This window comes from Chironomus tepperi, unplaced genomic scaffold, assembly GCF_022539635.2.
Source record: "Chironomus tepperi strain 1889 unplaced genomic scaffold, CSIRO-AGI_Ctep_v1 contig_85, whole genome shotgun sequence".
In the NCBI taxonomy this organism is placed as follows: Eukaryota; Metazoa; Arthropoda; class Insecta; order Diptera; family Chironomidae; genus Chironomus; species Chironomus tepperi.
Genome location: NW_027226207.1, coordinates 1,651,334 through 1,939,691, shown reverse-complemented (window position 1 = coordinate 1,939,691; position 288,358 = coordinate 1,651,334). Strand labels below are relative to the sequence as shown.

The window sequence follows — 288,358 nt, the reverse complement described above, 5'->3', positions numbered from 1 at the left end:
AGATGAATGTGACTTAAAGATAAAATTGAATTTTTTGAAAAAATCAAGCATGAATCTATGGTCTCTAGAGTTTCTACAGCAGTTTTGGGTAACTAATGCTCGGACATGTCGAAATTTCCGTTCAATTTGTTGTTCAAAATCTCGAAAACCGATAAAAAATTTGAATTTTTAATATCCGTTAAAATTTTTGAATTATTAAAACACGTTACAACAAACAAGATAAAATAATTGCATGTTGGCGATCACGGCATACTTGTGTTCCTGCCATCTCCAAGATTTTTTGGCGACACTCTAGAATGCCCACCACTGGTCTATAGTCTTGACATCCTACTTTAGCCACTCTTGTTAGATCTCTTACAAAATCTAATCGGATCAACGTCCATTCTTTACTGTGTCTGGTCACACAAACTCGGTTTACGTATTCGCCACAGACAAATTGTGGCTATGTACATTAGATTCCGGGTAATGCAATTTAGAGTTTTAGAAAATCAATCTTCATTATTTGACATAAATCACATACATCATCTCGATGTTATCGCTCCTAAAACCCACAAATAATTAGTAGATTTTCCTTGGGGATGAGATAATAGTACATCACCCCACCTCCTTGATACACAGAGCATCCAGACACAGTTCATAAATGTATTGTTTGTGTTACATGGACAACAATTGAATTTCAGGTTAGTCCACATTAAAGACCAATAAAATTCCAATTCAGTCATTAACATCATCAGCGAACGATTCCATGTTATTAATAATTTTTTTTGCCATAGTCTACTAAGATTCTTCCATATCTATGCAATTATTAAATATTTAATATATTCTCTCATGAGATTTATATCTATGTAGGAATAATTTCGTGTTATTTTGCTAAGCGTACCTTAGGTACAAATTATTTGTGTCTGTATACATACATACGTACATACAAATAGCTATGAGAAAAGAAAATATTCAAAAAGCTCCGGGAAATATTTATTCTTACTTCTTACATTCTATGCTGCTTTTTTGCCTGTGAGAAACGAGCCAAAATGCTATAATGTACCAATACAGCCATAATAATTATCCTTTCGCGTTTCTCTGCACGAAACTCACGATACTGATTTTTATGAATGGATATAAAAGAAAGAAAAATGAGAGAGTAGGAACGAGATTATTTTTCCTTTTGTTCATTTCCATCCTCTGATTTCTTTAATGGTTTTTCACATTATTATTCGCGATTCTTTAATTCAAATATACTACCCAAGTTATATGTATATATGCCTATTACCTTTACATCAGATGCTTTTATGCCATTTTCATGCAAAAAAGATTTGTGCTCCTTTTGAACAACTTTTTGGAATTGTATTCCGAGTTCACTGATTGCTTGGTTAATGGTTTTATACTTTTACTAATGGAAAAATTTCTGTGGAAAGCGATTAAGCATATGATGTAGGTTCATTGATGTGTGGATATGCTATAAATAAGGAGTTGTTCATGGACTTTATTCGTATTACTTTGAGAAATTGGTAAAGGAAGGGTGGGGTTGAGTTATTCTACGAATTTGGATTACGTGCAATTCCGGACAAAATGATTTTGCCGCCATATTTTTTCCCGGCAAATTGATTTTGCCGCCAGCAAATTGGTTTTGCCACCATATTTATCCCCGTCAAATTGGTTTTGCCGCCATATAAAAGAGCTTTTGCACTAGAAACGAATTCAAAACAGTTAGTCATATGAACATTTCATGACAGAAAATGTAAAGATGTCCTAAGATTCCACATTTTATTGATAAACGACCCTCTAAAACATCAATAATGTGAAAAGTATGCCATGAGCTCTCAAAATTTGTCAAACGAACAAAAAACACCGATTATAGCCTACTAAAATTCAAATTAAATTTGACAAAAGCCATTCACCAATTGCTTGGCATTAAAGACTTCCCCAAAATTAAATTTTATTTCAATATAAATTTCCTTATTGCTGTATATTCTTTGGTTTGAAATTCAGAAGAAGATGAACAGACAAGAACTTCAAATTGAGAATTCTCAATCTACCGAATCAGATTTAATTTAATTAATTAGCACAGAATTATCGAACTCAAATCCCTACATTAGCAATAAACACAGTATAGCTTCGAGGATTTAACCGAAAATCATCAATGGATAATTTAATTAATCATCGAAAATAATGAATATAGTGTTAATTGAAGATTTTGATTGTTGATCCAATTTGGGGAAGAAAAAAAAGTTGTCAAATAACAAAAAAATTAAAAGAGGAAGGAAATTAGATCTAACAGAATTCCACAATGAATGCCTAGAAGAAGTATTAAACTCAATTATATTTGCTTACATAGAAGAAGAAATTGATTGTAACCACCGAAGCGTTTAGCGTACAGAAATGATTTGTTTTTATTGTATTTCCTCTCCCTTCAGATTAAAGGTGCTTTCTCGCATAAGATATATTGCGGGTAGTTTTTTTTTTTTTGCCATTCCGTTGACCAAATCATATCATCAAATAATCTACTGTGGTCCTTCTCGACTCTTTTTTTTTACATCTTTCATTCCCTTCATGTCCTTTCTTTTAGCATACATTCTTGTAGTCATTGTGATTTATTGTCCGCATTGACTGCAGATAGCAAGGGATATTTTGTCATGTGGAAATTCACGATTAAGTAAGCATTCAATTTTTCATGTCATTTTTCAACGGATATTTGAAATTTAAAATTTTATGAACTGAAATGAAATGAACTCTTAGATTTACTGAACAAAAGTACTTTTTTTGAATTTCGAAAAGTCGTTAAAAAGCAATAACAATTTAAATGACTTTAAAACTTTGTTCAGTCTTACGGTATGTCCTCTATCCCAATCTCATGATAAGTTGTGGACGATTTTCCGTTTGAGAGGATCACATAAACGTATGAAGTAATGTGAAAGATTTTACGCATTTTTGATTTCTCATCGTGTTCATAATTTTTTTTTGCAGACTCTTCTTTCCTTCTAGTTCCACAAACACAACAAACATTAATTTTATTATTTAAAAGGAACGTAAAAAACGCCGACGAATGGAAAAAGAAGAAAATATTTTGGGTTATGAAAATGTAATGAGAAAATTTTTTTGATTAAATTTTCCTGAGTTTTCAACTTTATTAGAAAAAAAATGAATTAATTGGGTTGGCTTACTCGGTCTTATTGCTAGGAAAGAGGCAAAAAAACAGCAAAAAATACGAAGAAGAAAATGGAATATTGAAAAAAAAATTGAAAGAAAAGAAAAACCTGAGTATTTTTGGGTTTTGTTAAAACTTTTTGGTTGTAATAAAAAAAAGGGGTTCCATTTTGCCTTCATTGCTTGCCAGAGGACAAAATATGATGAATATTATTAAAAACTTGGTAAGTATTTTATAATGGAATAGATACCATTGTCTTTTTTTGTTGCATACTTTACGCCTGTGATCATCTTTGAGGGATAAATGGATAGATGGCGTAAAAAAGTGTCCATAAATCATTTGATCTATTGTAGATCTTAATTATAAGAGTGCTCTAAGCACTCACTGATAGCATTATCTTTGTTTGTAAAGCAATCGTAGACGGAGAGTGCTTTTTTAAGTCAAGAAGAACACTTTCTTGTTCCCAACTGCTAGCTGAATTATTCGATTGAATGAAACAAGTATATTATATCCTGTCGAAGCTGTTATCACTTATAATATGCACATATTCTTATTCAATGTATGGATAGTTGCTATAATGAATCTATGACAACGTCTAGAAGGAATGTTTCATTTTCATATGATATTGGGTGATGTCTATAAGAGACAGGGATTGATGCTTAATACATCTTCTGATGTTGTATATGCAGTCAAAATACAGTCCATCATGGACATATCCACCCATCATATAACACATTGCCCAACGATCCCTTAAAAGCTCAATCTCTTAAAATATGACATTTACTCCTTACAGAATTAGATGCTATCACTTCCTGGTGATTTTCCATGCCATTTTCCATTTTCCATAAAAAATGGAAATTTCACTTGAGAATAGCACATAGTTTACTATGGCTAACAAAACCATCAGGAATATCAATATGAACAACCATTAGCAATGACAAAAAAAAAGTTCATTCAAAAAATATTTCAACATCCTTCCGACTGAACGCTTTTAGTGTGAAATTATGAAATATTTCTCTTATTCTTCTCTAATCTCATGGGACGAATAAAATTGTCATGAACAGTAATAAATGAACATTTAAATTACAGTCTACTGTAATGTGTAATTATGAAGAGTAAAAGTCTATGTATAAAATTCTTTGTAATTTAGATTTTATTATTCAAAGAAAAAAGAATCATCTCACACAATTTTGTATTAATTACCTAAACATAAAAAATTAACATACTTTTCTTAATGAAAAATATTTGTTTATTTTTAAAACAAAAGGATTAAACAAGGCGGTTTACAATTGAAAAGTATTTTTGGGAAGGATTATTTTTTTAACGGCTTTTTGGTATTTAAATTTTTAAAATTCAAATTCATGAATTTATTGAGTTCAAAATTTTGAACTTTATCGGATTTTTGGAATTCAAAATTTTGAACTTTAACGGATTTTCAGAGTTCATAATTTTGAACTTTAGTTGGTTACTGATGTTCAAATTTTGAACTTTTAGCTAATTTTTTGGTTTTGAATTTTAAGAATAATTTTTGAACTAAATTTTATGTGTTAATTTCAAAATTTATTCATACGTTAGAAATTACAGTTTACAAATTAAAATCCTTTCGAAAATTAATTAAACTTTCTTCTTAAAATAGCTTAAACTCCTCCCAAAATTTACACACCTTGAGCATATAATTATAATATACATCAAATTTATATTTAAAAAGTTTCATATATTTATATATAGGTAAGTTCAAGACCAAGAAGAAGCTCAATGAAGACGAGAGATAAATATGCCTATACAGAACATAAAATATTTAAGGATTAAAATCAAACATGATAAAAAAATTGAAATTTTCCCTAAAGCAATTTCATCGTAAATTTTAAGATGAAACTATGTCAACACATACTCCCTTCTGCATAATTCATTTTGTAATTAAGATTTTCTCAAAAAGCTCTTTTTTTTCTTCGCTTTTTCATCTCTCGCACAACATCATAATAATCCCTTATAATTTTTAAAATAAAAAAATAAAGAAAGAAAAAATGATATCTTAAGTAATTAATAATTAATTCTCTCTCTTTCTCTCGTTTACTTTCGCCCCGTTTTCAATTTTTATCGTACTTACTTTAATTGAGACATGACGCTTTTTTTAGGCAGAAAAAAAACCGCAAATTTAAGAGGCTTAATGATGATTGAGATGGCCTTTTATCTTACGACTGCTGCTGCTGCTGCTGTTGCTACTCTTCATTTGATGCTTACGTGAACTTGTCGTTGAAGAATATGGATGTGGATGAGGGTGAAGAAGACTGTGAATTATGAGATAATAGTTATGTCATTTTTTAGTTTAACAGAGGGTGATTTTGACTGCATAGAGTGGACATAAAAAAATAAGATTAATGACTACCTTGATTCATTGTGAGACCTAGACGAGGCTGATGGAAGTGCAAGTGGAGAAGATCTAATTGCTCGTCGTGGAGAACCGACTCTATTACGATGATAGTCTTCAACTCTGTTAATACATAAAAAGATATTTTATGAAAGGAATTCATCTCATTAAATTTAACTTTATTGCAATATAAATAAAATAAAAAAATGATACTTACGATTGTATGGCTGGCAATGGCTCAGTTCCAATTTCTTCTATTTGTAAATGATGACGACGATTTGAATAGTTTGAGCGAGCTTTTTGTTCAAAATCTCTTTCAAAATCCTCTGTATCCGATTCTTCTAGATTAATAAGCTCTTCTCTTTCTTCTCTCTGTCCCGTTCGAACATTTTGTTCTTTCTCAAGAATTCTGGAACGCTCACCAATGTGATGTCCAATAGCCATTTTTCTTGTACCCGATGTTGAGTCTTCAACAGTTCTACGTGTTTCTTTAACACCATCTGGTCCGGTCCTTACAGAACTAGTCTCTTTGTAAACTTGTGGCTGTCCACTTCCATCACTTGACATACAAAATACACTACTACTTGTACTGTAAGATGATGATGATGGCCCCATTTGGAAAGGCGATGCAAGAAGACGATTCATTGTTGGCATTGGAGCAAATCGTGAAGATGGAATTAAACCCATGTTTCCACCAATTGATGGCATTCCAAACATATTAAATGGATCATGATTGAATAGACTATTTGTAATTTGTCTCATCTGGCGCATTTGATGTCTGAAAATGTTATGAGTTGTATTATAATTAAAAATGATTGTTTATTCATATGATTTACGATAATTTATGGTCAAGGACATAAACTTTAAATTTTGAAATAGTTTATGAGACGTGAATATTAATGGATTTGATATGATTTTATGTCAACTTTTCATTTTGTTGAAATAATTGCTTTAATCCTGACGATACTCACCCAAATATTGGATCATCCTCGAGATCACCGAAGAAAAAATTTGACAAAGACATTATTAGCCTAATTAGTGTGCTTTAAATTAGTTAAAATTTAATTTTAATATTTTAGGAAAATTCTTTTTGATATTTTCTTCTCTCCAAAAACTTCTGTGCCAATTTTCAGGGTTGCTTTGTTTTTAATGAAATTTTTGCTTTAATTAATTAGTATTGTCAACTTAATACAGTCAGGTATAGATTCTTGATGTACACTTAACAGGATATCAATGAACTATGATGAATTAGAGTGAAAATTGAATTCTAGAATTTTCGAAATAAAACGTGGTAGTCAAGGAATAATATTGATCGCAGAAATTCGAACATTTAATTGTAAACATTCGAAAATTCTGACGAGAGTTTAGGGGAATTCAGGTATAGGCACTGGTGTGTATTGCACAGTCTTATTGTGTCACTTTGTGTCTTGATGGGTCTTTAAAATCAAATTTCAAAGAATTTTGAACTTGACGAAAGTTTTTCAAAATTTAACGAAGGAAAAATTCAAAATAAACTTATACGTTATGATTTTAAATATCGAACAGTATTGACCTTGACTTTTTACCAGCTGCTGGATCTTTTAATCATAAATTAACATTGTCAATAGATGAAATGAAGTCCAAAAATGTAAAATCAGATTCAAGTGTCCAATCCTGGAGCAGTAAAAAGTTAATATTCTCATCATTTTTTCTTCTTTGTGTATTTGTGCTGTATAAAAAATAATGTTAAGCTGGAATGAATTTTATTCGTCTCGTGCAAGCTGTTCGGAAAAGATCTTACAAGGTTACTTTGATAATCGCGTAGAAAAATCGACTTAAATGTTAATTTTCTGATATTTTTTTTAATTCAACTAATTTTATGTAATTTTTTGGACATTTCACAACTGGATATAGGAGGAATATAATGAAAAAAGAAATATCCAAGTCTTCAGCGACAAACAAATGGTATCATCAGACACAACAAACACATAATTATCTCTGTATCTTATTTTCAAAATCTACGGAACATTTCAATTGTTTCTTTTAATTAATTTGACAAGTGTGAGTTCTAGTCAAACAGATTTATAGTGCAAAAAATAAAGAAAACAAAAAAAGAATTAACATCTATTAATAGACATAAATAAGTGAGAAAGAGAAACTGCCACAATACCTATTTTTATATTAAAAGAAATTTGAAAACAAAATTAAGAAGAAAAAGGCATATTTGTGATACAGAGTGCTTGTGTATAGCCATATAATAAATATATTAAGTGTACTGATTACCAAAAAAAAGTTTAAAAACAAGTGAAAAATAAATAAAATTAACAAAATGATGAACTCCATGAGTTTTGCAAAACAATCAAGAGGAATACTCGGATTGATTATAACTGGCACGTACCGCAATAATTTGCGTGCAATTGGAAGTAATAAGTTTTCCTCATCTACAACAACAAGTGCAACTGGTTCTACTACAAATGCATCTAAGGAGAATGAACCGATTAAAAAGTCTGTCTTTATTTCTCAATCGTATGATATTTTCACCAATTTGGCCATAGAAGATTGGATTTATCGTAATTATGATTTATCAAGTCATCATATTTTGATGCTCTGGGTCAATAATCCATGCGTCGTTGTCGGAAGACATCAAAATCCATTTAGCGAATCGAATGTATCCGCATTGAGATCAGCTGGCATTGAATTGGCAAGGAGAAATAGCGGCGGTGGAACTGTTTATCATGATCGTAATAATCTAAATTGCACTTTCTTTACGCCTCGCGATCGATATGACCGAAAATACAATTTAAATCTAATTTCGAGAGGCATTTATCGTGAATACGGAATTGATACGGAGATATCAGAACGCGATGATATCTTGCTACATGGAAAAAAAGTAAGTTACAAAGTCCATTAAACCGTCTGCCGACTTCTATTTATATTACAAATAATTCATAGTACTTGAAAAGCAACATTGTAACGTTCTATACTCTCTGCAGCAGTTGACTGCGATTAATGGAAAATTTATTTCATGTGTATTTAAATAATTTTAAAGTTTTTAATACACAGCCAGCTGAAATAAAAAAGCACGACAACATATCGTGCATCGTTGATGTCAATGAAAAATCCAGTTCTCATTTATTGTTTTTCTTCATATATCTATAGCTCTATACAATGTATTTTTACATCACTTTAAAATAGCTTTCAATGGAAATTTCCTATCTCACAGTACAAGCAGTAGTAGCTACTCTAGACGCGAAAAAAATGTGTAGTATCAGCGATATTTTAGATCGCCCTATTTTCCTTATTTCTTATTTTCTTGTACCGATCACTTGGTTACTGGCTGACTAATTGTTGCTAGGTCGTGTGCGTTATGTCATTTTGTAAATAGAGCAACACGCGATTGATCAAAACAACTTTTTTTTTCTATGTCGGATACTTATTTTTAAAAATGCTACTTTTTCTCTCTGGATTAATCATTGGACTTTGATTGCTTTAGCTCAGTTTGAAGCACTGATAAATGAATTTACTGGTCAAACTTCATTCAAAAGGGAAGTTCAAAAATTGGAAATTGATTAAAAATTTGAATTTTTGAAAACCGTTGAATTTTAGTTCAAATTAGGTTCAAAATTTCAAATTTCGCTGAAATTTTGAATTATTGAAAATCGGTAATTTTCGGTTCAATTTGGTTCAAAAATCGTTAAATTCTTATTTTAAATGACCGATATTTTTATCATCTTGCTCGTAGTCAAATTGAGAGCAACAAAACACATTTTCTTCAAGAATTTTCCTACATCCCATAAATTCAATTTTTTATTACCCTGAATTTACGTTATAAGCCAGTGGCTTATGGGAAGAAAAAAGTTTTCAAAATCTCAAAAAAAGGCTTAATAACGAGTAGTGGCTTAGTAAAAAATGTAAACAAATGAAGAAAAATTGAAAATTTTCATGGAAATCTCAAAAATTGTTAATGTTTTCTGGTCTTTACTGATTGTCAATGTCCAAATATGTCACTTAAAAACAATTAAATTATTTTATCTAGTTTAATTAATGGCATTTAGGTAGTGGCTTATTAACGAATCCAAAAAATTTTTTCAGTCAAATTTCTTTACTAAGCCAGTGGCTTAGTAACGGGTAGTGGCTTATAACGTAAATTCAGGGTAGACCAAACTCTTTTTATTTTATGAGACTGCCCTAAATAAAATAATGTTAACATACGTTTGTCCTTCCTATATACAAAAGTTCTATTTTTTTCTCTCGTCTTGTATCCAAAACAACATAGACTCATGATTCAATGACCTTATTATTATAGACACACATTTCATAGTCCACAGTCACTATGAAGCACATTTGCGATTATGAAACTGCTCTACATACTCTTATCATAATTGTATCTTCTTCTTATGTTTTTTTCCTAAATAGATATCAGGCACTGCAGCAAAGTTAGGTCGACCAAATGCCTATCATCATTGTACATTGCTCGTTGACTGTAACAAAGATAACTTGAGAGCCGCATTGAAAAGGACAGGAAAGGTAAAACAATAATTATATTATTTATTTATTTCACAGCTTCATAAAACAGATGTGATCCGGAATGCATGAACTATTTATTTATTTATTTTTATTATAGTTAGTCATAACGAAGGAAAAACATATTTAGACTTTATCAGTGTTTACTAATTAATAAAAAATAGGTCATCGAACAGGTTGAAAGGTTTCTTGCGTATCAGCAGCTGATAACATTAAATCATTTTTCTTCTTAGTAATTTCAATATGGAAAAACATTTCAATGTGTTGTCAGGCAAATGATTTGCTTTGATTTGTCTAGGATAGTTTTAAGTGCACTTCAAAGTGAAAGCTTCACATGTTGTGATTTTAGCCGTTAATTTTCAAAAATTTTGTTTTTGAATTTTGAAGTTCAAAATTTTTTGAACTTCATTTTTCAAATTTATTTTGACGGTTATTTTTCAAATTTTTAAACTCAATTTTTCTCAACTACAATAACAAATAAATAAACACGATCACATGTCTAAACCAGTCTTATCAATCTAATACTAGTTCTAATCACCTTTTTTTGTTTGTGTCATTTATAGGAAGAAATAATAAGTAAAGCAACTGCATCAGTGCCCTCTCCAATTAAGAATTTAGCTGACGTAAATAAAAATGTGAATGTACAGTCGTTACTAACAGCAATTGGGTATGAGTTTCTTCGTACAACGCCCGATAAGCTACTTGATGGTGGTCGTGAGTATGTAATGCAACAAAGAGGCTTTCAGTTGATTAATCCAACGGAAAAATGGTTCCCTGGATTGAATGAATTGCGCGAGAATTTCTCATCTTGGGATTGGATTTATGGACGAACACCAAAGTTTGCTGTCGAAACAAAAATTGAATTTAAATCTGAAATCGAGTGTCATAACATGAAAGTTGCTGTGGATGTTGAAAAGGTGTGAAAGCTTTAATAAGTTATACAAACAAATGTCAATAATTAACTTTCTAATTTATTCACAGGGTTTGATCAAAAAGATTGACCTCAACTTTAAGGGTGAAGTCATGCCAATCGTATCAAGCTTAATCGGTCAGGCATACGATGAAAATAATCTCGAAAAGATAACAAGCGCTCTGAAAAATGTTTCAACTGAGAATGTTAAGAATGTGTTTGAAGCTAAGAATGGACTATGACTAGTACTGAATCATGATTAATTGAAATGATAATAATTACCATAAAATATATTTAATGTATTAATATGTACTATATACCAGAAATCTTCAACAATTGTGGATATATCTTTATTTTTTTATACAACCCAACAAAACAATTTAAAATTTTTTTTCTAAAAAACCAAGATTTGTAGTCATATCATATTATTGAGTATGAATAAAGAGAAGTTACTACATTAACTCTGTTATCTCTTTTATTTTCATTTGTATTTTCAGCAATCAACGATTTGTAGTAAACAATATTGCGTATAAACGTAAATTAACTGATTAGAAGAATTTTGAAAAGTTCGAAATTGCTTAACGGTTTATAAAAATTCAAACTGCTTCGATATCGAAAATTTTTCGAAAGTCAGAGTTTCCTGAATTTTGTGTAAAAAAATAATTAATTCGAGGATTTTCTTGGTTTTTGTGGGCTAAGATCCTAAATTAAATACATCATGTCTTATATTATTCGTAAAGGACCAAAACAAATCAGTAAGACAGTCGTTTCACGCTATAAATATCCATAAAATGCAAGAAAATTGATTTTTAAGGAATTATTGCATAATTTTTCAGTGTAAAATATTTAATTTCATAAATTTTGCCTTTATTTACAGCTAGCATTGGACGATGGGCATACAACCTTTCTGGATTCAATCAATATGGTAAGAAAATAAAGTTCTTTATGTTATTTAGTAAGTTATAGACTGACTATTTTGCAGGTCTCCACCACAACGATGTTCTTTACGAAACTGATGATGTAAAGGAAGCACTCCGTCGCTTACCACAACAATATGTTGATGACCGCAACTACAGACTTACACGCGCATTACATCTCTCAATGACTAAGACTATTTTGCCCAAAGATCAATGGACAAAGTATGAGGAAGGTTAGTTATAGTAGATTTCAGCTGATATTTGTAAACATTGGACTTATGAGGACTTTGTTTCCATTTGTAGATTTCAGATACTTAGAACCATACTTGGAAGAAGTCCAAAGAGAGCGCGAAGAAAAGGAGGATTGGAATAAGCAGTAAATTAAAGCAAATCCAGCATAAACATTTATGTCATTAAATTCTACTAAGTAGCTACAATAAAAAACTCAAGTTAATCAAATCCGGAATGTGAATTGTGTTGATTATTGCTGATTAGAGTATGTTGCAGGGAATTTTATAACTATTTTCAGGAATTAAGGATCAATAGTTGTTTGAGGTCCAGCAAGTGGCAGCTAAGGAGATGACTTGATGATCTAGCATTGACTCAAGTCCATAAAATTTTGATCCAGTAACATAAAAATCTAAAATAAATAACAAATTAAAACATCCAGTAAAGTAAAAATCATGAATTAATTTTTTCTAGAAATTTATCGACGTAGAATTAAGGAACACGAAAAAACTGAGCAGCATAAAGCGCTTTGGAGACTTTCATTCGAATGGAAGAAGAAGAAAAAATAGTAAATAAACAAAAGCTACCTGCTTATTATAGATTTTAAGTCAATGGCTGTGAATTTCCTGCGTATTAATTTAACAAAGAGTCCAATGGTCTACTCATATGCACTATGGAATGTCTACACACAGATATTAAGATATACATGTGAAAATAAAGGTGAGTTAAGGCATTTTCCGGCATGATTAAGTAACAAATTGACTGAAATTTTTAAAAATCCTTTTTAGACAATCTAGAAATTAATTTTATTAATAAATTGCACGAGAGAAGCTTTAAGAGAATCAAATCGAATGAGTTAATAATATCTCGGTTCACTGACAATATGAAGATTGATGACTTTGACAGCTTCTTCGATCAAGACGAGATTAAATTGATAAAATTAATAAATAATGTTAATGGAAGTATGACACATGTGAGGTGGATTAGTCTTAGAAATGAATGTATAGATCTCCTATGCCGGAAAGGCAGACACAACTTTTTTGTCCAATTTATATCCGTCCTAGTCAAGATTGAGCCAAATTATTACGATGAGCATCATGAATTTCTGAAATTTTTGCATCAACTGGCTATATGGCGAGATAATAAGAGCAAAAACACTGAAATGTTAATTGAGCACCTCGGTGAACTCTACATCAATCATTGTAAAAATGACGAGCTATTAAATAAAATTAAAATCATCATTCAGGTATGTTTGCACACACATTAATAAAATTAAAATAAATTTAATTATGAAATTGCTCTTTGATAGGCTTTATTGGAAGAGATTTTATCGAAGCATGGCTCATCGGCTGTGGTTAATATGAAAAACTCCTTTGAGCGAATTTGCTATCAAACAGATGATTTTGAGGCATTGTATTTATTGTGGAAAAATTTATTCGAGAGGTAGGTATGGATGGAATGAAATTGTGGGAATTAAATGGGATAAAATGATTTTTTTTTGTGGCGAACGACGAAAGTGCTTTCTGCTTTTTTTTGAGTGGAAATTATTATTAATGGCGGTTTTGCGATGATTTTTATTGAAGTGGAAATTTAATTAATGAATTTACATTTTTTATGGAGGTGTTGGGATCTTAAAATGAAAATTCAGTTGCTGATTTGCCACTTTTCAAAATTTAGCGACTTCCAAAAATTCAAAATTATTCGAATTTTAAGAATTCAAAATTTAACGGCTTTCAAAAATTCAAAATTAAACGACTTTCAAAAATTCAAAATTTAACGACTTCCGAAAATTAAAAATTGAATGACTTTCTTAAGTTCAAAATCTCATTGCTTCAAAAACACTGAAAATCACGTCTAATTTTCACGAGAGAGTAGCTAACGATACATCATCGAAGTTTATGACTCAATCGATTACTTTTGGACGAGAAAAAAATAAAAATAAAAACAAGTCAAGAGATTATTACTTCGACGTATATCATGAGATTAGTCACATGCTGTATATTTCAAGGCATTAAAATCCGTTAAGGTCAGGGATTATGAGTCTATTGTAATAATTTCCTATTGTTGCCATCTTAATTGCTTATGATTCTTCCAAAGTGATTGTAAATATTTACAAACTTTAAGAAGGTACGAACGAGACAGACAAAAAGCACTTTGATTTTTGAAAAGATGCCCCAAAAATGTTGAATAATCAATTTTGTGTTGTTATTTTTTATAATTCCAATATAAATGCGATAAATACTTATTTTTATCCTATCTTTATAACAGCTTCTGGTTTTCTGATCAACAAGCAGCGGAGGAACTTATAGCAAATCATTTGGAAATTAGAAAAATGCTCGCGTCAAGATCAAAGCAACTGTGCTTTGGATATTTTCAGAATAATAATACCGATCTAGTTAATAAATTAGTTCAGATATTTCTCGGATATAAAATGCGGACGAACGTAGTTGAGACATTAAAATTATATTTGGCTTTTGAAATTTGGCGAAAAAATTCATCAGCAGCAACGGAAATTGTACATTTGTTTTTAGAACTTAATATACCTCTTAGTGATAGTGAAAATAGAAAATATCTTGACCTTTTACTTAAACGACAACATGATGATGGGCAACGAAGGAAGATGTCGGAGAAAATTGATGTTGAAAATTACAAATTTAAATTTTAATTAAAATAAAAATAGATGCCGAAATCAGATTTTCCAGAGTTTATTTTCTTCTTTTTTTTCATGCGACAGTGCTAAATAGAGCAAGCAAGTGTTTTCGCGTGGGGGAAATTAAACACTTAAATCATTTTCATTTCTTTTTTTTTCGGCAATAACTTTTAACGACTTTTTAATTTTTGAAAAAATTGAACTGGACTGAAATGAACTGATTGATTACTGAACGACATTTTTAAACTCAAAGTTGAAATTATTTTTTCAAGCAGTTTTCATTGAAGTTTTTCATTTCAAGTTTGTAAAGTGATTTAATTAAATATTTGCAGCAAATAAGCTGTCTTCCTCAATCAGTTAGTGAACATCCAACACATTAGCCTTAAATCTTTCAGAAAGTGCTAAAAATGATGACCTATCTAGCAGGTATGATTTAAGTTTTAAGATCACTAATAAACGAATAAATTAATTAACGAAACGAGAAGGTTACAAAAATATAAGTAAGGTAATTAAATTTCTTTTTAAAAATATGCTTCTATATCTATCCTGTGACAAAACCTATCATCACGCGATGCATAAAACAGTATTTTTATTTTAAATGAGAGAAGGCAGACAGTTATGGTTATAAATAGAAATAAAGAGAAGAGATTCTTCAACCACCTTAACTATGTAATTTTTAAAAATATCGCCTCGTGAAATATATCAATGTATCATTTAAGATTTTGACAAAAAATTTCTTTTTTCGCCGCATCATGCTTGCTTGTTGAAGACGGCAAGTAGAAACAAAATAGAGTTAATTTTAGAATTTATGTTTCTATTTATAATATCCAGAAGAATCGCTTTATTTCATCTAAAAATCTCACTTTTTGCTTTTGTACCAAATTTTATGTCGTGCGAATAAGCCAGTTTGTCTTTTTATCTATAAAATCATTTATGTGCCATAAAACTCTTTGTCAGGGTTGATATTATTGATGTTCTTGTTAACTAAGAGATATCTGATACTGGCAGAATCACAGATAATGTCAATATAATTGTTTTAAAAGTTGTAGTCTGCTTCTGACTGCAACTCAGATCAGAAATGCTCTGATTCAGTAACGAGGTTGTAACTCATGGCAGCATGTTCCATGTCCTACATAAAAGCAAGAAAGCCTATTTTCCACCAAAATATCCTCATTTCGACACAGCCAGATCCATTCAGGCTTTGATATCATTCAATCCATCTCTGAATCCTGAACTACATTTAATCCTTTTAAAATCACTTTAAAAGCTCTCAACAGAACTATAAAGCTTCATTAAAATAAAAAATATTTTTGGTATAGCAGTATTTAAACACATTTTCATGCTGTACAAGTTGCTTCCAAAGCACTTTTGGAAACAAAAGGTATTTTCCACGTATGCTTTATTGATTTATGTGTAAATCCTCTTGAAATCACATAAATCAATAAAACACGGGTTTTTTGATTGATTTCATATATTCTCCTACGATCGTTAGGAATTTTCTCCCCTCTATTCAGTTCAGCTCAGTTCCTATATATTTTTTTATTATTATTGTATTCAAAAGCATTTTGATGATTCCGTTTGTTCTGTGGAATAAACGTAAAGCATTACGATTGTTTAAACGATATTTCTCCTTTTAAATAAAATTTACGAGCTGAAATTTTTTATTTTTTACCTTTGTCAGAAATTCTCAATTGAAGTATGATGTATGATAGAGGAACAAATATGAGACATACGTATATTTAAATTAAATATTATTTGGAATATAATCTGGAGAGAGTTAAATATGGTTAAGGATAATCTAAATCATATTGAATATTCGGTAATGTGGTATTGTGAAGAGTTAGGTGGTAAGAATTCTGAGGAAGGGGTGTCAAACTAAATGTTAGACTGCCTATTTAATGAGGAGTAGGAAGAATTTGAATAAATAATTGGCAAACCAATCAAATTTGGGATTTTTACTGGGCTTTAGTTGCTCAATACTTAAAATCTAGAGCTTTTTGATAACTAAAAACGAATGAGGCTTCACAAAACCTAACTGCACATTTAGACCTGCACTTTATAAAAAGATCCTTATAAAATTGTGAAATTTTCACTGAAAAAGCTCAAAACCTTAAAATTTCAAAGTTTATTTCTTGTATATTGGACTAAAGTTAGTATTTTGGAGTGCAATCAAAGTGTGCGGTGGCTCAAAAAAGCTAACTAAGTGAACAATATGCCTTATTTTGTAAACGGTCACGATTTCCATTCGCCTTTTCCACTGAGCCAATATAGTTTAATAAAAAACATTTAAAAGCAAGCTGTGATCATTAATTTATATTATTGTCTGAATTATCATAGTATAAGATTCATTTGTCCTTAAGGAAATCAACAATATCCGAATAGCGCTGCTTTTGCATTTCCTTACAAGTTCAAAAGATGCTGTACATAAACAACACACTTTTCTGCTTCCGTTGCACTACTATGATTTGTAGATGCACAGATTATACAAATATGTGTACAATCCAAACAATATTTTAAGGAACCAAATTTCTAAATTAATATATCATAGTAGACTTGTGATAAATTGCAATCCTAGAAACTATAAATTAATGTTTAACCAAAATTCAAAATCCACATAACACAATTTAATCATCAGTTTCATTGAATTTATGTTAGCATTGAAGTCATATGCCAACAATTTATCTAATTTTAGTAACGATACATATCATCTGATGATTAAAATTGATAATATCTGTGTCTGAGAAAGTTTTGTACGAAGAAGAACCCCAAAAAGTTGTTTAATAAGACATTCCATAAAACAGTATATAAAAGTCGATCCCTACGGCAAAATAAAATAAATTCCTAATTATAGAAGGCTATACAAGTATATTAAATAGTAATAATAATCATGTTTATATAAGATCAATAACAAATAAAATGCGCGTTTTGTTTGACGAATTATTATTTTTTTTTATGTGAAAATTTTTCCTTTAATAATTTTTATTTTTTTGTGCCTCAATTCTCAATTTGATGACCGTACGATACGGCAACCGTGTATTGTGAATCATGTGTGGGGTAAGAAAAAAAAATAATAATAATAAATAAATATGTGTGTATATTCAGTAGGAGAAAGAAAATCATTAATTAATCTGTTAAGGCGTCAAAGCTTATGCATACATATTTTATAATGATGAGTCTCGTTCCTTAAGTGCGATTAAAATATTCTCATTTCGAGGGAAAATCATTAGCTGTAAACGATACACAAGACAAGAAAAAAAAAAAAAACTGACAGCATTTTATATCTCAAAAGAATAAAAAGGAAATGATTACAGAAAATGAGAGTTACTCGATGATTCTCACCAAAAAAAAAAAGAATATACTCTCCCGCTCAAATCGCTCGCTCATTCATTCGTTTTGCAAGTATGTAAAAAAATTTCTAATGAAAAATATCTTGGTTCCCCAGTTCATTCTAGTTTTTCAACCGTACATTACGTGGAAAATTGTGTCGTTGGTAAATTTTTTATTGATGATTTTTTTTTCTTGTACAAGAGAAATGGAATAAAAAAAATGAAAAAAAAATTCAAGGATAAAAAATTTTGGGCTTCCATGAACAACAGTCCATAAGAAATTCAAATAAATCAACTATATAATTTTTTTTTTGTGAAGTGCTTATGAGCTCAATAAAAAAATAGAAAAAGGTGCATTTTGTGGAAGCAACGAGGAAATATAATAAATTTTTTTTTGTGCTGCTGCTCATGTTCACTTTCAAGTGACAATATTTTAAGTTATGAATAAGCAGAACGTTTAAATGTTTTTAAAAAAAAAATAAAAAATATAAAATAAAAACAGTTTTTTCCTCTCTCTGTAGAAGCTACGACCGCACTTTATTTTATAAACAATCATTCAGTACTTTACTACATAGATTTAAATTGACTGAATTGTATGTGAATTGCAGAATAAGAATAATAATCGTCATCATGAGAGAAATATAAATGACAAAAAAAATGTAGCATGAAAAGTGATAAAAAATAAATAATTTGAGTGATATATGGCTTTATGTTAATAACACAACAGTAGCAAGCAAGCAGCATCTCCGTTAAATTGCAATTATGTGATTCACAAGCTCTATATTGTTAAAGCTTATTGTATATAAAACTATCGTGAGCTGCAATCCGATAAATGACAGAATAATAATAATAATCATTCCAATGCAATAATATTTCTCTTTTTTTAATTTTTTTGTTCATTCGTCTGCCGCTATTGCTCTCACTCACTCACTCCTTTGTATTTATTTATTTAAATTTGTCAATGTGAGCTTCAATTTGAGAAACATTTACAAATACCTAGGGGAGTCGTATGGAGATGATGTGTAATGATGCATTGACATTTTCCAAGAAGCTTCCATCGATGGCTTAGTGAAATTGATTGAAAAGTTTAGATTTTATGTCTTCGAAGTTGAGTTCCTCCCACCCATCTACTCACGAGCTTTCAAATTGTTTTCTAGTCACTGATAAGAGATTCGGTCTAAAAAGTGTGAATTTGAAACTTATACCAAAAGACACCCTTTGCCAAGCTTTAGCTATTATATCTGGGATTTTCGGAGATTATTCAGGAAGAAAATTTCGAAATCTGTGGCATTCACTACTCATTTTAGTTCTATACTCTACTTTAAGCTATTTAAGACTACCCAGTTTACACCCTAGGTCAGGCACAATCTAGTCACACACCATGACCTCCCTCAACCCCCTTAAAATCTCAATTCCATCAAAAATTCACCATCAACCCTTATCTCCGATCCAATTAATCGACGTAATATTCAAACGACCCCCCAACTATAATCACACGAAATGAAAAACAATAATTGAAGCCAAAAAATCATCTGTATATATTCATATAGTTTTTTTGTGTACGTCACATAAAATATAGATAGAGGAATCGTAATGATGATGAAGATGGCACATAAGTGTGCTGTTGTACATTCATACCTGTATTGATTCTATGGAAATGTACAAAAAATAATATATATACAAGTTGACAAAATAGACAAAAAAAAAGAAAAATCGGCAGCCCACAGCATAACATGTAGTCCAGCATCAGATGTTATATGTTGAACCAGTAAAAAAGTCACCAGTTGTGTATTTGTGTGCTTAAAGGGATAGAGAGAAAAAAAAAAATAGATAAAAACATCTCCGGAACTGGATGTTCCATTTAACTAGTGCTTCTCTAAAATAATAAAAACTCCCACCACGAGCATGAATGTTAGTTTAATTTGTTTACAAAAGTGTTGTTATTTTTTTTTTTGTTGCTTCAATTAAAGTCAGGCAGGCAACAGTTTTTTTATTTTAGTGAAGCGTATTTTTTGTGCCGAAAAAAGCCTGCAAAATGTGTTAATTTAATATTTAGATCTGTTGGATTAACAAGTTCTTGGAATTTTTCTGTGGCTTTTACTCTTTCGTTGCTAGTAGCAAGCTTTTGCTCATTTGCCTGGCGAAAATGGATGATTAATTAAAGCAAAAGAGTGTCAAAAGGGATGAGTGAGAGGTGAAGATGTGACAGCAGGATGAATTATTAAAGTAGGAGAAATACAAACTTTCTCTAATCTAGCGATTCCGAAAGCATCGCAGAGATACATTAATGATTTCATTCGGATATGAATTGAGCATTCGCATGTCCAACAGGCCTTAGAATAGTGAGAATAATAATTCGCAGTCAATGAAGTTCACTGTATAAATATGAAACGTATTACTGTAATCATGCAACAATAAAAATTCTTTAAATCCAATCAAAATATTCTAAAAATCTGAATGAGTAAGCTATGACATTGAGAAACTTTAGTTGTTTACGAAATTTGTGCAAATCATTCTATAAATTGAGTAAATTTTGTGGTTGTATTAAGCATTAATCAAGAAGAATTATCAAATAGTTACTCGCTCAATGCTTTTTTTAATTACCTGTGAGTTTTAGTATAACAAGACTTACTCATTAGTCAAAAAGTTTTATTTTGGATTTGGTTTGGAAAAATTAATGATCAAAGTAAACATTTTGCTCTGAAAAATAATTTTTGAACTTTTAAAATTTCAATTTTAAACTTCTTGGATGAAAAGTTTCCCTCGAAGTTTCCTAAAGAATTTAATTATTTCTGACACATCTAATGAACGAGATACTCACCACTACCCAACCAAGTAATATAAAATATTAGAAACTCTTAAGACTTTAATTCACGCCATTAAAAACAACAATTTATAAAAGAGGAAAAATTCCCATTTAAAAATTATTTTTAATTGCTCAAGTTGCGTTTACTACTTTTTATAAATTGAAAACTTGAATCATTATCCAAGTCGTTATCAATTAATCATTGTCACAATTAGTACGGCTGTCAGCCAAAATAAACCCACAAACAAAAATTTTCTTTTCTCACTCTTAATGGATATTTCCTCAGAGGCGAAATTAGTGTGACATCTCTACGTCCTTCTAATTCATTTATTTATTGAAAACCAACTTAAATAATCTAAGATGATCAGAGATTCAATGACTTTTCCAATAATGAGATAGGGTGGTAGACAAGTGGATAGATAGATAGATAAAATAGAGAGATATGTCGATATTTAGAGAGAAAAAAAGAACGTAGATATCTTCATGATACACAGATATGTATGCACAACAATTTGTAGTATCACATATACGACACACTAATAGATGAAAAGCGAAAAGTGATAAACTAATGGAATATGTGACACGATTTAAAAACCGCATATTATAATTTGAATTAAAATTTATTGCTGTGTTCCAGCTATAGTAGAAAGGCACTTGGAGCAGCATGTGCATTTTTAAAAGCTTTAATTTTTGCATAGAGCAAAAAACTCGAATGAATGTGGTTGCTCGTGATCGATAAAAGCGCATTTTTTTGTGACTATTAAATTGGAATTTGAACTATTTATAGTCGGAAGATATGTAATGCACATTCCCAAGTAGAACAGGCTACGATTAATAGGTCATATTGTCTAGATATAAACTTGAAATTTTATGGAAAGTTACACAATTGTCAATTCTATGTCTAGATGCTACCGTCGAATCATAGTCTGTTTCACTTGGAATAGTGTCGGGAATATTGAAGCTGTTTAGACATAAAAATCGCTGAACAGACTGAGTTTGTGGAAAGACTGAAGAAATTTCAGACAGGCTGACTGATATTCAGACAAACCATAATAACTTTGGGGAATTTGGGCAAGCAATAAAATAGAACAATAGAGGAAAGAAGAGAGTTGCTAGAGGACTGAACGCAACAGAGAGCAGCAGGGATATTAAAATGTTGAAAAACTCACGAATTACCATAAATACGTGCTTGTTTATTTAGGACTTGAAATTGTGGCCATTTGATTTTAATTGCACAGAAATTTTACATATAACAACCGAAAATATATGCTTTAATTTATACAATAAGCCAGAAGTGAGTGAGTGAGATAGATAGATAGGCAGCAGACATAGAATGAAAGCTAAAATCTTTTCTCACAACAGCTTTTTTCTTTCATTGTTTCCTTCTTTTTATTATTCCTATTTTTTTGGTTCTGCTTTCGCTTTTTTCATAATTTTTCTTTCCTTTTAAGAGCATTTCCCTAAATAGTTGTGAAGTAGAACGTACACATTCACGATTTGTCAGTCGCGGAAATATTTATTGCCTTATTTTAATACTACATGTAATGCTTCCATTCTCATACATCTTATGCATTGGAGTGCCTTTTTCTTCATTTATTTTAAAAAAAAGTTGTACCTTTTGCAAAATGTCAATAAATTTTAGACCGTTGGATGGAAAGAAAATTAAGATTTATTGATGCCCATGTGGAGCAAGCACAAAAAAAAGGGAAAGAAATTAAAGAACCTTTCTGAAATTGATTGAAATATTCATTAAGTTGATAAGTCAAGTATTGGAACTGACACTGGGAATTCTATGCTGTTCTTTTTGTTGGGGTTAGAGTTGAATGGACTGTTCATTTTTTTTGGGCTATTGTTCAATTTTGTCATTAGTAAAAAGGCCTTATGTCGTTTTTTATAAGGCACTAAAGTGTCGAACATTTCGAAATTGTTCCTTAACGTGTTAGTTTGGATTCACGATTCAGTCTTAATGGGTTTGAGGACATTTCGTTTAAGGGCTGCGCTATACTATATGAAGCTATAGACCAGGGTTGTCCAAACTGTGTGTCGCGGAACACAAGTGTGTTGCTGACATTTCTGTCAGGCACACATAAAATAGAAGAATAGTATAGCCTAGAGGATATCCTCAAATAATAAAAAAATATGACAAATCTACTCCAATTAATCTGATAATAAACTCTCTATAATTTGCCTTTTTGAAATCAATAGTCATGAAAATTAATTCTCCAATAAATCTCACATTTTCATCAAGATCAAATTCTACATCTAGAATCGAGACCAATCTAGATATAGCTCACTAAAAATGATTATGTAGAAATGGAACGATGGTCGTAAAAATCAATGATTAAAAAATTTTTATGATTGCACTACAAAAAGCTGTTCAAATGTTAGTAAATAATTATACAATAAGCTTAACAATAAAAATATTCAGATTTAAGTCAAAAAGTCTGAGCTGCAAATTGCTATGTAAATTCTCTCAGCCCACAAAAAGTAAAAGTAAAAAGATTCATTAAATCACTTCTTGAACCAAATGATTCATGTTAAAGTAATAAAATCGGTGATGAATAACAAAGTAGCAATTAATGCTTGAAGCGTTCAATTATAATACAAATTGCCCAGTAGGGAAATATGCGCTGCAGTCATTCAATTAAAGCCAATGGTAGACGATATGTTTCCTTTTACTCAGTCGTTCACTCACCATGTGCGCCTATATCTTTGATTCCATTTCCTTATTTTATTATTCTATTTCGATCATCACGCGGCGGTGCTGACTGAGTGCTGAGAATATTGCTGTTGGTCCTACATAGTTTCATGAGAGCTTAACAAAAAAGCATGCAAATCACTTTTGGAAAAAAAATGTCTCATTATAGCTTCTCAAGCATGCTGAAATGAATATAAATGAACTTTTGACAATTTTTTTTATTTCGCCGCAATTCGGTTTTTATTACATAAGTCAGTGGCTGGAAAACTTTTGGTCGTGGAATAAACACTTGAGGCTGTTTTTCACATTTTAAGTGGATATGCCTAAGGAGAAAAACAAAAAGTGATTCATAGTAGCATTGACTATGATTAACTTAACCAGACTAGCTTTACCTTGTATTATCAAGGATACCTTGAAGGATCCAAAACTCAACAAACAGCGGTATCGTGTAGCACTTATAAGCTTATTACGGTATTGTTGAGCATGTTCTATGTCGTTGAGGAACTGTGAACCTTTACAATAATAATTTTGTTGAGGCACGAACATTTTTCGTCCTTAATAAAAATTGTTCTGCATGTCGAAAAAAGTTTAACAGCCACTGACAAAAAGCGATACGCCACAACAACAAAAAATAAAAGTGAAACTTTGGCTGTATCTGTGTATAATATACAAATATTTGAAATGAAATCTTATTAGATAATGATGAAGACAATGAAATTTCACAGCTTGATAAAGGAAGAAAAAGAGAATAAGAGGAGTGCAGGATAAACAAATACAGTACTGAACATAAAAGAGAAAATAAAAAGCGATTAACATTTTTCGATATCACGAGTCTTTTTTTTTCGTTATTTAGAATGAATGTACAATAATAATAACAAAAGCAGATAGTCAAGGATACAAAAATAAATAATAAAATATTGTATTGAATGGATATAATAATAGCAAAAAATATACATATACATCTATAAAGATAGATATAATTGTTATAAATATTGTTAAAGTGAATAAAGTATAAGAAAATAACATAAAATAAATAAGAAAAGAATGAAAAGTGAAAAAATTTATAAGAATGAAAAATTTCGTCGAATGAAATAAGGAAGGAAGTTTCTATTTATTTATGTATATGGATATATGGAGAATATCGTTATCGAATAAGGGTGAGAAAATTAAATTTTGACTTTCCAACATTTTTACTTACCATAATCTTAAGATGTATCAATTTTCACCGCCGAGCAACACATTTTAATCTACATTGGGGGAGAATCAAGTACTTTTTAGTGCCTTAATCATTTTTAAATATGGTGAATTGTTGAATGAATAACAAATGATACAACTTTTATTATAATTTAATTTAGAAGCGTCGTACCTACTCGTGTGGAAAGTTTTTTTTTCATACAAAAATCATTGCCACATTTAATTTCCTATTTTTGAACATCAAGCCTTGGCGTCAACCTTGATTCTTGAGTTGTACATTAAAAAAAATGGAAACAATATTGTTAAATTTGATTCTTAAATTGGTGGCACGTTGTGGAAATTTCGCGTTGCATCTAAAGTTTGTATGAAAGGATTGCTATAATCTGTAGCTGGGTGGGTAAAAGCTTGATCATGAAATTTTTAGTGAACTTAAGCTTAAAATATAGAATTGACATGATAAAATATTAAAAATAACTTAAAGAAGTAATGAAGTAATCTTTCTCTGTGGGATTTGAACCCATGCATCTTCTGAATTAAGCAGTCGAGCAACTTGACTCTGACTTTTCGACTTAAAAGTTATTTTGCAGTTTCTTTATATCATGACATCATGTTTATTATGATATATCTTAAAATTGTCCCATTTCAACCTATATATTTTGACTCAATGTTTACTCCGACTCAATATTTATTAAAAATGATCTGTTTAATACTGCATACAGCTTTGTTTTGAAACATTTTAACAATACAGACAGTGTTTGCTCATATTTTGTCTGGACAAGACGTGTTACTTAAGTAACAACAATATTTATGCTGAATTTAGCACCAACTTTAAAACAAAAGTTTTTCTATAAATATTTATATTATTTATTACTGCAATTAACTTCCCACTTTAGCTAAAAAACGAACTTTTACCCTAATAAATCATGGGAAAAAAATAAAGCTATGACAATGTTTAAAGCTCATTCAACGAAAAAGTTTACTTTTTTTTCGAAGTAAAAAATTTTTTATTAAGACGTTTTACGTTAAAAAATATTGCAAAAATTCCTGAAGCAATTTCGTCCTTGATTCAGAAGTTTTTTAAACAATTCTTTATTTATTCTTTTGTGCAAAAAAAAAATATTACTGCTTCCTTTGTACATTGTGCTTTATGCTGTATCTTTTGTAAATAATGCGAATTGTTTGTATTAATTTTCATGTTTTATTGCAAACTTTTTTCCAACACAAACGACGTTCAAAATTTAAATTTCTTTTGTTATTAAATTGCTGCATTTCGCTTTCCAGAAGACAGAATGAAAAATGAACAAAACAGCCTACAGACAAATATAAATATAAATCACCATTTACTTTCGTACCCAAAAAAATTCCTCATGATTGCTTTCCACTGAAGTTCAAGATCACGAAAACAAATGTCATTTAGTCGTCGCATGACTTCAGATGTGTCACTCGGGATTTTCGTTCATTTTTCGCCTCATATTCGCGATAAATTGCGTGATTTCTCGCCTGGAGCTTTTGAGATGCGAGAAATATGCGTGAAAGTTTTGGAAAATTCTCTTTTCATTTCCATTTCACTTTCTATACTTTTGTTTGATCTTCCACTTCTTATTTTTAGCATTTTTCGACTTTTTCCTCTCTTTTTATTATTATATATATTTGGAAATTAGATCTTAAAAGTTATTCATAGGAATTAAATTACAATTCTTTTATAAGTTAGGAATGTGAAGGAAAAAGGCACTTTTTATGGAATGGAAAAAGTGTGTAAAAAAATGAAAATGAAGAACAAGAGAAAGGCAAAGAAAAGAAAGTTAAAGTTCATTGATTTTTTTTTTGACACGAGTTATGTTGTCGAAAATCGAGCACGTATACATACATATTCTACCCCTAAAGCTTTTATATTTTCATTCATTTGATCCCTGCAAAATTTATTATTAAATTTTTTTCGATAAGACTTTCCATCTTGTTCCCTGACAACTCTTCTAAATGTATATGTCCTTGATAACGTTGCATGCTTTCTTTCACGACTTGAAGAATAACAAATGAAATGTTCAATAGATTACCATCAACGAACATAAGTTTCGATAGTTATTTTTGACTTTTTTTATGACGCATTTTCTCCTCATCAATAAAAATTTTCATTCAAGCTCAAATATTTAAAATGACTGGGAAAAGCTTCTATCAAGAATCTATAAAAATTTACATGCTGCGGACGAAATTACGTAGTAAAAAAATTTTAGTGCTTCGCTATTGTACAGGGCACAATCACGAATGACGAGCAATAAACCTCTATCATCAAAAGCCTCTACTTCCGCTATGAAAACGACGTCATTACTAGATGACCACATACATACCCCATAATTCAGAAATCTGCAATCAATAAAATCCAGCACAGTAAACTACTGTGAATGAAAAGCAGTCCCTTTTCGGATATAATGAATGAGTAAAGGTAGCTCATGAAATGGAAGAAGGGTTTTTGTGGGAGATGACGAAAGTTGATGACGCACTACTTGATTCACTCGATGTAAACGACCAGCCAGTTACCCCAAAGAAAAATGCCTTGTCATATATCAGCATAACCGGACTAGGAAAAAAAAAGTTGGATACAGGAAGAAGAAAATGAAAATTTTCAGTCACTTTTGACAGTTTCTGTACAATATTCATAAACAATTTTTTTATGGTATTGTTTCCTAGAAAATGAGCTTGTTAACATACGTTTAAAATATGTATATTATACTTCCTTCACAAAAATAGCTTAAAATATTGATTCGGTATGAAAAAATATCGTATTTACAAATATTTTTTTTTTTAAGCATATAGGAAGTTATGACTTTTTTTGGGGTATTTTGTTGATCGAATTTTTGAGTAGAAAAATCCAATTTTCCACCTTAAAGATTTTTATGACTTTTGCCGCACTTTATTTTGAAAATTAAATTTACCTTAATTACTACCGAGAATCCATACTTATCAAATTTATTTTTGTGCCTTCTTTCGACTTCTTCATATCAGTTCAACTTTGCCTCATTGAATGTGCACATAACATCATTTATTGAAAAAAATTATTCCGCATTTATGTTTAATGGGAAATGAAGTGCCTTAATGGCTCAGCGGTTAAGCTCTTGATTCTTAATATCAGGTATAAACAGTCCTTGTAAACCTCAAGATAGGATAAGAATAAGAAAAAAACAGATTTAGAATGTTTATGATTTCACATGGTTTAAGATTACCCTAGTGGAAAAAAATGCTGTCGGATATTCGGCGGATTTTGACGGTTTATGATTTCTTGATGGAATATTCTATGACTTTTGAGTGTTTAGGGTTGAATGTTGTCTTCGAAAAGTTAATAAGATTTCTTTGAGTTGGATAAAGTCTGTTCTGAATTCTTAAACAGAATTCTTAAATTGCCTAAAAAGAAATTTAACGTATTTTTTAGATTCAAATTTTTAACGTTAAGATTTAAAATTTCTTGAAACTTAAATTAAAAAAAAATGAACTTATCCCTTTAGTATTTACTTGCGCGAGTGCAAAAACCCAAAAATAATTTAATTAATGAGTTAAACAAGGATATTTAGCAGTACAATAAATTAAATCTTATAATACAACACATTTAAGTCGAGTGAAGTCAAAAAACATAAAGTTTGTTTATATTTTCATTGCAAAAATTTAGCACAAAAGTTGTCAAATAAAAGTCAATCTACAAGATTCATTAAATAAACAAAACAACTAGTCAAAAAAACAGACAAAATACTTGAAACATTGCATTAAAAACTCAAATCTTACAAAAAGACTGTAAATGCGCTAATTTTTGACCTTCAATATTCCATCTTCATTTCTCCCTCATTATTTTCTTATAAAACAAGCAAAAAATCTCGGAAAAGGTCACTCATCTAGCAAATCAAGTTTAATTTCATGTCTTTAGACCAATTAACAGTGATTTCTTCATCTTCATGTGATGAGCTTACCAGATGCCAATACTTAAATTGATGAAAATTGTATCGTTTGCGAAAAAATAAATCGTCTCGACATTTCGTATAATATAATAAGACTTCATCGTTGTCACACATCGTTATGGTCATTTGCCATGTCAATGAAAAGTCTTTTTTTTCTTCTCAAAATATTACAATACATCCAGAAAGTATTTGACGTGTCAAGGCTCTCTCTCTGCTTAAATTATGCTGATTTTCGTCGGAAAAAAAATCAATAAATACCATACATTCATACTCATTCCATAAGGACAAATGAGCATAAGAAATGTTGGTGGATTTTCCCAACTAGAAAAATGAGCTGAAAAACAAATAAGAAGTGAACTACAAAAAAATTATTATTATGTGTATATTAAATTTATATATGCTTTTTTATTGCTGTCAATGTTACTACACACAGTTGTTATGTTCTCACTCACTCACTTACTCTGACTTATATTGGATAGACTATGAACTTTTAGTAATCGAACACGATATTTGAGCATCTCGTTCATAAAAAAAACAACAAGAACACTAATAACGTGTAGAGTAAAAATTGCTGTATAAACATTTTTTTTTTTTCTGTCACACTTTAAACTTATTTTGAGAACTTCTCATCTCGTTCATATAAATATAACCGATAGAAATGTCCAATTTGTTGTATTAAGAAAATTAATTTTAGAATTTGATTACAACTACAAATATAATCTCTCTTTTTTTTCTTGCTGCTTAAAAATGGAAGAAAACGAAGACAAAAAAAAAAGTTTTATTTTTATTTCACATCGATGTTTGCCAAGATTTTGTTCAGCTGTTTCAAATAATTTTTGTCTCAATTTTCTTTCTTCTTATTCAAAAAAAATGTGAAAAGAAAAATGTCGAAAGAAGAAAGGATGATGATGATGATAAAAAATCGTTCCAACCAATAGTCAGTTTCAAAAATTTACATTCTTTTGAAAAAACAAAATTGAACGACAAAAAATATCGCAAAGTGGAGAATAAAATGAGTAGGAAAGTCATTGTCAATCCATGTATGGGTGGGATGTTGGCGCAACTTTTTATTTGGATCTCAATTTTTGAGGTTTTTCTTGTTGAGTGCGAAGAAAATGCTCAAGGTCATTGAAAATTTTGTGATGAGAGTTTGTTCACACCTGGGGTTAAGTAGTCATAAATTAGAGGGTGTTGTTGATTTAGGAGTTAAGGACCTCTCATAAAGGATGAGTTAGTTTCTAGAGTTTTAATAGCTGATTTCAAACCTTTTAGTCCGTTTTCCAGTCTGTCCTCGTTCAGGTTTTCCATACCTCATTCATACAACACCTGATATGATACTCATGAGCTCCGACAAACCAGACTTAGTATATCGATTCTCCCAGAATAACATATTCCATATTCCTTAGTGCAAAAACTCATACTGGCAACTATGATGTGACATAATCCATTTTCCTCCAGCACAAGAAATTTTCCTATTAAAAAAAAAACTTTTGCAGAAATTGCTTTATCCAATAATAAAGCTATTGGTGCTATCTATGCTATGCTATAATATTCAAACTCACTCTCAATCTACCAATCGTAACTTTAAATCGCTCAATACTCACCTGATGCATGAAATTTATTTGAGTTTGAATATTTAATGTAAATAAAGTGCTTTCACTCTTTGAAGTTTTGGATATAGTCCGAATAAATATTGTAGTCAAAAACAAATAAACCACAAATTATCGAAACTAGAAATCAGATCAATTACTAAAGTATCATATTAATTTACCTCATCAAATAAATCATTAAAATGGAAATTTTTAATAAAATTATTTAAAATCAATTAAATATTTGCTAAAGTTGTCATTGACTCAATGAACAGAAATTTATTCACTACTGTAAAGTTTTCTAGTATCACTATATGCATATTACTGCGCACTACTCGAAGAAGAAACTTAGACATTCCAATAGACAGTTTGTATACTGTCATGTATTTAATTTAAAAGATGAAAAGCGTGATTGACAGAGAGACTGAACACTTTGCGTTTCAAATCATCAATTTCTAGTTTGATTGCAAATGTGTCGACAGTGTAAGTTTCTGAAGTTCTTCAAGACGCTCGTACATATTCGATATTCACATTTTTTAGAGACACTAATGTGGAAAAAATTATTCTTTTATAGTTTGACAGTTCAACTAGGAAGATGTTTGAAATACGTTTGTGGAATTCTTAGTTTATCGATTGGATTTTTAAAGTTTTGAAAGCAGAAACGTGATTAACGTTGGATAAGTCGTTTATTTTTTTTACGGACTATCCATATCAGACTTTTAACAGTGAAAATAATGCTTTAATTTTAATAAAAAGAATGAAATAAAACTTGGAACGTGTAAAAACTAAGTGAGCAAGTACATTTGACAGTAAACCATGATATAAAGCTTCACATTTTATTGAAAAATATATATAAAAAGTTCCATAAACTTTATAAAATTCATTTGTTTCATTTGAAATCTCCATTATACCGACTTTTTCATCTGTAATTTTGAAATAACTTATCAAGTTCCAAAACATTTTTATTCACATGAGAATATTTTATACGGAAACTCGAAAAAACGGAAGTAAAAGTTTTCATTTATTTGCATAATGAAGATTTTATGTGAAAATTAATTTTTATCTTTACATTTTCTACTAAATGAATTCCAATGATTCTCAATGGAAGAACTTAAAGTTTCTCATAAAGTTCCTCTTAAGTACATCTTCCTAGTAATGAATATAATCGACAGACAGATGCAAAAAGTACAGATTATAGCACAATATTTCTTAGAAACTCAGTTTAGATTGGTGAACTTTACTTTAAATTTCTCATTGAATATAATTTAAATTTTTTATGCCTTGTCGTTGTATGTACACGTACGTTCATAAGTCTATTCATTTTCCGCCTTTACAATGCAAATATTGTAAAAAAAAATGTTTATAAGGGAAAAAAAATTCTTTTTCATTTCCATTAATTTTCCATCGTGTCACAATTTTATCTCCCGTCATTGAAAAAAATATATATTTTTTTATTTTGTGAATGCTTTTTTCCTCCCTGAACAATTTTTTTTTGTCGTTGTTGAATGGCAAAATGAACTTTACATATTTTCACATGCAATGTGCATTTTACTTATAATAGCTGCATCTGTTTAATAATGAAACGTTGTTGAATAACATGAATAATGTGCTTGACCGATAGATTTTGTAGATAGATTCTACTCACATTACCAACATCATGAAAAATGAAATAATTCTATTGAAATGTGAAACGAAACGATTTCTAATTCATTAATCGGTTCTCGATTTTATTTTTAGCGTGATTTTGCATAATAAATTAAGTTGGTTTTGATCGGTTTGGTTTGATTATAATATATGACAGATTTAGTGAACTAGGGGTTTTGTGGCTTGCTCTTCTCTAGCTAATGCAAATTTCAATAATATTTTAGAGCTTAGAGATTAAAGAATCAATGACATTGTTGATTGTAGAGAGAATATTCGAAAATTATCAAATAATATAAATTGATTTAATTGTTTTAGAATTTAAAAAAATTGAAATTTCAAAACTTAAAATACTTAAAATTCAAACTTACAAAAATATTGAAATTCGAATTTTACAAAAACCGTTATATTTTGAATTTAAAAAAATCAAATTTTACAAAACTGAAAATTCAAATTTTACAAAACCGTTAAAATTCAACTTTTTCAAAAGTGTGAAAATTCATATTTTACAAAACCGTTAAAATTCAACTTTTACAAAACTGTCAAATTCAAAATCTTCAATCAATTGTTAAATTTGAGTTAAAAGTTATCACAAAAAAATCAAATGCGCCTCTTAATTTTTAATTAAAACCTCAACAGACCATTAAAATTGTGTTTACACAGTGAATGAATTTTGTACTTTATCCCAAGCTTTTTTACAATATAAATTTTCGAACATATAAATGCATTTACAATATGATGACTATTTTTACTACAATTTTTTTTTTTATTCATTTTCGATTAGTTTGTATCGACTCTCGACTGTGTATACTTATAAAGCCTGGCATTTAATCAAATGATATTGTTATGGTTTTGAATGAGCTAAACGAGAATAAACAAAAAAAGAATTTCTATTTAGTTTGAAGCATGTGTACATCGATTGTATTGTAATGATACGTGAAATTTATTTGATGATAGAATAATTTGAGATTAATACAGCCTTTAATTTTTTTGTTTGTGATTTAATAATAAATGAATGAAAATATATAAAAAATAACAAATTATTGAGTTTATTTTCGTAGCGATTATGACAGATGTAAAAAAACTCATATCTAAAATAAAAATAAACTTATTTTTTTTGCGGCTCTCGTTCAAAACACACGAAAAAAGAAATTGTTGAGAGGTAGGAGAGCGTGAAATTATTGAACTTTCAGTTTTTCTGGCTTGTTGGTATAGCTGTTATTTTCAAACAAAATAGATAAACTCACCAGTTTATTTCGATACTTTATTTTCTCGAATTCTCGAAAAAAAAGAATCATTATCATTTATGTAATAAAATCAGGAAAAATGCTAACATTTAAGTTTTTTGAGTACCTTTCTTGATTGTGTATGAAAAGTTTAACATGGTAAATATTTGAACATTTTACGAATTGATGCTGAAATAAAGTTTAGCATTTTATGAGGTTCTTGACTGAGTTTTTGTGTGAAAATTTACTTTAAATTTTGTGATTTGGATTAAGTGAAGTATTTGCGATTTGTATATTTTGATGATATTTAGAAGTCGTGTTTAAATGACTTTTTAAATTGTATTGAATAAATAGAGAAGGATTGTGTGAAGCTTAAAGGGATTCTTTAGTTTTTTAAATGTTTTTTTTGAGATTTTTCCCCAAAAACTATTGAAATTGAAGAATATTTAGCAGGGTTTGTAGGTTAGGGTTAGAGGTTGAAGACCAGGGCTACTTCTCAGACTGGTCGTCTAGCCTAGCTACGCTCGTTCTTCAAACTACTAAGAACAACCTCTCAATTCCTAATTTTCAATGACATTCATATTTAAAATAATAAAAAGTGTCAAAATTTTCAACCAAATTTCAATTGCATGTTATCCTCCATGCATGTAAACAATAAGAACAATTTCATCATGACAAGGTGCTATATTGCTATTGGCAATATGTACTAAAAAGCCGACGAAACCATCAAAACTTACACAGTGCTTTGTACTCGATTGCATTATCGTGCCAATCACAAAAATTTCATTAAATCTCCATTTAGATTCATAGTTGAATGGCAGGCTTATCGACTGCTGATGCAGACAGTCTTCAATTTCAAATTTGTTTGAATTTCATCCATAAATGCTTTAATGCCTTTCCTGAGTACAAAAAAACGCAATTTCTACAGAAATGTGAAAATAATTTTCACAGATTAAATATCTTACAGCATTTGCATCACTGTGGCAATGAGATATTGCAAATCACTTGTATTGAATTACCTGTGAATACTAAAAAAACCGTCTATTATCCTCGTAACAAGCATATCCTGCAGGAATTGTAAAATGATACTGATTTTTGTTGTTTTAAGACTTGACAATTTTTCTCGGAAAAAAAGATTTAATTCCGAAATCTCCAATAGAATTCAACGTGATGTAGTCGAGAATGTGACAAACGAAAATTTCTTCGACACACATTCCATATCCCGCATACTTCCATTAGGGTTCGTTTGTTAGTGACATTCAACACATGATTGTTAAAAGGTCGTAAATCATTGAGATATTTTTTGAACTTTTTGCATTCATGAAATTGAAGAATGACTCTAGAATATGAAGATGACAATTACAGAGTCACATCATTCCAGGAACACCCCACCGATGTTTATTTTGGTGTGAAAATGTAAGTTTATTTTCTCATTCGTCGGTTAGTTATGTCATGATGATTTTTATTAGAATTAATTGCAAACTTTATGTTGAAAACTTGAGCGTTCCTCATTAATTAATCTTCCTAGAAACTACATAAATAATGAATAATACAATTTTACCTTGATGACTCTTCCGGAGAATACAAGTTTTATTTATTCACAATATTAAAGTTAAAATGTATATAAAATTCACAAATTCGTGACTCACGAGAAACTTGAAAGAATGCAAATTCTTTCATCTCAAAAGCTTTCAAGCCATAACCACAAAAAATTTAAATTGAATGTTTCAAATAACTTGGGGAACTGTTTATAAATTAACAAGATGAGAAAGAAGAAAAAGTATAAAGCAAAATGAGATAAAATTAAGAGACAATTTGAGAGAAGAAATTTATTGTCAGAATCAATATCTAGCCAAAGGCATTTGTAACATGTTGAAATTGTTCTTTAGGATGTAAACTTTTCATCATTTCATGTTTCGGTGAAATTTTACGCCAAATTAATTTCTTTTTTCTCAGCGTGTGGTTCATACTTTTGTGTTACATTGCCTTAATCTTAAATGGTTTACATATATTTGTCATGTATGATGAAAGTTTAAATGGAATTTGCTTCTTGCTACTGAGGCTTAGTGGTATTGTGTATTTTTAGACGGTTGATTTGTAATCTGTTGTGAGTTGGGGTGGGTTAGGTGCTTAGTCAGAGGTTCAACTTCTTAAATCGTAGTTTGCTTTAGTTATTTCTATAATCTGATGTGAGGTGACTTGAGTTAGATGTGTAGGCAGAGGTTCAAATCCTTAAAGGAGACTTCTACTCTAGAATCGTGCCCTTGGGTGATTTGTAGTCAATATCAATCTGCTGTAATTGGGAAAAAAACCGATCCATGATTATCTTAATAAATTCCATTAGATTATGCTTAAAAGCGTTTCCGGGATAGACCTAAATGCACCAAAATCAATAACAAATCAGCAAGCTACAATGATGCAGCTCTAATTTAACAACCAACCAATTATTAGTATCACAAAACTGTGAATTTGAAATCATTTCATTTAAATTTATTAACAAGATTCTTTCTCAAGAATTGACTACTGTCAACTGTCAATTAGATTTCAAAACATTCACTTCACCATCACTTTAATCATCATTATTTATGAGCTCATGCCGAAACTTGATTTATCGAAGGAATATTTATTTGAACTTTATCCAATAAAATGTGAAACTATGATGAAGGGAATCCATAAATAGAATTTATTTATTAATACAAATACATTAAAAGAAGAAGAAAGAGAAGACTTAAATAAACATTTGTTGTTATGGAGCTAATATTGAGGCTATTTAAGATAAAAAAATTGATTTGCTTTATGATTTTTAATTAAACTATTTGTTCTTTAACTCATTCACTTGAATGGGCTTCCCTTCATTTTTGATTTGATTTATATACTCATTTCCCTTCTCTGATACAATTTAATGAAATGCTATACATCGTATCTTACTCAGTTACTTACTAATTTTTGCCTCTTGACTTATAATTTCATTTCTACGATGTAATGTAAATAAGAATTTCTTTAAAATCGTAAAGATAAATGTAAATTGCAGGCATAAACGCATTTTATAGGTGCATTTTACGTGATTTTGAGCACGTAAGCAATAACTGTAAAAAATTCAATTTTTTAAAAAATGTAAAATTTCAATTTTATAAATGCATAAAATTTTAAATATTTAAATTGCTGAGTTTAAAGTTTGCAAAATGTTTAAATTAAAATTTTTTTTTGTAAATTTGCAAAAAACTGATTTTTACAAAAACTGTTAAATTCAAAATTTTGCAAAACTTTAAAATTCAAATTTTACAAAACCGTTAAAATTTGAAAATCTCAAAACTGTGTAATTAAAATCTTATAAAACTGCAAATTATACATTTGAAAATTAAAATTATTTTGGCATTTGATTCTAATTTTGGAATCTCTGAAAAAAAGAATCTAGTTAGTCATAACAAACAACTTAAATTTATGTAAATAGCAACTTTATTATTCATCTATTACAAATTGTAATTTACAATTAAATATGAAAATAATGTTTGAAGAACACTCTCAGTTTACAATATACTGCAAATAATCTGGTCACATTATCAAGTTTTCATGAATGCATAACATCCATCACGTCAAAATGAGCATATTAATGACAATTGCTTTGCTAAAAATGCGTCTTTAAATCTATTTACCATATAGATATATGCATATGTATCTATATAGATATAAATTTTATTTGCGTGCGTATTTAATTCTCTTTCTTCGTTCCTCATTCAATTTTATTTATTCATTTAAAAAAAAAAGAGGGAAAAGAAATAAGAAAGAAAGTGAGTGAGAAAGAGAGAGAGAGAAAGAGAGAGAAGCGAGTGACAAAGATAAATAAATAAATTTATGCTTATTGCTTTAAAGAAGTCATTTGAATTTCATTGAGAGGTTTCTGGGATATGACTTCAAACGATCCACGGTCTTTCCACCAATGTTTTATAAGCTTCATGGGACGTGGCAAACAAACAAATATGAAAAATATCAGTAAACCCTGCAACGCATTGATGATATCGAATAAGGTTGAAGATGTTTCATTATAAAAGGAAATTATTTCAAAAATCCAATTTACTGTCATGATGAGTGTCAAGTATGCAGTGCTTTTCATTCTGTGTGTTGAAAAAAGAGAAATGTTATAAAGAGTGAATGAGAATGAGTATTTTTATGATGAGTTGGGTGAAGAAGTGGAAAGAAAAAAAAAGATGAAGGAAAATGGATGTAAAGTGAAAAGAGAATCATTGAATTTATTCAGCACATAATTAATGTGGTAAAAGTATAAACACTTCTTATTTATTTTTTGCTCGTTTCCATTCCGAAATTTTCATATTCAGATTTTTTTTTTGCCTTTAATCGGAATAACTGATTAAATTATACATGTATAATGGCAAGCCCTTATCGTTTATGAATGTAAGCAAAACATTGAAGCATCTGTATTCAGGTAGTGTTTCGACTGAATCGTGTTTTGAGGAGGCCTTTGAAGGATTAAGTTATACTTTAAAATGTCTAGATTTTGATGAAGAAATGCTTACAAATGTTTGGGATGTTACAACTGTAGTATACACAGATTGGTTCTGTCTTGAGCTGTCAGGGGTTGTTGATTGTCTGTTTTTGGTTTGTTGCTGCTTAATTTAGAATTCTGTTAGCAAAAGGGACCCAATTGTGAGAATTTTATTCTCTTTATATCTACAAACCCTAACGAAACAATCACATGATGTGCTTTATGAAAGAAGAGTTGAGTTGGAATTGAGCAAGGTGTCAAGTGGGACTCGAAGAAGTATCTTTTCGGTTTCTAGTTACATACTCTTCTCAATAAATGATCAGAGGTTACTTTAACTTAGCATTTTAATACAAAATCTTGGTCAACTTCGATCTCTAGCCTACTCGGATATCACAAGTCGAATAATTGATCCAAAAACCAAATCCAGATTACCGCGACTCTGGCATGATGCAATATTTAAACTAAATTAGGTACCAAGTCAAACTCATTCCGACCTGGTGCCGGATTTTAGATCAAGTAACCGATTTGTGTTATTCGAGTTATTCTCAATCTAGATTTCAGATCCTCAAAGCCTTTTAATATCCCTGAATTTCAAAATTTCATACCTAAAAGGAACTCTTCCAAGAAAATGAGACTCTTTCAATCGATCTTTTAAAAATACGGAGATTAAAAATTTTTCGTTCGATTTTCTTTATTTGCCTCTCTTGAGGCTTGAAAAATCTACCACATACATCCTTGAATAGATTGAAGCTATAAATTTTAATAAAAATCAATATATTGAAAAACCGAGAAAGAAGATCCAAAAACACTAAATAGTTTCCCATACCTTTTTGAGCAAGTTCAATGTGAACAGGCATAAAAATCTGCTGACTCGATGTAATTAAAAATTCATTCGTTGCTCGAAAGTTTGTTCTTAATGAACATAGTAAATATTGTAAGTTTAATATCATGTTTCGGTATGAGTAGACTTCACATGTCTTTAAAATTAGAGTTCATAATTCAAATAATCATGTCTGAGTAATGTGGAAGTAGAAAATTACCCGCGTATATTTCCCACATCATAATACTTCCCTATTAGAACCACTATAATCAAGTTGATGATTAGCAATAGCTAATTTTCTCATTCTATGCTACTCTTATGATTATACTTCTGGTTTGTATGTTGAGGGTGTGTGTAAATATCGTCAAATAATTAATCAACTTTGGCTTTCTTCACTACTCCTGCCTACAAAATTTTGAAAGCACTTTTTGCATCATTTGCCATTCCCAGTTGTTAATGCCGCGTTCATGCTTGATAAATGACAATTTGCAAATGATTTCTTTTCTTTATTTTCTGTTTCTCGCTGTCTCGAGTACGAGAAGATTGACTATATACGATAATTTGATAACTATATAAGAACTCTTTAAGTAGAAATTAACGAGCAGTGGAGTTTCAAGCATGAAAGCATGAGAAAAAAAATGGGTCTAATTGAAGTTAATTAATTATTTTTCGAATGGCTTTTTAGACGATTTCCATTGTTTTTGTTTTTAGTCTTTTCTTCTCATTCTATCCCATCACTCCATTTCTTTTCCTTTTTTGCTTTTGCTTTCTCGTCCATTCTACTTAATGTCTTTAAATGGAGAAATGAGCAAGAAAATGGGAAGAAGAAAATCGACAGCAAAATAAAAAAGTCTTTCTTCATTCATTCATTGAAAAATAGCTTCAGCACAAAAGTGGCATTTCTAGGGTATACCTAGCAATCTATAGCAAGCTCTACCAATGGTATTCGTCCATATAGTTTTCTTTCCTTTTTATATGGAAAGAGAATTTTACTTTTTTCTATTTTTAGCTTGTTTTGATAGCTAAAAGGTTGTCTTTGTTATTGCTTCTATGGATTGTCTTCTTGTCCCACATTCTTATGCTTCTTTAACTCCTTAATTCCTAAGTCTGTAAAGCTTCGCCTCATAAAATTTCCCAACATTAAGATTCACTTGCTAGATTCACACATAAAGTTTGTAATTTATGTCCAATTTTAAAGGTGAAATTTTACGATCGGCCACTTTATTACTGAATTGTTATTTGAATCATGAAGGGATCAAATTTTTTACTCGATAATTAACTTTTTTGACCTTTAGCTTGACAAAGTCTCAATCCTAAATTTTTGAAATATTGAACACATTCTTCATGCTTCGAGAAGTAGCTAATTTTGTCTAGCTGTTACTAGTTGACCAGAAATGAATAACCTTATGTCTGTCTAGTCAATCGTCAGTCGCTGGATCAACTATAAAGCATCTAAATTACTTTGGCTTGTTACTAGTTGACCAAACCCAAAACCATTGACACGAAAGTACAACCCTTTCCTCTTAACTCACTGTTAAGCAAAACGGACTATTTTGAGCTGTCTAGCAAACAATGTAAATGTCTTTATGACAACCAGCGTGATACTGAGCCTACATATTATTATAATAATCAATTTTAATGCTTCAATGAAATAAAATGCGCCACTGAGTAAGTCCTATGCATACTTAGACCCTAACATTTTCTTGCCATCCTACACAAAGAAAGTCAACGAGGAACGGAAAAAAAGGAGGAATTTTCACATCTTTTTAACTGCAGAAATAAAATCGAAAATTGAAATGGTCGGTTTTTGAGGTATAAGAAGAGGAACTAAGTAAAAGAGAAATAAAAATTAATAATTTTGATTGAGAGAATATTCTGTCTCAATTGTGTATAACGAGAAGGTTTTTGAGTGGAAGTGAAAAAAAAAAAATGAAATGAAGACAGAACGAGAAGTGAGTGCTTTTCGCTTAAGGGAATGAAAAATCATAGAGGTTGAAACCTTAATAAAATGAATGAAAATACATTATACACACATTACTGAATTCTCAACAGTAAATATAGGATAATGTATGTAAATATGTCTATATACGATTCGTTTTTGTATCCTTAGAGTATAATTTATTCTCCTTGAAAATATTAAAGTCAATCCCGAGTTGCTGAGAAATTTAATTTAAAGGGTTCCTTAAAATAGAAATGGAATTCCGGGATCTAATTGGAATTAATGAATTTACATTTGAAAAACAAATTTTTACTTCCATTTTGATGATATTGTTTACGTTTTCATGAAGTTCAAAATTTGAACCTCAAAATTTTTACTGAAAATTTCAATTTTTAACGGCTTTTTGAAGACTTTTTCGGTACAATTCAAAATTAACAAAGTTTTTCACGTATTCTTTACTGCTCGGTCTAGCGACAGCTTAGTAGTTGTGCGTGATGTATACGTATTTATGTGATGAGTCGCCTGCATCAAAGAAGCTATCATAAAAAGGGATAAATGTCGTCTTAAACGAGTTATCTTCTTATTTATGCTACAAAATTTATGAAATAAACTCATCTAAAATTTAAAGTTGATATTTATGACGTTCAAGTATGATCCCTTTGAAAGAAAATTTCTTGTTCATAAAACTTGATAGATGAGGATGACATTTCTGGGACAATGAAAATTCTACAACCGAATGCCGAATGAAAAGGATGGAAAGTATGATATAATTTTAGTATGTGTCAAATTGAGCATAGGGAACTTTTTTTTTCTGTGGGAGAAAATATGCTGTTGCTGATTTTATTTACTTGAGGTTTATTTGATATGAGAACGGAACTTTTGTTGATTTTACAGATTTCTGCTGAGTCGACAGAGTTAAGTTGAATTAGCTGAGCCAATATAAATTTATTGAAGCTGAAAATTTACAGAGTTTCAAAGGCTTAATTGGATCAACATTTTTAAAGCTTACTACAGTTGTTCTTAAACTTTTTTGATTTGTGGCACATTTAATGACTTTTTGATGTGCAGTCAAACATTAAGTTTCCAAAAGAATGTGTTTGAATTGAATAAGAAGTCACGGAAGTAGAAAACTTTTGTGAAAAATCATCGAAAAAATTCATTTTATAAAACTTTTTCATGGCACACTGTGACACAACATGAGAACCACTGTAATACTATGATAATAATAATATGTAGCAAGAGACTAAATGTACCCTGAATTAATCCATATCCGTTTGTATATTTTCTGACTAAGAATTTTTTTCCTTCTCGGAATGGTCGAATTTGTATTAATAAACAAGCTTTAAAATCCTTTTTTTTTGGGGTATCCAACTAAGTTTTTTTTTTGTGAATTTAAAGTATTTTAACAATAAGACGGAATGTTGTCGCTTGTCTGCGTCCTCATCAAAGTGGGGTTTTGATCTTATGAGAAACAATAAAACGTTCAAAAGACGAAAAATGGAAAAATGCTTACGTGATGATTCAAATATAAATAAAATTTTATTTTTTATCACAGAAGGCTTTTCTATTTATTTTCATTGAAAATGTGTTTTGTTGGGATTATACGCCCACAGACAGCAGTCGTGGAACGAGAAATATATTTTTTAATGTGGACGGGAATGTTGCTCATTTGACTTTTTATAAAAAAACATCATAACTAGCTAATTTTATTATGAAAATCAAATTCAGTAGATATGATGTGAACTATGTACTTTATGAAAAGGTTGAATATTCATAAAATGTAATGTCTAAAAGAGCTCTTCTGTTCTTGAAATATGTAGATACAAAAACCAAAACTATTTCCACCTCAAAAACATCATGAAGAGAATTTTCTAGGATATAAACGGTGAAATATGGAAAATTTTCACTTAAAACTTTACCATAATTATCGATTGATACCGTAAAATATATGAAGCATCAGATTTTTTTTATTTTGATACTTTTTCGACCCTCGTTACTGCCTTAAATTTTATGGAAAATTGTGTTTTCATGGAAATTAACTTTAACTTTTTGATCTCTTAAAAGCTACTTATTGATCTGATTTAATAATATTTTATCAGGAAAAATGGGCGACAGTAATGAGTATTAAGACTTCCATTTTAAGTACATTTACTAGGATCAATAAATCATTTTATATAATGACTTCAAAAAGTTGATTTTCCAAATTTCAAAGGTTGCTATGAAATCAAAACAATACTGGCCACTTCTTAAAAATGTCATAAACATCCAGTCAGACCAGACAACCAAAATTATTGCATGATAAACAGCCTAACTCATTGCCGTCACAGCAAACTTCCATTTCCCAAGAGCTCAAAATTAATTTCTGACGCAAACTGCCAACTGATAAATTAGTTAAGTAACAAGCCACAAAAAAAAAAGATGAGGAACTTCGGCAGAGAGTGCAGGCATCCATTATCCTATTACTTCAAGTAAAACTTTAGACACATCAATTACCAATTGTTTGGAACTTGTAAATTTTAAAGAAAATCTTCTTGTTCGTTACACAGGTCAAAGTTTATGGCTTTATATCATGAAACATTAATTTTCATACAACCTGTTTTATTCCAAATTTATTCAGTAGCATCTTTTGTAGTGATCAAGAAGTGGAAACCTGAATAGTTTCTGTGTTATGGGTCAGAGTTGAGGCTTATTGAGGAGTTTGAGAATGCTTTTGGAGGGTGGATTTTGGGATAATTTTGAGCAATTTGAGGATCAAAATATTAAATGACTGCCATTTGAATATTAAGATAGTTGTCCATTCTTAGACACAATCAGTAAATAGCACTGACTAGCCAGTTGTCGAATTTGGACTAGATTATCACCATGCCGATCTCACGCTGATGTTAATCTGCATTAACCTTATTCGTCAAAAGTCTATGATAACAAATTTTCACAAAATGACGCCCATTTATTCATCACCAAGTCTACAGCACTGCCTGAGATTAACATCATCCTACTAACTATCAGAATAAACAAAAACTTGTCATAAGAAGTCTTGTAGTTGAGACAAACTTTTTGATTTAAACATGAAAATGATTCAGGAAAATTAATTTTAGATTTCCTTCAAAGGAATTAACAAAACAATAAAGAACAGCAGCAGTAGCAGAGGTAAAGTTATTATGAATTTGTGCTTGCTCATTCAGCATAACAGAAATGAGCTTGTGACTGATATGCTTTCATAAAGAACAGTTAATATAGCTATCAAGTGTATTATATCATGTTATCATGCTATAAATTGTGTAGTGCTTCTAATGATAGTCATAACGTACAGTGTCACACCATCGTCTAGTTTAATTACAGCCATAAACATATATTCTATGTATTTAACAATAAAATTTCAAAAAAGAATGGTTTTGAGAGAGGTCATTTGACAAAATGGACATAAGTAATTGAATAAAAATAGATTGATGGACATGAGATGTTGAAGTCAAGAACTTATAAACGAAGGAAATTCCAACAAGAATTGGAAAATTGAATGAAATTTCACGCATTTTAAGCAAATAAATGTATGATTTTATCCATCATCATACATTGTGCTGGAAATAAAAGTGATTTCGTTCAGGGACATCCAAAGTGTCAAAATGGAATAAGAGCTATTGTTGATGCTTAATACATAACAAAAAAGTCTTCTTCTACCTGAAAAATCTTTATCGAATTTGGAAAATCTTTAGAGATATATATCTTATGGAATACAATAAGACTGTACAACACAATACATACATTTATAGTATTAGGGATATATGCCATGTACTCTTAAATCTTCATCCATGCTGTGTGTGTGGATGAATGAAGTAAAACTTTTTATTTTGCCTTTTCATCCACAATCTGAATAGGAAAATTTTAAAGAGAATCAAATCCCAGGCATGATTTGGTTTTATTTCTTATTCCATTCTAGACGAAGTTTTTGAGCTCTGCCTTACTATAAACTTTTCAGTACTTTTTTTTCGGGCGGATTAATTCGGAAACTTTCGAATGTCATTTGGGAATGAAATTGAATATAGTTATTTAAAGCGTCTGTGTGCAGTTCTCTCCTACACTCATCACATTCACTCTTCATCTTCCTTATTACAGCTTTTTTCCGTGCTAAAAAGGATGTGGTATTTTCTCACATGCTTTTTTTTTTTGGTAAACACCATTGTTGTGAAATTGTGGCTGGGCGCAATTTTTAAATGTGGTTGATGCTTACAATTAGTAACTGGAATAAGGAAGGAGTGGTGGATTGTAATTAGTAGCATGAAGGAGCTTAGTCTTTAGTAACCTCGAGTTAGATTCCTGTTGGAATTGGAGTCTTGTAATGACCTTTCAACGGTGTATCATTGGAAGTGTAAATGCACAGTTTTTATATGATACTTTGCCATATAGTCGAGTAACCCTCAATAGCTCAGTGGTAGGAGCATGTAACCGGAAGCCGTGAGACGTGGGTTCGAATCCCACTCGGACCTAGCCTTTCTAATCCATTTGTACAATTCGAGAGGTTACTCTGCTCAATACAAGCTTCGAGCTTTATATTCTACAATCTCTGTACTGTATCTAACCTAGTCCGTATAGTCTCACTCCAGCTCTATTTACATCCATCATACTCTCCTTAAATTTTAAAGATTTAACAGCCTTATAGCCAATTTAAACAGAATTACAAGACGCATCCCCAGCTCTGCTTACGATTCTTTACTACAAACGCTTTTACATTCTTTTGACATTTAATCTGCCATTTTTAATTACATTTGTCAAATAGCTTGGAACGGAAATTTTTTAAAGCACTTTAGACAACAATTTGTTAATATTTTTCATTATTTAAGTTATATGAGATCTACTTTGAGACAGTTTATGTACATTTTCATCTTTTCCAAGGTGACAAAGATGTTCTCTTTATTTACTTTTTGAGTCAGATATTATGGAGTAATTATATTTATACTTAATGGGTATTAAAATTTAGCATTATTCATTTGTAAACATGACAACTGTTTTTGAAATTAAATTTTGTTAGTTAAATGAATCATTTTATTACATTCTGCTGTATTAATATTTGACGCACGTCTGTGAATTAATTTTAATGGTATTACGACGAGTTGTCGAAGTGGAATAAAACATTGTGAGCAACTAGTTTCTTGAAAATTGTTCTATAAAACTCAGTAGTCCTTTGAAATTCAAATTTAAGGCTGACAACTAAATTCAAATATTATTTGATCGTTAAAAATTTAAATTTTGAAATTCCGTTAAGAAACAACTAAAATGCTCTCAGATTCTGATTCTGATTCGGAAAAAGGAATGAAAGCTCAACAAATACGCTCCATCCATATGATCTGATTTAAAAGCTATAAAGGTTACTTTTCAACTATCACTTAAGTCCTCTCTTCTATCACACTTGATGAGGAGAGGAAGTGACTTTTTTTTCCAATATTGGTTTTTTCCTCTTAAGTACAAAAGAAAATCTTTACTTTTTTTATTCTTGCTGAAGGAAATTTCCTTTTTCTCACTTCATACTCGACAGAATGCGTGTATCACATAAAAACCTCTAAAAGCTACATTAAGACCTTTCCCATCCCATTGAAATGAAGAGATGTTGGGGAGTATAAAAAAATGTTCAATATCGTAATATTTATTTTGTTCTCACTCTCTCAAAACCTATTTCATTGTCAATTCGAAAGTGACAGAAATTCAATTCAAAATGCGAAACTCGTCGTCGTGGATGAATAAGAAGAAAATATAAAATTTACGGACGATAATATTAGTCTACATTTTTTTTATGATAATACTCAATCCTCCATTATTGTTAGCCTACAGGTTATTGCTAAGTATCAGATTCGCTTAGAATAATAAAACATAAAACCGCCCCGAAAAGGAATTGAAACTCAATGCCCAATCCTACTGTTATATGTATATCCTTATATCCATATGTTCAGGGAGTGTAATGAGGAGTTACTGTCTTTCCTCCTTTAGGGTTCCATACTAACATTATTCCAGTGGGCCTCATTGACCTCTAACCTTTTGGATACACCCTTAGTAAGAGGTCTGGATGTTTAACTAGGCAAACTAGGCTGAACACCTATTCTCCTATTGTCTGTCTACTAGATGTCCAAACCAATGACCCACCCCTCCTCCCAAAACCACAAATCCATCAAAATACACCCCTGCATATGTAAATACGACAAACAATAACAGCAGCTTTAGTACACAGTAAAGTATCTCATGTATATTTCATATAACGTCGAGTTAGTTTTGTCAGGAAGAAGGAGGAAAAAAAAAAAATAAAAAGGAAAGAAAATTTAAAAAAGCCACGAGGGTGCTTTTTTCCTTAGAACAAGGAAACAGGAGGAAGGAGAAGAACAATAAAAGGAAGATTTTACTCACATTGTCTCAACTTTCTCCATATGTGCAACATTTTGTGACGATAATTTACTATCTCTTGCACATTTCTTCAGCTGTAGCATTAAAAAGTTTGATATATTAATTTTTTGTAATTTTTTAAAACCAAAGTATGATGAGATGTATAGCAGGATATTGAGGAACAGTGTAGCGCTTATCGGAGGTATGAAAAACGTTTGTGATGTACGAGCAACTGTAAAAAAGAAAAGAAAAGTTTTATTAATTTCCTATAAAGTTGAGGTTAATAGCGCATCCTATAGTAAAAAAGTTGTTATTATTAAGATTGATTACATTTGATATAATTGATTGATTGATTGTGCATTGAAACTTGTAATGCTTCACTTATTCTGTTGTTTTGAAGTTATTTTATATGTAAAGTTACATTGTTTGTCTGATAACAATACAAGATGTGAGTGGGAAATTGAATTTCGAATTTCCCATAGATGTAGGCATAAAATGAAATTTTTGTTTTGATGTTAGGTATGTGAAAATTTTATGCTTAGGGATTTTTGATGTAGATTTCATGTTTTCATGAATTTCTCTTTTTAAATTCTTCAATTACGGGAGTTTGCAACGACGTTTTACGCTCAAATGCTGATTTTATTTATTATAATTTTCAGGCTAAGGAAACTGAGAATTTGAAATTTTGTGACAATTTATTCTCAACTGTCAAAAAAAGTTTAAATTTTTTGACAAAAATTTTGACTTCTTTTGATGAAATTTTTGAATTTTTTGTCAACGGTCAAAAAATATTCAAAATTTTTGAACTTTTTTTTGACAAAATCTCAATTTTCAAAAAATTCAAAATATTGTCAACCGTTAAAAAGTCAAAAATCTTGTCAAAATGTCCACAGCATGAGCAATTTCATGTTAGAATTATTTCTAACTGTAACATATGTAATTTAAAATGGAGAATTTTATTGGATTAGGTTTATTGAAACAGAGATGTGAGCAGTCTGTAAAAAAAAAGAATTTAATGCAATTCCTTTCAATTTAATGTGAAATATAATCATTTTAAAATTGGCTGTCGCATGAACGTCGACAAGCTATTTGATTAATCAGTCGAACGATTACGATTACGTTTGACTTCTTTATGGTGATTTAAACTTTCCTGTATTTACAATTCTGTAAGTTTTGAAGACTTCTTTGCAGCGGAAAAGCTTTTTTGAAGATGAAAAACAAAAACTACAGTTGAAAATTTTTGGATATTTTATGATTCCAAGTTCTAAAAACTTACTTAATAGCTTTTGTTTTTATCTTCCTTTATGGCTAAAGTTAAGAGTGATTTTCATAGCTTTAACTGTCATACGTTGTATTTTCTTAAAGTAAAAGCAGATGAAATTAAGGAAGTAAACTCAAACTGGAGGTCTGATCTAATTAAAATATTTAAAAGACTTTATTTAATTAAAGGAAGTCGTTCAAGAATGTTTAAAAATTGGCATTAGATCGCTACATGACTAAACAGGTGCCAAGTATAAATTGTGCTCACCGTTTTGCTCAATCTTAAGTTTTTGCTTTAAAATCCGATGTCGAGATTTCCCATTAAAAAAATTACTTTTAATTATTTTTGATTACGTTAAATAAGACTTTACGATCTGAACTTTTGTTAATTTAATTAGCACCTATTTCTTAACTCCTCAAACAAACAAGTTAGCTCTAATTAAAACAAGATTCAATTACCGAATGATTTCATTGGTTAACGCCATGAGCTCATGTACATTATTCAAAGAGAAAAGAAGAAACTTTTTTTCTAAGAATATTTTTTTCCGTTGAATTTGATTCCGTTAATTGGCATCGATTGATAATTTGCTGAATTTAATTTGTCACATGAGAATTGAACTCCATTATTGCTTCAATTGTATTACATTTGTAAATTGTAAATTTTTGTGTCCTAAAGGAATCAAGTCTTAATTTTCGTTCTATTGAGGCACTTGAATTCACTTATCTGTATTTACAGGTACAATCCAATAAACTTAGAAGCGAGTGATGAAAAATTAAAAAAGACTTCCTTTTGATTTCGGCAAGTCCTTTAAATTTATTTGTAGAAAGTGTTCAGAGTTGTTAAATGAGATTTAAATCTATTTTTAATGCTTGGTGTGGTGTCAGGGTAGAGTGGGTATTTGGGGTAATATGGGATATGTAGGCGGATCTGTTAGTCCAAGAGCAAGGTCTCTGTGGCTAGGGAATTGACCTGAAATCTGCAATCATCTCTTTGGTGGGGGCGGAGGTTCGATTTATACCAGATCAACTACACAGATGGCTAAATAAACGGTTGTGTCCCTAGGGTTTGGTATCTCAAGATCTGAATCTCGAATCAACTCGAGTCTTAACTCACTAACACCAACTCTGGAATTCCGATTCGATTTTCAATCGCATTACGATTGACTTTGTAGAAAGCTTCTTAATTTGAAATTTCTCGTTTCAATCCTATTGAATTATGGAACTTTTTCTTTCACCCGAAAGGAAGTAGAACATGTTTTTCTTTTTTTGAAGAAAATTCTCAAAGGTCATACATAAATATATATCTTAGAGAATCTTAACAAGGAATTGAAAAATTCTTATCAACAGCAATGTAAACATGAAATAAACTTAAATTTTAAATGTCCTAATGTGTTATTCAATACAACAGCAACATCCTTTGATCCTTCCTTAAAAATTCAATTATAATGGAAATATTTATGAGTTTTTATCTCAGCATGTCTAGTAAAAGGAAAAGGGTAAATATCAATTTATGACCTATCTTCCTTTTTTCATTTTGATCAATTGGAATTGAGATAAACCGATGTCCATTAATATGTGTTGTAACAGTATATCGTACAACATACATCAAAATGTAGGAATAAGAATTGCGGATACTGCTGCAAGCGCAAATTTATCCAATTGGCATGACGGGCAAGATCAATACAGGGGTCGACTGATTGTCAAAGAATGAATAAGAAGACTGCAAAGCTAAAATCGCTTGGGTAAATTTCAATTAAACACAATAAAAGAGCGTATAATCACTGCTCAAATAGACCAGCTGTCTAACGAGTCATTTCCGCAAAATTTTAAAGCATTTTAATTTCATTTTTGATGATAATACTCAAGACTATAAAGAATTCCATTAAACTAGATATATAAGTTGATTACAACAGAAATACTTGATTATGTAATATATTTAGTGACATAAAATGTGTTTTTAAATACACATAGACATAAAGTCAAAGTTCCGTTTAGATTACATTATTTTTATTATGAAATGCGCTCAAAAGAGTAGAGTAGAGTGGAGATTAAAAATAACTTTACTATGTGTATTATAAGGATAAAAAAAGAGAGAAAAGAAACAGAATAGATGTAAAAAGATGAAGGAGAGCTCTGGTATGAAGCAGCATAAAGTGTAAGGGACGAGCAAAAAAGCTCTTTAAAGAGCGAGAATTATCTTTTTTTTCATCGCAGTTTTTTATGAAGATTGCAATGCTTAGTTCACTTTTGTTTACTGGATCTTATTTCTTTTTTTTACTTCATTTTTCGAGAATTTGCTTTTTTTGTGAAGCGTTAGATGAATATTTTTATTACAAAGGATTGATCTGTTCAGTAAGCTTCGCTTTGCTGAAAACTTGCTTAATTAAAGGGATTTTTTATAGAAAACTAAAGAATGGAATTTTTTATTTAGTTCATTTGTGAATGAACTTTGAAGAGTTGCTGCTTATTTTAGATTTTTGAATGAATTTAAATTAGTAAACTTTGAATTTCGAATTCGAAGTTTTGGAATTTGAATTTGAGGGTTTTAAAATTAATATTTTGGATCAGATTTTAAGTTTCGAACTCAAATTTGTCAGCACTAAATTTACTCCGATTTTCAAAATTTAGTTCAATTTTCGATTTTCGAAATTAAGTTCAATTTTTGATTTTCAAAATTCATTTTAATTTTAGAATTTTAGTTCAATTTTTGATTTTCAAAATCAGTTCAATTTTCGACTTTGAAATTAATTTCGAGATTTAGTTCTAAGCTATTCGAACTAGAATCCAGACTAACAATTTAGAAAAGCACAACTTTCGAAGCAGAGCTCAAAATCTCAATTTAGAACTACAATTCTCATTTCAAATCTTCAAGTTAAAGTTCCATTAATTCCAAATCCAACTCTTTAAAATAAATTATTCATCCACAACCTTGAACTCATTAAACATAAAAGCGAGCATCTGAAATGCGCCCTGCTCATTTATTTAAAGATAAAATTCAACACTTTTTTTTTCTCTGGAGTTCTCTGCTGTAGGAAAAATCTATGAATTATGTGACATGAAAAAATTCTTCTTCTCATATCTCTCTTGTTCTTTTACTGCATTAGCCTTAGGTTTCACAAGCATTTTTTTCGCATAATTTTTATTTTTTTTTTGTTGCGACGAAGCGAGAGAAAAGAAATAAATGTAATGAAAACTTTTTTTTCCTCTCCACTCGAGTTGCAATTACTATCTACACATTTCTCCCAACATAAAGCATGAATGGCATATAATAATAATATGTACATATTATATAGATATATTTAGATGCTTCTCTCAAGAGCCCCGGTGCAAAAACCGGAGAGTAAAAAAAAGGGAGACACTGGAAAAAAAAAGTTTTCTTTTCAGCTCAAACGTATTAAGAGCTTTTGTACATAAAAATAATATCAAAGGTCTAAGCATAATGTAAAGATGAGGGAGAATCATTTTTTTGAGGTCAATGAAAATTGTTTAAAGTTTTTTTTTTACATTTCCTCATTATCTTTTCACTTGAATGCTTTGCTGGATTATAAGCAAATGCTCATACATGCTTGATACACAGCCTTTCGGCTTATATTAGCTGTATACCTAGATAGGGCAAATATCAAATGTAATCGATAGATTTATCTGTTTTATAGACATTAAACGCACCCTCTGTAGTTCCTTTTAGATAATACGATGGAAGTCCACTCAATTTGTTTTTATAAGTTAAAATCACGAGAATTAAGGGCAATCCAAAGGCAAAAATGCTATAATACATCAAATGAAGATTATCGTCTTTCGTTGTTTGCTTGATACCTCTCGGTAAATAATACCAAGCGTGTATACAAATGTCAATCCACATCACGGTTAACCAAAAGAAGCACGATACAATGCAAAATTGTATTACATAACCTGAAATAAAGGAAGAAAACCTTTTTATTTTGTGTGTATAAATATATTGTAATCACATAATTTAATGAACGCACTGTACAATAATGAAGTGAAGGCTTCTAATAAATAGAAAATGAAAGATAGAAGCAGAGACAGTTAGAATCAGATGAGAATAAAGTGATGCAGAACATCAACATGACAGGATAGTGGAAGCGATTTTTTTTTTCGTTTCGTAGGCCGATTAGTGAAGCGATTATGTAGTAGTTACGATAATGTCGAGTAAATTGAGTTCATGCTCGACTACTGTGAGATGTAGTGTACCTTTTGAAGCAGTCTTGGGGTATTAAAATGATTGAGTGGATTAAACCTTCCGATTTACCTTCAATCTTCAGTATGAATTATAAATCTTGGATTAAATGATGTGGAGGAGTTGTAACGGCTTATTACGATTTGAATTCTAACATAGAAACTTCTCTGCTTTAATTTTTTCATAGTTTTAAACCCTTTGAATGTAAAATTTGTAAACAATCATAGAAATCATAGAAATCTTATAAAATATTGAATTTTACAGACAACAAGACGTCTTAGTAACTTCATCTGGATATTACGGATGCTTCTAAAATATTGAATGTGCAAGTTTTGCATTTAAATAGGAAAAGCCAGCTGAGATTTCTAATAAAATTTGAACTTTTTCTCTAACTTTGAGCAATCAGGATTACTACATGTAGAAATTGCTTACAAAACCAAAAGATCGTCCTTGTAAAATGCTTTTGAGTCTTCTACTTTCTAATTCATTAAGAATCAAGTATGCACGTATGATTGCGGTGAACACAAATTAGATTTAAAATTCCATTAAGACATAATGAGCAAATAACAAGAACCTTTGCCTTACAAAATAACGCTAAAAATGTAATAATATTGTTAGAGTGATGAAATGAGAAATGATGTATTAGGAGTGTGAGGTATTTATTTGATGTATATGCATGGATTTACATGACGATGGGGTTCTAAATCTTCTAGAGAAGGAGTTTGTCAAAGAAAAAATTTCAATTATGTATGTACATACCTTCCAAAAAGAAGACATCGTCTCTAAATTGCGATATAGCAAGGAGGAGAAAACCCAATGCCAGTGATATACTGTGACATGCTAATGATTTTCCATGCAAATCATTCAGCTCGGGGACTAGTAGATATAATGTGACTGTCAATAATAAACACTACAATAATAATAGAAGAGAAGTAGGAAAAAGTAAACAAGTTAATGCTTATCTCAATAATGTGCACACAATTTTTTTTTATTATGTCTCGCTCTTTTTGTCGTTTGTTCGCGCCGCGTCTTCTTTTTCTTATCAACTTCGCATTTCTCAACACATTATATCATTCATGCAATTGCTAGGAAACTCGAGCCGAACACATAAATTACATTCTTTTCTTCTGTACTTGAAGTAGTTCTGACTCATTTTTTAATCGAAATATGAAAATATTTTGTAAGTCATCGCTCCTATACTTCTTTTCGTAGAAGTGACGACTCGAAAATATTTTCATTAAAAAATTAATAAGTAAGCATGTTTTGATAGGACTAGCAAGCATTGAGAAAATTTCAACAGCGAAAAGAATTTTTACTTAGAATTTAGGATTAAATTCGTGCCTTTTTTTATTTTGACAAGAGGGGGAAGCAAGAAAATATAAATGTTGAAGGGCTTCAAATTCATGTATTGTATGTTATGCATTATTTATGCTGCTACATTAATCGCATTGTTTGCTTATAATAAATGTTTTGTTTACGTTTCATTATCGCTTAAAAATTGCGTGATTTTTTTTCTCGCGTTCATTGAATAAATTGGAAGGTAAACAAGCATTTAATTGATATTCTAACAGATTTGACGGGGTGGATACGAAATTAAGCTTGTTTTGGTTGGCAGTCTGCGTGGGTTCACTTTCATTGGAATTAAATCATTGCAATAAAGGTGTTTTTAACAGGAACTTTGACATATTCGTTCAGCACACGTTCCGTGGAAGCCTACATATGGCTAATATGCGCGATTTCCATTAAACTGTCACTTAATCACTAAACTTAGTCTCTTATCTGCAATTCTCATTAAAGCTTCATTCAAAACAAAATCAATCAACACGAAACTCTCAACTTTATCAAATATTCCGACATCCTGAAGCTCAATGAGTCTAATTGATTTCATTTTGGGATGCTTTAGTGATATTAAGGGATGTATCCAGGGATATGCGATTAAACTTTGCAGATGAGGACTTTCTTGATGTACAGCAGATTGCATTTACCTTGAGATAAATGGAACAACCCCCATTATAAGCATTCAGCTATTATCTTCAGTTCTGTATGTTCTAATTAAACTTTTACAACTAAATTATGTAGGACATTAGATACACAATAGTCTTGGTATTGTAAAATTGGAAGAAACTTTTGCTGTAGTTTTAAGCTTTTTTGTGGATGTCTTTTATGCACTTAAAAATTATTAATATAGACAATATTGAAGAACTGGAAACTTTCTTGTATTATTCTCAGAACGGATGGGACTAAAAACAGCAATGGCATTCAATTTTTTAGTTCACAAAATTGGCATTTGAATGTCAATCAATTGCTCAATGAAAATTGCCGATAGCGACGTGCTAACTCTAGTAGAAAACTGTCGATAAAAAAGACTTGATTTATTGAAATTTGTGAGCCTTTTGATTTCCATAACTCGACATATTTCATCACATTCCGACTTGATAATCGTGGGTTAAAGTTCTTGAAAAGGTAATTGAGCTTGGGTTTTCATTAAAAATCTCCAAGAAATTCATTTGAATTTGAAGAAAATTTAATTTTGACATAAAACAAAAATTTCATCAAGAATTTTATCAAGATGGGAAGCAGTAGCATCAAATTCTGGGTCTCAATTAAATTTTTAGAAGAATAATAAAAATCAAGAAAAAGTTTTTAAAAGTAATATAAAGTTTAGTAAGGAATTAAACAAGGATTAAAGTCTAAAGCGCTGTTTCACCTTTTAATACTCAAACAGTAAGTCAAACAAGCACAAAAATCTATTATTCAAAGATACACAATATGAAAATCCTTTTCAAGACTTTTTCGGTTGAAGCCTCTCCTATTGTCATAGAGAGGAAACGGAAATTAATTTTTCTTTTCAGTACTTCAGTGCTGGTTGTAAATCATTTTAAGAAGAATCGAGTTTCATGATGAATTCAAGAAAAGGATCTACGTCTATTTTAATGAGAAAGTACATTAAAATATTGAAGCACACAAATTCAAATTAACAGAAATGAGGGATTAAGGAACGAAATAAAGGTGTGAAGATTTCTATGGAAATTTGTACACTCGGAGAAAAATGTTCAAATAATTTAAATTTTCAAATTTTGACATTTAAAATTTCAAATTTTCAAACTTTAAATTTTCAAACTTTTATTTTGAAATTTTTAATTTTCAAACTTTAAATTTTAAATTTTTAATCTTCAAGCTTTAAACTTTGAATTTTCAAATTTCAAATCTCAATTCTTTAAATTTTAAATTTTCACACTCTGAATTTTCAATCTTTAAATTTTCAAATTTAAATTCTTGCATCAAATTTTAAAATTTTAAATCCTCAAACTTTAAATTTTTAATTTTAAAATCAAGAAAAATTTAGAATTTTTAAAATTTAAATCTTAAAATTTTAAATTGAAGTGGATTTTCCAGAGTGTAGAAAAATAATAAGAAAAGAAAGAAAAACTGTTGTTAAACTTTCCAGATCTTTTCATTGTAATCTTCACAAAAAAGGCATTAACCGTGAAAAAGTCGTCGATGAAAGTAGCAAGCAAAAAGAGAAAAAAATAAGAATTTAACTTTTTCATTCACTCTAAATCCATCAAAAATTTTGTCTTCTTATCATTTTTAAAAAAATTACTTTATCAAACAATTCCTCACACTTGCTTGATGGAATCAAATTTCATCAAATGACGCAATTTTTTTTCTCGCTTTCTTGCTTACTTGAAATTGAATTTTTATGCCAAAAGCAATGAATTTTCTTTTCCCGCTTTGCTTACTGTGTGAGTTTTTGCTGCTTTTTTTCTGTTCGTAAAGCACTTTCTGACTGACTTATACGAGCGAGTCAAGAATGAAATAATCAACGATATTAAGAAGAAGAAAACGAGAGATAATAATCATAAAAAGTAATTTACCGGAACTGATATAATCATGCATGTCGCAAATATGAGAGCTTGGGCACGATTAACCCGAAAGATTGCTTCATCAAATTCACAAACGATGGCCGTCAAAATTTGTTCGTCTTCATCCATATCAAGGCAATAATGTTCGAAAATGTCAAAGGACTCAAAGTTTTCGTCAATCCTTAACAGAGATCCATTTTGTATGACGTAAAGCATGTCATTGTAGTTTTTATTGAATATGAGACCACTGAAAGCAAAGTTTTAGTTTTATTGCATTAATGTTGGATATGCTTTATCTTTATGCTTTTATCTAACTCTCTCTTATTATACTTTACAGCGCATTCTCTCATGAGGAATAAGGCGATAATATTTGCAATTTGTCTGTCACACGAAATAGTCCCATTGAGAGTAACTCTATTGGTTTTTCTGCACAGGATGTGATCAGTTCGCTTTTATACTGAACATTAAATTGTATTAGCTTTCCATTCCAAATCTCTATCGTAATATAAATTTTCGTTTCATTTCGAATGGATTAAAACTTTAGCATAAACTTGATTGGATTTTATAGTCGTGCCGAAAATATTTTAATTGATTGTTAGTGACTTTTGTGGATAGACCCAGATTATGGAATCGCATTAGAAAGTTTCAACTAATTTTAATTACTTCTTCTGACTAATTTTGCAAACTCATAGCTTACTGTGAGATAAGAGAAGTGTAATTACATGAAAATGCTACGCATGGCACTAACACATAATTTTTAAATGTGGTTTTTGCAAAAACTTGTTGAAATGTTCCTTTGAATGTTCAATTTGCATACAAATTCATGGTTTTGAATGGAAATGTAGGTAATTAAAATTTATGACAGGATTTTTAATAATCTGATTAATTATTAATAATTTCATCTGCATTTCCATTTTATTTAATGTGATTTAGCTAGGAAATTGAGGTTTTGCCATTTTCCCGCGCTTTTTCACGTGTTTTTTCAAAATCATGTAAATGTCTGTTTTTAAATAATCTGAATTCAATTTAACTAATCGAAAAGCTTTGCTCACATTTTGTGTCTGCTTTGCAATCGTTTTTTTACTGAATAAACAAAAGAAGACTCCAAAATCAAAAGACAAACTCTTCATATGAGAAAAATTTTCAAACTCAAATTTAATTTTCAAACTTGAATCTATGTGAACGAAAAAGCTGTTTGCATGTGTATCGAAAATAATCCATTGTTATGAGTAATCGATAATTGTTTTTAATAAAAAAAATGATTTTTTTAATGGAATAATGAGAATTTTTCGGAAACATTTTCAATGATAAACTGCTATCGTTATTATCTCATTTAAACTTCCGTTAATTCTGGCTTGGTACTTAGCATTAATTACTTTATAGCCACTGTATACATTTTAAAGTGCTTAATCTGTTCATATAGTTGGATTTTTTTACGCGGGAAAACTTTTTTGTTTACAAATGCTTACTACTTTAAATCTTTAAATATAAAGTGCTAAAAGTTTGAAAGTTTTACATCCAGTAACTGACAAAAACCACTTATTTTATCAAATTTCATAGAATTCTATCTTCATAAATTTTGTAAAGTTTTGCAACCACAATTGCAAACATTCCAAACTTTACGGTCTTGGAAATTCAATTTTATCATGAAGAGAATGCGCTGTCACTATAGACAAAAACTATTTTAACATTCACTTGGTCACATACTTTTTACAACTATTCTCGATCTTGATATCAATGGTTACATCAGATTCTTCATCCTCAATGCAATTCTCATAAAACTTGGCTCGAATGGGATTAACATTAAATTCGAGACTACTGTTACCACAAAATCGTTTTCCCATTTCAATCTTGTAGTTCTGATGTAATGGACAGCACTTTTTAATTGCTGAACGTGATGTGACCTTTGGCTGATTATCCAATAGCTGAATATGGAAAAGGTTAAAGTTCAATTATTTATTTTGCAGTCATTCACAGATTTATGTTATTTCCATGGAAAATGTCAATAAGATTAAGAAAACAAAAATAAGTGTAAATATAACCTTGTAATCTGAGCAATTCTCTGGGACTTGAAAATTTGTTGGCAGCGTTGATGTTGTCATTGATATCGTTGTTGTTGTTGTTATTGTCGTTGAATCGACTTCCAAACTTTTCGTTGAGCCATCAAATATCGATGAATTTTTCATCACTGTTGTTGTCGCGTTATTTATACTTGAGGCATTTTCTTCAGTCACACCGAATGTGCAAACTTCTAGGAATATTAAAACCACACCTACTGTGACTCTGAGACTTATCATGTTTTTTTTTTCTCAATGAATATTTTACAGCTAACACTACACAGGCACACTTTTTTTTTCTTAAAATAATATGTATTGCTACACAGGTACGATGATGACTCAATTATTGGTTATCATTTATTTATTTTATTTATGACTGGTTTTATGTTTTGCGGAATATAGACGACATCCACAAATTGCACTGTACCTGACGAAATATTTTATGCTATTTGAAATCGAGAAAAAAGCACCAAGTAAAAAAAAAAAAGATTATGGATGAAAAATTGAATTCACGCGACACGTCTGTACCTTTCAAAATTGAACCCAAAAATGAAACTTGTGTGTAGAATGTTTGAATGTCTATTCTCCATGCACCTTATCTTATCGCGATTATCGTGAAATAATATCAGCACATATATAAATGTAAGAAAATAAAACACATATAAGCATTATTTCATCTAGCATGTGTAAAAATTGTGTAAAATATTTCTGATACGCGCGAGGGTTGTGTTCTCTCAAGGAATAGAGCTTAAAAACAAAAAAAAGAGTATGATATACAGACATGGCAATAATAAATGAATGGATGAATGAATGAGAGGGATTGGATGTGAGGGAGAAATTAAGACGATTGCCGGAAATTTATAGCTGAGACGCATTTGAGTGCGAATCTTGAAAATTTTGATGGATTTTCTTGGGGGAAGATTGGATGTAATTAAGATATATTGAAGAAAATGTTGCTGATTTAGATGTTTTCGGTTAGTTCTCATAACTGTGTGGTTGAAGCATACTTGGTGGATGTGAAGAAGGGCTTTGTTGAGAGTACTGTCTGGATTTTATGTTTGGCATTGAAAATTCTTTGGTTTACGTACAATGAAATTTTTAAAACGGCTCCTTAGAGTTTTCGAGCTTATAGAGATGTATTGACCTTTCTTCTCACGATACTCTGTTGCATGCTGATTGTGTGTTCTCGACAATTTAGGTCCAAAACAGCAATAAGCTCATTGAATTTCAATGAAAACAATATTTACCAATAGGCTGATTAAAAACTATTAATAAACGATCAAAAACAGCAAATTAAACTTCCATAAAGTCCTAAAATGCTTCCTAATATCATCAAAAATGATGCTCATATTTTCATTCATATTTCCTGGGAAATTAAGTCATTTCGAACGAGTAAGCAGTCAAAATGCCATTCTAGTCGTACAATGATTGCGGAAATGCCAGCGACAATAAAAGCCTTTTGTGTTTTGGATCAAAAGCATTGCATTTAACAAAGGATATATGTTGTGTAATTTTGTGAATATACTTCATTATTTAGAGAGAATTGTGCCATAACAAACATACATTTTCTACGGTAAAATGGAAATATTCCAAAAATTTACATCCATTATTGCTAACGTTCATTGAAGAATCTAGGCTTATTGATTATTAAACAACATTTCTGATATTTTTATGGCTGCTCGGGCATCAAAATTAAATTATAATGTCAATTTCTTTTTTTTTTGGAAATTCATGCCGTATTTGTGTATCTATGGAATTTTAACCTCAAAATTAAATTTTGTCATATTTTCGATTAACGATTAGGTATTATGCTGTAGCTGCTCAGTCATAAATTATTCATTTATTCGATTTTTTTCATAGAATGAAAACAGCATAATTCATAAATTCAGAAGAACTTCATGATTATTTGAATAATTCTCATTAAAAGCACTTCCCACGCATTGTCTGGATGTAAATAAATATGTAATAATTCATAGTGAGTAATTAGGACTCAAGAAGATTTTCCACTTCTCGAAAATTAATGTTTTCTTAGCAAATAATCAGCCACCAGAGATATTTTTTGAATGAGACAATTTTAAGATGAGAAAATTTTTAAATGTCAATTTGCTCGTAACGAAAATAAAGATTCCTTTTATATCATCGAGTTTGTACAGATGCTGTATCAGGGTTGTTTGAAATTACACATTTAAGGTCCCTGAGAAGCAGTTTTTCATTAAAATTTAATGATGGGATTTCGTAGGGAATATGAAGAAAAGTTTTGAAGAAAAAATAGCAAAAAATGTCACTCAGAAGGCATGGAATTGAAATGTTTACAAAGCAATCTCAGTTCACTATGAAATTTTCAAAAATTTTCCCGCAATTTTAATTTCTCCACTAAAAAATGTAATTTAAAGTTTTACTCATCAATTTCCAACTAAATATCCATTAAGCTTTGCTAATTGAAAGTAAAAGTTGGCAACAACTTCCTAATTACTTTTAAATTTATTTTTTCATAGTTTAAAACGATTAGTTTTGCAAATTTTAGAAAAATATTTTCATGTTTATGTTTTTTTGTTTACATTTTTCTTCCTTCTAAAAATAACAACAAAGCAGGTTGAAAGCTCTAAATTGTTTTCGATAAAACTTTCAGATTTATTTTACTACGCATTCTCATTTTTATCTAGCTCAAAGTTCTCGACACTAAATCTCTGTGTATAAAAAATGCATAAAACTACCATAAATATTTACGTAATCCCGGTAGATGTGAAAACTCATAAAGCACTCAGCAAAAACACTTAAAAAATCATCAATCTACCACATCACATAGTTTGTACAACACTGGCACGAAATATTTCACAGTTGGAGAATATACAATATCTAAAATATATGGTACATTTGAGTATATAGCAAAAAAGTCACGTTCGCCATTTCTCACAAAAGGCTTTTCGACCTTAGAACAGTGTGATTTAGTTGCTAATAAGCAGTCATATTGAACAAAGCACTATGTTTTCCTCTATAAACTACGCTAAATGCCATAAAATATATGTCGACAAAAATAAAAGAGCTAATTCCTATTATAATTAATGTAAATGGACAGAATGAAAAAAAGTTTCATGTAAAACTTTCCATTTTGCACGCTTAAGACTGTACAACTAAGCTTTCCTTTCCTTTCTTGTTACTTCCAAGCTTTCTTGTATGAATGAAGAATTCCAAACAAAAAATTTAATCTTCTGGGTAAAATCAGATTTAATTTAGAGAGAAAATAGACGAAAAGTTCTAGATTGCGACTTATACAAACCAATCTTTGTAATTCCATTAATATGGTACGTTACACTTAATTCTAGAGATTCTTCAAAATACCATAGGTCATGATCTCAATGTCATTCATACGTTTCATGCATCTGTACATCTCCCTCTCGTATTTTGAGAAGGCTCATGGAGAATTTAAAAACCTCAAAATTTCTTTTTCATGAGATTATTTCAAGTATAAATATTTCAATTGCGATACGATGTTGAAAATCATATCCATTTACCATTCCTTGTCTAATCTCTCGTTCAATATCAAAAGCAGTATTAAAGTGTAATTTTGTGTATAAATTTTCCTTTTCCTATCTAATGTCTTTTAATCAGGAAATTTGTCATAAGAAAGCTTAAATAAAGTAAAATTTCCTTCAAAAAATACAAAAGGAGTAAGAAAGTTTGATACTAGTTAGAGAAAAATAAGCAGAATATAGATTTTTTCAATCCCGAGTGAAATATGAAGCAGTTTGTTCATTTGACGAAGTTCAATTATTGTAAACAAAGCAATCTGTACAGCGTGAAGTTAGCTTCATTTGATCAAATTTAAGCATCTATAACATGAAATTAACTTGAAAAAGTTCAAATTTTGAAACATGAAGTTAGCTTCAGACGATAAAGTTCAATTTTATTAAACCGAAGTTAGCTTTGACTGGTAAAGTTCAATTTTTAACAACCGAATTTATCTTCAAATGACAAAGTTCAAAATTTTCCAACTTGAAGTTAGGTTCAAATGACAAAGTTCAAAATTAAACACCCTGAAGTTAGCTCCAAATTAATAAAAATCAAGATTCTAGAAGCTAAAATCACTGAAACGATTTTTACAACCCAAAGCATTTTTATCCACAAAGATTAATGGCCGGATAACGACATAGATAGATATTCCCAATCGCAATTAATGAATAGAAATTGACAGCGAATGTAATCTGAGGCATTGACCGGCTGATGTAAGATAAGTTGAGAAACTCACCCAAGAGATTTCAACCCAACAACAGGGGTCGAATTTATGAAGACATTTCTACCAAAAAAAGAATAAAATAAAATCCCAATTTATTATGGTGCACTGGTCACATAAGCGGCTTGTGATAAGAAACCCCGCAATTTACCGCTCGGGTGAAGAGGAAGGAAAGAGAGAAAAATTCTATTTCAATGCTCAAGTCAAGTCAAGTTTTTCTTTTATAGAGGAATAGAAAATAAAAATAACAGTAGAAATTATATTTGTTATAGGCATACGCAACAATGAAAATAGCGATGAAAAAAAAAAAGTTAATATAAAGAATCTCTCAAGTTTAGTTCCTGTAGTGAATTCTTCTTCTTCATTTTATTCATCTCTAGTTCCTTTATTTTTTTGCGTCCCGAACTTTTCTCGTTAGCTTAATGTTGGTAAACTTTTCACTCTGCAATCATAGCTGCTGCTGCTGTTGCTTCCCTTTTTTCTGTGCTCTCGTGAAAGTAAAATTTAATTAAGCGCAGCAGTTATGGCAGTAGAATGTGAGATTCTATGCTTAAAGTTGCAATAAAAATTGGGAAAAAAAGAATGTTTTTCCCTCCGTCATGTAAGATGAGATGTAGTATAAAGAAGTAAAAGTTTTTCATCTTTGGAGAATTCATGATGATTTTTATGTATACATCCATAAGTAGCTGTCAAGAATATAATATTCATCATAAAAATATTTCAAGCACTTATTCCTTGCTATTTTATTTCAATTAAAAGACGCTATACATTCCTGCTCAGTGCTTTCTTTTTGTTATACTAAGAGAATGGTATGAAACCATAAAAATTGTACGCATTACAACACCCACTCGCTCCTTTTTACACACAGTGTCTCACTCAAAAGTTTAACAACAACAAAGATTACTTAAAAAAAATTCTTTACAAACATTCAGTCAGCAAATTTTTCATGCTCGAGGTAGAAAACGCATTTAAGCTTTAAATTATATTATCTGTAAAGCTGTATAATCATTTGATCATATGATACCTCCTCATATATGGTTAAATTTTATGTCCTGGAAATAAATTTATCATCCGAGACTTGAAATCATACCTTCAAAAACTTTCTCTGTTGTACAATGCCTTTGAGCTACTGAACAAGGTGACCAACTTACTAAAAAATCTACAAGTCAATTGAAAAACGATCCCTTGGCGGTTTCCCTTCATGATTTATCGTCGTTACAGAACTTTACTGTTAAAAAATTTATTTCTGTAATGAAGAATTCAGGAATTTTTTTTTTTGTTTCGTATTGGATGTCCTTGTAATTTATTTCTAAAAGTTTTATAAAACAATTGTTATTTTTCATTGAACATAGGTCAGCATTTGTAGGTTAAGAGCAAAAGGTTGATGTTGTAAAGTTGTTTAAAATTCAATGGATTATTAATGATTCTTTGGATTTTAAGTGATTGTTTGGAGTAATGGATATTAAAACTTGAAGAGCCTTATTGTTCAATTTGTATTTTGGAGGAACTTGAACTCATCTGGAAAGCACGTGGAAAATGGGAAAATTTAATAAAGTGGACTCAGGTTGGCGTGACTCTTGAGATGGACTGGATCAGGGAAAATATCCAAATCAAGTTGGTCTGAGCCACTAAATCTTGATTAAACAGGTACAAAGTATTTTAAGAAATATATTAAAAGCCTGTTCAAACTCTTTCCCTGTAGGATGGCAAGCGCACAATCAGGCTAAGTATAGTTGGTTTACAGCCTGCTGCATTCGAAATTAAAATGTACAACGAAGACATGAACTGGAAACTAGTTTCATTTCAGTTCGAATTCTTCAAAATTAATTTCGAAATTTTCGAAAATATGAAGAAAATTCAAATCAAAATTCCGTTACACTTTTAACGGTCATATTATTTTTGAAATTTTCACCAATTTTATTTGTAATTTAAAAGCAATGGTCACTGTTGTAATAATTTATAATGCTTATAAATCCCAAAAGCTCATCAAAAGTGTTGCTCGGAAAATGTGAAAACAGACATAAATTTTAATTCCCTCAAAAAAATCTGCTAACAAGCTTGAAAAATAAGCGTGAAGATAAAATTAACAATAAGAAGAATAATGATAATGTTGATGATATAATAAGCAATATGAAAAAGCATTAAATTTAACGTGACAAGAATGAATGTCTTAAAAATAAAAGGAATATAAGTCTCAAAACCAATTTTTAATTCTCGTTCACAGGTAGAATAAATTGAAGGGAAGAATAGAACAGCAGACAAGCAAACCACATAGACAGTAATAAGGAAAAGAGAAATAAAGATGAATTCGCAACTGGGACTAAAAATGCTCATCATAAATGATACTAAAGCAATAGAACATCGTAGAATATAAGGGTTCTTCAACACTATAGGACATAATAATAATAAATAATATGAATAGGAATACGGACATCATGCGAGCCTTAAATTTGAAACATCGTAAAAATAATTGTTGTTATCTGATTAACATTTCCTCATCATTGTGTTGACTTCCTTTCATTATCATCATTTTTATTATTATTATTACATCGATTTCTTCTTATTAGTATCGTTACTATACAACACATATATATATAGATATATATATATATATTTTGTCACTTCCATAATAAATAATGATGTCGTCGTCTTCGTTATCCCAAATGTCGTCGTCTCCAAGTTTATCGTCTTCCTCATCATTCAGCAATGAGCATATAACAATAAATAATCATGAATTGATCACAAATGATACCTTACCGAACTCAACAATCAACAGTATATTTAGCAATAGTAGCAGCACTGAAGAAATAATGGATCAAGAATGGATCAAAGTTTTGATAACAGTTTTTACTGCATCTATAATGATATTTATAATTGTAGCCGCCATCTTTGGTAATCTTCTAGTCATCATATCTGTAATGAGAGTTAGAAAGTTAAGGTATGGGATTAATATTAATCATTAATTATGTCCACAAATTATTATTTCCTTACCATTTTCATCAAATAACTAATTTTATCTATACATCTTATGGATTGTGTTTATGTTTACAAGAAGGATAAACAACACGTAAAATATTCATCATGAGTGTTGGCAAAAGAGATTTTCATCGCTTTCAATTATTTATTATACTCTTTTGTTGTGCTTTACTTATTTATTATTTAAGATGAGATTTTTATTTCTAACAAGACAAACTTTCAGTTTTACCAATAATAAATACAGTAATGCGATAAAGTATGTAATGAGGGCAAGCTACTGTTTGTTATATGGTTATGGTTTTATATGTGAAATTCGTCGTGTTGATTTTAATAATTCATGTAAGGACTATAGAGGCATGAAAAATCCTTTTTATTGCTTGTCACAACTTCTGTTACTAACGATATTGTGACACATAAGTTACCGTAACTAGTCACATATGGAGTAGCTAAAGATTCGCGTAATGGAATGAGCGAGGATTTTTGAGATTCAAGATTTTAACGGTTCTCAAAAATTCAAAAGTTGTTGAAGTTCAAAATTTTGAACTTTAAAATTCAGTTTTTAACGATTTTCAAAAATTCAAAATCTGTTGAATATCAAAATTTTGAACTTAAATGTTTTTCAAAAATTCAAAAATTTTAAAAGTTTTTAAAGAATTTGAATTTGATGAATTTCAAAATTTTGAATTTTAGTGGTTTTTGAAGAAATACGTTCATCCGGATCTTGAAAATCTCAATTTAGACCGTTCTTAAATATTCAAATTTCATCAATTTTACATTGAAATCATGAATTTTTAAGAGTTTAAATTTTGCAAATTTTCAAAAAAACAAACTCATTTCACTTAATTGTTGCTATTGAGAGGCAATTTCCATAAGGTTAATTGCCAATTATATTTCCATAATTTATCTACTAAATTATTTATCTAAATAAGATATCCTCATTATCTTGAATCTTTGCATAAATTAAAATAAATTTATCTTAAGGCATCAAAGAGATTCGCGGAGATTTGAGTGATTTTTATGAGAAGTTCTGCTTCATCTGATATTTTTTGCGCAGGCTGACTAGATTATTTTTGAATTTTGATTCTTAAAATCTTTAAATTGACATTTTTGAAAAGTTTTTGAAATTGAAATTTCAATATAAAGTTTAAAATACATTTAAATGCAAAAATATAGTCAGCACATAAGAATAAGCATGAAAAAGTTCAAAGGATTTTCTTTCCTTTTTTTTGTCTCAATTGCTTTCATTTCCACTAAATAATAAAATTAAACTTTTTCTTAATTTAAACTTTCTTTTTGACAAATATATTGTTATTATCTCTCATTTCATAACTTTTATAAAGTATAAAACTCTTATAGACTTGTTTTCACAGCAAACACCATCAGTTGATTTTTATTATTTCATAATTTTTCATGCAAGTTCAAACAAGTTTTCATGAAAAGATTAAAGTTAAAAACAATTCTATTAAAGTTGATTACGTAATTTATCACAGCAGGCATTGAGAAAATTTCACACAATATTGAGTGTGTAAATTGTCATCAAAGACATTAATTTGTGAAATTTTGCACGACAATTAAATGATTGAGTATTATAAATTGAAAGGAAATGAATGCGATGTGGCAATCTAATTTTGATTGAATAGATCAAATGGGGAAAATTAATAGAGTCGTGTGAAAATCAGATAGTTATCGATCGTATGAAGACAATTTCCATTAATTTACTTTCTTTTCATGTTCAAATTTTGAAGCAATTTTAAATACTTTGAAGATTAGTGAATGTTGAATATGATGATTTTTTTGATGATGTATGTAATTTGAGGTATGAGGATATTAGGATGGAGATTACTAGGATGGGAGGTTGTGAGGGCAGTGACTATGCCTTGATACGATCAGAGCTTATAAGAGAGATATTCTGGTTAAAACCCTTCTCCAGCACTGTCCAAACTTCTGTGCTCCATGGCACACCTTGCAAAATGAGGCAAGCATCGAACGAAAACCCGCATGGCATACTACGGTACTCTAGTGTGAAGCAGAACACAGTTTGTACAACACTGCCCCAGACACAACTAGGATAAACTATACAGTTTAATTCAGAACAATTCATTTCACTGCTACTTCATATGACTCTTCAAACTTAACATTCATCAATGATATTGCCATAACAGCACACAGCAAAATGTGACAAGTCTATAATTAAAATTCCTAGAAATAAAAAATTAACCACATAAAAAATCATTGGAAAAATGAGAACGAATACGAAGACAGAAAGTATCTTGAGATATAACCTAGATTCTAGAGTTGCCACGCTCCTTTCCTCTCGAGAAAAAAAGTAAAACTCAAGAGTCATGTATTTTATGTCGCATTGTTATTACATGTCATCGTATGTTGATGAAATTCATTAATATTTTTTCTTTCAAAATTTAAATTTCAAATAATGAATTTTTAGGTTAATTTTGTCAGATTCTATACTTATGTTGATGACACACAGCATAGGATGATTCTGACTGAAATTTGCCAACAATTTCTGTAGATCGCAGATTATGTTTCCGTTTGAATTGCCTTGAATCCAGCCACAAGTACACGAATCTTCGTTTTTAAACGAAAAATGGCTTAAGTAGATAAAGAGCTTTATGTGCTGATATTTTTCTTTAATTTATATTCAAATGAAAAAGAATATCGTATATACCTGTTGGTTTAAGCACGGCAGATGTTTCACAACAAATTTATTTTTATTCATTTAAGAAAAAAAATCTCATCGTAAGATTCAAGTGGATGTGAAAAGAGGAAATTCATTTTCATCGACTATTTTGTAATTTAATCTTGAAAGGAACTGAAGATGAGATAATTAAAATTAGACATTGAATTTCCATCATATACGAATAATTAGAGATGCCAGACATCAATATTATATTGAAAATGTTGATGATGATAAGATGCGGGGGCGTCCCACTTCCTTACCTTTTTTACGGTAGCTCTATGGGGTGTATTAAAGATGATGGAAGATTAAGTCTCTTCGATTTAAGGACGATTCCTTCGAATTAAGAAATTCGATCCAATTTTGCTTGATTTACTAAGTTTCTGTCTGATCTTAAATATTCTATATAAAATCTAATCTACTATTAAAAGGAAATGGATAGTTCAAAACTTGAATGCAGGGGCGTATTTAGCTTTGGGGGTTAACCACCTCCTCCACCTATGCTGTTTGTGAAAAATCTTCAATTTTCTATGGTTTATCGTGAAAATCAATGAAGGTATATGGTAACCTCATAGAAGCAGAGTCCTTTTGCCTTTAATATGTAAAAGCAGCCATGCCATCTGAGCCTATAAGGAGTTAATAAGAGTCTAAAACGTGTCAAGACTAAGCCCAGAAGGAGTCAAGGCGGAGACTAGAATAAGTCAAGATGAAGCTAGAAGAGTTCAAGACAAGGCTGGAAGGAGTCAAGATAGAAGCCGCAAGGAGTAAAGATGGAGTTTTTTTCATTTATATCGCTCGGTTATTAACCCGACTCCCATCCATAGCAACCAAGAGATTGATCTACAATTTCTTTAATTATACCTCCTTTAAGATAAAAGAAGAAGCTCAAAAAGTATGAATTACAATTTGCTTTTCATCCATAAAAATCTAGCAAACTAATTACTAAAAAAGAGATTAATTGTAGAAGCAGCAAAGGAGAAATGAAGAATGTTCGATGAAAATCAAAAAATTAATTAAATTTTAACGCTATAGCATCTCCATTAGAGATTTTACCTCACTTGAGAATCTCACTAGAAATAAAAAAAAATTACTCAAATCCTTCATCAAGAGTCTTTCAAAATTCATGATTTTAAATATTAATCTAGAAATTTAATTTTACAAAATAATATCTTCTTGTAAACATCTTCATAATAATCGCCTTACCATCTCCTTATCACTTAAAAAAATCATAATTATTGATGATGATGAATAATTTTTTTTTCCTTTCCTTATCTAAACTCATTATTCTTATTGTTTACTTAATGTTTCTTCTCTTGTTCACTTGCAGAATTATAACAAATTACTTCGTAGTCAGTTTAGCTTTAGCGGATATTATGGTTGCAATGATGGCAATGACTTTTAATTTTAGTGTTCAATTTACGGGAAGGTAAGACTTGCATATTATTTGTGATAAGATTTAATCAGAGTTGTTGATGTTGGTGAGGCTTAATTGAGCTCAAATGGATTGAATTGTGTGAATTTAAGTTTAATTTGAAGTTCAACTTTAGAATTAAATTTGAAATTCAATTTTGAAATTGGATCTGAAGTTCAATTTTGAAATAAATTTTAAGTTCAATTTTGGAACAAAATTTGAAGCTCAATTTTTGAATTCAATTTTTAAACTAAATTTCAAGTTCAATTTTTGAACTTTAAATCTGTTAAGAATTATTTAATGCTTAAATTTATCAAAATTTCACATCATTCACACTCAATTGGTAATGAATTCAATGATTCTGCTTTTAATTATTACCATAAACAGGTTTAATCAAAGCTCAATGACTAAATTGAATGAATTGAAAGGATTTTAAGTATTTAGAGCTAAAATTTCTAATTGAATTACATTTAATTGAGTGTTTATTGACAATTATGACTGTACATTAAAAATTACACAAGAAAGTTCAGCTAAATTTGAGATTTTATGCATAATTATTTCATTATTGGATTAGGCATGAATGAGACACTGAAGGAAAATGGTTTCACATTAATTTAATGTTATTTGACAAGATTCCGTTAATGAATTTAAGCTCCTAAAAATACATTTAAGTGATCCCCGAGATAAGAACAAAACTTTTGAAAGTCTACCTTAAAAATTAAATTTTAATTAAACTTAAAAAAAGTACGAAGATCAGATAAAATTTCAATTAGTTTTCTGTGAAGCTATCAACCAACTGCTTATGTCGAGCCATCATAAACAGAGCCACGTCAACAACTTTGATAATCTATATCAATTCCATGTATCTCTAAACATATCTATCTTTATTCATTAATGAACATGTTTATGTATGCACATTCACTGTCATATAGCTGTTGTTTAGGATGATGATGATGATGATGATGATATGACATGACATGAGTCATTAATTGAGTAGTCAAAAAATATGTCTCATCGATATTCAGCCAGTGGCAAATTATTGACTCAGCATGGCTATTTTTGTTTTTATTTCAGATGGCTATTTGGACCATTAGTGTGTGATCTTTGGAATAGTTTAGATGTATATTTCTCAACAGCTAGTATATTGCATTTGTGCTGTATCAGCGTGGATAGGTGAGTTATCGCGTCAAAAAGATGTGCCTAATAATGAAAATTTTGCACACCAAACATATTATGTGAGAATAAGAGGAATTTCCGATTGATGTCATTATCTTTTTTTCTGTTCCTTTTTTCTTCATCTCACTGCCTTCCCATTTTTAGATATTATGCTATTGTGAAGCCGTTGAAATATCCAATTAATATGACAAAGAGAAAAGTTGCCATCATGATTTTAATTACATGGATATCTCCAGCATTGCTCTCTTTTGTTCCGATATTTGCCGGTAAATTAAACATAAATCTTGCTGACAATTACACATGTGACATTATATTTTTTTCTTTCTTGCTATTAAAATACCTTTTCTTCCTTACTTACCTAACACATATCTCATTATCACTTCTAATTTATTTCCTTTAATAATTAGGCTGGTATACAACAGCTGAACATTTGGTATATCAAGAATCGCATGAGAATGAGTGTAGCTTTATCGTTAACAATTATTATGCAGTAGTATCGAGTTCAATATCATTTTGGATTCCATGCACAATTATGCTATTTATGTATTATGCAATATTTCGGGAAGCAAATCGTCAAGAGAAGCAACTAGCAATGCGTCATGGTAATGCAATGTTAATGCATAGACATTCAAATTGTGGTCCATCAAATAATGGTGAACTTAGTGGATCTGGATCATCGAAAACTTTAACATTACATGAGGTCGAGGCGGAACATACACCAACCAAAGATAAACATTTAATCAAAATGAAGCGTGAACATAAGGCTGCCAGAACTTTAGGAATTATAATGGGTTAATATTAATCTACATAGGCAGTGGTTCTCAAACTTTATACTGCGGGATGCTTAATGGAGTGGCTTTCAACCGATCTTAGCATCCAGGATTCGATCCCTACGAATGTCATCAACTTTTCCCGCCATATTTTGTGTGGCATCAACTTGACTGACTAATATGCTAGCACGTCGCAATCCCACAAAAGTTTGAGAAGCACTAGCCAACATACATGTTCGTGCATAAAATCTGAAGGTTTACTTTTCTCTCTCTTTATGTTTGTTTGATTTACAGGCGTTTTCATAGCGTGCTGGCTACCCTTCTTTATTTGGTACGGTGATTTGTAATTACAGCAATATGTATGAGGATATATCCTCATATTATCAAGTTTCAATGCACACATATAAAAGCTTTGATGTATGGTCAATAATTCTTTATTTTTTATCAAATACATTATAGGTACTTGACGACATCACTATGTGACACATGCCCATCACCAGATATTCTAGTCGCAATCCTATTTTGGATCGGATATTCAAATTCAACATTAAATCCAATCATCTATGCATATTTCAATAGAGACTTTCGGGAAGCCTTTAAAAATACATTACATTGTCTATTTTGTTTCTGGCGTAGGGAACTATCACCATTAGATATAGATGTGAGAAGATCGAGTCTTAATACACGTTATGATTCGCGAGCGAAGAGTGTCTACACAGAAAGTTATTTGCGTCCAATACCTAATAAAAATAATGATATTGCTCCTGAAACTTTATAATGAGAATGGATGGTGATGATGCTGATGATGATGTTAATGCTTAAAGTGGATTTTTCATATATGTGTATGTACGTGTATATCCCTCTCATATGCTATGTAGTTAATTGATGGAGTTGAATGGATGTGAAGCCCGTGAATGTAGAACAAGATAAAAGGGAATCGTCATTAACATAAAATTTAAATGTTTTTACTTAAGTGATGAAGATGAGAAGAATTAAGTAACAAAAAAAAAAAAATGAATTCTAATTGGATTTCAGATGTCGTCTATTCATATACATTTTATAATAACACAGCACTTATATGTGACCTTTAACTACAAAGCTGCTTTTTTACATCGCTCGTGCATTTCTTTTTTATGTCGTGACTCAGGTCAAAATACATAATTTTTGTTGTTTACTAATTGTTGTTGTTGTTGCCGCCGTCGTTTTCATTCATTGCTGTATCTCTCTCATTTATTTACTCACCGAAAAAAACATAATATGTATGAAGGATAAGAAGAAGAAGAAGAAACTCAATATATTTAATGTATGTTTATTTATTTTATTTATCATATAATTATAATTTATCGTTCAACTTAATTTATCTTCATTTATAAAAGTAGATAATATACGTACATAAAAGGAGCAAACGAAGATAGGCAAAAAAGAAAATATTTTGTTTGTTTCACTAAAGTGGATGATGATTATGATGGATGATGTTGACCCACCAAAGAAGTGATCCAATAAACACTTATCAATATATTCACTTATATTTTTTTTTTTCCCTCCCATAATATTATTCTGTTTATCCCAGCCGTCAAATGATTGTTATAGTTCTACAATAAGCTATTGCTTTTGTTTGTTCTGCTCGCTGTCAGTATGAAATTGAGTGATGATTATGATAGAATCATGAATTTTCGCGCCTTTTTTTGGTTTCTCACTCGAAAATTGTTTTTTTGAATAAAAAGCTTATTTTACATTGAAAGTTTGTGCTTGTTAGCCAGAACTATAGAAAAACATGGCAGAAAAGCATTAACAAGATTGTTATCCTTAATTATATGGTTTAAATAAATTAAAAACACATTGTTTACATAACCTTCAAATCAATGTTCGAAATTTCGAAACTAACTTCGAAAAACTACTTAAAAATAGACAACGACGCTCTCTGAAATTCCTTTGCTCATATCTTTAAGAACATAATTGATCGAAAATTCACATAACCTCAAAATCCATACAGACAGCTCGGTTAGCAATTTTATCATAACTTATAGCCAACTTTGTTTCATGCAAATTTCCAAGAAAATTTTAAAAGCTGCCATTTAAAGTTGCCACAATCTTAATCACTTCTTGCTTTACATTACAAAAACAACTTAAAGTACAAAAGAAAACCCATACAGAACAAAATTTGTTGTGAACACTTGATGGTAATTTGTAAAACTGCATGTAAATCTGTTAAACATATCATGAATTTTCTAATAATGGTTTTCCTTGAAACTCCTGTAAAGAAAATTTTCCTAGCATGATGAAATGTAATATAACATCAAGGAGCACAGATGAGAAAGAGCTTTTCAAGAAAGTTGCGTTTCTGAATTAAATCAAAGTTATTTTGGTTTTATGTTCAGTTAATTGGATAAGCTTTAATGAGATTAAGGGTGCAAACTACTTAGAATCAGTAAAAGGTCAAGATTAGATGAGAAAAGTTTCAGATTAATAATTTAGATTAGTAACGAGTTTTGTAAATTCAAATTAAGAATTTTCAAGAATGAAGAAAGAGTTGATGTTACCCTGAAATGTTGTTTTACCCTGAAAAGTTGTTGTTGCCCTGAAAAATTGAGTTTTCATTCAAAAACAATTGAATTTCATTAATTTATAATGAAAATTTTGTGCAGTGAGCATTGCAATGTTTGCTTAACAAACAATACTTTGTTAAATTAAAGCTAATTCTTTTTTATATTCAAATGAAATAAATCTGACAAACAACGGTAAGTTTATTTGGCAAACAAAATTAAAAGATCTCATTAATTATTTGTCTAGTATCTCTGTTTCTTTTCTTTTTGAAGCAAACATTAATTTAAAATTCAATCTGAGTTTAATAAACAAACATTTGCAACATTTTCTCTGTGTTCAGCACAATAGAGCACTTGCTTAACAAATAGAGAAAATTTATGCAGTCGCGAATTAATCAATTTTTCATGAAAGGAAAGCCAAAGTACTTTTCATTTTTTTTATCTTCTATCCATTTTAATTCAAATTAAAACATAAAAATAACCAGCAATAACAAAAAAACTTTTGAAATTATCTTCTGAGCGTCCGTCCCTCTGGGAAAAGCCTCAAAATAAAATTTTCAAGGAGATATGAATATCAAAGTGAATTTAATCCCATAGTAAAGTGTGGTTATTCCGAAAAATGTAAATCAAATATAACACATACTTAAAAGTATATAAAAAAAATTTATATCAACCAATTATAACAGTCACTTGAACCCTGGGATTTATCTCAAGTTTCTTATTCAGCTCATACATCAATTTATAAACTATTGTTTTATATCTCATAATATACAGAATGTATACGTCCTTCCAATATGAACAAAATATTTTATTTCATCCTTAATAAAGGAACTTACAATAAATTTGAATGAAATGTAAACAGCAAGTAAAAAGAGGAGAAAAAAAGACTTTATTATACTTTTTCTTCCATCTCGTTCTATTAAGTACCTAAATATGTGAAAGAGGTAAAAAAAAATCTAAAATTTATTTATTTAATTTAATTTGCCCCTCAACTCTCGACACAAAAAAAAGGGTGCTTGATTCAACAATGTTCCTCCCCATCCGTAAAAAGAGCACATGCAAATTATTGTACTTGTTGTTCAGTTAACAAAGTTTATGCCGGAATAAATGTGTTTATGCAATCAGTTTGTTTGCTTGAATGGAAACGATTGAGGATGTTTGTTTATCAGTGGGAGAAGGGGCGTAGCTAGAAGAGAGAAGGAGCTCGAAACCCATATCTATCAAAATGTTGTTTATCTTAATTCTGGACAGCCTCACTAACTTGTGGTTAGTTGTCATAAATGAGGTTTAGCTTTTTTCCAACTCTACACAGTTTCATGGCTCAGGGGATTTGTCTAGCCACAATCTGTGTGTTTGGAAATACACAAGCTGAGTTGGTGTGACTAGAGAAGGGAACTAGGCTTAGCGAAAAAGCATTTGAATCCGAGTTTACTTTTCATGGGATCGAACCCGGGTCGTTAGGATTGGTTGTCCGACGCTCTGACCATTAGGCCATTTCTGCTTTTTCGCTATTCCGTGGCCAGCTACAATCAGTCGTAAATATATCTCGAGTGGACAAAAATACTTTAGAACTAGTCATTAACTTGCCATCAATCCAGTTTTAACGGGTCTATATACTTTAATATCCTTCATAATTTAAAATCCTGAAGAACTTTTGAGTTAAAATCGAGCTCCTGTCCTTGGGCTATTTCTGGCTACGTCCCTTCAGTGAATAGTGGAATGAATGGTTTATGATCAAGAGACTAGTTTTCGAGCAATTAAGAATATTCGAAAATAGTTTGGAATTTTGAATAAATTGGTCAATTCACTATTTGATGCATATAACTGCAATTGCAAGGGTTTTCAACCCGAGTGGACAAAAACACGTTGTAACTAGTTGATGATTAATTAATGTATAATTTACGACTAGTCCTAACCTATTGGGAATGGTCTATCCTGAATCTATCCCAAAATTCAGTACATATAGATTCCTGAATTGACAACCCTAACAATAGCTAAACTGATAAAAGAGTGAGATTGTCATGAATGTGATTAAATGGTTAAGGTACCTAATTGATTTTGAACAGCGTGCATTATTTGTGTATGAATCTATGTCATATCTGTCGAAATTTTACACCTGTGCGCCTTCAATAATGGATAAGCATATGTGATTGAATTTTAAATCAGCTTCGGAACCAAAAAAATTATTAATTTGAGGTAAATTAGTATAATTTTGCATAATTTTTGACCTATAAAATCACGCTTCATCAATGTTCATAAACATAGTTAATTATGACTGATTGCTTACGGCTGAAAATGTTCTCTAATTATCCGTCGATGGTAAAAATTTTTACTAGTAGTTATTATGCTGCAAAATGTAGTTAAACATTCCGTTCAATTATTAAATTTATAATTTTTATTTTCTATTTATGTTTAGTTTAATCAAATAATAACTTATTTTTGTATAGATACATATATAGTGTGAAAAGCTGTCTATTGTAGTTTAAGGTCTCATATAAGTTTCAACATAAAGTTCTTCATTATTTAAAAAAAAATAAAAAAAAAAAAACATGGAAAAAAAATTATAAAATAGATGTTCGCATAGTCTATATAGCAGTACTGAATTTGTTATTCATAACAACAAAAGAAGAAGTAAATGAATCCAAAAATGTAGGACAAGAAAACTATTTTTTAAACATATTTAGTCAAAAAGGAATAAAACTGAGAAAAAGGGAAATAAATAAGGACAAAAGAAACTTTCTTTAAGAAGTAAAAAAAGTATAGGAAATAAAAATAAAACTAAATAATAAAATAAGTCAATGTGGTGCTCTACAAAAAAAAAAATGAAATTAGTATAGACGTTTGTGGTCATTCAGGACCGATTAAAGCGCATTTTTCTAACATTGAATTATTGAAAATTAGTTCAAAATTTAACGGTTTTTGAAAATTCAAATAATTTATCCTTTTCTTCTTATGGGTCGTTCACTTATTAAGTCCGCTTTTTAATAGGGATTGGAGGGAGTGGGGCCAACAATTTTGTAACTGTCAATTTGTAACAAAGGGGAGCGGGTAGGGTCTGAAAATTCGTGTTTAGGCAAAAGTTAATAAGTGAACGGCTTCTTTCTCAAAATACTTTTTCATATAATTTTTACGAATTTCTAATCTAATCTATCCTTCAACTTCAATAGCGGTACCCGATAAAATTTTGATAAAGCTACCAAAGAACCAATTGCTCACTATAACATAGAATGTACCCTAGCAACCTAGAATACTTAAGTATCCAGGGTTATAGCTTAGAAGTTCATCCTAAGAGACAGCTTAATGTGATTCTAGGTTCTTTTTATACCACTAAACCATATCCTTCATGTAACTCTAGAGTTCTATTCTTGAGCCCGAAGTCGACTTGAATTTGATATGGAGTCGAGTTGATCTGAGTCAACTTTACCATATAAAATCTGATTAAACTTTGAGCTCTGATTTATTTTAGTTCCAAATAAACAACTTTCCCCAGTGGCCAGTTGCTATAGCTCACACTTGAATTTCAAATGGAGTCGAGTCAGATTTTCTGATCTAAACTTTATCCTAAGGGTAAACTAGGAAGCTTTTTTGGAACTCAAGAGCAGCTCTAATCAAATACTAAGTAGACTATATTGTTATACTAGAGGTTTAAGCTCCTCTAGTCTGTTTCACTAGCTGAGTATGCTAAACCTTCAGATAACACTAGCTAGATTGACTCAGTCAAGCAATAAAATATCATAGAACAGTGGTTGGCAACCTGTATACCGCAGCACGGATATACATGTGCGGATTTAATCGAGGCTTAGTATCAAGGTATGCCGAGAAAAATAAAATTTTTCTCACCACTGTCATAGAGTATCGCTTAGCATATGATCCAAAAAATACTTTAGTATGCATCGGGAGCAGTATATACCGAGCAGTGTACACAGAGCAAACACCCCTTACAACAGAAAATTTGATAGACTAACATATAAATTGCTAACAGAAGACAGATTCTTTTGTTAGAAAAATGCGCTGATATAAAGAATATTAAGGAAAGATGAAGAAGAATAAATTTTTATGTTTGATGAATTTAATAGAGAATGTGAATCAAATTAAATAGTAGAATTCATTTCAACTTTATGACGATAATTTCCATTCATTTCTCAACATGTACAATTTAATAATCGAGGACATGACACGGTATTTAATGTAAGGAATAATAATAATGTAGTTTTTTGTAAATTGTTACGGAAACTTTGTGGACGTTGTGTTTTATTTTTTTTTTAAATGTGATGTCCCCAATGGACGAATGTTATTTATAACTAGATTCTGTAAGTCATGATTAATGTCTGACATAAATCCAGCTATAAAGTTCATTTGCCTTAGTCTGAAAAATATTTTGTTTTTCAACTTTTTATTTGCTATACACAACATTTCCACAGAAATAACATTCATTTACTCATCTCAGATGAGAGTCACAGGAGTTGACACATATTGGTCAAATAATGTGCAGAAAATTGAGGTTATGTTCAATTGAATAAAATGATTTTTTTTTATTTTTGGATTATTTCGATACTTTTTTCAATGGCTTGGCTTTTATTTTTGGTTTTTGTAGAATTTTTACAGTCTGTATAGCAATAGCAATTGCTTTTTGGATAGATCTTTACATTTTCAATAGTATTTCAATATTAAATGACTATTTGCAAGCAAATTCAGTAAATTGAATGTTTTAAATTTGGAATTTTCAATAAATTAAGTTTTACTTTGAGTCTGGCAACAGATACAGTAATTAAATGTGATCTATTCGAGTCAATTTGAGGCAGTTTTGTAGTTCCAACTCTCTGAATGTTAATATTTGATTGACAAACTTCAAAAATTCTAAACGATCAAGTTTATTTACATACAAAAATTTCGTCACAAAACCTAAAGATTTAAAGATTAAAACTATCAAAAAGTCATCTGATGTGAGGAACAAAAGCATTATTTGTATTTGTTTTGTCCTGACCTAAAGTCATTATAAGTTTATGCTAGTGAGCAACATGATATTTTATTTGATTTAGGGGTGGATATACGATTAACTATCAATTGACTTTATGATACATTGCTATGAAACCAGATATTTAAAACTATCTAATTTTTACCATCAATTATGTTATCTTAGCAACCCGTTCTTTATTGACTCTTGAGAAAGCGCGGGAAAAATTCAAATATTTGAAATGTAACGGACTTTTTTACTTGAATATATCTTCTCAGAATGCATGAAAATTCCATATTATCGCTGGATAATCCGTCTTTTGTATCTCATCTCTTGCCATATATCCGTTTAGAATTATTTGTCAAAAACATAACCCCAACAGTAAAGAGATCTGACCCTTAATACACAAATAATAACAGATTTAAAATATAAATAACCATAAATGTCCTTAAGCAAACACCCATTCATGCTCATTTTACTGCAATTCAATAAGAAAAACAAAAAAAGTGTGTTGTTCGAGTTCAATCAAGTATAGCCTTGACTTACATTGTATTCAAAAGAGCACTTCAACAATTTTAACTTTCTTTATTCCAACAACCCAGTTTCGTCAGGGATATAAATTATTCCCTTATTTGTGAGAAATCTGATTATAATGGCCTAACTATAGAGCATATTGTAGCTTAACATTAATTTGAAGAATAAAAAAAGAATTTAATGCCATTTAGAGTAAAGAAAAGGGAGATCAGACCTTCTGTTTCTAATGGTTGAAATGAGACTTTTGAATAATAAATTAAGCAAGGATCTAGATTTAATGACTGAAAATTCGACTTACAATCTATCGAAATAGCCTACGAGAATTGTATATTTAACAGCTATAATTAGAATTCTACCAGCCGTAAAAATAATAAAAGCCTATTTGTGATGGTCATTTGCCCACAAATATATATACATACATACATTAAACATAGAGTCATGTCCTTGAGCTTTTTTGCCAATAAATGAATGTAGCTAAGTAAAAATTTGACAATTTTTTAGGGGAAAACAAGAAGCATAAACAAACACATCAAGGGGAAACCACTATGCGGCTTTTATGTTGACAAGGCAATTTATTGAATTTTCATTTAATTAGCATTATTATCTGAAATTGAATATTAACAAATTATGGCAGTTTTCATTAAAATACACAGTTTTGACGTCAATAAAAATCAATTGAAAAATTTTATTTGAAAGTTTAACGGTTTTTAGAAATTTGAATTTTTGAACTTTGAGTTAAGCATTTGATTTGAATCTGAAATTTGACATTTCGATTTGAATTTTTGAACTTTGATGATTTAGCAATCTTTGACGAATTCAAATTTTAAACTTAAATCCTTAAAATTTGAATTCAACGGTTTTGAACTTTAAACAATCTTTGACGAATTCAAAATTTGAACCTAAAGTTCAACGATCTTTAAAAATTTGAATTATTAATGCTAAAGTTCAAAAGAATGATTTTTAGGCACTCAAAATCAATTTCAAATTTTGAAATTGACATTTAAATTTTTGAACTTAAAATCCGCATAGTTGATTCCGTTTGACAATAATGATAATAATTAAGAAAAAAAAAAAAATACAAAATTTGTAATAATTCATGACATCTCATTTCTCTCGACTCTGTACTGAAAGTGTGAGTGAAGCTTTTCAAATTTGAAAAGATTTCTTGTATACATTTAGTATAAAAAAAATAGTAATAAATACTTACTTACGAATTCAAAAACACAATTATAAATGTAATGAATGCAATAATTTTACTTTTTTTTTAAGTTATTTGTTGCAAATTATAATTAATTATTTAAAATCTTAAAATGAAAAAGTTATACAAAAATATTGTAAAATATACACCACAAAATGCTGTAGTTCTGTTTTTGTTTTAAAGAGCAACTGAAAAAAAAAATGATATTAAGCCTATTTTAAATGTTATTTATTGTTGATGACACAAACTTATCTTAGTCTGCTGCTCTATCTCAATTGAACTGAAAAAAAAAAAAAATAAAATAAAAATAAATAAGCAGAAAAGATATTACAGAAAAGTTACATTAAAGATGGAATATAATGCGTTAAACAAGAAGAAGAGGACAATTTATTGCACAGATGAAACCCTATATAAGAGTATGTTTATCGTAACAATTTAGTTAATGAGTGAATGAAAGTTTTAGCAAAAAAAAATAAATAAAAGTAAAATAAGAGAAAAAAATAAATAAAAACACAGTTTTAGGCGCTTTAGTCAGCTGCTATGAATGTAATTTTTAATGCCAATAAATATCGATGACTTCCATTTGAAAAAATTTATAGCTTAAAAAAAGGAAAAAATTTTCGTTGCTTCCCATTTGAGTTTTTTTATCTTGCAAGGTATGGCTCTGATATGAATGGGATATAAACTTTTTAATTGATTGAAAGATTTTCGAATTTTCGAAAGTTCGAATTTTTATTGAAATTGAAGCTAACTTCATGTCATTAAATTTTTTTATTTGTTTACATTTGAAATTCAATATTATTTTCACATTTTGATTAATTTTAGTTGTTAAAAGCTGCAATTAAGCTGCATAAGCACCACGGAAATAAACAAAACACTTAAGTTATGCCTAAAAGTATAATAATTGGATGAATATCAGATTTATTTGTCATTTGATCATCAAATATCATTCAAAATGTGAATTTCCACCAACATTTTGTATCTCATTACCTGCATCGAGACATCCCACATGTGCTAAATTTGAAAAATGTCATAAATAACATGATGAAATTCAATTTTCATAACACAGGTTCAAAGCAATCAAAATGTTGTTAAGGAGTGGGTATTATTACCGAAAAAAAAGAAGCCCAGCTGATGTAATTTCCAATTTTCAAACCACACGATCTCAATATTGGAATGAAAATCTACAAATTAAACAATTCAAAACACGCAGTCTGCATTGATGCTGAGTAAAGAGTTATTGAAAAGTTCAAAATCATACTTACTTAAGTATTCTTACACAATGCTGCTTGGGAATATATATCTCACGCAGCAGTAATCAAATGAAAACTCGAACAAAGAAGGTTCAAAAGAGCTTTATCAGTTGTTGAATTATTGTGGGTGGAAAAGCTTAATTTTCACGTTTTTGTGTGGGAATAAAAAACGGAAATCCTTGTTGAATTTCGACAATAATTTGATTGAATTTCGAAAGAATTGTTAAATTCAAATTTATAAAATACGTTAAAATTCAAAATTGAAAAATACGTTAAAATTTTAATTTGAATCAAAGCAAGCTTTAAGCTTTTCTTAAAAGATGGAAAGATGGAAGATTTTATAGCCATAAAATACGTAAACATTATAATGAGAATATTGCGGTTGAATGAGGAAGTCATTAAAGCATTAATCACAATCCTCATTTCCACAGTAATTAACATGAATCTCAAATGTATCCCATTTTTATGCGAGCCATTCTAAACAAAATTCTCTGTTAAAGTCCATAATAGAAATATTTGAGGGAGAAAATTTTCTTTTTTCATTAAAAACGAAATCGCAAAACACCAAAAAAAAAATCGATTAAATATAAAAAAAATTGAAAAATTATAAAAAAAAACATTTCTAGTATGAATTTTTAACACATTTATTTTCTCTTAAGACGTGAATAAATAACGTAAATTTGATTTATGTTTTTGTGCTTAGTAGTTATTTGTAGTTGAGTACAAATTTTTATCGTTTTTATTTATCCATTGAAGACCAAAAAAAAAAACAAACAAAAAGTGAAACAAAAAAAAAAAATCACAATCATGCAATCAATCATGAACCAGTAAGAAGAGAAAAGAAATAAAGAAGTTGAAAAAAATATTGCAATATTAATATATTTATAGTCAAAGCTTTATTTTAAATTTTTTATAATATACATACTTAATCTTAGTAATCTTTGAAGGTAAAAATAAAAACAAAGAAAAATAAAAATTTGGGTATTTAAAGTGAAAAATTTAATCCGTTATTTGTGTTTTATTTACTTTTTTTTGTCTGATTGTAGCAGGAAATTGCTCGATGAAATTGCTTTTCATGGCTGGGTAAGAGTAAACATTTGATTTATTATTGAAAAAATTGACTTTTTATAAAAAGAGATTTCTTTTTGCAGATTTAAAAACATATTTTTTTGAGTACACAGTTCAAATTTAAGAGACTTGCTGAAATTTGAACTTCAAAAAGTTGTTAAAATTGAACTTTGAAATGAATTAAATTTTGAACTTCAAAAAGCAGTGAAAATTTTGAACTTTAGAAGACTTTAGAAGATTTGAAAAATTTAAATTTGAAAAAGTCGTTAAATGCATTAAAATTTGAACTTCAAAAAGTCCTTAAATTTGAACTTTAGAAGACTTTGAGATTTGAAGTTCAAAAAATCATAGAAATTTGAATTTTGGAAAGTCGTTAAAATTTGAACTTTGGAAGATTTTGAAATTTGAGCTTCAAAGAATATTTAAATTTAAATTAGAAATGGTCGTTAAAATTTGAACTTTTGAGGAAAAAACAATTGATTTATTCCGTACAACCCCATATTTCAAGTCCTTCATTGATTAATATAACCTCAAGACTTGTAATGATTTGTAAACTTTTTATTATTTTCTTTTTGGGGACTGAAACTTTTACAATTTCCAAAAATGCTCTTTAATCATCCATTATGCGGCTTTTCCTTTTACAATTTGTATCTTTATGCTCCGACAGTGAAAAGCGTAATTCATTTATTTACTTTTTGATCCCAATAAACAAGTCAAACTTGACTAAAGGGCATTTTTCCTGAATTTAATGAGCGACTCAGATTGACATGTTTGTTATACGGAAGCAGCACAAGTTTGTGTTTATATTTATCTTGTTTTACAAAAAAAAAACAATTTATAACATTTTAAATTTTAATTTTGGAATTCCTTTAAAGATGAAAAGGCTCAAATCGTCAACAGTTTTTGGGCAACAAAATTAATTAAAAATCATAATGAATTTTTTATATAAAACTTAATTTGATATTTTGCTTAATTTTACCAGATAATTTGAGCTGAAAGCTCATTAAAAGTCTCGTTATCGAGACGGGGGGAAGTTAAAAATGAATCAATTAAAAATGTTAATGTCGATGTCTGATGGTTTGTTCACACTCAATACAATGTGTTTAAAAGTACGATTAATACAGGATTTAAATTAATGAAATGTTTCCGGGGAGCTTTCATTATAATTCCTTTTACTATGTTGCCTTTGAACATTCCAATATAAGAGAATTCATTAATTTCAGCAATATTTATTCTGAAAGGATAGGATTTGTAACTGGATAAGTCTTCAACCGCGAAGTTTTTGGGATCTGTTGGAAATTCCTTGAGATTGGACTAAATTCCTTTGTGTTGCTATGTAGGAGTAGAAAGGATCAAGTCCATTGATATAAAGCAATTGAAGTAGGAGTGATTTTTGTTTTAATTTTAATTTTTCCGCTCTTTCACCATGTTTGTTTACAGTTTAATGTTCGAAAAACATTCGAATTGAAAAATTACAATTTTTAAAGTAATTAATGCGTTTCATTACCTAAATCTAACTGCAATAGAAGTAATTGATGTCTATTAATCCAGCAAAACACACTGAAATCTACAAAAGAGTAAATAAACATGAAATTTCCGCAAATTAAGATTGTAAACATATCAATTTCGAAATTTTCGAAAATCAGAAATGCAAGCATGTATGAAACCCAAAGTTCAATTGCAAGAGACCATGACCTAACCTCTCCCTCTTAGTTGCTTCTTCCCTGATTCCAAAAAAGAATCCAATCGCAATTCCCTTGACAAATGCCATTCAAAATTGTCTCAGTAACAATACAACGGCTAGTTCCACAGATTAAGAAGAATATGCCAGACTCGATCGAACTTTTAATAGAGAAAATCTATTAAACTATAAAAAATTGCTTCAGATTTAGAAAAAGGATACTTCATCCTCTTTTGGATTGACTGAAACATTTTCAATTTCTGCAATTAATTCCGAGAATTTTTTTTCTCAATCTAACAAAAATAGACTTGACTGGCTCGACATGAATACTTTATTTAATAAAAAGTCTCATGTCCAGATGGTGAATATTTCTTCTATTTTGAAAAGGGTTCATCGGTTTCGGTGGCTTTTCGAACCCATTTTTTTGTTGTTCAACTATTTTTGATGCTTTATATCCATTCTGTTTAATTTATAAGCAATAGTAAAGGCAAAGAACATACATTAATAGATTATGTATTTTTATAAAAACAAAGAAAATTAATTAATGAACCAAAATCACGCAGACAGTGTTAAGTGAGGATTATGCCACTCCTTCATGCTGATGCAATAAACTTTACGTGTTTGATAATGTCATTATTTATATTTAGAGCTGTATATGTCCCAAGGTAGCTGTCTAAATGAAGCGATGTGATAATTTGGATGTCCTTGATTTGGAGGAATTTCTCTATCGTCTGAAAATAGTGACATTATAAATAATGTAGCTCAATACATGCAATATGGACAGCACCAGACAGTACATCCATTATATTGATAGTTTTATGTTCAAATTAAAGTATTTTTTTTCTAAGAAGAATCATAAATACAAACAGCAGTCACTGTGACTTGATGTCATTGCTAAATGCTTAAAGTGTCAGCTTCCGCACATCTTAGATGTACATCCTTGATGTTGTTGATGCAGCTTCAATGATTTTACTGAAGATTGCTGTAGAAAATACAAAATTACCCCACAGCACTCTTGTCAATGTTAAAAAACAACTTTGCAAGTATGTAGGACGGGATTTTTATATAAATATACAATAACATTTCACAGGAACAATGCATTTAGCATTCATAAAATCACTTTATTGTAGTTTCCTATTGCATTATTCTCTGTTAAATTATACAACAATATTTACAATACAAAATGTAGTCAAATACATAGATTACCTTTCAATTTTCCTGGTTGCTTATCCAAACTACTTAAAATTCAAAAAAAATCAATTCCCATAGCATCTGAAATGAAAAAATCATTTATTTGTATCTATCAAGTTGAAATCTAAGAAATCTTTGAAATGTAAACAGTAAATCGAAAATCAAATACGAGAAATACCCAAAGGAATAAGAAACATTTCTTGTTACTTATAGTCAATATGTGAAAAAGTTTTCTTTTTACTATAAAATGTTGGTAGTTTATTGAGCATACATTGCAATGTACAAGCTAATTCTCATTCATAAAGCATGACGATTTATAGATTTTTGATTGATACTTAAACGGTTCTCATCCAGATTTCACTCAATTCCTACTTGCCACATTTTTATGAGTATGTAAAAGCTGTAAAATGAAATTGGTTGTAGACTTAAACATGTATAAATGGCTAAAACGCATTTGAACTACAATTTAAATATAACTGTCAAAATTTATTTGAAAAGTAACGACCATAAAATTTTTAAAAAATGAAGTTCAAAATTTTATTTGAAAATTGAAGTTCAAAATATTATTTAAAATAACGGTCAAAATATATTTGAATAGTATCGATTGAATTTTTACAGACTTTGAATCTAACGGTCATGTAATTTTTGAAAAATAACAGTCTAACAAAATTTTATTTGAATTTAACGGTTGTTTGAGTTCAAAATTTGAATATGAGAAAATTGACCGACAGACAGACAAATTTTAAACAAATTTCATTTTTTAGATAAAATACACTTTAAAATAATGTTTAAAACCGTTGGCAGTAATAAAGAACATGTAAAGAGTATTTTCTTTCATTTTCATTTTTTCTCAATTCATTTTATTGCATTATATTAACATTCAATTTTATGCTAATAGTTTGAGTATCAGTGCCATTATTTTATATTATATGTGTGTGACATGATTTTCATTCAGCATAATCTTCACATTATGATCATCATAATAACATAAAATAGGAAACAAAATCACTTTTCCTTCAGTTTAATATGTTCAGCTCTCAGTTCGCGCTTCTTCCATCAAGGAGAAGTTAAATGTACTGATTTAAGGAACAAAAAACGAAATTATTTGCACTTATAAAAACATGTTATACATTTAACAATGTGTATGTATATAATGTGTGTGTATGTATATCATACTAACAGTCGACGAGTTATAACTAACAGATTAAGATTTGATATGATAACAACAACAAAGCTAAACAATTTTATGGACTTCGACGAAATCGTTTTGTTCTTTAATGGGGTTTGGATTTTTCAGGATCATTGGGAAATTGCCATCATTTCAATTCATTAGTTTTGTAAATACTTCTATTTGATTCCATTTTCATAGCACACTTTGTTTTACTTGGTTCTATCAAAAAACTATTTTTAAAATACTGGACTTTGTAAAGAACTTATTTTAAAATTTATGCAAATTTTCTAATTTAAAATTTAATGATAATATGCTTACTTTGATGCAAATGCTTTTCGTCAAAATTTGATTGAATTTATAAGTGAAAAAGATTTTTAACTTTTTTAAAGTTTATAACTTTTTAAATTTTAATTAAGTTTAAAATTTAAAACTTTTTGAATTTAAAGCGAATTTGAAATTTTTATCAAATTTAAATTTTAAATAAATTTTTAATTTTTTACCAAATTCAAAGTTTTTGAATTTAATATTAATTTTCTTTTATAAACATACTGTTTCCTTTATATAATATCGAGATTGTCTTTCTTAATTTTCTTCACAAATCAAATATTTTTTTTTTTAATTTTTTAAACAAATTTATTTAATTATGATTGAAATTTCACTTTTAATTTGTGTTGCAAATTAATAAATACTTGAACAATTCAAGATTCTTTCTTCAAAATGATACTACATCTTAAATTATTTTGTTTAAATGAACATTTTTACAATTTCATTCTTGACTTTTATCTTCAATCAAAGTAAGCAATTTCAAAAATATTTATCATTCTTTTCTCTTTTTTTTTCTAAAATTTTCATGATATTTTCACAAATTTCCTTTTCAAAAATTCACAGACTTTTCAATAAAATTAACAAATATTCAATCTATAACAATCTTGATATATATTCCTACATTTCTATTCACAACATTATCTTTCTACAATTGTATTGTATTGTATTGACAATTTCCGATAATTTTCGTCGAAGTCCATTTTCGAAAAGATTGAAACAAATTTTTTTGACACTTCAAATTATTGTTAATAATAAGTCTGTAACAGAAACAGATAATAATTCTCATGACACAATAAAAATAATAATGTCATTCATAATACACAACATTTCAGTTTCCATATATTTCTATCCTTTCTTATAGTGAATAGGATGCAAGTCAATGAGATAGCGGGAGAGAGAGAGCGGACTAGGAAAAAAGTTATACATATAAATTGGTGTGGATGAAGTATCTTATGTAAATATCTCTTTCTTTTTGTATATGGCTATATCGTATGGATTTTAACATGTTTATTTGTAGTATTGCTACACATAATGAACATTTGAGTCATAAAAATTATCCTTTAAAAAACATGGAAAAATTGATTGAAGTGTTTTTTTAAATGATTCCCGAAAATCTCGATTAAAGTAAGCATAAATAATGGGATTTAATGTTGAATTAAAGTATCCGATCCAAAACAATATGGCTACGACGATGTCAGGGCAGGGGCAGTACTCTTGTCCACATAACGATGTTATAACATACCTAAAGAGAGAAAAAAAGAGGAAATAAATTTATTTCTGTAAGCACTTAAAATATCTAAATTAATGGTATTATGTATGTTGGGGATGTTCATTAGTGATGTCATTAGCTGTTTTATATTAGAAGCAGAGCTCGAATTCGAATAGACATTTCCATATAATCCATCTTTTTGGAAGTTTACGAAGATGACACCCCAGTAGACATGAGGATGTGGGAAGCCAAAGTCTAGTTCCGAAGCTGACCAAATGTCAAGTTTGGACCTTTATGGGTTATCATCTGTGTACCGCTCGTATATATACAAGTTTTGTGATTAGGACAGCAATAAAGTTAGCTTTTTGAAGCAATCTAGGCTTCAAGTCGAAGCGTGGCTCCCCAGCAGATACATAGCTTCATTGAAGTCAGTTCGAGTACCAAGCTGGTAGCTTCCACTAAACCAAAACAAACTCCCCCTATCCCCAAAATCAATGACATCACAAATAAACAACCCCAAATACCATTTAATGTTAAATACTCACCATAAGAAGAACGGAAGCCAGCACAGTATAAAAACGCCTTTGCAACGTATGTTTGAAATGAAGAAAGATTATATTTTAGTATCAAATCACATAAAACGAAAGTTTTACAAACACATGTTTAACATGAAACCCCTTTTGCAGTAGTCATTAGTCGGTACAGCCCCTAACAAAATTAAATTCTAACTCATCTCCATTTATCTATATAGTCTTTAATACTCATTCATTCATTGTTCGGGAGCAATTGTTAAAATCACTCAGTAGGGCAATAAAAAATATGTAAGGATGAAGATAAAGCGGAAGGTAGAGTTGCATTAAGCTATTCACACACATTCACTCATACTCGATTCTGAATTAAAGGAAATTAAAATTTAAATCCTTATTCTGTCCATTTGTGTGACTGTTTAATTGTACAAGATTTAAAGCTTACTGTACTAAGCCTTTACATCCCCTGAAATCAGTTTGCAACAAAGTTACTCGATAGTGTCAATATAAATTAGATCAGCATGTATTAAGGATGATTATTAGATGAGACGGAGGGGAAATATTATTGGCAATATATATTAAAGTAATGTAGATTTCAAGTACATCATTAGAGCATCCTTACTGATTAGATATTAAGCTTTGACATGCAATCTGATATCCGTGTAGATTGAAAAGTACACGTGTGTGTCTAAGAACAAATGTTTGTTTTAGAATCTAACGAGTTTTATTCCGTACATGCCAGGTGTCATTGAGAAGCCATTCTAATAACTAATATGTTCAGTTTATTTAGCAATGGAGACACGTTTCGGTGCCAAGGACTCTTTGAGCATATGGAATTGTGCTTTTGTATTACTATTTGGTATATTAGTTTATTACTGACTCTGAATTGATTTGGAATTGAATGTTTTGATAGGATTTTAAGGAGTTCTGATTAGAAATGTTAAAGGAGATCGAAATGGCTTGATATCTAGCTAGTGCTTTAGTGTGGCAAATGAAAATTGTAATGAGAATCTAGAATTTCTACGTTCGAGATTTGTTAAAAAATTAGAAATTTGCATGTCAAAGTAGGATTCTGTCGAGAACTGCAAATCTTCATTTCCTGCATTTTAGATGCCCAAGACTTGTAGTTTTAGGTTGTATTATAGTTCATCTAAGGCTGCACGTTTGCAGTTCAGGACGAATCCTATGAAAAAGTCGATGCAACTCTAAGATTTCCTTGAGATTCGAACCTAAGCCTTCCAAGTCATTACCCCAAAGATTATCCATTCAGATCATTATCACCAATTTCCTCTGCATCTCAGCAGCTACAGAATCAAAATCATATCAAAAATTCATCAATTCCTAAATGTTGGTAAGTGAACCATTACAATGATAATATTGGACTAGCCTTAACTCGACAGCAAGCAAAAAGAAAAATTTGAATCATCAGGGAAATGCGCCATATCAAATATCATGTGTACGGATATACTTCCTCATAAATAAATATATTCTTTCCCTTCCCTATTCAAAAATGGACAGTAAAATATGGATATTAAAGCAATTTTTTCGATAATGTAAACGGAAGAGATTTTACTTGTATACTTTAATATAAATTATCAATTTTATGTAACATGACATGTTAGACATTTGTAGTTGCTTATCGACTCTTGAATATTGTATAAAGTTAGATTGTTGTGCTGTCACAAAACTTTCTCATGTGTACAAGATGTGTACGGAGGAAAAATCGATGACAATTTTTTTTTAAACTTTTCATTTAAAGCTTTTTAAAGCTTTTAAAGTTCGTTAAAAATTATAAATTATGTTAGACAAAAAGGAATTAGTCATTTGTCATCTGTCAAGAGTAATTGAATTATCTCACAATTTATCATGCAAATTATCTCTTGTCTATGCTGAATAAAACTTTTATCCCATACAAAAAAAAAAGAATCTGGAGAATCGTTTCCCTTTATCTGCTGTACATACTCATAAAAATACAAAAGATAGTCAGTCTCTACGGGTTGTGTATAAAGAATGGGATAGTAAAGAAGCAAGCACTCTTTACTCTATATACTTACCCATTATAATTCCCAAAGTCCTTGCTGCCTTATGCTCTGCTCTCCAACCCTTAGAAGGTCTTGTTGATCCAGCACCTTTTTTTTTGTGTGGATGTATACAAAAAATATTTATTTATTTTATTTTGGACAGCATTTTTTTGAGGGGTGAGTATGTAAAGGAAGAAAAATATTCAAAATAATTATTTGATTATACACATTTATGCTGCAAATTGGTGTTAAAGTGTGTAAACGATTTAACATAAGGAGTCGTTATTATTATAGCGCTATAAACTTTTTATTTATTCATTCACTCAAATAATCTTTTTTTTTTCTCTTCTTTTTCTTCCTTATGATGATGATGACTAGCTCACTTCCTCATCATGGTTTACTATTTTAAGATCTGATTTCGTCCGCTATACAGCAGTAAGTAAGTAAGTGAATGAGTATAAAATCTGTGCAATTATGTATTCATAATCAAGCAACACATGAAAGAATAATTTAAAGCACCCCATAACAAGAAATTTGCTATTGTTTGGGTTAAGTGGATGGATGGGAATCATGAAAAATTACAATAATTTTTATATTATTAGGGAATCTTATTTACAAATACAATTGGATGGGGAAATTTACTTGAGTTATCTGATTTTGCTCTTGTATCAGATTCAGCTTGGGTAGCAGTCAATCAATAAAATAAAAATATTTACCAATAATTTATATCCAATTCAATGTTTTTTGTTGTGGAAGTTTGAAAAATTTTCATTTTGTGGACAAATAAATTAAGTACGGACATCAATTTTTCAAATACACTTACTACGCATGAAAATGTATAAATTTTGTCTTGGAAAAATTTTACAATTTTCTTAAAGATTATGTTTTATTTTTGAGAAGCGATGCCAATGCTGATAATGATATGCTAATCTCTCATTTTCGAATTTTTAAGCAGTGAATTTTCTTGGAGATTTGAAATTTTTGTTGAATTGCATTTAAATTTGGATTTAGTAAGCTTTGAATTTTGAAAGTTTAAATTTTAAGGGTTGAAAATTCAATTTCTGAACATTTTTTGAAATTTAAAAATTTAATATTTTGAATGAAACAAAACTTAAAGTTTTAGTAAGCTTTGAATTTTGAAAATTTAAAATTTAAACATTTTCGATATTTGAAATTTTCATATCTTTTAAAGATTCAAAATTCGAATGTTTTGCATAAAAATTTAGAATTTTAAGGTTGATTCGAAACTTTAATTTGAAAATTTTGAAATTAAAATTTTAGTTCTTCAAATTCAAAAATTTTGCAAATTTTTAGAAATTCAAAACTTTTGAAATTAAAAATCTCTTCAAAATTTTTAAAATTAAAAATCTCTCCAAATTTTTAGAAATTTATTTAAAACTTAATTTCTCAGGATTTTAAACGTTTTGCCCATAAAAATTTAAATAATTTTGAATTTAAAAACTTTTGTTTTTAAATTTGTAAAATTTTTGTTTTTAATTTTTAGAAATTGTTGCTTGAAAAATATTTAAACTTTAGTGGCGTGAAAATTTAAAATTTCAAAATATGTCAAAAATTCAAATTTTAACAGTCGTCAAAATTTAAAAATTTAGTCGAAGCCAAATTTCAAAAAAGCTCAAATAAAAAAACTTTGCAGCGAAAAAAAGTAACTTTAATCACCAACTCTGCGATTATCCAATTTCTGATCAATAGATGATAGATTATAATGAAAATCAACTGACCTTGTGGACTACATTTTTTTCTGTTACGCTTGTAATTTCGCCTAAATAAACATCTTAAACAATCGAAAAAACTCGATCGGACAGACGATTTCGTATCAACGTCATTTTTATAATTGCTCAAAAGCATTTGATTATTGACTTGATTATTATTTAAATCATCCTCATCAGATATTTCATGTTCATCATAATCGCTGTTGTGTTCTATAACTTTATACCATTTGTCTCCATGAAGTTGTTTTATATTTGAGCCTATTTTCACATACATTTGAAGTATAACGAGAGAGAAAGAGAGAGAAATAAAGAAAGAAAGAGATAGAGAGATAGATAAGGGAAGAAAAAGTTGACGTAAATAATATAAATATCATGGAATTACTGTATTTTATTTATTATTTTGCAACGTAAGTTATAAAGTATGAAAATAAGGAGAAAGAAAATTTCATTATGCTGATACATATGTATGCATATATAGATACGATATCAAGTGTTTATAATAAATAAGTATGTACTTATATATTAAAATGAACGTAACGTTTAGAAAGAAAAATAACTTCAAAGCTCCACAAACGACAAAGCATTCAACAAGGCTGTGCCTTCATAAGTTCGGTTTCTTTTTCTTATTTTCTTTTTATATCCATACTTAGCATTTATACTTCTTAGAGCAATATTTTCAAAGAAAAGTCTGTTCAGTTCTACTGATTCAACCTGTCTGGATGAGTAGGTGGATAAGAATCGTGAGACTTTCTTTCTTTCTTTTTTATTCCTACACAATCATTGAGATTTCCATCCATATGATCTTGATATGATTGAGGATATAGTGGGTGTGCATTAATTTGAGAATTTCTAAGAATCTATCTAGACTTACAAATAATTATAATTATAACAAATGTCTACTGTATAAAATGATAAATTTATTCTATATTCGGATTTGACATCCACAAAAAAGATGAATAAGTCGTGCGAATTTATCTTCATATTTATGTATGTTCTTCTTTTGCAGATCTCTGTGATTTTTTTTATATATTCAAAATGTTAGGCGTTATTGTTGATGTGTTTGTTCTAAAAGTAATTTATCTTTGTAAAGTACTGTGTTTACTATAGGAGCTTTTTGTTCACACGAGAAAGCTTTCTCATCTGTTTAAATTTACATTTATTTTCTTTCCTTTTTTGGCAAATGAATTTTTAAGGCTCACATTTTTCATATTGAAGGATTATTAAAGGCGTTAAAAGTCATGAAATCTTAATTCTATCAAAATTCGCATCAACTAACTAACTTGAGATGACTGAAATAAGCATTGTGCAATCTATATTCTGGCATTTAAAGCTTAGTGATCCGTTTAGTGATTGCAAGAAGCGGTTTGAAATTGTAAGTGACTGGTTCGATTCTTATACTTGAGATAAGTTAGGTTCAAGTAGTATCTAAGACTGTGGTGGGCAACCCGTGTGTCACGGCAAACTAGTGTGATGCCAAAAATTCTATTGAAATGCTATTGAATCGTATGACGTGTACGGAGTACGCGCGAAAAATAAAAGGTTGCTGCATAGCATTGATCTAAGGCAAGATATTGACTGTATAAGAGTAATAAACATAGCTAAATTAACTGTATATAATGATAATGGTGATGTACTATTCAACAACAACATCCACTGTGAAGTAAAGGATGTTAATGAATCTAATGCAATTGATTGAGTCTTAAAACCGCAAGTTCACTGAACTCAACTCTGTGGAGCCGCTTTTGCATGATTTGCAAGTTGCACTAGTCTTGAATGAATTTTACCTTTACCACATTTGTCCTAAAGTGTCTATTCTTAGCGTGTGACTTGTATAGCCCCATTGTCACTTGCCATATCAATCAATTGAGTATGACTCTGAATTTGAGCCTCAAAACTGAAGATTCTTAACATTTCATTAAAATTTAATCAAAATTCTTCTTTAATTCCCTCACCTACAATATTGACTTCCAATGTGATTGGAAATTAGTACTAAGAATTGAGAATTCAATTGTCAAGTATCAAATTTCAAACTTTTCTTGGAAGAGATTTTGTCAAAAATTTTGCTCTGTTTACATTCGTGATCTCGATTACTCTTTTATTTATAAAACTCGTCGATGCCCCAAAGCCAGCATAAATGATTCTTTCGATTTATTTATTGAAAAATTAACTTGTGGAAAAATGGCAGAGATTTGTTCAGAAAATCTTCAGGGGGCGTTTAAGAAGATTATCAAAAAAAAATAATGTTGGAAGTAATTTCCTAAATTGTACACGGTCACTACTTGAATAAATTAGACATATTTTCAAATCATGAATTCTAAATGCAATTTCAGTCGATTACAGATTCCTGCCTTGATTCTAAATAAATTGCCTCAGAACTGTTGCTATAATTATCCAATTTTCCCTCATCCAATGCTTTCTCAGAAGGAAATGGTCACAGGTCTAGATAAATTTTTTGTATGCCACAACGTACAACTTTATGCTTCTTGCCTAAATATAATCGAATGGGCTGTAAATATCTTAATGAAGTACCGCAAAAATATGTGCTCGAAAGTGTTCTTTTGGATAAGAAATGTGTAGAAGGGGTTCAGTGGTTAGTGACGTCATTAAAGGAATTGTTATTCATGATGAGTTCTGAATCCAGGAAATGAAATTCAGTGATCCGCATTTTTAAAAGGGAAAATCTCAAGCTAATTCTAATTCTAAAGAGCATTGACTTCCAAGAAGGAAGACTCAAATCCTCGTGGTGTTGGTGTAGAGTAGAATCTGTAGTATAAAGCTATATGTAAGCGAATCTGCCAACGCAAGATCAGGTGGCAAGCTGAAGATTTGTAACCTTATCGCCAAAGGTCAATCTGAGAATCTGAGACTTAAATAAATTGTGGGAATCGAAAAATACCACAATCCTTAATTATGGACGTAACAACTGAATAATCCCAGTGGAAGTAAGGAACCCACTTCAAATATGTAAAATTATCTGATAAAAGTGTGCACACAATTCACTGAATATCAATTTTAAAAAGTCATTCCTACTCGTTTCCGTACAAAATGACTTGTAAACGGGTAAAACCTAAAGACAAGACTTGTTTGGAATAGATGCACGTATACTCCTGTACATACATACTTATTATGTTTGTAGATATCATTTTCTCATAATATAATGTGACATTGTCAACATTTATGCTTTCAGAGGACTCATGTCGTACAATCAAGTTTGATTTCAACTTGTTCACACAATTTTTTTTTTTCTTTATGCTTCTTTTTCCTATAATATTCATCCTTTATTTATCTATCAAGTATCTGTTTATTTATTGCTCCCCCTTACTTTGTATGCTTCCGCTTTCCTTTTTTCATGTACTTGGCACAAAATTGTTGAACTTTTTCAGCACATACTTAATTTTAATTACAAGCAAATAAATTAATCAATAATCATGCGTTCACTCGGCATCAGCATTAATTAGTATACTATTCTAAAATGCTAATTAAGTAACTTTCATCGATCAAAATTAAAGTATAAAGTTTATTAATAAGAAATAGCAATTCATTGTCATTATAATTATCATTTTTAAAGCGTCATGAATTTTCTTCATGTTGTGGCTTTTGATGATGATGGAATCAGGGTTGTTAGGATAGATTCCCAGAAGGATGTCTGAGCCAAAGAAAATGCGACGTGCAAAAAGTTTTCTCCTTGTCTAAAATGGATCAAGGAAGCTTCATTTTCGAGATAGGTTTGTATACACGATGTCATTCTAGCAGACATAAAGCGACAGACTCATTTCTTCTGCAATGAATATTGTTGTGAATTGTGGAGGTTGGGTTAATGTGGTTGCTATTATAGAAGAAGTTTCAATTTTAAGTCTGAACTATTTCAGTTCATTTGTGTAAATTTCTATAGAATGAGGGGGATTCTAGACTGATTTAGGAAGATGCAATTGATATTGTTGATGTCGCCGTTTAAGGGAGGTCAGGGATATAAAAAAATCTGTAAGACTAGCCAAGTAAAGCAAGTTGGAATTTAAATTGTTTTAATTTGATTGCATTTATATGGGATTCATTGGACTAGCTTCATTTGAGTTCGAAAATTTCGAAATTAATTTCGAATTCTTCGAAAATACAAAAATATTCATTTAATTGCATCAACTAGACTTGATTTAGTCTTGCATGCTCTTAGGGTGTCGCTAAGTAACCGTGTTAACAACTAAGTGCGACGGCTGAACTAAATTACATTCTAAACAAATTCAAAGTCAAGGTGAATTTCTATAAACAAAAGCATGCTTAAAACTAAGTTTGAAGCTATCTAGTTACAATCAATACTGTTACACTAATGTTGATAATTGGCATGCGGTAGAGCTTACTCTAGACATCATTTAAGGAAGTCAATAGCAATAAAAGTAAAGGAAGAAGCCAATATTAATGAACAGAGAAGAGGAAGAACTCGAATTCCACCTAATTTACCTCCTGGTTAACATTTTTGCAGTCATTAGTAAATTTTATAATAAGAATATTGCTTCTGAGTTTATTCACCCCATGCCAAATTACAAATCGTGAACATTTATTACCTCAAAATTGTAATTTTCTATCGCAGCACATTCTGTCTGCTGCGACATGCTGTCTTATTAAAAACTTTTTTATTATGGGCCCGATACAAGAAGAATTTATGCGACACATTTCATTTGACCCAGATCTAATGAGCATCTATATGAAAAATTTCAATAACAAAACAACCCTGATAAAAGATGATAAAGCGGAAAATTTAATTTACAACGAAAATTATTTCTCATATATAGATTTTTGGTGAATGTCACATATAAGCCACAAAAAAAAATATATATAAGAAAGAAAGTATGTAACGTTTGGAAATATTTATGTTGATGAGGAATGAATGAGGAAAATAATCTCGTGAATTTCAATGCATATTCTCTAACAAAAAATATGTATATTTTACAATCTGTTCCTTTTTTGCTTTATGAAATATTAAATATAAAATTATAAAAGAACTCGACATTATCGAGCGACTTCAGCGCATTTTTGTCCCAGCGATCAATAATTTGATTAATAAATCAGTTCACGATCTACAAAACAGTAAGATCCAGATCATTTGGCCCACAAAACGAGATTCAGGCCGTCATACTAGAAATTTAAGAAATTCATCATTTAACGGTTACTAAAATTTCAAATTTAAATTTTCTAAGCAACACTTACTAAAAATGTTTTTTTTTTTCAAAAATTTAATTAACGTAAGCGGCGATGAATTTGTGATTTGAAAAATTGATATCGGAATAATTCGATGACACAAAGCTAATGCTTAAAACTACAGCTTTTAACGAGGTCTGGTTGCCGAGATCTCCTGCATTACCCAGCCAGCCAACCGAACAAAGTGTATTATTAAGCGTCCTATTTTTCAAAAATGAGCTAAAAATGCTAAAGAAAAATTTAGAAAAAAAGCCTTAACTTTTTCTTATGATTCTTTTGAAAAAACACATAATCCTCTTGCCTTTTTTCACTTTTGTACAAGAAGAAGAAATGAGAAATAAAAATGGTATGGAATAAATCAATCCGAGAAAATTTCTTGTGTAAACTGTGTATTGTTTGATTGAAACAAAATTGCTTGCGGACATTTAGTTTAACATGAAAAAACATCATGTTACCAATTGAAAAAAAAAGCTAATATTATACAAATTTGTAACATATTGAGCTAAAATAATCTAATTTCGAGCGCATATATATATATATATACTCATATTATAGGCTAATAAAAAGAAGAGAGAAAAAAAAATCATAACACACACATAACTTTCATTTATTCATACTTCACAGATCTATAATGATTATTGTTATAGTGAATTTAGATAATAGATAGACAGGTATATAGATTGATAGAAAATTAAGTTAGACAGAGACAGATAGATACATAATTGCTTTCTTAAAATCGAAGGGAAATAACTGATGATACAGGCATCAGTGGTACACAATGAAGAAAATATATAATATTGAGTAGCAGGTGGGGAAAATTGAGAAATGAAACCCAAAACTTTGTTTATTTGGAATTTTTTTTGCACGCTTGCTTTTCTTTTTTTTTTCGTTTGAACAAAAGAAAAATAATGGGAAATTTATCGAGACTGTGAAATGACTGGGACGCATCTATAATTGGAGGTGTTTTTAATTAAATATTTAAGTGAAACCCGAAAGTAAGGGCAGTAAGGTGAAGAAGCTGTTTGTTAGTCTTAAAGAAACATTGTTGGTTAAGGGTCGATTATGTATGACATGCTTGATTCCAAGCGGCATTATATATGTATGTGTCAGAGCCCTGCAAACACATTACCTGAACAGACAAGAATCATGCTCATTTAAGGGTAACTACAGTTTGCCGCAGCATCCCATTCGAGGATGATAAATTTCTTAATTCTAGATACACAATCTTGAATGTTAATACCAATGTGACGAGAACTTGCAACTAGATATATGTCAATGAAAAACCAGTGGTTGTCGTCTTTCAAGTCGTAACTTGATTCTAAGTTTGTCACGAAGTTGTGAAGGCTTCATTTGAGTTTTTCGATTGAAAACTTAATTAAAAACTAATTACAAATCTATTAAAAGGCAAACAGTAACCAGAGACAGAGCAAGCTTCATGAAGCATCTGATGAAATCAATCGATTGCAATTGATCTGTAGTGACAGAGTTAATAGAGTGAGGAGCCAGATTATTGAAATGTTATTTTTAAGGAGATATATAACCAAACTGGATTAAGACATACGATCTTTAAGCTTATGCTTTTCCTTCAGAAGTTCCCTATAAGCAACTCTGGAACCTTTTTAACAATTCCACTTTCTTTAAATCATTTAAATTCCTTTTTCCGTAGGAATAGTTTGAACCCCAAAGTATATGTAAATGCTTTCTAATTTATTCAATAAAAAAGGGATTCGATCATTTTAATTTCAAACTCAAACAACCGAAGACAAAGTACCCCGACAGTCTGATACAAAAACAAACATCAACCCACTCTCAATTAATAATAAAAAGCACTAAAAAATGAAGCGAAATTAAAGGAATTTTAATGAAACAAAAATTGATCAAGTTTTCTGCGAAAAACTCTTGTGATGTTTAAGGTTTTCATTTGAATACACTTTAAGCATTTCGAGAGGCTGGTGATGAAGAAGAAATAAAATAATAATTTATGATATTTTTTGAAGGTTATAAAAAATATTCTATGATAAATTCTTAACAGCATGAAACTTTTCATTAATTTTCCTTCCTTCTTTACAGAGAATTATTACAATACACAGAAAATGATGCGGCTGCTCTATGAAAATTGTTTTCAAAACGGACAAATGATGCCAGCAACAAGACTTTTATGAGCATCATGTTGGCAAAGCTACAATGAACATAATAATAATAATGTAGCGAAATTGTAAATTATTCTTTAAAAGAAATGAATTGAAAAATAACTCTGCTGACGTAGATGGAGACGGAGAAAAACTGAAGGGCACTACTTATCATTCAAAACTTTTGGATAGTTTGGTCTTCTTGCTCATTAAAAAAGAATCGATTTTAATCTTTTTAACATAAAGGTTAGGAAGTTATATCCCAAAGTACTAGTTCTGAGTTAGTTGGACATGAATAGCAATGATGTTTTTGGGAAACCTCAGATTTTATTACATGTGCTTTGTTGGGACGGAAATATATTCAGTTCCTCTATATTTATTTATTTTGTCAACAAAATAGCCAAGCATAAAGATTCTAATCTTTAGTGACATGCAAGCAAAGGAAGGAACAAAATAAAAAAATTTTTGAACTTGACAGCAAGTCTGTGTTCGTCTATAAATTATTGTTGAAGCAATATCATGTATGGCGAATGCATGATGCCAATCAGATATCGTGTGATAAATACCTCTTATTGATTGAGTTTGAAACTATCAAATATCAATTTATTTATTTTTCCAACTAGCAGAATAAATCAATTTAATCCGTTATAGGGAACTGATTGTGATTTTATCGTAGCTACTCATAATGGATTTTTGAGTGAAATGAAATATTTTTAAGCCATTTTATGGATGAAATATACAATTTGTAAATTCAATTTTTCAATTAGAGGCAAGCCCATAGCGACTGTTAAAATGAAATAAAGAGGTTTTTCATCGTCAGCAGCCAGCTATAAACATTTTTGAGGTTCTATTATTGAAAATTTTTCATAATTTGTGTTTTTTCCAATAAATTTCATCGAAAAACTTTTCAATATTTTCCATAACCTTAAGTGAAAAACTTTTAGAACTTCAACTTCGCTATACTTCCTTTCTTGAAAGTCAATTCTTTTCTTGTTGACTTTTTTGAGCTCTTCTCTCTTGCTTTGATGATAAATTCAAATAAAAAAACCTCTAAGTAATTTTAATAGCATTGCGTACCACTTAAAGGCAATAAAGTTGAAAAGATAAAGATTAAGTAAAAAAAAGGAGGCAAAAGCAGTATAAGAAAGATTTTTTTTTTGATGCACAATTATGTTAATTAATTAACCTTCAACGTGATATAGTCAGAAAAGTAAATATAAATGAATCAAAAGAATAAAAGATCCATCGTAATACGCGAGTAGGCTATGTAAGTAAGCATGTCTGTGATTAAAAATAAAGAGAGAAAGAGAATGAAAAGGAGCCAGAGAGAAAGTAAATGAAATATAAAATAGAAATGAAGGAACAAATTCCAATGAGAAATAATAACAATTTCTCTGTGTTTATTTATTCATTTAATTTGCTTTTCTGATTATAGCGCCTGGAGGTTAAGCCAGTTTTCTAAAATTCAAGCACTTGAGTATTTTTAAGAAAAATTCTTCTTTTGTTGAAAATGAAATGAGGAAGAAGGAAGAGGATGAATATGAATGAAATGAAAATACTTAAGTGGAGGAGGGTAGGAAAGAAAAATAAAGTAATATGTAGCATAAAGAAGTGATTTTCTTCAACAACTTTCCACATTAAGTAGCATTACTTACTTGTCGAGCTATTCGATCTTTTACCATTTCCTCTATCATGTCCTCCACCTCTATCAGCATTCCAACCAGTTGCCCCAGGATGATAGGCATCGGAATCGTCTTCGGTTTGAAAATCTATGACATTTACGTTATATGTTACATTTGAGGGTGTTCTTTTTCTTTTCACTATAGTTCTATCATCCAAATATATTGGATGAATTGTATCACAACACTTTATGCTGCTACTTTGCTCAATTGAAATATCCTGAACTTGATTTGCTTGTTGACCATTCACGGCACTGTTACTGTCGCTTAAATTAACAGGCTTTAATATACTACTAATACCATCCGTTGTAAGATTATTATTGTTGTTGGCCTGTAGACAAGTCGCATTAATATTTGAAGCGTCAGCAACCAAGGTTGTATTTTGGTGCTGGATAGCGTCCTTTAATAAATTTTTTGTTATACACTCATCTTGATTTATAGCTTTTGGAGAAAAATCATACAATAACTTAAACGTATATAATTTATCGGTATTATTCTTAATGTTCAACAAAACGGTATCGATACTCCGACTATTATTCAATTTCAATTTTATATCGTTACTTGCTGAATTAACTAATGGTGGCAGTGAGACCGTTTCTTTCTTTTGTAGCTTGTCAGTAGTATTCATAATGTCATCTTGTGTCGTCGTCGTCGTCGCGAGTGAATCAATTTTACTCTCCTCAAAGACTTTCTTTAATTTATCGACATTAAAAAAATCAGGATTATCGAATTGCTTCTTACATTCAACATCCGATAATTTCACTTTCTGATTGTGCTGAGCAAAATTATTATCTAACAAATTTTTGTGATCGAAGCTTTTATTTAAATAATTAAAAATATCACTCTTGTTCACTATTGCTTGATTTGTTCTTTCATTATTTAAATGAAGATTATTGGATTTATCACTAACACCGATTAAAAAGTCCGAATCACTCAATGCATAAATCATATTTTTTGGTTTATTGCCATTACTATTTGTACCAATAGAAAAGCAATTCATACGACGTAATTTTTCAGAATTATAACGCAATAATGAAAAGAAATCAGAGTCGCTTGATGCTAATTTTTTCTTTTTGAAACTTTTTTTGCCTAGTCCATTACTACTGCTACTGCTGCTATTATTGTTATTATAACTATTACAATTATTGTTATTATTTGTTGTGCTACTACCGTTTATAATATTATTGTTGTTGCTATTATTATGATTTAGGTTTATGTTGGTGAAGCTACAGCCGTTTGCATTATTTACTTGATTGTCTTTGATTATTGACGCCGAAGATATCAAATTCATGTCGTTCTCTTTTGTTAACGAATTCTCCAAATTATTCATGTACGAGAAATTATTTACAGAACTTTTACTCTCAGTCGAATTTTGTTGCTTATCCAAATCATCTTTGTTAGCGGATTTCATACTAAATTGATTTTCAAGTGCTTTAGCGACGATGTTAGCATTTATAGGTTCACTACCCGAATAACGTAGCATTTGATTATCGAAGCAATGATAAATTGATGAAACGCTTTCGGATACATTTTGCGACATTATTTTCTCTCGTTCATGTTGCGCCTCTAAATCCCTTAAGTCAATACTGCTCCTTGATAATCTACGTGGCGGAGATGATGGAACTTTTAGAATGGAAGTTTCGTCATATTCTTGACATAGTAGAATTGCAGGCACCTGTGGACATATTTCTTCATGTTAAACACAGAATCTAATATAAATATATGAACTTCTACGCACACACAGTGATATACATGTATATATGCTTTTAGTTAATAAAATAAATGGAATTTACTCCTTTTTCTTTTTCATCATTTTCCCGAGCGGCACGACATGGATTTCCTTCTTTCTCTTATTGAAGGAAATTGTGCGATATCATGAATGACATAGGCATTCACATAAAAACGTTTTATTCTAAAGCAGATATTGTTTTTGATGTTTTTTTAAGGTACTATAGCAAGATGAAAAAAAAAATTTAATCCGTACAAAGAATTTATAAAAGCTCTGCTGTACAGATAAAATATTTATCAACTTTCCAAGAATAAAAATGAGCATATGTAGCCTCATGCAGATGTTAAATTATACAAAACATGAAAATCATCTTGACCATACTCAACTCGGGTTTTTCATTTCCGTTTTATCGCCTTAACTTCTCAAATATACATGTATACCATTTAATATTGATTTTATATCTGCATGCTTCTAGTGTGAAAAATGTCAAAAAAAAAAAAGTTGTGAGAACGACGAGAAATGTAATGCGATTTAAGCTATACATACCTCCAATTCACTAACTTCACTATGGCTTTCTTGTTGTGCTTCTTTTATCGTTAAGTTATTTTCATCACAATCACTGAAACGTGGAGTTTGTAATTTCAATCTGTTGTTGATCGGTTGATAATTGTAGGGTTGATTTTGTAAATGTACACTGTTCAATAAAATGTTTGAGCTTGTGCGACTGAGTGCTTTACGTTGCCTTACTGCCTCTCTAGATTAATTAAATATACAACATAAAATCATCACTTATTTATTTATGCTGGTTGTTTAACAGAGCTATTAATACGACAAACTTACTTGAATATACGGTAATACATTGTTATCATCACAATTCCTGGGATCCAAAATGATATTGAACTTGACACAACGGCATAAACTTTGTTCACAACAAATGTACATTCACTTGGATTTTCGTCCATCCATTTTAAATGTTCCACTGTTGTATACCAACCGAGAAATATCGGAGTGAATGAGATGAGGGCTGGTAGGAACCAAACATTTGCCAACATAAAGAATACTGTTCTCTTATTTAAAAGTAATGGATATTCTAATGGCCTACAAATTGCAAAATATCTGAAAAATTTTCAAACATATTACTAAATTGGTATTTTTTGCTGATTTAGGGATTTAAAACGATATTTTATTGATATGCAATGTGCTCCACTCTCTTTCCTCTGCTTTAACGATAACTTATTAAGAAAAATTATACCATTTATTGGCTTTTATTGCGAATTCGCTAAATTTCAATTTAGAAAAAAGTTCTCGATGTCAGCAAAACAGTGCGATAATGTTGATGAAAAAGTTTTACGTTGACGTAATCTTCACGGATGATATCGCATGTTATGTTTTTTGCTGATAAACATGAATATTCTGGTAATTTGAATACTGTAGTGGTTTCTGCTACATATATTCTGTAACGTAATATCTATTTATAGCTTTTATAGTAGTTTACTCAAAAACAACGTTTAATCAGCGCTTTTGGAGGGTTGCTAGCATGTTTGTTTAGTAGTTTCACTTTAGTTAAGGAGCAGCAGCTTTTGTCTAATAATTAAATTAAGGTAAATATTTTCTTCATGTTTGTTACTACATATTTAAGTAATGGATGAGCTGAGTTTCAGGAGGCTTTTTAATTTTAAATTAATTACTGTCGTTAGAAGTTCAACTTAAATGGATTTTATTTATTAACAAGCCATTCATAAAGTCAAAGTTAAAACTGATTACATCGAGTAATTGTTCTAAAAATATGTAGGTAGGTAGATTCCTTCATGAACAGTTGTAATGCAGTTTTCTCCGTCATAATCATGTAATATGTAAGCGTATAGAAGCCATCAAAGGATGAGAAAAGTTTTCATTGTCTTAAATAATTTATAACCTGCATAGTCAAATTGTGTGACGTTAATTGAAAAATTTTCTACGTCAAACAAACAGAGCGTGTGCTCACTCATGAAATATCATTAATTCAGGAGGGAAATGAAAGATAAATTTAATCTATCAAAAATTATTTCATGATTCTATCGATTTAGAAGAATAAATAAACAAATAAATGGAAACAAGAGGTGTATCTAGAGAGAGAATTTTTCATTGCATATCATCAGGTTTTATACAGGAATTGACGTTGAATGTCAATCAAAACGAAATATTAGGAGCAAAAAAAAAGGAAAAAAATGATAAAATATAAATTGAAACGATCAAAAACCTGTCTACTGATATACAGCATAGATGAAGTATGCTTGCTGTTGAAAAGTAAACATCCAGACTATTCCAAAGATCACACAAGAATCGTCCAAACAACCACTTCCCCGATAGTTCAACGGATGCATTGAATGTCATTGCGCACAGAGCAACTATTTCCGAGATAAATTGAAAAGTTTTTTTCCTTGATATCAATATGCATTCAATTATAAAAGTTCGACATGTGTATAAATACCTAGCATATCAGCCATAGCAAGGGAAACAACAAAATAATTTGTGATGACTCTGTAAAAAAATACAATTTTTATAGATTTTTGGCTTCCCTCTTTAACTTTTTTTCAATAAATAATAAAAATTTTAAAGTGAAGCAAGTCAAAAATGTTATCTAATGATATTAATTATAATTTCAGCGTGCTATCAGTAAATGAAAAAAGCAAGTAAATGAAAAATAATGGCATGTTACTCATTCTAAATGATAAACCAAAATGAAATAGATACGAGAGTTTATAAACCTCTGTGTGTGGGAATGAAAAGAATGGCCCAATTTAATTTGATACGATGAGGAAATATGATAAGGATTAATTTGGTTATGGCCAGTCTCTTGTATCAAATATATTTCTTTTTTTCGATCCCATCATTTGAAAAAAATAATAATTTTTTGTCTTTATCTGGCAATCCGACCGCAAATTATTTAATAAGATAATGATTTTAGCAAAAGGTACAAATGTTTATCTTTTTGTTTCAAACTTTCATTTCTATGTGGTCATTTACTTATGATGTCTGGTATCTAAAATGGGAACGCGTAGGAAGCATATAAGAGCAAGGATTGATACTGTACTAAAAATAAATACTCAAATTACTCAAAATTTACTTCTGCTCAATACTTTAGCACTGGAAATTTGATCGATTATCAGTCCCTGGATAATTGGATCTTAAATTGGACGAAGAATAATTTGCAGACTTTGTGGACGGCAAATGATCGAGAGGAAGACTGAAAAGTTCATATATTGGATGTGTTTATAAGGACGCTAGAGTTCTCAATATTCTGAATTGGTAGAATTCATCGAAAGATAGAGCTGTCAACAGACGTTCACTAAACGCGGCAATGGGCCACAGTGCGCCCCAGCCAAGGAAATAAGGAAGTAAATTGAACTAGAATTCTGTTTTGAAAGTCGAAGTTCATGAGTGTCAAAACTGACAAAACACTCCTCACATGCTGCTCTACTCATTCATAGGAAAACATCATTTGAAAGCACAAGAACCTTCTCATGAAAGGTATCAATCTTCAGGCGTCGAGTTGAAGAAAAATTTTTTCCACATGAGAAATTATGATTTTTGAACTTTCTTAATTACATTATATGTTAAATGTCAGAGTAAGTGGCATTAGATAGTGTTGAACAGATGAACAGTAGCAATGAAATAAGGAAGAAGAAGAAGAAAACCCACACATAATTTGTTTGGTAATTTATCAAGAATGAATTGCATTCGCGTATGCGGTATGTTAATGATGAATTTACGTTCACTAGCTGTGAACAGTGGGAAATCGCACATCCTGTGGATCTTATTTACTGCAGTAGGAAGCTAAAGAGTTTTTATCTTCAATTCGAGTATTGTGGTATGAACAAGTATTATTGTGGGAAGAATAAAATGTCTATAAAGTTCACCTCGAGGTTTTTATTAAAATTATGCATAAAAAAATCATTTAAATTTAAATTTTAAATTGATTCATTTTAGCTTTAGAACTGACAAAGTACTTTCCCATCAAAGCGCTTAACAAAATTATCGGAAAATGAATTTTTCATGAGATATAGGGCTGAATAACAAAAGGTAAAGTATTTAGTAGATGTAAATAAAATTTACTGAAATACAACAATAAAGTTATTGTATAAGAGCCTTTTCGTTCCGTAGCACGTAAATAATAAGAAAGTCATTAAATAATGAATGAAAAAAGTGAGTTATTTATGAAACCAAGGAATTAAAAGTCCTACGCGTTATTACAACGCGTAAGTCGTTTGGTTTGCTAAATATATATATGCTTTACGACGCCCACTGTTTAACGTATAGGATTGTAAACACCAAAAATAACCTTAAATAAGCTCCAAAAATGTCAAAGAATTCGATCAAATTTCAGCTTCATTTAATCAAATACCCTCCCAAAAAAAATCCAACCACAATAAATTCCATCACAATCTACAGATAAGTTTTTATAGGAATAACAACCTTTCGGTCGATAAAGAAATTTAAAGGATAAGTTTAATTGTCAATTTAACATTTACATTAAATTTAAATGAGCTAAGGTCAATCATTCTGACAATCTCAAAACAGAATTAAGGAAACAATGTTACTGACCAAAGGGGCTTCAATATTTAAATTAGAATGTAAATTTTTTCGCATTAACAGATTGATGGAATTTTTTTCTGATTGAATAAAGTTTGATGGACTTGATTCCCAAGTGAAATTATGCTGTTAACTGTATACCACACCTCGAATTGCTTTTATAGAGGCAATAAAAAAATTACTGTTTAATTGCAGAAATCATGCTTATCAATTCAAACAATAAAGCTCTCTTGACTATAATAAGCTAATGTATTTGCGATGGGACTTTCTTTTGACTGGGGGAGAGGGGGAATTTACAGCAGTGGTGGGAAACATGTATGCTAACTTTTGGAATCACTATGAACCGTTTGTTGAGTTCGGCTTTACAGATTTGGACAAAATTGATCAATTTTCTACAGATTTTAACTACATCCTATAGTCTACTCCTTTATACATCCCTACTTTCTATTGTAATGTCTATGAAAATGAACGAACATAGAAAATGTTGAGCAAGTCGTGAATATGATGGGTTTCAAAAAAGGAGAACGACTCATAAAGAATATTCATAAAAAGAAATGAAATGTTCTGACTAGACTATCCATTTATGTAGATAAGTAATTTCATAATTAAAACCCCTTGAATAATTAATAAATTTTCAAAAAGACTTTGAGTAACTCCTTATTAGATTAATATTATTAATTTTTTCTTTCTTTTCATTTCTCACTCTTATAATTTCTCGTAGGAGGAAAGGAAGGAAAAATGAAAAAGAAATATTGAATGAAGGGAAAAAGGAAGAAAGGATACAGCAATCGAAAAAATATGGTAATAGGAAGAATAATAACGAATAGTATGAGAAATGAGTTTCTATTCTATATAAAAGAGTAAAATTTATACAAAGGAATTGAATAATCGAACGTACCTTAATTTTCTATTCCTCCTCACAGCTAATATAACTAACGCATTTCCTAGGACGGCTCCGATAATAATTGAGCCAAAGATGAAACCCTTTATACATAGAACACTATAAAGGGCTAAATCTGGTTCATCATTAAATGTTGTATTTATTATTTTTCTAGAGTTTACTATTGTTTGATTGTATGCTGTTGTTGTAAGACTTTCACTAACAATTTCATTATAAATGGTTGTAAAGTTCATGTCGTCTGACATATCAGTACTAAGAGTTACATTATCATCTATTTCCGAAGACATTTTCATTTGACTACTTTTGCTTACTTTATTTATTCAATTAAATAAATAATATCTCTTTGCTCTTTTAGCTTCTTGTTCTATGTTGTATCATAAATATTCTCTTTATATATATATGCATGTATAGGTGGTATATAATTTTCACTATTATAATAGACCTTAACGATCATTTAACGACAGTATATTTATCATATTTATCTAATACACAACACTGCGATAATATAGACTTACTAAATAGGAAACTTATCACATCATCACAACACACATTTCATGGGTTTAATCGTTTTTAATCCTCTATGACTACTTTTCAGTTGCTGTAACATGCTGGTATCTATTTCAGAAAAAATAAGCATATACATGTAATACACAAGTAAATGACATGAATTAGTTCCTAAAAAGTTTTGTTATTCCACAAAAAAATATGAAAAGTTTTTGTCTATTTTTTCATACGTTAGATTAGAATGTAAGATTAAAGGGACAAGCATATATCACTGGACCCCGACAAAAATCATCATTCTACTCGTCAATGACACCACATTTTTCCTATCTATCTCTTTCAACTGTAACCTTTCTATATCAGAAACTTTCTGTTCATTTTGGATGTTTTCCTTTTGTTTTGTGTGTAATTAGGTATTCAAATCTTGATCGATTGAAGATGCTGCGTCATAGTTGAACAATTATTTGGAAAGTGTCATGAGTCGTTATTGATCTCTCTTTAGTTTTCTTATTACTCATTTACCATGCTTAGATTTTAAGATGCTTTCGGAAATTCTATTGATTTATTCTAGACATTATGATTTGTGTTTTGGGAAAGTCAATAGCTTGTAGGTTCTATGTCTATTAGAAGCATTAATATCTATAGTTTTAGGAAGCTCTTCATCATAATAACTGTTCAGATCGGATTTAGAGTTAAGTTGGCATTCTGTTAGATTTTGAGGCAAATTCTAATAGATGTAAGAGGTAAGGAAGAGGATGTTACCGGAAGCTTAGAGGATGTGGGTTCGATTCTCATTGGGGATTAACGTTTACTGTCTAATTCCTCGAAACTGAACTCTATCTGCTCGAGGATTACAAGATAAATTTAAACTTCTTTTGTTATTAAAGCTAAGCTATCAAAACTCTGAATAGCTTATAACATGTGAATTTCACGAAATTGAAGTTAAATTGATTCTCGACTAAATAGCTTAAAGCAAAATGAAAAATGCTTGATTCTCTCATCATAAATCTCTCTCAATTGATAGGAAAAAGAATCATGTTAAAAGTTGAAGATAAAACTTTAAAAGGCTCTGATTCTATTATAAAATGAACATGAAGATATAATGAATGAGCAAACATCATGCACAACACACAACAATGAAAGGAATGAAACTGTAACTGTAAGTAGCTCTTTTTTCTTGAAACTAATTATCAACCTGGAAAACTAATCACAAACACTATTAAATGGAACTAAAAAGTTAATGAAGAGATAACTAGAGTAATATAGTTGTTAATATTGTTATGCGAGTAGGCAACTGTAGGACTAAGTACAAATGCCTGTAGATATATAAAAACTTTGTTTGAATTTCTATAACTGATTAACTTTCAGTAGAAGCATAAATTTCAAAACTTTTCTATGATAATGTTTTTTTTTTCTCTGACCTGTATTTAAAGCAATGCCCGGGTTTGTCATCGAGACCCAATTTATACAATTCACAAATCTAATCCTACTTTGTTCTGTGAATTATTATTATTTGTAATAATTTAAATAAATCTGAATTTTATCCCCATCTCATTATTTAATGAAGATGAATATCATATTACTTCGTCTACGATATTTATTGTGCATATACTAGATGTGAGACATGGTATTAAGAAAAAAAAAGGATAAATGAGAAGAAGAAAATTGTACAAACGAGAGATATTCAGTCGGGAAATAGGAAAAAAGCCTTTAGCTTGAACTCAATCTACAGATATATTCCGTCAAATAATTCTTTTTTTTTTGTATAATGACTCGGTGTAAACCTTTTTTTCACGCGATTTTCTTTTCTATTTTTGTTGTGTATTTGAGAATGGGGTGTTATACTTGTGTGTATCTATAAAATCGATAGTTTGCCCTTCAAGAACTCTTTAAATTTGATAAATTTTTTTTTTATTTCTCCGCTCGCTCATTTCGACTATAAAAAAAGGCTAGCGGAATGATTCTCACTTAATAGAAATTTTCACCATCCATCTTACACACGGAATTGATTTCACATCTATATATATAAAAAAAAATTCAATTTCTCATATATATTTTTATTATTTGATTTAATGACTGCTCATAATCACTTTTTCTTCATTATAATTTTATTGCTAAATTACTTAATGCTAATATTTTATAGCACAACAGTATAACTTTAAACTTATTTCATTAGAATTTAAATAAAAACTAAGCTTGGAAAACGGAATAAAAATTTTTTTTTCCTCTCGTACACAGACTTTTCCTGTGTGTGCGACTATATCGATCCTTTTTCGTCGAGAAGAAAGTTTCAATATTTTTTTTAGTACATGCCTAGGATTTCCAGCTGATTTTCTTCGTGCTATACATTCCGTGTACTAATAACGAATGTGGACGAGATATACGAAATGAGAAAAATGAGAGAGAAAATGTAGGAAAAATATGTAAATACACAACGTGACTTCTTACGATTGTTGTATGGAAAGTCAAAGGAATAACAAATTCAATGAATTTTACTCTCAAATTTTTTTGTTGTTGTTCCTTATCACATCTCGTGAAACCAATTGTAATGAATGAAATCTAATTATTCTTTAATTAAATTTTACTTAATTTGAATGCGTAATTAGGAATGAGAGAGTTACGATATTTTGCGCGCCAAAACTCATTTTTGTGGCCACCAATGCCAAACTTGTTTTTGTTTGTCAAAACGTGTCGTGTATAAAATTACGAGAATTAAAACTCACAAACAAACAAATAAAAAAAAAAAGCTTTAAAAGCTTACTGATTGTGTCAAGCCAAACAAAATCAAAGTGTTTCCTATAAAGTCAGCATTGCACAACGGATTTATTATTTCTTTTCGATGCTATAATTTTGAATGTCACATTGATAAAAAAGCTGCAAGTAGCAAGAGTGTAAGCGTGATGATAAAAATATTAATAATTACAATATAATTGTATTTTGAGTGATAAATTTATTAAAACTAACGATATCAGTTGCTGATAAGTGAATTTCATGTAAGTTGCACTTGATTTATTGTAAAATAACGTAGAATTAGATTTATGCGCCAAAACTTAAAGTTCGCAACAAAGCTAATTATTATTAGTTTACCAGCCTATAAAAATAGTTAGGAATACTTTAATTAAGTAGATCTACATGATTAAGCAATAAAACAGCACAATCCTACTCATAAAGTTAATTTTTTTGTGATTTTTCAAAACTTTAAAGTTGCAAGCTTGTATGCAGTTATGAAATTTCCTTAATTAACAAGATTTTGTCAATCTACCCCACCTAAATCGATAGATAACAAGTAAAGGACAATTTTTAGCATAAAACTTTCGTGAATTAATCAGCATAACTTAAATAAATTAAAGAAATTCTTATCAACGACGCATAATTTCAAACATTTACCGTTAAATTTTTTTATAGCAACTAAAAATTCAATTTATAAATTTTCATCATAACAAGCATCGCCCTGTAGTCCACAGAGCGCTATATCGTAAAATTTTATTTTGCAACAACTACGGAGAAAAAAATTTTTCGGGGGAAAAAACAAAAAGTGTTCATTTAGAATTTAAAATAAGCAAAATTGACTAGCAAAATTATAAATTTTTTTAGTTTTAATAGAAAAAATTTTAAAAGTGAAATAATTAAGTCAAGAAAATAAGAAGCGTTGTTGTCTATTAGTGTTGGCTCGAAAAAATTTTTTTTTTTAATTCAGCCATATTGTATTTTTTTTATACGAAAGGCTTGGTTTTTATATAAACATAGACGTACACGAATGTTTAGCTACAAAACATAAAATTCATAAACAATTAAATGATTTTAGAACAATTTATGTTGATTTATTTGAAGTATTGGAAGTAAAAGAGACAAGAAAGGAGTTAAAATGACAATAAAGACATTAAAAGCTACATCGAACTCTAGTTTTAATGTAAAGTCAAATGCAATAAGCAGTGATATGCCCGCTTTTAAAAGAACTGGTGCTGTAAAAAATTTGTTTAACACAACCGTTGATCGGGAGGAACTACAACAGCAATTAAAGAGCATAGAGAGGTAATTATTGAACCGTAATTAATTAATCCCACCAAGTCAGATATATATCAGTGAAATGGCATCAATGTCTGAAGTGATAGATCGTTGACCTTACGTGCTGAACAATCTTAAGATAGATTCTAGGTCAAGTTTGACTAAAGACTTGTTTGTTATTTCACTGATCTAATTAGATAGCAAAGTTTTTGTGCCAAATACAGTATTGAAGTCTTTTGTACTGAATACACCTTCTTTGTTAGATATCTCAGTGCAAGTGTATCAGATCCCACGAAAATATTTTGGTCAGAAGAATCAGGTGTTATAGATTCTAAGTAAAATGAATCTCAGTGCCTTAATTCTCAAGTCTGATCACTCTTTTTTGTAGGCCACTATTTAATCCTTTGTTTAAAATAATCCCACAGAGATGGTAAACGAGAGCTTGGCAAATATAAATGTGAATCAAAAATATTAGAGATAAGACGAGATGATGATCATCAGGCTAGACGATTAAAATATCAACCAGCAAAAGAGATTGACACAAAACGGTGTCATTCGACAAAGAGCACATCACAAAGTACATTACATTCAATGATCTTCAATCGGGACGATTCCTCGTCATCATCATCATCATCCTTTAAATCATCATCATTGCCATCAACATCAAAAATGTTATCAGTACAGAAAACAGCAACATCGACAAATCCCGCGCTTCCAAAAGGTCAAAGGACAATAAAAGGTAAAATTTATTTTCATTTTTCGTATGCATTAAGATTGATGAATATTAATGACCTTACTTCTTTTTTAGATTACTATCAATCAGTTAAACGAAGTCGACAAAATCGTTGATGACATAGAAGTTCTATTTTATGAAGAAAAGAAAGAAAGAAAAAAAAATATAAAAAAATCGTGATCACCATTGTAGATTACCAAAGCATTTGAAGCTAATGTCGCATATTGAAATAAATTATATTTCATGGTGACATCCCCATCGATTACATTATGCAATAAATTTGAATCTTATTAATTGATCTCATCATAAAAAAAAATAATAATGATTTTGTGATCTACAATCGTCTTGGACTTGGGTGATTTTTTTTTTAATTTGTCTTACAATAACGTACGCATATATATAGAATTATATTTAATTATTAAGAAGTTTTTAATGCTGCATACATCATAAACATCACTGCTAACATGAGAAGAAGATCATATTATGTCTTAAATAATTATTTTAGCAAATTTTTTCCTAGGTTTTTTTTTTTGATTTTTTTTGTTCTTTGTGAGAGAGAAAAAAAGGAAGAAAGAATTTAGCAGTGAATCCGTACTGTGTTTTATGATTTGATTTATGTTCTTGAGAAAAAAAAAATTAATAATAATTAATTAATGTGTAATTGTCATTAATATTGCCTTTTTGATCAAATGCTTAAATATTTTTTACATGATAATAACAATATAACATTAATATTATTAAACTTCTCTCCTGCATAGATATAATTTTTCCATAAAAAAAAAAAAAGATTTACTTATATGTATATGATGATGATGACACTTTAAGTCGAAAGAAAATTTTAGCAATTTTTAGTTTTCCTTTTTATATATAGACAAACTAAGGTATAAATGAAATTTTACTATAAATGAATGAAATAAAAATGAAAAATTTTCTATATTATATCAAGCTATATGTGTCTTACTCACTGTTGTTTCATCTTTCATCCTTTCATTTGACAGATCTATAACACTTAACAGATATATAACATTTCAGCTCTTACGTCTTATCACCAGAGGTATTTAGGACACCTTGATATCATTTTATATTACTTGATATTGTAATAATTATCAAATTAATGCAATGTAGTTGCAAAATATTACATTGTTTCACAATCACTAATCATCGATCGATAATCAGCTCTTGAACATGTTTATCTATTAAGCAACTGACTCAATCTTGGTCAAACAGCATTTCATATGCCTTATCCACACTGAGTACGTTTAACGTTATCAATAATTGTGGTGTTGAGAAGCGGCATCAAACTGTCTGTAGACGACTGTGATACTACACACGATTCACGTCAGAAGGTGATTTCTCAATCATTACTGAATGTTGTCGATATGACTAGGATTTGCACAATGATCACAATATTAGGTCAAAGAATCGCAGATAGAAGGAGCTACACAACAATCTACTAAAGCTAACTCGGACCTTTCAAACTTCTGGAATATCACTAGATTTACATGACACAATCCGAAAGGATCACATCCAATTTTATACGAAGGTAATTCATATTTTCTTCTTTTTTTATTCACAATATTTCAGCACATAAACTGATTGTTTATATATTTTTGAAGGAAATTTCTATTGACAAAGAGAACTAAATGAAATAATTTAACGAATTGGATGCCATCTCATTAAGATTTCACCGAATTTCTTTTTATCTGGATCAGGGAAGTCTTCTGGGTGTAATTCTAAAATTGAATTTACGATATTTTTCAGCATAAAGTATATAAACACATCCAGAGAAAAGAGGTTTTAATTCACTTACCAACATAATGGCGTAACACAGCATCTCGTTCGGCATAATGTTCATCTCTCTTTTTATTAACCCAACATCCAAAGAATACACCAGCTGTTCCTACTGCGACATGTCTCTGAATGCCTAAAAAATGATTTTAAAACTTACATAATTTTTCTGTATGTTTACAGTCTATCGGATTTGTTCCTTACCTGACATTAGTGGTCTTCGCATAATATAATTTGAAAATGCGATGCTAGCGAAGCCGGCAACGCCAAGTAAAATTGGATTGTACAAGTCATTGGTGAGCGGCTTCTGAATACCGTAGTCTTTAGTTAATAAATCAAGCGCGTATCCCATTTTTCCTTAATTTTCTTACACTCAATTTTCTCAAGAAAGAAAATCCTACGCCGATGAAAAAATGTTGCTTTGGTTGTTTTTCCCCTATGTTTTTGAATTTTCGGCAACCGTTAATTTCACATTTTTAATTATTTTTATTTCGAGCAAAATTTCAATGCTGACTGAGATTTATTGTTGTGTAATTAAGTAAAATTTGTAAGAATAATAGAAAATAATTGGAAAATTAAAGTTCTAGTCGCTCTTTTAGAAAAACCGAAAATTGTCATAGAGGCATGGTTATAACGGTTAGAATAAATTTGAATTTTTTGCTGTTTATTTTTCGAACAAAAAAATTCTTCAAGCAAATAAAAATTAAATGTATAAAGTGATAAGAAATTTACTTAAAAAGAGTGATGCAGTATGATAATAACTAGTTGTATATAATTAATAAGTTGACGATCATATTTATTATACTTCCGGAATGACGAATTTGTTAGATTTTTTCTAGTTTTACGTGATTTTTAAAATTTGTCAAAAGTGTTTTTCAACATAAATCAATTTATATATTCCTAAGAAACAGCTCTAAACTTCAGTCAGTCACATAAATACAAAAGGAACTGATTTGTGTTCCCAAAAAAGATTTTTTTTCTTCTCGATGAAGAATGTAGAAAATTACGCAGGATACGGATTTAGTGTATTAAAGAAAGTGCAATATAATTAATAGAAATGAAGATTCCAGCAAGCAACATAACAGAAATCACATAAGATAAGAGGAAAATTATGTCATTAGGATATAAAAAGTATGAGAAATTAAGTGAAAAATGTGAAATACGTCATGCTAGTATATCAAAGAATGAATCTACTGTATATTATATTGATCCATCCTGTACAAATAATGAAAAAGATGATGCCATAAAAATGATTGACAATTTAAAGAAGAGAAAGAAGCGCTTAGTGATATTTCTGATTATAGTAATTCTATCATTATTATCCATTATATTATTTGGAACATTATGTAGTGACGATGTCTGTGCACTGTCGATTTCGCTCAATAGGAAAAAGTTATTTTCCGAGCATCATTTAAATAATAATATTAATCAGCATCATGATAACAATATTTCGAGTAGTAGCCTTAATAATAAAAACAGTCATCTCCTATTGAGTTATGACGATGTCCTCAATGATGATTTTCAAAATAAATTTGATATTAATTCAAACGATGTTATGGTAATTTTATGCAATGTTATATCCAATTCTTCTATAACAATCCATTCTCGTTTTTTTTTTTTTATTTTGTATTTCCCTTCTCATCATAGGTATTTCTGCACATACAAAAAGTAATAATTTATATTCTTTTTATATAAAACACATGTATGATCATGAATACGAAATGTATCTTTATTCTCTCTTTTTATTATTTTTATTCATATTCTAAAGACCGGAGGCACAAGCTTCGGAAGGCATTTAGTAAGAGACTTAGATTTGAAGGTGAGTTATGCGCATCTCTCATAAATTGATGGGTAGTCGATGAAAGGAAAAGTTTCTTTTTTTTCAATTTTCCCCCATTCATATTTATCTTGTTAATGTAAACTATCACTGTACAAACAAATTTAAGTAAACATTCGTGGACCGAAGAAAACGTCTCAATTTAGAAAGAAAGCAATTGCTTCATTTCTGTCAATAAATGAATTGTTGAAACAATGAAGTTCAAAAATTTAACTGTCAAAAAATATTTGAAAAATCAAGTTCAAAAACACAACTTTTGTCAGGATTGAGCGTTAATTAATTTAATTTTTTTAGAGGAAATGTACATGTCAAAGAAAGAAGAAACGATGCTATTGCTTCAGACCAAATAGAAATGAAAATTGGCTATTTAGTCGATACTCGACAGGCTGGAAGTGCGGTTTACATGCAGATTGGACTGAACTTACAGGTATTTATTATTCAAGTGCTATTGGCACACTTTCTTAACACGGGATGTAAACGATGTAGGAAGAACTTCCGCCTACAAATAGTAATATTAATGTATTTCATTATTGCATGTTTCAATTTTTGTTCTTTCACAGGTTGTGTAGACCAAGAACTCGATAAGAATGAGGGAGAAACAACCAAAAGGAGATATTTTTACATCACATTATTGAGATCACCCATTTCACGATACCTTTCTGAATTTAGGTATGTGTTACTGCCATAAAATAAAATTGATGTGACATTGGCCGTAAAAATTGTTACATTGATTTATAACGGATTATTTAGATTTGAATTTTTCTGATTAAAAAAGATTTTTGGAAAAGAAAAATTCAAAAATTTCTTAGCCGTTATTTCTTAAAAATCGTGCAATTAAATTTCGGCTAATTCTGTATTGATTTTCTTCATGGTAGTCAATATTCTAATGCTCCACTGCGAATCTTATTACTTATAATCATAATAATGATACTAATATGAATTTTAAATTTATTCAAAGACATGTTCAAAGAGGTGCAACATGGAAAAATTCAAGGCACTTTTGTCTGGGGCGTCAAGCAACAACAGAGGAACTTCCGCCATGTTACACAGGTATTTCTCACTTCTTGTACTGAGTATGTACAAGAAATATATTTAATATTAAATTCATTATCATGTACGAATGGAACTTTTATTCAAATTTATGCTAATTCTCAGTTCTCGCTACTGAACATTTTGTTGAGCCATACACAGTCTTCTTTTTCGTCCGTATGTCTATTTGCATTCAAATTTTTTGATATTTGCTTATGAAAGCTTCCATTTTTTCGATAATGGATTTAATGTTAGCATAATTTATCCATAACATGCACTGCAATTGATTGATTTTGTTATCTCAGATCTATTCAGCTTTGCATGCAAATAATGCACGAAAAATGTCATTAACAAAATGTATTTTTAACTTATTTACAGGAGACGATTGGATGGACGTAGCTCTTGATGATTTTGCAGACTGTGAGAGTAATTTGGGTAAATGCAAAGCATATATACCGACAAAGTTTTTGTGTGAAACGAATAAATTTAAATGTCATTACAGCTGCAAACCGACAGACGAGAATGCTCACTGATTTAGCATTAGTTAACTGCTATAATAAGACTGGGATGTCTCAAAAAGAAAGAGATAGAATTATGTTATCAAGTGCAAAAAGGAACTTAGCAGGTACATAATTTTAATAAATTAATTATCATTTTGTACAATTGTCTATCTCATCCACAGCTATGTCATTTTTTGGATTAACGGAATATCAAAAAATATCGCAATACATTTTTGAGGAAACATTTAATCTCAGGTTTGCAATTCCCTTCGAACAGCACAATTCAACCCTATCAATGCAAACGTACGAAACCCTAACTGATGCTCAAAAGAAGAAAATTAAGGATATAAATGCACTTGACATCGAACTTTATGATTTTGCTAAAGAATTAATGTTTCAAAGGTAACTATAGAAATTTGAACATTTTCATCCATTTGTAACGGTTTTCAAAAATTCAAATTTATTCGTTCAGTTGTTCAAATTTCATTTCCTTTTAGTTCATTTTTGAATTTTTGAAACCATCGAATTGCCATAATTAATTCATATTTTACATGGTTTTACAATGTTGATTAATTACCATTATCGAGCATGTAATTGAATTTCTTGACATATTTTCTACTCGATTAATAATATTTATGACTTAATCTTTTGACCCACATTAATTATTTTTACTCTACTTTGTCCACAGATTTGCAAGACTCAAAGCCAAAGATAACGATTTTGAATTTCATTTTTCTAATTTAGGAAGCATTAGAGATAAGGAATCATTCGATTGGAATACTAATATAGATAATTTAAACTGATTTTTTGATTGAACATTGATACACATGGTGCGGACATGTCGAAAGAAAAAAAGTTGTATTTCATTACTATTCATATTTTTGTAAACCATTGACTAAAAACCACTCAGACGAGCTTAATTTTAGAGGAGGTTGTTGATATTAAGTATGATTTTATTTAGTTTTTTTTCCTACGTAGAGGTAAAAGTAGCCAAAATTTGTATTAGAGCAGTTGAATTATACATAAGATAGTCATAAGTTTGATTGCTGAGCATATTACTTCATTTTACTACTTTTAATGATGCATTTATGGCCTACGTAATGAAAGTACAGGATCAAAAAATAACTGTCAAAATAAATTCAAATTCCATATTTTACGTTAAATTTCTTCGTCAAAAAATTCAAATTGTAAAAATCCGTTAAAAATTCTCACACCACAAATTTCTTCGGCCAAAATGCTCATCAGGTCATCCGCATGCGGAGACTGTTTTATATTTATAGTCAAGAATGCAATTGAATATTAAGATAAGCTTTATTAATTTTACAAAAATAACAAATCAAATGAGTCAAAAAAATACGGTAACAGTTAAGGAATTTGATTTGCATTTATTATAACTTCTGTTCATCATTTCATTATTCCTCGACACTGAAATGTCTGTACCATAAATTCACAAAGAAAAATAAGAAGGAATAATAATAAAAATAAGTAAATAGTTCAAAATAAATTGTTATTGATCTCAATAATTTTTCTTTCCAGACTTACACATGTGTGTACACACTGGCACTGATCAATTTAAACTTGTATAAACTGCGATTTATTATTTAATGATAATTACATAATACATTACACTCAGTGCAAATGATTCTATTGATCATATTCAATGATCACAGACATGATACATGTTTCTTTTCAGTGTACGGTCGCCTGTTGTACATAGTGAAAGTAAATAAAATACCATTTTTGTACCACTTTTCTCAATTTCAATACATGGGGTAGTTACAAGGTTAGGTCCAGTCCAAGAATGAGTTAAAGCACTTGTTAACAGATATTTTTTCAAATTTTAATTTGAACCTTGATTTTTGAATTTTTTTGAACTTTGATTTTTCAAATATTTTTCGGCCGTTATTTTTCAACTAAATTATGACCATTACTTAAGAATCGACCCTGAACCAAAAACAAAAATCACTTCTGCACGTTTACTGTGAAATAATCGGCATTATATTACATATTATGTTGTATTCATTTTAATTATTGATGGTGGAAATGGCAATTTATGAGAGATTTGTGCTGAAGTTGCAGCAATACATAGGCCTACCAGTCAACCTCCCACCTCTTTGTACCAATATTTTTTAAGCTTTGTGGTACTTTTGGAACAGTTCGAACTGAAAATTCGTGAGATCAAGTCAGTCTGAACAGTTCAGTGGACGTATTAAAATGGGTTCCTTTTCAAACGTTCTAGTTTTCGGTTTATTCGTGGCTGTAGCTTTGGCTATTAAGATTGTTAAGGAAGAAGAGCAACAAGACTTTTCAAAAATTCCAGGCATCCCTGGACATGATTATCCAATTTATCATGAATTCCCAGAAACAAGCTTCGATTGTCACAATGTTCCATTCCATCCAGGCATGTACGCCAATATAGAAACTGGTTGTCAAGTAAGTTTAGTGACGGCAATAAAAATTTTGTAATATTTAATACTTCAATTATTTTACTAGGGATACCATGTATGCCACGATGGTAGAGAAGGGCATCAAGGATCAAAGTTTTTGTGTACAAATGGCACAGTTTTCAATCAGAAATCATTTTCATGTGATTGGTGGTACAACGTTGATTGTAATGAGGCTGTTCACTACTATAATTTGAATCTCGATCCTGAACATAATCCATACACCGAGCAACAAGTGAAAGCAGCTAAGAAAGAAGCTTTGTTATACCATCATTAAGGAGTATTGTTGTGACGCACTTTGGAATTAGTGAAAAAATTAACGGTTTTTGTATAATTTGAATCTTAACGGTTTTGTAAGATTTGAAAATTTAACGGTTTTGTAAAATTTGAAATTTCAACGGTTAAGAGCATAATTTTTGAATTTTTTCGTAACGGTTTTCATGAGAAAAGTCTGAAGTGTGTCACAAATAAAGTTGTGTATTACTTCATTTTTTGTAGTTTCATTGTTTTATAGAAATAAAGTTGAATATTATTTTTATATTTTTTTCGCATACATCAAAAATTGATGAATTTTATGTTTTTTTTATTGTTCATTTCATAGTTCAAGTTATTCATAAAAATCAGTCATTGATTGATTCAATTGCTGAATTGAATTAAAATAGATTGTATGTTTCAGAGAATTCGCACAATCGTCAAGTGAAAACAGCAAATTTTAATTAAATAACTTATAAACAAGATTTCAGGTATATTTCTCAAAAATAAATTGTTGTATAATAATTAAAGCTTTTAAAACCAAATATCATTAATGTAAAAAAAAGCTTATGTAATAGATTAATGTAAATAACGTGCTAAGTACTGAGCCTTAACAAAATTAATAGTGGTATTCGATTCTATCATATTTCTTTCAGTTTCTGATAATTTATCACTTAAATAATGATAACGAACTAATTTGAGTGTTGGACATGCAAAAATAGCAGGAATAAGCTCTGGAAACAAAACACAAATTTTAAGTTCCTGAAGATTTTTCAAGCTTGGCAACATGCTGATGAAATTATCTTTTGTATGATTCTTGAAATAATACAACCCGACAAACAATCTTTTGATGCTTCTGTTTACAGGAAAGTTCATGATAAGGTCAGTGTCATGATTGGTACTCATAACTGTCAATCCATGAAAATACAATGTCTTGAGATTCGGGAAATTTGACAAGAAGAATGATGCATCATCAAAAGTTGAAGGATCACATCTGATGTTTTTTAGCGACGACTTATTCGATAATAAAAATTCAAACAAAGGACCCATCGGTGGAACTGGATAGCGATATTCGAAATATGTAAAATCTTCCAATTTGAATTTATAGTTGCCAGCCTTAAAGTGCTTTAAAAAGTTGATATGATTGACCGAAAGTGATTTTAAGTTGTTCATTTGCTTCAATGCTTTATCTAAGATTCTCGACGATTTGTCGTCCATATAAATACTCTGAACAGACAATTTAGTGATGGACGTTAAATTTGCAACAAGTCCATGAGCGCAAAGCAGGTAGGAATAGCGCCTTGTTTTGTATAAATGATCAACGATGCGCAGTTCCTTTAATTTTGGAAGATCACAAATTCGAAGCAAATCATTAGTTGTCTCAACGAAAGTTATGCTTTTGGAGAACTTTCTTAGTACTGCTCTAATTGTTGAATCTTTTTCCTTTTGATAATTTGGCTTGAAATAAATCTTGATTCTCCGATAATCCCGATTGCTATGCATAATTGAATTAAATTCAAAATTTATATTGATTGGTGTGCAGATCAAAGTGATTTTTTCCATGCATAATTTTGATTTTCCAATAATATGATTCCATAGACGACAAACTTGAGTAGCAGTCAACAAGCCTTGCAAATCTAAACACCTAAAGACTTCGGTCTGTATTTCATCAGGCAATGCACTCAAAAGATCCATTTTCTCTGAAAAAAAAAATCAATTAATTGATAAAAATGATAGTTGATTACTACTTTATATCCTTCTTACTGTGAATTTTAATTGACTTAATAATCTTAATCTATAATTAACGATGAGAACTGTTTTATTTAAATGAATTCTTCTGAGCATCCTTTTCAATAAAATTTGAAGCCAACTTTGATTTGTTCAGCAAATTTTGAAGTTCATTTCAACTCAGTACATCTGATTTAAATTTTTGAAAATCGTTAACTTTTTAAATTCTAAAAAACCGGCAAAGAACAAATTTTATTTAGAAATATCAAAATTTATAGTCAACAAAGCATCATAATTGTCCAACAAAAGAATAAAAGATGATATCACAGCTCAGCATGGTAAAAAATATCAAGCTTTATTCATCATCATAAAAATATGCTGTTATGTGCTGTTTCTTCACTTCCTTGATGTCATGTGATGATTGACTCACATATCGACATTACGTGCAAATAACATAAACCGTATAAATCGTACGCATATTTGCTAAAAGCATTAATCGAGTTCATTATAACGCTAAAACGTGTACGTAGAGCAGCGTCCTTGACAATGAACTATGTGTAACAAGTTGCAGGAACTTTAAAGAGAAAAACAGTAAACATATCGAGCGGAGCTATTCTAAAGACCTTGTCTGTTTTCATTAACGGCGAATGGTCGCAATATTTATAAATATTAAAAAAGTAGGAAGTGAATGAAGAAAATTGCAAATATTGAGTGTGTGTCGGTCATTGCATTATGTATCTATTCCAAGAAACTATTATGGAGTTTTAATTGCTAATTTGGCAGGTGAACTGTGTGATTGTTTGATTGGCTGGGCTCAATGTATGAAGAAGTATGAGTAGTACTGGATCTTTTAAACTTTATCAACTATCATAGTTCAAATTTATGCAAAAACCTTTGAAAATTCAAATTTTACAAAAACCGTTAAAATTCAAATTTGCAAAACCTTTTAAATTGATAATGACTTAAAGATGCGCCATATGCATCTATAGCAATAATCACGATTTTTATGCTTCTTCCACATCTTAAGAGCATTGCCTACTTTATGGACATAAATGATGATTTTTTTCTAACACATCTGGCATAACATCTCTTCTCTCACATTTTTAATGTCACGTTCATGAACTTGAATGCTTAATGCTTGCTGTTAAAATGAAACAATCGAAAAAATCTAATTAAAGAGACTAAAACAGTTAAATTAAGTAATTGTAGTGACATTATGAATCCTTCATCGTATTGTTTCATACATCATAAGTGTTTACGATCACATGAAAGCATTAAAAACCTTGCTAATTTCATGTAGTAGTCAGTCAGACCCTGTTTCAGACTCTCTCGTACGTTCGTACGTACATCCAGATTATCATATGTTCAATCGATATAAAAGGTACAGATTTTCAACGGTAATATTATAGTTTGTTTATACTCTCACAAGAGTTTAGAAGTGTGCCTGATTTGTTCTTGTCTAATAGTTAAATTTATTTATTTTCTACTTAAAGTGAGTTTTTAATTTAAAAATTTTTGGTTTAAACGGTTTTTGTAAAATTTAAAACTTTGCTTCTTTTTTGGATTCAAAATTTAACGGTATTTGTAAAATTTGAATTTTATCACTTTCTGTGAAATTCAAATTTTAACGATTTTTGAGACATAATCTCTCACAAAAACAATTTAAAATCCACCCAATGAATCGTGATATTTTTCTTGCACTAATTAATCCAAACAACATTTTTTAATGGTGCTATAAATTTAATCTTTTTTTAGAATGTTGAGAATAATCACTTTGTTGTTCGCATTCCTCTGCTGTGCCTTTTCACATGTCATTGTCCAAGAAATCGTAAGTTGATACATATGTTATGCCTTTAAATGTCACGTACTCAAATTCTGTTTTTAAATTAGCCAACCAGCCAATTAGCCCATCCAGCAGTAGTCAATACTCAATATTTTGAGCATCAATTCCCATCTGAGCTTGTCAAGTCAGCAAAATTCTATAGTAATCCAAAGACTGCTTCTCGTTTAGCTCAAGAAAGTTGGTTCACTGATAAGGAAAGTCCAGTATTTGACAGAGAAGCTGAGAAGATCGAAAGACATGAAATCTCCAAAATCTTCGTCAATGCTGGTTTACACAGACGAAGAAGACAAGCTTGAAGATATAATATTATGGAGATTATTTCCTAATAAGTGTGATAATGTTTGTTTGTGACTGAATAAGAAGAATATGAGATAATAAAATAAAAATGTTTATGATTATTTAATGAACATGCTTTTTGCATTCAAAGCCATTGAACTTGACACTGAAAATGATTTTGCGGAACTAAACATCGCAACAGATATATTTTTTTATCTCAATAATTTTATTATGCTGCTGTTAATAAAAATTTCATATTTAGCATAGAATTTATTATAAATATTATTAATGATTAATGTTGCGTATGAGTTATCATAAAATCACTATATCAATTGCAATAGCATAGCTAAGCGAATTATAAATATATATGAAAAGCATTCACTTGTTGCTAGAATCGACAATATTTCCGACATTAAGATAAACGCGTGCATTCAAGGCGTGTCGCTGTTGCGAATCTTTCCTCTCGGCTGTTGTTGAAGGAACTGTGCTATAGGTGTAATGCATCGTAAATCCTACTATGACCTCATCATTAACTTTCAAGTCATTGGGTGTAATGCTCAATTCTATTGCAATTTTGTTCGCCTTTCTCCAAATGACGAATCTGTGAAAACAAATTAATTAAGTTTATTCTCGTTAGACATTGATAATCATGTGTTGAATGCTGTTGCTATACATTGTGTAATTCAATTACAGCTAGCATTGACATTCTGTTAAAATTGTAGAATATTCTGACGGAATTGTAAGATTTGAATTCAATGCAAATTTTTATTACCGTTAGATTTTTGAATTTTAAAAATACGTTAAAAACAACTAAAATCTTACTTGGGATCCTTCTTGTCGACTTGAATATCATCATCAAATTCAGCTGAATCATCCCTTTGATTAATAACAAAAGAACTATCAGGAAGCTCAAGTTTAGCAGTTGGCTTGCAGGAAACAATTCGTGGATCTTCGATTAATGATGGACGCATTAATGAAGATTTTGATGATACTGTCAAGCTCTATTCATAAATTATATATGCAGACATTAATATAAAGAATCTATTAGCAGATTATTAATTATCTTACCTCAAAATTCTTTTTCATCTCATCAATCATCATCACTTCTTCATCTTCTGTCGGTAATTCCATAATCGTTATTGTCATATCATTCATAGTTGGATTGGTCAATTTTAATGTGATAAATGCACTTTTGTTTGGCATTAATGGATAACATTTTATAATGCGTACTTCTGGTACGTGACTACTAGCGAATTGTTGAATACGATATTTAATGGATGTTGGATTATATTCCGGCTTTATGACATTATGTTCACAATGACGACAGCGAATAGAGCGCTTAATTGAGAGATTCTTATGTTGTGGATATAAGTGCTTGACGCTTTCAGGCTGATTTGCTGGCTGTGTAAAGCGCTGCTTGATTGTCGTAACTGTCGAAATAAATATTATTAAGAATTAAAATACATTAGAGGTTTAAGATCTTTTATGTCTTACTATTTTTGAGATTAATTGGTTGTGTAAAAATATTTTCCGGCAATTCTTCTACTTCTTCAGTCATTGAAGGCGAAATACTAGCTGGTTTATTTTTCGGCTTGCTTGCCGTCTTGTCAAAGCCCATTTGGCGTCTAATAGCTGATACATTTAATCCAGTACGATCCTAAACATTAAAACTCATTAATAAAGCTAGTTCTTTTTCTGGATCTTTCAACTTACAGTCATACTCTGAAATTTCGACTGCTTAGTTGTCTTTCTACGTTTCTCATCCTGTTTCACTTGCTTATCATGCAGAACGAGTGCTTGATAATAGTCTAGAATCGTATTGAAACGATTTGCATGCATATATTCTTGTTCAGGCCAACAAAAGTTTTGCGAAGCTTGATCAGAAATTCCAACATCTCGTGATGAGTAGCGGCATGCAAGACACGCTAAATAGTACATTTTCTTTGCAACCATTTTACCGCTACTTGCTTCCGATGTTGTTCCTTCTTCTCCTTCTGGTTTCTCTTTTACAGTCATTGGAACTTGAATTGTTGTTGCCCTTGCTGACAAAACAGAAAAACTGCATGATGGACAGTCAAAACAGCTATTACACTTATTCTTTCGTAATTTTGCCTCACTAGATGGAATATTTTCTAAGCAGTTCCTACAGAAATGCGAATCAACCTGTTAAATGGTAAATTTGTGCAAAATTTAGTGCTTATGAATCATCATTTTTATATTTTACATTTTTCTACCTCATGATGACAGCAAAAAGAGCACCTTAGATTTAGGCAGTGTCTACAGAAGTACAGATTAGTTAGAGGCTTCAAAAGCCCACACTGGCACACGTAATTAACGTAATTTTTGGACGTTAAAAAATCCATCCTACTTTATTTACTCTGACATCGAAATCTCATCGAGTATTCATCGAATTCGAAAATATAAAAATTTAAAATTTTGACCGTTAATTTTTGTTAAATTCAATGACTAGTTTCTTGTGCTCTTTTTGCATCATATATTAGATCTTAAATATTGAACTGTTTTAAAATTGAGTTAGTAATATTCTGAAATATGTTCAAATGTTCAAGTGTCCTAATTCTTTACATAGCATAACGGTTGTTTTATATTTAAAATGAGCAACAAGCTAAATGTTCGAATTAATTCAAAAATTTAAAAAGCGTTAAAGTTTATTTCATCGAAATTAGTACGTAAGTATAAAATTTTAATTAAAATAGATGATTGATGTGCAAATTGAGATGATAAATAGATTATTCGTTATTGATAACTTTTTCAGCAGTTCCTTTCCATTCTTCCTTAAGTTTCACTTGAATTCCTAAATCTCTTGCAGCATATCTGCAATCTTGTTCGATTGATGGATGATTATTTCTGGCCACTTCCAAAATATCTTCAACTCCAAGAGTTATCCATCCTTCACATTGCTCACGACATCTTGAAACCATGTTTCGAATTGCCCAAGCAGCATTCCTTTGAACGACTTTACTTTTTGCATGAATTTTCATCGATTCCAAAATTGTCTCTGCAATCCCTGCTTCATAAAGTGCCACTGAATTGTCTTTAGAGCGAAGAGATAGAGTTGTTATGCATGCTAAGGCATTTTTTGCAAGAACTTCATCGGCTTTATGTCGATTAAAGGAACTTTCAATAATAGATGCAGCTCCCATTTTGATTATATCCACTTTAACAGTATCATTTCCACCTAGTGCCTTCAAAAGCTTCATAGATTCACGAATGATTTTCAACGAGTCTGGGAAAGTTACCATTGCATCCATAATTAATACGATTCCATTTGCTTCTGCTACCACTTGACAAAATTCATTTCGTACACAAAGAGCTGCAATAGTTAGCATCAATTCAGCAAGCACATCTGGATTGTCTTTAAATTCTGTTAATAGCAGAGTTAGATCAGACAAGCACTCGTGAGCAATCAAGCGAGCATGTTCATGTGCTTTACCAAATTCCACACGAATATCATCATCCAAAATCAAAAAGCGAAAGCATGTGCAGACATTACGTATAATTTCGACTTCCTTCCTACCCAAAAGTAAAGGCTTCAAGTGAGTTATAAGCAACTCTTCATTGACAATCAATTGACGATTCAATTCGTGTAAAAGACAGGCTTTTTGGATCCATTTCAAAATATCACATACTATAAATTCATTCTTTTCTGTGTCCAATATCTTATTGATCGTTTTTAGTGACTTTACATTAAAAATATCTGGATTTTTATTTGTTATTGCGTGGGCGCATAATATGGACTTGTGGAGAATCTGTAAATGAAAGAGGAATCGATTTAAAAGTGATTGAACTCAGTTATATTTTTCCTTATTACCGAATCCTTTGCATGCTCAGTTACATTCTTTGCAACTTCATCTTCCATAATCTTTAGTAAAAACTCCTGAGTACAGCTTTTTGATGCCAACACTCTGTGTGGCACTGACTTGTTCAATTGATTAATAAGAGCTTCCAGAACTTCATTTAATTCATTTTCACTCAATACTTTTGTGCTTTCAACATGAGCCTTAATTTTCTCAATTGCTTCATTCAGAATGGTATTTCCTGTTTCTTCATTTATGTCTAAATCCTTAATGATATTCGCCAAATTTATTCCCTGTGCTTCAAATTGCTTAATGGTCTCATCTCGAGCTTCATCCAATGACATAGAAAACTCGACGATATTTTCTTTGAGAATTCCATCAAAGGTTTCTTGTTGGATTATTTTAGCCATTTCTGTAATAATAAGAAAGCAAATGACTAGTAAATATTGAAATGTATGCAGGATCTGCCGAAAATTTACTTCAAATGTATAATTTTTACCTCTGTGATGATGAAATTTTCTAAATTTAATTAATAACTGTGCTGTATTTCCAGTTACTCAATAAAAGTTAGTCAAAAACTTTCTATTATTTTTATATTAGATGAATAAACTAGTAGAAATATCTGCAATAATACGGTACAGAAGCGCACAATTTTATTAATAAAGACAATGACTCATCACGTTCTTCTTACTTGAAATTTTTTAAAAGTCTAAGGGTGTCAAAATATGTAGGTTCAAAAATTTAAAATTTTCAAAAACCGTTAACAATTTAAAATTCCCTGAACCGTTAATTTTTATCAAAATTTATTTTCTCTTTATGTCAATAGACAGTATTAAGGACAAACCGACTTCATTTCTTCTGCATTATTAATCTCCAGAGTCAAGTAAATACTATCGTTGTATTAGTGAGCAAAAGTAAATACATGCACAGAAAAACATAAACAATACTGCAAAATTTATAGTATTTAATTAAAACCCACTGAAATACAAACATGTCACAGACAAAAGATGCATTACTGCGTAGCTACAACAACAGACTGAAGGATGATGTCAAAAGTATGCTGGAAAATTTTGAGGGTAAGTCTAAAATTGAATTTTATAAAATCCGGCATTAAAAAGTCAATTTCATCTTCCAGAAATCATCAGAATGGCAAAAGGAGAGAACGAGAACGGTCAGCTAGCAAAATTAACACAAAGTGAACAGGATGGATATGAAATGCAAGTGCGTGCAGCAAATATAGTTCGCGCTGGAGAAAGTTTATTGAAGCTTTTGTCGGATATTAAACAGTTCCTAGTGTTGAATGACTTCCACAGTGTGAATGATGCTATATCCAACAGCTCAGCAATCTACAGAAATACACAGCTTGATAGAGACTCAAAGTTAATGAATTTAAGGGACGAATTAGCGGCTGATTTATATGATCTGGAACTTGAGTATTATACTGGAAATTTCACAGAAGCTAGCAAAAATTAATTAATGATCCAGCAAATGTTATGTTCGTGATAAGTGTCTCAAAATAAATTAAAGTAATTAAGTAAAGATGAATATGATTAGAAGTTTATTTACTCAAATATTTCAGATATTTAGTGACAAATTAATCGTAATAAAAAAGTATTTTCTTAAGGTTTATAGTTTGGATTCTTCTGAAGAATGACAAAGCCTTCCATTACAGGTGTAACAGCAATATATTCTTCAGTTGCAAGTTCTGCACGCTCTCCCATTGCTAATAATACAGGCGTTGTGTGTGTCTGAAATCCTGTAATTGTTTTAGGTTTTCCAGCTTGTCCAACGACATCTACAGCCACACCAACTCGTACTGGAACTGTTAATGGAGTGAGGTTTTCATCGAAAGTTACGAGCATTCTTGGTTGCATTGCTGTTGCTAATGTGTAGAGGAGGTAATGGGATCTAGATAAAATTACTGAAAAGAGGAATCAACATTAAAACATCATCAAAATATTCTAAATGATTCAAGTTCCTTACTGTTCTTGACATCTAAGAATGCAACTAGTGTTGCCATTAATCCAGCTAAAGCGACGGGACTCATCAATTGACGATCACTATGATAAGGTGAAAGTGTTAAAGTTCCCTTTCCTAAATGTGTCAATCCTTGAGCAATGCGGACCATAAAGAGATTGTTTGGATCCTTTGCATGATATTGTGCAAGTTGACGTAACATTGAAGCAAGTCTTGCATTATTTGTTCCAGCTCCAACTAAGCCCATTGCGAAAATTGCATTATGTGCGACTTCAGCATCGCTGTCGTGTGAGAATTTACTTAATGTATCGAGAATATTAAGTTTAGGATTTGAAACGGAAATGAGACCTAATGCCAAAGGAACTGCACGACGAATTGTTGGCTCACAGTAACGTAACTGAAATTAAAAATTTAGTTATTCATTAATCCAAAGTTCATTTCATCTCGGTTCAAAACTTTCGTTAAAATTTTTGAATTCAACAAAATCGTTAAAATTTGAAATTTAAAAATCCGTTAAACTCACCAAATTTCCAAATGATCGGTAGGCCATTTCAGCTCCAATATCTTCACCTAGAGCAATCAAGGCAATTCCTAAAACAGCAACAGCTTGACATTGTGACAAGTCCTTTTCTCTTTCCTCCTTTTGTTGAGCTTCATTCTGTTCCTTCTTATTCTTATCATTTGATTCTGGTGTGTATGGTTCATAATGATCACTGCAAATATGAAGTAAGTGTTGGATTTTCAAGACATTTCCAGTGCCAGCATAAGCGCAAATTTCAACCATTGTTGTAGCTGTTGATTTGTGTGGTTCATCAATAACTCCCAAAGCAGCAATGACTGCTTCAGCTGCTTCTTGACGTCCTAAGTAGACAAGACCAAGACCAAGGAACAAGAATTTTGAGAAAGTATCACGGAAATCTGCTTCAGTTCTTTCCATAATTATTTGAGTTAATGTCTCAGTCACTTCTGCATTACAGGATCCAACAGAAATCATTCCCAGTGCTAAAGCAGCAATTCCTAAAACTTCATTTGTTGATCCACTTCTTTTTTCGGAACTAAAAACTGGTGAAATTAATTGAATGACATCAGCGCGATTTGATCCTGCATAAGCAAGTCCAAGACCAAGAATTGATCCGATTCTCATAGTACTGTTAGTATGAACGACATAATCAGATAACAAAGCTAATGCTGGATCAACTTCATTTCTAACACCGCAATTAACAATTCCACAAGCAAGAAGGGCTCCAGCCTTAATATGATCTTCTGATGAATAAAGGTATTTATCAATTGGGGTTAAACCACCATCAACATCCCACAATAAGATTAATCCAAGTGATGCCATTGCACTAAACATTCCATGTTCTTTGTTCTTGTAAAGCCACTTGTTGCCATCTTCCATCAATAACTTATCTTGACCGAATCCAGCATTAACAAAACCATTTACAAAACTAGCAGCTAAATTTTGACGTGCTGAATCAACTCCAGATGATCCAAAATGAGCTCTTGAATTGTCCAAATGTGATTTGTAGACATCTTCTGGTGTTTTTGGTTCCATAATGTCCAATTCACGAGCCAAATTCAAAAAGTGTGTGTTTAACAATGAATTTGACATGATTTCAGTCAAGTCTTCGAAGTTAGCATAGCCTTCTGGAAGTTCCAACAAAACTTGTTGACGTCCCAACATGAAAGCGAGTTGCTTCTGAGTTGCACTAAAAGAACAAAGGATAATTAATTTAAAGTCGAATTAACGGTCTAAAAATATTTGAAAACTATGCAAAACAAAACTTACATGTCTGGACATGACAAGAAGATATCCTTAATTTCATCAAGATCATTCAACATCAATGCAATTCTCATAGCTTGTGTATGTTGCTTGAACTTCTTTGACAAATTCAATGCGCATTTCAATAAGCTAACATTTTCTGGATCAGGAACGTATGGTACACAGCTTTGTAAGTACAAGCAAACTCTTGGATATGCACTTTCGTCGACATACTTTTCTAATAAATTCAACTTTTCTACTTCCATTAAAAGATCACAAGCTTCAGCCTCAGCATTATGGGCCATATTGTATGGAATAATTTGATCGACAAGAACTTCCAATCGTTCACGGAATTGTTCTGATGCTTCATGCCAATTACTAGCTATTTCTCCGGAAAGATGACGAACATATTCATGTCCCCACAATCCTAAAGCACTTTCTTTAGAGTTCTCATCACAAAGTAATCGATAGACGAGACAATCTTTGCCTGTTCCCATTGTCATTGCCAATACTGAAATGATTTCAGCACACAGCTTCAATATTGACTTATCTTTGACATTTTTGGTCATATTGTTGTGGACTTCCTTCATTGTTTCATAATGAGGTCGCATAAATTTCAGTGGTTTAGGAACTGAAGTCATTGATGTTGTGGATGCTTTGATCTTTTCACCCAATTCTTTGAGTGCTGGCATGTATAGATCAACATTTTCTTGCTGCAATGTCTCTACTAGCTTGTTTAATTCCGATTGTAATTGTTCATCTTCGTCGGACTGTAAAGAATTCAAAGTTTATTAGGGTTAGTTAGGAAATTTTGATAATTCAATATTTTTTTTAAACTGGATCTATTGGAAACACTTTTGGTCATCTTAAAAGTTAATTATAGATCATCAAATAAAGGATCTTGACATGGAAAATTACATTATAACAAATAATGACTCGACAAAAAAATAAACTTACCAATTCTTGCTTCTCTTCCGTCTTTTCTTCAGGTTTCTTCTGATCTACTTCCATTGGTTGTGGTTTCTCACTATTAGTCATGATGATTTTATGTTATATTTCACTCTTAAATAGCTGAATATCTGATAATATTTAAGAAAATTAATATTTTGCCGATATTTCACAATGCAATAAAATTAAACAATACAAAGGCAAGTTTGGAACCGTACACACGTTGCTCAATTGAACTAACGGTTTTTTGAGATTTAAATTTTTGTTTGGCATATTTTTATGCATGAAATGTAGGAAGTTTGTCTACTTGTCAATTTTTTCAGGAACATCTTGATATGCTTTTTACAGAGTCATGCTGCAATTAGAGGCATTTTTGTTAGAGGATGAGGTTTTTACATAATAACTCTGATTCTGATTAATAAAGAAAACTAATTTTGAACGGCAAACGTGACTGACAAAGGATTGTTTTCAGTTTTTTGTTTTCCAAATTTAAATTCTACAAAAACCGTTAAAACAAGGAAAATAATCAATAAACAACAATAAACAATAATTAAAGTAGAATAACAAAATGTTTCTAAAGTTAGTCATCTATTTCATAAACTTTAGTTTACCTGCCAGCAAAAATTCAAAGTATCGTCAGTAGAAAAGACTGCGTTGAGTTGTATCAAGGGAACTTTTTTGTGTTTAAATAAGAAATAAAGTAAAATTATTAAAATTAATAATGTTTGCTATAATCAATAAAATTTTGGACTGGTTTAAGTCATTATTCTGGAAAGAAGGTATGTTATAAGCATGAAAAACAGCAACAATATGTTATGGATAGTGAAAAAATGGCAAAATATCATAATTCCATATCTTATCGCTCAAAAAATTCTGTATTATCATCAATTTTGATGCTTAATGTCTCTAATATGCTGACATTTTTTCCTTTGTTTAATCCCTAGAAATGGAACTGACATTAGTTGGATTACAATATTCCGGTGAGTTCAAAATACAAAGGACAATTTAATGGATTTTATTTTAATTTTGCATTTTTCTTTGTACTTTTTTTTTGCATTAATAGGAAAAACGACATTCGTGAATGTTATCGCTGTAAGTAATTCATCCACTTTCACTAACTCATATCATCTGCATAAATCTCAATTTTGATAAGCACTCATTGACCTAATAATCGAGTCTGATATTTTCATTATCATCGTGTCAAAAACCTTTTTTTGAAGGCATAAAGACTGTATATCGAAGGAAAATTCTTTGTTTATCAGTATTTAAACGATGATTCACAGCTTGTCGTTTCTACTGCCCGGATTTTTGACTATCAAGTGATTACTGCTGAAATGACATGGCTTAATATTCATAATAAGAAGATGTTAAGGCATATTTTAATTGAAATTGATGAACAGCTTTATGTGGTCCATTGTGATTCATTTTATTGATTTTTTTTCTTCCCTTCATTTCCACCTCCATACATACTATACATAATATTTTCCCTATTATGAATTACTTAGAATCACCAAAACATGACTAACTAAATTTTTTTCAGTCTGGTAATTTTAGTGAGGACATGATTCCAACAGTCGGCTTTAATATGAGAAAAGTCACAAAAGGAAATGTAACTATAAAAGTGTGGGATATAGGTAATAAAGTTTATTTTGATGAGCACCTGATGGATATAATTGTACCTTAATCGTATTTTAGGTGGTCAGCCCAGATTCAGATCAATGTGGGAGAGATACTGTAGGGGTGTAAATGCTATAGTGTAAGTGATAGAATTTATTATCTGATAAATTATGTACATAATTGACAAAATTTTATTCATAGATATATGGTCGATGCAGCAGATTTAGATAAAATGGAAGCATCAAGAAATGAACTTCATTCGCTACTCGACAAGCCTCAACTGGCTGGAATTCCAGTATTAGTTCTTGGTAATAAGCGTGATTTGCCTGGTGCATTAGAGGAAACGGGACTTATTGAAAGAATGTAAGACTTGTTGATTAATCATATTGATGATGGAAGTACTAATTTGATTATTATTAATATTTTAGGAATTTGTCAGCCATACAAGATCGAGAAATTTGTTGTTATAGCATTTCTTGTAAGGAAAAGGACAATATTGACATTACACTTCAGGTAAGGATTATAAGTTTGTTTGTACCTGATCAGTGGGGGGAAAAAAATTGAATGATGTTCATCTGTTGGTGTTCAGGGTAGATTTTTGCAAAAATTCTTGAAAACCGAATTATTGAATATTTTCAAATATTAAGGGATTCGAACCCGATATTTGTATAATTGCAATTCATACTCAGTGCTATAGAATTTCAAATGCTTGTCTCAATTTGGCTATTTGATTACATAAACAATATTGTAACTAGGATTCAGATTAATGAGACTAATTATAGAAATTAATGTATGCATCTTATATTGGTTAATGGTCGTTAATGGGTGTATGTTGAGGGTAAATGAATGGATATTTTATTGATATCCACGGATAAACCCTCTAGATTAATACAATAATCCTCTATTAAGTATGCGATGAACATTCAAACATGTGCGTCATTCAATAATAATAGAAACTTCCTTGACATAAAAAATTTAAAGCCTTCACTAGCTAATAATTGATTTATTATTTTTGTATTACAGTGGTTAATCGCGCATTCGAAGAGTCAAGCCAATCGTTAAGCAGTCATCTATAGTGTAAATTGATAATGCTTTTTATAAACATTATTTTTATTATTATTTCTTTAACATAAATCAAAAAATCAAGTGCATATTTTTTGGTTCATATTCTCTTCTACAACATTACTTCAATATTATTATTATGATTATGATTATTATGATGAAAAAATAAGTCTGGCACATAAAATTTTAGCCACAATTGTATTTTTTTCCTTATTGTTTAACTTAATAAATGTGTTTGGTTCAAAATGACGCCTATAAAGTGAATAACATAGAGGAAAAAAAATTAACATTTCATATCAAAATTTACCAGAAAAATCTCATTGCATCATTACAATTAATCGATAATAATTACTATAACTAATTCAACAATTTAAAAAAAGATGAAGATCTTGTTCTACTGGAACCAACAAAAAAATATAGTCTTGCTCTTTTTTGACAACTCGATTGAAATTATTATTATCTGATAATCCCCCGATGAATTATATTATTTTGTTTATTTTTGTGATAATTATTTTGAATGAAGACCCGAAGACAAATGAGAGCTGATGAATCGAACGATAACTTATAAATATATTAAGGAATTCAGAGTAACAATTGAAAATAGTCTTAAATTAAAATCTTATTTAATTATATTATATTGTATTGATAACAAAAAAAGAAAATATCTATTATAGCAGTTGTTCTTGACGTTTGATCCATTCAGAAAAAAAAATACATTATTGAGACTATACATAATATTATTATAGTTAAGCTTGTTTTTTGTAATAAAAAATATTAGAAAATCATAAAAAAGCTGAATAAAATTGCTTTCCAAAATTAAGAAAATTTTATTACTTCACTAACTTTGTGATTTATTGCTCATTAACAGGTTACCAATTAAAAATTATAGCGGTAATTTATATTTTGAATTTTTAATTTCAAAAAGTGATCCTTAGAAATTTAAAATTTTAACGGTCACCTGAAATTCAAATTCATAACGAATATTTTGAATTCAAATCTTTAACGAAACAATTTTGAAATTTTCATGACCGTTAAATTTCGTTAAATATTTTACAAAAAATTTTAAGGCAGATTTTGGAAATCACTTTGCACAACATGTATGTGAGATGTCTAATTAACAAAATTAAACCACCTCTAGATCCACAGAAACTCAATTTCCAGTTAAAATATTCCAATTATTCAAAAAACAAACAATCGTTAAAATTTTGCGAAAAAACTCATTTTTCATTGCCTAATTTCTCATTATGTCCATCTTTCATAAATATGTTGAAAACCAAAGGTGCTAAGTGAACGCCTTCAAAATCTACGCACATACTTATATGTGTGGAGAAATTTATTTCTGTTTTATGAGTTTGATGAGTACAATTTAAACATCATTAATCACGAGATTTTTGATATTTAATTGCTTTTCATTCCTTCTTATTCTTTTTATTTCTGTACAACATTGCTAGATGATTTGCTAAATCCTAAAACATCAGTTTAAAATGATATTGTCTGTCTGCAATTATTAAACGTTTTTTTTACGTTCCATCGTAGTAAACTTTTTTTGAAAGGTTCATCAAAACAATCTTTCATCATAGTATACAGTATAGTAAAGTAATCATCATTGGAACTAGATGATATCAAAGATTTTCTCAAAAAAATCTGTTCAATAAAAAAAGCAATAATCATGCATATAATTTCAAATAAATGATTTATTTGTTTAATATGAATTTGTATTATTTTCTGAAGAAAAGAAGAAAAATTGTGCAATTAATGACTGCTTTGATATTTTAGACACGATTAACAAGCTCTCAATACATTCCAATTTATGTGTGGAATTTTGTGTTTCTTACCTAGTTGAGAGATTTATGTGAATATGGATTTTGGGGGTTCTCAGAGGATCCGGTAACGGATTATTGAACTTGCTGGACAACAATAGAGTTGAAATGACTGTGCTGAATTGATTTGGTCAAACTCAAAGACCTAGGTTGAACTTGCTGAATTGGATTGTAGTGATATTGTTAAATTGAACTGAACTTGCTGAGATTAATTGATCTTGCTGAATTTAGCTGAGGTGGCTGAATTAGACTGAACTTGCTGAATTGAGATGAACTTGCTGAATTCAGCTAATCAAAACTCAACTTGATGAGTTCAAATGTAAAAGATTTAATGAATTCCTCAGCATTCTCTCCACATCCAGTACTGATACCCAAAAAATAAATGTATTTAATTTCCTCAATCTCACCTCTTCTTGATACATTAAAACCACGATCACACACTCATAGACGCGGTAGGTAAATCACTTTTCTTATTTCTTCTTGTGCATCCTTTTCCACAAACATCAAGTTCCTGTCTTCTTCCCATCATTAATATCCTTTTTCTGTCTGAAACCATAAATTCTATTAAAACACAATAAAAATATTTGTAAATACCTAAACATTTGTAATGACTGATTAGAATTTTAATTAATCTTTAGCAACGAACGATGATGCTCGTAAATTAAAAAGGAAAAGGCAAATAATTTCCAGACAGTAGGTATTAACATACATTATTAATGTATGTACGTTACTCAATGGTAAATTAATTCACCGAAAACGAAGAAAATGAACGCATATCTCACACTCTTTCGTGAAGTGCACCATGAATATTAACAATGCACTTGGGTGGCGTTGATTGAGTGAAGACGTAATGGATTGGCAGGGAATGTAGATAGGTTTGAGGTCTTGGCGCATTTTGAGGTAGCTGGAAAATTCAATGAAAATATAACGGTTTTGTAAAATTCAAAATTTTTAACGGCTTTGTAAATTTCAAAATTTTTCAAATTTGTAAAATTCAAAATTTTAACGGTTTTTGTAAAAGAATTTACCGAGTTTTTAGTGTTTTCATTAAGATAAGGCATCCAGCCATCAGGACAAAGCCACCTCAACTGACATTTCTTCCAAACAAGACACATCCAAAATGAAAAATAATCGAAAGTAAGACTTTTGGCGCTACACATTTTCACGTACAGGTTCATTATTATTGCGAATTATGCACATTATTTAATGTCTGTTGTTCATCCTGACCGCTTTTTTGACATTTTTATTAATTGCATTAATGAAAAGATTTCGCCGTCTTAATTATCATTCAAATCTTTTTCATAATGTACACTCAGTCAGTCGGATGGCACCAAAAAACATGTCAATTTCTAACGAAAACCAAATCAATGTCGAATGCAAAAATTCACTGATTGAATATGACAAATCCAACTTTTTTTTGTTGCTTGTTTGCTATATCCATTCACATGAGAATTCAGTTTTTGTTTCACATTCGACGATTTTTCAATTAAATGCAATAATACAGCAAGAGATGGACTGCAATCGAATAGATTAGGATTCAATGAAATATCCAATATTGAGTTTTTGATGATTGAATGAATAAATGGATGAATGCATCAGGAAAAAAAGTTGGATGTAAAGCATGTTGATTAGAAATAAAATTGAGTAATAGTTTAATCAACAGGATTTGCTATTTTCAAAATAAAAGAAATCCAATCATGTGTTTTTTGTTGCATTTTTGACAAGACTGATGTGCGCTGGATGTGTATTTCGTGTCTGTTGTATTGAAAATTGGAAGATTTGGATAAAAAAATAATGATAATTGCTGAATTTTACCTGGAAATAAAACATTGAAATTTAACGAATTTTGAAAATTTAAAATAAATTTTTCGATTTTTAAATTTTTGAAAGCCGTAAAATTTCAAATTTTTTAAAACCGTTAAATTTCATATTTTTGATTAAAAATTCAATTTTTTAAAAATCAATCGTAGTAACCTAATAAAATCCAGATCGAGTTTCAATTCTCATAAAATTGACAAACTACCTTCCAAAAAAATTAAGTGCAATTCAGAAGCGTGGAAAATGTCCTAAGATTTATTAAACTTAATACAAAAATTATTGTCAATGCCCCGTGATAAATTATTATCAAATAAGATTCAGCAAAAAGGGTTGCATAGTACATCCTATACATTTTATGTCCAATTTATATAAGGACACATAAAATTAATAAAGTGTCAAATCTTGTGTAAAATCGGGTCCATCCTATAAGATGTGTATATGGGTGACAAAAAGAAGAAGCAAAAAATTCAATTTCAGGATATAATCCCATTTTTGATTTTGAGGATTACGTCCACATATAAGTGTGCATATAAAATTTCTAGTGCTGTATAAAAACAATTTCGATTTAATAGGAACGAAAAAAAAAGAATCTTCGTTTTTAGATCATAGAACTTTAATGGTCAATTGAATTTTTCTCATTCTGATTTGATCCCTTTTTTGTGCAAGTGTATCTAAACGAAACAAGTAAGTATACTCAATATAACGATAAGCTCAAATGGACGTACACATAAAAATAAAATTTATAAATTGGCAGATTTAATGGTAAAGAAATTTATGGCATAGAAAAAAATTGATTTTTAGGGGTGTTAAAGCATATAAAAATATAAATATTTATATCATTGACTTTACAGCTTAAATAAATCATTTTGAAATCAATTTTAGATTTATTCTTATTTGGGATGAGAATTGTTATGTATTTTTGGACATTTTAAGAAGAGAAAACCGTTAAATTTTGAATTTTACAGCAACGCTTTAATTTGAATTTTTGAAAACGGTTAAATTTGAACTTTACAGCAACGCTTTCATTTGAGTTTTTGAAAACGGCAAAATTTTGAATTTTTGAAGATCGTTGAAATTTGAATTTTAGAAATCCGTTACAAAATCTGGATTTTCATAAGCTTCTTGGAATCCTGCTTATGATCTTAAATTAATTCTCTAATTTCTCACATTAAAACTTTTAAGTATTAATTCCAATTGTTATTTCTCAAAACGTGACTAATAATTTCACAAATCATATTAATAAAAGAAAAATGTTTGAATTACTTAATCAATGTAAGCATTAATTAAGGCAATTGAATGCTTTACCTAAATTTCTCATGGCAAAATAAAAATTGCAATTCATATAAATAAATTTAAATGCGAAAAAAACTTCTCAAAAAAATATTCGAAAACATCAAAGAGAATTCGGAATAAATTTATTAAAATACCTAGCAGACTAGCTGACTGACATGTGTAATAAAAGAATTGCTCGACACAGGGAATATTTTTTGAATTAAAATCCACCTGTCGAATTAACGCAACAAGAAATAATTTTTATCATCTTTCGCTCCTTTCACAACATACATCATAAATAATTATATCCATTATAATTGGACAATAAAAGCAACAAACTGTAGAAATAGGAATTAATTCCTCATAATAGGATATCTATCTATAATTAGGTAGTAATTGATTCGATCATCAAAATTCTAGTTTGCTTAGCTTTCTTTTGTTTTATTCGTGCGAATAATTGGATTAATTTAATTAAATGACTGATTATAGCTGAATTTCATTAATTTTTTTTGAATGGAATTAACTTAAAATTTTCAAATATTTATTCAGCACAATGCTGTTTTACATACATACTCGCAAAGGCATTAATTTATAGCCCGAACAATGCATGTCGGGAAATAGTTCGATGGATGCAGGAAGTTGAACTTGAATAAACCCGAACAGTGCAGCGTGTTGACCAAGGATCGTTAGGTCGACTTATTAACGGCAAGATGCTTTGGTTCGATTCCCGAATTGAAATAATTCGGATTATAGATTATTTGTTGCTGAATGTGCCTAGTAGGCTGTTCTTTAACGTCTCTAAGCTGTTAAAAAGTCCCCAATCTGAAGCACGCACATCCAGTTAAAGTCAGCAACCAAAATTTCTTGATCCTTGATGATCACACAGCCTTCAAACTCCCAAATCATTTTCATATGCAACTTGGGCAACATCAAAGTGCGTGATATCCGTTTAAGGCTTTTAAATGCTTTAAATGCGTTTTTAGAATGAAATTGAGAACTTTGTGTTGTGTTTATAGGTCATTTTAACCGAAATAATGAAAAGAAAAACTGAATTAGAGCACAAACATTGCATGCAATGAATATCAATCATGCTTATGGACTTTTCTGTTGGACATGTTGGAATAAATTTAAGTTTGCTTCAATGAAAGTGAATTTCTGCCTTGTTTAAAAATATATGAAAGAAACTGCTTGTGGATTAAAGTGTGGCAATTTGCATTTTCCTTGAGTGCTTACTTATTGCTTCTATGATTAATAAAAATTAGTTTTTTTTTTGTTTCAATAAATTGCTTTGTTTGCTGCTCGTTTTAAAGGCGAACATTATTTGGTTTTGGGGCTATCTGATCTACGTCCCGTACAAGTATTGTTTAGGTAAAGTGGATACTTTCTAACTTGTTATTTTGGAAGATAAAGTCTTGAAAGTAATGCATATTTGCTTCTACTTGATGTGTTGGAGAGAAACACTTTTTGTGTTTGGATAAATTGGATGATATTTTGGGTTGTAGATAAGATTCAAGGATTGGAAGCTTGAAAGTTTTATTTGTTGAGGCTGAAATTCTCAGAGTAGGACTTGGATTTTTTAAAGGTTATTCTGTCATTTTGTAACAATTGAGTTATTTGGTAGAACGTTGTAAATAGTTGCATAATGTAATTAATTAAAGGTTCAATTCCCATTCTAATTTTAGTTAAAGAATATTGATTTTCTTCTTTTTGTGCATTTTTGAAAAATGCGTTTTTTTTTTGACATCGTATAGAATCTAAATAAGTATTTTTAGATCAGTTTTGTTTAGTTATTGGCGCATCACATAGCCTTAAATCTTGTTATCATTCCTAAATTCGATGATTAATTATTTTAATTTCCTTAATATTTCATTTGTAAACATGACTGAAGTTGGCTACAAATAAGATAATGAACTGGAAAATATACCTGAATTTGGCTACAAATGAAAGATTTGAACCTGAAATTTTGAAATAACATCGATCGTGAAGTTGGCTACAAATAAAGAATTTGAACTAAGAAGGCAAGTTGACAAATGATTTAAAATCCTCTTAAATCGGATCAAAATCGTATTCTATTTTGTTTGGATGAAAGATTCTATTGTTCCGGATGAAAGTTTGTCTTTGTATCCGATGAAACAATTTTGAGTGTCTATTCCTTGATCACATTAGACTTTGATCTCTAGACTCAAGTTTCCATGCCTTGACTCCAATAATGACTCTAAATTTGTTAATAATTTCTATTTCAAATCCTTCAAACTTCTCATAACTGATGCATCTATCAATCACACAACCTGAAAATTTGAAATAATCTCTGAAATATGAAAAATTACAACAACATTGTTGTCAATAGATGCTCAAATATTAAAAGAAACTTGATGTTTTTTTCTTGATAATATTTTTTATTCACAATTTCATTTTTTTTTTGCAAAAAAATTTCTTCATGACTTTACAATCATCAATAACAATATTTTCTTATCTCAAATCAACCATTTGTCTCTTTAATATTTTTTTTTGTTAATTGCATTGTAGCTTGAGGGTTATTGTAAAGTCATAAAAGAGGTTTCTTTACATAACACATCAATTTTACATTTATTTATCATTTATCGTATTTTTGTAATAATACTTTTGTGTTATAACTAGATGTATCATTTTTTTTAATTAATTAATTAACCTATTGCATATTTAACACATGAAGATAATTTTTATAATAAATTTATTTTTTTTTCATCATAAAACTTACAATATTCATTTACTTATTATATACGCGATTGTGAAATATTCCATAGAATTTTCACATCATTTTTTTCATAATTTTTCTTTGCATGTTTTGCGTGGAGAAAAACTTTACAAAATTATAAATTTTCTTGTGTGTGTCTGTGTCTATTTACAATGTTAAACTTGTGTAAAAATCGCAAGTTCTTGAATTATTTAGAATATTTTATACAATTTATGTCTCACTTATGTCTTACACATGTTTTTTTCTTCTCAAATTTTTATCGCTTTTCATCATCTTAAAAGTCAATTAATCTACTGCATAAAAATGTAACTACACATTTAGTAAAATACAGTCTACTATTTTATGGCATCAATTATGATTTTTTTTTTTTTCATTTTAAAATATTTTTTTTCTTCAATTTTAATGAAAACTTTCGTGATTTCAGGAATTTCCTTCAAACTTTTTTGAGCTGTTTTCAATCTTAAAATTAAAAATTTTGTTAAATTATAAAGAATTTTTGAAACTTTCAACCAGCTCATTCACATCAATCTGCTTTGTGCTCATGAAAATATTGCAGACTTTCAATGAACAAACTTGTTGCTTGACTTAAGTCATTCTAAAGTTCCAATCCAAACCTAGTGGTTATTACTGTTTTATTAAAGACTTGAATCTGAATTCGTAGAGAAATGGCTCCTTAAAAAATTTGTACAATACGGAATTGATCGGTCTTATCTTCGAGTTTCAAAATAGACTTGAATGATTTTTCATAAAACATAACCACAAAAATTTTTTGAAAATTAAAAATTTCACTTCAATCTTTTCTGCTTTACAAGATGTCATAAGCATCTGAACCTTGCAAGCCAATGTATATTTCAGATCTCAAAGTTGACTTGGATTTTGTACTTAAAAGTCGACTTGACTTCATACAAAATTCGAGTAAACTTCGAGTTCTGTTATTTATTTATCGACACAGAGTAACCATATAAAATCTATACAGAATCCAAACACTACTTTGTGCCATCCAAATTAGGCTCTTCCAACAATCTTGAAAATCTAAATTTCCTTCACAGCTCTAAAAAGAATTCTCCAAAAATTCCTCAAAACTTCAATTTTCTTATGAATGATTTACAAACTATTTTATGTGTTTTAAACTTCTTTTTTTTGTTTTATGTATTCATAGAAAAAAGTCACAAAGGAGATAGATAACGTGATTCTTTTGTAATGCCAAACCCCAGAATGGACAACTGCTGGAACGATTTGAGTGGTGGAATTCTTTTAAAATGGAATTATTGCATATGTTTTGGGATAGGATTTGGTTATTGCCGTAGAGTTTGGAGTTTCATTGCTGCTTATTGTTATACTGTTCTTGGATGGAATCCGCAGATCAGCAATGATTCGACTGAATCAAACTTCAGATGCTATAGATCTGCATGGAAAATGAAGTAAGCATGCATCTCTTGATATCAGCATAGACACTCATTTATTTGACTATATTCAAATTTAGTATACAAAATCTCATCAAAATAAATGAATATTCATGCTTAACATCATGATTGCTTTGATTTTAAGACCCAAAAATCCAAATCAAGTCACTAAATCCTTCCAAAAAGAATCCATCACTCAAGCGAGAGGGACACGAGTAGTAAATAAAAATTGCACCTTATTTAACATCATTAATATATAAAATAATTAAAAATACATTTACATATATATATCATGTATGCTTGTATCTGGCACATTCTCCAATGACTGAAGAAATTTTAAAAAACAATATTAAATTTAACATTGCTGCTCATTATTTGGTTGGTAGATAGGAGAGAAAATTTTTTAAATTCATATCCAAAACGCTTAATAATTTCTGACACTAATTTATGTTGTTTTTTTTTCATTGTATTCATCAAAATGAAATTTGCTGGATGCTTGAAAATTGAATTTATTCATAACTTCAATATCAAAGTAATTTGTTGCGTTAATAGGAAAGTGGGTAATTAATTAATTTTTTAATTGCATTAAAAACATTTTTTTTATGTTCATTTTCAGGTGGGGAAGCATAGACAAAATATGAAAACAGTAGGATGTTTATATTTGAATTAAATTAAAATTCTTTTATTTCTCTTGGTGCTCATGAGACCACTTTAATATTGTGTATAAAAAAGAGACTTCAATTATTATTTCATGCGCGGCATTTTTGTTAACTGTGTGAATTTAGCGGCAGCTAGAGCAGTTTAATTCGGCAAATAAAAATAGTTTAGTGACGGTGGCTTTTTTTCGTTGTTTCCCAAAAATATATAATTTGTAAAAAGAGAAAAAATTTGAATTTTAAATTCTTTTTATGAAATATTTTTCAATTTTTCCTTTCCTACTTTCTTCATTAAAGCATGAAAAAAAATTTTAAGCACTTTTTGGACATTAAATCATAGTGGAAAATGTTTTATGCATGATTCTTTAATCAAATTAATTAGCAATTGTTTTACGCGGAACATTTTGTTGTTTTTTGAATTGAAATCAAATCATTAAGGCGGAGAAATCTGATTTTTGGAGGGACTTGTTGATGATATTTGAGGTATTCAGCTCAATTTAGGTTTTGATAGCTGAATTTCTAATTATTTGACTTAGTTGGAAGTTGAATTAGTCCAAAAAAGCTATTTTGAACTTATTTCAACAAATTAAAGCATTATTTAGCTGAATTCAGCTCAATTTAACACAATTTTTGTTAATTCAGCTGAATTCAGCAAAGTTAATTTCAATCCAGGTTGCTTTGTTGAATTTTATAACTCAATTCAGCATTTTTAAGAAATTCAATCTAATTTAGCTGAACACAGCAACTTCAATCTCAATTCAGCAAAAGTTCAAATTGCAAAAATTCGTTAAAAATTCATAACCTTCAAAAGTTTTTTGCAATATTTCCTCATTTAATGATTTTTCATTGAATTAACGACGAACAAAGTGAGAACAAAATACAACAAACATTAAAACGAATTAAAAGGTTCCAATTGAGTGATTTGCAATATTCAGCATGTGTAGAGGGCAAATAGTTTTGTTGCATGTCTTCATTTAATTTGCAATTGCCATTTTTTTGTACATTCGCAAAAAAGAATGAACATTTTTATTTATTTCATGCATTAATGTGAATTTATGTACGTCCTACTTTTATACATGTTTATATTATTTTTCCTTTCATCATTAATAAATATATAGTAGTACAAATATACCATTAAGAGACTTACAAGAAAAATATTTTCAGGAAATTGCTACGAAAAAAAAAATATTCTCTCCTTATTACCATGCGTATAATATTCAAAATAGCCTCCGCCGGCTCAATAGAAAAAAATTATCATATTAAAATTAATTTCCCATTTTAATGGAAATGGTAAAATTATTCAACTAAGGCCAGCAATCCCGCTCTTTCGTCCTTTTTTACATTTCATATACAATGTACAACTAAAGTTGCAACTTCCCTCGCGCTTCAGGCAACAAATAAAGCAAGAAATTCTTTCCTTACTGTTGAAGTGTAAAATGAATACAAAACTTTTTCTATGTAATGCATTAACCAAAAATGTTGCGCGAAAAAGGTCCATTAAGCTATACAATATTTTCATTCTTGTTTGTTTGGGGGCAATTTGGATTTTAAGTAAAAGAAAATTAAAGGAGAATTTAATTATTTTGTATGGAAATAATATTTTGTACTTCATGACTTGTTGCTGTTGTTGGTGTAATTTGTAATTTTGAAGTCGACGTATCACTACAGTTATCAATTAAATTGTTATTTAATTCAAATAAATTATGATTAGTATTCATTAGAATATCGTTATTACTATTTATATTATTCAATGTGTTGCCATAACTGTGATGACCTGCTGCAGCAGCTGCAGCTGCTATTGATTGTGAGCTATTCCATCATGTGTATTCTGATCGCCATGCACCCTGGATAAGATAATAATAATTATTAGGTAAAGACATTTATTAATCATATAAAGTAAGGAATACTCACCATTGAATTGAGCCCTAGATGATACGATTGCGAATGAGGCACTACACCGCCGCCTAATGAACCGGCTGTAGCAAATCCACTTTGTAAACTACTTGATGCACCAAGTGCACCAGGCCAGCCTGACCAGCCGCCATGCATATGTGTATGTGCAGGATGTAATCCACCTGATAAGTGTCCATGTTGTCCTGTGAATTGATATAAACAATCTTATATGAACAAATATAAACTAAATCTTTTAAAGACATTTGTGGGCTCAATGTCTCAGTACTTACCCATTGAGGTTGAGAATCCACCTGGGAATGGTTTTGAATCAAGCGGTTTCATTAAATCACCTAAATGACTGCCAATCGGTAGACATCCACCAACACCCTTCTTCTTTTTTGATTTTGATGACAGCTTACGATTTCTTGTCTGAATTCCTTCTTTTTTCATTGTTAATGGTCGATTTACCTGCAAAGATGCAAATTAGTAAGGAACATTAGTAATCATTATCACATTTTGAGATGCGAAAGGGAAGAGCTTAATGCACCAATTAATGTAAGACAATTAATGCATTTTTCATGCCAAATGAGCTCTGCATGCATTTATGGTAGGAAGATTCTTCCCCATCTCATTTATAAGAACAAATTTTCTTAAACAAAAATCAGCTAGGGAAATTGTAAAAGTGCGATAACAGCGTGTGTGGCACGTGATGCGCAAATATTTACGTCACGCTCGATTTAGTCACTGACGACAGTTAAAACTCCATCCTTAATGTGACGGAGAAGGAAGAATTAGCATTTATGGAAATTGTTTTATGTCTCTTAAGTCGCGTGCGGGCCAGATGATGGAAGAAGAAGTAGTAGCTAAATGATCAACAAAATTTCATATCATCACTTCTATTCGAGGAAAATTTATGCATCTTTTAAGCATAAACATAACACATTTTTGCATTCTTGCTATTTTGATTAATTCATTCTCTGTTTAATGTAAAAGGGAATGGGATGGAAAAAGAAGAAAACTTTGTATGTCTTTTTCCTGCTTCGTTTGCTTATCGCAACATTCAGTCTGCAATTTTCTTAACTTATCATTAATTTCCATTTGTTTTCATCTCCATCTCTCACTACGATTTAATTAGATGCATTTTATTATTATAATAAATGAATTAATGAATATGTTTTACGATCTGAACTCAGGCACATGTGAATGTACACAAATAGAATGGAATTTATGTAATTGAAGGAAAACAATTTAACGAATTTTTACAATTTGAAATTTTATAGATTTTTTTGAATTTTAAAAAGTCGTTAGGAATTTAATTTGAAATTTCTGCAATTTAATTGCGATAAAATATGAAATTCCACAAAATAATCACCTGTTAAATAGAGGAAAATAGTTTTCAATCTGATAACATAGAAATATTTCAGTTAATTTCTTCATAAATGCGCGTACATGAAAAATATATGTAGCACCAGAAAAATTTAGAGCTCCAACTTCTGTACATTATTATTATCGAAGTTCTGAAATCTTTATTTTTTTTCTCTTATTTTTTTCCCTTTAAGTCTCACTCAAATAGATCGCTTATCGCATTTTGTAAGAAATGTATGTATATAAAAAATTGTATGTAATTCAACATTGTCTGACTTCTATTTCACTTCCCTAATGTATCTAACGTACTGACTTACATGCTATGCAATTTTTTTTAGTGTATAATGAATGCGTTAATTACTGACTGACTCAGTTTTTTTTGCGCAAAATGTAATAAGAAAGAAAAATGTTTATTGTATATGAATTTGTGGAAGTTCGCTCTGCATATCTCTGTCCATTATTGTAATAAACTTTTCATATGCATAAATATTTGTGATTTGAAGCGAAAAATGTGGAATTATTTTCTTTTATTTTCTCTCGCGCATTTATTTAATTTCCACTGTTTTTGATTTATGATCCTTGAAGAAATATTCTTTAACAGTTTTTTATTTGTGCTGTACATTTCCTATTCTATTTCTTTCTTCACCCTTTTGTTACATTAGCAACCATTTTTCTTGTAATTAGCATTAAAATAGCAAATGCAATAAAAAGATTCTCCACTACTTAAGCGATATGTATTGAAACCACTAATTACTGCAATGTAGATTATTGTAATTAAAGGATGTTAATGTTGCGAAAAGAAATATTTTTTTTTTCTAATGGATGAAGCGAATTTCTCTTATTCAAGTGAATATACGCAAGATCAGAAAGTAGTGATAATTGAAATTTTACGTAGAATTATGCATAATATATGCAGCATAACATGGGACTGTGATGAGTTTTAATTAATTTATGTTTTAAATAAAATTAAGAAAGTATTACAGGGAAATGAATGTCGAGATTTGCAATGCTAAATTGCAGTGAGCTTTGAAATATTCTTGATGATTTTTAGTTCATATTTAAAAGTTTTGATGTCTGATTTTGAATGTTAAATGCTTGTAGTTTGCTTCTCGATGAGCTATTGCTTAATAAACAGCTTATAAATTGTTAAATTTCAATATTTTTAATTATTTAGAATATTTTGCAAACACACGTGAAAAATTTTCGCTTCAACTGACGACAAAAAAGACGCGAAAAAATTCAAATTAAAAATATACGTTGAAGATAAAACTAATTGGGTGATTCTCTGGATAAGTCAAATTCGTCTAATTCGTGTCTCAAAAACTACAAAATTTGCTTCATAGAAAAACATTACTTTAACTTATTAAATAAACTAACTAATTGTTAATTTCGTTAAAATATTAATTATAATATCTCAATCTGTCTTTATTTTGTATTGTTAGTCTATAATACCTGCAAAAACATAAAATCAAAAAATGAATTTTCTCACGGATTAGGAAAAAAGTTTCTCGGAATCACTAAAATTTCAATTTTTCTCTTTAATTAAGGATTTTTGCAGTGTTTAAAGAGCAACAAACGATAGTTTTAGGTGTAATACACTCGAAATATCAACTCAACTATAGTGACAAGTAGAATAAAGTGCAAAAAATTCATGTTGAAAGTCGGAATTTGATATTTTGATTCCGAGAAACCGGCATAAAAATTGAAATATTTAATTAAATACAGCATGATGGCAAAAAATAATCAAATAAAGATCTGCACAAATCCCGTGAGTGTATATAAAGAAAGGAGCTATAAAATTGCCAGATTATGAGAAATATTAATTCAAAGTCGAAAATTTTGAAAAAATTTATCCAAAGAAACACCCAATTTCAATAAAAAGACAGATAAAATCACTAAAATCAATTCTAATTTTCGAGATTATCAATCCATTCAATTAATTATCCCCCAAATCCAATTTCATTTCAATTTTTATCTCATAAAATTCAGTACAAATTATTTAACTACATGTCATGTAACATGGAACATGATATGATGATGATCATCACAACTTTACAGCAACATTATTAATAAACTCAGCAAAATAAAAATCTTATCAACATGATCAATGCAATTAAATGAAGCTTACGCAAAATGCATTTCCGTTTTGTGTGCTTTCAATTTATGACTACAAGTAGCCACACACAATATTTTTTGTTGTTGTAGAGTGGAAGAAATCACGTTGTATATGTGCTTATATTCATCATCGACATCAATAAAATATAAAAATTGTAAGTCAGAATGAAATGTAAAAAAAGGCCAATAAAATGAAAGGTAAGCCCACTTTGATGTGATGAAAAAAAAAAGTATATGCTGTACTATTGTATATCAGAAAACAATGATTTTTATGTATTTAATTGTACAACAGCGGAGAGAAATAAATATATAGAAAAAAATGCACATTTTCGCATAACAATACATGAAATAAAATTAAAAAAAATCTACTCGAGAGAGAGGCAACAAGAGTATCAATTTCATTATGTCGTAAAATTGCTATAGATGTATGTAGATTTTTTTTATGTCGAACATTGGAACAATGGAACTTCATCATTACATTACAGTTCTACTATATAATTTTCTCAGTTGAAGAATTTAATGCAATACAAACGAATAAGTGAAGTGAGTAAGTGAGTGAGAGCCAAAAAGAAAGGACTTAACGTATCATATCGTCATATTGTTATAGTCTCAAATGAAGGGAGGCTTTTAACTCACAATGGTAAGGCAGGAAAAAAAAGTTCTTTCATTGTTACAGTTATGCCCTTTTTAAGTGGTAAATTAAATTCCAATAAAGCATACCATAAGTACGTAACAATGTATACATACTCAATTGGTACCTGGATGAAAGAAATTGTCGCAAAAAAATATGTTATTCATCAATAGAAAGGCTCATGTTGAGAATTAAAGTTGCGAAAGTAATGATTTAATGGATTTTTATGCTCAACGATCTTCCCTACAGACACAGCATTCAAATGACAATAGTATATAGGATTTTTTTCAGTAACAAATAAAGGCACTCAAAATCTGATATGTTCAATTGATAGAACAAACAAAAACAAACTTCCGATCGGATTGAGTTTGCCTTTCATTCATGCTAGGGATTTTTTTTGTGTTCTGGTTCATTTTGAACAGAAAAAGAAGGAACAGAAGAGAAGAGACAAATCCTGCAACAAAGTGAAATCAGGCAGAAAAATATCATTTTCACTAGCTCATTGAACAATAATTGAAAATTGCTTTTCGGTAAATCCTCATAAAAAAATTGTAACAATTCGTATTGTACATTATGGAATTAGAGACATGACATATACAGCTATGCAAAAAAATATTATGCAATGTTGTTTTAGGGACTTTTTTTGGAATTGGAAATTGAAAAAAAATTTACAATATTTTTTTTTAAGCATATCTTAGCAACCTTTAAAATTTCTGGGATTTGAACCCTTAACTATTTAAAGCTTTCAATGTCTGAAAAGACATTTTTGAATTAATTAATGATAAAAACGTTATTAAGAATCACAAATCATTGAAGCTAGTGTCTTGCTCAACTTCTCAAAATATAAACAGATCAAAAAAATTGAAAAACTGTAACAACAGCACAAATACAACCGCCGACGGTATTTCTTTTATATTTTAATAACTTCATTCGCAAATGGTGTGTATTTAAAAAATTCCACTACTTTAAGTCATGCGACTGAACATTCCAGCATTGCCAATTCACATATTTCTTCTCCTCTCGGTTTTATTTTGAAAATGAATGGAAATAAAAGTTGTAGTTTTTTTGGGGGCGCAAAGGAAATGACATAATTAAATACTTGAGCACATTTTAGTTGTAGCTGCTGTTGCTTTATTGCTACATATTGCGGCTCGAGAAGAAATAAATGTTATAAAATATAAAAGAGTGCTCAATTAAAAAATTAATAATTACTGCCGTTTGGGAATGTGTAGAGTACAATATTGTAATAAAAAATAACGAAATATGACCATGCATGCAATTATTTTAACTGCCCAAATGCAAGAAAGATCAAAAATAAATAAAAAAGTTCTTTACTGTCTTACTCATATGCTCGTGTGTAAATTACTAGAATTAATTGAGTAGATTTTCAGTTAAATTAATATTTCTACCGTCTGCTTGATTATGTTGTTCTTTCATGTTCACTAGAACTGATGTCTGTATTATCTATAAAAGTCAGCAAATTGACACGTTTGTTTGCTGCAGAATATTTCATTACTTCTGGTTTCTGTTTGTTTAAAATAGTCATATTATTAGTCAATTAACATTGAAGATCTCAGTTAAGATCGCATCATCTGATATTGTAATTGTCATCTTTTAATTTGTAATTTTATAGTTGCTGTTGATTAGTATTTGCCTATTAAGTTACATTTTGTAATTTTGAATGATTATAAACCTTTAAATTTACAATTTGTTAAACTTTAGATCGGAAAATTATTGAAATTGTGCAAATTCATTTGCTTGCAAAATTTGTTTGGGTTCGAATCCCATTAATCACTGATATAATTTGAATAAAACTGATAATACTAAATACTCACGAATTTTATTTTATTTTTTTGCTCTAATTTAACAAATTTGTTTAGTAATTGACTTCAGATGAAAAAATCACAAAACCCAAAATACCCCATGTTCATGTCTCAAATTGATCTGACAACTTTCATGCTTTTGCATAAAAAATTGTCATTTCATTTACATTATTTTGTTTCTTTTAAAGTGCTATAAATTAAAATATTATTTAAAAAATTTCCATTATTATTTGAATGTGAAAAACAAAAGAAGGAAGAAGAAGAAGAGTAAAAAGAAAATTTCAAGAAGAATGAACGACACAGAAGGGTGTAATTTAATAATGTTGATAACAATCTCCATATTATTTTTTCTTTGAAAGACAAGAAGACATGAAAAAGTGGAAAGGAAAAAGAGGAAAAAAAACTTTGTTTTTCGCATTTTCTTTTCTCTCTTGTGTCTTTGTCACATAAAGACACGTAGGAGGAGGAATGGAAAATAAATATGGAAAATAGATAAAGATTTTTCTTCTTCTCCTTCATTTCCATCTCATGCTGTCATTTTAATTGGGTAATTGCGGTTGTTTCGAGCTGAGCGAGAGGAAAAACTGGAATTTTTTTTTTGAAGTTTAAAGCACTTTGTTCGGCTGGGTAGAGAAAAATTGAAAAAAATGCATTTAATGTCGAGGAAGTTAGGGATGACAAGAACAATTAAAAGTTGAACGCAATTAAAAAAATGACTTGGAATTTAAAAAACCTGGATATTTGTAAGAAAATTTACCAAAATTTGGTATCATTAAATAAGTGAGAATCAAACTCAGGAATTTTACAAATTTCAGAAATATTGAATAATTCTACATCAGACAAACTGACAAAAACCCAATGACTATTTTCCCAATTTCCAATGTCACCCACAAAATCTAAAAAAAAAGGGAGGAAAACATTCTTAAAGTCAATTTATGTGCACCGACACTGTTCAGTATGGGCAAATATCATCTTAACAATTCACCCTCACGCACGCATAGAACGAACACAAAATAGCTGTAGAGGGAGTATTTTTTTTATTTTCCACAAACTAAAGAGGGATCGTGATGCCTTACTCTCATCACAGGAACATTGAATGAAGATGAAAAATCATAGAAACGTGTTCAATCGTTCTTAATTTCCCGTTTGGGAAATCTCATTTAATCTAATCGCCTTAAATGCATTGATTTTGTATGATTCAACCCCTTATAAATGTTTTATCATCAGCTATAATCAGCTTCAATTTTTTTTGTGAGTACAGAATATCATCCCCTTCATGTACATGATTGTATGTTCATTGCTACTTAACATTCATTGATTATTCCGTTTGTTAAAACAAAAAAACAAGAAGTTGGGGAGGTTAAATTGCGTGGAAAAACGATCCAGATGGATAAGAGATTGCATAAATGTGAGAATAAGGTAGAATTAGTGCTTCTTTTCACCTTTTATGATACAGGCAATTAAAAATAGCAGCGGAAAACTTTTGTTGTTTAATTGTAGAGCTGAAGAAAAAGTTTTAGAACTTTTCATATGCACAATTCTCGTTCCGTACACAACATGCGAGCTCATTGCAAAAAGTAGATCTTGCATATAATTTATAAAATCGACTCTTCTTACAATCCGTAAGTTAATAAAAGAATATATAGCCAACACAATACTCACATTATGTAATTTGTAATAAAGTCCACAGGCATTGCAAACAGGTTCACCACCTTGATTCCTTCGCCAAAGTGTTGTTGTTGTCGTTTTACAATTTGCACAGGATGTACCAGCACGACGTGCTGCACTTTGTAGTGACTGTAGTTTCTGTAAAGAATGAATTATTGGTATTATTAATAGGTGAAAATTAATCAAAATTTTTAAAAATGGAGATTTTTGCGTACGCAGAAATGAGGTTGAGATTGACGTGGAAATTGGTGATTCTTGGAACTTATTGGATCAATTCGTAATTGATGTCAAGCATCTGATCCTCAAAAAAATGCTAAACAAGTTTTGAAGACTCAATCATAATAATTTCGTTGAGCAGTTCCAACGACAATCCAAAATACAAGAAACTCGCACACACGAGAAAGACGACAAGAATTATAATAAATTATTCATTATTAATTTGAGCTACTCTATATAGATGCTAATCTGATATACATTTCCATCTATCTATCTTTACATATCATGTTATTTCGTGACCGTAGAATAGTAACAACATTGATGATTACGATGATAGATCAATTTATTCCACCCACTCTATATTGATGCTCAAATTAACATAAAGAAGTTGGATGGAAGTGAGAAAGAGAGAAGCATTCATCTACTGTTTCATATAATTGGTCAAAAAATTATATTTTTCTGTATTTCTTCTTTTCGTCTTGTTACTGCTTTTATTTTTTTTTTTTTTTGAGACAAGACATGAAAAGTTGAACATGTTGTTGCTCCAACTTGGGAGTATCGTAAATAAAAAGGAATGAAAGAAGTGGAATGGAAGAAGAAGAATGGAAAAAATGATGACTAAAGAGCAACTGTCTTGTCTCAAATCACTATTTCTTAATATTTTAATGTAACTTATTTTTCGTTGACTCAATATTTGGGGATTGTACGTAAGTTACGTCTAAATAGAAGGACCACACTGCTTGGTAGTATAGAATTGTTTCTAATTCCCCGATGGACATCACTTCCGAACAACCCCTACGCATATAAATTTATTTATTAAGAATATCTTGCAATGCTTTTCAACTTATTCATACCTTTAACTCAATCAATTAATTTTATATTATAACGAATGAGAAGTATACATACAATTTTTTGAATGTCATTTGATATGACAGAGATGGATAGGTCTTGTATATATGGCAATCTATAGCGCGAGAAAGAAAAAAATTTCTTTGTAGCTGCTGTTGTTGTGTCATGAAAATTCAGAAGACAAGAATTGGAATTTGAATATTGTTATTTCTAAATAATTTACAGAATTTGGTAGAATCATCTTTTACATTCTGTCTTGTTCCACTTCTTATTCATCCACGTCTTTGAAAGTTATCTCTTTTTTATTTCAAATTAATTTGTTTGACTGCATTTGAATAATGGAATCTGTGTAGCTTCCTGAATGATTTTTGGATTGTTTTAAGATTTTGTATAAAATTTGGCTTATTTGTTCGACTGGATGTGGACTTATTGAGATATTTTGGCGATGTAGAGTGCTTGACGTTGGAGATATGTTTTAGCACTTAGTTAATGATGCAGGATTATTGGATTTTATGCCAAATTGTTTGATTTTTGTGTTTAGATAGGGAACTTTTGATTGGAACTGTATTACAAACTTAATGCTTGCAGTTCAATCATATTCCAAATTCTAGAACTGATACATATCAAGAGATGAGCCTCTAAATACCCAATTAAGATCCATAAATTTAAAGCATAACCTTAAATCAATAGCAAAGCTCAAAAAGTAAACAAATCCAAATCTAGAGCAAGAATAAAGCACAAAAAGTGTCCATTCAGCATTAAAGATTCACAAATCCCATAAAAAATTGGGTCAACGCTTCAAAACTCCTCAATATGCACTTAAACATTCAAATTATTTCTTCTAACTCGATTCAAAATAAGCAAATGTATTTAAAGCTCACTGAACATTTGTTAGGCATGATGGACAGCTCTAGACCAGCCATTTACATACATTTCATTAATAATTCACAAAAAAATTAAAAATTTACAGTAGACAGTTTTGGATAAAAAAAGGCACTCGATAGTATAATTTATCATGATGCCTGAATATTCAAAAATATAAATTTATTCGAACAGACAATTTTTACATTTTATTGCTGAAATGCTAAACCAGTGGCTGACTGTAGAAATAATAATAATACAAATAACAAGAATACACATAAAGAGAAATACATAAAAATGTCTGTTTGACTGGTTGGGCACTTTACACTAGCGGATCAACGCATATCACTTTTCATAATTAGATATAGATAATCTATACATTAGATAAGATCATATTAATAAGATTTATAGCCTGATTGAATCTTTATACAGTTAACTCGGCGAGTTATGAGCTTGACACATTAGGACTTCTTGACTTGAATATTCATTCATTCATTTTTTTTTTGGTCGATAAAAATCAGTGAGACAATGGCATGCGATATAATTTAGTCAGAGCAAGTCTTATATTAATGATTTTTCTTCTTTTTTCCCTTAAAAATAACATCAGATGTAACTGCTGGGATTGTTGAATGAGAGATTTTTACAACCCCTAAATAGTACAAATGTCAGAGAGAAAAATGGTGATTTTGGAGCATGCGTGGAGCAACAATGTAACAGAGGCCATGGTTAGAAAAAAAAATTATCATTTAAAGCTGCTTCTCTTTCTCCGACTTCATGTTGAACTTTAATTTGTAAATGAAAATGCACACACAATATACAATGTGAGGAAAGGAAGAGAAGGAAGAAAAAAAAAATCGATAATTTATTAAAGCACTGCTTGAAGTAGCAGTAACGCGCAAAAAAAATGAGTGCGGATTTAAAAAGGGAGTCGGAGGTATTAATTAATAAGCCATTAAAATCTAAATGACTTTAATTAATTTACTTTTACCATCCATTGCTACAATTTATGAAATTGACAATTGTATGTTTGTTGCAATATTGTGCTACAATGTCTGATGGATATAAATCCCACCAGATCGCACTCAGATTTGTTCACAGACAGACAACAAAATGGCAGTTGAAGAAGAAGCGTAGTTGATGATGTTGCGGATTGAGATTCTTGATATGGAATAGGAAAGACTTTAAGAGTTATTGCGTGCTCAATATTGTCGTCTCTTGTGAGATTTAAGCTTTAAGAATGGATGGATTGATTCATTAGGGATGGTATGACCTGGATTATATGTTTGGCTGTAGTTAAACTAAGTCTGTAGACTCTGTAGACAGATATACAGCTCATATGATTCATTAGGGATGGGATGACCTGGATTATACGTTAGTCTGTAGCTAGACATAGACAATACAGCTCATATGATTCATTAGGGATGGGATGACCTGGATGATACGTTCGTTTGTAGAGACATAGGCAATACAGCTCTGTGATTCGTTAGGGATGGTATGACCTGGATTCTATGTATTTCATCTAGATCTGAAGTCTAAAGCTTATATGACCAAATGGACTCAAAATTCCAGTCAACAGACTTCAAATTGAAGCATTTCTTGATTCCCATCAACTCAAATCTCATCCGACACCCAACAAAAATTCCACGACATCTTGAAGACCCTACACAAACCTCACAACAACGAAAAAAGAGCACAGAAAAATCTAAAAAAAAGCGTGTGTGTGAGAGTGCTTTCTTCTTCCCTTTTTTCCACTGCTCAGATGTATGTGACAGTATAATTTTTTACTCCTTTATCCAACTGTCACATTTAATTGGTAGTCTGATCAAATTGCGATAAGAGAAATTCATTTGGGAAGTTAAAAAAGTGTATTTAAACATTTCTTTTGTGAATATTCTCTCTGCTCTGCTACTGATGTTTGTTGTTATATTGTACTATTAACAATACATGTGAGCATATTTTATCCAAAAAAAAAAACTTTATAGGATGAAAGAAGAGGAAGGAGAATGAACATAAGTAAGACTAATGTTCATGCGAAATTTTTCATGTAACTGATTTTTTTTATTATTAAATGGTTGGATGGAAGTTCTCAAATTTAATTATTAAGTTCCACCAAATTCTCCGAAACTTGGATATATCCACGTGAATTTATATATAATAATGCATTGGACTAAGGTTGCATCGTGTGTCACATGAAGTAAGGACAAGAGCACGATTTATTATTCTTATTATTATTTCTATTGTTTATTCAATATAGTAAGTAGCATTGATGCTTTTCTGGCTTCTCTCTTTTTTTTTGTTCTTGTTTAAGGAATGCGTTTCCATTCAAATTTAATTTTACGTACATTTATATTGGCAGTCACATGAGAGTAATCTTAATTTGTTATGCATTTATTTATTGTGCTTTTACATGCTTTACCATCCAGGTTGATGTTGTGTATCCATATTGATCCAAATTTTAAGCTTCTTTGTATTTAAATTTTAAAGGTTTTATGGAATAAATGAATGTTTAATTTTTAGGCGTAACTAGCTTCTGGTTTTCTTGACAGGTTTTTGTAGCTCAATTTTCATGAAAATATTCATTCTGAGAATTTCTTGACAAGCCGTCAATCGAATGGCTGAAAATAGGTTACACCTCTATAAATACCTCACGAGCTTTCATCAACAAAAAGTTCTCAACATGAAACAAATTCCTATTTCAATTTCGCATGATTTTAATCAAAAGACCTGTTCATGTTCGAGGTTCTTTTTCTCATCTCGTTTAATAAAAACATCAATTCATACACAAATAATAAATAAAAATGGAAATAGAAGAAGAAGAAACAAAAAAAATATATAAAATTTTCATATTTCAATCGATTAACTATAAAAGAGGAATAATAAGAAGATGGGCTATAAGAAATAGATATAAAGAGTTTCGAGACATACATTTTGCTATTTTTTAAAAGTCATTCAGTCTCTCGCATGTATCTATACAATATTCTCTGTAAACATTGTAAGAAAGCTATTTATGAGAAACTGTGGGTGATTTTATTTTCAATATGATATGTCTATAACAAGCTATAACTATTTTTTTGATAACTCATGATTTCGTTTAGGTAAGGATTCATAGTTTTAGCATGATTTTTGTTTGATTGAGTGATTTTTGAGTCTTTTTGACTTTTGGACCACGTGGTCGAGAATGCTTTCTTCCAAAAATTCGACAATAAAGCATTTTATGCTGATCGTTTTTGTCAGAGAAAGCTTTTGCCACTTTTTTCTAGCTTGAATGATTACTTTTACGACAAATAACAGTCTAAATTAAGAGAATTTTGCATTTTAAAGTTAAAACTGAGTAACTTTTTCGGAGAAAATTTTTAAAATTTCCAAAATCGTTGAATTTGAAATGCGTCTAAATCCCCAAAAAACAATCAAATTTGAACTGATTTATTATATTCCTGTCTATCGCTCAGTTGTAAAGTAAGTATTTTAAAGACTTTACAGGCAGTTCAACAGACGAAAATGAAATAAATTCATATATTGCATCGTCATTGTGTATTGAAGAAACTGCTATGTGTATATATGTATTAAAGTAATAAGTTTCTTCCTTTATGTACATACAATTCATTTCTGTTGGCTATTAAAGCTGTAGTAAACTAAATCATTTGCTCATTTCTTATAAAGTAGAATAAAAATTGCCTTTGTTATAAAGTTGTTTTGTAATTTTTTTCCTCTATTGTCATCTTGCTTCAATAGAGGCACTGTATATATATATTTTTTACAGTTCTGTAATTGTTGTGGCAACAAATAAATCTTCTTTAGCCTATAGTAGGAAAAAAAAGTGTAATATTGATTTTAAAAAATTATAGTCACACACTAAAAATATAATTAAGTTTCATTCTTTCTCCTATTCTTCTTCTTGCCTATTCTGAATATGAATTTAAATACATATAATCAATACGTAGTAGGTAGGTAGGTAGGTTAGAATTGTGGGTATGGAAATTATATTGTTATTAATTTGCTATAGTATACACACCTCAGTAGCTATAAAACTATTTAGAATGGTCAAATCAAATGGACAAAGTGATTTTTCGGTAAATTTAGATCAAGATTTTCAGATTAAAATTAAGCACTCACTCCCGGATCGAATTGGACTGAGAAAAGAAAGACGTTAATTTTGACACGAAAATTACATGGAAGAGGAAAAGGAATAAAGAGAAAGATTTTTTTTTTCGAATACAAAAATTGATTTTTAACACTTGATAAATGGTTAAATTATATATAATTAATACGCAATCGGCAGTTTGTGGCGCACTTACTGCGGAGAATATAATAATGTTGTTGGTCACAAAGACATAAAAATTGATTTTTTGATTTCATTCACTTCTCCTAGTTTTGAATGGATGTAGATTCCTTTCAATATGTGTGAGCTAGCTTCTATCACTCATTATTTGTTTGGGATGCCATCGTTCAATGAACCGGAAGCAAACCTATAATTTTTCTGTTGATTGCTGATCTGATCTTGTCAGTTTTTGGGTTATGAGAGGAATTGGAGCTTGAATATGTTGAACTTATGAGTTTTATTGACAAATTAAGGATTAGGATCTGAACTTTGTTTAATTAGGACTCTTTATGACTATTTGGAGCTTTAAGACAACTCAGGTAATAGAATTCAAGCCTAATCGGAAGCATTAAGCCTAAAACTCATCATCCAACTAGAAAACCCTTCACTAAGCATCCAAATCAACAACTCAAAGCATCAATCTAAGCCGAAGCACTCATCTTGACGATTTCACAACTATTAATCGATTTGTGAGGTTTATAGCTGATATTATCGCACATTTAATCCTCCAATTACATCTTCTTATTCCATTTCGTCAATAAAAATTAATTTCTCATACAATTGTCTTCGAACAAGACTCCGACATTCAATTATCATCCTTCACGAAACAAGCCACAAAAATAAAACATTTTAAATTGTCAATTAATCTTTCAGAAAATTTAATTACGATGATATGCATGTTAGTCATCCCATTCACTTAACTTACCAACTTACGTATGAATGAAAATATAAAAATGCTTAAATCAATCAGCGGTGATTGAGAGAGAATAAAACTATATAAAAAAAATCAATTTGAATGCTAAATTAAAAAAAAAAAAAGTTTGTGTGTGGCAGCGAATGGAAGTACATTCCTCAATGTCTATCAATTTCTCTTCTCTACTTTATATACTTTTTGCAAATTATCATTCAATTCTTTTCTTTTTTTAACTCGAAATGTGATATAAATCCATACGAAGAAGAGGAGATTTCCAATTAAGTTGAATGACATGAACTTACAAGCACTAATAATAATAGCTACAACAATAAAAATTATAATAAAGAGAGTAGCTAAGAGATTTGGTACATCTGAGATTGATTTAGATGTCAGTTAATTATTCCAAAACCTTGCGCTGCTAATCGCTGATTAAATGACTAAATGCCATACTTTTTATAGGTAAAAATTCAGAAGCGACATCAATTCATTTGAAGAATTTATTAAATCTCACTCGGGTAGGTCGTGCATTAGTGATGTACATCCAAATACTTCCTATACTGTATACTTCCTATATCGAGTCATGACTCTTGAGCTTTAAATCCAATTTCCCCAAAAAGTCATCCATCACTGACAAACAGCCCCCGCACAACGGATGATGATAGAAACCTGCATTCTATGGCTGTATGCATTCTCACGCAATCGCGGTAGATGAAGGAATTGAAGAAAAATAAAAACAAGATAGACAAGATTCTTTTTTGCCCGAAAATGGGCAAGAGTGAAAATGTTTACGAAAGCATTTGGCATATAAGCACTCACTCAATGACTATAATCCTAAAGAGATTTGCGACAGATTTCTTCTGATTGATTGATAGAATGGAATGAATAGATGAATGAACACGATTTTTATTTGTGGATATAATCGGGGGCGCGCAATAGTATTAGTTTGAGATCCAGATGAAGATCCAGTTTAGGAATTAAGTAGCAATGAGTAATGGCAAACCCCTTCACTCATCAACCACATGAAGGAAGAGCAGAAGAACAAACAGAGAGGATGAACATTAATCGGTGAATTGAAGCAAAAGCAAAAATCAATTTCAAGTCGAATCTGCCCATTTTTTTTGCTTCATAATTTCCTGTCCACATTGCATTTTATTGTTCCTGTAGGATTTATAAACATCAAGGAACATCATCTGTCAGTCTACAAATATGAATTACGTTTTATTCCATCAATTTCTCTTATCTGGAAACGGCGATAACAAACATTCAATGCTATAAATTATCAACCAATCAAATGATTGTTGAAAAGTCGGATATCAGCCACCCTCTAGCTCGTTATATTCATTTTTATCCGTATAAAATATTTTTTCCTTCCTTTTTCTCGTTCTCTCTTACTCTCGACATGACAACCCCAGATTTTTTCCCAACTAAACTCTCACCACGCCCTTAGCAAAATGCAGCAACTGAATTGAAATTTCTTCTCAATCATCGTTGGGGGAAACTTCTTATTCCTGATACGATTTACGATGATGATGTTGATGACGATGATTGGAAAAATATATGACTTTGTTTGAGGATGAATGGGGAACTTCTTGACTCAACACAAAACAATTCAAGCATTTAAAAATATCGATTTTCTCAACTTTCTTTGTGTACAATTTTTCCTTTTACTGTATATCCATCTACTCACTCCACCCGACCTTATTTTTCTTCCACGTCACATTGTCTTCATCCTCTCACAGCAGAAGAAAAGTAAGCAGCACAACAATAACGAAAGGAAAAGTAGTAAAATTGTACATATGAGGTAGCAGTTTCCATGACAACTAAGGAAGTGTAAACGAAAATGTGCGTAATAATGAAACTTTTACCAGAGTGCTTGAGCTGCTCCACATGAAACTTATGGAATAATAAACGAAATTTTGATCTCCAATTGAGAGGGTTGTGGATTAATTATGGCAATTGGTGGTCATTTTGGAATATTCATGGAGAGACATTACTGTTTTCCTAGAATATGGAGCACATTGCATCTCGTACTCAAAAAATCCATCTCATCACAAAATCATGTCACGAAACTTCCATTGCACCCTAAAAACAAGAGCGGAATAATAATAAGAAGAAGAAGAGACATGACTATGCCATAGATTTACTCCATGCTTGCTATCATTAATATAAAATCAAGTCTTATGTTCTTTATGATGTTTTTCAACAGATAAAACGCGCACGCTCATGGAATTGAATGTGACTGTATAGATAAATATGAACATAATGCAATGTAAGAATAGGGAGACGAAAAAATAAGGAACAGAATAAAAATGGACTTTATATGTGTGAAATGTTTCAATATTAATTGCAAAAACATAATCAATATGTTTTAGATTCTTTATCTATGCGTGGATTGTTTGTGCAGTTCCTACTTTTTTTGTTAGGGATAAATAAAGATTAATTTTAGAAACTGCTCATTTTTCAGTCACTTCCTTGTGTATGTGTGTTTATTTTAGACAGTAGTCAATAATTCCTGTACATTTGTGGACATATGGGTGTGGTAGAGATTGAGCTGTATTTTTTTTGCAACTCCAATTAATTAAGTCAATTTATGACTGTCAGGTTGTAACACAATTAGTGGATATATAGACTAATTTGACTTGATTATGCGGCTGTAATTTGATTTTTTTTTTTGGAATGTCAATTGTGATAGACATGAGAAGTGGCTTGTCAGCTATAGCTTGAATTGAGTTTGTACCACAATTCATTATGTGCAGCTATAGGATGTCATTTGTGATCAACCCCATAAATGTGATTCATTAATTCGTCCAGAACCCTCAAAAATCCATGAATCCCCCAAGCTCATTCATCATAATTAGAAAAATATTCTTTAATATGCATAACTGCAAGTCTAAAAGCCGTGAGTAGAACACAACAGAAAAATCCCACCTAGGAATGCCACAAAACAACCATCAAGCATAATAAAATGTGTAATTTCATAAACATTTAATGGTTGTCGTTGTTCCTAGAGTGTCAAGTATTTTTTTGGAAGTCATTACTTTAGCATAATCATACCTTTGACATGATTCGGGAATTTTTTTACATGACGAATATTCAATTACTGTATACATCTATTATTTGGTGTAAAAGTGAAAGAAGTAGTCATAAAAAGTCATTTTTATGTGAATAGGATTGTCGCCTGGTGTATGGTTTATGTCCATTTAACATTAATATACTTTTTTGGCTAGGCGAAGGATAAATAGAGACAAAAAATAGCACACAAATCGATATTTATCTACAATTTCCGTGTCAAGAATTAAGAGTGCGAGGCACACAATTGTTGACCACCAAGGAATTAAGCTTTAAAAGTATTTTTAATCTAAACACGACGAAGAAGAAGTCAAAAAAGTCAAGAATTTCTGCTTCTTACAAGTCGAGAATAATTGATGAATGTAAGCAGCGCTGCCTAATATCATTTTGTCACACAACATGCGTGCCTAGAAATTATTTTCATGTAACAGGTTCTCTTCGGTTATGTCCTTTTACTCACTTTTGTTTATGTACTTATTAACCATAAATCAGAATTATTATTCAATTAATCTAAGTATACATATACACACATTATTGTGCTAACTGGCAGGTAAGGTAAGGTTGTGGAGTAATTATACAGCCTTCAATTGATTTAATACAACTCATTGTTTGCGTATTTCAATTGTGCATGCATCAAGCTACTTGATATTAATTAAATAACAATTATATAATGCTGATGAGCTCAAAAGATTTTAATTTTGATGCAAAAAAAGAAGTGAAAATTTTAAGGTTCTTACATGTCATTATCCCATTAATAGAGCCATTAGAAATAATATATACCTCTAATATTATGGTCATAAAGTCAAACACGCTATTTTACTATGTATGAGATTGGATAAATAGTCATAAAACTTAGTTTCATTACCATTACCTTATTGTAACTAAATTAACAAATTTTACAGGAAATCAGAGTAGAATTTATGATTAAATCGATAGATCAACAAAGATTGTAGCTTCAATTGCGCAGCAATAACAAACAAACACCTCAGCAACAATCAAAACTCCAATTTCATTTCATTCCTTTATTATGATTTGAAACCAGAAATTATCTTCTATCCATTATTCCCATTTCCACTTCTTATTTTATAATTTAAATATCAAAAAGAAATTATTTCTTTTTATGATGATGGGAAATTGGAGGTGAAAAGTTTATAGCCAATAACAATAATGATTGTAATGATTGGATAGAATGAGAACTTCAAAAAAAATAAGCTATTGTGCGTAGGTGCAATTCAAATTATTTTAATTGGATTTAAATAAGATACAATGAAATAAATCGAATGAAGAAGTTCCATCGCTTTCTTTTATGTATTTTAATTTATTTCTTTTCCTTATTTTTTAGGTTATAAAAACTTGAGAAGTGATGAATTTTAAATAAATTTAATTATTTTTCTCGTGGCACAGCGGTTTGATTTATTTGATGCTGTATTTTTGTGGGTGAACATTTAGGGCAGTGAAAATGAGGTTTGCAGTACTGAACTCAACTTGAAAAAAGTGCTTTAATTAGCTGAATATGAAAATTTTCAATCTCAGGGTGTTTATTTTAGCTGAATAGTGCTGAATTCAGTTTAAACTTGCTGAATTCAACAGAAAATGACTAAATTGAGATGAAAATGACTGAATTGAGCTAAATCGCGCTGAATCCAGCTAAACAGAATTGAATTCACTTTCAGAGTGCTGAATTCAGTTAAAAACTACTAAAATGAGTTCAGCAGTGCTGGTTTCAGCAAACTCACAATTAATAAATTCAGCAATACTTCAAAAAAGCAAATAAATTACGTCAAAAATGGCATAATGAATGCAATGAAATGCAATTGCTTAATTTATTTCATGAACTACTGCCAGTAGCTACTTATTCATTTGAGAAAAAGAATCAAATAATTACATTTTCATCAGTCGTGTCCAAATTAAAATAAAATTCGAATAAAAATTACTACGACTTCCAACAATTAATTAAATAATAAATGTGAGTGTTGTTGGCGCGTAAGGCACGTTAATGACTTTTTTTTTTATAATTCTTCCCCATCCAACCATTTTTCATTTACTTCCTGATGAACTACTTATAATGGACATAAATATTTTAATGTTTTCATTTAATGTATTAAAATTAAAAATAAATTTCAGATATTTTTTGGACGATAAATGCAATTCAATGCAAATATATGCACTGTTAATGTCGGTGAACTTCTTATCATTCAATAAAAATTTATACATTTATGGTAAATATAATCCCTCAATTGATATACAAATAAAAAACAATTAAGATTGTAAAACAAGCATATCGTATTTGAAAATTATACAACAGCAACATTCATATTACATGTACAGTGCCGTAACAGCACAATAATCATAATTAAAAAGAGTTAAAGTAAATAAAAATGTATTAATCCCAAACAGCAAAGGAATGGTTCTTTCTGATGATAGTCATTTACCCAAAAAACAAAAAATGCGTAAAGGTCTGCATAAAATACATAATAAATGAAAGTTGTTTAATTCACGCACCAAAATGTTTGTTTAATTCGATCGTAATGGCTTAAAAATGCTAAAATTAAACACATATAACTAGACATTTCATGTTTGGAATCATTTTGTGAATTGCTGAATTAGAAAATTGAAACAAAAAGATTCATTTCTGTTGAATTATATTTGCATTCAAATTGTTACATTGACAGGGTGTTGAAATTCAATAGAATTGAGTCATGATTTGTTGTTTAATTTGGGGAAAATTTGATTCCATTTTTTAAGAGATTTATGATTTTGGCTTGTTGGGCGGTAAAGTGAGTTAAATGAGATTAAGGACGTTAATTGTTACATTACTAGTTGTGTGCTGAATTAAGGGAATTCTTAATCTAGAAATGAGATTGTTTATGTTGAGAATTTGCTGAATTCAGCTTGATAATCGTAGAAAATAGCATTCTATGATGCATAATTCAGATGAATTTAGCTGAATAGTGCTGAATCCAGATAAATTGAGCTGAGTTGTGCTAAATTAGGATAAATAAGCGCTGAATAACTTTGAATTGAGCTGAATAGAACTGAATTGAGAAGATTCACAGCTAAATTCAACTAAAGAGTTCCAAATTCATTTGAATTATGCTGAATATTAGTAAGTTTAGCAAATACACTTAGAATTGAACTTAATAATAACCTGTTAATCACTATTATGAGCTAAATTCAACAGAATTACATTAAACCTCATCAAATCCAATCTCAAAATCCAGCTGAATCATCCTTCATACTTAAAATCTTCTCATAAAATCAGGTTGTAATCAAAACCGATCGTTCAACTTTAGAAACATTGTTGAAATGTCATAACAAAAATACTTTATTAACTCTAGTAATTTATCAGAACTATTATTTAGTATTAATTTAGCCAGCAAAAAAGTATCAGCCATAAATTTAGCATATTCATTTGTTTTAAGGAGAAATAATCGATTTGAAATGAGAATCGAAAATCCATTTAAATAAAAATTTGCATTCTTAAAAGTCTTCATTTAAGACAAAATAACAAAAAAAAAAAGAGATATAAAAATTGAGAATCTTGGTCCGAAACTCAATACCTATCAATTTTGTTAATTTTTTTATGAGTCGTCATCAATTAAGTCTCACCTTTTTAACCATAGATGATTTAGTGATTCTAGTAATAAAAATTAATAATGGCAATAAATAAATATAGTTAGCAGCTACTCGTGTCCTAGTCTGATTCATCTTTATCAAGACAGTTAGCGACGAATCAGAAACGAAAGGAATTGTCACATCCAATATCGCATCACACAAAAAATATTTTATTTCATTTAATATTTATATTTTTATTATCGTGTGTCGTGCATGACATGAAAAATTTTCCCACACAATTTCTGCCGTTGAGTTTATTGAAAAATGAAGGAACAGTCAGTAATCGATTTGGGATTTTTGATACATGTAAATATGAGAGAGATATTCATTGTTATCATGATTATATATTCCCTATCCTCACCAGAGTTTATCTAGTGTATCAGCTATCAGACAGTATGTGGTGTATACAAAACACCTGATTATACACTAATTTGCTGACAAGTCAAACTCAACAAATCAATAAAAAATAATTTGATTTTTTGATGGTTATTTTTTCATATATTTATAATTTATATTCAAATTTTATGGACACACATGACATTAAATGACATGTTTTTATTTCTACCTTCATATACACGATAGTCCACATGTCCGTTGTGACTGTATTTGTATTACAAGCATTTTTTTAAATTAAAATATCGTTACTGATGAAATGTGGACTGAGACTAGTAGTTGTAGAGGACGTGAAAAATCATATAAGCTTTATCCAATCGTTAATTAACATAATTGCCTGCCTCATCGCGATATCACACGGCGATATCCTACTGTGTTTTGGAGACCACTTATGCATCATGTCTCTCTCACACATAGACACAGCTTTTGGGATGCGAATCTTATTTTTTTTTCTTTATTCATAATTCCGTCAATAAATTATCAATCAACAAGAAATCTTTTATTTAATTTTGGATATCTTAAAATGAAATTTATTTAATTTTTTCGGAAGCATTCGAGACAGCCTCAGTGAAAGAGTTTTTCCCATAAGATGATAATCATTATTGAATGATACACCGTAAGAGGTCTGCCTCTTATTTTCCATCTTTATCGTTGACAATTTCATTTTATTGAATTTATTCAATTTTTGGGGAGCATTTTAGGGAATTAGTTTAATTTGAATTTAGTGAGCTATAGATTTAGTTCTTCCAATTTCCAAAAACACCGAAATTCCTCAAAATTAATCAATTTAGACACAAAATTCAGTAAATCAGTGATTCTTAACCTTTTCCTAGTCCAACACACTAAACCACAAATCTAAGTCACCTTGTTGTGTCGCGAAACCTAGTTTCATAGTCAATGCAACATTGTGTTGCACACTAGTGTGACACTACATTATTGTGTCACATACAACAGTTTAAGAAACATTGCACCATTGTAAAGCAACAACTTAGTGTGTCCCAGTCCTAATCTCATGAAGCCCTTCCAGCAGATCCCCAAAAAAATTCCCATCTTCATCTCCCAAAAAAATGCGATAAAACCAACAGAAAAAAATCTCTCATTCCATATAAAAAATATCAAGAATGGATTGTATGAGAAATAAGAAAGGACCTCCTATTGCGCGTGGGTAATATTTTCATGCCTTCTATAAAGTTATGTGATTCATGAACTTGGAATGGAGAACCATCCGAGGGTGTGCAATGAATTTTCAATATATTCATCGTAGCTTGAGAATGGTCACATTGTAATTTGAGATTCTTAAAGTTTGTCGTTTGTGATTGATATGATGTGAGCTTCCCATATTTTCTTAATGCAATGGAACTGGATGGATGATATAGAGGTGTAGTTAGGAGGGAATTTGGGGTAAAAATGTAAAAATTACAAAAAAATATGTAAGAGTGGAGAGTAAAAATAACATTTAATTCTGTAGGATTCGAACCTTCAAATGTTCAGACTATTTGAATACTTTCTCAATTTTGACACATTAAATCAATGACAAAATGCCTAATTTAAATTGCAACAATCCAAAAATTCTCAAAAATATCTCAACAAGTCATTCAATCCCAAATTGCCTACCCTGAGCACCTCTCATCCATAAACAAAAAATCACATCCAAAAATCGATCGAATGGACAAGTTAGCTGTTTAGTATCAATTGTTCTCCAACTCCTTGTTTGTTCACCAAATACAAAAAAATAAAACTTTTTTTCCATTTCTTAACCGACAAAAAAAAAAAAGTTTGTGCTAGAGTCGAGGAACATAACTTATGCGATGATATTTCAGAAGAAATGTTTTAAGAGAGACGAGAAGAATTCTTAGAAATGTGATTTGTTGATTTTTATAAAAGAATTTATTGCTATTACATTCTGCTTATTCACGATCTACATTTGTTATGATTTCTTTCATTCTTCTTATTTGGCATCATGTTAAGTGTTGTTTCATTTAATAAGAAAATTTATATTATTTTTCTGCTTGATCATGTGAAACATCTGGTAATGAGAGAATCTCAAGAGTGTGCCAGCCAATAAAGGCCAGGAAAAAAAAAAACATTGAGAATGCTGTGTGGAGAGGAGATGAAAACTTATTTTTTTGAGGCAATTAATTTGCTTACGTAATTATGTAAATTAGTTTTTGGCGCCGCAATTAAAAAGCTCCAAAAAATAAAAAAAAAAGAATTTCTTTATTGTAAGAATTATATAAAGTTCCTCAAGTGTCAGGTTACATTCAATTTTTCTTCATTTCATTTCGTCTTTCTTCTCCCATATATTTAACTCAGTAAGTACAACATTAACATGCTGAATTATCATCAAAATATTCTCTCACATGTCAGTTTCATTATCAGAAATAAAAAAAAAAAATGTTAATTATGATGGAAATTCTCTTGAATCATTTCTTGATTAGTTTCATGTCATAATTGTTCTCTCGCTGTTGTATAGGCATGTTTATGAGTTTCATGCTGCATAATGCAAAGTCATTGTACAAATTTTATTGTAATAATAAAAAAAAGATATTTTATTCAGTACCAGACATTAGTAAGTAGTTGAAATAGAGTGGAAGCAGTGGTCTAGATTTGTTGGAAAGTTTTCGGACTAAAAAATCCGTTAAAATAAATTTTGAAAAAATTATCATAAAATTTTGAATTTTTGAAAACCGTTAAAATTTTTGAGATTTTGAGAGTCGTTAAAAAATTTGAATTTTTGAAAATAAAACCGATAAATTTTCCAACAATTCTTTCCAAATCCGTTAAATTTCCCAACAATTCTTTCCAAATACAGTCCATCCAGAAAAAGAATTTAATTTAATAATTCTTCCTCACACATTTTTTGTGTCTCCCAAACAATTAATTTTTCTCACAAATTCTTTTGTGCTGCATTCTTGATATATCAAACGAAAAAAATAAAGATTTTCCGCGAAGTTGACTTTTTAAATTGTTCACAGCTACCCATCATCACAAAAAAATTGCGTGTCTTCTATTATTTTATGTTTATCTCTAAAGTAGCATCGGCAGAAAGTAAAATAGTCATAAAAATGTGACACATTTTAATAATAACAAGTAAATTAATTTCTTCTTCATTAAGATAATTCTTTTATATGCTGAGAATGGGTATGATAAAGTCTTTTTGAACTCGAATTCACAGTTACTGACGTTATTAATAACTTAGAATGAAAATAGTGAAATTATTTAAAATTACGGATTCAATCTATAATTAGATAATTATGACAGAAAGTTTCCTTTTTGTATAGGAAGTATCATGGACAAATCATTTGTAATGTGACACAATTATTATTTACATCTTGATAAATTTTGGATTTTATGAATGGAGTGGAATTGCTGCAAATTTTTGGAAAATAAAATGGATTTTGTGAAATTTTCCAAAAAAAAAGGCTGTAAAATGACCTGATACGAAGAATTTGGTTGTAAGGATTCGAACCTTCAACTTAATTAATAATTTAAAGAATTCCCAATTTCACAAAATTCACACTTAAAGCTATTCAACTTAAACTCAAATATAAATTATAGTGCAAATCCGAGCCTCAAAATCCTCATAAATTTATGATTCATTTTCAAATTTATCTGATTGTTAAGCTGCAAAAACCGTTAAAATTTCACAAATAAATATTTTTATAGTTTAATTAAAAATTAACATATTTGCGCTTCATAAATTATATTTGCCATAAATAAGATTTTAATTTTTTAATGATTCTAAAATCATTTTTTTAAATAAAAATTTGTCGTCTTTAAATTAGACACAAAAATATCGCCTTGTGAGACTTATGGATATTCATAAGCATGCAAAATTCCTTCCTTATTAATGATTTAACTAAAATATTTTACACTATATAAAATTGCATTATATGCGAATAAATTATAAAATTTTATTAATTTTTTGTAGTTTTTTGACTATTGCGTAGTCTTTAATCTCCTATGGAGTGGATTAATATTCCTAAATTTTATGATGAACTTGCAGGAAATCAATTATTAGATGTCAATTTTAAATGAGCATCTGCTGGGAGCTTTTTAGATTTTTAACAATTTTTAATTAAATTTTTTATAGATTTTCTTTTGATGAGAGCTTGATGAGGACATTAAACAGGTGCAATCGGGAATAAACTTAAAGGTTTTTTAATTTTAATTAAATTTTGAACAGTCAATTCGGACTAATTAGTATTTTTATTTGAAATTCAATTGAATTTAATGTTAATGACGTATTCAGCTGAATTCAGCAATTATTCAGCTCAATTCAGCAATTGTTCAGCTCAAATTATCTCCAGTTGCCAATAAACTATAGATTCTTAATTTTTGTCTTCTTAGTGACAAGAAAAATTTCCCAGGAACTTTTCCAACAAGTTCACTTAACTCCAATTAAACTAGTAATTACCATTAATTAAAAGAAAATAAACACGACAACAAGAACAACAGAAGGAAAATCAGAAGGAGAATAAATAAAGAGACAATTAATATTTTTTTTTCTTTATAATGTCAATAACCAACAAATACACCTGTAGATTTTCTCATCCAACAATTATTTCCAAGCTCTTTTTTTTTGTTTCTGTTTTTCAACCCACTAAAAACATAAAAAAGGAGGTAAGGAAAGAGAAGAATGTGGAAAAAATTGATAGTGAACAAGCAAAACTGCAACAAAACAAACACGTCGCTGAAAGTAAACAATAGTTTTGTGTTGTTATTTACTGCTCGCTTACTGCTTGACAATATTCCTTGCTTATTCTCTACGTTTTACAAAAGGTTGGATTATTGTGGGTAAGCGAGTGAGAGTCATGGAGCGGAGGAAAATTAAGCGTAATAGAGAGATGGATGAAAATCGTGGGAAATAAAAGAAAAGAATGCAAAATGTGAAATTGATGGAAAATTTTTAAAGTTGTGCTGTGGGATTTTAGAGACGCATTTTGATGTGATTCAGTTTACTGAGATCAATTCAGCAGCTTATTCAGCGCAATTCAGCAACTAATTCAGCTAACTTAAATAGTAATTCAATTCAATTTAACAACCTATTCAGTTCGATTCAGCAACTTATTCACATAATTCAGCAACTAATAAATGCAATTCAGCAACTTATTTAGCAGCTAATAAATGGAATTCAGCAACTTATTCAGCACAATTCAGCAAAAACACATAAGACAAATTGAATCCTCAAACACTCATTTCTCTACAACATTCTAGCTCTGGTAAAACATCGAAGATAACAAAGTTGATTGCACACATTGAACAATTCAAAAAATTTATTTATTTTTTTTATAATAAAATACTATATTGAAAATGATTGAGAAAAATTGTCCAATAATTTGATTGAAAGAATTGACTTTACAATAAACTCCACAATGTGCATTAACAATTGAATTGGATTTCTTTTTTTATGTTTTGTTTTGTTTTTGGATTTTTCCAATTGAAAAGCATGAAATAAAATAAATAACAAAAAAAAGAGAACTAATAAAAATTTGAATTGAATCGTGTCAGAGGACTGGAATTGCCAATGGATGATTTGCAAAAGATATAAAATAATAGAAGGCTTTAAAAGGGCACATTGTGTAATGATTAATAATTAATTAGGCAATAATGATGGAATTTAAGAGCACTGCGCTAGCGGTAATGGCTGATTGATTCTGCTGAATCGTGGAAAAATGACGACCTTTTTGGAAAATTGAGCAAGAAATTCCAGAGCAGGAAAATTAGAAATATCCTGTCCATGATCTACCCTTTGGTGAAACTACCAAAAAAAAAAGAAGTACATGCCAATAATTTATTGAAAATAATTTTTCATTCCCATCTCCCCGAAGTCGAACTTGTTCTTTAATGTAAGAACATTATTAATCTTGTATATTTTGATGATTTTTTTCCTTCAAGTCAAACATAGGAACATGCATATGTATACATACATTTATGAGCTGCAAGGCAATAATTATAAATCGCATTGTTCACGACCTACAGTAACCAATTTCATGCCCAAACGTCCCTCTTTCCACATTTTTTTATATTTGCTGATATATTCCTTTATCATGCGAAGTTTTATATTTTAATACAACAAATATCGTTGTTAGAACTATTCGTCAGACAACATAACATATTTTATATATGTATATACATATATAATATTCGCATTATTAAACGAGCATCGATATTGCTTGTGCGAAAAAGAAGAATGCGAATATGTGAAAAAGGCAAAAAAAAAGCATACTGAAAATTGCTAAGCGAGCGCGACACAATAAACGAGAGTGGATAAAAAAGGCGATCGTAACAAAAAAAAAAAAAAACAACTTCAATGTTCAATAATCGAATGAATATCGACGCCCTCCGCACTCTACAGTCGTTTTCCTTTATGTGAAATTGAGCTCTTTCTCTTTTTTTTTATACAATTCTGTTGTTACCAAAAGGGGGCTAAACCTCGTTAATTTTTTTTTTTTTTTTGCAATATACCTAAAAAATTATATTTTTTTTATAAGGGAGAGAAAAATTTATATGCAAAATGTTATGTGGTCTGCGCGTTCATCGAGTCATATAACGACGAAGGAACAACAACAAAAAATGAAGTTTGAGTGATAACTGCAAGTGTGCAGCTTAAAAGTGCATTTTTGCAAGACTCTCAATGAAGATGTTAGACTGATTGGCAATGTAGAGCTCAAGAAAGTAGGTGGTTAACTTAGAATCTTGTATTCGAATCCCAATGCCTGGAGTACAATTGAAGAAAGTTGAAATTCCCGGTTCAAATCTCAATAAACCCTCAGGTCGAGTTAAGAAAGTTGTTAAAGTTGAGACATTCAAGGTTCGAATCTCACTATATACTAGCTTAATCCAGCTGCTCTTCTCTAACCTAAGTTCGACTCCTACTAAGTGCATAAATGCTTCTTCACATTCTCATTTCCCCTAAAAAACTAACAGTCAGTCAGACAATCCCACAACAATCCACATCAACTTGCTCATTTCCCAGCCATAATACGATAAAAATTGTATCAAAAAATGTATATTGTGAATTTTTTTTATATCACTCTTTTATTCCACGCTTCTCATAAACGTAATAAAGTCTTTCATAAGGATATTACAAGTAAAATGCAATGCGAGGTTCCTGACCTCTTTATTGCGCTTCGCATTTGAACTTCCCAGTCTATTGTGAGAAACTCTTTTTTTATCGTTGCCCAGACAAAATAATAATAATAATCATGTCTAGAGATATGATGGGATACCTATATGTGTATCCTAGACTGAAAATACCAAAACATGATATTCGCGACAGGAAGCGATTGTCAGATGTGAAGCGGTGGATAATTAAGATGTGTTTATTGGAATTTGGAGATGAAAAATCGCGAGAATTATTTTTGGGGATGGTACTTTGATGATCTTGGGAAGGTCAAATTGGATTAACAGACAGTATTTTTTGGGATATGGAAGTTTTGATTTTGATACTTTGAGGATGCTACAGGTGAAAGTTTTGATTTAATTGAGTTTGTCCGACGGTGAAATGTTATCTCTTGACCACATAAAGCTAGTGCCATTCAATATAGCTTCTTTATCTACAACATCAACTAGATTGACAGCCTTAATCAAGAACTAATAGCTCTAGAATCTCAGAACCATTCACAATCCCTAAAATTCCATCTCCAACTAGACAATCCAACATCTACCAGATCTAACATCCAAATCATCCACACGAGCACAAAACCATAAACAGCTCATGTTCTGTTAACATGTAAATTGCGTGTAACAAGAGAAGCTTCATGTTACATAGTTTTTCAAGCCTGAATAGATGTTCAGACGAGTTCTTTTTGTTATTTGTCCATATTTACATTGTTACAAAAACAGAACTAAAGCCACTGACAGTAGCGAAAAAAAGAAAAGAAAAGAAAAATTTTTCCTCGATTAAATTGATTCAATTTATTGCATGGAAACAGAAAAAAGGAAGGTAAAAAGTATAAAGGAATTCATGTTCCAGTGCAGAGAAAGAGGAAGACTACATGACGAAGAAGAACAAAACTTTTGCCTCAATTAATTGAACATTGTTCTTTGAGTTGTTTATGCTTATTTATTTATGGTTAGTTTTTACCGCTTATTCAAATTGTATCATGGGATGTTCAATAAGGAGACGCAGGCAATCAGACATAATACATTCCGCAGTAGACACACATGTGTACACAACTCTTTATTTTCATCTTCTTTTATCTGTTCCACGACTTGATGACAATTTAAAAATGCTAAAAACAAATCGTCAATTTTATTATAGCGCCATAGCATTAAGGAGGAATCATGTTTTTGGTGATTTTTGCGTACGCCACACAAATGAGTCAGCTGTGGCGTTTTACATTTAATATGTGAAGAAGATATGGGAAACATACAATTTTTTTTTTTATTCTTTACCTTCTTCTTACTGCTTTTGAATAAAATAACAATTTAAATTTTGTAAAACAACCAGATTAAAAAAAATTTGTATAGCTCTGTGTTTATTAAATGGCTTTTCAGTTCATCGCATCTCATTTGTGTACAAATATCGACGACGACGAAAAGGTAGTTTTGATGTGCGAGTTGGAATTGATGATTTTTTGGGCGCATTTTGACGATTTGCTTTTAGCTTATTTGTAAAAGAATTTTTAACGGTTTTGTAGAATTTGAATTTAAATGAAATCGAATGAATTTAAATCTTAACGGTTTTGTAGAATTTGAATCAAGATTGTTTCGTTAAAAATTGAGCAAATTAATTAATTGGTGATTTTTACATTAATTAAGCAGCTTTAAATTGAAATTAAGTTCAATTATGATTTACCTAACTTAGCAGTGCACAATTGAATAGAAAGAATTACTAAGTAAGCAAATATTGAAGATTTTTCATGACAAACTAGAAGTTCCCGCCAAAATGTCACACAAACCCGTCCCCAAGTCCCCAAAAAGTCGCTCAAAATTTACGAAATGAAGAGAAAAAAATGATAATAATAAATTGTTCATCTAAAGGAGAAAGATATATAAAGGAGAAGATGTTAGCTTGTCTAAATTGATTTTTATACTGCCGTTGCTGCTCATTCTTTAGGAAGCGAGCATGAGAACATTTTTTTGGTTATTTTATTTTATTTAAGCTTCTCCTTTTTTTTCTTATTTTTCCCTTCTCGTCTCTTTTTCTCGTATTCCCAATAAAAATTTCGTTGACTGTGTGTGGATAAGCTGATTTCTTAATTAATTTAATCTTTCTTTTTCCACAAGAAACGATTCTCGTTATAATTTTGTTTATGATATGAATTTTAATCGCTGTCAAATGATTGTTTTGACGTTCACTGGATTATTTCTCATTTCTGGTAGCGTTTGATAATAAAAAATTAACAAGAATGATCACATAAGCGAGATACTCACAAGTCTTCGTTTGGGTTTGATAAGTGGACGGTTCTGTCCGTTCATTTTATAGTATAATCCACAGGCATTGCACAAATAATGTCCAGTTCCATCTCTGTAAGAATATAATTAACAAAAAAATATTTTTCATAATTAATATTCTATGCTTAACATCTTTCTGTTTATTGAGGGAATTCATGAATATTCATACCTTCTCCAAAGTGGTGTCGATGTTGCACCACAATTTACACACTCTCTACCTTCTGAAAAATACGAGAAAATAAAAGAAATAACAATAAATGTATTGAATTATTTAAATTTTTTGTAGGATTTGATATTTGAGAATGTTTTTTTAGTTGGAAATGGCAAAGTTCTTTTGTTAGAATTTATGAAATATTTAAGGTTTGTGCTGTATTTTTTAACAAATAATTTGAATATTTTCACAATGATTGCTATGATTCACATTCAATGGAAATGAAATTTCACACCGAAAACACATGTAGGTACCCTCATTCTCACAGTGTTCCTCTTACAAGTGTTCCTCATGACAATATCAATAAAAGTCAAATTTATATCAATTTTATTGGAAGTAATCCGAGAAGCTACTGAAATATTCTTAAATTTCCTAATTGAGACTTAATTCACGTCTCTTTCTCTCTCTCTCTCACCGTTCACTTAATTTTATTGTTCAGCTTAAATGTTATCTTCATGATCCATCTGTCGCATGAAGATCATCATAATCAGAACTACGCAATTTCGCCTTTTTCGCGTGAATATCATTATTGAGGTGAAATATTGAACTTTTTTAACTGTTATTGGAGGTTGTTTACTGAATATGTGACTTACTCTTTGGTTTAGGGATTGTATAGCTTAATATAAGGATCTTATTGCTGATAAGATGATTTTATGCTGTTGTTTAGTTGAAATGAACCATTTAACGAAAGATTTGTAAATGTTCGTTAAGAATTCAAACTTGAAATGACCGGTAAAAATTCAAAATTGAAACGACCGTTACAAAAAATTTTGAAGGTTTTCTGCGTTTTGAGATACAAAAAAATTCAAACTTTGCCCGCATCGATGCAGCAAAAAATTTTAAAATTGTGAGAGTCAAATTTCTCGGAATTATAGGTGTCATCGCCATTTAAATTCTTTGTGCTTTCTCATCCTCGTTTTCTCATTCTGCTATATAATAATATTATTATTATTTTACTCTTTATTTTTTGTACATTTATTCAGTTTGTGGAACATTAAAGTAACGTGGGACAAGATGATGGAAGAAGAAGAAGTCGAGGGAGACAATATCGCAAAATAAAAATGATTTTTTCTCACCAATAAATCATTTCGTATATACGATTTATGTAAAAATATATTATGAACATGTGAGAATACATGCAAGAGGATGGTTAAATGTGTATATAATTTTATGGCATCACATTCTTTTTTATTTATGGATGATACACATTCATGTATGAATCGAGTATTGAAGAAATGATTGGTTCGCAAAAGAAATATAATTCTATGCAAATTAGACGATTGGATGAAGCTTCTTGATTTCAAAGGCGCTTCTACGAAAGAGTATGTTTCAGATTGTGAGGATCAGATTATCATGATATTAATTTGATTAATCTAATTATATAGTTTAGCTGTGCGGGAGATTTCTAAATTTATGATAAAACAAAACTTTATGACGAGGGTCATTAATTTTTTGATGATTCAATAATTTCTTTTATGGATATGCGAGAATGAAAGACGCTTTATTTTATTTATTTATCGCATGTTATGTACATAAATATCACGAAATTGAAACTTATCGTGATTACAATCGCATTAAAATTTACTTGAAATTTTCTAGTCAGTGAAATGTAGTTTAAATGACCCTTAACATCATAACTTTATGTATATATGTTTATTTTTTTTTTTCGGGGGGCTTTGTTATTTTCCGTTGAAAAGTAAATCTCAGGTTTAAGATTTATGGTCATTAAGATTTTCAGTTTGTTCCCTTTTTTATGCGCGAACGAGGGAAAAATTAAATTAATTTTATTAAAATTTAATTCATTGAAAATTTTTATTTCGTGACAATTAAAATTTAAGATTTTTGGAGGTGCTTCTTTAGGTTTGGAGTTAGCTCCTTAATATTCTATCTAGTTCCGCACAATTCAGCTGATTTTTAACTGAGTTCATTTTTAAACTAAATTAGCAATTAAGCTAAATTCTCAATGAATGAATTCAGCACATTTTAGCTTCATTTCAGCTGAACTTCAGCTCAATTCAGCTTATAATAGATAAATTTAACCAAATTCAGCTCATATTAGATTAAATTTAGCTGATTTCAATTAGTATCTTCTCAATTCAGCTGAATTCAGCTCATACCAGTCCAACAGCATTAAAATTTCAGCACAAAATCATCGCAACAACCTCAATTTTCGCTCTTTATGGCCGGTCTCTCTAGTTTTTATTTCATCTGAGACAATAAATTGCAAAGAGTCTTAAAGCAAGACATCACCTGAATATTTTATATCGCATCATAGTTCCTTGTCGCTTTTATGTCTCTACAAAATCATAAAACTAAATAATTTATTCTTTTTTCTACCCTCAAAAATAAAAAAAGTCAATTCTTGGCAGCGGAGCCTTTAAGAAAGAAAGGAGGATATAGTATGACGACAAGAAACTACAAGGTGTTTATGCCGAACATGAATAACTTCCAAAAAATATTATTTTTTTCAAAAATATTTCATATAGAATTATTATTATTATTGCTATACATATTCGTGGGGATGGATGGATGGATAGACGGATGGTAGAAGGAAATACAAGAATGAACTCTAAACGACAAACAGGTGTAAATTTTAATTATTTCATACATATGTATGGCAATGTTATGAACTATTATTATTACTGATGTTGCCTTCATTGTAACATCGTCGATTCATTAATTTACCATTTAGAGAGGCACGAGAGAGGAGCTGTAATGTGCGTGTGTTTGTATATATTTTATATACATTAACAAATTATTGCATTTAAATTTATAATACAGACAGTGTTTTTTGGGATGTTAAATTCGTGGTTCCAACAAAAAAATTAAACTTATTGCTGTGTGTTTAATTGAGAACAAAAGTCAGTGAATGCGCGCAAAAATAAATAATTGATTCCTTTAAAAAGAAGGCACAAATTGATGATGATTGCTTAAAAATTATTATTATTATTATCGTCTATAAATTTCTTCAAGTCAAGTGCTGAATAAATAAATAAAATTTTTTGGAACGTCCAAGTTCCGTTAGACCTTTGAAGATGATCTAAATGAGATTAAGATGGCAGATTTATTGAGGCTATTGAGAGCAAAAAGAGATTACTAATGACTGAAAATTTTTATTTTTGGTGTTGAAGCTATCGCCAATGGAAACACCTGTAGGCAGGGGCTATCAAAGTGAAATTTTGATTATTTTTATTACCTAAAGGTCAGCTGTGACGTCCAAAAGAATTTCATTTTTGGAAGCAATAAAAATTCCAATGAATTTTTGATCCTTTATTAATGGTGATTAGAAAAGGTCATTTGTAATGTATTGTAGCTAGTAATGTACTCAAGTATGGCTACGCTACTCTAAATACACGTACAATAAAGTACTCACTATACTTGGCTTGTCTTTAGGAATCTGTATGAGAATCTCTAAGAGAGTCATAGGCTACAAATCTTCGAAAAATCTTAGCTAAGGCTTTGAATTTTAGATTAGAAATTAGTTTAAATAATAGTTTAAATTGGTATTTTGCACGAGATGTTATAAAGATTTCAATTGCTCATAACAGTGTATGACTTTAAGCAAAATGTTATGAAGATACATTGGTTCAACTCCTTTCGAATTTTTATAAAATCTCCGTTCGATAAAACATTTTATTTTTTTTTGGTGGATTTCAAGTTCAAATCCCAAAAATTCAACCACAACAAATTCTAAGCATTAAATTCCCCCAATCCAACCTGAAGTTCCCCAAACTTATTGAATGATATAAGCAACCGACTCGACTCTTCATTTAAATTACATTTGTCCCACATTTGAAAATGTATAATCTATCCTATAATTGTGATATCCACCTCTATTATAAAGGCCAAACATATACATTTAATTAAATTAATAGTTTTGTGTTACATTCCTCATATTAACATCAATTATGGCATTTTGTGTTGCATTTATAATGAATTAAAAATGTGAAGGAATGGAAGTAAATTCAGCAGAAGTAGAGCATGAAATTGCTAGGATCTCATTATTTCGAATGACTAAATCCAAACATCATAATTACTTGCAAAAGAAATGTCTCATATTTTTTGGCAATCTACAGCCTTAGTCTAAAGTCCTCAGCCAGAAAGAAATATGATGAGACGAATCCATGCTGACAATGACAATCAATGTGGAGACAAATAGTCATAAAATTGTATTTCTATCCTATTTCTCTCTATTGTTTCTCTATTTATTGCTATTCATTATTATTGTTTCCTCATTCATCCTCAAAAATGTCCTTATTTTATGCTGGCGCTCTACCTGTTGCCACTCGACTTATTTCAACAAATGCCATCTAATCCATAGAAAGAATTTAAGAGTTTATACGAAAAAAATAAAATATAAATCTGAACGACCTTTCCTCATATTATTTATTCATTCTATCTTGTTCTACCTTTTTATTTCTGTTCTGTATATCTTTCGACGAAAGAGAAAATAATTTTTATATATTTTGTGTGGTGTCACTTTTGCTATGGAAACATCGTTAACTAACTGATTTATGGACGGTTAAAAGGATCATCATCTCGTTCGTTGTTTTCATTTTTATTACAAAAGTTTTAAAACTTTTTGAGAAATTAATTTCAATTTTCATTCATTCACTTGTTTCTTGGTATTTTGAAATGACTATAAACATTAAGAAGTTGTTGGTGGCTTTGTAGATTGCCTTTGATTGGGGATTGTTTGTTTTCTGATTGTGATTTAATTAATTAATTAACGGTTTTTTAAATTTTGAATTTTAACAGTTTTCTAAATTTTAAATTTTCATGCTTTTTGATTAGTATTCAAACAGGTTTCTAAATTTTGAAATTTAACGGTTTTCCAAAATTCAAAATTTAACGGTTTTCTTAAATCCAAAGTTTTATCGCTTCGTCAAAATTTTAACGAAAATTTCAAATTTCCAAAATACGTTGAGAACTAAAAAAATCTTCATCAGTTCAATTTTGAAGATTTACGACCGACTTTCCTTGATTCTCGACCAACCCAGTTAAGTATAATGAGTGTGTTGACTAGCCTGACATGTTGTTTAATAAGAGAAATGAGTAAGAGACACACAAATATTATTATATGCATATAAAACTTATGTTAACTGCTTTGAATATAAAACTTCATTTCGAATTCTCGTTTGGTGTCTTCACAACAAGAAAAATACATAATTTTTGTTCCTTTTGTCCATTTCTTTCTCTCCCTACTTGACTTTATATTATTATAATATATATTTTTTTAATGTTTTTGTCGAAACAACGTGAAATTCTGTTGAAAACAGAAACAGATCTCATAACGATCGTGTAGCTGATTTTGGTCAATCTCTTTTTTATATTCCTTTTTTTGGAAAGAACGAGCTACTGAAAACATGAGATGAAGTGAACATTTATCGCAGACAGTGAATAAATTTAATATTGAATTAAATAACCAGATAATATTCACGATGTAAGATGGGAGAGAAAGAAAAAAACAACAAATTGGGAAGCATTTAAAAGCCAATCTGAATGCAGTTATTGTCGTCCATAAGAAATGATTTTTAAATTGAATCACAATGTGTGTGCCTGGCTTGATAGGCTCTTCATATTGTATATTTTTCATGGATATTTCATTTTCTTACATTGTTAATAATTTAATGGATTGAATCACACTATGCATAACATACAATGTTGTTTAAGGTTAAGTTTAACCTTTATTATTGGGAATCAAGTTGTGAGTTTCAGGGGTGTTGGGTTGAAATTAGAAAAAAGTTTGGCAAAAAAAAAAAAATGGTTAGAAAACGTAAACAAATTTCAATTGTGTTATTGACAAGATTCGAACTCTGATTTCGTAAATAATTTAAACAAGTAACGCAAACCATTACTCTAACTAAACTAATATTTTCATGTGTTAGATTTGACAAATGTCGATTTTAAGTGATCAATCAGTTGGCAGATCAAATAGTCCCCAACCTGCCAAACTAAACCAATATACAACTCTGTATCCACCACAATAATCATAATATTTCTCGAAGTTTAATACAATTTTTAATGTGAGAATTTTTTGATGCACTTTATACAATTCGATATGTAATTTGCAATTAATTAATACAAAGCACGCAATGATGAGTAATTTCTGATTCAATGACTTCATTATTAATTATTTGATCATGAAAATTAAAAATTCTAGAAGCTACAAACTTTGGATTTATCCTTGAATTACGTTTTGGTTGAGTTGTCTAGCCTAGATTGTTAATTTCATTAAATATATTAGTCATTAAATAATCATAATTTGTCGTGAAATTTGAACTAGTGCTTATTTATTGACAGTATTAAAATCACATTTAAGGAGTCATAATATGCAAAAAGATACTTTATTTTATCATCACATAAATCTATGCAAGTAGGGGTTTCAATCCCGGGACCAAATCTCAATCCCGGGATTACGGGATTTGAAATCTCAATCATCCCGGATTAATCCCGGGATTGGATGATGAAAAAAATATCAAATTTTTAGTCGAATTCAAGTGAAAATGTAATACTAATAGTTTTATTAGAAATTTTGAGGACGAAAAAATCATTTCCAGTACACAAAAATGTGTTCTAAATAGTTAACAAAACAAATTAATGACAAAAAATTGCCAAGATTTGTGATTTCAAAGCCGAAATCAAGACGTCAATATAATGCTTTCTCAAAATCCCAATTTCGATAGATTTTTGAGATCGGGAATAGAAATTTCGGGATCTCGGACTTTTCGGGATTCCCGGAGATCCCGATATCAAGAAAGCATAATTAACACAGAATTTGCCTAAATTTTTGAGATCTTTGGTACGCCTTAACAGAATTTTAAGAAATTACAAACAAATAAATTTAATTTCTGGCCTTTCAGAATATTAAAAATTTAATATGAATTTTAAAAAAAAGTTTCAATCAATTTTTGTTATTTGATACTGTAAAGCCTTATTTTTAACTTTAACTTCAAAAATTGTGGATGAAATTACTATATTATATTATTAGACATGATTTTCAAACGTGTGGTTCTTAATTTTTTTAAAATTTTAGACTTTAAACTTGAAGTTTTTGTATCAACATCAAATAAATTCTCAATCCCGTAATCCCGGGATTGAAGCTTCTCAATCCCGATTTCGGGACCGGAAAAACGTCCGGGATCCCGGGATCCCGGGATGCGGGATCGGGATTGAAACCCCTATATGCAACAACGAAATCCTAGATTCGGTCTATAGATCATTTTTTATTAATCATCAAATAATTAAGAATCGTTTCATCGTAGCTGCGAATTTACTATTTTTTATTATGCAGATCTTCAACTTTCATATTTATCTGTGATATTTGATCTGTCCAATAACTTTTAGTTTTATCTATCTTGAAAAGATGTTTGATTTAATGGATCATTAGTTTCAAATTTTTTTTGGTTAATAAAATTAATGAAGTTTTGTGTTATTAACAACACGAGCTAAACAAATAAATTTCTGATTAGTAATTAATTTTACAGCTGTGGAATTGTTTTCTGGGATCTTATTTTTATTGATTTGATGTTGCTGTTGAGAATTTGAAAATTGAAAGATTTTTAACAATTTTTAAATGACAATTTGTCGATTAAGCTTTGAAAAAAAAATTGAGAATGAAGTTACAAATTACGAAATTTGATAAAATTTTGAAGTTCGAATCTCTGGAATGTTTAATGTTGAAATGTAGTTCGCATATATAGTTTTGATATCTTTTTTTTGCCATTTATTCCCAAAATCTACATTTTTGCTATCAAAATAATGTGCTTATTTTTTCAAAAACCCAAACTTAATTTTTTGTTCATTTATAGAAAATTGCGACAATTTTAACATGTGCCGATTCATTCACAAAAAATCACCCCCAGAAAGTATTTTTAAAATGTCAATTGACTCCAATTTTAGTAAAACAATTAAATTGTCATTCATAAAACACGTGGATTCTTCAATGAAAAATTCGTCCATTCACAAAAATATTTTTGATCCAATTATTGGCAATTCCGAAATTTCATGAATGAAAAATAATTGTTAATTTCAAGCAATCATCATCAATTGTTGGTGATCTCAAAGGTTTACGAACACTTCCTGTCAATAAATTCGTGTAAAGATTTATGGTGCTTAAATACTCAATAAATATGGATTTTTTTGTATTTTCATTATAAAAATTTGTTTAATGGTTAAGATAAAGACACGTTGTGATTTATTAAAACGATGAAAATATAATAAAATGAATAAAAGGAAACGATAAAGGAACAACCAAAAATTGACACACACACAAAATAAAATCTCACATAATTAAATTATAAATTAAATGCGCATAAAAAAATGTTGGATTTATCGGAGTTTAAGTTCGATTGGATTGAGAATCGAACTAGAATCAGGCAAAAAAGAATTTTACGATACTATGTCTCCAATGATAAATTTGATTTGCAAGGACTCGAACCTTTGTTATTCCGATACAAGATGAATTATCATCGATTAAGCCAACGAAGCTCTTAAAAACTCATGAAGTTTTCTGGCTTAAACTCTATTTTAAACACCCAACCCATTGAGCTCATGCCACAACACATTAAAGATTCTTCATCATCATCATCGCTCAACATTTCTAACTATGACTATGTATCAAGTGTCTAGAATGGCATAAAAAATAAAATAAAATATGAAGTTTAATATTCATAAGGAACAAGAAGCCATAAGACAGATAAAAATTGACAATGTATACATAATAAATATTAAATGACTTGTAATAAATATTCTTCCATTTTTTTTTCGGGGCGTTGAGGTTACTGTATAAAGAACAAAGTTTCAAATTAACGGTTAACATAAATAATTTTTTCTGTATCATTTTTGAATGAGCAGTCATGAGTAGAGGAGTAACTATCCAATAGAAATTTAAAGTCAAGAACATCATTAATTTAATTTTTTTTTAAAAATATTGTGAGAAAAAGAAGTTGGAAATTTATTCGTATATCTTTTTTTGGTAAGATTCCTAGTCAGGTAAAGTCTACGAGACAATTTTATTTCTAAAACTGTCACTTGGATGGAAAAAAATGTGTCTCTAAAGCAGCAGCAAAAATTAATTTTTTTTTCTTTCTCTTCAGACTTTTTTCATGTTTTCTGCTTTGTCACATCTTCTGGTAACATTTTGGCTGAAGAATTTTTTTTGTATGTCTTGTGTAGAAGCACAAAATATTTTATTGCTCGTGGTCAACAAGACATTGTTATGGCCAAAAAATACAATTTAATTAGAATCGAGACGAATGAAGGAACAGGAGAGAGAATGAGAATTATTTGGGGATAATTTGATAGAATTTGGCATAAGCGCATCTAGTTAGGCATTCAAATTAATGAAATTGTCATTTAGAATATTTAACGGTTTTTGCAAATTTGAAGTAGCCGTTGAAAATTTGAATATTCACAATAACGGTTTTCAAAATTTCAAAAATTCCAAATTTCGAAAATCTAGTTCGAAAAAATTCGAAAACTATTCGAACATCAACAAAATGACATTCTATCCCAAAACAAATCATTAATCTTCAAAAAACAATGCTAAGAATTCCCTGTGTGGCTATATCGATTTATTTTCTTCTCCTGTGACACTTTTGACAATCTCTTTCCCTTACATCTCCTTTATAAATCAGCCATCTACCATCTATTTTGATGAATATTAATTGTAAACCTTTTCTTATTCATTGTTTACATCACGCATTGTCATTAAAACAGGATCAAATGTCATTATTTGTTTGTTCATTAAAGATCGAAGTGCAAAAACAATTCGTGCTCAAGTTGAATGCAAAAAGCAGCTATAGAATTTGAAGGTCTTTTAAGTCTTGCCTTTCAAAATAATTTCAAGAATCTCATCAAAAACTCTCTCAATAAAGAGAATTTTCGTGTTGCTAATTTTAAGTTTTGTGGGAATCGATTCAATTAACGATAAATATTAGATGCACATCATCATCATCATAATCATTATTAATATAGCTATGTACGTGTTTATAGGTGTGAACTTGTATCTATAGCTACGACCTTCAATATGAGAAATTGTTCAATTGTTTAAAACTTTTGCTTTGGTAATGTTCAATTGAGCTTTAATAACATATTGTAGATTAATTATTTCATAAAATATTACTTGTACATACTTAGCGCTTAATTGAGTGGAAACAGCGAGAGATTCAAGAAAACTTGGAAATTTAAAAATTCGATAATTTCACGTACGATAAAATCAGACAGCAAATTAAGTCAGTTTGATAGTGATGAAAATCAAATGATTTGATTTGAATAAAATCACCAGCTAATTTGAATGTCGTTTGACTTTTTATGGCATTCATGTATTAGAGTCACAGAGAGAGAAAAAAAAAGTCACTGCATTTATGCACCTGATTTGCATTAACTTGAGATTATTTAAACGTGATTTAATTTTTCTCATGTTAGGTATACAGCAAACACTTTAACAGGGGACATCTCATGGATATTCATGAGTTCTTCTCGAGAAAATGGTTTTGTATCCAATTTAAATTCATTTTATTGATACTTCATTAGATGTAAATTACCATCGAGATGGTTTTGTTCATGGATTGTTGTTAATTTTCTTGATTGATTCTCATAAATTTTGGAATTTGTTGGGATTTTGGAATTGTTTTTGGACTAACAAGCTGAGTTTTTGGGTGATGAGTTAATTTGAGCTTGATTTGGTAGAAATTGGGTAAGCAGTCAGTTGCAATGAATTTAAATTCAAAAAAAATTTAGTAACAAATTGGCTGAATTGATTGAAATTTGAGCTGAATTAACTAAAAGTGATTCTAAATGAGCTGAATTTAGCAAAATTGATTTAAATAAAGCTGAATTCAATTAGAAATCAGTAAATTGAGCTTAACTGCGTACAATTTAATACAAATCAACTCTAAACCATAAGTCAATGTTCTTCTACACTCATTCAAATCTTTTGCTAAACTCCAAAGACTCAAATCTTCTTAAAATCTTCATTCAAAAAGACTTCTTTTAATTGCAAACAATATAATTGAATGACCCATATAAGATCACCATTAAATATCCATCTATCTGTCCATATACATAAGTTAAAGTATTAAAAAAATTATTTTATAGCTAACTGACTTTGTTGTATATAATTGTATGCTAAATAAAGCATACACATGTGTATATATTGTTTGCATTTTTAATTTATTCATTGGAAATAATATTAGAATTTTTAATTTTATTTATTGTATCTTCTAAATGAGCTTAATGTTGTATTGTGTTGTCTGAACATGTGTATATATCTACAGAGATTTATTTATTGTGCTGCATTACGTAATGATGATGATGATGATGTTGATGATGGTCATTGAAATGTATATGTAGAAAAAGTGAATCGCAATGTGCGGGAAGATAATTTCTATAGATAGAGTAGGAACATTTGCATATAACTATGAATATCATTGATCCACATCTTTATTATGCACCGTGGAAATTCATCTATCTTTTTAACGCTTCGCTTAATGATTTTTTAATATTTTTTTATATTATTTATTTAATAAAATCTCTCTCGGTAGTTTTTATTGATTTCTTTCATTAAATTCAATTAGATGAGATTAAATGACATAGTAATAAAGTTGAGCATTATTAAATTAAACAGCGAGTGCAACCGAGGGCTAAAGTGCGTGTCGCTATAAAAAAATATATGGACTTGCTGACACAAAAGTGTAAATCAAAATCAAACATAAAAACAAGTCAAACTTCAACAATTGTGCGTCCATAATATGCGTTTCATATTTAATCATAATAAATGCTGCTGTATAAAATTCACACGAAATTTTTAGTGACTTGGGCAACATCGATAAGTCAACAGAAAAGATTATTAATTGTGCTCAAATTTTTTAGTTTCGGGTGGGTGGCAAAATGCTTAATAAACAAACAGAAAATGGCGAAAGTTAAACGTATTACGACTTTAACTATTTATGGTTGTGATTTCTTTGATTCTTTCTCAACGATAACCTCATCGGCATATACCACAGTACTTAACTTTACTTCTATTTTTTTCATGGAAATACTATACAAGTCATAGTCATACGATAATGAAAAATATATTTGTTGAAATGGCATTGAAGCTCTAAGTTTCACTCATTTTTCCGCCTTCACATTATACATGTGCGCTGTTCGCGTCACTAATATTCGTATAAGGACTTTATGTAAATGAAAAATCTTTTGTTATCAGGCGATTCCTTCTTTTATTTCTTGCTGTGCTGCGTTTTTTACGACCGTATAACAGCAACAGCAAGAAGGTAATTAAAAAATATATATCAGGAAAGTTAAGGAGGGTTAGAGAGAGAGAGAGGAGGTCAACGATAAAAATAATAGAACAATAAACTATAAATGTTAGAAGCATAACAACAACAATAGTTTCAAGTAATAATGAAAATAATGAGAAATTGTGTTTTGAAATTATAAAGCATTAAGGCGCATTTTCCGTTAGTGATGGTTAGTTATGGGGTTATAGAGGGTTAATTCTTTAACTAGGATTTATGTTACTTTGGTATAAGATATTGAAAATGGTTAGTAAAGTAATCAGTTAAATTGAAGACTCAGTTTTATAACTGTACCATAAAGGTTGTGGGTTCGATTCCTGAAGATTAAAAATTGGTTTTGTCTATCTCTTATTTTTGAACTGTTTTTTTGAATTTATTTATTTTAGGAACAAAGCTAAATTCAGCGTTTTTTTACTCAATTCAGCAAATTTTCTTGACTTTAATATACAAGCTGAATTCAGCAATTCATACACAATTCATCAAGTTTAGAGCTGAATTCAGCTTTTTTTTTTTTTTTCTATTCAATTAAACTACTTTTGAGCTGAATTCAGAACAATCAAGTAGTTATCCATAACAATTAAAAATCCCCTACATCAAGTAACTCTAAATTCCTCAATGCACATACTCCCCTCCTCATCACTCACGGAAAATACTCCAAATAGGAAAAAAGAAAAGAAACACAAAACAAATCGTAAAATAAAATTAACGTGAATAAAAAGACGTAATGGAAATGATAGATTGCGCGAAGAAAAGCGAAACATAAGGAACAACAATAACAGAAAAAAAAGTAAGAAATATATCACATTATATATGTGTGTACACATAAAATAAAACTAAAATTGAAAATATAAAAAAGAAAAAAGAAAAATTTCCCCACACCGTGTCTTAATCTTACCGGCACTTGTTCTCGCTTTTGTGCGTTGCGGTTTATGGTTCGATGATGGACTATTGTTATTCATCGTCGATGAGCGTATATTTGATTGAAATACGCTGTTGGTCGATTGTGGATAGCCGAGATAGCTATTTTCATAGGCACCATAAGAAGCGGCAGCGGCAACAGCAGCAGCTTGATGTGATGAATCAAAAAGTTGTTGTTGCTGTTGCTGGGATTGTTGATGATGATGGTGTGCAGTTGTCGTATTATTACTACTACTAGTATTATTATTATTATGTACGGACGAGTGATTATTTAAATTTTGACTATTTGAATTGCTATTTGTATTATTATTGCTATTATTTTGACTATTGCTAGTACTCTGCGATTGATGCGTACCTTCACGTTGTTTTGGCGCTTGTTGTGATTGTTGTGCATTGTTGTTACTACCATTACCGCTACCCGAATTGCCCGATAGGCAAGGTTTAACGTCGAGACCACAACTTGAGCTAGTATCAGTTCCATTTAATTGGCTATTTGTGGATGCTTGAGCTTGATGCATAAATACATTTACAGCGGCTTGATAGTCCGTCGGTCCTGTTTGTACTGAATCAGGTGTTGAATCCTTCGGTGGTGTCGGTGGAAATGAAAATAAATGTTGCCCACTACTACTCTGACTATTTTGAATTTGTCCAACTAATTTACTATCCTGTGGATCTTGCGGACATGCAAATGGTGATCCCCATGCACCGCTCGATGATAAAGGCTTTGGCGGATCACTCAACGACCACGGTAGTGGTGCATGAAAATGTGGTCTGCATACTTGTGGCGTTGATACATGTGATGAGGGCATTCTTGATGCTGCAAAGAAGGAAATACAAAAAAAAAATGATAAATTATATAAAATTGACGTCTATAAAACACACGAGGATTAACATTTCTTGCAGTTGCAGTTAATAAAATCAATCGCATGCAATTCATTCATATGTGGACGCGATCGCGATCGTATAATTTTGAATTATCATTCATTATTTTTCCACTGACTTGCTGCAACTACTACTACAGGGTGTATAATCTCAAACAAAATATATTCTCTTTTCGAACATAATTCATCAATTTTTTTTTATACAATAACAGTCTTTAACTTTCTTGCCTAATCGAGGTGAAATTATAAAATATTGTTTTATGAATTCCTTTTACTTTTTCTCTTACATCCAAAAAAAAAAAGACCAAACCCATCCCATACATCACATTCATCGCCTAGAGGACATTTTTCTCCTTTTGGAAATGAAAGAGACGAAAGAGAACGAGGAAAATGCTTGTAGAAGCTCATGTAGTTGAATAATTCAATAAAGAGATGATAACTTCTTATTATTTGATTGTTGTTAAGGAATTTTGCTGGGCTGTGACTTGAGAAAGAAGACTTTTAACCATAAATGACACTGAATATATTATGGAAATTATAATTCATTGTTTTTTTTGGGGTTTGTTGTGATGAATTTGGCGCTATTGAGTATTGGTTATTGAATTTGATGCTGCTTGGAAAGGAATTGACTATTTGACAGCTAAATTTAGCTTTATTTTACATTTTCTAAGCTCAATTCAGCAGATTCTTAGTTAAATTCAGCATTTTTTACTCAATTCACCAATTTAATGGCAGAATTCAACATTTTTTATTCAATCTAGTCAACTTTGAAATGAATTCAGCAACTATTGATCTGAATTCATCTCAATTCAGCTAATACAAAGCTAGATTCAGCATTTTAAATTCAATTTAACAAATTTCAAGCTGAATTAAGCTTGTTTATCTATAAATCTTCCAGTTGCACATTTGTCTCATTATTCCAGCATTAATGCAACATTATAATGCAACAATTTAATTTCAAGATCATTTCGACGTACATAAACATCCTTTAAAAATATATCTAGAAGATCTAATCAATTAGATCATTACAACAGAAATAATTCTACCGTCTAAAGTACACAAAATGAACATAATCATACACAAATAATATGGTAGATAAGCACCATCAAACAAGTTTATGTTGTAATATTATTTTCGTCTTTATCTATCCATCATGAAGATCTTTTCTACATTTATATTGTTGCTAAGAAGTCTTGGGAGATTTATATTTATATATATAGAGAGTGTTATTAAAATATATTGCCATAAGTATGTATTTTGTTGCTTAATCTTATCACAATTATCTCCTTTTCATTTCATACCGTATAGAACATATTATGTTATGCCCATATGTAAGCAAGTTTTTGATCAATCTCTAAGCTCTTTTTATGCCACACAAAATGAGATAAAGGAGTCGTTTGTGGGTGCTGTCGATATTTTGAGGTTGGTTCCTGTGTGTGGTTAAAGGACATCGGGATGAAGTCATCAATTGAATGATAGGGAACGAATGGCAGCAACATAGTTCAGAATTGATGCTCAGATCAACTCACCGACTGCAGCCAGCCACCACGCCAATCTCATTCCATACTAGCCAAGCCCATGCCTCTCATCAGAACCCCATCACCCATGCACAAACCCCAAATATAAAAATAATAAAACTTTTAAATTGTTTATAGATATTGTCATATTTTTCAGCCATCCACTGACTATACAGAATGAGAATCGCACAGCGTACAGGCAAATACAATTTACATTAACGGACTCACATTACCAGGTGTCTCTATCTCCTTATTCTGTACGCGCGCAAATATTCACGATGTTAGTCGTCAGGTTCAATGACTCATCGGTGAAAAAAAAGAGAGAAAAAAAAATATTTAAACCCTTTTATGACTACAAACGACGACGACGACGACGACGATGATGATGATGAGACCAAAGGGGCCAATTATTTCTTTCTATGGCAAAAATACTCATTTTTTTTGCGAACCGTATCAGTTCGTGTCATAAATTTCGATACAATTTTTTTCTCTTTATTTTCATATAGCCGACAACTACTTGTGTGCTTATACCCAAAGATTTTCGATTGATCATTTTGAGAAAGTGAGAGAAAGAAGCAGAAATGATGGATATTCGATCATAAGAATTTTGATATTGATGCAACTGAAGAAAATTATTAATATAATATAATAATGATAATAACGATATAATAACACATTCCACACATTACAATATCCCTCGTGGTGGATATGGATACGAATTGGAAGTAGATATTATAAATCTCTATAAAGCCAGAAGTAAAATAACACTATAAGAGGCATACACTCAAAAAACTTTTCATATGAAGGAAATCACATCCCGTACACGTAAATATTATTAAAGGAGAAGCAAGAGAAGAAGTTACCAACAGGCAGCTGGGGAAGTGATTTATGGACATAAAGTTGGCATTGACTTTGATTGTAGTTCACATGATGTATACACTTATGTTATGTTATGTTACTTATTTTACAACAATTTGCTTGCTTACCAGCTTAAAAAACATTTGTAATCATCTCTTCCATGCTAACAAAAATAAGATTACATTTAATTGAAATATAAACCTACAATAAACAATGCAATTGCTTTTATGATGTACTGCAGTTAGCTAGTGTTGTAGATGTAATGTGCTGTACATGTGGATTTGATAATGCAACAAGATTATTGCGAAAATTCATAAGCAATTTGTTTTACTTGCTGGTAGCAGGCATGGAATTGTTAACGGTCATTTGAAATTTGAATTCTTACCGGTTTTTTAAAATTTGAATTTTTCGAAAATCAAAATTTTTTTTCTAAGAACATGCAAATTTCTCCGCAAATCGCTTCTATGATTTACATCTCAGAGCTACCTACTTCTGCTGCCGTTTGTGCCCATTGCAATTGTAAAGATAAAATCTCGTTAGATATCTTAATTATTTTCCATTTTCTTCCTTATTTTGCCTTTCGGTGCTGCTTTTGTAAAGTTACAATACATCTCTCTCTCCAGCCAGATTTCGGGATTTCCGATATTATTATTTGATTTGAAAATTACTATTCACCATTCGACTGAACGTGTTCGGCTGATTCCATTCTACATAACATTCTTCCACTGACTTCACAATAAATAAAATGAGATCTCGATAAGACATAATCTACTGGAAAATCTCTTTCTCTTTCCAATTTCTTTTTCATATGTTGCTGCCGAAAATTGCTGGTTGTTTTTCCTTTCTCTGTCTGTGACTTTCATACATTCACAATTATGTATTCAATTAATCAATTTGTACAAAAATTTCTTGTGGCTTAATGTCTTGCTTTGAGATTACGTAAAATTATTGCTTCAATTTGGATGAATTAAGGTTATTTTGGCGATTGCTGATGGATGTAAGAATTGGCAGTAATTTGATTACTGTTTGTGGATTTTTGGGGAAATTAATGAGAATGCAAAGTTTACTTAGATTTAGATTTTTGTGAAATTGAACAAATTAATTTCGAATTTTTTCGAAACAAATAAAGCAATTTCGAATTTTTTCGAAATAAACAAATCAAAATTGAATTTAAAGTTCAGCAATAAAGAATGAAATTCCTCAACATTGCTCAAGAATTTCAACACTTCTCGTAAAGTCATTCATCTTAAGCCATCTGGTCGGTCAGTACATATAATTCAATCCATAAAATCTTCACCTAAATACATATTATTCCCGAGATTTAATTTCGATAATTGTAGTGCAGATAGTGTAGATAGCTGTTATTACTACCTTACGTTCTTGTATTTGGAAGCAATAAAAGCGAGCAAGGTAACTGATGATAAGACATGAGTAACAAAAAAGGCCAACGATAACTGTTGATAATTTCATTACGTATATTGGTTTATTGTCTTGAAAAAAATTGTTTTCTTATGTCAGAAACAAGGCAACAAGATTCACAACTTGCATGCGCCTCAATTACATATTACTGAATCATATCTCATTCTTATGTGTATGATATATCCATAAAACTATAAATTAAGTTGCAATTGGCAAGCCAAATAATACATAATTTTACTTCTTTTTTTCTCATGCTCCTTCCTCTTACTACCTTCATGCTCAATTGATCATTGCAATTATGATAATTTTAATGAGTTAAACACATCTTAATTTTATCTTGTGCTGCAAAAATATTTCATGCATTCGAAGAGATCGAGAGAAGAGAAAATATAAAGTATTAAATAAAGTAAATGAAGGTTGACTCAATTTTTCTTTCTCTTAGTTCACACCTTCTTATCAGATAAATGTCCATGCATTAATAATTTTTTTTTCTGTTCTTTGTGAAGCCGCAATCGGTTACGATTTGCAGTCACTTTTGCACGATTACCCTTGTGATGATTTCTCTGCAAATCTAGCTGCATTCAACATATTCAGTAAATCTTACTGAATTCAGCTTATTCAGCAAACCTAGCTGAATTCAGCATATTCAGCGGATATAGCTGAATTCAGATTATTCTTCAATTCTGGCTTAATTCAACATTTTCAGCAAATTAAGCTGAAGCAGTAAATTTAACTGAATTCAGCATATTCAGCAAACAAATCTGAATTCAGCATATTAAGCGATATTCACCCCAAAGTCCACCAAAGGGACACAATACAAAGTAAATTTGCAACTTAAAGAAATTAGCGATCCGAAACTCTCTGCTGCTGTTATTATATTTATTTTAATGCAATACACATCACTCATCTACCCATTTTTTTAATGTCTAATTGTTAGCACTCGACAAGCGACAGCTGGATCATTCGGCCATTTTTTAATGAAATTCCAAAATATAATAATATAAAAAAAAAGATAGATAGATAGAAAGATAGATAAAAGCGCTTTACTTTAATACGGCTTTTATTTGACAGACAGAATATATATGCATGTGTATGAATGTACGTAGGGAAGGTTCATTCATTCATTTCACTTCTCTTTTTATTTTCATTCAATTTTATTATAATATATATAGTGAGGCACCCATTACAAAAAAAATTATAACAAACAGACCATATGTTGTTGTGTCAAATGTATGTAAAGGTAGCTAAAAAACACTTTCATTAACTCTTTATCCTGCTTTTGCCTAAATATGCATATGACTGTATTTGTGAGACATCATGCAATGCATTTCCATGTTGGAAATGCACATTCGATTCGTTATTCTATCAACTGTGAGAAAAACTTCTGAAGCTTCTAGGGGTGAAAAAATATTTTATTATTTTTTATGGAAAATCATCACATCGTCGGCTGATTTGATCATAAAAACACACCCGAATGTAGTTGTGGTATGTATGTTCAGAGGGATCTGTTCCAATAATACAATAATATTAATCCGATTTGAGGTTTATATTCGTCAAATTTCTGGTTTTTGATGGTGTTTGATTTAAGGGAATTGTGTGCTGATGATTGGTAGGAAGTAAAGGAAGCAGACTTCAGCTGTTAGGTATTGATTGAATGTCAGATAGAGAAATTTTGAGGTTTATATTTAAAAATTGTCATCAAATTCATGTTTTAATTTTGGAAATTTCTAAATTTCTATGAAAGTCGAAGGTTCAATTCCCACTTATGACGACAATTTTCATTTATATTCCATCGTCAAGATTTATTCCTTTTTTGCTATTTTTTTTGAATAACTATGCAGCATAACTCAACAGACTAGCACCAAAAATCCAAAGCAATATCTCAACCTACCCATGCGACAAAATATCTTCATGGCAAATTTCTCAAACCATCCGAAAATAAAAAAAAATTAAAAATGAAAAATTTATGAACTCTACCAAGCAAGTCCACGACAATATGATAAGTGCCCAAGAACAAAAGAGCAAAAATTTAAGTCCTTAAAAAGTGAAGAATTTGAGATGAAAAAATCGTGATAAAATTGTTCACGAGAGTGAGCGTTGAGTTTTATAGACAATTATGCTCTATAGTGTGTTTTTGGAATGTCTTTTGTTGCATTTATCAATTCCAAAGGTGCTGAAAAAGCAAATAAACTTATTTTTTTGTTTTTTTGCTGTTCAAGTCAAGAGAAGTCTTAACAAATTCTTATAAAAAACTGACTTCAAGATTGCATTTCTAAAAAAAAATATATAAACATTTTATCTTGTAGTTTTTCGTTACGCTGCGCTGTGGATCATTGCGTTCTCGAGCAATGCAAGACGATGAACAGAAAAAAAAAAATATTTTTCATGTTTTTATGCTGCAAATTGTGCAAACAACTTTGGAAACAACATAACATTCATAAAATATGTGTTAAAAATATTAAGAGAAGAGCAAAAGAAGATAAAATAAAAACTTGACGCCTTAGCAGTGCCTTGTTGTGATCTACGCTGGAAGTTTTGCAAATTCCCTTTTTCATTTCAATTCTTGTACTGCTTTTTTCTCTGATTTCGCGTCTTTGTCCCTCCTTCAATTCTTCCTATCATGTGTAAAAATATCATAATTTATTGGTAAGGTATGTGAGTTACTTGTTTTATTGGCATTTTGGCAAGCTTTAGCACCTTCTTACATTATGTTTCATTCGCACTTATTATCGATGGATTGCATTTGAAATTGCAATTAAAATTGGTATTGGAAATTTTTTGAGGTTATGTTTATAGATATTCTGAATTATTAAATGAATCCTGTTAAGCTACTTTAGTTGAATTCAGCTAGTTCAGCAGTATTAGTTTAGTAATTTATCTAATTCAGAAATTTCAACAGAACTCAGCAATTTTAGATCAGTTCGGAAAAATCACCAATTGTAGCTGAATCCAGCAATTTCAGCTGAATTCAACTTGTTCAACATTTTTAGCTGAATTCAGCCAATCTAGCAATTTTAACTAAATTCAGCTGATTCAACAATATTAGCTGAATTCAGCTTGTTCAGCAATTTTTCAGCTGTATTCAGCCAATTCAGCAGATTTTATTACTTTGCAATATTTATAATTGACAAGCTTAAAATGCAACTTCCTGACCCAAATCGTCATCTATACGCAAAACTTAACTTATAACACAAAAGCAGCACAAACTTTAAAATTAGACTAAAAAGCCTTCATCGTCTAATTGTTCTAAATGTTTCGCTGTATGAATGTTAAGTTGAATTTTATGCAAATTCATGTATTATAATTAATATAGTTCACAAAAAAAAGAAGCTAAAAAGCGAGAAGAAGAAGTGGAAAATTTCTGATTCCGTCCGGCTAAAGTGAAATGTTATAATTATTATGAAAATGAGATATTTCGCGCATATACAGCCATATACATATACATACTTGAATAATGGTAAAAGAGAGAATTCCATTAATGCATTGGTTCCTCTGAATTGCTCTAATTCAAGCGACTCTGAGAGCTCTAGCATATATTATAAAATATATGTATGCATAGAGTCCAAAATTAACGCTGTATGCAAATCTCTAGCTTCGGGCCGTTAACTTTGTTGGATATTCGAAATTACATCCCGTAGCGTTTACTCTATTATTTTGCATGATACAATATAAATAGCTGTTTTTTTTTTCTGTAACCGAATTATAATTTTTACTTTTTGTGGAAATCATAAAAAGAAGCAACAAATAAAAGAATGAGCAGCTTCGAAAAAGCAGGTGAAATTTTTTTAAATGATATGTTATTAATTTTTGTACATATTCATAAATTTTAGTTCCGTTTTTTCCTTTCCTTGTCTTGAAAAATTCTTTTAACTTCTTTTCATTCCACCGGGACACACTATCCCGTGTACATGAATATTGAGCAGGTGAATCCTTGACAATAAAATTGATTCTCTTCTTCATTCTACCTTTTGATCGTTAATGACGTATTTTTTGGAGCCTTTCTTTTCTGGTTCTCTTTAACTTGATATTAATTTTTTATTTGACTTTATTTTAGTTCCTTTTTTTTGAAATTTCACAGACAGCCTGTTTCTTGACGATCAATTGAATATTAAGACTAGTTTGAATTATTATTACAATCTGCTCAATTTGGTGGTTTGAACGAACTCATTTCAAGTTGCTAAGGTTGCTGATTTCAGCCAAAATTGCTAAGTTAACTGAATTCAGCTAAAGTTACTAAGTAAACCGAATTCAGTTGAAGTTGGTTAATCGCCTGAATTCAGCTAAAGGTGCTAAATTGTCTGAATTTAGCTAAAGTTGCTAAATTGACTGAATTCAGCTCAAGTTGCTGGATTAGTTCAATTTAATGTCTATTGCTGAATTGACTGAATTCAGTAAAAGTTTCTACATTGACTGAATTCAGCAAAAATTGCTGAATTGACAGAATTCAGCTAAAGTTGTTGAATTTTCTGAGTTCAGTGCTAAAAGTGCTAAGTTGGCTCAATTCAGCTAAAGCTGTTGAATTGACTAAATTCAGATAGAGTTAGTTGAATTCAGCTAGATAAGCTAAACTGACTGAATTCAGCACAAAATTACAAATTTTCATATTAAACCAGATTACAATCATTTAATAATCCACAGATTTATCTAAAGCACAGAATACTGAGAAGAGAATAAACGACTTCAAATCAAAATTCTCGCATGAGTCATAAATTTCGCTTGTGAATAATTTGAATAATTTTTCAAAGAGACACAAGCGAGCAAAAAAAAAAAAAAGAATAAAAAATTTGTCAAAATTGTGATTTTATAAAATATTTTTTTCTCTCTCATTCTCAATTTATTTGAATAATTTCACAAATATAAGTGTGCGCAAGAATATAAAATCGTGACATTGTATATCGATATGATACACATTCATATACATAAAAATTGAGCCTCATAATAATAAAAATTCAATTGAAATTCTCAATAATATAAAATAAAAAAACAAGCAGAAAGAAGTAAGAGGAATAAAGTATAAAGAAGAAACAAATAAACTATAAAAATTGAAATTATAATACTGGAAAAACTCCAGTAGAGATTTGTATACAATACACATTGGCCTCTTAAATCAATGAAAAGGCAAATAATGATAATAATAAAATTATGATGAAGCGGTAGCCCGTTTGTCTCCGAAAAATATACAAACAGAAGAGAAAGAGAATCGTTTAACGATTGCTGGAATTTTATTATAATCCACTGGATATCGAGGTAGAATATTTTAAGCCGTGGTCTATGGACTGGACTTTAGTTTTAGTTTCTTTAGCAATTTTCTTGTTTTTTGATATTTGAACCTTTAACGGACTTTTGAGATTTGAATTTTAACAGTCTTTTAAAATTTGAATTTTCAACGAAATTTTAACGAATTTCAAAATTTGGATTTTTCAACGATATTTTAAGATTTGAATTTTGACCGTTAGAAAATCTATCAAATGACTTTAAGCAAGATTAAAGCTTCAGCATGCAGCACAAACTAACAAAAATCATAAAAGCCACTCCAATCGGTGTCCACTGGACGTCATAATCGAGCAAATAACATTAACGGATTATTATATATCCATAGAATAAACGTGTGTGTCTCAGAATCCACAAAGGCAGAATGGCTTGTTAAATGTGAGAGCAGATGATACCATAACAAGGAGAAAACAAATTAATAATCATTAATTTCACGAGAGAGATATAAAGAAAGAGAAAAACATAATAAAATTATGAATAATTTTGTTTAATAATTTAATTCATATATCTGAAGAAGGAGAACTGAAAGCGTGTGGTCGTTCGATGATGCTTGTGATTTTCATTTGCTTCTGTAAAGCTAACTGCTTTCACTATAGAAAGCATTAAATTTTGGGCGTAGGTAAATAAATGCAACAAGGAGACAAGCAATTATTCATGTAGTAGCGTGTTAAATGTTGCACTTGAAAGAATTCATAACTCTATAACAATAAACAGACTCTTTTTTATCGTAACTTCAAGTTCTACTTATCAGACAAGAATATCAAATTCCTCATAAGTCGAGTCTCTTTTCTTTAAATTTACTCTCTGTTTAAAATTGAATTTTAAATTTCTTTTCTGTTTTTTTCTTTCCTTGCCTGACTCGACATCAGCTAACTAAAATTGCATTTTTGATGCGTTATGGAATGCAGACACATTGCAAATATTGAATTTTATTAATACAAGTATGAAACTCATCAAAAATTTATTGATTTTTAAATGAACGTGAAATGAGGAATGGGAAAGGAAATTTTTTTATATCGATTAAATAATTCTCGTTCTGCTGGGTATTTTTTATAAGCAAAATAAGAAATAAATGAGGAAAATTGAACATATGAAAGGACGGTAGACATTGCCTCATTCGACTTAAGATTTTTGACAGTTTGTCATCACCTTTGCATTAATTTGAGGTTATGTTTTACATTGTAGAGTACAAATTAGGCTGTTGGAACAGGATAAATTGAGGTTTCATACGTTACCAAAGTTTTCTGCTAATTTCGAAAATTTTAAAGATCAATTTTTGAAATTAAGTTCGAAATTTCGAAAATTAAGTTCGAATTTTGGTAATTTTGGTAATTTCTTCAGACATTTAAGCAATTTACAAAATCTATTCAAAGTTTTCAAACTTAACTTCGAAATTTTTCGAAAATCACTTCGAATCATCAAAAAAAAGTGAAATTCAGCAACAAACAAATCAAAAGCAGCTCAAAAACATCCAAAAATTGGTCATTTCACAGCAATTTCTCAGACTTTTTTATTAACTTCACTTTTATTATCAAAACAACAGTTCACATTTGCATCTTCGCACTTTATCATCTCTTACTTCTTTATTATGCTTTTATTTTCATTTTATCAGCACATTTTTTTATTTATTTATTATTTACACTTCTTTTTCCCTTCCACTGCTCACACCATCTTCATCATCATCACCCAGTAAAGCAAGCGAGTGAGAAAGAAGGAAAGAAAAAAAAAAGATCGCGTTAAAGTGTCAGCTCATAAAGATGGCAAAAAATGGAGTTTCACAAAAAAATTATGTTGAGAGGTGCTAATAAACATTGCGGTACTAACGAATCACAATTCATTTCGTGATATTGTGGCTTATGTAGATGTAGATATTACTGTTTGTGGAATTGTAGACTTCTCAGCGCCGTTTTTACCATTTTGAAACTCTTTTTTTTTGTGCTTCTCCTTTTGTTGAGGTTAAAAAAAAGTCTTTTCATCGCTGATCAAAGATTCATGAGCTCGAATAAAAATGAGGAGACACAGAGAGCAAAAATGCAATAAATTTCTTCGATAAATGCATTATAAATTCAGAGCAGCTCACCAAAAAAAACACACAGATTCGTCATCATCATATTGCGATTTTCGGCAATTGTTATATCGGTGTGTGGCTATAATAATTCAAAATGTTTGATCAAACAATGCGATTTTTTTATAGCCACAAAAACACAAGAGAAAAAAATACAGAAAAACTTGTTAAAAAATGTGTCGCTTTTAATATGAATGTTCCCTTTTTATTGCGAGCTGCAGCCAAAGTCAAGACCCTTTTGCTGTTAAGAATGAATATTTTGGTTTGGCTTGGTCTTGCTAACTTAAGTTCTAGGCGCATGTTCACTTAACTTCCAAAGAAATTTATTCTCAAAATTCAAGTTAATATTTAACGGTTTTCAAAAATTTGAAATTTAACGGTTTTCAAAAATTTGAATTTTAACGATTTTCAAAAATTTGAAATTCTTTTTTACAAATTTTCAAATTTTAACCGTTTTTTCTGATCATTTTGTCAAAATAGCACTAAATCTCATTCAACTTGACCTCCTGATCATCCAGTCACCAAACTACGCTAACCCTCACAACAATCATCGTCAAAAAACCAGCTCAAAAGAGAAAATAAGATGAATTTCTATGATAAATGCAATACTTTAGCAAAAGATCTTCAAGATTGCTATCGAAATCAAAAGAACAATCGTAAAGACACAGAAGAACACATGCAAAAAGCACGAGGAATAAGAGAATATACAATCGAATCGATCATCAACATCTCAAAATGATATTTTCTTATTCTCGCTGCTCGAATTTATGTTTTATGAAATTTTTATCGAACTTTTTCATTGTTTTATCACAATTGTTATTGTGTAAAGGTGCATAAAGAGGAATCAATGTTCACAAAAAAAGCACAGAGTTACATTGACGAGTAATACTCAGAGTTTATGAAAACATTTATGTGCATTATTAACAATTTTGCTACATCTTGACTTGATTTTTACGGGTTTTTATGGTGACTTTTTATGGAAGTCTCTTGTGTGTTTTCTACAGGATGATAAGGTGATGGCTTCAAAATGTTTGATTTATGTCCGAGGACAGTCAATTGACTTGAATTTTTATGATTTACGACAAAGGAGGAGTGCAACTTTTTTAACGGAAATTTCAAATTTAAAAAAGTTTCGTTAAGATTTCAAATTTCGAAAATTCGTTGCAATTCAAATTTCAAAAAGTCGTTAAAAACGAAAATTTGAAAAGATTGATTTTTTAAAAAATTCCTTTAATCCAAAAGCTGAACCTTATACCTTTTAATAATGTTTATAATAACCGCGAATAAGAAGAATTAATATTATTGATGTGTATTTTTCTCGATTCGATTGTTCCAAAAAAAAAAAATATTTTTCTGCTTTGTTAAATAAAGAATAAATTCCGTTTACGGATGAGAATATGAAAGAGATGAGTGTTTAGCTAGCCGCCTCTGCAGGATTTCTTTTTATATGGAAATTCTCATATTTACGAGTGAGACATTGTGGGACCTCCTTGTTTGCATACGTCTGTTACATTGTATATGTGAAGCTTTTAAAATTATTGTCGGTAAATAATAAAATGTTTATAATTAATAGTGTAATCACGATTATAACAATTGTGTTTGTTTGTCATTTACTATTATCCAAGGCCAGGAAGATTCACATTATTAGAATAGACATACATAATATTAATATCACATGAAAGTTCAACATTTTACAATGCGTTTGCATGTTATGATCGCCAATTATTTAGAGTAGAGTAATTGCTTGTTTGAGAAAAAAAAAATTTCTTAAATTCATCAATGTGTGCGTAGCTTTGAAATTGAATGACGTCCCATATGTGATTTTATATTTTGTTAGTTTGTTGAAGCTAGCAATTAAGAGCAATCGGAGCTCGACATTTTCATGTTGTATACAATTTTTTTTTATTACACTCTGTGATGAGACATTAATTGAATGAAAAGCGACACTAAAGCGCTGACCGTAAACAGCTATTGCATGATTTTTCTTGCTTTTTGTTCTGTAATTTTCGTTTTACTGGTCGAAATCCTGTTTTGGCTTTTTTCTATTGTTATTGTTATGGTGGAAAGTGAATTTATGCTTGGAAAATAAATACATGTCAAGAAGAAGCTTGATTCCGCAGTTTATTTTGGATTTTGAAGTTGTTTCATTTTAACGGTCATTTTAGATTTGAATTTAAATTCTACAAAATTTAAAAAATTTAAACTCTACAAAATCGTTGATTTTTTGAATTCTACAAAACCGTTAAAACTTTGAATTCTACAAAACCGTTAAAAATTTTGAATTTTATAAAACCGTTAAAAACAAAACATCATGAAATTATGACATCCACAATTCCTGAACTCAAAAGCCTGCTGCCACAATATTTCATTAACAAAGGTGCGTTCAAAATAGAGCTTAATTCGTCAGACCGAAAATAAAGACCATTACGTGTATTCTCAAGGAATTGTTTGGATTATAACGTGACGTATTCAAAAACAAGTTTCCATGTAACGATATTCACGGTATTTTATAGAACACGAATGATATAATCTGTGCAAAACGCACACCTACTATATGAACTGTTAATATGAAATGCAGTATAAACTTGCCGGCACACATTAAAATGGTTGATGTTATTTTTATTTCTTATAATGCAAAAATTGGCACAATGCTGTTTCATTCATAATTATGCAATAAAGCCCCATAAATGCAAGTTAAGTTTAATTGTTGTAAAAATTATAAAAAAAAAAATATATTTTTTCATCATTAATTTACACACATAAAAGCTATGGAACGGAGTGAGTGAGGAGCTTTATGTTGGCTGAGCATTTAGTACATGTTGTGGAAGTCTCAAATATATTGCATAATGCTATACATACATGCATGCATATTAGCATTGATTATTATTATTTTAAGTAATGTTTTTCAAATTAAAATGTGCAATTACAACGGATGTACTGAATGTGAATGATTTCTATACACAATTAGAGTTGCATATATGGCATGACGTTGCAAATCAACAAAACCTTCGACATTTTAATATGCTTGCGACTCTTTTAGCTTTTATTTTATTATATTTTTATATTTTATTTCCATTGCATTATCATATTCAAGTAGTCGCTCACTATTCACATTCACTCTCCTTCTTTTGCTTATGTAACCGTGAAGACATTTTATTTACGTTTGAATTTTTTATCATCATGGACTTCTTCTTGTTATTACTGCTACTTGTCGTTGTGTGGTGAGCTGGGCACATGAATTAGTGGTTTTGAAGCTTTCAAATAGAACTAATCTGAATTGATGTAACGTTTCGATTTTTCAATAAATTTGAGGAATTTAACGGTTTTGTAAAATTTGAAAATTTTAACGGCTTTGTAAAATTTGAAAATTTCAACGGTTTTGTAAAATTTGAAAATTTCAACGGTTTTGTAGAATTTGAAAATTTCAACGGTTTTGTAGAATTTGAATTTTGAAACATTCAATTCAAATAGTCACGACAACAAGTATTCGACCAACAAGAATCCCCAAAGCAAATACCTTAACAGAAAACTTAAATGAAGAGAATGAAAAGAAATCTAAGCGTCGCTTGCTGCTAACTGCTGATAGGTGTCAAACAATCGCATTTTATGAATTTTAAATTGACACATTTGTGGTTGATGATTGAATTCGATTTTGTTTAAACTTCTTTCCCTTCCTTTTTAAATATACAATTTGACCAACACACCAACCATCATTACCGTGACAATTGACTACAATGTAGATGTAGATGAATAAATATAAATTTTTATGGAATTTATTAAAATACTTTAGATGGATAAGAGTTTTGGAACTGATGTGTCTTCATTGTTGATTTTAAAAATAGATTTGCGAGGTTTTTGATTAAATTTTGAGTTGTTTTGACTTTGTAGATTTAGATTTGGATGTTAGATTAGTAGCCAAATATGGATATCCGTTTAGCGTTTTTATGTGCTTTTATAGCTTCTCTAAATATGTTTTTAATTAGAGTTTTAAAGTTTTAAATTAATAAAATTAATTCAATTATCCAAAAATCTTAAATAATATCCAATTTTCTACTTAATAAAAGAAGAAATAGAAATGTGGAAGTGCTCGATCATTTCTTTTATTCTACTTGTACACTATGAACTGGATTTTAAAATTCAATTTCAGTCTCTTTTATTAAATTTAAAGAAATCCTCAATGAGACATAATTTTTGTATTTGAAAAATTGAAATCACATCAATCATTGTTGGATAAAGATAGTGAATGAGAGCCAGTGAAGTATTTTGAGTCATTATGTTGCTTACTAGACTGTTAAGCTCGGTAGAAATCAAAGAAATTTACAAAAATGTTAAAAGTTGAATTCTACAAAAACGGTTAAAATTTGAATTTTACAAAACCGTTAAAAATTTGAATTTTACAAAACCGTTGAATTTTTGAATTTTACAAAACCGTTAATATTTGAAACTACAAAACCGTTAATATTTGAAACTACAAAACCGTCAAAAAAGTTTGAATTTTGAAGATTTGTTGAAAATTTAAATTTTACAAAACCGTTAAAAATTTGAATTTTACAAAGCCGTTAAATTAAATTAGTAAAATTCAGACTAAAACTGAATAATTGACAAACAAATCACCAAAACTATAAAACCATCCAAATATGTTATTCATTCATGAGATCAAAAGAAATAGAATAAAATTAGGAGAAATTAAGATTATTTAAACTTAATACATTAATTTGTATGTAATTTATCTATCGTACAGGTGAAGCTTAATGATTTATTTGGGGTGCATTAAAGATAAGTTATTTCTCTTGACCATTCAAATGTGTAGATATTTTCAAAATAAAGACATTTATAATAGAACTGCTGGATATCTTGTCTTCGCACGTTTTTATTCCTATGCCTGCTCATCAGGATGCAATGTGCTATGAGTGAATGAACTTTGAATTTTAAATGAGACTAATTTTTAATTTAAATTTCCCACAGCAAAGTCCATAAAAAAATAATAATAAAGAACCCATTTTATTCCTGTACATCTGATTAAAAATTACAGTGTTAATTATGCTTTAATAATTCATCAATCAAAATTCCCTTAGGATTATAATGCACGGGACAGCATAAAATACATGAAAAATTGCAAAAAAGATGGAAGATTTGCCAGCAAAAAAAAATATGCACATATTCGAGATCATTAAACGGATGGTCAATCTGTGCTGTACTACATATTGTAGCTTTTAATACAATGTGTATCCTCGGGCCTTAAATCATGATAAATAAAAAAAAATATTTACAACAATTTCTTGGTTGCCAATATTTATAGTGAAATTATGTTGATACAATTTATTGTAATTTTGTAATGTTTATTAGATTTAATACATAAAACGAAGAGCAAGAGAGATACTTCACATGCAGTGTGTAATGCATTGATAAGTGGAATAAGGAGAGGAAGAGAAACAGCATAAAAACTGCATGCGGGCGATGCGATTATTCTTGGAAATTGATGCAACTGATCTGAGTGAATATTTTTTTTTTTTCATTCTTATTTCTCGGTACACACACAAGTTCCTCTTCCTTTTTCTTCCTTCTATGCTGCATCTTAGCATCGTATGTATATCGTCAATTTAAATACATATCAACAAGAGAAAGAGAAGCAAAAAAGAAACAAGTTTTTGGGTTTTGTCACAGGGGTTCTTTGGGGATGGGGACGCATTTTATGGCAACTCAGCTGAGCTGAATTCAGCATTGTTCAGCAGAGCTGAATTCAGCGCTATTCAGCTGAACTGAACTTATCAATACTCAGCTAAGCTGAATTAGAGAAAGTTCAGCTAGGCTGAATTCTGGATTTTTCAGCTAAGCTGAATTAGAGAATGTTCAGATTAGCTGAATTCAGTGCTTTCATGTTAGCTGAGCTGAATTCAGTACTGTTATATGCTATGCTACAATGTTCAACTGAGTTCAATTCATTACTATTCAGCAAAGCTGAATTAAGTACTATTCAGCTAAGCTGAGTTCAGCATTATTTAGCTGAGCTGAATTCAGCACAGTTCTTATCACAAATTGGGACAAAATGGAAAACATTCCAAGCATTTCCACATCGCAAGTGTCTCTAAATCGTCTTTTTTATATTCTTGCTTCATCCTCATTGCATTTTCGTTTTTAATCTTATATATTTTTGCTCATTCTTTCACTGGCCGAGTTCAATTTTCATATTATGATGATGAAATTTCTTGGAAATTGGGTTAAAAGTGTGCATACACACAAGAAACATTGTTTTAACAAAACAAACTCTGTCTTTTTCTCTTATTTCTCTTCTTTTTTTCATTATTATCAAATGCATTTATGCTTCTTCTTATATGCTTTTAATCTGCATGATATGTCTCCGTAGCAAGTCTTTTATTTCAATTAAATTATTTTAGTGAAGTCTGCTATGCAAAAGAAGAAGTATGATTTCTTATAGTACAAGATGAGGAACAACGAGCCAAACAACAAATAATAATAAAAAGTCTCAAATGTCTTGCTTAATTAAGTGAATCAAATAACTTTCCTTTGGCGCTCAGATTCCGTCATATGAAAACATGCAAAAAGAATGAAAATATTTCACAAAGATATGCGCTGTGCTTTTTGTTTGCAATCAAAATTGATGCTTTATGATGTTGTGCGCCTCTCATCATATTACACAACAAAAATGTTCTTTTTTTTTGGTTCTGTGTGTGATACTCATTCATGATCGTATGGTATGATCGTCATGTAGAATGGGAAATTATTAATTAGAAAATAAAATTATAAGGCTTGCCGTTTTGGATATTGTTTTGTTTCCCAGAAAGAAGTCAATGAATTATTAAATATTGAGGAAGACGATGTGGTGTGGATGAGATGATGTGAGGATCTCTTGTGATGATTTTGTGGGAAATTCTGTTTTTTGAGCTGAATTCACTTAATGAAGCTAAGTTGTCTGAATTCAGCGAAGTAAGCTGAGTTGACTGAATTCAGCGAAGTTAGCTGAGTTGACTGAATTTGGCAAAATAAACTGAATTGGCTGAATTTATCAAAGTAAGCTGAAATCACTCAATTCAGCAAAGTTATTTGAATTGGCTGAATTTAGAAAATTTAACTGGATTGAAACAATTCAGCAAATCAAGTGCTGAATATCCATATCCACAAATCGAGCAGTAAAGCCAGAAATGAGTGAATGTATAAATTACAGCAATTTCATCTATTAATCATTCAATCAGCAAAAATTTCTAGTCTATCACAACACAGCGAATTTGTTGAGAAATTTCATTTATACGAGTCAATATAATATGAGTAATCACACATAGAATTGATTAAAGACTATAATAAAGCTACAGTATAAAGCTACAATTGCAATATATCAAATGAAATGAAAAAAACAAAATGTTTATTAATAAAAAACGACAGCAAATTACTCTCTTAATGTTAATAATTGATACCTCAATTGAATGTATATTGATTAGTGGAGTTGCTGCCATAGATATTAGATATTACTTTAGAGATACATTTATTTTAATTATCTTACTTATTAAGTTATTAAAATGTCATAAAATATTATTCACTTGATGTTCTCCTACATTCATTTCCATTTTTTTACATTTCTCCTTCTCTTTACTCTTTTTCTGTGTAGCCTCTCATGCACAATCCATAGACAAATGATATTCACAATACTTAAGTGTTTTTCATGTATTTACATGTACCGACCCAACAATTTGTACATTTACATTCATGAATATTTTTTGAGGGACAACTGAAACTTCTTCCACATGAATAATTTCTCGAATTTTAGATGTTGATTAGAGATTATGACAGTTATTGTTATTACACGTCAATTAAACATGCATTTGAATAATCTTGATTCTTCATGCAATATATAACTGTAATATTTTTCAATTTATTTCTCTATTCAAGCTCTATGGAGGCCTGTTTTTGTGTGCTACTGGGCCAATATGGTTAAGTAGTCATGTTCTTGTTCATTGCTGGGTTAGAAGTTCTTGATCTAATTTGTAGGATTTGAACCTTATCCTCAATACATTTCATAATCCTTACATCATGTAAAATTGGGATTCGAACTTCAAACTTTGATAATTTTCAACAAAAAATTTAAAAAATCCAAATATTGAAGAATGACAAAACAAGCTTAAGAATCTTTAAAATTCAAGAAGCTATCCACAATTCTACTCTGATTTCATCACTCAATCCCACTTTCTCATTTCAATTTATTCAAAATAGCTCCCATTATGCGTCCACAAAAAAAGAAAGAGATTTTGTTGTTGTTATTTTATTGTTACCATTACCATCAGCTAAAAGTTCTCTTGAAGGAAACAATAAACCAGCGAAACGAGCATTTCCATAGCACTTTTCATTTTCTCTTCTTGATTCCAATTTCAATCTCATTCTTTATTATAACAATCGAATGATTTTATATATTTTTTTTCGAGTATTTTTATTTTTATTGCCAGGTGGCAGATCCATTAAATGGAGTGATTTTTTGTGAACGTAGATGTGTTCATTAATTAGCTTAATGTGTTTGTGTATGCCTTTACAAATCATGAAAAAGGGTTTTTTTGCTATAATATAATAGTTGAGAACTGCATTGACTATTGTTGGTTCTAATGAGTTTATCGAAATGGGAAAATTATGAATTTTGTCGGTCTGTCTCTAATTGAACTAATTTTTGAAAATTTTATGACGGTTATTTTTCAAAATGTCAAATTTGTAATTTTTCAAATAATTTTTGACCGTTATTTTTGAAAAGCTTTCGATTTTCAAATCTTGGCTTTTATTGCTTCTGTGCAGCACAAATGCGCTTCCATCAATGACAAATGACCATTTCCATACAAACTTCAGGTATTTGAAACTAGTAGGTGTGTTCTATTTTGAATCATCTTTTCATTAAATTGACACTTGAGTTGAAATACTTGAAATATAAAATTCTTTCAATTTTCTATTATTAAATTGTATTGTTCATAAATAAAAGTAGGAAAAAAAATAGAAAATATAAAGAATGACAATAAGTGCTTACTCTTGTGTCTTTGTTGATAAATTTAATAAATTTTGTCATACAATAAATATTTTTATGAACAACAAAAATAAAGAAGGAACGACGAAATAAATCGTAAGCAGCAGAACGAGATACACAAAAAAAAATATATATAAAATTTAAATAATTTTTATTTTCACATGAAATTTGATACAGTCTTTGATAATGTCTATTGAAATTGTGTTTCATATATCAAGCAAGTTGGAAGATGCATGAAAGAAGTTCTGCGATGTCTCGCGATCTTTTCTTTTCTCTCCTTTTTTTTGTCTGTGATTTGATTTTAATTTTAATGAGTTTTTTAGGGAGACTTTATGGTTGTAAAATTGAAGCAATAATTCACTTAATATTTTCTATAAATTTCGGTAAATTAGTAGATAAGGCCTTAAATATTGACATTTACGATCTCGTCGTCTGAAGTTCTGAGGAATTAGATTTCGCCGGGAATTTAAGATTCAATAAATATAGCTTTAGTTTTGAATTAATTAGTTAAATCTAGGGGCAAAAAAAAAAAACAAAAAAAACCGTTTTTCAAAAATATTAAAGCAAAGTTTGGTTCACATCAAGGCATTGACACACGTTTCATCCGGATGAAAGGATTCTTCATCTCCATACAAAAATTTCATCCGGATGAAAGATTTGTATGAGTCGGATGAAAGCGGATGAAAGATTTGTATGGGCCGGATGAAAGCGGATGAAAGGTTTATATGGGCCGGATGAAAGCGGATGAAAGATTTGTATGAGTCGGATGAATGCGGATGAATGATTTGTATGAGCCGGATGAAAGAAGATGAATGATTTTAAATAAATTTTTAATTGAATATTTTTAATACAAAAATTACATTTTAAGTCATTTTAACATATTGATATGAGAAAATTAGTTTGAATAATTGCATTTTTGAATGAAAAATTCAAATATGAGAAAAATTAAGATAAAAAATAACAATTTTCATGATTTTTCATCCTTTTTCGGCCAAAAATTCGATTTTTCTCAAACTTTTTCACCCTAACATAAGAGAACTGATACTAAATTCGACTTATCCGATGAGTCTTTCAAACTAATATGTAAAAATGTAGTCGAAATTGGCTTTTCCAAAGATTTTTCACCATGATAAATGAAAATCGAGGACAAATATGGCTTTTCCGAGGGTTTTTCACCCTAATATAGGAAAATTCAGTCGAAATTTGGGTTTTTCAAGGATTTCCCATTCTAATTTAGGAAAATCGAGAATTTTTCAGTCTAATAAATGAAAATTGAGGCAAAACTTGGCTTTTTTAAGGGATTTTTCACCCTAATATAGGAGATTCGAAGCCATTGTTGGGCTTATATGAGGATTTTTCATCTTAATATAGGAAAACTAAAGCAAAATTGGCATTTTCGAGGGATTTTTACCCTAATAGAGGAAAATTCAGGAAAAATATGGCTTTTACGAAGAAACTTTACTCTAATAGAGCAAAACTGAGGCGAATTTTTTTCTTTTCCGAGAGTATTCCACCATAATACAAGGAAATTTTTGCAAAATTTGACTTGTTTGGAAGTTTTTTATACTAATATACTAGAACCGAGGCCATGCAGGGCTTTTCTGAGGAATTTTCACTCTAATGCAAAAAATTTTAAGCAAAATTAGACTTCTCGAGGATTTTTATCCTTGTATAAGAAACATGAGAGCTATTTTCAACATTTTAGCGATGAATATTGCATCATAAAATCCATATTAGTTATTAAAAACGATTAATATACGTGAAAAAATAGAAAAATGTGTCGAAATGTAATAAAATATTACTAAATTTTAATCAATCTTAATTTTAAACTCGAATAATTCTTTCCTGTATTTATATAATGTTTAAAAATCACAGAAACTGCTTTCTAAAAAATTATCATTCTAAATAAATTAAAATAATAATTTATTTTGAATTCATGAATCAATTCATCCGGATGAATTGTTTTTTTCTTTTTCCATACAAAAATTTCATCCGGATGAAAGATTTGTATGAGTCGGATGAAAGCGGATGAAAGATTTATATGGGCCGGATGAAAGCGGATGAAAAAGGATGAAAGATTTATATGGGCCGGATGAAAGCGGATGAAATACTTATATGGGCCGGATGAAAGCGGATGAAAAGTTTATATGAGCCGGATGAAAGAAGATGAAAGCGGATGAATGATTTGTATGGGCCGGATGAAAGCGGATGAAGAGTGTCAACGCCTTGGTTCACATATTAAAGGATTCGAACCTCAACTGTCATCGATTTGATACAATATTAGCAAATTTATGTTATTCTCAATTTTGCAAAATCGTCTATAAAAATAACAAAAAGCTTAAAATCTTAAAAAAAAAAAACATTAAAGACCCAAAAAAAGCAAGAATCTCTCAATTTAATAGGTCCATTAAACAAAGTCAAGCGCCAGAAAAATTCAACAGAACCATCATCATTTGTATGAGTCATGTCTCATACTCCTATTCCCATACACCAAGTCAAACTATATAAATTCCTTCATATTTCGCACTAAATTGTTGTCAAAATGTCGAGTAACATAAAAGAAATCTCACTGACTGAATTCATAACAGCCACAAAGAAAAATGTAATTTTTATGTAAATAATATGACTAATTTTTGTGTTTCTTTATTAGTTTCAAGAAATGGAGACCTTGCGGTGAAGTTTGGGAAATGAGCGGCGTAGTGAGTGTGAGAAAAAAAGTATCTTCATTAAAAGATGAGTTTTGTGTGCAAAAAAAAGTTTATTTATAGTTTTGTGCATTTAATTTTAAGTTGTAGCAACGACTTCCGTGTTTAATTCGCGTCTAACAAATATTTTCTTTAATTTATTCAACATTGATTGGAATTCATAATTAAATCTTACATTTTTAAAGATGAATAATTTAACTTCTCATCCTAATAATGAAATTTTTAATTCATGAGTGAAATTTTACAACTTTTTGATTGTAATTTGCTCAAAAAAATGAGAATTAATTGAATAGGTTTTTAAAAATTAATTTATATTTTATGGATAAGATTTTTAATTGATTTCGCTTGTTTGCTTTTCCATTGGTAGTAGCTTTGCGGTGTCAAATTTCCAAGATAAGACGTAACAAATAGACTTAGTTGTGGAAAATTTTGACTAATTTTGGATCTTTGATTTTTAATTTTTATTCTGAGATGAAAAATTGAAGCCAAAATTGAGCTAAAGATGCAAATTTGAAGCAAAATCTTAATGATAGATGCAAAAATTGAAGCAAAAACTGATTTAAAGATTCAAAATTGATGCAAAATCTGCATTAAATGCGCTGAATGAAGCAAAATCTGAATAAAAGATGCAAAAATTGAAGCAGAATCATAATTAACGATTCAAAATTGATGCAAAATCTGCATTTAGATGAAAAACTGTGATTTTGAAGCAAAAACTTCAAAAAAAGATTCAAATCCATCAAACATTCCTCAAACTTCCTTAGCCCCACACGATACCCATTTTCAACAACATATTTCAATCCATATTTAATCAACTAGCAACAAAAAAATAATTTGTCAGCATATTAAAAATAAATAAGAATTCGAAAATTTGAAATCATCAGAAATGGTATCCATACATCAACAAAATTCACTAAATAATTCATCACGCTATGCGCCAAAAGATTGATTCTAATTCACCTCACATTCCCACAAGTCCATCTTCTTTAATGTAATAATTTTATATTTTTTTCTGTCGATTAAAAAAATCCAATCACTTCCTTTTTCTATTCCATTCGATTATTATTGAATATTATATTCAATTAAACAAATTATGTAGCCTGAACGAATAGTGACACCCCAGTAAGCAGTGACACACAGTCAATAGTGTGTACGTGGAGTGGAAAGAAGAAGGAATAAAAATTGATGTCTCTTGGTCTTTAATTTATTTATGAGAATGAATTATTAATCAGCCTTTTTTTGGTGTGCTTCGCATGAACGAAAGTTGGACAGAGAGAAAGAGTCATGTCATAACATGTGAGACATACAGATAGTTCTATTTCGATTTATTTCTAACGCATTTTTGGAAAATGGGCGACAATGAGACACTTTGTTTGGCTGGTTAGTAGAATAAGGCGCAATATCTCGACAGCTAGGCATCGTAGAGCATTCTAGTTTGCAGAATTAAGTCAGTGCCATCGAGTTATTTCAATATTGATTGATCACTAATCATTAAACTATCTTTAAACACGATAATTAATAATTTTTGACTAAATAAGCAAAAAACACGTGGTTTTAGAGTTCAAATTTTGAACTTTAATTATTCAAAAAATATTCTATCGTTGAAATTTGAATTTCAAAAAACCGTTGTATAGCAACAAAAATGCGCAGTAGTCGCTGACTTAAGGTCGAGTTGATTGTAATTTTTTTATTTGTCGTGTTACTGATTGTGCTCGTTGGTGTGTAAATGGATTCCAATGATATACAATAATTTTTTTTTCGACCATTAAAAAAACATGGAAAAAAAATTGAACAACCTGTAGGTTCCGATGTAGAGAACTTATTTTTTCTGTTCCTGAATATTGTATGAGCTATCACATAAAGTGTAGTTTTTTATATTAGTTTTCAAAACATAAAATAATGAGAAATAATTGCTGATCGTTTTGTTTCACAATTGCAGTAACACGCATTACATTTCGCATCGCATGTATGTATGGTGCTGTCGACTAACTAACTTCTCTATGGCTGAATAGCTCTGTTTCATTATCAACACATCATGTTTGGATAAAGTTCTCCTTTTTTTATTTATTTCAATTGGAATGACTTGTATGTTGGATTTGTTGCATGCTTTTTGTGTTGAAACAGGAGGAGAACTTGTAACATTCAGCTCGTGTTGCTTATCAGTGAGTTTAGAAATTAATTTTCTATTATGCATAGTTTTACACATGATTTTAAATTCTATTTAATTGCAGCTTAATTTGTATTATTAATGGAAAGTTTTTTGTGATGGAATTTAAATTTACATATTTTTTTAACGGTTTTTTAAATTTTAAAGTGAATTTTTTTAAATTTATTTTGTAACGGTCTTTTAAAATTTGATTTTTCAGCTCTGAAATTTTTTAGAATTTCGCATCATTTTCGCATCTAATTTTTATGTAAAATTCAAAAAATAACGGATTTTAGTAAATTTAAATTTTAATTGTATTATTAAAGCAACAACCATCCAGATGCAGCTCAAAACCATCAATCCAATTCCACTTTGAAGCTACATAACAATAAAATTGAAAAAAATTTCTTCCAAAAAAAAATAAATTAAATTTGCATTCACAATTTTGTTATAATTCTCCTATTCTTTCCATTTTTCTCCATGTATGGGAGGATAATTGTAGTAAATATATATGGGGCCGTTCACTTATTACGTTCGCTTTTTAGGGGGGAGGGGGGGGTCTAGGATTTTGTAACAGCCTCAACCAAAAAATTTTTTTTGTAACGACATTTTGTAACGAGGGGGGAAAGGGGGTCTAGAAATTCGTTTTTTTGCGTAACGTAATAAGTGAACGGCCCCTATGCAAAATAATGAAAATAAAAAGCAGCCAGCGAGCAGTTATAACAAAAGGTAATATCTACCATTTTATATTTTTTTACGTTCTTTTTTTTTTGTAAAACGGGCAAAAGAGATCTGTCTTTTCCATTTGTATATATATATATCCATTATGTGTATACATTTCTCTCTCACTCACTCCTTTTGTATGTATGTAAATTTCATTAAAAGAAGCAACACAGCATAACAAAAGGGCAACACAAAAAAAAAGCAGAATTAATGTTTTGAAAGCAGAGAAAAAAAATCATTATGCATGTAATCAACATTTTATAGTTGAATTAAGCTCAGCATGTTCAATTCTTCAATGTCCAATATGCTCAACCAATTGTTGTTTCATTTTCTGTGTCCTGATTTGTGCATTATTGAAAATTCTTTTTACCGTATAATTAGCCATTTTCAATTGTAGTCGTAAGCATTTCTCGAGAAGAATAAAATACAGAATCTTACAGACATGACTTATTTAATGGCATAACGAGACACACAAATTTAATTTATTGCAATTGCAGCTTCTACTCAACTCACTCTAGTTGTCATAAAAATTATATATATTGAGTAATTGTTCCTTATATACACAATGAATATGTATATGTACATATAAGGCATTTAAGTGCTAGGCATTTGACTCATTAATAGAGGCAGACAGAGCGAATTATGGTCGGAGAATGAGAGAGACGCAAAAAAGACAAAAGAATGAAAATTTTTTTTGAGACAGTTCATCACTTTTATGACTAATGACTATCATAAAAACCCAAAAGAGCACCAGGCTCATAATTTTTTTCATGTGCATGCCATGTATGAAGGACACAAGTTTAAAGTTTGCGTAGGTAAAATGCAAATAAAAGAAAATTTTTTCAAGTGGTGTTTTTGTGGATTATCGTCAATCGCCCGCCCCTAATCCTTTTCTTCTCCAAATTGTCTGTGCGCCAAGCGAACACAAAGGATAAAGAGTAAGAGATTTTTACTTACTTTATTTCTATTCGTCTTCAAGAGGATGGAAGCATTGTTCTAAATTTTTTAAGGGATCAAAATCCGATTTACTTCTTTTCTTCTTGCGATAAGAGGTCAAGTGCTTAATCTTTCTTAAAACTATTCTTTCTTTTTTTAAGTAAGGAGAAGTTCTTGAGAAGTTGGATTGACATCTTTTTTCGAGTGGTTATTTGAATTAATTTTTGTGACAATTATTCAAAGTCATGAAATGGAAATTACTAAAAATGTTTGATGAATTGTAAGTTCGAATCTCAGATTCTTGTTTAAGTTTTGACTCCTAGAAAATTCCGACCTTAATTTTTTGGAAAAAATTTCAAAATTCAATTTTTTTTTCATAAATCTACAAAGACACCAAAACCCAGTAACAACTCGACTTTACCCATCGATTCCATTCAAATCCTTAGTCGACTTCACTTTCTTGACGAAGAAAAAAAAATCCATCAAAAGATATATAATTTTATGGTCCATCTCACGATAGATAGATGAATTGTGATCTCTTATTTATATCACATTTAGAGCCTCAATTTTATTGTTTTGAGATAAACAAATCATATATCTCTAACTATTTCTCCTATACTTGCCCATTTAATTTCATTCAATCTTGTTTGGTTGTTTTACTATAATTAAATGATGGATCGTAAAAATGTTTTATCACTTTATACACATTTATGTATGTTATTCTTTTTTTGGTTGGAAATAGGAGCGAGCGAGTGAGGAGAGTTTAGTATTAATTTTTATGAACTTTTCTGATATAAAAGTAATTCAAAAGAAGATCATTTTATGTGTTTTGAATGAAGTTCTTCGTTTTGTATGCCTTTTATCTCTGCTGTTGCATAAATTAATCTCTTTTTTAGATAAATTTCTTCATTTAGGTATAAAAATAAATAATATAACATAAAAGGAATTGAAAAGAAGCATCTTAATTTCTTCTTGATGTTGCTGATGATTTGATCACAAAAATTGTTTTATTGGCTTTGTTTAAACTTGATTTAAATTGAGAAACTTGAAATTTTTATTTAAAAAAATGTTAAAAATTATTTAGTTAAGTTTATTTACAAGGTTGGAAGTTAAAATATCCAAAAAAGGGAAAAAAAAATAAAATTTGTTAACTATCTTCAAACAAAATTATTTAGTTAATAAAAATTGAGATTCGAACTTACACTCTTATTTAGAGATTTAATTTGATTTCTTGATTTATTTTTACGAATTTAATTTAAGTGAGCTGCAAATTAACCTACATAAATGTCCACACATTATATACAACTCAAAACAAACTCTAACCTCAAAAACTCCCAAATCAACTAAATTGCCCCCTTAAAAATCAAGCTTCTCCAGCTCATCCAAACGCAATAATTACGCAACATAAACGTATATCATTTTATTGCTGAGCTGGCAACCGAGATAGCGTCGAAATAAAATAACAATAACTACGAATATTGCCTATAATAGATGTATCATGTACAACTTTATCAAACCCAATGTTGAGCGATAACGATTTCTTTAAAATAAAAAATTTATATCGGCACATAGGTGCAATAAAAATTAACAACTTTTTTTAAGCAACTTGAGGTGTAATTGAGTGAAACAGGTACCATAAATCAATTTATAATAAATAAATGTTCCTTAATCAGTGAAAATATCGATAAGCAATCCATACGTTTGGTGCCACAGATAATCACATGATGGACTTACGAAAGTCTACAATCGTATTAATATCATTTCCAAAAAATTGTGAATGAGAGTGCGTACATTTTTTTTAGGTCTCATTCTGATGTTAATCTAGATTCGCATGAAATAATAGTAATATCATAATAATTACTTTATGTATTGTACTTAATAATTTAATGTGAAAATAATATTGAAATTTTTCTGTTTTGTGTTTTGGTCCTCCATTAAAAAAAAAGTCAATTTATTGTCATATGGACGGAGAACTTCATTTCTAATTTTGTGGTTTTCATTTTCATTCATTGGTGGACTTTTGAGAATAAAAGAAAATTAGAGACACACACAAATCATTAAAATGTCATTAATAGTGCGCTCATAGAAAACTTTTCTATTCTCTCACACTCTCATTTTGATGGATATTATGCATATTTTATTATTTTTTTTAGATTCTTTAACCATTGAAGCCTTAATCGAGTGTGTGGAAATGAAGGAGAAATATAAAAATATTCTACAATTTATTCATGTTAATCTTTAGCGTCATTAGAGATGGATAGATTTTTTGATATTTTTTTAAATATTTATGTTTTTTGCAGCATATAGAATTTTTAAGGAACCTTAAGGAATAACTAGATTCAATTCTAAAAACAATAATGTTTCTTGTTATTATTCATATATTACTGAAATTAAAAAGTTAAGAATTTTGTTATAAATCTGAAGTTCGAGTCTCAATTTAATTTGGACAAATTTTGTGTGAGTTTCGCTTTTTAATAAAAGTTTTTTTTTTTTTGCTATTTTCAAGTTAAATTCCTCAATTTTTTTCCTTCCAAAAATCTCCAATATTCCCTTCCATCTCATTTCCTTCTCTCATCCCGTCTCATTCATTCAACATGCATTTTATTTACAATGAGTTTGCAATTTTGTTACTAGAACATGAAGCATTCTGTTACGGTTGTCCTCTACAATTTTTTTGTTAAGGGCATTAAAGGAATTGAATAGTATAAAGGTATGTGGAACTAGAATTAAGATACAATTTATTCCCACTAATAGAAATTTATTGCTATTTATATATAGAGAGAAGAAATCCGCTGGGATGAAGGAAGGGAAAGAGAATGAATAAAAAAAAAGTTGGCCGTATTATTACTATTATTTTGTTAATGGATTGAGGCGTGTAGGCAATGCTTTTACTTAAATTTGAAATTCTTAAAGATAATAATTATATTCGAAAAGAGGTACGAGAGAATTGTGGCCTGTGCCAATATTCTCAATTTGTTTCTAATCAAAATTATACACCCTGTAAGCATAGATTATGAATATTATAATGTAATGAAATCAAGACTTTAACTTACTGTGTGGACTGTAGCCGGCAGCTGCAGAATAATATCTCCGATGTGCATTGCTGTTTTCTAATGCATAATAAGCACTCATTTCTGATGCATCGACGCTACCTCCTGATGCGCCCGCATTCTGATGTGCTAATGCTGTGTTTGGTGAGCCTGGTAATCTCTGATTGCCGTACCAGCGACTCGCCTCGGCTGTTGATGTCATATCCATTTTTAATGACTTTTTTTTATTCTCACTAAATAACTATTTTTTTTTGTCTTAATTTGAATTAAATGTCTATGTTTATATGCTTGTGATACAAATTTTATAATTCCTATGATGATATACGCGTATACACAAAGAAAACTTTCATAATGAAAATATATATATAAATTTATATTGTTTCTTAACTCGCGCACTTATCCTCTTTTCCACGGTTTTATTAATATTTTATACTTTTTTTTTATTTTTCAAGTTCATTAAAATCGTAACACTTTTTTTTTGTGGTCACTAAATTAATTTCTTGCTCTCTTTTATGTCTGTGTATTATTAAAATTAATTTGCGATATGTCTATTGTTGTGCTTCTCTATTTTATCAATTCACAAAATATTATTTTCCTCGTTTGTTGTGCGTTTTGTTGGGAAATCAAAATTAATGATGAAAAATTTTGTTGGCAATTCTGGAATGAAAAAAAAAAAATTAAATTAAATGTTGAAAAGATTTTCAAAAAAGAAGCTAAAATGTTGGATACTAAAAGACTAGTTCGAAAAAATGATTGTGATTTATTTAGGATTTGAACCTTTTTATGTTAGGAAAAATCATGATAATTCCAATTCTTACTGTGATTAAAATTTGCGAAATCACATATTTAAATTCAATATTTCTTGATTTTCATAGTTCAAAACTTAAGCAACTCCACCAAAACAGTATTTGCCTCCAAAAAATAAATCAGAATCCCAAAAAACCTCAATTAATCCTCCCAATCACTCATTAGTACACGAACAAAATAGGAATTAATATTTCTGTCAAGATTACCAACCGAGCGTGCTCGATCTGATGACTATTTGCTAACTGATCATCAGACAGTATAAATCTTTCAAATAAAAAAAAATTCAGTCTTATCAACGACAAAAAAAGTTATTTTTCACGTTATCGACGTTGTATAATCAGCAATACAAGTAATAATAATTTTTTTTTCCTTATTAATTATCGAAAATGAAACAGTTAAAAATTTTTTTTAGATGGGAAATTGTGTATTTTTATCTTATCAGATACTTGATTGTTTGATTATTTGGTGTTATTTCTAGATTTTTTTATAGGTGACAGTTTAAAATGCCTTAAAATGTATATACAGTGGAAAAATAGGGGGGTAACGATATACTAGATATTATATTATAATTTAGAGACATTCACTTATGTTATCTGTGATTTTCATGTTTAAATAATCATAAAATTAAACCAATTTTCTTTCATCATCATTATCAGCGAGGCAAGGCACATGATGATCATAAACAGTAGAACTATTGACTCAATTTAATTCAATTAACTGATCATAAAGAATATGAATGATGAATTTTTTTGACACATTTAATTGCTGCTTTAGATCCACAAATGTTATGTGTCTAAAAAGACGTAACATCAGTAAACGAGAAGAAATAAAGTTTTGCACAGTATAATGCATAACTAAGACCCGAGATTGATTGATTTCCAATGATGCCTTTTCAAACTCAAAGATAATAAATCTTCTCTCGCTTATATATTTTTTTAAGTCTTCAAATGACTTAAATTGGTTTCAAACACTACACACATTTATCGGAATGTATTGGAATGTAACAAGGCACAAGAAGATAAAGAAATGTACGACAGAAAAGACCGCACAACGATGAATTATTACAGCTCATTCAAAAAAAAAAAGTTGTTGATGATAGACAGCGTGATTGAATATTTTTGTTCCTCTTATTTCTTCATCCATCCCAAAAAAAGAAGTGCGATAAAAACCATTATTTATCAATATGCTTAAAGAGTGAGATTTCGGACTTCTTACTTTTTTGGGCATTCGAAACAATTTGTTGTGTCTTAAACGAGCTATCATTTACTTTACAGTAGTTTAAAATGTCATTTGAATGTGTTTTTGAATTTTAATTTTTAACGGCCAAATATTTTTTGAAATTTTATTGCCTTTTGTAGCCAACTTTATTCTGTACTTTTTGAATTTTAACGGACTTTTCAACTTATAATTAGTTTATTGAGCTTTAATGTTGATCTGCATCTACAATATTACTACCCTAATGCTCAGCAATCCATTCAAATCTCAAACTAATCTCCTTTCACCTTAAAAAAATTCAAATTTAAAAATACCGTTACAAAACATTATTCATCCATTTCAATCACCCAGAGCTCACGATTGATGCTGAATCTATTTTTAAAAACTCTCTTTAAGTGTGAAAAAAATTTGCTTTCAAATAATAATATTTTTTTCTTATTTCACACGCTATTTTGCATACTTAAACACAGTCAATGACGTTACAGAATATTGAAGAAGTATTTATCTCATGCATCAATGAAGCATGCCTAAAAGCCCAACAAGGTTCTTTTAATGTTATTCTTGTAGCATTAATAAATTTTTTTTAGATTTTTGCTTTGTTTAGTGGAAAGCTTGAGGGGATTTTTATGGGGTTTGGTCAATGGCTGTTATTGAGTTGTGTGAAATAGCAAGTGGATTTGATGATGAAAGATTAAAATTAGGTTGAGATTTTATTCTTGAGAATCTTTGGACTTAGCTTTGCTTAATAATAGTGCTGAATTCAGCGTTGCTGAATAGTGATGAATTCAGCATTGCTGAATAGTGCTGAATTCAGCGCTGCTGAATAGAGGTGAATACAGTATTGCTGAATAATTGTAAACTCAGCGATGCTGAATTGGGAGTTCAGCATCACTGAATTGAGCTGAATTCAGCATTGCTGAGTTGCGCTGAATCCAGCTTTACTGAATATTGCTAAATTGCACTGAACTCAGTAAGCTTGCATGAATTATACAAAAATCATGTTAAACAACATTGTAAATTCTCTGACCTATTTCGTAATAAATTAATTCTATTGAACATCGACTGAAAAATATTCACACGACGTCCAACAGATTCAATATCAAATTTTATTCAATAAAAAAACAAAATTCAATCAAAGAAAATTTTCTCGCATTAATTTTAATTTCTCAAAGAAATTTCAAATGTTAATTGAAAAAAATTATTTTCCTTTGCGTATCACTTTTGTTGGCAAAAAAGATTTATGACTTTTACTTTAACTATTTATATTGAGCATAGCACCGAGTGTGTTGACGTAATGAGCCTTTCCTTCTAACAATAATTGAACATTATTCATTAAGCTACGATTTTTTTACTTCATTCTTCTTTTCTCGCGCGTCTCAGTCTTTAATAATAGGCGAATGAGGAATTATTGAAATTCACAGCTTGCTGCTGACTCAAATGTGCACACACAAAATAGAAGAAAAATTTCTCTCGCTATCTATCCTATTGAATATTTATATTATTATAAACATTATATTGTTAACAGCTTTTTTTTTTGTTTTGTTTATGAGCGCACTTCACGTATTAGAAGGTATGAAAAGGCATCGGTAATAGAAAATAAATGAATGATAAAAATTGAAATAACTCTTTCATATCTAACGCGCGCGCTTTCAACTAATTCCCTTGAAAATTGTTTTGAAATGCGTGATTCTTTTCTGTCGATGAGATGAGATGATGTGATGAGCATTTTGGGGGATTGACTAGCTTGTAAGAAGGTGGTGTAATGAGATTGAACACATTGTTAAGAAGTTGATTTGGTTTTCTGGATTTTGATTGAACTGTATTGAGGCTTTGAGATTGAAATTTTAGATGTTTGCTGAATTCAGCGTTGCTGAATAGTGCTGAATTCAGCGTTGCTGAATAGTGCTGAATTCAGCTAAGCTGAATACAAGGATTGGTATCAAATTATAAGTTGAATATTCAATTCAGCTTAGCTGAGTAGTACTGAATTCAGCAAAGCTGAGTTACGCTGAATTCAGCACTGCTGAATAGAGCTGAATTGAGCAATTTCAGATTCTTCAATCTAACCCAAAAAGTGCGCGTTTGATTTATCGAGCATCAATAAGTTTCTCAAGACGTTTTCTCACTTCGCCTTTCTTTCTTCCATCCAAAAATAAAGACTAAAATAATAATACTGAATTGCCATATATTTTACTAACAATGATCAGTCTGATCTTTTTAGTGTGAAATAATAGTAATTGAAAACATAAAAAAGTAAACTCCCCATCGAGTCATTGTATGTTGTGTCTTATGATTTATTGATTCTTTTGCATCATTTATCTACAATTTCGTATTTATGTTGCTCATAGGCCCTCCACTTTATGCCTTGTAACAAGAGAAGTGAAAAAAATATTTCAAAATATTTTCGAAGGCGAGAATTTCGTTTTTTTTTGTGTTTAAATTCAGCAAGCAGATCCAGTTTCTATTGTGCTTTTAAAATGAGCAAAAACCAAAAAAATTATTGTTGAAATTCATTTTTAATTGAGTAACAAAAGGCTGCACAATGAGAAATTCTTCGTCTATTTGTCGAGAGAAGGAATTGCAACAGAATAGAGAAATAGGAGCCATGCAGCCCACAACAAACATAAATTCCTATTTATTTATTTATTTATTGGAAGACGACAGGTAGAAGGTAAGAATAATATTTTAAGAAGACGACTCATTGACGATTAATGCTCTTGAACTCAAGTTTATGAACTACAAAAAAAGAAGTAAGAAATTATTATGTATATATAGGAAGATAAATAAACACATTTTGAAGTGTTATTAACTCAATTTGTCTGAAACTCAAACATTTTGGGAATGAGGACGATTTTGCATCAGGATTTAAGGATGGAATGAGATGATGATTTGTTGGTTTGTGAAATTTTTTGTAGATTTGTGGTTTTGGTAATTTGAGGTTATGTTTTGATACTGGCTTGTTGTTTGGATTGGTGACTAATTTAGTTGTTTTGCTGACAAAAAAAAACTGCGCATTAGTCTTAGGAATTGAACCATTGATTTTGCTGGCAAAAAAAAACAAGACACTATGAGCGAAAACAATTTTGCATTTGCATAGGATTTGAACATTTAACTGTTTAATTTTCATCATTTGTATTAAATTTCTTTGATTTAATTTGCATTCTAATTTGGCAAATTTGCTATGTTAAATTATAAGATAAAATAACGGCCATTTAAAATTTGAATTTCAACCGTTAAATTTTGAATTTACTAAATATAATAAATTGAATTCAAGAGTAATTAGTGAATTTTTTTACAACTTTCCAATAAGCGTGTGCATTCATTATTCAGAAATTCAGGAACCTCATCACATCGATACCCACAAGATTATCATATGAAGCTTCTATAAAGTATGAAAATTTCTAAAACCAACAAAACATAAAACATAGAAGATAAAACCTCCGAGAAAGAAGTTTAAAATAAATTATCAATTTGCTTGTCTTGTCTTAGAGAGTCAGTAACAGAAGAAGCAAAATTCTCACAAAAAAATGAAGAAAATTATGAAACGAAAATAAAAAAATAAAAAAAAATTTGCATAATATTCAATATCAGTTTTTAAACACCATGATCATAAATTATATTCGACGTTCGCGTTAAAAAAAAGATTTTTTTTTGTTCCTTTCCCATATTCTCTTCACTCATTCCCATTCTTAACAAACAAAACACCGTCGGAATCGCCATTTGCTGACATATTCATTCCATATATATAAATTCAAACAAAAGGTGAATACTATAAAAAACTCAACACTTGCGCACAAGGAAATTTATCAGAATTTATATATTTTATTTTTTTTCTCTTCATCTCTTCCACTTTCATCTCGCATGATCAATAAATTTTTGCATATTTTGTGCTCTTAAACTTCCTCATGTTCATAAAAATTAGAAGCTGGTTATCGATAATCAATTACAATGAAATACAGCTGAAAATATTATTGAACGTGCACTTCGTGCTTATGAGGACCTTGAAATAAAAATTATTGCATAAAAATTATTTATAAAGCATATGTGCAGTAGCGGTAAATAGCAAGGTTCATGGCTGCTAACTTTTAAAAAATACAAAAACTATTTTGCCACATGATACTCACTAATTGATTGATTGATTTTTAACTTTATTCTTATCACACGTATAAATAAGTCTAAAAAAACACTTTATCAGCATGTTGTTCAATCTTATCTAACAACAAGCTATTCGACAATGAAATACACTTTCCTTTTGATACGCAAAAAAATTATTTTTTTTTTACCTTTTGAAATATTCTTCGTTAATTGCTTGTGATAATGGATAATAATCAAATTGATTGGCGTTTGAAACATTTCATCGTGTGATGATATTTTTGGAAGTCTGATATTTTTTTAAGTGCGTTGTTTATCGCGTTTGGAGACTAAATTGATGCATGGCAGGGTAATCAATGTCAATATACTTGGAAAATGGCTCATTTCGGGTGAGTAATGAGGTTGAACACAATAGGTTTAAATTTATTAAAAATAGAACAATTAAAATTTCTAAATTTTTATAAAAAAATGCCAGAAAAACATTTTAAAATTCTAATTTAATTCATTTATTTCTACACTTAACTTTATAAAATTTTAATCACTTTTAAATATTTTTCGGCATTTTTTTTTTTTTTGTGTAAATCTGTGCCTCACAAAACTGAATTAAAATATATTTGATCGTAAAAAAATTTTATTTGCCATGTCTGGAACGGAATTAAGAACAACTCACTGATTTTGACGGGAAAGAATTCATGAAATCTTAAGAATGGACATAAATTAAAATTAACATTTTATATATATTCGAAAGGATTTTAAAATAATTTTTAAGCATCAAAATGTCAGCGCTTCCTCATATAAATTTATTTAGGTTTGGGTTTTTTTTAGGCGGCAAAATAAATTTTGTATTGATTTTTTTGTTGTTTTAAAAGTTTTAAATTTGTTTTAAAAAAATAATTTCAAACTCTAGTTGAACTTTTGTTATTTAAAAAATTTTGAAATTTTAAATTTAAAATGTTTAAAAGCTTATAAAAATTAGAATTTAAATTCCTAAAAATTTATAAAACTCAAAATTAAAATGCTTACAAGTTTTAAAAATTTGTAAAAATTAAAATTGAATGTTTATAAATTTTAAAATTTAAACATTTTTAATTTGAAATATTCTAGAGTTTAAATTATAAAAAATTATTGTTTTTATTGTACAATTTTTTTTAAATAATTTATTTTGATCTTTAAAATTGAAAACTTATTAAAATTTTAAATAATTTTTGAACAAATATATTGGCGCTTAAAATCAATTTTATTTCAATTTTCTAAGAGTTTCAAAATTGTACAACACTAAAATTTGTACCGGTATAAGAGTTCGAATCTCATTGCATTCAAAATTTCTATGTAATATTCTATTCTTGAATTGGGGAGTATTTTTTTTTCAATTTCTTTTATTTTTTCGAAAACACAAAAAGTTTAAAAAAGATTTTAAACTCAAAAATTCAAAAAACAATTTAAAATTCCAAACATTTATCAAAACTTCCCAAAATATCAAACAAAAATTTCCACAATTTAAAAATAAATTTCCTCAGTCTAAATAATTGTTCCATAAACCAACAACTTTAATAATAATTTCTCGGCGCGCACATAGACATGAAAAATATAATTCAACATAACACATTCAAATTCGCATTTTCATTTCTGTTTTTTTTCTTTTTTTGGTTGCCAAAAATAAAATTATGAACTATAAATTATCACGATGATAGATAACATAGAAAATATGTATGTGTTCCGCAAGCATCATAATTTTTCCTCTATGCTCGATCTATGATCATGATAGGCAGGAGTGAGTGAGTGAGTGAGCGAAAAGTAAAAGGCAAAATGTACACAAATTTTTCATATCTTTAGTAGTTCATCATTTTGCTTCTTTTATTTGGTACGTCGAGTGTAAGAAATGAGAATAATATGAATAATAATATAGCAATACCTCAAAGTTATCATGCATATTTTCTTATTCAACATCTTTTGTAATGTTGCTGATAACAATTGAACACTAATTTATAATTTTTTATAATTTTCACTGATAGTTTTTCACTGAATTTTCACAGTTTTTCTTGTCAATAATCCTTAATTAATCCATTCACTGTATCTGTCAATTTCTATGCTCACACACTTTGTATAAAATTTATTATTATCCTTATAAAAATCATATGATTATTCCTTTTTATCATATAAAACTGGATTCCGTTTGCTTTTTTTTTTTTTTTTGTTTTTCAGTCCACAAAAATTTATTAATTTTTTTAAATTTTTTTAATTTGTGTGAAAAAAGAACCGAAAAAAATCAACACAAAAAATTTCACTTCTCAATATTTGTATATATAAAAATTTATTTCAGTTCCTTGTCCGCTGTATATATATTTTTTTTAAAAAATGAAAAAAATTATTCTACGTGACGTGACGAGAGCGCGCGACCAGCAGCAGAGCAGTTGAATATTCTGAAACGAACTGAAATGTGTAGGGAGAAGAAAAAAAAATATAATATTCAGTCAGGTACAAGCCACATTTTCAAGCTGTTCGGCTTCTTTTTCATTCGTATACGTATATTCCAAACCTCATATAAAAATAGAGGCAATACACATGCACACATGTATACAATGAAGAGAGAAGTCACACATTATTGTAGAGTGTGTGGGCATAACAACATGTTTAAGACTATATTCCAACCAACCGATCGATAATTTTCGTCGTGTTGTGCAACAACAACAACAAAAAGTAGGCGGAGCTACAATGCGTATGAAAACATTCAACATAAAATCCTAACGTGAAAACATTCAACATAATCAACATTATGCGTAGCAACATTAAAACATTATGATTGTGTCTGTAAATATCAGCATAACTTTGTATTTGTGGATGTGCATCGCACTTACATCGCCTCTTTAATTCTTCAACATTCTTCTTCACATCATCGATGTCTTATGTGCTGATATGAAAGTGCATGTTGTGAGAGAGAGACTCAACATTTCCAAGAAAAATGTATTTCATTTAATTATGCATTTCTTGCTTGATTCCTCACTTCTTTTTTTTTTCTTTAAATTTCTTCACTTTTGCTGCTCGCAAAAAAAAAAAAGAAATCTGCTGCTTTTTTTTCGGTGAGGATAAGAAATTGCAAAATGGTGATTTTCCACATGATTGTTCATTCACATCTCTATATACGTGTATATCCATTTTTTTCTGCTGATGCTGATGCTAGCGTTACAAGAGAGTCTGCATGCAAAGAAATACTTTAATAAGGGGAAGAAAGAAGAAGATTTTGCGCAAATAAAAGATGCATGCAATTTGAGTCATGCTTAATGTGACACTTTGAAGGATTTATCCAAATCTGGTATTTGAAATAATTTTTAAAAAAACTATGATTGACATCTCTTAAAAAAATCTGACAAGTGGAAGTAATAATTTGAATAAATTTCACTAAATGAATGTAATGATGCAGACATACAATTTTGTATTTATGATGATAATATGGAAGGGAAGTGGGAGATGTTATCAGGAGTTACGAGAGAGTTAATGATTGTTTTTTGGGTAGGAAAGAGTATATATTGCGATGAATATTTGATTTTAATCCTTGACTGATATTGCTAACTGTTTTGGACTAATTTTGTGGTATTAATTTCTAATTAGAGGATGGATGGGGGAATTATGGTGGTTGTTTCTGTAATTTAGGATCTTGAATTATTGATTATGAGATTTGTAATCTAGATTCCTCCTACTGTGCTGTTTTGCTACTCTAATTTAATTATTTTTATCAATTTCTGGTATTGAACCCTCTTAGTTAAGCAAGTAAGTAGAAACGGGCACTCTAATAATAATTTGACACAATTGGGAATCGAACACATACATTCATGATTATTTTAGAATCTTGCAAAATTAGGAAGTTGTGCTTCTTTTTAAAGATTTGGCACACTTTTTGTCAACTTTTTAAGTTTCTTCGATATTTTTCCACCGATTGCGTCGATAATGATGGATCTGTGCTGTTGTCCAATATAACGATGAGTGTTGTTTAATGAGTGCTGGGTACAGAAAGAAGTTTTGAGTGCGCTTTACGTTATACTTCGTAACTGCTCCTGGTAGCTTAGTGGTAGGAGCATGCTACGGCAAATCGAAGGACGTAAGTTCGAGTTCCTCTCGGGCTATGTTGTTAGGACTGTACTTTTTCATCTAAAACCTTAGAAGGAGCAAGGATCCAAACAGTAGTTATTAAACATTTCAGCCTTAATGATACTATTGTGTCCGTATTCTAACTCATAAAATAGAAATCGTAGCTTAATTTCAAGCTAACTTTTTAAAATACCTTCCAAATTTTATCTAAGAGATTCCAACAACCATCCTAATGCCCAATAAATCCAACAAACTTTCCATCCGATTACAAATGTAACAGCAGCAATAAAGGAAATTCCAAACTATTTAAATCAAAGCCATAAGTTCAGCATAAACACATTTAAGAAATCCCCATTAGAAAACATAAATAAAAGTAACCAAGACGTAATAAACATGAACAACGAAAAGCAAATAAATTAAAAAATATCAACACATTACAAACAATAATTCAGCCAAGCTGCTTATTTTTTTTTCTATACCCACAATGCAAAAGTCTAACACGTTAAAATGAAAATCCGGAAAATCTCATAATTATTATTGCATTAAATAATAAATAATTGAAAATTACCTTTCCACATCCCTCTCATTTCTCACATACAATGTTTCTCACCGACTATACGAGAATGTGTCGACTGTGACTACGATATGCACTTGAATTGTAAAGCATTTATTTTTTTTCTGCTCTCCGTTGCGCTTCTTATCAAATAGTTTTAATCAATAGTACAATTCTTTTTTTTTTTTGCGGGTAAGAGAAGAGAGTTGAATTATATGAAAAAAGGTAAATGTGATTCCTTTAAGCCAAATTTATATTTTCCAACTTAATTTCCAGGAAGAATAAATCTTGTGCAGCTTGGAATTTTCGAGTGGAAAATTATAAGCGGCAATAAATTTACAATGACTATATATACAACAGTCCCCATGGCGGTGCTAGGAAGTTGAATATATATAAAAAAAAGTCTAAAAAAAAAAAGAAATGCATTCAAATGTGCGCGGTCGGGTCATTTTTTATGCAAATTGGAATGAAAAAAAAAATTCTTCCATAAAAATAATAAAAAAGAGTGCAGATAAGTGGCATGGGGAAAATTTTTTCATCAAAAAATACAATGCCAAAATGGACTGGTAGGATGTGTGAGGTTATGCTTTGTCTAGTTGTGGCGCATCTACTTTAAAATGCAAAAAGTTGATTTAAACTTGAGTTTTTTATTGGACTTTAGGATCAAATATTGCCTTGAAAATAAAGATCAGACCATTGAATTGACTAAAAATTACAATTCTCAAGCATTTTACTAAGCATTAAAATATAACGGCTTTTTGAAATTCAAAAATTATTCGTTAAATTTAACGAACATAGTTTCATTCCCTTTTTCATTTTTTACAGTTTTGAGCCAATTGAATCGAAAATTTTTTTTCTTTAATTCGAGTAATTATTTAGATTAATTGACTATTAAGAACCAAAAACACATTGAGAAAGTAGCTGCTGCATTAATCAGTCTAGTATTAACAAAAGGATATCAAATTAAGATCATATTGTAATTATAAAAATATTTTGACAATCAGAATAATTACTAAGCAGAACAAACAGCCACAATCCAATCATCAAGTCTTCAAACCTTCCCAGTCTGACATAATAAAGTCTACAACATCCTTGAGGAAAATTGCACAGGCAAAAAAAAAAAGAAACATCCACAAAAAAGAGTATCCGACCAAACTGCCTCATCATAATGACTACGAAAATCGTTAAAGCTCAACAAGAACTTGATTTGGGCAAATATAAAATTGTATTTTTTTTTTGTTCAGCACAACACCGCCAACAACAACATCAACAAAGTACGCTGATTTGGCAGCATTTAATTATGCAAATAAGGTCATGTGAATGAATTGTAGTAAAACATGCACATTATAGGAAGTGTATACTAAATACATGTGTAGTTTATGAGAAACTCTTTTTTGCCTCCAATAACGGCTTTTCAAAATAAAAATAAAAGTTCTCCCTCTGACTTTTTTTCTTCGCCTTGCCAGATACCATTAGTTTTGTGAAAATGTTGAAAAATGTCTGAATAATAAAATGATAAATATTTTAAAATTGCAGGTCGACTTTCATGCATTCAAATTGAAAAATACATTATAATATTGCGGCTGAACATATATAAATACATCGCATACTCACTCTCTATGATAACTCATTTGAAGCGCAACGATGATTTCGAAGGTAAGAATTCTTTTTTTTTATTTGTGCCTTTGTGTGAATGCCTTGAAGAAAATAAGCAATGAACATTTAGAGTTCATTAATGCAAAAAAAGGAAGGAAATTTATTGCTATTTGGAATTAAAATTAAAGAGTTTTTTTTGTAGGGCTTTGAATAATTTTGCTGCTTCCATGTATGAAATTGCAGGGTACATCAATTTTAGTCTAATTACTAGCTTTCTTGACAAGTAATATGCTAAAAGTTCAAAGGAACAAATGTCGGCTTATTGAGAAAATTTGCATTACTTTGCTTGCTTTTTGGACTTTTTGAGATTCATGGATTTAGTTGGATGTCACCTGACTCTATTGCTGACTATAGCTTGTTAATCATCAACACCAAGTGCAGAACTCTCTTTAGTAATAGCCCATTACCACGTGGAAGTATTTTGAACATACTTTTAGTTGCATCCTAGCTATAATTGAAATATGGCTACAGTAGCCTCACTAGCGTCTTCACTAGAGTAATCACTAGAAACCACGTCTAAGACAGCCAAACTTACCGAAGATAACCAGTCCAATGACTCAAACCAATCAATCCAGCTTCAATTCATCCTCATTCTACTGCATCCATTTTAAAGCCTCAGACATCAAATACCTCATGTCTGGCCAATTCTTTGCCTCCAAAAAAAATTTGCACACCCAACAGAACATCAACAATCTTCTCCATAAATTATACTCATAATAACTTTTGTGCCTCATAAAAATGAACATGACCTACCGCTTTGACAATGACGCTCGCATGGCACATATTAAAGTTTGCTTTCGTTATGTATGAAATGAAAGAAAAAGAAATGAAAACGGCGTGTATGTTGATGACTGTGGAAAAATTTACACGCTTTCCCAGTGGATGATGGTTATTTAATTGATTTTAATGTGGAAATTAGACGTTTGTGGGAAATGGAGAGAATGTCACTGCTAGACGTAATGAATGAGTTGATGTGAAATTATATGAGTAAATTGTTTGATGTTTGTACTATATGACATTTTATTTTGAGTCATTAAGTATATGGGGGGATTTTTGGCTGGGTAATGCTTAACATTGTTAGACTGATTGTGTAGCTTTAAGTCTTTTGTTTGAGGAAGTAGGTTCGAATCTTATTTAGAATCTTGATTTGCGAAATTATGCATTATTGAAGCGGATACAAAGCGGTATTTACAGGCAAATGAAGGCTTGAATTACTTTCAGCTATCAAATGTGCCTATTATGTCATAGCTTAGTGTTAATCTAGGATTTTGGTCTATATGAAGGCTCCTTGCCAAAATATCGAGTAAAGCATCAGTGGTTAAATTGATAAAAATTGTGCCAGAAGACTCAATCCATCTCTTTGTGACAACATAAGTTCGATTCCTTGCAACAGGCCTCTTTCACAAACATCACATAGAATGCTTCCAAAATGCCAAGGATACCTCACAATTTTCATGGCATCACAGTATATTGTCAGGTTATACTGTAAACAGAGGACATAAGCAACGGCATCATTACGAAATGATACCCTCAAAAAAATCTAAACTCAATTCCTCAATGTTTAATCCCATACAAAACGCCACCAAAAACTATTTTCAAGTTCATCCATCTCAAACAAAAACATCCATAAATTTCCTTCCGAAAACCTTCCGACATCTCTCGAAAAGGTGTAAATCTTATCACACGCACAAAGCATTGTTCCCTTCAATTCAAAAAAATAATCATAAAGTCATGATGACAATCACAAATGACACCCTCAGTTGAATATTACAAAGCAAAAATGTTCATTACCCTTCAATTCCCTCTAGTGCTTGTGTGTTTGCAAAATGTGTCTTTAAATTTCATAATAAATTGCCCCAGCCGTAGTCCATAAAAGGACACATTCATTATTCAGCATGCACACAATGTACAATATGCGTAAGGAATTATTTTTATTTTTTTCAATTTACTTCCATAAGCATGGCAAGGAAATGGAAGTAAAAAAAATCGATACTTTAATTTACATTTTTCAAGGTACATTCAGCATAACTTATCCAAGAGTAATTACAGCACAGGAGAAATAATTTATCAAAATCAAATCCTAAATCTCACTCATGAAAGTAAATTGATGACGATGAGTTCCCCAAACAACGATGGAGAGACAGAAGTAGATGTAAAAATGGGAAAAAATCAATAGAAGTATCATAACTCTTTTGTCACGTACAATAATTTCTCAAAGAGCATGAAAAATATGCTTACACAAGAAGATGTATAAGTAGAAGCATAATACCCCCAAAATGAGATTTTTCCTCTTATTTTTCTCCATCAAACGACGGGTAACAACAACAACAATAATAAGCTAATGCTTTTTCACATATTCTCATTCCATCATCATCCTCTTCTTCCATGCATCATCACTACCACCACCTCGACAACAGTCATCATCATCATCATCATTGTCAGTGTCTTCATTCATCCTATTCAGTACTTACGCACGGCTTACACGGAAAAACAAACACAGACATGATTTGTAAATATAAATAGCATTTTGTACATGTAGAGTTGCATTCTTATCCGCTGTCAATGTACGCATTTAATTGTGTCTATGTATTGGTAAGCATATTCAAGTCAGCATTAGACACAGTCACAAACATTGAGATGTTTTCATGCGATATGAAATAATCTTAATTGGATAACAACAATAATGTCGATGTATGTGTAGCCAATCGTTGACATAGCCACGCCCAACTATTTCAAGTGCCATTTTTGATGTGAAAATATTTTCATTTGGAAATTTTTCCAAGTTTTCCACTCAAACACGCGTTGAGCAGAGGCAGGAAAAACAGCAAAAAATTGAGAAGGAATCTTCTCAAAAATAAGCAATTGGAAAATTTGTTGTTTTTCTCGTCGAGACGTACTTTTGTGTCCTCGGTAGACACATAGAATGTGAGGATACTTGTGGTACAATATTGAGATGCACGGAAGTTATTCACACAGAATGAATATGTTTTTATTTTCTTTCTATTCTCTCCTTTTTTTCGAGAGGATCTCCCTACCGGAATGAATGAATGAAAATTTTCTGCCTTTTATGCTGCTGCCATTGCTTCTGCCTTTTACATTATACACACATTGAAAAAGAAAATTTATATTTTATGTTAGCATATATATCAATAAAAGAGAAGACAAATTTTCATTCATTGTTATATTTTCCATTTATTAATGTCACTATTATTGTCTATTTGCGGTTATTCATCATGATGATGCTTATACATACGCTTTCTGTACGTAGAATTTTTTATGTCGGATATATTTAAACATATTATTTTTATATATTCCTTTCTATAGACAGCATCATGAATATTTCAATCAAGAATATACTTTGGCTTCTTTGTTATTGAAGGCAGTAAGCTGCGGTGAAAAATTAAGGAATATAGAGGAAGTTAGTTGAGAAAAGACGCATATGACGGTCATTTTCAATATTAACGGTCATTTAACGGTTTTAGTATAATTTGAATTACAACTTTTGAACAATTTTGTAAATTTTGAATTTTAATTTTCAACGATTTTGTGAAATTAGAACTTATAATTTTAACGGTTTTGTAAAATTCAAATTCTAATTTTTAACGGTTTTGAAAAACTCAATTCAATCTTTTAACGTCTTTCCATAAGTCCTGATCCTTCCAAATGAACCAAATTGAACCCAACACCAATTTATTTAGCAAACTCTATGGTTTTTGTGGCATGGGAAGAAGCTTACGGCACAGAGAGGCAAGGAAAAATCCTTTTGTTATTATTCACGTCCAGATCGTTCATATTGCAGCACTTTTGTTAAGAACGAGAAGGGAACGAGACACATAGAAGGAGATTTCTATTCATGAACAACACAAAAAAAAGTTCTTTGGCAATTCACTCATTTGCCTTTCATTTTCTATAACACTCAAAATGAATAAAAATAAAAAGTAAGTGAGTGAGAGAGAGGGAAAGAAAAATTATTGAGGAACTTTTTTAGAGTTTATTAGATTAAGATAACACAGACTTTTTGTCATCTTGTGCAATAATAAAAGGATATTGTTTATTACGAGAATGAGACGTTTATTATTACGATATTTTAACGGTTTCAAATCTTTATGACATCTTCTTCTTGTTCTGTACTGTTGGCTCTTTATTTAGCTTGCCTATGCTGTCGAGAATTCTTCACAAAACACTTACACTTACAGTTAAAAACAATTGAGAAATTGCTTTGAATCAAGACTTTTTCCTTCAGATCCTGAAGTTGTAAGACTTGAGTAAGGAGGTCCTTTGTGAGATCCTTAACACGTGACGAAGAGTGACTCTTCATTAATTCTGCATAAAATGGATTTATTTTGCATTATAAAGATTCATCTTTAAGCACGAAGAAAAAATAAATCTTGACTTTTTTCATACAACTTCAAAATGCTCTATAGGAACAGCTCAACTGCTTCTCATCATGTTCCAAACACAAGATAAGTTTTTTTTTTCTCTTCACGTTCACACAAAATAGAAAGTAGTAACCTCAATAATAATTTTTATAAACTGTTTTGCCAAACGAAATCAAGAAATCAAATCGGCTCAATGGTCTAGGGGTATGATTCTCGCTTTGGGTGCGAGAGGTCCCGGGTTCAAATCCCGGTTGAGCCCATTCTTTTTTGCACTTTTTTACTAAATTTTTTAATATTGTAGCAATTTAAATGGATATAAGTTATTTTTGAGTACTGTATGGATGTATATTGTATACAGATGTGAGTTTGTTTGGCTATGACGTCATCACAGTATGAAATTTATATGGTTTATGTTTTAATGAGAGAAATAATTGAGTATTTGAGTGAATAGTGTTGTGGACATATCAGAACCCCTCTCTGTTGAGGTTTTGTTGTACTGGGGGTCATTCGGAGGTTACGTCATGTACAAAAGACCTCGCAAAGTACATGCAGGATAGGATTTTTTGGGCAATTTGCGGCATATTGCCAGATCGAATGATAATTCAGTGAAACTACATCAGGCATTAGACATTACATATGGATGTTGCCCAGGCTGAACTGCCCAGCATACGTCAATCTAGATTGCGCTACCCAGAATTCAATCTAAAACCTCAATGTGAAATAAAATCTGACAAGTAAAGTCATTAAAGCTTGCATAACACAGTTCTACTCAAAATTTACCTCAATTTTATCCATAAAAAGTCTTTAAATTGAATTGCTGCTCACTTTTTGCGGTAAATAACATTTTTTTTTTTGCTTCATTCCTCTCTTGCCATTTTCAAATATTTGCTTGGCTCAGTGCCTATCAAATCTTCATACCCTATTATATTTTTTTTTTACAGCACTGAACATCTTTGTTTTCATCCAAACAGTTTTTATTTCCACTCTTGCTGTCTCATTCATCGTGTTCATAACAATTTAAATGGAAACAAAATTAATCTATTCAGCTTTACCATAATGTTATTAAAGAATGTCAAATAGACGAAAAAATTGCAATTCCTGCAAAAAATAGAAAAATAATAAAAAAAAGCATTTACAATCAGCCATAACTTTAAGACTCAACATATTTTTTCCACACATATATATACGGAGTAAAGGAATTCAACTATTGCTACATACGAGAGAGAGCAAGCAAAAAAAAAAAGGATTTAAACTTCACACCATTCCAACCCAAGTGTACGGTGGGGAGTGTGAGACATAGAGCGAGTAATATTTCTCATACGCCAAGCAAAATGTATGCTCGTGATACGTCAAGCTGCCGTAAATCTTCACAGATAAATGATAGTCGGAATATATATTGGATATGATACTGTCCAGAAACGAAATGTTTTTATTTATGGGCTAAAGAGAAATCTTTATGCTCCTTTTCGCCCTCCTTCCATCTCGCCATACCACCTCTAACACCATCTGATGATGTTGATGCTGCTGTTTCTTTTTTTTTGTGTGCTTGTTGGCATGGCTTGGTTTGGATGTCTCTCCCCTCTACTCGCTTACATTTATATTAGATACAAAGTTTTTTTTCTTGCTTCTTTTAGATGGGAATATTTTGAGGAAGTAAATGGAATTGGTAGGCTTATTTTGGCTGACTGAATGGGGAATTGTAGATGAGATAGTTGATTTTTCGAATTATGAATGTCTGACTGATTTTTGGTATCCAAATACATAGTTGCTAATAGTAACTTGCTATATATGATTTATTTCTTAGATTAGATTAGATCGACTAATTTGACTTGATAGTGTAATTGGGAATTGATAATGATTTAGATTACATGAAGCTACAGAAGAATAATTCTAGGTTCAATTCTCATTTGTCATTGCTCAGAGTTAAGAACAGAAAGTCGAGATTTCGATAAAATAATTGAAAGATTAAAGTTCGAATCTCAAAATTTGGCTGAGAATTCATCATTGCGGTTATTATTGCAAATATTGATTGGAACTAGCTACTCAGGGTTATTCAGTCTGGGAAGACTCGTTGAGCCAATTTTACAAGCTTTGCGATTCCATTCCAGATTTCAGATTTAAACTGGCTGTTCTACTAACCTAGAATGTTAACTCAGAGCCTGATCAGCTTGAGTAAGTACCGGCTGGAACAGATCAGTTTGAAGCCCGAAATTGGAATGGAACCGCTATCAAATTGACTCATAGTATTTTCCGTTGTGTTTATTAATGATATTTAAGAACAGTTTAAGCTATGCATGACTTTCTTCACATTTTTAAGTTCCTCCAAAACTGCAACTAACTTTCCTCATCATCAGCAAATATATTCAGACATTTGCGCTCTAATCTAAGATACTCTTACTAACGACTTCCATCCTTAACAAACAAAATTTTTCCCAGTGGATAATTTATATCTCCAAAATATCTCATTGGATTGTACGCAAAAAGGAAAAACTACCAGGAAAAAATAGCTAGAGATTCTCTCATACGCGCATTTGAAAAATGAAGGAAAAGAAAAAGATTTTCGAAGGCAAAAGACTTTGTAACATTTTGAGAGAAAGACAGAAAAAGGATAAAGTCATAATTCATTTTCGCCATAAATCTTGACTACTTGAATTTATTTTTTTCTTCTCTCCCACATGCTTTCATTGATAAGAAAATGAAGGAAAAAAAAGGAAAGAATTATATTCCTTAGCATCGATATTAAAAAATAGTAAATCGCAAAAAAAATAAAATCCGGGGGGTTAAAAGAGATAGAAAAATGCATAATTCACCACCAACATGAATCACTTGATGCAGTATGCAAAAAAAAAAAAAAATGGAATAAAAAAAGTTCCTCTATGTGTGTGCAATCGATGTGTCAACGGGCACGAAAAAAATCCCATAAATTGACGACATGAGAGCTAAAAAAAATTGTATTCATGATCATGTTTTATGTATGCATTAATTTTATGCTTCAAAGTTATTGATGCGTATACGATAGAAAAAACTGCACATCGAGAGATAAGACAGTAAAGCTTACGCTTTTTTTTTTCCTCGTGACGGCAAAAAGAGAGAGAGATGTGATAGAGGGAGGATGGGATGAGAAATGTGAAAAAGATTTATAGATTTATCATTCATTGCCATTTTTTTTTTGTTCTGCTGCTTGTTGTTGTTGTTGTCAATTTCGCTAGCTAGCTCACATTTGTATGCTCATTCTAGAAATGTGAGCTATTTTTAATATGAATAAAATATTTATTGCACATCTTTGTTGAACAATATGGATGAAATCGTATCAAAATTTTATTAAACTTTGGAGATTTTTGATAACTTTTTGAGGTTAATATTTGGTTTTGAATTGAAGGTTAAGTTTACGTTTACGTTTACGTTTACGTTTACGTTTATCGTTTGCGTTTGCGTTTACGTTTACGTTTACGTTTACGTTTATCTCAATTGTGTCAAACATTTAAATACATAAATCAAAATAATTTATTTATAAATGTACACATTTCATTCTCGGAACTTATCCGAACTCATCTAACCCTCTATTTTTACCACTATAACAATACAAAACAAAAATTGTTCATAAGATAATCGCTGCATCTAAAATCTCTCGACATCACATCTGTAAATTTATACAAAAAATTTTCATACATGACGTAAATAATAGTAAAGCAATTCCCAACAACAATGAACAACAATCATATCCTGAATGTATTTTTTTTTCCTCTTCTTCTAAATTCTTATCTTAAATCTTAACGTGAGATTGAATTTTTTTCTGTTCTTCTTTTGATATTTTTTTGATTAACATAGCATATTGATATTTTTATGTGACAGTACCGAAAATGTCTCCCGATTTACTCGAATCTGTGTTGTCGAAATCTATAGGCAATAGCTCAAGAACATAATCGATATAAATTTATATCCTAGAGCATAAATTTTTGATATAAATGAGCTGATCATAAATATCGAAAACGTAATGTATATTAAGGAACAGCGAAGGATGTTGATGGGGTTGGGGGGAAACCCTTGGATTGAAATTCATAAAGATGCACTGAAAATATCGCTTATGATTCTGACAAAATACATACAAAAAAGTCATTTCACATTCACTTGATAGCTCTTAAAATCCGTAATCGCAAACAAAAGCATCACAATTGATTATAATTTAATGAAAATCAACAATACGTTCTTGGTAGAGCTGCACAGTCGAAAAATAAACAAAGCAACACCAGAAAATTTTTATAAATTACACTAAAGATGAATGAGCAGTATATTACATTATTTAGCATTTACCCGCCGTAACAGTAGTGAAAAATAAAAAAAAAAAGATTGAGGGAGAGAAGGAAGTCATGAGACTACACTCGAATGCACAAGTTAAAATTAATCGGATTACGGAATAATGAGATTGTTTAGAATGTGACTTGATGTTGATAGATTGATGAGAAAAAGGGGCAAAAATGTCACATAGTTCCTTAATTTTAAAAAATCTCTCTTTTTGTTCTTTCGGTTCTCATGACTCTATGAACTTTATCGATTTATAAACATTTTTGCTGCTAGTCAACAACTTTTTTGCTTGTTTTGTTTACTTTGGAACTGATTTTTTGTGCATTTTTGAGTTTTGTTGAAAAATGAGCTGAATTTATCATTTAGTTTGCTGGATGTTAGTCAATCTGTTAAGGAACTAAAGGATTGACTGTTGATGAAGATCCAGTGCCGTCTTCTTAATTAAATCACTGGATTTTTAATTAAAATACAATTTTTCGTTCGATTTTCAACTTCAGTACTTTCAAATTTATAAAAACCGTTAAAAACCGACCCAAAAGTGCGCCTAAAATACAGTAATCAAGAACTTTCCCAACATTATAATCCATAAAAACCATATTTTCTGAATATAAAACTAACAAATAAAAGAAATTAAAATGCAAATATTCGAAAATGCAAAACTATTCGTTTTTTATCGCATCAGACCCATCAAGCATTCCACGACAAAAAAAAGTCAATTGGTAGGAGAGACGGAGAAACAGAAAAAGAGACAGAATGGTGTATGGAAACATGATGAAACAAGTGTAAATCGATTGTTATCACTAAAAATGCCAATATGCCTTTGCCAATTTTGGTGTATCTTAATTAATGTCATTATTGTTTATGTATAATTATAGAAATACATGCGGAATATCGTGTGAAAAATATTAATTAATGCAAAATGATACTTTTAATTTTATTATGATGGATATTTCTGCGGGATGCAAAATTAATAATGGTGAATTTATTCAGATGCTGTATACTTACTGGATTGGGATGAAATCTTGATGATTTTTGTGATTTTTCTGCTTTAATTCTTCGATTGATTTAGATTTTTGAAATAACGGACTTTCAGGATTTGAATTTTATTCGTTAAATTTAACGAATGTAGCTTCATGCCCTTTTTGTTTGCATTTTTTGCAGAAAAATTTAAGTTTTGTTTCAATTTGAGAATTTAATTAAATTTACTGATTATTGTGAACTAAATTTACTAAGTTTAAGTGGATATTTGGAGAATAAACGCAAGCCAAACGTAAGCCTATCAAAATATTCCCTAAAATTGATTTTTTAAACTAGTTTTAATCTTTTGCAATGTTTACTGTGATTAATTTAATCAAGAAATCTTCACATACAAAATCATATATTACGGAAATCATTCCATATCCTTAAACAGATCTCAACTACGTACTAATACCTTATTACCGAAAAAAATCAGATAAGCCTAACTGGAAATCTAATTTTAGTTACTGTTTTCTTTAAATCTTGCTCAATTAAGGTTTTACCTTCAATCTCCAGTTTATTTACCTCTCTCGACATTCGTTCAGTTCAATTAAATATTAAATTTAGCATTTTTTCGTAATTCAATTATGAAATGAAATTATAGAAATTTTCAAGGCATGAAAAAAGAGAACAATTCTCTGTTTTGTGCGTATTTCCATACACAAATATGCTACATATGGATATAGAAGAAGAATCTTAATAGAAATCCAATTAGACCGGTCAGAAGCACAATGTTACAGTCAATTTAATTTTGAAATATTTAATCAACAGCTTGATACACCTATAAAAATGAATTTATAATATAAAAGAAATGATGAGAGAGAGATGAACATTATCACACAAAGATCTACATGAGATGAAATTAAAGAATGAAAAAAAAAAGTCGCTAGCTTATTTTCGAAATGTCACGCTGGGCAATCTTCGTTCGCTATGTGTAGTTATTTGTGACATGAGCACATCAACAATGTATATACAACTTTTTTTTTGTTCATTTTCATTGTATATTTCATTCCATTCCATTCCATATTCATACATGTGTAGCTTCTGTATTTTGATTGAGGCGAGTAAGCTATAATTTGGAAGCATTATTTTTAATTATTTGCGTTTTCTTAATTGACTTTTGAGGCTTCGTCAGTTTAAACTATAATAATAAAAATCTCATTTCTTTATTTTTTTTCGTTAGGTTGTTATGTATGTTAAGCAGCAGCGCACACGTTCCATCAAAAATACTTTGACTTTATGCCTCAAATCAAAATATCTCTGTTGTGGTCAATAGATTGATGGAAAAAAGTGGGATTGGACTTTCATTTTGTCTTGGATTGAAGATTTTTAGCATGTGTTAAGCTTAGGCTGGCTTAATCTTGTATCTAACAATGCCTGTTATACATCCTTTTGCTTGTTTAAGGCAATATACTCAAATTCAAGTCACGCGGTTCAGAAAGAGTGGAAAATCAGGAATTAAACTGACTTTACTCTTTTTTTGAGCCAGATTTTGTGAAATTCAGTCTGAAATCGAACATCCTGTAAAGGAGCATGTAGCACTCGATTCCTATGTTTCTGATAGTTCACAATACGCGCCTTAGACATTCGAAACTCCAAGATTAACATCCATACTTCCATCTCTTAATAGTTAATTTCAATCATTTATTGGGATGCTTACATTAATTCACTTGATGTAAGAATCTCACTTTGTGTGCGCCCATTTACTTTCAATCCAAAAAAAAAAGAATATAATTGTTCATCGGTAATAACGCCCATATGTCAATATATTTAAGTGAAAAGCCGCACGCGGTATGAATCAATTTATGATGACTTTTGAAAATGAAATAAATTGAGATTTAATATAGATGATGTTAGATGTAATCTTAGCGAACTACTGTTTGTTACATTTCTTTATGAAACGTGATAATTAGTAAGTGGAGATGTAGTAGCTGAAGATTCTTTATGATTTTAATTGAAATCTTTGAAGTCTATTCTCAATATTATTCTCTTTTTTTTCAGCACACCTTTATTTTGAAAATGGAATTTCACCTTTGGACTTTTATGGACTCAATTTGATGTGAAATGATTTACATGTTTTTGTGAGGAGTTTTTCTTCTGATTTGCTTGAATGCTGTGGATTTTTTTTTGAAAGAAATTGTGGATAAATATGTTAAAGTGAGAGCAACAAACTCTGTATAGCGCTAGGGTGGCCATCAGTTTCTGGTCATGAAGGACAAATATTTGCTCAAAGCTTGCTAAATTAAACCAAATTTTCATTTTTTTGCTTGAGAATAATGACCGTTATTTTAAACTATTTGAATTTTTCTGCAATATTTTTTAAGTTTCATTTCAAAACAATTTGAACTTTGCGAAAATAATTTTGAATTTTGTGAAGAATTTAGACCATATAATTCAAGGATCTTGATGTTTATTGCTTTGCTCACTCTTATAAAATATGTTTTAATCAGACAAAGATCATTTAAGTGCATGTTCATCCTAAAATCGACAATCAAAATCTCGATGTGAGAATGTAAACAAACAATTTTCAAAAACCATTTTTAAGATTCATTCACGCTTTAAACAAGCAACTAAACATCCATCCCATCATCATTTCATCTACAAATTTCCTAATTACGTCGCGCCATCACCATCACTTTGTTATTCAAAACAAATTAAAGCGGATTTGTGAATTCAAAAGAGATGAAAAATTTGTTTAAATTCAAATTAATTTTATTCATTCCAGCATCTCATCATAATTGAATCCATCTAATATGTTAAAATCTCGTCTCATTTTATATATAAAAAAAATCTCATTCTCTTTCACTCTTCAAAATTGAATTGAGTTGTTGAGATTTTGTTCTGTTTTGAAAACTCCTTTTATGTGCATTATCGTCAACAGCAAACGCAAGCACATTATGTATAGATGAAAAAAAAAAGTGAAAAAAAAGAATCAAAAGAGGACGAAAGTGTATTAAACTTTTTATCCTTTTTTGCTCTCTGTTTCATTTTTTTTCTGCTGCTGCTTTGTGTAACTAGAAATGTGAAACCGTCTGTTTTGACATGAAAACAGTAAAAGACAAAAATAGTTCTTTTCATTTTTTTGCAAAGGATTTGTTCGTCAGCGACGTCTTTTTGTCCTTTAATGACCCATTCATGCTTTAACGAATGTTCATCCCAGTTCATCCTTTATCTACTTTGGAGATCAATTCCAGAGGTTGATGCCTTTAATACTGGTATGGGAAGATGTAGTATGCTTACTTCCTTAATTCGATGGCCGTACAGATCAACTGTGACTCATTGTCTCACTCAGATGCCGCCTAAAGCTGGTTCTATCGCCTGCTTCCGCCTACCTATTGTCAGATGACAGTATTCAGTATGTTTTATTTTTACCATATCACACCAGTCCTGGAGACATTAACCAGTTACCTTACTTACCCCCCTTTCGTAGATAGTGGACGTCATTAATGAACACCCCCTTAACATTGAGATACATACAGAAAGTTGATAGAGAAAAAAATGTCAAAGAATATATTTCAATTTATCTGATTGTGTATCCTTTCAAGAATAATGAAAACAAAATTTCACTCGTCAGCATAATGAAGCATCAAAGTGCTTTTATGATTTCTTCTTTTATTTTCTTTATGGGTGAATTATAAAATAAGAATTCCTTTCTCTGTTTCTATTGTGGAAAAACTCTTTGAGACCAAAAGTGCCGAAAAAACACAGAAAAAAAAGATGAAAAGGTTTATGTTGAATTAGTGCAATTGAGAAATAAAGTTCTTTTGACACTTGTGGGACAAATTGCTTGATTCATTATACTTATTATATTGATGATGAAGATTACAGTGATGCTTTTGAATCAAATCAAATGTAATGCCGATATATCAAAAGGATTTGATCGGGTCCTGTGATGTTTATGGGATTGTGGAAGGTTGTGACGGGTTTGGTGAGAAATTTGAGGTAATTAAGGAAATTTTATGGAGTTTGGCAGTCCTGAACAGCATATTGTGACCTCTTGGACACAACTGTGTTGCTAGATTGTCGGTAAGACGTGAAGTTGACCTGATGTAACATTAAAGGCTGATTTCGACTAATTTTTGATGAAAACAGCTTGAATTTGAGCAAATGAACTAATTAAACATCATGAAACATCCTGATTCTCTTATCATCCATACCATTTAAATGAACTAACCTCATTAGTAGAATAAAATTTCTCCCATAACAAATTAATAATCCATAAAGCTATTTCAAACTAGAATAAGAGAATTCTCACCAAAAAATGAGCCTCAATTACATCAATTTATAATGCACATTTTCAAGTGCACAATTGAATTGGAAGAGGCCTTCTCATGCAATGACAAACAATAACCGTAACTATTTAATTGCCTGTTTCTCACAATTAGAGGAAGTTGTCACAACAATAAACATCTAACACGAAATTTATGTTTGAAACATGTCGAATGTAATTGCTATTTTGCACAATAAATATCGAGTCATAACTTTTTTGTATTGTGCATAATACAAAATGAGGTTCTGTGTACGCAAAAAAAAAAAATAGTTGAACCAGTCGAGTCACTCCCGAGCATGAGAGATCATTTAATGTCAAAAGATAAAGATTTTCTGTAGTAAAATTTTCACGGCAATAAAAGCATCAATCGATTTGTTCCGTAACCAAAAAGTATGTATTCATAACTCTCCTCCTTTCTCATTATAAAGACTCAATGCTCAGACTCACGACGGGTTCCTCTGTTTTGATTCAACAATTCGCTTTGGGTAATTTTGCATTCGTTACGCAATTCAATTACAATGGAAAATTGGTGCTCGGCTCACTGCCGTAGTATTCAGGCAATATTGTACATTACCCGAAATTATTCTTCTTCTTTTGTATTGGAATGATTATGCAGATTTTCAATTTTTTGCTAGAAGAACTAGAAGAAATAAGAAAAAGATAATAACGATGATGAACAAGGCAGTTAAATTAAATTAAGTAATTAGAAAAAGAAGTTGAAAAACACCAAAAAATAATAGAATAACTGGTTGATTACATTGACCTCAGCAGCACTATTAATCATTTCACTTCTAGTAGCACGCGCTATGTTAATTAAATATAGGAAATATTTATCATATTTTTTAATTTCTTTAAATTCTGATTTTTAAGCAAATGAGCGATTGAATGTGTTTGGGCATTGAAAAATGTGAAAATAAATTTTTAAAAGTGTTCAATTAATTATTTTTGTATCTGAAGATATCAAGTTGCGGGCATTTCTAATGAATTCTTAGGAATTTCTGTTGAATTTCGCTTAATAGCCGTTAAAAATTGCTAAGAAATTTGAATTTTCTGAACTTTAGTGTTTGCAGCCAACTTCAAGTAGAACAAAAACCAATTTTTGTTTGAGTTCAACTAAGATTCATTTCTTGTCTAATTTTAATTCAATTTAAGCGATTTAAAGTACTCAATTATGCTTATTCGTCATTAATGAGTACTAAATAAGCAGCAAAAAGAATCAGTAAGTACAATTTCAACGAATTAACCAAAAAAACCATGAAAAATTTCGATCCAGAAAACTCAAAGTAATTTATTGACTCCGCAAAATCAAGTACATGACCACAACATGAATTTAAATCATTGCAATATAAAGCTTACATCAAGCAAAATCGTAAAGAAGAAATCAAAAATTGAAACTCGTTTGAAAATAAGGCAAGCAGAATGAATAATTTCATGAATTATAACAATTCTCACTTTATTAATTTTAGAATAACACAAGAAAAAGAGACAAAAATGAGCAAATAAAAATGAAAATTAATTTTTCATTATTATAACATGTATCAATCATTTCAAATGGAATCATTTTTCATTAATATATGAATGTGTTTTTATTATTATGTGGTGTCGTGTCTCTCGTTGTGTTGTGCTTCTCGTCTGGCGTTAACTCTCGAATATCTCTCATTTTTTTTCGCCTTAACAGCTTCCTGATAATTGTTTGGAACGCGTACATAGAGATATTCAGATGAAGAAAGGCTGGTTGGGAAGCTTTTTGGAAATTTGAGGGTTTTGGCGCAGTTTTTAGGGAGAATTCGGGTCTCATGCCTAGATTTTGGATGAGAGTCTGTAGTTCATTCTTACAAATCACGGAATTTGTTTAAGGTTTTCAAAATAATCCACTTTTGGGGCTTGATCCTTCAACATATTTTGCCAGGACTAGCAAAAGCAACTAAAGGCATACATGATCTTGAAAAAGATGTGCGTTGTCCCAAAAGCAGCTACCAAAGTTAAAATCTGATACTCAACAGCACTAACAAATGGACAAACGTAACACCAGCAACATTATCCAATTTTTGGACCCAAAGTACAGCTTAAGAAGGAATGGAGAGGTGAGGTGAGTTGAGTTGAAAATTTTTCTTATTCATTTCATTTTGAGAATGAGGCAGAGACTCATTAATAATGGAAAATAAATTGGTACGAAAAAATACTCATCGTGTTTTAATGTGATACCTTTTACCTCTTTGTTGTTCCTTGTCGACTGTGCTTGTGGCATCGCATTTGATTTTTTTTTTCTTATGTATTTAATTTTACTTCTTTCTACTCTCGTGATTTCTGATAATCTTTAAGGGGGAAAAAAGGGAAGAAAAGAAATTCGAAGAAATTCGACAATCCACATATATACATAATTCTACGAAATATCTGACTAAAATCAACACACGATATCATTTATTTTAAATGATTTTTTATTCTTATTTCTCCTTACTTTTTTTTATTTGTTTAATGAAATGATGTTAAATGAGTTATGTATGTATATCAATTTCTACAGAAGCTACTTAAGATTTATGAATCAATGCTGAGCGATATTATGAATGATCCTCAAATTGTCATGTGACGTGGATAATAAAACAAGAAGTTTCTTTCTCTCATATTCTTGATCTAGAGATATTAAATTGTTAATCATTTTTAATAGATTTTGAGCATTTTTAAAATATTTTTTGACTGATTCAGCTTTGGAGCTTTTTAATTTTATTGAATTTCACTTGAAAAGTATAAACACTTTTAATGGACGTTAAAAATTTGAATTTTATAGGATAATTATAACGGTTTTCTTAAATTGCAAATTAAAGTTAAATGTTTCGAATTTTAACGATTTTTATCAATTCAAATTTTATAGCAAACTCGTAACGAACTTTTTGAATTCAAATTTTATAGCAACTAATTAAATTTGAAAGATAACGATTCAAACCACAAAACCACTTGATTAATGAAAGTAATTGAGTAATTGCCTCCATTTGGAAGCATTCCAAGACAAACTGGATACACCTCAAACATTATTCCACTCTGATAATTTAATTACAAAACATTACAGCCCACAAGTCTTGAAATAAATAAATTCATTTAAATCATGAACAAGTCAACCAACACAAAACATACAAAAAGCTTAATAAACTGATTATGACATGCTCAGTATGCTAATGCATGCGACTTCCAGTAGCTCATTTCATTATCAATCGATTCATGTAAATGCTTCCTAAAACATTTCTCATATTTCCATTTTAATCAAATAACTTTAATTACAAAATTGCATGTGCAGAAATGTTAATAAATTCATTGGAACTTCCATAAATAAGAGCTTGTGAAAATTATCATATTTATCAAATAATAGAAGAGATGGAATAAAAATTGTCCCACAGCGAAGGTAACAAGAATTTAAAAAAATAATAAAATATGAGACCTTCATTTACATATGATCGTACATACATACATATATGTACGTATATATTTCACAATTATTCTTTTCCAATGAAAAAGTTTAACATATTTCCAAGAAATCGATCGTTGTCTTGTTGTGCACACAACACACAGTACGAAAACAGTCAACATATCGCTACAGTTCACAGATGTTGAAATGTTGCTGCACATCTCTCTCTCACTCCCTTTCTTACTTATATTATTTTTTTCTTCTGCTTTTGGACACACTATTGAGTATGGCAAGAAAATCGCGAATTGCGAACCATTAATTAAAACATTCTCTTGCTCTTTTTCGATATATTTTTTTTGGAATTTTATGCTTGTAAATTCTCCTTTTTTGCACATTCTCTCCCTAAAGAAGAAACATTTTTCTCTGCAGTTCTTCTTATGAAATTTGTTATACAGATGTTTTGCCTTTTTCTTTACTTTATTTTTTCATCGATTGAATATTTCATTTTCATGCCATCGCTGTATTTTTGGGTACATTACGATTATATTTTTAAAATCTGTTAATTAATCTCGCTCTCGCTTGCTTGCTACCTTTCCGTTTTTTTCTCGTGTGATCTGTATTTGCATGTTGCTTCCATTGTAAGGAAAAAAGATTCTTTTTTTTTCGAATGAAATTCCACCCGCATTAAATTAATCTTTTATATTCTTTTGCAATGGCAAACAATGAGTAAAATGAAAATAATAAAAATACAAATTTAAAAGCATTATGCTCTTAAAATTTAAGTATATGCTCATATATGTGAATGAAAATGGATGTCCTAGAGATAGCTTTGTTTTATTTCAATCGTTTTCTCTCCCCTTTTACTCTCTCAGTGTGTGACTTGATTTTTTGGTGAAAATGATGTGGTTTTATGCATTTTGGGATGGCAATACGTGTTGGTTCTGGATTGTTTGGGAATTGAATTGTCAGATTTTGGTCAAATTTTAGGTTACTAGGATTGAAAAGATGCAGAAAAATTGTTTAAAGATCCGAAAAATGATGCAAAATATTGAAAATTTCATGTTGCTTTATCTATGGCTCATAACTTATGGCTAGACACTGTTAGCTACGTTTGTCTTGACATACCATGCAATTGCTCTTAAAGACAGCATACATCTAGTCAAAAATTCAATTATTTTCATCATTCTACCAATTTTTGAAGTGAAACCAGGCAAAGGACAAGATTTAGTGTTAAGCATGGCCAAACAAAAATCATATTCATTGTCAAATATGATTCCTCGTCTTGTGCAGATCTTGTAAAGTCAGATCTGGTATTGAATACATACTGTTAATCAATGAATTCCAGCTTAGTTCCCAAAAAGAAATTGACGAAGCTTCATGATCATGTGGAAATCCACATGCTCCTTTACAAACAACAAACATCACATAACACCAAAATGCGTCACATACCACATCTCCTGCTCACCATCCAAGTACCTTCACTGCTTTTGCCATTTTACTATAGAAGAAAGAAAATATTTACATTCGAATGCCTTTAGGTAAATGTCGTTGTTTTCTGTAGCGGATAAATGAATGGTACGTATGTAAAATAGATGAAATCAGGAATTGTTTATTTGTTGGCTTATATTTTCTGCTGTGCGTCTACCATATAAATTTTTATCGGTCACAATAATAATAAAAATTCACCATTTTTTTTGTGTATTATAGGCTTATCTGGTGGACTTTCTCTCGTCTCTTGCTTTTTTTTTTGTTCCTCTAGAGTCATCACTGTAAGCGCAACATTTTTTTTACTACTGCTCTTTTTATGTATAGTACATACTTTTGTTTTATTTCGGACAGTCATCTAAAAATGGCAAAATTCTTCCCAGAATTTACTTCCTTTTTTATTGCAAACGAAATAATAAATTTTTACATTCAAATTTTCCTCTTTAAATGGTCACGAGATTCTTGTGAATCTTTTGAGTCAAAAGACGCATGATGAAGGGTGAAGCCCTGAAGAATTTATGTAAATGTCATGCGTCTTGTAGAACTAAAAACACAAATGGAATATTAAGAAAATTAACCAGCATTTCTTGTAGCATCGTCTCATTTTATGTAAATGGTGCATTACTTGTTATTGTTCATCCCAAAAATGGAAAAGAGTAGCAATTGTTGGATACCAGCATTTTGCAGAAAAAGTTGTAGAATTTTATGCTAATTTTTAGTGGCATTTTCCCTTTTTTTTTGCTGCTGAGAACATTAAGGAGTGGGGTATGGGATTGTGTAATTTGGAGATGGTTGTTGTGAGTTTCATTTTATTGGTGGTCTAGATTGAAATTATGAGTTTTTGGTGCCGAAGATTTTATAAGAATTGAGCTGATGGGTAAACTAGAAAAGCTGAATTTCTGTAGAGTTTGTGTTGATTAGGATTCGAACTAGTCATGAATGTCATTGTGAAAATACAGGAATTGAAAGAATCCCAATGATAATTTGGAGAAAAAGAGCTGTTAATAGAGATTACATTGTACTTGGTATTGGCATTGCATAGTGTACTTGGATAAGGAATTCATCGATAATTCGTTTTAGACGCCATCTCAAAGAGGCCATGGACCACAATTGAGCTGTACGGCCAGCGAAGTAAGAAATCAAGTATTTTAGGAATTGAACTTGACATTCCATAGAGGAAAAGTTATAAATAATCTAATTATGCTATGGATGCGGTCTTTGTAATGGCAAATTTATGAACATACATGTGATAATAGCCATATTTGGATCTCCAACCAGAATCCTTCACGGAAGATACTTAACATGAGTCATAGTTCACCTTGTTATTCCCAACTTAACCTCATTGATTCAACCTCATTAATTCTTGAATTTTTAAGAATCTTAACCTGAAAACAGAGCATCTAGAACCCCAAGCAGCTCCGAATTCCTCCCCATTGAAAAACATAGATACATCAAATGACGACGATGATGGAAAATTTATGCGTGAATTTTTTGCGTTCAAGAAAGAATTAAATGCCTTCTTCTTTGCCACAAAATTCGAGTTCCATTTTGAGATTATTTTAGATATTGTATTTCAACCCATTTTGAGTAAGTTATGAAAAACCAGTGAAAAAATAAATTTATTGTCGAATGAAAAAAGTTTTCTATAATTTTATCACAGGCAGTTAAAAACCCCTTTATGCGATAACGCGAAAAAGTAATAAAAAGCCTAATTTTATTACATGGTATACATTTTATTGCTTCTTACATTGCCTCAACGTAAATTTTTAATCTTCATGCTAATCTTCTTCTTTCTCTCCTCACTTCTCGACTGATGTTACTTCTCCTGCTTATGCTCGAAGTGGTGGTGAATCACACAAAAAAAAAGAAAGGAGGAAAGATTGTAGCAGGAACATCAAAATATATATTTTATGTATTTTATAGTCGCTGAGATTGCAAATGTAATTAACTTTTTTTTTTTTTGGTGTGTGCATTAATTTTCATAGAGGTTCTGCTGCTAATGACCAAAAAAATTACTTAAAGCATTAAGATTCAGATTTAGTTTAAAATCTCTCAAAAAAAAATGACATAGTGAAACGTTAGAAAACCATTTAAATAAATAACTTCTGAGATTCGAACTCATAACTGTCAGATGAATTATTCAAAAAACATCCGTAATTCATTTTGTCCTGTAAATAATTTTGGCAAGATTGAATAGATTTAGATCACAGTCCCTAAGTACCTGACATTGCGAGCATTGACCTTGCCAACCACATTTTTCGGAACCTAATAAGCAAACAAATCCTTTCCAAATCATAATTAATTCATGTAATTGCATGCAATTACAAAACTTCATCATTAGCACTAAAAACCACAAATTCAAATTAAATTGGATATAAATTAACAACATAAAGCCACCTACAGACTGTCCATAGTTCATATAATATCCAACGTGAACAACCGCACATTTAAATCTCTTATGTTTATCATTAAAACAGTAGCAGAATAATTTCAGGTCTATACATATTCCTCATAAATCCATATCAAATAACATTCAGACCTCATTCTTTTGTTCTCAAAAAAGTTGTAATAATCGCTCTTGTAATATTAACAATAATGATGCCAGGCAAATGTAATTTAATACATAATTGAAGTGATATCGACAAATTGTAGCACAAAGGAACGTGCTCGACTTGCATTCATGCACAAATAATATGTATTATTGCATTTGCAATGACGATAATATATCATTCACTCATTTATTTTATTAATGTGAATAATTTTCACTCTATGATTAATTGTTATAAAATTAGCTCCCGGTATTACAGTCTCAGCTTATCAGCTTGACTTTACAGCTTGACTTTGCAATGCAACACCACCCTGGAGTGAATCAATCAGTAAAAAAGTCATGAATTTAAATTGAAAACATAAATCAAAATACAAAATTGTTGTTGTTCTGCTGCCTTTTTTTACTTTTTTTTATAGGCAAAGTAATTGTAGAAAATTAATCAGCTTTTTAAAATCTTAAGAATTTTTGTGAATGAAATATTTTTAAATGTCTTTCTCGTGCGACTACTTAATGAATCAAAAATATTGAGAGAATGTACTAAATTTATTGTAGCGGGTTAGGTGAAATTTGGTTGGTAATAAGTAGATCGTGTCTTTTGAGGAGTTTAGAGGCAACTAGTTAGCTTCCCGAGTATGTCACATCTGTTTAAAAGCAAGGTATTGACTGATTCTAACAGGTTTTGATCAACTCTGGCAAAGTGAGACTATTTTAGTCGAATTACTTAAACAAACCTGAGCGACACAATACTGCAAACCGCATTTTATTCCCTAAAATGGATCGAAACGTGGCCATCAGAGCAACTACATCTCTTCCCATTAGTACAATGATGGAACATTGACCCAGCAAATACTGTTGAGGCATCCTGAGTTCTATTCTTAAGAACACTTTATTCTCTCCTGCTCCCTCCTAGACAGTGGTGAGCAACCTGTGTGCCGGGATACAGGTGCCGGGATCGAATGAGACGTAACAAATTTCCTAAGTTTTTGTTTTATGTTCTAGGTGTACCGGAACATCAAAATGATTACTCACCACTGCTCTATGATGCAAAATTACTACACATCAGTCGCATAATCATGAAATTCTATTTCTAATAGCCATTTTATTGGCATCTTTTAGCTTCGCTCCTGAATTTAGCATATTTTTGAGCATATTTTCACCTAATTTTCAAAATTATACAATTAACTGAGCTCGAAAAGACCAAAATTCTAGGCCTAATAGTTCCCATACCTTCAGGCCTGACAATTCCCATACCTTCCGTCCAACCCCCATTTAACAATAATATATATTCACGTGTATTGTATCATATGTATGTTTAATTCAATTTTGTTTTCAAAAGAGATATTTCCACGTATTTATTTATTTATAATATAATTTATATTTATGAGTTTGTTATCATATTATGATCTCTGATCGTAAAAGAATAAGGAGCAAGAATATAAAAAATTATCTCTTCTCTTTTTCATATAGTCATATATATTTTATTTGAAAATGAAATGTTGTGAAAGAATTTTTGGCTTCCGTATGAATAACAATATGGTTAAGGTTAATTTAACTAACCAGGCATTCCATAACTTTCTTGAAACACATTAATATTTTGTCTTCTTTTCTTATTTCTTACTTTTTGTTCCTCTGACTGAGAGTTGAAAATAAAAATAATTTCTAATTGGCTGCGACGTATATCGAGCAAAAGGGCAACAGAGAGGAGACACAGAGAGGAATGAAAAGGAATATAAATTTAAATGTGGGTGACAAATGAATGAATTCTCAAAAATTTAATGATTTTGATAAATGTTTTGCTATTAAAAAATTGTCATTTAGTCGTTTATGATATTTCATTTGTTAGGTTTTATTTCCAAAGAATTTTTCGCTTTATTTACGACCGAGGCAGGAGAGGAATTGAAAGAAATTCTTTTGTAAGTAAGTAACTTTGTGTATGTAACGGTAGATAGGAAGAACATTGTTTAATTAAGAAATTAAATTACTAGGAATTTAAAGACCGAAACTTGGGAGTTTAAGTACTTTTTCTTGGAAATACGCTTGAAAAATGGACAGGTTACAGTTGTTTATATGCTTTAGATTTGAGTATTTAGAGGTGAGACTTCATGCATGCCGGTATAAATATCAAGAATAATGTAGCTTATATTCCTGGAAATTCAGTGTTTGTCGCACATACTCTTTTAATAAAAAGAATGAGGAGGAATTAAGTTTCGACTTAAGCTCATGCACATACTTAATGTAGCCATCCACCTCTATTGGCCTACTCTCCCAGGCATACACATTCTTACACTTTTCTGTTATATCCCTAGTTTTTGTTAGGAATCGAACCCATCACACTTATTACCAAGAGTAAATGATAAAGATTTCTGAACTGTTCGTTGATTTTTCGATCACAGGAGACTTATTTGTTACTGACAGATTTTAGGTAATCGACATAAAGTTCATATGAAGTCAACTAATCATCATTATCATATTCTTCTCGTGATATGATTCGATATCTAGCTCAAATTCTTCTTTGTTGGTTCTGATGTGAAAGGTAACTCTACTTAGCACGTACTCTGACACGTTAAACAATTATTAGCCATGATTTGCCCTAGCACAGCTCTTGATCTCAATGATCTGAATAGTTTTAGATCTTTTATTACTATTTGCTACTCCACTACCTTCAGAATGTCTCTTGAACATCAAAATCCTATTTCTGGATATCACCTCATTAAAAGTGACCCCAAAGAGTTACATCCAATTATTATCCCCCTACATATTCAGCCACACATAATCATTATTTTATAATAAATTACTCAAAATAATTACCAACAAAAATTCAGTCAAATTTTCATCTATTCAAATCATGTTCTTAAAATAGGAAACCCATAAGAAATGCTCTAATAATTATTGAGGAGAAACTAGAAATTCCACAACACAGGCATAAGGCCATCAGCTGTAAGAATCTAAAAGAAGTTTTAATATTTATTTTTTTAAGGTGGCAGCTAACAAAAGATTTATTAAAAATAATAATTAATGTGCCATTGTTATATTTGCTGCTGTTATTCAATATAAATTTCTTCATTGTTTGTGTGTCTCTTGAGATATGTGTACACTTGTAAATCTACCATACATACTGCTGTGATGCTGTTATTAAGTATAGCTTTACCTACAACGTAGATTTGTTGATCGAATATGTTAATTTTTTATTTCTCCTCTCTCTTAATCTTCTCATCAATATTAACAACAAGGTAGCAACAATAGGACTTGAATTTGATAGCATATTGTAGACACGCGTCGTGGCCACTTAACCTACCGCTTTGATTAACGATCATCATGTTTATATAAAAGCAATTGCATAGTTTTTTGTGAATGTGTATAGGAACTTTACCAAATAAAGCGTAAGCATGTACTTAAGTACCATTATTATTAATATGAATTGCATGTACACTCAGTTCCATTCACCATTGGCATTTATGTTATTAAAATTATTCTCTTACTTCTTCTACTTTTGGAGATTTGTCTCATAGACTCTGCACAATGTCTGGCGCCAGATTTAAGAAAGACACAAACTTATTTTTTTTGTATTTTTCACCTTTTTTTGTTTCATCCACACAAATTCCCTTAAAACCAACAAAAAAGGACAATAATAGCAACAATGTCATAATTTTTCTTCGTCAACTCCTTTTTTTGTGTGTCTCCTTTCTTTCTTCTATTTTATATGCTTATAGCGTGTAGAAAAATATAAAACATTTAAAATTTGTCTTTAATTTAATGAATCTTTTGAGGACATGCTACATGTTAAATGACAAAGGAGATTTTTATTGATGAAAATGAATCAGGCATGGACTATAATAAATAAATTTCAATAAAAAGGAAGAAGAAGATGAAGAAAAATTACGGTAGAAATGCTTTAAATTAATTTCTTTTTTGAGGCCTTAAAGGATGCATGTTGTTTTGAATTTTGGGGTACAGACTGAAGTTACTATGACTAGGGATTGATACTTTAATCATGCTAAGTTCTTAATACTTGAGGAACTCAATAGAATTCATAAAATCTACTCGATACTCAATGCTAAATCGGCATTTTCAAAAATTTTGCTCTTTGCTTCATTAACCTGATCAGCAAACATTGAAATGAAATTGAAAATGGAGCTACTATCAACCAACAACAATTTAATCGCCACATGGACAATTTTTTAAGATAACAGAATCAATGATCTTTTGCTATCTTACAATAAGCTCAAGACAAACCACAGAAAAATCAACATTTGACTCCTAGGTCATTAAACTGGCTGCCTCAGGTCAATAAAGATCAATTTTATGGCTAATTACTTACTCAGGTAGATCAGGTAATGTAAATACGAGATATGTTGATGAATAAAACGGCATGGAAAGTGGAACAGACTATAAAGGTATTTTTAGACATCAGCATATGCATAGCTTAATTTTTGATAGAATTGAATTGCATTGGTCTTAAAATTTTAAGAACGGCATAGATTTTAGCTTGAGATTTTGACATGTAGTTCCAAAGGATACAAACATTCATTGGGCACTTTTCAAACATACAATGAGCATACTCAGAAGCCGAGCTTGTATTTTACTGACTACTCCGATTTATAATGGAAATGACTCAAAGCCATTAAAAATATGAGTCGACTACAATCTCTGCTCAGGAGTACCCTTAAAAAATTGAGCATCCTTAAATATACTAATTTAATATGTGCAGGAAACTCATTTAAGCCACCGAACCTTTAGTATGATTTAGTTAAATTTTTAAAATTCAAGTTTACAGTCAGCTACAAATCGTTGCATCAACAAGACACAAAACCAAAATTTCAACCACATTGACTATACATAAATCTGTACCCATCTCACAACACAGAAACTGCACATTTCCCTTTTATAACAAAATGTCATCACATAAATTTATAGTTTGAATGCTCACAATAAATATTTCTATGTCAAAGAAGAGTCGACAGCAAGAAGAAAAAAGAAATAAAAATTGTGGACAGATTTTAAAAGTTAAATATTACGATCAAAACAGAATCTAATGATGGGGGTAGGTAGGGATAATTTGAATTGTCAATTTATATTGTAACATTTGGTATTATTGGTCATATTGTAATTTAATTGCGTAATTGTGGTCTACAACCCCTCTTGTTTTTAATTTCTCAATTTATATCATACTTGTTCCCTCTAAAATCTTGATTGAGATGTTAACAAGTTGTCACACTGTGTAATTTTTATAAACATTCATTTTCATTCTCTCATGAGAGTCGGTAGGATTGAAAGAAATTGTAGGAAAAAAGAAGAAGAATAGAATGAAATTTCTGCGCGTCATTGCCAAGTGCAAGGCAGAGGTAAATCTTGTAAGACAATAACTAGATCGTCTCATACTGATTACACATATTTTTTTCTTTTCATTTCTTTCATTTCTTTCTATTCTTGTCACTTAATCTCATCTCACAAGCTTAAACTGATTTCATAAAAGGTAGGTTACGCTATATGTATTGTATGTTAATCTTTACTTCAAGTAGTATTTTGCCTACTTAAGCGACAAACACTTGAGAATTTCTTTCTCATCTTCTTTGTTGTCTTTTGTTAAGACGAAACAAATTCCTTCATTCATTTCATTGTAGTTCTTAATGGATTCGCACTCGTAAACAGTTAGAAACAATGCAAAAAGTAATTTTTTTTCTTTTCTTTATTTTCTGCATCTTTAACAATTTTTTGAGTGCTGAGATACTTGAGGGTTAAAAGGGGTTTTGGGTGATCAGTTTGTCTGGAAGCCATCTATTACTTAAAACTATCAAAAACTACAAAATTAAAATCAATAAAGATTTTGAGATTTTGAAAACCGTTAAAATTTGAAATTTTTGAAAGCCGTTAAAGTTCAAATTTTTGAAAACCGTTAAGAATTTAACGAAAGGTACCGTTAAGAACTCAAACTTTTCAAAGATCCATTGAGATTAAATATCAAAAATTGCAAATCAGCATCATAATGCGCCACAATCTCAAATTAAATCGAACTTATCAACAAATTTTCTTGCATTTATTTCCCAAAGAATTTTTTCTTACTTGCGAGAGATGAGTGATGACTGATAATGGAAGAGAAAAAGGCGTGTAAAGCGAAAAAAAAAATTCTTTCTCTTATACTTTTTGTTGTGTTACTCGCAAATACTGATTTTAAAACACCCATCTTATATCCAATCACTACTGTAGCATCTTCATTATTTCTACTTTTTTTATATTCTCTTACTTCTAAATTTTAACAAGAAATAATACAAACAGAAATGTTGCAAAAGGAGATATGCCAAAATATTTACATCTTGATTGCTATCTCATCTCTTTTCTTTTCGCACATATCAATCATTCATTCTGAGAATTCTTATTTTGGGCATTTGCAAGCAAAATGAATGAAATGGATGCCTCTTTGTGTAAATGTGGATGGCATTGCAGATTTTGATAAGAATCTTCAATATCCTTCTCTTGTTCTCAATCGATAATCAAATTTCTCTTGTCTTGTGCAATGCTTATTGACAAAAATTTGCTCATTTCTAGGAATTTTTCGATTATTTTATGAATAGATGCTATTATGTGATGACAAATAAGGTTTTTGGTAAGTCTTGTATGATTTCTTGTCATATCAGGATTATTGTATGCAATAGTTGAGGGATCAGTGTCTGGGGAGACTCAAAACCTGTCAATTGCTGGTCTTAGGTCTAGAATTGCTTCATATTACTCTAAATCAGCTTACATGTGGCTTGGTACATTTCTACCATCGAGATCATAGTATAGGACAGTGCTGACAAACCTTTTTTGTGTCAAATCACACTAATGTATCGAAGAACATCCACTAGTATCCCTTAGTACTCAAATTAGCTACCAACATTGTTTCAGTATCAAAAAACGCATCAAAAATCACAACATATGTGAAATTACATAAAATTCGTCACCAAATCTGATCACAACAAAAACAATTTCCAATCAAGACACAAAATAACAAATGAATTGATGTCCATTTAACACACAAAAAAGCAAAAAGTCCCATAAAAATATTCCCATAATAAAACACATATGTACGTATAAAGTGTTTTCAGGGTGGCTTCAATTTTTAAAATCAGCAGGAGGCAATTCACGTAATAATTTCCTTTTTCTGCTAATATAAAGAATTGAGTAAATAAATAAAAACAAACAATCAGTAGATGATCCCTAACAATGCATTGAAAGGCCACAGAACAGAGAAAAAAAAGAACCAAACCTTTCCACAAAAAGATATCCATTGTATTGCATTTAGAGTGAGGCGATTGTGCGACATAATATCAATAAGGTATAACAAGAATCAACAAAATGTTAACGTTACAAAACCACACATAGCTGTTATGTGTATGAAGTACATGGCAGATATAAAATTCTCTCTGTTTTTCATCTCGTATTATAAATATTATTAAGAAAAAGAAAGAAAATTAAATAAAATCACAGCATGATTTTGATTGTTTTCGATTGTTAGTTCACAGGGGCTTAAACGCTGTTTTTATCAGCAGAGACAGTTTATGTGTGTCTCTTGCCTCGCTTTATTGATGCTCGATTTATGGTGAATTGGGTTTATTGGAGTGATCAGTTTGGGTTGATGTTGGATGATCCTGAATAATGCATTACTAACGAGAATATCAGCTTGATGGAGGACAAGAAGATAAAGGTAGCAATGTGAAATACATTTGATGTCCATTTCAACTTTGAGCAATGCGTAGCTTCCTATTGAATTCAAATTTGGCCTTCGACAAGTCGGTAATGTTGTTCCTGAACGATGATTCGTTCCTGAATATCTATTGAATTAAGAAGGTCTTCCTGCAAGTCACCAAGGAGTGCAATATGAGATCCTAGATTGATGGACTAGACTTGATGTATTTGTAAGTTTTGACTACTCTCGAATAACATAAATATGCGTCATATTCATCCACTCCATACTTAACATGATCTTATTTACTACATCATTTCCTATATCATACACTAATAAATTGTCAGGGCACAACATATAACTCCTTTCCTTTCTTCATAATGTGAAATGATTTCCATGAAATGTAGAAAGAGATGAAAATTCTAAGAATTATCATGCGTCCATAGTTCAATTAAAGTCATGAAATTTCTCGGCTTTGCTGGCTAAAAAATAGTTTTTATTTTGTTGACTTAAAGTTCATCATGTCATCAACAGATAGAAAAATAGAAAAAGTCATGGAAAATCATTCAAAAATTGCTCTACAGACTGAGGGAAATATGAGAGAGAGACATAAAGATGTGCAGCATAAAAAAATATATGTGTATAAACATAAAATAAGATAACAATCATGCATGTGCTGAAGCATGTATTTTCCAACATTTTTGTGTGTCGCTTTTTGTATGTCAATGTCACTTCCAGTAGTTGTATGTACTTATAATATCACAAAAAGAAAATCTCTGTTTTCACTGTACATGTAATTATATTTTAATTATTTTTGTGTGCACTAAGTATTATTTTATCTGTCATCAATCTGCTTTGATTGTTTTTCATTGTACTTGTCTCACTCACTCTACTTTTATTTTAGTTTTTCTCTCCATTTAATTTGTATTTTGGACCTTTTATTCAACTAATTAATTAAATGAATTTATTTTTTCTACGCTAATTTGAGTCACTTAATGTGCGGGTAAGGTTCAGTTGACTTTTGATTACTCTTAGTTGATGAGATGATGGCTTAGATTTAGACATTTAAGTGGACGGAAAATTTTGGGAGTTTATTGAATTATTGTATTGTTCATTTTAGTGCTTTATCTACTTTTATCTACTGCAGCTTATATCTACTGTTTGATGAGGTTGTATTTGACGGATTAAATGACTTGACGATTTAGAATCTACAACTAAGATACACTGTTCTGGATTGGATTATTCAAGGGTTTTCAATTTACTTGAAGCTGATCAACCAAAGATCCAGCTTCAACAGTCATTTAAAGGATGCAATAGATTTCCATTGATCTGTAGAACTAATTCAGACAGTTAGCAAGTAGCTACCTTAAGTCACTGATGAACTGCATTCTTTTTCATTTTAAATAAGCATTCTGTAGCTGCAAGTCATGATTTTGATCCGAATCTATGAAATTTGCCCAAAATATCAGCAACGAAAGGAAAGTATTGAACATTTATGTCTGTTTCCCACCGTAAATAACCCCGCTAAATATCCATTCAAATTTGCCTAAATCCAAATTAATTAAAAACCAACCAGAAAATTTAAATTCAAATTTATCAGCTAATCCAAATCATTATCAATAGCAATTAAGAGATTGACGAGAAAATTTGAATTAAAATATCAAAACAAAAATTATCTGACATGATTTTTAAAACAAATCCATTTGTAGTCAAAGCATTGACCGCTTCATGGAAATCTCTCACATTCACTCCTCCTTTTCAACTCAATTCGTTTACCAAAAAAAGAATGAATTTCTTGATAGAAATATCTTAAAGTATATTTTCTTCTTGATCTCAGCGTCGCAAAATATTCTGGTTATTGTATATTGTGGTGATGAACAAAAAACAGCAGTTGAATGTGCATCACATCTCAGACCTTTTAAAAAATGTTTCGCTCTTATCTATCTTCAATCTCTATGTTCCATATCTTACGAAATAGAAAGAGCCAAAACAGAATATATAGAGAATGAAGAAGGAATGTCTGAATCCTTAAAAGCTTTAAAATCTGCCAGAAAATATAAAGTATTTTAAAAATCTCTCACTTACGCCCTCAAAAATAAAAGAGATACAAAAATTTCTGATGACTTTGGAGATAAAAATCATTTGTGGAATGGATAAATTTCAGACACAAGAATGATCTTAATGTCTCATTTATGGATTCATAGAGACAGTTTTTTGGGGCATGAATTCCTGACATATCACTCTATAGATGATCGATGCATCTGTCTATTGCCATTTTCGATGCTGGAAACGGTAAATCTCACATTTCGATTCTTGTTGTGCCTCAAAATGTCTCCTGTATCATATGAACATGATCGTTATTATTGTTAATGACTGTTTGTTGTGTGATTTTGATAAAGTTTTGCGCTATTATGTGGTTCGAGGTCTTTTGATGTTGTTTGCTGGATGATTTGAACTTATTTTTGATTTCTTTACTTGGTATTAAATTGGAAAAATGAATTTTAATTAAAATTGAGCAAAAATAAAGGTTTTGTTGACTTTTGGTCGATAAAATCTTCTTATTCCAGGTTTACAAATCTTATCCTTTGAACTACACTTTTTAATTTGATGAATGATGTCAGTAATCATGAATTAAATGCGGATTAATAATATTCAATGTTTATTCTTCAAATTTCAATGACAAACTGAACTTTTGTGTGAAAAGGGTTTTCAACTATGTATGTTAGATATTATTCAAATCTCAAATGGACGTTATAACATAATTCAGTGAAATTAGCTACGATTTAGACTTAATTCATCTAATACTGTAGTATTGAATCAAATTTTGTAGACTTTAGTTTAAATTCATACTAGAAACTCTAGCAAGCAATTCATTTCATCAAACAAACATTTTAAAATTTCCATTTCATCACCAAACCAATGAAGTACTCAAAGAACAACAATTTCTCATTACATCACACACAAAGCCCTTTTACCTTACTTCATTTAAATTTCTCATATTTTATTTTTGTTCAAAGCTACTAAAATTTTATATTCATTTTGAAATTAGACACACAAATTATTCATGAAGGAATAAAATAAAAGCAAAGAAATGTTTATTCTACTTGAAATGCAGATGAGAGTGAAACAGATGGATATGACTCTTAACTGAAAATAGGAAAAAAAAAGAATTTTTTGTTTAAAATTATAAAAAAATTTCTTTATTTTGCCTTGCATAAACCGAGGAAAAATAAAATACTGAAAAGATCGTCTCTCTATTATTTCATTTTTATTCAAACTCGCAAGCACCAAACACACAAAAAAAATCACACAATGAAGCAGAACATAAGCAATGAACAAGAGAGAATGAAGTTATCAAATTGATGGAATCTTAAAAATGTCCGATAACATACAATCGGCAATAGAGAAAGAGGGAAAGACTAAAGGACCCAACAAAAACACAGTTATAGAATGCATGGAGGATAACCATACTTCTCGTTACAACTTACTGCCTCAATTTCATTTCTTTCTTTTTTTGTATTATTCAAAAAAGTATGACAAACAATGAGAGTACTCTAAAGTTCAAATAAATTTTTTTGTTCGTATTCAGCAGAACGACATATAGCAAAGGGTAGATTCGACATTCATTTACAACACAAGCTGCTGTTACTGATGCTTATTACAATAATTTAAAAATATGCTAAAATAAAGGACATCTCTTATATAATTTATTTTACTCAATGTTCACAAATCAGAGAGGTTTTTTTGAATTGAGGAAGTGATGGAATAAGAAGATGGCTGGTTTTTCGGGAAGTTTGATGTTTTGACAAGTTAGGGTTATTAAGTTTTGTAGGATAATAAAATATGGCTTATGAGACACAAACTAGTTTGTCATTCCGAATGTCACAAATGGAGAAACGGAGTCTTCGGGACTTTAAAGGCTCCGCTAAAGATTTCTAGTTTAAAGCCTCAACTGAAACCGCAAACGGTATGGGGTTCAAGGCATTTCCTTAAAGTTTGCCCAACACACTAGTTTGTCGCGGCTCATAATTTGGTCAACATTGCTCTAAACTCTAAAATCTGTACCAAATTAGTCACAGAACATCCAAAACTTCATCCTCCAAAAAAATTAAAATCCATTTTCAATCAAGATTTCAGTAAAATTTTAACAGACAATAAAATCCCAAACATAGCCATTCATCCAGTCACATTCACACCGTATGAACCTTTTCCAAGCTCACCCAAATCATAATCATCACAAAGATCTATAAAACATATGATGCAAGGTCTGAATATGAATAAAAATCTCTAAATGATGCGGGTCATGAATGCTGTGAAAAAATATTTGCTAGTGACAGTAACAATTTAAACAATTTTTATTTTGATGGACATTTGAGCATGTATCAAGCCTCTATCAAGAGCATTGTGTTAGTAAATGATGATTTCAAAGAGCTGATTGAACTAAACTGATAATCACTGTAATCAATTTTCATTTCATTATGAAGCATATTCATCTCTATGACGTACAATTTTGTGATAGGAAACTTTTATATACATAAATAAGAAACAGTCACAGTTACAGCAAAAAAAAATAGCACAGAAGCAGATTTTTTTTTTTTCGGGATGTACAATTCAATGAGAATGGAAAAGACAGTTTTTGAGTTCATAAATCAAGCACTCGAGAAAGAAAAGCAGAACATAAATTATCACAAAAGAGCGATCATCGTATCATCATGTCCATTCAAATAAAACTTTTGTTCGAACTGATAATTCTAGAGTAATGGACATAAACTATATGGATACCCTTTTTTGCCTTCAAAAGATATTTCTCGAGAATCCATTGAGTAAACATTAAATTTTCTTTCATTCTTTTTTTGGGGTTGCCTTTCTTCCGCATGCTTACGTAAATCTCTTTTTTCCTTCTTCTCCATAAAATTTATATATCGAAATAAACAAAAATGACAGAGCCTCGCATGGAGGAATTTATTTATCATTTGAAATAAAATAAAGTTAGTATTAAGAGACAGTGATGAGTCTTATCAATAATCATTGTTGTGGAAAACTTTGTGCTCCTTTTAAAGAATTTGTAAGCTATTGAAGTTGCTCTTAAGAACGGATGAATTTTCTTTTTTATCTCATATATCACAATTGATTTATATTTGTATTGAATGAGTAGTTTATAATAATAATGAAATAAGTTTCTCATTTCTAGACATCAAATTATTGGCATATTGTTGATTGTGAAGAAGATGATGGGATTATAAACGGTATTGTGCATTTAAAGACTTAATTTTAGTGAATTTCTTCTAAATTTAGAAACTTGAATTGTTTTTATTTAAATTCTTAGTTTAAGGCCCCTAAAATTACTAATTTAATAGTTTTCATACCCTTCAAGTTCACTAATTTCATAGTTTTAAACCCTTCAAATAATTAAAAATGGAATTGATATCATAATCAGTCACAGCAACAGCATTAACCTCTTAAAATCTACATACATTACAATTCAATAATCCTGTCCATCAAATCAATCAATTAATATGAAATGTGTCCATTTCACGCATAATTTCTACTCCAAAATAAGCTTAACATTTATGTCTATGCTCATAAATTGATTAAAACATTAATTTTAATAATGCAATAATTGAAATTCCGATTCAAATCAATACACATTTAAATATCTAAACACGCAAATTGTGAAGCCAATTAAAATAATGAATATGAATATGATTACTTTTATGTTCGTATGTATATGTACTGAAAATTCAATTGACATGACCGGTGAAGTGCATGCAATTGCAAATGTGCATAATATTGAAATCTGGTCATTTTAATAAGTTTGTTATCATTATATGCAAAAACCTTTTGTTATATGTCGCAAAATAACAATACAATTAAACGACATGAATTTTATCATAAATATAATCGAGATCATTTGTCTTCCATTGGTCTATGCCTTGAATTTTTTGATGAATATGAGTGAAATTTTAAATTGAAATTTTTTTTTGGATTTTGACTACATTTTGTCAAGTTTGCCTCAAGTTTAAAATGCGCAAGAACTGCACGCAGTTACTATATGCATCATCTTTGCGCCCATCACTATACGCAGTACATATCTTGACAGTTACGCGCATTAACTACGCGCTATATTTGCAAATTTTATAATGTAGTCAATCCCACTAATGCTTAACGAGATTCTACCCTAGTGAATGTATACGATGTGGAAAAAGAGAGGGAAAATTGAAAATTGAAATTTTAATTACAATATTTTGAGATAGAGTATGAAAAAAGAGTTGAAAAATTTACATTTGCTCTCCTCTTAACTTAACGTCGCATTTTATGGAAATTTATTTTACATCATATTCAATTGCTAGTGTCTGATAGAGTTCAAGTTGAGGTTGGAATGCTTTAATAATTAAATGAGTTGGAAACTGTACTGAGAAGTGAGGAATAAAGCGAAAATACTGTAGATAAATTATTTCAAATTCGAGATTGTTTACTTTCGAAAAATGATTGTTTACATTCTCATATGAAGACTTTGGTGTTTAATTTTAGTCATATTAAATGTTTATGAGCTTGTTGAACTGTTATAAAGTGTTACTTAAGTTGGAGCAAAACATTAATTGTTCTGATTGCAATATTTTAGTTGTCTGATTCAAATTTCTTAGGCTTTTAGGTCCATAAATAAGATTTCCTTATCCACAAACTAAATTGCTTAAATAATTGCATTGTCTAATGACAAACTTTCCACAAATCAGCCAGTTCCTTTCAAATATCAGCATCAAATAATTTTTTATGCCTTCCCGTAACTCACAGCCTCAAATGTATTTATTTAAATATCCTACTGGCAATATGCGAACATTTAATTTCATAAATTTGCTACAAATTATGTTTCATTTCTGTTATCACTGATTATATTTCGCTAATTATTAATTAGGAAAATTTAAATTATCTGTTATATATGCAATTTAGCTGCTCAGAAAATTTTTGAAATCCATAAATGCTAATTGTGTGTCTATTAATAACAAAACATACGACAATGGCAGTAGCTTCTCATATCTGATTTGAATGAGTGAATGAGAGAGACCCAAAATGGATTAATTTTACATAAATTAAATACTTTGTATGATTGTTATCATTTTATCATGGTTGTTTCCAGCCTCCTCTCTCGTTCTGTGTGCTTTTAAATTGATTGAATAATTTTCACACACAAAAGCAACTCCTTAATGTCCTTAGTTGAAAATCAACTTCTGGGCAATATGGATGAAGAGATCTTAATAGCGATAAGAATAAAGAAGATATGATGGCAGTCTGTCACAAGTTCATTTAATTTTGTGGAATTTCTTGTTTGGGGAGACACAAAAAATTATAATTTAGTTGATTGTTTGTTTGTGCTGGAAATTAGCATGCTCAAATGGACGGGAGTGAGATTTGATTCTTTATTTTGAGTTGGATGGTCTTGTGTCTTTGAGTTTTCTATTGCTAGGCAACAAGTTAGTTTATTTTTTGGATTTCGTTTGTTTTGAGTTTTGTTCTTCGAAATTAACTTCGAAATTAATTACTTTTACTTCGAATAATTGAAAACAAATGAGTTTTTGATATTTCAATCTCAGAAATCATTGATTCTAATGCCGAGATTAGAGTTTCTGATGTCTATTTAGTTGATTTATCGAGCAATTGATTCCAATCCATAAGATTAGGATTAGCTTTCAAAATATCTGTTTTCAAAGCTCCAGTTTGAATTATTTCATTGTAAAACTGCAAAAATGCATGTTTAAAAGCATTTAAATGTCAATTTTCACCGATTATTCATCAGATCAAAGAGCAAGTTGCGTTTCTCAAAACAATTTGTCATGTCAAAATCACTACACCATGATCTTCTCAATTAAATTTAATTAAACTCCAAGCATAATGAATGTTAATGACAAAAATGTTTAACAGAAAGCATTTCATGTTACAGATATTCCTCATTTAAATCATTTTTCGTCGCAAATGAGAAAGATTTACATTCTCATGATCCAAATCTTAATTTCTACTCATCTTGCAAAATGTGAAAACTTTAGATTTTCTTAAAATGTAATTAATCTAAGAGGAAAATGGAGAGAAAAAGAAAAGTTTATTTTTCAACTAACTTATAACTAACGAAAGAAGGAAAAACTTTTGAGAGGAACAAGAAGAAGAAGAAGAAAAAAATGAAATAATGAAAAAGTTTCTTTTTTCACTAAGTTTCTCATCTGGAGAATGAAAAGAAGCATAAAAGTTTGAATTAAAAAAAATGTTAAAGATACCGTCATAATACAAGAAATCTCTAAAGGATTCCAAAGTCGAGATAAGAGAATTTATTACATACATATAAATATTTCTTTTTCATGTATGCGAATCCTTTTTATTTTGGGAATATCTGTTTCCACTTCTTCCTCCTTTTCGGATCTCTTTTTTCATCGTATTTTATGGAAAATGCGGAATTATTTGCATTGTGTCGGTTTTGTTGTCTTAATACCTTAATTCTGATGCTGAATTGGATTTGTTTGCACGAGTAAGGTATGAACTAGGGTGAATCTGTTTTTGAAATATTGCGTGTTAATTTGACTAACATTAAAGGGAGTTAAAAGATTCTAAAGTTGAAATGTTATTCAAAATCATAGATTTGATTTAAAATTTGGTTTCAATATTGATTTAAAGTTCAAAAACAATGTTTTTGGTTCATGTTAGTGTTAAAGTAGACTTGGTAGCTGAAGAAATCTAATTTTTGTAATTGTCTAAATGTAGTTTAATTAAAGCGAATTCCCTAATTATTGATAATTTCACAATAATGTTTATTCATCGAAATTTAAAACCAGACTGACATTTTACTTGAAATTCAGGGGTATACAACTATGTAAAATATTTATATAATTTAAATTACAAATGACCGTTATAACACGAATTGTTTGAAATTCCAAAAGTCATTGAACTTCCGTTCTCAAAACTCCATGAGATCTTATAGTTGAGTAAAAAAACTTGTTGTAGATTCCCACAAAAAATATGTTTAGTCCTTTTAAAATCCCTAACCCTTCAATATTTCCTAAATTTCATCAATTTAAAAAATCATTAAAAAATTCGCCCAGCACAGCAATAAAAAATGCGTCAAAACCTCAATTTACACACAAAAGACTTTCCAATTTAATTCTTCTTCCATTCTCGATGTTTAACATAAAATTTATGGGAATGTTGCGAATAAAAAATAAAAAAAGAAGTCAAAGTCAACTTTCACATGGCCAAAAAAAGAGCAATTCACACAAATTTAAAGAATTAACGTGATTATTTAACACATAATTCCATAATGCGAGCTAGTGCATCAAACAGGATTAAATGAACAAATGAGAAAGTAGTAGTTGATGGCTGTTTATGAGCAACGGGATCAAGCAAACAAAGGAACCAAAATTATTATTGTCAATTCAATATCATTTTTAATACTTTACATATGTTTCACAATATCCTCGTGGGAGTGCAGTGATTTTATTTTTAAAAAGAGAGAAAATCGAATTAAAGCGGGTGAAGTAAGTCAATTGCCTTCATTTATGAGATATGACGAGGGGTTGGAAATGTTAACTACGCACAGCATCAAAATCGGCAGGGGTTGTGTGCATTTAAATATGAAAAATTATATACACATATAAAGTTAGCAAGTCATTACGTTTAATCCCTATATAAGTGTAAATAATACGATATATTTATTACTATAGCTTACTGTTCCTTACTTCTTGACTAGAAAAATTTTTATGTGAATAAAAATTCAAATGATGATTTTTTAATACAAACGTGTTCGGGTACTGTGGTGTCATTAAATCGTTTTCAAGTCTCTGTTTTGTGATTAATGCACAAATAAATTCATTTCGAGAGGGTGGCAAGTGATGTTGTTGTATAGATGAAAAATATCCCTTCCAAAAAAAATGTGAAAAATCTCAAGTAAATAAAATAATTCCACACGGGTGCGCTTGAATTGCCAAATCGTAGCAAATTTTTTTTTTATATTCTTTCTTTGGATTTTTAATTTATGAAAGGAATTTTATAATGGACTAAAAACGTGCAACGTGACATGCATTGAGTCCTTAAATTATGTTTCTTAGAATAACGGTGTATTTGGAAAGGTCAAATGGGAGGGTAATCGGGTGATTTGTAATACTCGATATTTAGTGTTTGTTGCGATGATTCCGAGCTGTATATTGGCACAGTTTAGAGGTTTTTGTGGAACTTGTTAGGCATAATCATATTGCGCCATATCTGACGAAGCCTAAAATACGAGCTAAAAACAACAAAACGATGATCTTTCTGGAACAAACAACAATAACCAACGATTGGCGACTAACAGTTGAGATTCAGTGGTAATGGCAGCTCTATAAAGCCATCTGAAGATGGGAATGTATCAGTACTGATTAGAACGGTCAGTAAAGCAAACTACTTGACTTAAATTGGGTGTAGTAGCTCAAATTCCGCCGTTTCCGCAATATCAAAATCAGATCTTAAGATACTTCATCAGCTTAATGACCAAATTAAAGACGAAATGGGAGCTCTAGACAATGTTGGGCTACGGTTCGATCCGAAACCAGCATGTACAGCTCGGGAATCCTAACAAACACGCATTTTTAATGACTAAAATGTGACTTAATGATTTTATAGCACATGCAAAATTGAAATCAATACAAAATGCTCAATTCATTCAACACAGTTTCAAAAATATGCTGACTTTCCTGGTCATTTCGTTTTTCGCACCATTAACTTTTACAAGACGTAAAGTAGAAGCAAAAAAAAATCTCATCTCACAATAAAAAGTTCTTTTCTCGTCTTTAATGATCGACACGATTCATTTTTGTACAGCACAAATACGAATTCTTGTTTTCTTTTCCGCTTTTCTATTTCCAATTCAATTTCATCTCATTTTGGGTCGTTTTCGTGAGCGATGATGACAATTTTTAAAGGAAGTTGAAGAGAAGATGAACGATATTTGATGAAGGTGTGAAATTACCTTTTCAATCATCTCTATCGTTCCTCTATCTCTCTCTCTCTCTTTTTTCCCTTCCTACATCAGTTAAAGGAGCAGCAGCAAAAAAAGCAGAAGTTTTTCCTCCATTTAAATCTGATTTTTCATTCCTTTTTTTCTCTCACTTTTTATGTATCGATTATGTGTTACAGCACAAATGGTTAGCTTTCTCGATTCGAGAATTGGAAGAAAATAAGAAAAAATTTAATCTGTAATAACGGAGATGGAAAAAGTCTCTAATTTCCGCTTTGATTTTTAACTATTTCTGTCATCACAAAATTTTCTACTCTTTCCTTTCCAATATTTCTTTTCGGTTCTGTTTCTGTTCTGTTAACTTTATATTCAGAGATAGTTTAAAGATAATGAAATTGAACTATCAAGTTTTAGTAACTGTGGATAAAAATGTATACGATTGGATGGGGGATGATTGTTTAAATTTTATTGACTAAATTGGATTAAGTGACCGTAAGTGAGTTTGTTAAGCTCAATTTTTAAATCGAATTTTGAGCGTTGTCTGCATTTTAGACAGTGTTTAATTGGACACATGATTCAGGAGTCAACCTACAGTCGACTAATGACGTTTTCTCTACGGTATAGTTGTCTACTAGGGAGAGATAATAAAAGAGCGTGAAAAAGCATCAGACTGGACTTTATCAGAGATGAAATATGTAATCTAGGAGGTTTCGTGGAAGACCAAAGAATTCTTGGATTGAATATGTAGAAAATGACGCAAAAGTCCTTAAGAAATAGAGTCGACCTTAGCCGTCGACTTCAGTCGACTTGTGTGTAACTGATTATAGTTCATGATACACTAACTTAAAGTATGCTAGCAGTAAGAATCATGCTCTAGAGCTTAACAGTCAATTTGTAAATCAATAATTCATAAAAAAACATTAAAAAATTGCAAAAAAATTAAAAAAATTCTGAACATTCCAAATGATCATGTCACGATTCACACGATTATATAAAACATTAATTACAGTAATTTAAAATAAAAATAAAAAGAATTTCATTAAAAAATTTAAAAACGTAACTCAATTTTTTTATAGTCCGATATATCCACAAATTTCACTCTTATAAAGCAGCATATCACATATCTGTGAGTGAAATAAAAAATGGAGAGGAATCGCGATGAAAAAATTTATAATTTCACAAATTATCATAATTATTGTCTGATATGAAGCTCGAAAAAATAATAAAAAAAGGCATCCTTAAAAAATATAATAAAAAATATCCCATAAAAAAATTATATATTATGCAAATGCGGTCCACATTTACAGGTAATTTTATGCTGTTATAATGATCTGATAATTCCATTGCTAATGATAAAACTTTGTGCAATATTTTTTTTCTGTTCCTTTTCTTTCTCTCACTTCTCCTCTTTATAATTTTCATAAGAAACATTACTCGCTTGCAGCTGTCAAGTTGCTTTATATTGTAATAAGTATTAAAAAACGAGCAAAAAAAAAAAAGGAAAAGAAAGCAAATTTTTATGGCAGAGACAAAGCTAAAAGAAGAATGGGAGAAAATTACATTATTTCAAGGAGTCATCAACGGATATAATACTTCATCCAGCAAGGTTACGTTTTTATCTATCATGAAGCGAAAAAAAATTTATGCCTTCACAAAAGCAGAAGCATCAGTGGAAGCAGAATAAGAGAAAAATTATCAAAATGTTGATGCTGATTTGTGGCTAAAGCGCAGTTTTTTATGTCATGTTGAAGTACTTTCGATTAGATCCAGGATGATCAAGTTGTGATTATTTACTTCCTTGCTTCGCTGGTCGTACAGTTGAATTGTGATTCATTGGCTCCGATTGTCATCCCTCATTTAGTGTGAATTGTTGAAAGAAAGCCATTACGTCGCTGTGTCTTAGTCATTGTTCCTGCATCGATAGCGAAATCCATAAGATATACCTTTGAGTCACTAAGTTTCCATTATTTGTGATGAAAGCTTATAGTTGTGTGATCTAGAACTGCTTTAAAATGTAGCTTCAATTGACAGTTTCCATCATGAGAATGTTCGATTAGCATAGTTTTTGTGAAATTACAAGTTGCATGATGCAATTGCAATTTTTTAAATGACTTGACTAAAGTGTTCACATTATAATCCATTTTTCTGGTTAAGGCCTGATACAGGCTCTTTCACTAGCGATCACCCCACAATTAGGAAGCTATTGATGGAGTCTGTATTCCAATTGATCTTAGACATCGATTGGTGTTTCCTAGCGATAAGAACCAGCATCAAATACCATCTAAACGAAATAATGAACTGCAATTGATCTGTAAAACCATCAAACCTAAATACCCTTATCTATGCCCTCTTCAATACCAAAATTGATCGATTATGTTGTCAGTATGACAGATATAATTCATAATTTGATAATTCTATTAAAACAAAAGGCCAAACTGATGACAATCATAGCACAATTTACAGCTCAAAAACAGAATTTATACAGCATCCATAGAAATGTTAGGGAAATGAAAATATTTAAAAAGTCGAGCATAGTAAATCAAATGGAGATAAGATCACGAATTATATTTTATTAGTATGTATGTGTGTATGCGGAAGATGAAAAAAGAAATATAAAGAAGAAAAGTGTGAGTGGGTGGTTGGGCATGTAACAACAACAACAAAAAAAAGTCGGAAAATTTTTACCTCCTCCGTACCGAGAATCACATCGCAAAAGAACTCAACGGAAGGAAGATGAGTTGGTGGCCATTTTCTCGTATATTTTTTTCCTCATCGCCTCCGCTTCCTTTGCTTACATTCATCGCATATATTTTCCACTTGGCAATAAATCTCACTGAAGCGCACGAATACATGCAGAAAACAATCACAAGAGGGATCACATGTTTGCTTTTACTTTACAAATAAAATTTATGGGGCTTTCCTTCGTTTTGCTCTCTCACTTACTACGTATATAGCCATGGAAATATCTATCTAACTTTTAAGAACAAAAAAACTTTTTTCCTCTCTCCTTTCACATAGAAATGGAAATTCCTTTGGGCCTGTCTGTCAAAAAAACAAACGAACGAGAGGAAGTAAAAAAAAAAGTGGGAAAATCTCTTCATGCTGCTGCTTCTGATGCTTCTTCTTCTGCTTAACATCCATTTTTGTTTGTAAAGTCAAGAAAAGTTTTTCATCTTCTTTTAATTTCCACAAAAAAAGAAAGAATCTTTTGAATGATTTATATCAGTGATGTTGTTGTAAGTGGATCTGCCCTATGTCTGAATTGTGTTAAATGTTTTATTTTCTTGATAAATATTCAATGGGAAAATTAATTTAAATTTTTAAATTTTTGGAGGGAGTCCTTGAAGTTTGGTCGAGAATTAGGGATTATAATCCGGACTCTTAAAGAAGATTCACATCAGCTTGCACAATATATGCTCACGTACTGCATTTAGTCAAACATACATCAAGAGAGTTCAACCTCACCTTCTCACGATGGAGACCGTCAATTCAGACAGAGTAAAAAGGTGGTATTTCCGCATGTTTCTCAGCCTGGTTGTCAATCTAACTCGCATAATGGGATGGAGTCGAACGAGGATCTCTTAATACATATTGGGTTGGTCTATTAAGCTGCCATCCTCAAACTCAACACTAAAAGACCCAACGAGAGACTGAACTGGAACTAACAACAAAGTAATATTGGAAATTTAAGCTAGCAATAATTCAAACACTTTATAATATCTTGTTCCAATTAGTTCTCAATAAACTCTCAATTTCACGAACAGAGGAACCTAACTACACATAGATCCCATAAAAAAATATCGATTACCGCACACGTTCACGGATAATTTCATCTTCAAACCATAATTTCCCACTCATTCAATTGAAGAGACATCACGAGTCACTTTTAATTAGAAAATCGTGTACATAGAAAGTATCAAGTTACACCGTTTTTTATTATGTTCCTTGTTTCTACGCACAGGATCGATGCCATTCAACATCAACAATTGATATGTGAAAAAATTAAGTTTTTAAACATTTTTTTATGGATGTCATGATTTGAAAAGAATTGATGAAGTATGTAGTAGGGCTGTAAATAGTTTGTAATTTTACTTCCTGTTCTTCCTGATCACACCAACACACATTCATGATAGAAAATTTATTTTTTGACGCTCTTTTATAAATACAGTCACGTGCCATCCGATATCAATGAATATCCATGACCACACGCAGTGTGCAATTTAACAGCACTGAATTGTTCCATAGTATGAACAAAAAGGAACATCATTACAGTGTCGAGTCGCCTTCGACATAAAATCGGATTATTAAAAATGATTTTATCATCACTGCTGCAGTTTTTTTTATTCAATTCTTCGTGACACTTCTTTGCACTCATTTAAGCGATTAAAGTGCTATTTTCCTATTTATTCCTTTATCTAACGGTACACATCAGTGAATTTTGTGGTAAGCGATGTTTTTTCCCCTTTTTTTTTTGTGAATGATACAATACATTGATATTCCTGATTGCTTATTTGGTTGGATAGAAAAAATAGAGAATCTGTATGTATGCGCATTTATATGTTAAGCGATGAGGGTTAGGATGTGCGGAAATTTTCTTAACGCATTTATTTGTACTATTTTGAGGGGTGTGGATGATCGTTTTGTCTGTTGGATTTCTGGTTATTTGTTTAACTGGATGTTAAACATGATTTTTCTACTTATTAATCTATTAGTTAGTTTAAAATGGGATATTTCTGATTTTGCTACTAGGGTTCATGCCTAGCTGATTTACTTTAAAATTAAATGTAGGTTACTAACCTGAAAAGCATATCTTGATCAATGTTTTGCTGTAAAATTGAAGATTTTTCACAAATTTTTCATGAACCCGGTAAGTTGTTGACTTTATACTTCAATTTCTGGGTGTACAGATCAGTTACGATGTATTTTCAGACTTTATGCATCATTAACTACTTGTTAACTAATTATTTAATCTCCTGAATTAAGAATTACGATTTAATAATAATAAAAATTTGATAAAATTTCAAATCAAAGCATACTTTGTTACTTTTTGATAACATTCGTTAATTTCTGGAATATTTTGTTTAAACTATCTCAATGATTAGATGGCAAATAAGCACCAGAACTGTCAAAGACACTTCAAGAGAAACTGCTGTGGATAGAGACAGAAAATCATTTGGTATTGGCAAAGAGCAGCTAGCAATAGAGTCAATTTTGGAGGCAAATTGAGAGAGTTGAGATGCCAACTGAGTGATGATGGTTTAAAGATGATCTGTACAGCCAGAAAAGTAAGTAAGCATATAAATTCATCTTCACTAAAACAGTTAAATGCGCTTCTCCCAATCCACCCTAAAATCATTCCATACCCAACTTGTTTTTTCAACTCTAGCAAAGGAAAAAGGATTTTCCTGTACAACATTTCTCTCTCGCTCACTTTTTTCGTCTACACATTCACACAGGGATGCTTCCTTCCTTCCCACTATTGCACAACTAATCATCCTTTTAATACTTTTATGCTCTCTAATTTTTCTAAAGCGATGAGAGTAAAAATTTATTGCCTTTTTATAAAAATACCAGCCAAATTGTCTTTTGTCTCTCGTCAGGCGTGTGTTTGATTCTTTTTATGTGATTGTAACCTGATACATTTTTATCTTCATCATGTGATTATTGCATTAAGTTCTTTTTTTCAGATAGATTTTGCAACTTTATTGCTTTTTAGTAAATTTTCTTTTTAAAGGACATAAAAAAAATTTTGTTGTCATTTCTATTTTTAAAGTCATAGTAGCTGACTTGATACCTGTACTAATGTCATTTGAGGGTAGATTCTTATCATCCTTTCTACCTTGCATATTATATTATGCCACAGAAGAAAATACAACACACGATCTCATCATTTATCGTAGGCGAAAAAAAAGATGTAGGGATGGAGAAAGAAAGCAGCGGAAAGTGAGAGGAGCTGTTAAACGAGTTGCTATGTATTTATGTCTACCATCAGTATCAAGAAGGTGATGCTAATTTAAATGTTATTACCATCATATCATGTGATGTTGATCTTTAATCATGCACGAAATTGATATAGCTTTTTCAAACATTTTCGTCTTGTTCCTTTAACATTAAATTTTGTGGAACTGAAGATTTTAGACGAAAATATGGTTTTAGAGATACTAAAATCCAGTAGGATCATAAAATGTCGTTATTGTTTATTCACAATTAAATTGTAATGATTTTTAGTGATAAAGGATGAAAATAAGATAATTCATGAAGGAAGTGACTTTGATGAGGAGTTGCAGTGGAGTAAGGGTAGTCATATTCGAGCAATGCTGATTCACACGTCATTTGCCAGTGTTGTTGAATCTCTTTTCTGTCACGGCGCACCTAACTGATAAGTAACGACTGAAACCACACACCTGCCATTTCATACTAGTGTGCCGCGGCATATAGGTGACCAGGATTAAGGTACTCTAGTGACTACGGTCCTTAGTGAGTTTAGCTACCATACACTCAAGAAACCAGTAACTAGCTCACACATGTAGACAACATATAACATTGTCAAGTCTCTTTACCCGATAGTTTCATGTTAACTGCCATGGAAATCGTCACCTGGATTCCATGTGGCCGCCATCTGGCTGTCATGAAAATCATGTACCAATCGGGTTAGTGATCAACATATCCAACCTTAAACTCAATAATTATTCTCCTTTGTTTCATAAAAGATTTATTAAAATTTGAGTCGTGTTCCTTAGTTCTGATTTTTGACACCTAGATATTATTAATGATCCAGCAGCTTAAGAATAATTTACAAAAAATTAAATTTATTTGTCAGAATTCATAGCCATTCGAACAACAGAAACATATTGACATTCAACATACATTTTTTGAACAAAGGCACTTCCTATTCCATAAGAAATCAATCGAGAGTCTACAAAAATGCCCTGATCTGATTTTATTTTCAATCACATAATTCATCAATACCAAAAATAGACAAAATAGACGCACACATGATAAATGAATTGCTGTAAAGCTTGTGACATGTTCCATAGATAAAATGATAATCGATTCCATGAAACAGTGTGAATGCAAATATGGAAGTTATTGATTCGTATCATGATAAGGAAAAGGTGTTTAATTTCAATATTTTTTGAAAATTTTTGGAAGCGTGTCTCAGTATGTTTTGTTAATGATTTTATTATGTGTAGTGCTGGTGGGTATTGTTGTCAAGAATATTTTTTGACATTTTTATGTCGCTTACTGGATAGTTAATTGCTTAATATTAGAGGCTATGAGGTGTTAAACCTGATTTTGTAGATGACAAAGGAACACGAGGACGGTCAAGGAACTCATGGAAGGAAGTTGTTGATAAAGACAGTGTTGCGTTTGGTATTGGAAATTGACAAGCGGTAGTCAGGGATAGGATCAGTTTCCGACGACATCCTAGGGAGTCACCTTGGATTGCAATTGATCTGTACAGCCAATAAAGTAACTGAGTATGAAGCTCACATAGTCCAGTGCTGTCTAGATTGTGTTCCGCGAACTTTTGGAACTTCCATGAATCGTATGCTGTATAAGGTGTAGATCGTGGCTTACTCCTAAGGTATACCGTGGCACTAAATAGATTGGCATACACGAGAAAAAACACTGACATACTCGAGTACATCATTCAATTCAGTTGTAGTTAACCTGTCTTACGAGACTCTAGTGTGCAGCTGAAATATTTTAGAAATGTCATGAACCGAATGCCAGCATATAGAAACGCCATATGCTGCTTCGATTGTGGCTTAAAATCAAATTGTGCCGTGGTCATTAAAACTCTGTATTTTAGGAATAGCTTGAAAAACTTGACATTTGAGTAGCAATCCAAAAAATTCTTGAATTCAATTAGAAAATCATGACATTAGCCGAGATAAAGTCATGCCTAACAATTTAGCTTCTAAACCCATAAATCAAGTTCAAAATTCGCAACATCAATTGCATTTAGATCCATGATTTATTTTCCATTTCACGTCATTCTAAAAACTAACAAAATCCGCCATAAAAATCAAAATCGCATAAACTACATAAAGAGCCATAGAGCTTTAATCTCCGATTAGTTTTTAATTAAATTGGAATTAGATTTTTGTTCTTTGATTAATCGCATTTTTAATGGTCATGTAAGACGCAAACAAGAACATCCGAAGCAGAAGAACTAAAAATTGAGTGAATTAATGTTTTATATGATATAAACAAACATTGCCCTTAAGTGAAGCGTGTATACATGTACATCACCATATCTTTGTCCCGCTGCCATGTTTCGTCATCTTATACCAAAATTCTAATTTTGTTTGTAGGCTTAAATAGATGTTTTATGTATTTTTATTGCTTTTTTTTTGTTGGCAAAAAATGATGGAGGGAGGAACGACTTTGTGGATGGAAGAAAAGTCATAAAAATTTTAGTCATAAAATTATTATTAGAAACACAGCATAGATAGATAAATAAAGTATGTAAAAAGCTAAACGAAAAGAAAATTTTTGATGGCTTTTTTGGGAATTACGAGAGGAACAAAATGTGAGATAAATTTTGAAAAAAAGAAATGGTTTAAGGATACGAAAAGAAGTCTGATATATGCTTTTATTGCTGCATGCAGTAAAATTTTTTTTTGGCTTCTTCCTTCTTCTTTTTGATTAAATTTTAATCACATGGCTTTTTTTATTGGAGTATCTTTATTTGCGTTATACATAACTTATTTGTTATGTTACTGTTCTGTGTTTTGTGCTCATTCTTGCATTCCTTGACTGTTCCTTCCAGCTATTGCTTACTAAAGACAGCAAAGATGTTACCACAAGAGTGGATAGACGTTTTTTGAACAATTTTTGAGCATTTTTCCGGATAAAAGGAACTGTGGAGTCTCCAATAAGTCTGAGAATGAGGGGAATGTCCAGGAATTTTGAAATTATTGAGGTTAGAATCTTGGATTGTCCATTTCTAGCTTGACGAATCAATATCTTGGCTTTTCTGTTTTGAAATGTTAATTCCATACATTGTACCAATTAGGAAGCATAATTAGAACAGCAACAAAGATCCAGGATGAATTTTAAGGTTATACCTTGACTTTCCATCAAAATGCGCCTCTCACATACCCTAACCTTACTCAAGTTTTTCAATTCTTCTACTAATCTTAACTCTTATTCAAAATTATAACAACACCAATGATTATTCCTTAATAAAAGCGAACGTGATGTTCAACAACAAAGTTCCTTCTCGTTTTGTAAAGTATGGAAAAATAAATATACAACATGCTGAACGTATGCAGAGATTGGCTTACGGGAAATTTCAAAAAACAAAACTTTTTTATTATTATGCAGATTATATGAGAAACGAGGAATGTTTAGTGGTTAACATAGCACCTTCTAATTATCAATGGATATGCAGCGAATTGAGATTCTGAAGAACTTATAAGAATTTAAGATTTAAGAAAAATATGCAAGGTGGGATTTGGAATTTGTTGGGGCTGTTTTGGATTGTTTAGTTGATATTGGGGAATTGTTTACTGGATTAGTAAAGGTATAGGCTCAATTCCAGATTACTAACTTACTTCATTACTTCATTGAATGTCTTAAGACAGCTATCCTTCGAAACCTTCTGCTAGTTCGTGATATTAAGGAATCTAGCGTCCTTTTCAACACATCGAATGCAGGAATTTTTCGGTCTTCCTCGCGATTCCAGGTTAGATCTAGTTTTACCGACTAACTTACTTACTTAAGTGCTTTCGACGACTTAGTCTGATCTGTTACACCTTGAAATGATATCATGAGTAACTAGCAGCACCAAGTGCTGCTACTTCCTAGTCTAAGTAACTTAAAGCTATAAAACAGTAATTTCCATCCAAAAGTCCACATATACATAATTATAGTGTAAAATATGTGTAGGTTTCGTGAATACATCCAATAAAAATCCAATCAACCTCATCATCTAAGCATAATGGACACGACTTTCTCTCCCTAAAGAGTCTAAAAATCATTATGAATTGAAATAAAAGAAAATCTTCAATTTCCCCATTAATACCTCACTGATTAATACCATTTATAAGAGCTAAAATCCCATATAAAAATTTCTCAAATGAGCATTCATTTACAATAATTCAACAAGTTATGTTCACAGCGATAATCATCCACGTCCATACATATAAAAAAGAGAACTGAATAGATTTAAACAATAATTAAATTTTTTGCACTTTCAAGCGCATCTTGTTGTCGATATGTATACACAATAATGCATTATTCGTGCCTTATTTATACGTTATTGTTATTATGTTACGATATTGCTAAGCATTAAGCCCATCTTTCAAACTTACGCCTCGAAGACTGATAAAGTAAATTTTTTTTTTTCTCTCTCCGCATTTTCTGAACATTTTTTGTTATCGAGATTTTTCGCCATTTCGCTTGATTCAGTATTTGTTTCGTAATTTATATATAAATATTATAAAACATACCGAAATAAAGCTAGTATCATTTTGGTCATTCGACACTGATTGTGGCGCATAATTCTATTGTTGATCTATTAGCATTGGGACTAGATAGATTGGTGACATTAATGGAATTTCTCCGAAATTGGCGGTATAGGTCAACTTGCTCATTGCTGTTTAGTAGATTTTGAAGCTATTCTAGGCAACCTAAGACCTAATAGTACAATCCAATCGCAAGGGTCCCACTACGTTGACGACAAGCCGTGAAGGTGCTCTAACAGCCGTAAAGGTTCCCTAACAGCCGTGAAGGTGCCCTAACAGCTAGTGGCAGCTCAACTATAGCTAAAAAGTAACAGTTACGACTAACTATAGTGTTTCTATGTCAGCAAGTAGTAGATAATCTATCAAACCAGGGGTTGCTTCAAAGCTTAGCAAATTCAACAATCCTACCAAATTTTCCTTAAATTCACCCATTTGTATTACTAGTGCAGACTAACAGACCCCTAACCGACATCGAGCATACTCATCTAAATGAGCGTCATCCTAAGTATACTCAGTCAATATAATTGCACGTAGCAAATTTTGTGAGCATACTCATGAGAATGCTTCTTGTCTGTTCGGCAACATGCACAGAATCATCAAGTCTCCTCAATTATAGTCAAATCAGAACTATAGTATCCCTCAATATTTGTGGACCCCAGCTATAGTAAAGCCAATAATATCCCATAACCTAAAAACATTGCGTCAACTAAATAAGAAAGAAAGAGCATAAACATTCCTGTATAAAAAGCCAGCTTTCAACTTTAGCGAAATATTCCATTCGATATTTCTTTACAGGCTACAAATTAAGATGAAATTTCTTTGTGGATGCAAAAATTTTCCTCTCTTTTTAAATGGTTAGTTGCAAAAGAATTTATGTTAGCAAAATGAATTTTTACCACGAGGCTTTTAAGCACTATTCAAAAGCGGCCTTTACCTTTACTTGAATCGATTCACGTACAACACAATAAATTTAAATTATTTCAAAATAAAACGAGTTCTTATTGGCAGTTTCGGAATCATGTTATCTTCATGAAAATTATTACATTCTTTACCATTTTTTATGCATCTCGCTCGTATGTGTGAAATGCTGTATAGAATAAAGAACCATAAAGTTCATCCATATCTCATTCATTGAAGCTCATTTAATTTAATTGCATCGCTTTTGTTACATCAATGTTCATCATCTTATTTCAACATTAATTCTTCATGGTGGATGATGAGCGCGAAAAATTATTATTATTATGGGAAATTCTGCGAGATAATTAACTTTGTAATTAGGTGGGAATGGCTTGGTGATTACTCGAGTCGTTTGGCTTACAGATCTATTAGAATCCATGGTTATACCTTTACTCAGCTATTCTGATATCTAATGATTTAGATTCTAAATTGATAATTGATCGAATTTCCCGATTTACACAACATTTTCATGACATCCGATGGCCACCAATTGGCATCTAAACGGCAATTTTTATGGCAATCAACATGAAAATAGTCGCTTGGAGACAATATAGTAGCCTTTTGGACGCCATGATTAATTTGTTCGGATTAGGTTTCTAGCTCAGTTCTGGTTTTTTGACATTTAAAATGTAAAAATCACCTAATAATTGAAATTTTCAATCCTGATCCCGACTTTTGAAATTTTCGTGATCCCGGGATTTTTCGGGATCATGAAATCCCGGGGAATCCTGATCCCGATAGGGAG

General features: G+C 30.2%; 18 protein-coding genes and 1 non-coding gene across 35 annotated transcripts; 10 read left to right on the top strand and 9 right to left on the bottom strand.

The window, feature by feature from the left end:
* Window positions 1–4,272: 4,272 nt before the first annotated feature.
* Mlf (myeloid leukemia factor) lies at window positions 4,273–6,629 on the bottom strand. 2 transcript variants are annotated; one of them, XR_011543974.1, is made up of 5 exons: window positions 6,482–6,629; window positions 5,728–6,288; window positions 5,529–5,633; window positions 5,250–5,430; window positions 4,273–5,128 (listed from the first exon to the last, which is right to left on the bottom strand). XR_011543974.1 is itself a non-coding variant. In XM_070634394.1 (4 exons), the coding sequence occupies exons 1-4, from the start codon at window positions 6,532–6,534 to the stop codon at window positions 5,307–5,309; spliced, it is 843 nt and encodes a 280-aa protein (XP_070490495.1). In that variant the 5' UTR covers window positions 6,535–6,629; the 3' UTR covers window positions 4,273–5,306. The 2 variants fall into 2 exon arrangements, 1 of the variants encoding a protein (XP_070490495.1); XM_070634394.1 differs by having other exon boundaries at window positions 4,273–5,430.
* A 522-nt stretch (window positions 6,630–7,151) lies between these two features.
* On the top strand, window positions 7,152–11,384 carry Lipt1 (Lipoyltransferase 1). The gene is made up of 5 exons (XM_070634543.1): window positions 7,152–7,293; window positions 7,404–8,379; window positions 9,906–10,016; window positions 10,577–10,930; window positions 10,995–11,384. Exons 2-5 carry the CDS (start codon window positions 7,819–7,821, stop codon window positions 11,163–11,165), a joined length of 1,197 nt encoding a protein of 398 aa, XP_070490644.1. The 5' UTR covers window positions 7,152–7,293; window positions 7,404–7,818; the 3' UTR covers window positions 11,166–11,384.
* A 136-nt stretch (window positions 11,385–11,520) lies between these two features.
* LOC139086272 (cytochrome b-c1 complex subunit 7-like) lies at window positions 11,521–12,306 on the top strand. Its single transcript, XM_070634676.1, has 4 exons — window positions 11,521–11,678; window positions 11,801–11,848; window positions 11,906–12,073; window positions 12,144–12,306. The coding sequence occupies exons 1-4, from the start codon at window positions 11,642–11,644 to the stop codon at window positions 12,218–12,220; spliced, it is 330 nt and encodes a 109-aa protein (XP_070490777.1). The 5' UTR covers window positions 11,521–11,641; the 3' UTR covers window positions 12,221–12,306.
* Window positions 12,307–12,626: 320 nt separating this feature from the next.
* Window positions 12,627–14,760, top strand: LOC139086338 (uncharacterized). The gene is made up of 4 exons (XM_070634757.1): window positions 12,627–12,788; window positions 12,857–13,314; window positions 13,378–13,511; window positions 14,337–14,760. The coding sequence occupies exons 1-4, from the start codon at window positions 12,680–12,682 to the stop codon at window positions 14,731–14,733; spliced, it is 1,098 nt and encodes a 365-aa protein (XP_070490858.1). The 5' UTR covers window positions 12,627–12,679; the 3' UTR covers window positions 14,734–14,760.
* Window positions 14,761–18,169: 3,409 nt separating this feature from the next.
* On the top strand, window positions 18,170–75,261 carry Octbeta2R (Octopamine beta2 receptor). Of its 6 annotated transcripts, none has more exons than XM_070635086.1 (9): window positions 18,170–18,208; window positions 24,245–24,705; window positions 64,596–65,309; window positions 69,367–69,465; window positions 70,525–70,623; window positions 70,771–70,892; window positions 71,034–71,417; window positions 71,691–71,727; window positions 71,856–75,261. In XM_070635086.1, exons 3-9 carry the CDS (start codon window positions 65,008–65,010, stop codon window positions 72,172–72,174), a joined length of 1,362 nt encoding a protein of 453 aa, XP_070491187.1. In that variant the 5' UTR covers window positions 18,170–18,208; window positions 24,245–24,705; window positions 64,596–65,007; the 3' UTR covers window positions 72,175–75,261. The 6 variants fall into 6 exon arrangements, with proteins under 6 accessions (XP_070491187.1, XP_070491189.1, XP_070491191.1 ...); XM_070635088.1 differs by having other exon boundaries at window positions 18,190–18,208; window positions 24,274–24,705; XM_070635089.1 differs by lacking the exon at window positions 18,170–18,208 and adding an exon at window positions 18,247–18,395 and having other exon boundaries at window positions 24,402–24,705.
* Window positions 36,573–58,693, bottom strand: mthl14 (methuselah-like 14). The gene is made up of 7 exons (XM_070635084.1): window positions 58,126–58,693; window positions 57,791–58,008; window positions 56,096–56,330; window positions 52,977–53,127; window positions 51,689–51,931; window positions 46,787–46,994; window positions 36,573–37,251 (listed from the first exon to the last, which is right to left on the bottom strand). Exons 1-7 carry the CDS (start codon window positions 58,378–58,380, stop codon window positions 36,996–36,998), a joined length of 1,566 nt encoding a protein of 521 aa, XP_070491185.1. The 5' UTR covers window positions 58,381–58,693; the 3' UTR covers window positions 36,573–36,995.
* A 12,660-nt stretch (window positions 75,262–87,921) lies between the features above and the next one.
* LOC139086303 (octopamine receptor beta-3R-like) lies at window positions 87,922–112,177 on the bottom strand. Of its 7 annotated transcripts, none has more exons than XM_070634710.1 (12): window positions 111,951–112,177; window positions 111,471–111,859; window positions 108,999–109,616; window positions 105,999–106,048; window positions 105,768–105,915; window positions 104,369–104,644; window positions 104,075–104,282; window positions 101,776–103,474; window positions 92,811–93,059; window positions 91,105–91,179; window positions 89,069–89,105; window positions 87,922–88,556 (listed from the first exon to the last, which is right to left on the bottom strand). In XM_070634710.1, the coding sequence occupies exons 3-12, from the start codon at window positions 109,292–109,294 to the stop codon at window positions 88,337–88,339; spliced, it is 3,258 nt and encodes a 1,085-aa protein (XP_070490811.1). In that variant the 5' UTR covers window positions 109,295–109,616; window positions 111,471–111,859; window positions 111,951–112,177; the 3' UTR covers window positions 87,922–88,336. The 7 variants fall into 7 exon arrangements, with proteins under 7 accessions (XP_070490811.1, XP_070490813.1, XP_070490814.1 ...); XM_070634712.1 differs by having other exon boundaries at window positions 111,500–111,859; XM_070634713.1 differs by having other exon boundaries at window positions 111,593–111,859.
* A 174-nt stretch (window positions 112,178–112,351) lies between these two features.
* On the top strand, window positions 112,352–115,040 carry LOC139086150 (uncharacterized). 2 transcript variants are annotated; one of them, XM_070634488.1, is made up of 4 exons: window positions 112,352–112,495; window positions 113,334–113,534; window positions 113,933–114,246; window positions 114,316–115,040. In XM_070634488.1, the coding sequence occupies exons 2-4, from the start codon at window positions 113,368–113,370 to the stop codon at window positions 114,354–114,356; spliced, it is 522 nt and encodes a 173-aa protein (XP_070490589.1). In that variant the 5' UTR covers window positions 112,352–112,495; window positions 113,334–113,367; the 3' UTR covers window positions 114,357–115,040. The 2 variants fall into 2 exon arrangements, with proteins under 2 accessions (XP_070490589.1, XP_070490588.1); XM_070634487.1 differs by lacking the exon at window positions 112,352–112,495 and having other exon boundaries at window positions 112,889–113,534.
* Window positions 115,041–115,787: 747 nt separating this feature from the next.
* On the bottom strand, window positions 115,788–116,452 carry ND-B14.5B (NADH dehydrogenase (ubiquinone) B14.5 B subunit). The gene is made up of 3 exons (XM_070634728.1): window positions 116,233–116,452; window positions 116,051–116,164; window positions 115,788–115,973 (listed from the first exon to the last, which is right to left on the bottom strand). The coding sequence occupies exons 1-3, from the start codon at window positions 116,378–116,380 to the stop codon at window positions 115,894–115,896; spliced, it is 342 nt and encodes a 113-aa protein (XP_070490829.1). The 5' UTR covers window positions 116,381–116,452; the 3' UTR covers window positions 115,788–115,893.
* A 294-nt stretch (window positions 116,453–116,746) lies between these two features.
* Window positions 116,747–120,898, top strand: Hs6st (heparan sulfate 6-O-sulfotransferase). The gene is made up of 10 exons (XM_070634758.1): window positions 116,747–117,586; window positions 117,676–117,696; window positions 117,797–117,847; window positions 118,160–118,292; window positions 118,426–118,534; window positions 118,824–118,915; window positions 119,273–119,329; window positions 119,397–119,519; window positions 119,577–119,796; window positions 120,083–120,898. Exons 1-10 carry the CDS (start codon window positions 117,140–117,142, stop codon window positions 120,195–120,197), a joined length of 1,368 nt encoding a protein of 455 aa, XP_070490859.1. The 5' UTR covers window positions 116,747–117,139; the 3' UTR covers window positions 120,198–120,898.
* Window positions 120,899–121,028: 130 nt separating this feature from the next.
* LOC139086340 (U-scoloptoxin(01)-Er1a-like) lies at window positions 121,029–122,274 on the top strand. The gene is made up of 2 exons (XM_070634759.1): window positions 121,029–121,827; window positions 121,888–122,274. Exons 1-2 carry the CDS (start codon window positions 121,609–121,611, stop codon window positions 122,113–122,115), a joined length of 447 nt encoding a protein of 148 aa, XP_070490860.1. The 5' UTR covers window positions 121,029–121,608; the 3' UTR covers window positions 122,116–122,274.
* A 395-nt stretch (window positions 122,275–122,669) lies between these two features.
* Window positions 122,670–123,894, bottom strand: LOC139086443 (uncharacterized). Its single transcript, XM_070634902.1, has 2 exons — window positions 123,855–123,894; window positions 122,670–123,790 (listed from the first exon to the last, which is right to left on the bottom strand). Exon 2 carries the CDS (start codon window positions 123,783–123,785, stop codon window positions 122,670–122,672), a length of 1,116 nt encoding a protein of 371 aa, XP_070491003.1. The 5' UTR covers window positions 123,786–123,790; window positions 123,855–123,894.
* A 2,263-nt stretch (window positions 123,895–126,157) lies between these two features.
* Window positions 126,158–128,343, bottom strand: DCTN4-p62 (dynactin subunit 4). Its single transcript, XM_070634424.1, has 6 exons — window positions 128,172–128,343; window positions 127,651–128,100; window positions 127,432–127,594; window positions 127,006–127,367; window positions 126,760–126,938; window positions 126,158–126,538 (listed from the first exon to the last, which is right to left on the bottom strand). The coding sequence occupies exons 1-6, from the start codon at window positions 128,298–128,300 to the stop codon at window positions 126,316–126,318; spliced, it is 1,506 nt and encodes a 501-aa protein (XP_070490525.1). The 5' UTR covers window positions 128,301–128,343; the 3' UTR covers window positions 126,158–126,315.
* Window positions 128,344–128,567: 224 nt separating this feature from the next.
* LOC139086080 (armadillo repeat-containing protein 6 homolog) lies at window positions 128,568–130,372 on the bottom strand. The gene is made up of 3 exons (XM_070634393.1): window positions 130,252–130,372; window positions 129,767–130,164; window positions 128,568–129,704 (listed from the first exon to the last, which is right to left on the bottom strand). The coding sequence occupies exons 2-3, from the start codon at window positions 130,160–130,162 to the stop codon at window positions 128,685–128,687; spliced, it is 1,416 nt and encodes a 471-aa protein (XP_070490494.1). The 5' UTR covers window positions 130,163–130,164; window positions 130,252–130,372; the 3' UTR covers window positions 128,568–128,684.
* Window positions 130,373–130,743: 371 nt separating this feature from the next.
* Window positions 130,744–131,225, top strand: LOC139086439 (mediator of RNA polymerase II transcription subunit 22-like). The gene is made up of 2 exons (XM_070634896.1): window positions 130,744–130,828; window positions 130,888–131,225. The coding sequence occupies exons 1-2, from the start codon at window positions 130,744–130,746 to the stop codon at window positions 131,223–131,225; spliced, it is 423 nt and encodes a 140-aa protein (XP_070490997.1).
* A 62-nt stretch (window positions 131,226–131,287) lies between these two features.
* On the bottom strand, window positions 131,288–134,641 carry Rpn1 (regulatory particle non-ATPase 1). The gene is made up of 5 exons (XM_070635137.1): window positions 134,449–134,641; window positions 133,519–134,261; window positions 132,253–133,438; window positions 131,736–132,126; window positions 131,288–131,673 (listed from the first exon to the last, which is right to left on the bottom strand). Exons 1-5 carry the CDS (start codon window positions 134,527–134,529, stop codon window positions 131,372–131,374), a joined length of 2,703 nt encoding a protein of 900 aa, XP_070491238.1. The 5' UTR covers window positions 134,530–134,641; the 3' UTR covers window positions 131,288–131,371.
* A 429-nt stretch (window positions 134,642–135,070) lies between these two features.
* Arl8 (ADP-ribosylation factor-like protein 8) lies at window positions 135,071–137,867 on the top strand. The gene is made up of 8 exons (XM_070634460.1): window positions 135,071–135,218; window positions 135,384–135,419; window positions 135,503–135,531; window positions 135,980–136,073; window positions 136,135–136,195; window positions 136,258–136,419; window positions 136,485–136,569; window positions 137,080–137,867. The coding sequence occupies exons 1-8, from the start codon at window positions 135,161–135,163 to the stop codon at window positions 137,116–137,118; spliced, it is 564 nt and encodes a 187-aa protein (XP_070490561.1). The 5' UTR covers window positions 135,071–135,160; the 3' UTR covers window positions 137,119–137,867.
* Window positions 137,868–144,418: 6,551 nt separating this feature from the next.
* LOC139086033 (GATA-binding factor C-like) lies at window positions 144,419–231,944 on the bottom strand. Of its 4 annotated transcripts, none has more exons than XM_070634306.1 (9): window positions 231,772–231,944; window positions 223,749–224,402; window positions 193,139–193,978; window positions 179,903–179,954; window positions 179,713–179,806; window positions 156,311–156,454; window positions 149,005–149,182; window positions 148,733–148,938; window positions 144,419–148,665 (listed from the first exon to the last, which is right to left on the bottom strand). In XM_070634306.1, the coding sequence occupies exons 2-9, from the start codon at window positions 223,951–223,953 to the stop codon at window positions 148,639–148,641; spliced, it is 1,746 nt and encodes a 581-aa protein (XP_070490407.1). In that variant the 5' UTR covers window positions 223,954–224,402; window positions 231,772–231,944; the 3' UTR covers window positions 144,419–148,638. The 4 variants fall into 4 exon arrangements, with proteins under 4 accessions (XP_070490407.1, XP_070490410.1, XP_070490408.1 ...); XM_070634309.1 differs by having other exon boundaries at window positions 148,733–148,917; XM_070634307.1 differs by lacking the exon at window positions 231,772–231,944 and adding an exon at window positions 224,763–224,836.
* An 8,773-nt stretch (window positions 231,945–240,717) lies between these two features.
* TRNAP-UGG (transfer RNA proline (anticodon UGG)) lies at window positions 240,718–240,789 on the top strand. The gene has a single exon. It is a non-coding gene; the product is annotated as a tRNA-Pro (tRNA).
* Window positions 240,790–288,358: the final 47,569 nt, after the last annotated feature.

What these genes read in the sequence shown, in the direction of transcription:
- ND-B14.5B (XM_070634728.1), bottom strand. Translation starts at nt 116,380, where the DNA reads ATGGGATACGCGCTTGATTTATTAACTAAAGACTACGGTATTCAGAAG. An exon ending in GCGAAGACCACTAATGTCAG is followed by an intron (nt 116,165 to 116,232) that starts GTAAGGAACAAA and finishes ATCATTTTTTAG; the next exon opens with GCATTCAGAGACATGTCGCA. An exon ending in TGTGTTACGCCATTATGTTG is followed by an intron (nt 115,974 to 116,050) that starts GTAAGTGAATTA and finishes ATTCAATTTTAG; the next exon opens with AATTACACCCAGAAGACTTC.
- Mlf (XM_070634394.1), bottom strand. Translation starts at nt 6,534, where the DNA reads ATGTCTTTGTCAAATTTTTTCTTCGGTGATCTCGAGGATGATCCAATA. An exon ending in CCATTGCCAGCCATACAATC is followed by an intron (nt 5,634 to 5,727) that starts GTAAGTATCATT and finishes ATGTATTAACAG; the next exon opens with AGTTGAAGACTATCATCGTA. An exon ending in AGGTCTCACAATGAATCAAG is followed by an intron (nt 5,431 to 5,528) that starts GTAGTCATTAAT and finishes CATAATTCACAG; the next exon opens with TCTTCTTCACCCTCATCCAC.
- mthl14 (XM_070635084.1), bottom strand. Translation starts at nt 58,380, where the DNA reads ATGATAAGTCTCAGAGTCACAGTAGGTGTGGTTTTAATATTCCTAGAA. An exon ending in AGAATTGCTCAGATTACAAG is followed by an intron (nt 58,009 to 58,125) that starts GTTATATTTACA and finishes TTCCATATTCAG; the next exon opens with CTATTGGATAATCAGCCAAA. An exon ending in TCTAAAAGGAACTACAGAGG is followed by an intron (nt 46,995 to 51,688) that starts GTGCGTTTAATG and finishes TCTTTTTTACAG; the next exon opens with TTGCTCGTACATCACAAACG.
- LOC139086340 (XM_070634759.1), top strand. Translation starts at nt 121,609, where the DNA reads ATGGGTTCCTTTTCAAACGTTCTAGTTTTCGGTTTATTCGTGGCTGTA. An exon ending in ATATAGAAACTGGTTGTCAA is followed by an intron (nt 121,828 to 121,887) that starts GTAAGTTTAGTG and finishes TTATTTTACTAG; the next exon opens with GGATACCATGTATGCCACGA.
- LOC139086443 (XM_070634902.1), bottom strand. Translation starts at nt 123,785, where the DNA reads ATGGATCTTTTGAGTGCATTGCCTGATGAAATACAGACCGAAGTCTTT.
- Arl8 (XM_070634460.1), top strand. Translation starts at nt 135,161, where the DNA reads ATGTTTGCTATAATCAATAAAATTTTGGACTGGTTTAAGTCATTATTC. An exon ending in CATTCGTGAATGTTATCGCT is followed by an intron (nt 135,532 to 135,979) that starts GTAAGTAATTCA and finishes AATTTTTTTCAG; the next exon opens with TCTGGTAATTTTAGTGAGGA. An exon ending in AGGGGTGTAAATGCTATAGT is followed by an intron (nt 136,196 to 136,257) that starts GTAAGTGATAGA and finishes TTTTATTCATAG; the next exon opens with ATATATGGTCGATGCAGCAG.
- LOC139086033 (XM_070634306.1), bottom strand. Translation starts at nt 223,953, where the DNA reads ATGGATATGACATCAACAGCCGAGGCGAGTCGCTGGTACGGCAATCAG. An exon ending in TCGACACCACTTTGGAGAAG is followed by an intron (nt 179,807 to 179,902) that starts GTATGAATATTC and finishes ATATTCTTACAG; the next exon opens with AGATGGAACTGGACATTATT. An exon ending in ATCTAGGGCTCAATTCAATG is followed by an intron (nt 148,666 to 148,732) that starts GTGAGTATTCCT and finishes TATCTTATCCAG; the next exon opens with GGTGCATGGCGATCAGAATA.
- Lipt1 (XM_070634543.1), top strand. Translation starts at nt 7,819, where the DNA reads ATGATGAACTCCATGAGTTTTGCAAAACAATCAAGAGGAATACTCGGA. An exon ending in CATTGAAAAGGACAGGAAAG is followed by an intron (nt 10,017 to 10,576) that starts GTAAAACAATAA and finishes TGTCATTTATAG; the next exon opens with GAAGAAATAATAAGTAAAGC. An exon ending in TTGCTGTGGATGTTGAAAAG is followed by an intron (nt 10,931 to 10,994) that starts GTGTGAAAGCTT and finishes ATTTATTCACAG; the next exon opens with GGTTTGATCAAAAAGATTGA.
- Hs6st (XM_070634758.1), top strand. Translation starts at nt 117,140, where the DNA reads ATGTCATTAGGATATAAAAAGTATGAGAAATTAAGTGAAAAATGTGAA. An exon ending in TATTTCTGCACATACAAAAA is followed by an intron (nt 117,697 to 117,796) that starts GTAATAATTTAT and finishes CATATTCTAAAG; the next exon opens with ACCGGAGGCACAAGCTTCGG. An exon ending in ACTTCCGCCATGTTACACAG is followed by an intron (nt 118,916 to 119,272) that starts GTATTTCTCACT and finishes ACTTATTTACAG; the next exon opens with GAGACGATTGGATGGACGTA.
- LOC139086150 (XM_070634488.1), top strand. Translation starts at nt 113,368, where the DNA reads ATGACAATAAAGACATTAAAAGCTACATCGAACTCTAGTTTTAATGTA. An exon ending in CAATTAAAGAGCATAGAGAG is followed by an intron (nt 113,535 to 113,932) that starts GTAATTATTGAA and finishes ATAATCCCACAG; the next exon opens with AGATGGTAAACGAGAGCTTG. An exon ending in AGGTCAAAGGACAATAAAAG is followed by an intron (nt 114,247 to 114,315) that starts GTAAAATTTATT and finishes CTTCTTTTTTAG; the next exon opens with ATTACTATCAATCAGTTAAA.
- LOC139086303 (XM_070634711.1), bottom strand. Translation starts at nt 109,294, where the DNA reads ATGAAAATGTCTTCGGAAATAGATGATAATGTAACTCTTAGTACTGAT. An exon ending in TGCTGTATATCAGTAGACAG is followed by an intron (nt 104,645 to 105,767) that starts GTTTTTGATCGT and finishes AAAATTTTTCAG; the next exon opens with ATATTTTGCAATTTGTAGGC. An exon ending in ATGTATTACCGTATATTCAA is followed by an intron (nt 104,283 to 104,368) that starts GTAAGTTTGTCG and finishes TAATTAATCTAG; the next exon opens with AGAGGCAGTAAGGCAACGTA.
- DCTN4-p62 (XM_070634424.1), bottom strand. Translation starts at nt 128,300, where the DNA reads ATGGATTTTTTAACGTCCAAAAATTACGTTAATTACGTGTGCCAGTGT. An exon ending in CGAAATTTCAGAGTATGACT is followed by an intron (nt 127,595 to 127,650) that starts GTAAGTTGAAAG and finishes TTTAATGTTTAG; the next exon opens with GATCGTACTGGATTAAATGT. An exon ending in AGATGAAAAAGAATTTTGAG is followed by an intron (nt 126,939 to 127,005) that starts GTAAGATAATTA and finishes ATTTATGAATAG; the next exon opens with AGCTTGACAGTATCATCAAA.
- LOC139086080 (XM_070634393.1), bottom strand. Translation starts at nt 130,162, where the DNA reads ATGGCTAAAATAATCCAACAAGAAACCTTTGATGGAATTCTCAAAGAA. An exon ending in CTGAGCATGCAAAGGATTCG is followed by an intron (nt 129,705 to 129,766) that starts GTAATAAGGAAA and finishes TTTCATTTACAG; the next exon opens with ATTCTCCACAAGTCCATATT.
- Octbeta2R (XM_070635086.1), top strand. Translation starts at nt 65,008, where the DNA reads ATGATGTCGTCGTCTTCGTTATCCCAAATGTCGTCGTCTCCAAGTTTA. An exon ending in AGTGTTCAATTTACGGGAAG is followed by an intron (nt 69,466 to 70,524) that starts GTAAGACTTGCA and finishes TTTTTATTTCAG; the next exon opens with ATGGCTATTTGGACCATTAG. An exon ending in TTTTGTTCCGATATTTGCCG is followed by an intron (nt 70,893 to 71,033) that starts GTAAATTAAACA and finishes TTTAATAATTAG; the next exon opens with GCTGGTATACAACAGCTGAA.
- LOC139086272 (XM_070634676.1), top strand. Translation starts at nt 11,642, where the DNA reads ATGTCTTATATTATTCGTAAAGGACCAAAACAAATCA. An exon ending in TAAAGGACCAAAACAAATCA is followed by an intron (nt 11,679 to 11,800) that starts GTAAGACAGTCG and finishes CTTTATTTACAG; the next exon opens with CTAGCATTGGACGATGGGCA. An exon ending in ATGGACAAAGTATGAGGAAG is followed by an intron (nt 12,074 to 12,143) that starts GTTAGTTATAGT and finishes TTCCATTTGTAG; the next exon opens with ATTTCAGATACTTAGAACCA.
- Rpn1 (XM_070635137.1), bottom strand. Translation starts at nt 134,529, where the DNA reads ATGACTAATAGTGAGAAACCACAACCAATGGAAGTAGATCAGAAGAAA. An exon ending in TTCTTGTCATGTCCAGACAT is followed by an intron (nt 133,439 to 133,518) that starts GTAAGTTTTGTT and finishes TTGTTCTTTTAG; the next exon opens with TGCAACTCAGAAGCAACTCG. An exon ending in ATTCTTAGATGTCAAGAACA is followed by an intron (nt 131,674 to 131,735) that starts GTAAGGAACTTG and finishes TCCTCTTTTCAG; the next exon opens with TAATTTTATCTAGATCCCAT.
- LOC139086439 (XM_070634896.1), top strand. Translation starts at nt 130,744, where the DNA reads ATGTCACAGACAAAAGATGCATTACTGCGTAGCTACAACAACAGACTG. An exon ending in TATGCTGGAAAATTTTGAGG is followed by an intron (nt 130,829 to 130,887) that starts GTAAGTCTAAAA and finishes TTCATCTTCCAG; the next exon opens with AAATCATCAGAATGGCAAAA.
- LOC139086338 (XM_070634757.1), top strand. Translation starts at nt 12,680, where the DNA reads ATGGCTGTGAATTTCCTGCGTATTAATTTAACAAAGAGTCCAATGGTC. An exon ending in ATATACATGTGAAAATAAAG is followed by an intron (nt 12,789 to 12,856) that starts GTGAGTTAAGGC and finishes AATCCTTTTTAG; the next exon opens with ACAATCTAGAAATTAATTTT. An exon ending in TGGAAAAATTTATTCGAGAG is followed by an intron (nt 13,512 to 14,336) that starts GTAGGTATGGAT and finishes TCTTTATAACAG; the next exon opens with CTTCTGGTTTTCTGATCAAC.